We start from the raw sequence: 282,055 nt of genomic DNA, 5'->3' as shown, positions 1-282,055 counted from the left end.
ATATATGTATATTTGTAATACTTTTAAGTATTTATGTGTAAAAAACAAACCCAAAACAGTAAAGAAAAAAAAATTACCTTAGGTCTTATCGTTTTTTTTTGTTTCTTCAATCTCTGATATGTTTGTTTGATTTGATGATATTATTGTATTTAAATTCTGATGGAAGTGATGTTTGCTAAAAACGAATGGGTTTCGTATTTTCTTTGATTGAACTTCCCGAATGTTCTTTCTCTTTTATCTTTTTCTTCAAGAAAAAAATCCCCCTTGTTTTGATTTCAGTTCGGGCCTTTTAAAGCCAAATCACATACAATTTTCTATTATTATTTATCTTTTCTTTGCAGGTGAACGGTGGTGCTTGCAGAGAAGTTGGCCGACAGTTAGGGGATGGGGGCGCAGAGGGTAGGTGGCGCAAGTGGGAATAGGGGTTAAGGTTGTTTGGTGTTTTCTGATTTGGGTCTTGGGGGTTTTGGGCTTCTGGGTTTTGGGTTAGGTTGGGTTAGATTAGGTGGGCTTCGGGTATGGGTTTGAAAATAGGTTAAGGGGTTTGGGTAATGTATTGGGTTTTGAGTTTAGAGGTTGTTAAGTGGGTAATTTGAGCTGTTTTGTATTGGGTATTGGTTTAATGTAAATGGGCTTTTGTAATGGTAGGTCAAAATTGGCCTGCAACAATTTTCATGCGAGCTTACTAAGCGTAAAGCTTACTCCCTCCTTTCTATTTCTTTTAGTTTTGTCAGGTCAGCTCAGGGTTGGAGATTGCTTGAGGCAGCATCACACTATCGAGCCATTATCCTTGGAGTACTGGCATGTGTACGTGAAATGTTTTTATGCGAGTGGCATGTATAGGGACTTAGTTTTTCTATGATGACTATTGTTGTGATTAGCCAGAGGTATTGGTTTATATTGATTTTTTGTTTATAGCCATGAGATGTGGCTTATAAAGATTTTGGCTTGTAAGCCTATTTATCTATGATATGTGTTAATGTCTTGTGATGTGGCTATGTGATTGTACTTGTTCACTATGTATGAGAAGTATATGACATATGTACATGATGAATGCCATTGAAATCGTGTACGAGTGTGTATGTAAAGATGGCAAAAAGGCTTGGAAATTAGCCTAAGTCTTGACCACACGGGTAGAGACACGGCCGTGTGTCTCAGCCGTGTGGAGGACAGGGCCTCTGGCCATGGGTGTCTGTCTTGGCCGTGTGCCCTTAAACGGTTGCTGACATCATAAAAAGAGAGTTACAAGGGCTGAGGACACGGGCATGTCCCAAGCCACACGGACGTGTACAACCACACGGCCCAACCCACACAGGCGTGTGACTCTCCAAAGCTAGAAAATTGGTTAAGTTGCCCAAAGATTTTCAAAGTTCTCGATTTAGTCCCGAATCACCCCGATGTATGTTATAGGCTTCAAAGGCCTGTATAAGGGACAATATGCATGTGTTTGAAAAGTTTTAATTTTGGGCGAAATTTGGTAACTCGATTTTGTATGTTTGTGAATGTTTAAGTCCGGTAATGCCTCGAACCCTTTCCCGGAGTTGGACACAAGTGAGGGGTGTTACAAAACAAGTTTTTTACGAAGATGAGTAGACGAACTACAATTGTTATTTATTACAATGGTCAAATTTGTGACACTGAAATTGAGATCATTTTTGTATCAACTAAATCTACATAATTGGCTTTCAATCGAAGCATCAAATTTAACAAGCTTCTGCCAAGAATTAGAAGGAAAGTCTCGACTTAAAGTCGGGGAAGAATTTTGAGCTTGAAATATATATATCTAACTGTTGGGAAATGTGTAACACCCCTAACTCGTATTCGTCGTTGGAATAATGTTTCGGAGCATTACCGGATCTTTTAGAACATTTTACCAATAATTTATGTAAATTACTATTCATAAACGAGATCATTCAAAACGTCCCCTAATTAGATCCTCGAGGCCCAATATGAGCTTTAGAATCAAGTCGAGACTTAATCGGGAACTCTAAGAATTTTTCAATAAATTGCAAAAGTTTTCCAAGTGCAGGGCCCACGCGCCTGTGTGACCCTAGGACACGCCCGTGCTAGAGCCCGTGTTCGATCCCGTGTAACTCTCTGACTTGTGCACACGGCCATGCCACACGCCTGTGTGCTAGGCCGTGTGGTTAATTAATTCAAATTAGGTGCAGGTTTCATGCGGCCAAGACACGTGCTCGTGTCTCTGCCCATGTGCTCAATTTTGAGCATTCTGTTTCTCAAAATTAAGGTACAAGGGACACACGGCCTAACTACACGCTTATATACTCGGGTGTGTATCACACACGGTTTAGATACACGTCCGTATGTCTACCTATGTGGACAAAATAAAGCCATTTCTAGCTTAATTTCTCACCCAAAATCACACCAAAGGCCTGCACTTGAAACACACATCCAATACCAACCATCCCAAGCATTCAAATTAAACAAATTCCATCATTCATCATGGCATACCATTACATGCATATGTGTTTATAAACTTACTTTAGATTAACTTATGCATATGTGTTTATAAACTTACTTTAGATTAACTTAGGCATTAACATCATTTGATCACATATACTTAACATAACACATATTAATATATCATAATAGCCTACTTAATTATCCCAAAATAAGCAATTACTAGTCATTCAAATGGCTAGGTTACAAGCATCATTATCAAGCCACTAATGGTCAAGTTGCCCTATACATGCCGTTATACCAAAATGATTTTACTATGTATACCCAAAATAAGCTAGTTGATAGTGTGACAATGCTCCAATGACCTCCAACCTTCGCGAGCTTTCGAGCACTATAAAATAGGGAAAATAAAACGGAGTAAGTATTACATGCTTAGTAGTTCGTATAACAAAAACTAAACTTACCAATCCTGTTTATTAAATCTAAGCATATAATATCATGCTTTCCATCCATTAGCAAAATTGCCTAAACACATGCATTCAATCAAACATGTTAGTCACCAAAATCTTCATATCAATCAAGTAAACATAGATGAGCTTATCATGCAATATTCTTTCAAGTCATTATCATTTCATCTCATAATTCTCATGCCATGTCAAGAGTTTTATGTCCATTGAATCATTGAAATTCCGATGGATACTCAAGTAGTACACTTGGGGTGTATGATTCAATAATCCGTCAATTCTTATTCGAGGGTACCCATTAGGGCATTCAATCAAGGAACACACTCTCGAGTCACATATCGTATAACAGGATTACCAGTCCAGGCTAAATCCTTTATATAACGTAGGCTCAAAAGAGCTCAATTAGGATCATCAGTCCAGGCTAAACCCTAATTATAACGTATACTCGAGAGGTATTATATCAGGATTACCCGTCCGGGCTAAATCCTTTCTATATTGAGGTCAATAGGATTAATCGTCCGAGCTAAATCCCGTCAGCAACAAATGCAAGACCTCATCCATTTAGGGAAAACACATATATTCATCGAAATTCAATATTCAATCGGGACTTAACCCTTTTTCACCATTTAAACATGTATTAAAATTTTCATTATAGCATTCAAATAATGTACATCACTATAAGTCACATTCTATTCAAACACAACATTCAATTAAACATATTTACATACTCGATTAAGTTACACGAACTTACCTCGACACTTGTTCGCGTATATAATCAACTAATCTGAAACCCTTTTTTTCCTCAATCTAACCTCAAATTTTGTATTGTTTGGATTTATATAAATAACTTTAATCATCAATTTCATACATTTCATACTCATTTGGACTCAATTTACGTCCTAGGTAAAATTACCATTTTGCCCTTAACTTTTTCCATAAATTCCAATTTCGTTCTTAGGCTTAGAAAATAAAACTTGTGCAATTTACTCCCTATTCCAAGACTAACCAAAATCCCATTACAAAATTTACAGCACATGTATTCATAAAAATTTAGTATTTTTCATCAAATTTCACAACTTTACATTTTAGTCCTTAAATCATATTTTCATCAAAAATCACTTTGTAAAAGTTGTTTATCTATCAACAACCTTTCATTTTCTACCATAAATTTCTAATTTTCAACATATTCATCCATGACCCAAATTTTGTACCATGATAACTTTTCAAATTAATCCTCCAAATAGATAGATTAGACTATCCCGATTTCAAAAATATCAAAATTACTAAAAATGAGACAAGAAAACTTACCCAATTAAGCCTTGAAAGTTTCTTCTCTCTCCCAAGGTGTCCGTATAATTTTGGGGTTGAAGATGACAAAATAATAAGATGATATCTTTTATCATCTTTAATTAATTAATTATTTCAATTTCCAATTTTGTCTCTACTTTTTTCTAATTTTTCCATGGATGAGTAACCAAAAATCTACAATACTTTTCTTTAATAGTCTAATTACCATATAAGGACCTCTAGTTTTAAATTCCATAGCTATTTAATTATTATAGCTACTAGAATTCAACTTTCGTATTTTATGCGATTTAGTCATTCTCGTAATTAAACACTTAATCGATAAAATTTTCATATCAAAATTTTCACACGACATGTCTATCATCATACGAATTTGTGATCCTGAAACTACTGTTCTGATTTCACTGAAAAATGCGCTGTTACAAAATGTGCCCATATTATAGTAAACATACAACTGTTTTCTATTTATTTGAATGATGAATAAATAAAGTTAATTTCACATTTCAATATTATGCCTTTTGTATTTTTTGCCTTTCTTATTTTGTATGCATAGCGAAATTGTGACAAGCAAATAATAACTCATTGATTGTCTAAGTTCAAACTAAAGATAAGTGGCATTGTAAGAAAGTTTACATTGCGAGAAAGATAATTTACTTCAGTAGAAAATCTAAAAGAGTCATAATCTTATAAAAGAATCAAAATGAGCATTTGGTTCAAATATTGAGAAGGATGATTATGTCGTCTACAATTCCGCTAATCTTGGCTATCAAAGCAGTTGACTCAACTAGTAGATACATAGATGTATTCATTAGTAGAACGATACATTGGATTGGACCCAATATGAATTAATTCTAGATCCATTTGTGAATTAATTCATTTATGGTGTTCATGGTGTGATTTACCTAAATCCTGAGTTAGTCATTGACTATGCGTATGCAACTCAGGTGCTTTGATATAAATAGAGGCTTATGCTTTAAAGATGATTGAGCCCATAGCCAGTATGTTGGGTACATGACTTGTGTATGGCATTATTTTACTAGCAACAGTAAAATTCATAGCCTAATTAAAGAGTTAATGATATCCTGTCATCGGTAGTGTGGATTGATAAATATGAAACATGGTTACGAGTTGCTGGTTCTCGAATGAGCAATTTATCATAGCCATTTGTTGACAGTGATCATGTTAATCATTAAGAAGACACAATGGTGCCAATAAACTAAAATAAGATCGTATTGAGTGAATGAATTTAACTCAAAGAAATCAATGATATCATATGAGGCTAACACACTATAACACCTTTAAACCGTATCCATCGTCGGAATAAAGTTACGGAATATTACCGGAGTTTACATTTCAGAACTATAAAAAATTTTCATACATTTAATTTATATCATCAATAACAGTAAAACCAATCAATAACATACATATTATCCCTTATACGAGCCCTCGAGGCCCTAAAAACACATTAGAAACAAATCCAGACTAAATCAGAAACATATAGAAGTTTCAGGGAAAAGATAAAAATTTACAAACTGCAGGGGTCATACAGTCGTATGGCCAGGCCGTGTGACTCACACAGCCAAGAGACATGCCCGTGTCTTAGGCTGTATAAAACTTAACTTGTAACCCTTTGAAAACAATAGGGGATACACGACTATGCTACCTGGCCGTATGTCACACACATGGCTGAGGTACACACTTGTGTCTCTGACCGTGTGGACGAAAATAAATTATTTTACAAGTCATTTTTCTCACCCTTTTCAACATGTACCTATATCAAGCAATATCAAGCCAAACACATATGATATAATAACATCCAACCAATATGCTCAAAGGCACCTCAAATGACAACATTAAAACATGTATAACCAAGTACTCAATTTGGCTAAAATAAATGATTAACTTCTAAGTTTGCATCATTACATAACATGTAAATCACTTACCAAAACATACCATTTGGTACCAACTGTACCACATAATCATTAGCATCAAAATACAAAACAAGTCATACATCAACCATTACAAGTCTACTTATATACACCTTATAATACATATCATTTTACCAACACAAGGCCAAAATGCAAACTAACCAAATGGTCATTTCCACAACCAAAACACATAGACTAACATTAGCCAAAATTCCTATACATGCCATTATAACTTTAACCAAGATATCAAAATCTACCAATATAATCACTAAATAGTGTGATAAAATCTTTGACGAGCTTCCAACCGATCGAGCTTGCAATAATCTGTAAAGTAAAAAAAAATATAACCACATATGCAATGAATGCTTAATAAGCTCATATAAGTCTGCCTGTTGGCACAGTTTTGTCTGCATATTGGCAAGTTTTTAAAGTTTTTCTTCGTTTTCTTTTCTTGGTTTTTTTGTTCTATTTGGTTCTGTTGCAGTTTATGATTTGGGCAGTAACGTACTCGAATCATCTGTGGCACCTGCTCTTAGCCTACAGAGATGGACAGTGGTATTGCAGATCTGAGTTTAGAGGATGGGGAAGAAGAGGCTTTCCGGGGTATTGGGAGGAACAAATTTTGATATACAGATTCTGCCTGGTTGGGTGCTTTCTTACAGCTAGCGTGGTACATTTCTCAGCCATGAGGAATACTCTGGCAAACATTTGGCATCCGTTTATTTCAGGAGCTCTGTGGACTTTTAGCAATCATTTATTAATTTTTCATAGGATCAAAGAGAATGAAGACCCGATGTCTGTGCCATTGATTTTTTCAGACTGGTGGGTACAAGTTCTTGATTTGCCTCCGGGTTTTTTAAAGGACTCAATGGCGATGCAATTTGGAAATTTCCTTGGTCGATTTATGGAATATTATATTAATGGTTATACGAACTACATGCACATTCGTGTTCAGATTGATGTTAGAAAACCGTTGAAAAGGAGTAAGAAAATTATGATTTCTACTTCTAAGTTCACTTATGCACATTTTAAGTATGAGAAACTAACGCTGTTTTGTTTTCTATGTGGTTGCCTTGGCCATGGTGATAATTTCTGTCCAATGAGACTACAAAATGGTTTACAGGAAGTGACGTTAGGGTGGGACCTGCCTTTGAGGGCTATTGGGAGGAGAGCTACAACGGTTAATAGCATTTGGCTGAGGGAAGAAGATGGAAGTAAATCTTTTGGAAAGTCAAATTTTGGAATTCCTAAATTCAAAGCCAAAGTCAGAGGCGAGATTCATGGGCAATTAGGAATAATTTTTTGGGAATTAATTTGGAGGGTTCGAATTCTGGTGATGTATTAAATAAGGAGCCAAAGTCAAAATAAGGAGCAGATCATGGGAGACGGTAAAAGTCAACTAGTGGGGCCTTTGTTAAATATGGACGTGTTAAGGAAAGACATAAGGAATGAGGCTTTCACGATTGGAAATGAGTCCTCTAGCATGGAATTTGAAGTAGAAGACGTCCCAATTATTAATGAGGAATGAAAAAAAGACAAATGCTCATTGGAGGTTAGTGGTGGGCTTCTAGTCCAAAATCAAAAATATCAACGACTGCCAAGGCGCATGCCAACCCGAAGAAATAAAAATTTTCTGCTGAAATGTTCGTGGATTGGGGAGGCCACGAGCAGTTAGAAGACTTCAGCATATGCTGAAAACTTACTGTCCCCAAATTGTCTTCTTTATGTAGACAAAACTGAATGCTAATTGAATGAATGTGGCTAGGAGGAGGTGTGGTTTTTTTAATGGAGTTGATGTTTCAACAGATAGTTCTAGAGGGAGTTTAAGTATTGGATGGAATGTGGGACAATTGGTCACGTTGAAGAGTTTTTCTCAAAACCATATTGACGTTGAAATCCAAGAAGATGAGGATAGTTCTAGATGGCGTTTTACCGATTTTTATGGGACCCCAAATATAAGGTATAAAGCAAAGACGTGGGACTTACTCGGAAGAAGATTGGGGAGAAATAATTCGCTTCCTTGGTGTCTAAGTGGTGATTTTAATGACATCCTCTTTACTCATGAAAAGCAAGGTGGCCTTCCTGGAGAAGAGAGTAGAATGGAGGCTTTTCATAGAACGTTAGAGGGTTGTCAATTGATGGATATTGGTTTTTCTGGCCCGTGGTTTACGTGAGAAATGAGGCGCTTAATGGATCAAGACATTAGGGAAAGAATTGCCAGGGGAGTCGCTACTGACGGTTGGCTCCAACTATTCCCAAATTATTCTATGAGACATCTTCCTCATTCTTTTTCAGACCTTAGGCCTTTGCTCTTTGGTGGGTTATTGAGAATTCGTGTGAGGAAGTAATTAGGAAGCTTTGGAATGAGAGTTCAGGCGCTTTCCTTAACCGCTTAACTATTTTGGCCTCAGGTTTGCAAGATTGGGCAAAGAAGTTAAATGCTAGCAAAGGGAGAGATGTGAAACAATTAAATAGAAGACTCGAGGAACTGAATAGGAAAGATAGAACGGAAGAAAATTTGGTAAAAATTGGGGAGCGAGAAAGAGCTAACTGGTTGAAAATGGGAGACAAAAATACAGCTTATTTCCACAGATATGCTTCACAGAGACGACGTATCAATCGAATTTGAGGCTTACAAAGAGTTGATGGTTTTCTTGCTGCGGAGTAACAGGATATTGAAAACTTTGCAAGAGATTATTATTTAAACTTATTTGGGTCCAAGGGTGTTGAAAATCTGGAGCTTATCCTCTCACGAGTTCATACTTGCATTTCCGACAGTATGAATCAGAATTTGGTGGCACTGTACACTGAGAATGAAATTTTGGACGCGCTGAAAGGGATGGGACCTACAAAAGCTTCACGGCATGATGGTTTTCCAGCTATTTTTTACCAGAAGTACTGGAACATTATTGGTTAAGATACTAGCGAGTTCTGTTTAAGTATTTTAAACCAAGGTAAATCGCTGGAAGAAATTAATAGGACTCTAATAGATTTGATCCCAAAAATTGTTTATCCTACTAACACGAAGAATTTCCACCCTACCAGTTTGTGTACGGAGATTTATAAGATTACTGCCATGACTGGCAAATAGTTTGCAAAAGGTTCTGGATGTTTGTATTGATGCTACTGAAAGTGCATTCGTCCCCGGCAGAATTACTACGGATAATGTTTTTCTGGCCTATAGGTACTTCATTTTTTTAAAAACAAAAGATCTGGTAGAAAAGGATTTATGGCTTTGAAACTTGATATGAGAAAGGCCTATCACAGAGTTGAATGGTCCTTCATCAAATGTGTGATGTCTAAAATGGGTTTTGCTGACTTGTTCTTTGATGTAATTGCTCCTTGTATTAATTCTGTTCAATAGTCGATCTTAATCAATGGAAAAGAAGGGAATAGTTTCAAGGCAACTCGGGGTTTGCGCCAAGGTGACCCATTAAGTCCATACATGTTTTTGTTCTGTGGAGAAGGCTTATCGTCTCTGATAAGATTAGCTTGTCTGGAAAGGAAGATTAGGGAGGTAAAGGTGTGTAGATCTTGTCCAACAATCACCCACCTCATGTTTGCCGATGATTCTTCAAGAGTATGAGGCTTGCTCGGGGCAGTGCGTTAATTTGGAAAAGTCCAGTCTTTTTTAGCAATAATGTAAATGATTGGGGGAAAAATTTAGTCTCTAAAAGGATGAATGTACCATTTTCAACAGATATGAAAAAATATTTGGGGCTTCCAAATAGAGTAGGAAGAAAGAAAAAGAGGGCTTTCCAACATCTGAAAGATGGATTGCGCCAGAAAATCAACAGCTGGAGTATCAGGGTTCTTTCTCTTGGAGGTAAAGAAGTTTTTATCAAAGCCGTTTGGAAAGCTATTCCTATTTACATGATGGCTTGTTTTCTTTTGCCAAAATCTCTTTGTTTAGAGTTAGAAAATATAATAAGCTCTTTTTGGTGGCAAAAAGGTCAAGGAAGGAGAGGCATGCACCGGTGTGACTGGAAGGGTTTAAGTGGGCTTAAGGAGGATGGTGGAATGGGATTTCGTAATCTTAGCCTTTTTAATATTGCTTTGTTAGCAAAACGGGGTTGGCGTATATTACGTTCTCCTAATTCTTAATATACGTTCTCCAAATTCTTTACTAGCGCGCACTTAGAAGGCTAAATATTATAAAGAGTCTGATTTCTTAAATTCAAGACTGGGCAATTTACCTTCCTTTACCTGGCAGGGTATATGGGCTGCAAAGGGATTACTCAGGAAAGGATTGGGATGGAGGATTGGAGATGGCCAGCAAGTATCCATCCTGGAAGATGTGTGTGGGTACCTGAACTAGAAGAAGTTAGAATTCAGAGTCCAATTTTCAATGAGGGTTTAATAAAGGTTGCGGATTTGATTGACACTGTTACAAGAAGATGGAACGCTGAGTTAATTTATAATACCTTCCCGGTGAGAGTTGCTGAGCTTATTTTGAGTATTCCTTTGTCATTAAGTACGCATGTGGACCAACTTACTTGGAGTGGAGAGCCGACTGGGGAGTGTACTCGGTCCGAAGTGGGTACAAGATTCTTTTACAAGAAGGCCAGGATCAATTACAGACTTGTTACAAACAATTTTACAAGCGACTTTGGAGCCTAGAGATCCCTTTTAAAATTAAAATTACAATCTGGCGTTGCACTCGTAAATTTCTGCCCAACTACAGTAATCTACACTACAGAAGGCTGATTGATTCTACCATGTGCTGGAGGTGTCATTCGGGAGCAGAAACGGGGATGCACTTGTTCAGGGACTGTCCTGTCGCAAAAGAAACATGGGAGAAGTTAAATTTATCTTGGCCTAGTCCGACAGTGGATTCTGATTTTCATGCAGATCTAATGAATTTTTTTGTTTCTCAGTCTATTTCCAAGTGCAGATTGATCTCTTGTGCACTATGGGCGATTTGGACATCTAGAAATAGGTTTCTACATGAGGGGGAAATGAAATCGGGCGCTCAAGTTGCTGAGTTTGTGCTTAACTACATTAAGGAGTTAGATGGGGCGAAAGCGCCTTTACCTGAGAGAAGTATCAATAATGTCAGATGGGTCGCTCCGATTTGCCCGCGAATCAAAATTAATTTTGATGCCGCTTGCAACAGACAACGAAGAGAATCGTGTTCTGGGTTAGTGGTAAGGAATGAAAAGGCAGAAGTTGTTTGCTCTAGATCAGTTTTACATGTGAACGTACCGTCTGCGGTTGCGGCTGAAGCATTGGCATGCTTTCAGGCTCTTGATCTGGGTGTTCAACTTGGACTCAAGGAGGTGGAAGTGGAAGGGGACTCTCGGTCGGTGATTCGTAAACTGCAAATGTAAACGAGAATAGATCTGAAATAGCTGCAATAATTAGAGATTCAAAGGTTCGGAGTTTAAACTTTGACTATTGTGGGTTTCGTTTTATCAACAGGTTCTCTAATAGTGTTGCCCATATAATAGCGACTGACGGTCTTAAAAATAGAGTTTTTACTTATCTGTTGAATCGAGTTCCTCGTGGGGCTGAGGCCGTGGCGGATGAGGAGAGGAGATGGACGGAGAGCCAGAGCGAGCAGAGGGGTCGGATGGCTGAGGAGGAAGTGGGGGGAGTTTTGCAGTAAGCTTCAAATGTTTGGTTTCTCTCAAGAAGGAAAGTGGGTAGGAAGTGGGTGAATATTGATTGCTGTTGATTGATGGAAGTAACGTTTGATATGAATGAAGTGTGTTTTTCCAGGCGGTGGAGTTGTTTTCAAGGAGGTTTTGTTGAAGCCAACTGGGATGCAATGTCTCTAGAGTTTTCTACTGCCGATTATTGTGCTGGGTCTCTATTTGTGTGGGCCGTTTTTTGGGCTGTGTTTATTTTTATTTTCAGTTTTTCCTGTTTCTTTGGTTTTTTTTCCAGAATGTGTTTTTGTTTTGGACTTGGTCTGGTTTTTGGTTTGTTTGGTTTTGAGCCTGAGGAATATAGATCCAGTATTTTATTCAAAAAAAAAAAAAACTTTCAATAAAATTTAGGAAGTAGTTTTATACATAACCAATAAAATTTAGCAAGTAATTTTATATGCATCCAATTAACTTTCCCAAAAGTTCATGCAATTCTTTTGCTATTGATGCTCATCTTAATCCTGATTATCATGGTATTCGTATGTGGTACTAGTGATGACCTTCAAAATTAAAATCATTAAATGACTGATTTCCATAATATAACCAAAATCCTTTAAAAACAATTACACTCCCACCAAAACGAAGTTTTGGTTATAATGGTATTACTCTTCATAGTTTTGGTTATCATGATAATATTCTAGATTATAACTCATATAGATTATCATGTTGTTGCTGCTCGTCTCATGTTACTGGTGCTGATATTGATATTTATTATTGTAGTACTAGTGCTTATCGTGTTACTGCTGCTCATTTCATGTTACTGATGCTGATACTAACATTTATTATTATAATGTTAGTGCTTATTTTGAACCTAATTATCACGATAGTACTTTGGTAAACAAAAATAAACAATTTAAATATTAAAAATATAAATATAAATTTGAAAAATAAATAAATTAATATATTAAAATATATCATTTTTAATAATAAAAACTCTGTCATAACCTCTATTCTTATATTGGTATTTTAAATATTTCCTCAATATTTTTATTTTTATTTTATTAAAGTGAATTAAAAGATAAAACTTTTAATTTGCCGAAAAGTTTAAAATAATATAAACTATTTTTAATATTTTAGTGGTAGAAAACATTAGACATTCCAAATATTAAAAATAGAAACAAAATTAGAATGAAAAAAAAAAAAAAAAAATAATTAAATAAAATTGGAAAGAAGAATTAAAATAAAATTAAAAATTATTGTAAAATCTTAAAACTTAAGAAATTCAAGAAGTTCTTCCTAAATTAATATTAAGAAGCAAATACAACTATACTATTTTCAATTATTTTAATTAAAAATTGTTGTAAATTAATATTAAATATCAAATATTATAAGTAAAATACTTTGTTTTCAATTATTTTAATTAAAAATTGTTGTAAATTAATATTAAATATCAAATATTATAAGTAAAATACTTTGAGAGCAAATCTAAGCATATATTTTTAAGTTTAAGTAATAATAGAATTTGGAAGGATTCACCACCGCATCATAAAAATTAAAGAAACTTTACACACTTCTCTAACTATTTATATGATTGACATTTTAATGATCCAATTGCTATATTTTATGGTCTATTTGTGTATATCATGCATGTCAAATTTTATGTAAATTTGACACTTCTAATTATTTATTTTATTTAAAAGATTTCAATTGTTTAATATATATTAATATATAGAATATTTTAGATTGATATGATAGATTTATCTGATTGGTTTGAAATTTTACATGCATAACAAGTACAATTATATTAATAAATTCAATAGTTTGATCGTTAAAATATTAATTATATAAATAATTACCGAATTATGTAAAATTATTGACTTTTTAAATAATTTTAACTTGGAGAAGTACCATTTAAAATATTAATTTTTATTTTTATTTTTTTGGAAGTACCATTAATTTAAAGCAACTAATAAAAAAGTATGTTTTATAAATATTTTTGAGTAATTTGATATTTTATTTTGATTCGTAATTCGAAATTTGTGAATATTTCTGCTTATTAACCCTAAAATATTTCAATAATGAAGGATTAATTAAAACAATTTTATACAGTTTTCATATCTCTCCACATAAATATCAGTTTTATAAAATTAAGCTAAGAAATTTTTATTTTGAAAACCTGAAATCTCATATTCATTACTCAATTTTTAAATAAAATATAAAATAAATTGAATTCGAATAAATCAATTTAAATTTACTGGAACCTGCTTACACAAATAACTCGACTTTTAAAAATAAATATAAATAATTAAATGTGGGAAAATTGATATTTTTGAGGCTTCAAAAATGGGGTCAAACACAAGATGCGAAAATAAATTATATAAAGATGGCGGTCGTTTCGTTAGTGTAATCCTCGCTTTTTATTACATCTCCCAACTCCATGCATTACCACACCATCTACAAAATTGCCCTGTTTTTCTTCCATATTATTTGACATCGTCAAATTATTTTATTTTATTTTAATCCCAAAATAATTATAATTTATTAATTGGAATTTTTACTCAATCTATTTTTTATATCATCGTGCGATGTTTAAAGTAGAGTTGGAGTTGAAATTTTTTTTTAAATGTAAAAGAATAAACATGTTTATTCGCTAAAAAATTAGTATTTTTTATAAATAAGGAAAGGAATATCGACTTAAGAACTAATAATTCACAATTAATTACTTTTTGAAGTTTATATATAATAAATAAAGATGGTAATAAATACTAATATAAGTATTTCGATTTATCTGTTTTTTTTCCGATAACTATATTTAACAAACAATTAAATATTTTTGCATGGAAGGTTCTTAAAATATTTAGTAAAATGCATTAAATATGAATTTTTTATATTTCCATGTTAAGTAATAATTAAACAAAAAATAAACCCACTTTTTTTCCTAGATTTAATAAAAATTAAAATATTACGAATAAAAATTCCTTTTCTATTCTCTGGAACGTAAAAGCACTGTTTGTTACTTTGTTCATTTCATTATAGCCAGTTTTTTCAGTTTTTTTTTTCATCGCTAAAAAAATGGAAATACCGAACCACCACCACCACCGTCACCGTCATCACCTCCTCCTCCATCTCCTTATCATCTCGGCCGTCATAGCTTCCGCCGGGGACGACAGTGCTGCCATTTTGAAGATAGCTGCAGCCTTCAAACCCACTCCCAAAGGGTGGTCGACCTCCACGGCAAACAATTATTGTAGCTGGCAAGGCCTAAGTTGTGATAAATCCAACCGTATCACTTACATCAGTTTGGCATCTAAATCAGTGTCGGGTACCCTGTCACCGGAAATCTCCACCTTGTCCGAGCTCCGAAGCGTGTCACTTCAACGCAATTCCATATCGGGGAACATCCCATCGTTCGGCAAATTATCCAACTTACAAAAGCTTTTCCTTGATTTCAATGCCTTCACTTCGATCACCCCCGATGCATTCGCTGGCTTATCAAGCATTCAAACGCTGAGTTTGAGTGAAAACCCGAAGCTAAGTCCATGGAGTTTCCCGAATATATCTAAATTGACAACCCTGGTCGAGCTTGGACTAGGGAATACCAATATATATGGTACCTTGCCTGACATATTCGGATCTTTAAGCAGTTTACAAAGTTTAAGGGCATCATACAACAATCTGAACGGTACATTACCAGCTTCATTAGGTGGTTCCATGATTCAAAACTTATGGATCAATAATCAAAATACTGGGTTTGGTTTCACGGGGACTTTAGATGTTTTATCCAGCATGACAGAGTTGGCTCAAGCTTGGGTTCATGTCAACATGTTTACTGGTCCGATCCCAGATTTGGCTAAATGTAAAAACCTGTTCGATCTTCAGATTCGAGATAACCAATTAACAGGGCCAGTTCCGAAATCCTTGTTTAACCTTTCGAGTTTGAAGAATGTTTCATTGAATAATAATAAATTACAAGGCCCTTTCCCAAAGTTTCCTAGCTCAGTTTTGAGAGTTGCTATCAATGGAAGCAATAATTTCTGTAATAGCAATGGGGCTCCTTGTGATCCTCAAGTTTCGACAATGATTGAAATAGCGGGTGGTTTTGGGTACCCAATTTTGCTTTCTGATAGTTGGAAAGGAAATGATGCTTGTAAAATGTCTTTTGTTACTTGTGATGTACAAAAGAATGTTATTACAGTGAACCTTGCCAAAAAAGGTTTGTTTGGGAGGATTTCTCCTTCATTTGGGGGACTCAAGGAGTTGAAGAATCTGAATTTGAATGATAATAAGTTATCTGGTCCAATCCCTGATAGTCTCACTAAGTTAACTTATTTACAGCTTTTTGATGTGTCCAACAATAATCTCAGTGGAGATATACCAAAATTTTCTAGTTCAGTGAAATTTGTTCATACAGGGAATAGCTTACTTGGAAAACAAGTTGTTTATAGTCCTCCTGGTGGTAGTTCCGGTAGTCCTAGTGTTTCTAGTGGAGGAACTTCAAGTTCTGGTGGAGGAAATTCAAGTTCTAGTGATGGAAGCTCTGGAAACTCTAGTGGCATTGTCAAAGGTAAGACTCTCAAGGGTATTATTGTCGGCTTTGCTATTGGTGCAGTGGTTTTATTTGCTATAATCTCCTTTGTTTCTTACAAATATGTAATGAAAAAGAAAAATGAGAAACGTGGGAAGATGAAGAAGAACAATGATACTGAGAAAGGAATTTTTAAGAGTGTAGCAGTGAGTGTTGGAAAGAACAACAGTAAAAACCAAAGCCAAACCACTAATGTTCAAAGCAATCAACAAGAGTTTGATGGTGGGAATATTGTGGTCTCCATTGAGGTTTTAAGAGAAGTGACTGATAATTTCAGTGAAGCTAATATATTAGGGAAAGGTGGATTTGGGATTGTTTATAAAGGTGTATTGCATGATGAGACACAAATTGCAGTCAAAAGGATGGAATGTGTTGGTAAAGGTACTAAAGGAATGTCTGAGTTCCAAGCTGAAATTGCAGTGCTTTCAAAGGTTAGGCATAGGCATTTGGTTGCTCTTTTAGGTTATTGTATCAATGGTAATGAGAGGCTTTTGGTTTATGAGTACATGCCTCGTGGTACCCTTAGTCAGCATCTCTTCCGACGGATCAGCGGTTCGCCGCTCACATGGAAGCAAAGGCTCACTATTGCATTGGATGTTGCTAGAGGGGTGGAATATTTGCATTCTTTGGCTCAACAAAGTTTCATTCACAGGGATTTGAAGCCTTCAAACATACTTCTTGGGGATGATATGAGGGCTAAAGTTGCTGATTTTGGACTGGTTAGAAATGCACCTGATGGCAAACACTCTGTGGAGACAAGATTGGCTGGCACATTTGGTTATCTTGCTCCTGAATATGCTAGTATGTGGATCCTTCCTTCAATTTGTTTTAAGTGAATGTTGGATACGAGTATATTCGATTTTCTATTAGTATAGAATAATGTTAGTATAGGTGTACAACTAAATAGTTTTAGAAGATCATATCGGGAAATCATATTCACATATGCATAGGATATTAGTACTTTACGAAAGTACGAAGAGTCGGAATAACATAGTGTATCAGTAAGGGAATGATATGATATTTATGGCCGTTTGTTGTTTGATAAATGCTAAAAAGGGTTTATGAACAAATGTGTCCTTTGTTTTTTCTTTTGATTTTTTTTCTTAAATCTTAACAGCAACTGGAAGGGTGACTACTAAGGTGGATGTGTATGCATTTGGAGTGGTATTAATGGAGCTAATCACAGGTAGAAAAGCTTTAGATGAAACCTTACCTGAAGCGCATTTAGTGACATGGTTCCGCAGAATACTAATCAATAAAGATGAAATCCCGAAAAACCTCGACGAAACAATCAAATGTAACGCGGACAACGATGAGGACCGTGAGACATTGGCGAGCATCTTCAAGGTGGCTGAGCTAGCCGGTCACTGCACACTTCGTGAGCCATCTCAGAGACCCGACATGAGCCATGCAGTCAACGTGCTGAGCCCATTTGTTCAGCAATGGAAACCGACGAACCAAGAGGAAGATGAAACCGTAGGCATTGACCTCGATATGAGCCTCTCTCAGGCTCTACAAAGATGGCAAACAACCGAAGGGAGTTCGACGACGTTCGGTGATACAACGTCACGTTACGGGACACAGTCAAGCATCTCGCCAAGAACATCGGAACCGCAGCACACGTTGAGCTCGAACGATACACGGTGATGGATATTGAACAACCCGGAATGGCTTTTTAAAGAGGTACGGACTGTTGAAAAAACACCATGAGGGAATGTGAAAAAACGCCATGTTTGCGAGCTTGCTGTTGAGTTGGTAGCAAAATATTATTATGTGGTCACATACATATATTTATTGATTCAATTTGTTGTGCTAAAACTAAGCCAATAGAGCTATTTTTTTTCATTAAATTCTTCAAAATTAGTTAACCCTATTTTTTGTTTGGTGGAGCAATTGAAAGTAGAGAAGAATTGTAATCTTTTAACATTTGTTATTGTAATGTTTGATTATTGTTTTCAGTTTTGTTCAAACCATATATTTGTTTGGTTCCCAACTTACGTTTTGTTTTCTAGTACATAGATTAATGATAGCATCGGCATAAGCTCAACAACAATATTATCAATACTCATTTGCGTAGCAAAGGAGAGTACATGTTCAAGAGCCTGTGGTTCAACAACCATGTTGGTAGTATGGCCACTAAAACAAATAAGATTCCACAACCCAATTACCACAGTGGTCGCAGGTGATGGCATCGGCACCACTCAAGTCTTAATAAGAAGATCCATTAGCATTCAACTTATGCCGGCCATCCAACGGAAGAAAGAAGCCATCTCACTTGAGTGAGAGTGAGATATGAGATTTTTCTCAATGATCTATAACATGTCGGCCACTCATAATAGCTTTACAAGTAATGGAAGAGAGGTGAGAAGTGTAGAATTGTTTAAATATTTAGATTTTTAGAAGTTTAATTTAAGAAATCATTTTATTTTGTTTAGAAATGAATATTCGATATAATTTAACAAATTTCTCATTTGTCTAATATTAAGCCCCTATCTCTTTTAAATTTTGTGCCAAATTACTATATGGAATTTAGTACTAAATTTAGATCCACTTCAAAGAAAATTACATCAACATTGCATAAAATAAAAGGAAATGACTAACTATAATAGATTTAATGAGAACAAGTCTACCAACTAGGGAGAACATGTTGGCTTTCCAATCCTTAAGTTTTGAATACCAAGAAAATTAGTGATCCAAAGTTTTTTTATCACAAGAAACGTTGGGTGAGAGAAGATTTTTTATTTTGAAGACTAACCTTCTTACTTGATTTAAAATAGAAATTATTAAAGATTTTTTTTATAAAATTAACGGATACGTCTTGTCAGCTTTAACAAAAATAATGATGTCATTGATAAAAAAACGTGAGATAAATCTAAAATATTTTTGAGTATTTCAAGGAAAAACAAACCTTATAGTGATAGACATATTAAATCATGAGGCGAAGGTATTTTATAAAAAGAATAAATAAATACGGAATTATGGGTCACTCTGCTTATTTCTCTAGCTAAAAGGTTGAAAACTATCAAATTTACCACTATTAATAAGAAAAGACATCTTTTAGAAAGAGACACAACTTAAAATGAGATTAATATATTGGTCGTAAAACTTACTCTATAAAATTCCATTTAAGATGATAAAAAGTTTTTTTTCAAATCGATTTTCACGGTAAAAAATTATTATTTCCCTTTCTTGAAACACATAAAATGGATTACTTTTTGAATATAGAAATAAATTTAAAAGAGAGTGGGATTTTGCAACTTATAATTCAACCATTTTTATTTATTGATATTAGTCCTAAAATTGGGTTTAGGAAATCACAAGTCAATCCATAATACGAAAACCAAAGATCTGAAAGAGTCGAACCTTAATTTGGTCTTGTTTTTAAACCTCAATCATGGTGTGGAATGGAACATAAAGTTATTTAATCCAAGTTTATGTTTGATTTTATAAATGGCACTCAAAAGACATTCAAGAAGAAATCTTTAACTTCCAACCTTGGCAAACTGGCTTGCTTTAAATGCCAAATAATTAATGCATATATATTATATCAATGAGACAAGAACACCCCATTTTTACTTTTAACTTCATAATCTTTAGCTTTTGTTTGACAAATTAATATACCCACCTTTAACTTTTACCATAGGTGCTATATATATTTATATCTCAAAAGTTTTATATATAAAATTGATATTAAAAATAATTTCTGGGTTCAAAAATATATTTATTTTTGGTGTGTATATAAATTTTTTATTTTTTTGAAATTTATTGTACATTTGTATAACATAAAATACAATAATCGGATTGATTATGGAGCGATCTTTGCTACTTTCTACTTAATTCATCCCATGTTCTTGGGGCGTGGGGACTTGCCTCTCTTCTCTTTAAAAGCCGAGCACTTTTAGGGCAAATCATTACATTATACAATTGAAAAAAAGCTTCTTCATCACTAATGGCTCTTCTACCTCTCCTCTTCTCTTCTCTTCTTGTTGTTTCTTGTAAGTCCTTAAATCCCATACAAAATGCATGTATGTTATATGTATGTATGTTATATATGTGTGTGTATGCATATATCAACAGTGTTATTTCAGCTGGTTTCTTTTTTTTGCTTTTAATTAACAGTGGCAGAAATGTCGGGCAAGATTGGAGTAAACTATGGTCGAGAAGGGGACAATTTGCCATCGCCATATGAATCAATTCAGATCATGAAATCCATTAAAGTTGGCCAAATAAAGCTCAATGATTCCAACCCTGAAATATTGACACTCTTGTCAGGAACCAAGATCCATGTCGCCGTTACGGTTCCTAACGATGATATAATCCGAATTGGTTCGAACGATTCCATGGCCGAACAATGGGTACGAAACAACATCCTGCCTCACTATCCGGATACCATGATCCGGTTCGTGTTGGTCGGGGATCGAGTCGTCAACTCCAACATGGATGTCAATGGGACAATGGAGCAGAGCCTTGTGCCTGCAATGCGTGGGATTAAGAGTGCCCTGACTGCTCATGGTGTTAAAAATGTCAAGGTCTCTACGACGTTAGGAATGGACGTGGTGCAGACAAGGTTTCCGCCATCGAACAGTACGTTTCAGTCTGATATTTCAGATTCCGTGATGCCAAAGTTGCTGAAATTCGTGAACGGAACGAAATCAGTTGTTTTCGTAGATGTTTACCCTTATTTTGCATGGTCTGCTAATCCAACGAACATCAGCTTAGATTTTGCGCTTTTCGAAGGTAACATAACGCATACTGACCCTGGCAGTGGTTTAGTCTACACAAATCTCCTAGACCAACTGCTCGATTCAGTCACATTTGCTATCGAAAAGCTCGGCTTCCGGAATATCCGACTAGCAATATCAAGAACCGGTTGGCCTACCGCAGGTGATATCGATCAAGTTGGGGCAAACATTTACAATGCAGCCACTTATAACCGAAATCTCATCCGAAAAATGACATCGAAACAGCCATTAGGGACCCCGAAAAGTCCTAGTTTAATCATACCAACATTCATTTCTTCCTTATATGACGAAAACCGAAAAATAGGTCCAGAAACAGAAAGGCATTGGGGCATGCTACACACTAACGGAACCCCGGTTTATGAAATCGATCTCACCGGGAACCGGAAGATCTCCGAGTACAAACCGCTACCACCGGCCGTAAACAATGTACCTTACAAGGGGAAACTTTGGTGTGAAGTGGCTCCATGGGTCAATGAAATGAGCTTGCCAGCCGCATTGTCAAATGTTTGCAGCATTGATAATGAAACTTGTGCAGCATTGGCTCCTGGAAAAGATTGTTATGAGCCAGTATCAGTGGTTTGGCATGCAAGTTACGCATTTAGTTCATACTGGGCCAAGTTTCGAAGCCAGGGAGCAATTTGCAGCTTCAATGGATTAGCTCGAGAAACAACCGTAGACCCGAGTAAGTTCTCGATCAATTCTGGTCACTGACGGGTTGGTTTTTGACTGTTGCTAGAATCCCATTATTAACTGATTGATTGTTTTTTTTAGCAGGTCGTGGACGCTGCAATTTCCCAAGTGTGACTGTGTGAAGAAAGCTTAAGGTTTCTGGCATGGAATTAAAAAGAGCTGTTGGGAGTTAATTAATCCTAGGAGGAAAATTGGTCTTAATGTTGGTTGTTAGCTCATATTTTTCTAAGGGAATAACAGTAATTTTCTAACTACAAGAGGGAATTGCTTGTTATGAAGATAGATTTTATTTAAATCCCAATTTCTAAAGTTGTGCAGATGAATCCTAAAACTCAACTTAATAATAATGATTAAACATAGAAATTAAGAAAGGAGAGTCAACCCTTTAAATACCTCCTCATATTTTTTACCTTCATAAATTCAACCAAGTCTTTGCCCATTGCAATAAAAAAGTTGGACTTTTGAGCCTACTTAAAATAAAATAAAATAAAATAAAATAAATCATATTATCAACTTTAGAGTAAACTGAGTTGAGCTTTAGTTTCAAATATAGAAGTTCAAGCTTTGCCCATATTTTAAACGAATCTTTTGTTTTATATAAATTTTTGAGTTTGAACAGATAATTTGATTCTTGAACATGTCTACATTAAAATAAAAATATTAAACCCGAATTACAAATTTGTTTGATGATTTGATCTATAAGATCATGTGCTTGGGTTGGCTAAATAACATATTTTTACAATTTAATCTAACTCATTGCATGAACAATGCATTAACAATAAAATGTATATTACTGCATGGTATATGGTTTTACAAATATTGCATATATAATATCCTTACAAAATGTGGAACGGCTAATAGAAGCTCAAACTAGAAGCTATGTGATTATCATTGCCTTGGTTTATACTAAAAGCTGAATAGTTCAAGAGATCATGTTTACTAATTACCCAAGTATCCGATGACATTTCGTTAAGGAAGGTTGAAAGCTAAGAGTTATCTCTTTTAACATGGTGTTATCAGATATTTTACCCGATTCAAATTAAAGGTGTTACATTTAAACATCAAATTCATTACTTTTAAATATTCTTATTTCATTATATTCAAGGTAATTTATAAAACAAAACACTATTATTCACATATAATTTACATTTTTTTTTTACTAATAAACTTAAGTTGTAACACCCCTAACCCGTGTCCACTGCCAGAACAGGGTTTCAGAACATTACTACCATATGTAGATCACTTAAAAAAAAATTTAAAATACTTACTGATTCAATGCATCATATAAATAAATATATTACCATTCAATCAACAGTTTGGCACTTGTATAAGCATCAAACAGCAACATTGTTAGTATACTTGCACATATCTCATATAAATTCAACATTGATATATCTATTTTCTCAACATATCTCACTTGAGTTTAATAATAGTCTCATCTTACATAATTTTCTTGTATCAGCATATCAAAGATAAGCATATATGTACATGTCATGAAACATATCATGCTCTTACCGTTTCTTCATAAGCATATATCATTCATTTCATTATATCAATATTTCATGCTCCATCATTTCCATATATTTTATGTATATTTATTCCGATGCGTAATAGCTTATATCTTAACATAAATTATATTCCATGTACTTATACTTATTTCGTTTATCTATCTTCATAATTATTTCATACAACTATTTTGTACATATATTTCCATATGACCAGTTCTTGTAAACATTTCACATAATCATTTCATATAATCATTCGTCATCTGATACATATTACCTGAATATCAATTGTTCAACAGATGTCATAGCGTCTCCCATCCACGGTCTTATTTATGTTTGACATGATGTCATAGTGTCTTTCAACTATGGTCTTACTCATTTTCTGTCATGTTGCCATGGTATCTTTCAACCATGGTCTTACACATTTCATATCAGGTTGCCATGATATCTTTCAACCATGGTCTTACACATTTCATATCAGGTTGCCATGGTATCTTTTAAGCATGGTCTTGGACATTTCATATCATGTTGCCATGGTATCTTTCAACCATGGTCTTATTCTTTCATGTCACGTTGCCATGGTATCTTTCAACCATGGTCTTACACATTTCATATCATGTTGCCATGGTATCTTTCAACCATGGTCTTACACATTTCATATCAGGTTGCCATGGTATCTTTCAACCATGGTCTTATTCTTTCATGTCACGTTGCCATGGTATCTTTCAACCATGGTCTTACACATTTCATATCATGTTGCCATGGTATCTTTCAACCATGGTCTTACACATTTTATATCATGTTGCCATGGTATCTTTCAACCATGGTCTTACACATTTCTAATCATGTTGCCATGGTATCTTTCAACCATGGCCTTACACATTTCATTTCAGATAGCACACTCCCGCGAACCTCATCCTTACAGCGGGATTACCAGTCCAGGGTAAATCCCCTGTAATATAAACTCATAGAGTATTGTCGGGATTACCAGTCTAGGCTAAATCCCCTGCAACGACAATTACTCTAATGAGCTTGGATCTGAATTACCAGTCCAGGCTAAATTCAGACCCTAATTTGGATTACCCGTCCAGGCTAAATCCATTTTACGCGTATTCTTCGGGAGGGCTATATCAGAATAGGATCACCAGTCCGGGCTAGATCTTTTTTACCGTCAATTCCTTTTCAGAGATCCATCGAAATTTCCTTAGATTTCTTCCCCTTTTTATCAAATATATCAATGTTTCATTAATTTTCATACAATGAACATTCAAATCATATTCACATCAATAACATACAATCTCAAGCATTTAAGAATATAATTCAAGTTACACGAACTTACTTCATTGCTTGTTTTTGTTTATAATTTCATTAATTCGATATCTTTTCTTTTCCACGATCAAGTCTCATATTTGAGTTATCCGGATCTTTATAAATAAATTTGATCATCATTTTCATTCATTTCATATTCTAATACATTTAATTAATGCTCTAAGCAAAATTACAATTTTGCCCCTAAACTTTTAATTAATGATGATTTCATCCTTAGGATCAGGAAAATAAAATTCTTGCAATTTAATCCTTATTTCCAGCTATTATTCTCATATGAATTGATAACAGTCCATGAATTCTATAAAATATCAGAATTTTCCATAATTTCAACACTTTTCAATTTAATCCCTAAAACATGTTTTCCCCCGATCTTGAACTAAATTAGTAATTTCATTCAATTTTGTAATTTAAATAATGAAATAATCCATTTCATGCAATTTGGTCATTTCTGAAATTTTTACAAAATTGCCCATAAAGTTTTACTTTTATTCAATTTAGCCCCTGAGCCTAAAATATACAAATTAGCCATGCTAGATGAATATTCATACATATTTTTCCTCCTCCTCCTCTCCATTCCACATCCTTAATGTAGATAACACACTTGTAAGTAACATTATCCATAGTTTTTATTATTTACTTTTATGAATATTCAAGCTGTCTATCTGCGTTATAGTCACTAAATTATTTATATATGGAGCTATAGAACTCCAAATTAAGATCCGATAATTTTTCCTGAAACTAGACTCATATATCTTCTTACCATAAAATTTTCAGAATTTTTTGTTTAGCCAATAAGTACATTTTATTCTTTAAATCTACCCCTGTTTTGCTGTCTGACAGTTCTAGCTCTTTTTCACTAAAAATTAATTATCTCCTCGTACGGAATTCGAATGATATTCTCATTTGTTTCTATTGAAAATAGACTCATTCAGGATTCTAAACATATAAATTTAAGCCCCTAATTATTTTTATCCAATTTTTTATGATTTTACAAAATCAGAATAGGGGAACTCGAAATCATTCTGACCCTATCTCACAAAATTCATCATATCTCATAATTTACAATTCCATTGCTTACATAATTTCTTCTATAAGAAACTAGAATTAATAAGCTTTAATTTCATATTTTATTCATCCTATAATTAGATTTCTACAATTTTGATGATTTTTCAAAGTTAGACTACTGCTGCTGTCCAAAACTATTTTAGTACAAGATATTAATTACCATGTTATAACACCCTTATTTTCTTTTTCTACACCATTTCTTATCACTTTCTCTTATTTTCTCTTCACTAACATATCAAGAATATAGGACCTTATGTAAGAAAACTCTACTATAACATTATTTCCATGCTTTGTCAATAATAACAAACTTAAAACATATTGAAATCTTGATATACTTACCTTGTTCTATTGATACTAATCTCTAACTTGATTTTCTCTCTCCTTCAGCTTCTATTTCTTGAATCCAACTTGATATTCTAACTCTCCATGGTCTCCTTAACATTTTTCTCTCTTAGTAGCTATGGAAATTCTTTTGATTTCTAGGTGAAAATGGTGAATTTTTGGTGGAAAGACCAAATTATAAAGAAAAGAAAATTTATTTCTTTTCCTTCTCTTCTAATGTTGGTTGCATGCATGGAAAAATGATGAAAATTCTTCATCTTTCCTTCCTTTTATACTAAATAATTAATAATAAAATAATAATGAAATAATAATAAAATAATAATAAAATAATAAAATATCTCATTAAAATAATATATATCTAATTAAATAATCATAAAATATCATCAACATCATCATTACTTTCTAGATTTCTCTCTCTTCTAATTGACCATTTTGCCTTTCATTATCTTTTAAAATTCCATCCTTGAGTCATCAATTAATTTGGTAAAATTACAATTTAGTCCCTCATAGCTCTTCACCTATTCAATTTGGTCCTAATTCATCCATTTTCCTTAGTTTCTAGATCATTCCACTCTTAAAATATTTACACTATTGGTCCTTCAACTTTTTCATATTTACACTTTAACCCCTCAAATTTTGAGTATTTACCCTTGTGCAACAAAACTTTTCTCACTTTTACAATTTAGTCCTTTCTTGAATTAATATATCATAATATACTTCTCAATATTGACATAACTCAAAATTTCCCTTGTTGTCACTTTATTTCCTTATTTTACTATATCAAGGATAATATCTTACTGTAAAAATTTTCAAGGTATTACATAAGTACATGTCAAACTAAAGTCTGAACTAAAGCAGTAATCTTCGGTTCTTTCCAAATTACCTATGCGTTTAAAAAAAAACGCGTTAAACTATGTGAATAGTTTAGTAAGTACACAATTGAATTCAATCTCACATTTTATATATATAAACTTTAATTAATTTTAGTAATATTTATTCACACAATTTTTTCATTTAAATTAATTTATAATTTATAATTTTCACTTTAACATATATTATTACTAATCAACTTTTACATTGATATATCAAAATTTTTCTCTCATTTTACTAACATAACATAAACACTTAATTTACATATATCATTTAACACTAAATTCACATGTTCATTTTTATTTTTAATTTCTCATATTATTACATATACACATACACTTTTATTGTCCTTAGTGAGTCTTAGAAGAGTTTAATAATTTCGATACATTATAAAAATCCAGGTCAAACAGGAACTCCCGACCTATAACAAAACTCTAATAATGGAAACTCCATAAAAAATATAGGAACTCAGTAAACACATCACATAACTCAATACTCTTCTCCTGATCCCTTTCGAACCCTCATATCACCAACCCAGTTCCCATCGGATCTCTAACCTGAGACCGGATTGGTTTCTCAATAGGTCTTATTTTTTTTCTTTTTTACCTAAACTTATTTTTTTTGCCTAATTTTTTTTTATCAAAATTTTCTTACTTTTCAAATTGACTTAAAGATTCAACAACCTCTTAAATACTATAAATACGTGTTTTAAGGGATGAAAATGAAATTACTCAATTCAAGTTTTAAAATTAAATTTTCTTAAAAAATTTAAGTTGTATTTTATTGTTCACTTATCATAAAAAGAATTAAATCAAATTCCATAAATTCATAGTTAATGGTATTGAAATAGTATGTATCAAGTGACAGATTATTTCATTTTAAGGATAAAAGGCTTGACCTTTATAAAATATTAAGCTTTCGGTTCTTTAAATCTATTCCCAACAAATAAATTTATTATTTTTAGTATATAAATTTTCGTGAAGAGACCAAATAAAACTAAATCCCAAATCAATTAACTACAATACATAATATTTTTGGGAAAAAAAAAACAACTTTACCACAATACAATTCACGAGGTCATTTGTAGGTTTTTATATTTGAGGACAAAGAGAAAATAACAGTTCTATCATTGGTGGTCACCACTTTGTCCATTTTTCAACTCTAGAAATGTAATTCCGAATCTTACATAAGATCGGAAAGTGTCTACAAAAGCTAAAACCCAAGCTTGAAAACAAAATTTCTTTTCATCCCAACTTAAAAAAAGTTGATTTATTCAATGTCTTATTTACTTGCACTAATGCTGTTGCTTCAAGAACTTAGCTCCAATTACAGGGTTGTTGCTGATAACAGACTATGTGATGGTTCAATTGCAGATTCATGCAGTGGTGGCGACATCAATGAGGAACTCGTAATCGAATCCGAGTCTCATCGAAGGGTTCTTTGGGGTAATAGCATCAGTTACGGAGCTATCAGACGCGATTTACCGGCCTGCGGTGATAGTTCGGCTGGATCAGCTAAGCCTTACAGCATTACTTGTCTTCCTCAATCGTCAAATCGATACACGAGAGGTTGCTCTTCGATTTACAGGTGCAGGCATTGACCAATGTCATCATCAACAACAATAATGCACTGTAGGTTTGTGTGGTTTCTTTCTTCTTCTTATGTATGAAGTTCCTTCCATTCAGCATTGATCCATGTAATAAGATTGAGATTGATGGAGTGATCCAGTGAATTAAGCTACAATATTGGCTCTCTTTTTTTTTTCTTTTAATTTTCCCACCGACATTGTCACAGTAATGTACTTAACTTTATATGTACATTAAATCAAATATTAAAAATAGGGTAAACGATAATAATGTCACTAAATTATAATATTTATCTAATTTGACCCTGTGAAAATATTCATTTGGTCCTTTTACTACTGTCTTTAATGATAATTTTGAAAAAAATTAAAATTTAAAAACAAAAAAATTTCTTAAATTTTCAGAAAATTAATTAATTATTTTTAAACTATAAAAATATTTTCTAAATTATAACTATGTAAAAAAACATAAAATCCTTAAAAATTAACCTAAGCTGAGTTAGGTTAAATTTAAAATTTTATAAAATACTAAAATATCAAAATGTTATTAAAAAAATATGAAATTTCATTACTTTATTCTTTAAAATTATAAAATTATGTTTAAAAATTAAAATTTTCATAAAATTCTAAAATAACTTTTCAAACCCTTTAACTTTCTAAAAAATCATTTCTATTTTCAAGCCCATTGCATCAATAAACATAATTATAATGTAAAAGTGAAGTAGTTTTATGTCCTTTCATATTTTTTTTTTGCGTCGATTAATATTTTAATGATCTAATTATTAAATTTATTAATATAATTATATTTATAATGCATGTAAATTTTAAATCTATCAAATCGTCCCATAATTCTCTTATCCTAATCCAACAAAGAAACAAAAATAAATAATAATAAAAACTCATCAATAAAAAAAAAAAAACCTTGAGTTGTAAAAATAGAAGTTTGAAAAAAGGAAAGGAGTAATATGAATAATTTTCTATCGGATACTTCAATATAAAACTTTCACCTTTACAATTAAAAGCTGTACTTTCAAGCCCCATATTTTGATTAAAATTTCAGATTCCTTTAAGTAAAATCATGCAAAAACATATCAAATTGCTTCAAGTTTCAAAGGATGAACAATCGGCAATGAGAGAAGAGGGCATAAACTTGATTCCAAGGAATGTTTATGGTGATCCCACGTCTATATCAGAGACCATTCATGATGCATTTGATTTAGCAATCAATGGAATTCTGACAAGAATCAAAATTTTGACACAGGGACCATTCTGAAAGGTACTGGGGGTTATTTATGCTATTATACCTTTAATTTTATTTTCAAAGACTTGTACATTATAGTGAATATTCTTTCTATTTATAAAACCCAAATGGACACAATATTATTTTTTCCTAGTAATTGTGACACTTTATTAATATAATGTCCAATTACTTTGTTCTTCAGTTTGTCATTCATGCCACGTTATTTCTCTAATTTCATACTTTATTAAGAGATCATACCATAATAAATTTAAAATAAACACAAATAGAATTAATACATCAAACCATAATAAATTTAAAATAAAATAAAAACAAATAATATGATAAAAAGTTGTAATCCTAAAATGTATTAACATCCCTTTCCTAAATTTTAGTTGTAGCAAAATTAAAAATTAAAAAAAAATCCCCTTTCCTAAATTCTAATTGTAGCAAATAAAAAAATTTAAAAAGTTTTACCTAACAAAATCGATCCTAATAGTCATTTAGGATGCCGACATAAGGTTTAGTGATAGAACCTATATATAATCTATGGTTATACTCTTTAACTTCACTAATAGAGTTGAAGATCATTCCATTGTGTCCATCCAAACGTTTCAGAACCGTGCCTTCTTCGTTATACTTGATACCGATTGGGTCTGGAGCATCCGATTGAATACTTTCCGATCTTCCAGTATTTAAAGCCACCCAAAAGTCACCGTCTTTATTTCTCTTGATGTTATCCGGCACTTTAGGTAATACGGCAAATACTTCTGGGTCAGCAAATACTTTTGTCATGTTTTTAGCTTTTGCTTCACTCTCGACATTAAATTTCAAAATTCGCATTCTAGTTGATTCGGCCACTAAAAGGAATGAATTGTTCTTACTCAAGGCAACCCCATTAGGGAAAACTAAACCTTTATATATCACAGATACTTCTTTGGTGTAAGGATTGTATTTTAACAACCTTCCTGTTTGATCAAGGGACCTTAACAAAGAATCAACATTCCTACACAATCATAAAAATAACTTATTTAATATAAAATAAAATTTGTAAAACAAATTTAATTAATAATGATAAACATAGAATATATAAAATTACCTTCTTTGAATGACGGTACTACTATCCGTAAAATAGACCATTCCAGTCTTAGTATCAATATCTAATCCGTTTGTGAATTTAAACAGAACTCCTTCAGCTGAAGTAGCAAGTTTTTTAGCCACGCCACCATAAGGTCCTACTACTAAAAGACCATGGTACGCATCGGCAATATAAAGATGACATGTTTCAATATGAAATTTTAAACCTAATGGCCTTCCGCATATTGGTTCAAGATTCGGATTTGTTGAGCCGTCGCATATTTTCCTTATCCTAATCCAATAAAATAAACAAAAAAAACTTAAAATTCATCAATAAAAAAAACTAAGAGTTATAAAAATAAAAATTGAAAAAAGAAAAGAAAAGAAAGGACTAATATGAATAATTTATAAATATACCTAAAAGAAGAAGGAACAGCAAACTCTTTCCAACCGAATTTCAATCCTTCCCACTTAAGTACTCTTCCATCGGATACTCCAACGTAAGGACCTTCGCCTTTACAATCGAAAGCTATACTTTCAGGCCCGGTACCTTGAGTAATATTAATTTGATTATAATTTCTGAACATAGATTCATCATAATCCACTTGTTGATATGATAGTGCTATATTAACAAAGAAAAATAAAAGGAAAAAAGAGGAGAATGAAAAAGATTTCATCGTTAAAGAAACGAATAACAACTAACTTCAAGGAAACTTAATTATGTATGATATAATAAAAGTGAGATAGAATATGTGTATATATATAGTAATTAAGAGAAATAAAATCAATTTTAATTCAAATCCAACTTTAATTACATTAAAATTTATTCATGAAGGATTATTATTCAATACAAAATCAGTATATTATAATAATAATAAGAGTTGAAATCCATGTATGACTATAATTATTAAATTTTAATCTAGATTATAATTTAACCATTGTTTGCTACTCATAATTTTATTATAAAAGTATATTTTATGTGAATAATTATGTTGGTTTGACCTATTCGATATTTAAAAGTGACTTTAATTCTAAATTTATATTTAATTAAATTGATATTTTAAAAATAATAGTTAAAAGGAGTTGAAACAAAATTAATGGTATTAAATTTGTGGAAAATAAGATCAAATATGATCCTAAATTCCTAATCAAACTATAAATTATCTGGATGGAGGTTAGAGTTTGTAATTAATAGGATGAAGAAAATTAATTCATAGCACGTTGCTATCAAATCCAGGTAGATGATAGATAAAACCAATGCGATGAAAGTCTGATTTTCATCACTAATTGCAAACCGCCAGCGGATTAAACCTTATTATACAAATTTGATGGATGAATAATTGAACTTAAACATTAACAATTTATACGTCATTTAATCTGAATTCTTATTTTCTTGATCTTTGTTGTTGCTTGTTTTACTCGTCTGTCTTCAACCTCTATGCCGTGATATATATAAACTTGTCTATCTTCAACCTCAATCACAGCAAATTCCAACCACCATGGACATGGCAAGTACACTTCTTGCAGTTGCTGTGACACTTGTTTTTTTCTTTCAAGCCTTGACATGGACAAGAAGGGGTAAAAACAAGAGATTACCCCCTGGTCCGAAAGGCCTTCCTATTATCGGAAACCTTTTGATGATAGGGAAAAACCCTCACCATGATTTTCAACGATTAGCTCAAAAGTATGGTCCCATCATGCACTTACGCTTAGGCTTGATGCCGGTGATCGTTGTCTCCTCCGCGGAAGCCGCCGAGCTGTTCCTCAAGACACATGACCTTGTTTTCGCTAGCAGGCCACCTCATGAAGGTTCCAAAGTTGTTTGTTACAATCAGCAGAATTTGGTGTTCTCCCCGTATGGTTCGTATTGGCGCAACATGCGTAAGATGTGCACCTTGGAATTGCTTAGTAACCACAAAATCAATTCTTTCAGGTCCATGAGGATGGAAGAACTTCATGGTTGTGTTCAATATATCCGAGAGGCGGCTACTGCTGGTGGTGTTGTCGATCTTAGCTCCACGGTCTCGTCTTTTAGTACTGATATTTCGTGTAGGATGATCATCGGAAAGAAGTATGATCACGACAATTTTAGTGAAAAGGGGTTCAAAGCTACGCTTCGAGAGGGTATGCAAATTGGAGCTACGATTAATTTAGCTGATTATATTCCTCAAATTAGAGCACTTGATCTCCAGGGACTAACAAAGCGTATGAAAATTATTGCCAAGGATTTTGATGACTTTTTTGAGAAGATAATCGACGAGCATGTTCGATCTAAAGACGAAAACAGAGTCAAGGACTTTGTTGATGTCATGTTGGGATTCATGGGATCAGAAGAAACGGATGAGTACCGTGTCGAGCGAGACACGATCAAAGCAATTATATTGGTACTCTTCTAGATCTCGATAAATAGTTCAAGTAATAATTAATCATTACAAGTACTAAATTTTATTCTTACAGGACATGCTTACAGCTTCTATGGATACTTCAGCAGCTGCGATCGATTGGACACTGGCCGAACTCATCAGACATCCACAAGAGATGAAGAAAGTCCAAAAGGAAGTCAAAAACGTGATCGGCATGAGGAGGATGGTCGAGGAATCAGACTTGGAGAAATTGAAGTACTTGGACATGGTTGTGAAAGAAAGCTTTAGGCTACATCCAGTAGCGCCATTGCTGATCCCGCATGTATCCAGGGAAGATTTCACGGTGAATGGCTTTGACATACCCAAGGGTGCACGCATCTTCGTAAATGCATGGGCTATAAGTCGGGATGAAAGGGTTTGGACTGATGCAGAGAGGTTTTATCCGGAGAGATTCATTGGAAGCGACATCGATCTCCGCGGACGCAACTTCGAGCTAATCCCGTTTGGTGCCGGTCGCAGAGGCTGCCCCGGAATGCAGTTGGGTTTAACAGTGGTTCGGCTTGTGGTGGCTCAAATGGTTCATTGCTTTGATTGGGAGCTTCCAAATGGTACGTCGGGAAGTGACTTGGATATGAGGGAGGAGTTTGGAATTGTTTGTCCTAGAGCCAACCATCTTCTAGCCATACCAACATGGCGCCTAAAGGATTGAACATACAACATCAATTTTTACTTTTTGTTTAAAACAACAGATTTAGTCCCCTTTATATGTACAGCAAGTATAAATAGATATGATCGTGGGTTAGGCTATTTACTCAAGTCTAAAGATTTTCTTAAAAAATGAAAAGGTTTGAGTAAAAATATAGTTCGAAAAAGTAGATTTGGATAAGAAGTAAGGCTTGCTAGAAAACGGGCCGGTTCTTAGGCAAGACTTTTTTGACCCGGGCATAACCCAACCCGACCCAAATTTGACCAAAAAAATTCTGTTGTCGTTTGCCTTTGTTTACTATTGTTATGTTGTTGTTTTGCTACCATTTCACTAATATATTACTACTATTTTGTTGTTTTTATTTTGTTGTTTTATTGTTAAGTTATAACTTTGTTAGTATTATTTAAGTATAATTTTTTTAAATATATTTTAAATTTGTCGGAAACATTTATTTTAATGTATTTAGTTTACCGGATCAAATTTGAACAAAATTTTAAACCCATTTTTTGGGCCAAATTAGATCCAAACCAAAAAAATGGGTCTAATTTTTTGCACTAGCCCGACCCAACCCGACCCATGATTAGCTCTAGGTATAAGCGAGATCCATTTTGCCTTGTTTATATTTTCTAGTCAACTGTATTTTAACCTTGTATTTGGATGGTGTCCAATGAATTGCGTTTCAACAACTGAAGTTGGGTTTTTCAACCAGGGTTAAAAACTCTTATGAATCGGGCTCGACCGACCTAAATATTATGTTATAAAATAATATTATATTAATTATATATGTTAAATAATAATTATATATTTATATTTATATTAAATCATTAATCCAATAACAATTAAATCTATTGTCCAAGACTTAAAAAAACTAACACAACTAAATAACCAAGCCCAAATTTAAAATTTAAAAGTTCACATTTAATAAAATAAAATATTTATTATATTTATAGTAGTTTTTAATATAATAAAAACATTTATTATATTTATGGTATTTTTTAATATAAATATTTTTAATGTATTTTTAATGTGTTAAAAACTTTTATTTTAATCTTCTTTAATGCATTTAGTGTATTATATATATATATATATATATATATATATATATTAATAAAATTAATTTTAAATAAAAATTAATCTAAAAATAAAATAAATGTGGGTCGGGTTGGACCTGTATTTACTTTTCTTAAATCTAGTTTGACCCGACTCATGAGCACATCTAAATTCAACCTAATCTTTTATAAATATGACCCTAAAGTATTTGATATTTTTAATAAAAGCGAATTTGTGTAAAATGACATAAAGTAAAAGGTATATTGATTTTTTGGCCTCCAACTCTATAAAAAGTCATTTTAACTATTTTTTATTTTTTATTTTTTAGCCCTTAAATTTATTTTTTTGCCAATTCACCTAAAATAAATAAAAATGTTAACGTTTTTAACTTCATTGGTGCAGCATAAACGTGATTGTCAAGTAGATAACACATAAACATTTAATTATTTTTTTAAAATTTTAAAAATTCAAAAAAATAAAAATTCTTTTTAAAATTAAAAATCATTAAAATTATTAAAAATAAAAAAAATTATAAAAGTATTTTTATTATATTTTAAATTTTGAAAAATTAATTAAATGTTGACATATCATCCATATGGCAATTCATGTGCATGTCATGTTAGCAAAGTTAACAAACGTTAACTTTTATGTCTATTTTAAGGTGATTTGATAAAAATAAAAATTAAAAATTAAAAGAGACAAAAATTAAACAATAGGCTAAAATGAGTTATTTTTTAAAGTTGGATGCCAAAGTAAAATGACGTTAAAGTGTTTTGACATTTTCTTTAATAGAAGTTGGATTTATTGAATATTTCAGTCATGCGACAAATTCTCTGAGCTTCTCTAACTGAGAAACAAATGTAATTAATATGATGAGTTAATTGTAATAAATATTTTTAAATTATGAATCTAATTAAAATTGATTTTTAAAGTTTAAGATATTTTAATAATATCTTTAAATTATTTATATTATATTAATAAAATCTTTTGTTATTAAAATTGTTGATTTTGAGATTTTTGGAACTTCTACAAAAATAATCGTTCACTTTTTAATTTTATTTTATTTTAGTTTTTAATTTAAAAGTTATGTGAATATTTTATTTCTCTTTAAAAGCTTTCATTTTAAATTATGTCATATAAGATTTTACAGGGCATGATTTAATTAACATCGATAGTTTATAGATGTAATTAGAACATTTTAAAATTTAGAAATCAATTTAAAATGAAGATTATATTTTAAGAATCTCTAATGCAATTAAATCTAATATGATGAAGCGAGAACAAATTTATACACACATAATTTATGCCATGTCTTTACCAAATTCAAGGAGATAAAACCAATACGAAGAAAATATATAATATATAATTTCCATTGCTTTTTTAATACAATATTGAGGTAGTGGATGGGGTCACATGGTGGTAGATTTTGGTGTTATGTTTAGGAGTTAGTTAAAATTTTTAATTTTTTTAAACTTTTGGAAGGTTTAATAAGAATTTTCAAAAACTTTGAGGATTTAATTATTTTTTTAAATTGAGGGCTTAATAAAAATTCTAAAATTTTTGAAAGGCTAATAAAAATTTTAAAAATTACCTTTGTTATACGTCATTTTAAAAATTTTAGTTTTTAATGTAATTTGATGCAAGAATAATTGAAAAAAATCACCTTTATTATGCGTCATTTGATAGATTATATGCATTTAATAATTAATTAAGCTAATTATTAGATTGACAAAATCAAATGGATATTAATTATTTATCATTTGTTGCCTGTTTTACTGGTCTGTCTTTAAGCTCTAAACCAATATAAACTTGTCTGTCTTCAAGCTCAACCACAGCAAATTACGACCACCATGGACATGGCATGTACACTTCTTGCAGTTGCTGTTGGACTTGTTTTTTTCTTTCAAGCCTTGACATGGACAAGAATGGCTAAAAACAAGAGGTTACCGCCCCGTCCGAAAGGCCTTCCAATTATCGGAAACCTTTTGATGATAGGGAAGAACCCTCACCATGATTTTCAATGATTAGCTCAGAAGTATGGTCCCATCATGCACTTACGCTTCGGCTTGATGCCGGTGATTGTGGTTTCCTCTCCCGAAGCCGCCGAGCTATTCCTCAAGACGCATGACCTTGTTTTCGCTAGCAGGCCCCCACATGATTGTTCCAAACATATTTCTTACAATCAACAGAACTTGGTGTTCTCTCCCTACGGTCCGTATTGGCGCAACATGCGTAAGATGTGCACTTTGGAATTGCTTAGTAACCACAAAGTCAGTTCTTTTGGATCCATGAGGATGGAAGAACTTCATGGTTGTGTTCAATATATTCGAGAGGTGGCTGCTACTGCTGGTGTTGTCAATCTTAGTTCTATGGTCTCGTCGTTTAGTACCGAGATTTCGTGTAGGATGATCATCGGAAAGAAGTATGATCGTAGCGATTTTAGTGAAAAGGGGTTTGAAGTTATGATTCGAGAGGCTATGCAGATTGCAGCTACGTTTAACTTAGCTGATTATATTCCTCAAATTAGAGCACTTGATCTCCAGGGACTAACAAAGCGTATGAAAATTATTGCCAAAGATTCTGATGACTTCTTCGAGAAGATAATCGACGAGCATGTTCGATCTAAAGATGAAAACAGAGTCAAGGACTTTGTTGATGTCATGTTGGGATTCATGGGATCTGAAGAAACCAATGAGTACCGCGTCGAGCGAGACACGATCAAAGCAATTATCTTGGTACGTTTCTATATCTCGGTAAATAATTCAAATCTTAATCATTCATTATAGGCACTGAATTTTATTCTTACAGGACATGCTTGCAGGTTCAATGGATACTTCAGCAGTTGCGATCGATTGGACACTGACTGAACTCATCAGACATCCACAAGTGATGAAGAAAGTCCAAAAGGAACTCGAAAACGTGGTAGGCATGGAAAGGATGGTCACGGAATCGGACCTGGAGAAATTGGAATACTTAGACATGGTTGTAAAAGAAAGCTTTAGGCTACATCCAGTTGGACCGTTGTTGACCCCACATGCAGCCAGGGAAGATTGCACCGTGGATGGCTTTCACATACCGAAAAACTCACGCATCTTCATAAACGCATGGGCCATAGGTCGGGATGAAAGGGTTTGGACTTATGCAGAAAGGTTTTATCCGGAGAGATTCATTGGAAGCGACATCGATCTTCGCGGATGCAACTTCGAGCTAATTCCGTTCGGTGCCGGTCGCAGAGGCTGTCCCGGAATGCAATTAGGTCTCACCGTGGTTCGGCTTGTGGTGGCACAATTGGTTCATTGCTTTAATTGGAAGCTTCCTAATGGTATGTTGGGAATTGAGTTGGATATGAGTGAAGATTTTGGACTTGTTTGTCCTAGAGCCAACCATCTTCTTGCTATACCAACATGGCGCCTAAAGGATTAAACATACAAAATCCAGATTTACCTTCCGTTTAAAATATCATATTTAGGCCTCCTTTAGATGGATAGTAGAAATAAGTGAGATCCATTTTGCCTTGCGTATTTATTTCATAACTGCATTGTAACATTGTATTTAGATGATGTTTAGCGAATTACGTTTCAACAATTGAAGTTGGCTTTTTCAATGGGGTTAAAAACTCTTATGGGTGCACTACCATATAAAAGCACCAAGTCAACCTTTTTCGAGGATTGATATGTAATTTTCCCTTTTAACTTGTTCAAAAGTTGTTAATTGGTATTTGAATTTTTTTTATAAAATATTATTATTCTTTAAATAAATATGTATAAATTATAAGCCTATTTGAATCTACTATATAATTAGAAGTATAATTGAGACGAGCCAAGCTCATATATTATCAGACTCAAGCTTGATTCAAAATTCAAAGCTTGTTACTCAACTCGAGCTCGGTTAAGCTTGTATGTATTTAAACTAGAGCTCAAAGTCAACTCAATAATTGAGCTTAGAGTAATAATATGTTAAGAGCAATTATATATATTAAAAATGAAAAGTTCAATACAACTTGTGAGCCATTTGAGTTGAGTACTATTCAACTTGACAATGCTTGAGTTGCTCAAGCTCAGCTAGATTATTATCGAATCGACTCTAAATTATTTTTAAATCAAACTCAAATAACTTATAAGAATCAATATCCTAATTACACCCCTATAACCATCATCAATATAATCACAGCTATTATAATTTATTAGAGATGAAAATAAATAAATTGGATATTCTCTTTAACAAATTAAAATTAAAATTACTTCTCTTTTTTTAAATATTCCAAAAGGAAAACAGGACAATATCAAATATTTCCTAAAAAAAAAAGACATTATCAAATATTAATTTTAAATACCTGATGTCCAAATTTAAACTTTTTTTACAAAATAAATTAAATAACTTTAATAAATAATAAATTTTAAATTTAAAAAAATATTCAAATTCAAATTTAAATACTATCACAAGCCAATAATGATATATACAAATTAATTGAATACTACTGCTAAATATATTCTTTATTCATAAATATTGTTCCAAAGATTAACAGATTAATTTCAGTTACATCCAGATTAATAATAACAAAGTTATTAATTGCGTAACTATGACAGTTGAAAGTGGCTTGAATCAATTGATGGTCATTGAAGAACCGCCAATTTTTGTTCGGGATTTATTGGAGGAAGATATTCATCTTTCTCTTCTGATAACAAATCAAGCAACGTGGTACTGATATTTCTTTAGGCTTGCGTTAGGTATTTTTCTACCAAAAATATATATTATTTATTCAACCATATGCTTTATAAAAGAGAATTATATATTTTTAATAAAATAAAAATTCTAATTTGTGTGCCCTGATGGTAACCAAAATTATTGATCTCCTATTAAAATATTGATATGTGTAGATCTCGATACAAATATATAAATTAAAAAATATTAAAATAGTTTAGTTGGGTATTAGTGATAATAAAATATTTTTTATTTAAATATAACTTTTCACTTAATAATATTAGAGTTTTTGAAAAATATTTTATTAGGAATTTTAAAATATTCATATTTATTCCCTCTAATATAACCTCCCTTAGTAGCAACGTAACTCAGCTAAACCCTAAACCTGCCATTAATATCTCTCGGGTTCTTTCCTGGAAAATTCATAATTTATATACAGGGTTAATTGTATTAAAACATCCCAAACTGTTACCCATATTTTAAATTAGTACCCAAACTTCTAAACATTCTAATTGAATCCTCAAGGTCTTAATATGGTATCAATCAGGTTTTTTCAGTCAACTTAACTATTAATTTAAGCGTTAAATTTTGATTCGAATATGACATGTAACATATTTAAAATCACGAAATAAAATTATAAACGGGTATATATTTACTGCATGAATAATTTGAAGCAAATGTGTTAAAAATATGCAATGTCAATAAAAAAATTTAAAATTATTTTTTCTTTTAACATATCTGATCCAAGTTATTGCTATCATAGGCATACATGTTTACAATTTGCTACACATGTTTTAAATATGCCTAATATTATATGTGACCTAGGTTAGATTAACATAAGGACTTGATGGATACAATATTAATACCTCAAGATTTATAAAACATTTTGAAGATTAAGGACTAATTTAGAATATGTACTATAGCTTGAGGACTTATGATGGAATTAACCCTATAGATTAAAGACCACATGGTTTGAACTTTGAACTTTTAACTTAGCCGTCGCCCACCGCCACTGACTTTCGTCCCGAACACTTTTTCTACCACTTTTTTGTTTTTTAAACACTCAATAATATAATAAAATATTAAAAAACAAATATAATTAAAAAATGGCTTTAGTAACAATTAAAACGTATATTTTTATCAATAAATGTCCAAAAAATAAATTTGACAATTTTAGTGTTCAGATTGCTTTAATGTATTTTTTAATATTAGTTTTTAAAATAATTTGTATTACATAAAATTTAATTTATTTTATATTATTTTATTCTTCAATTTTCTTTTCTGCTAAATACTTGTTTCCAACTACCTTTGAAAAATGAACAATTACTTGGTCAACCAGTCTTTTTTTGTTTTCCAGTCCGTGTAAGCTCAAAATAAAAAATCATTTTTCTTGATTCATGAATCATCCCTAGCTTTTACATGCATTTGCCCATTGAAAATCTTTTCCCCCCATCATCAAGTCAGCCATTTTCAATATCTTATGATAGCTTGAAAGTTCATGAACAAGCTCTCATTCATTCATTCACTTATTTCTTTTTCTTTTTCCTTTAATCTGCAATGAAACTCCATGTATTGATATCAGAGTTTTGTGCAGGAAATCCCACCAAGAATATCAAATGGAAGAATCAATCGAAAAGAAAGTATTGCAGCAATCACTTCTGTTTTGTTCTATTTTTCCCCGTTGTTTTGTTCTTCATGTTACTCTGTTTTAATCATCTCTTCTTTGAGAACATTAAAGGGCACGTTTATTTTCACGGAAAATCAACTGGTTCTGTAACTTATTTTCCTGGAAAGTTGAACGAAACCGAAGATTCATGCTTGGGTCGGTACATTTATATCCATGATCTTCCCAAGATATTCAATGAAGATGTGATCAAAGATTGTCAGTTGATTACAAGATCAACTGATAAATACAGTATGTGCAAATCTTTGGAAAATTCGGGTTTAGGCCCTGGGATTGAAGCTTTAAATGCTTCGGATTTATGGAAGAATAGTTGGTTTTCTACGAATCAGTTCATGTTGGAGGTTATTTTTCATAATCGAATGAAGAAATACGACTGTTTAACCGACGATTCGACTCTTGCTTCCGCCGTTTTCGTGCCGTACTATGCTGGTTTGGATCTTCGTCGATATTTGTGGGGATTCAATACGTCGATGAGAGATTTATCGGGGATCGATTTGGTTGCTTGGCTTGCAAGAAAACCTGAATGGAAAAGGAATTCAGGTATGGATCATTTCTTGATTTCAGGTCGGATTGCTCGAGATTTTCGACGAAAATCGAACCGGAAATCGGACTGGGGCAGCAACTTCAGGCTCTTGCCGGAGTCGGAAAACATAACAATGTTGACAATCGAAACAGGGTACTCAAAAAACGACGTTGCGGTACCGTATCCGACGTATTTCCATCCTGTAAATGATTTCCAAGTTCATCAATGGCAAGAATTCCTCAGAAAACAGAACAGACCTTACTTATTCTCGTTCGCAGGTGCTCGAAGATCGAAACAAAAAGGATCAATCCGTGCCGAGATTATCGACCAATGCCAAGCTTCAAACAAGTTATGCAACTTCATGGATTGCAGTTTGTTCAATCAATGCGACGACCCAGTTAACTTAATGAGTCTATTTCGAAGCTCAGTCTTCTGTTTGCAACCTCCGGGAGATTCGTTAACCCGAAGATCAACATTCGATTCGATATTATCGGGTTGTATCCCAGTTTTCTTCCATCCAGGGAGTGCTTATACACAATATGTATGGCATTTACCAAAGGATCACAACAGATATTCAGTATTCATTTCATCAAAGGATTTACGAGTTGGAAAAGTTACAATCAACCAAACATTGCTTCAAGTTTCGAAGGATGAACAATTGGCAATGAGAGAAGAAGTTATAAAATTGATTCCAAGGATCGTTTATGGTGATCCTAGGTCTAGGTTAGAGACCATAGATGATGCATTTGATTTAGCAATCAATGGAATTCTGAAAAGAATAAAAATTTTGACAAAAAATTGACACAGGGACCATCCTGAAAAATACAGGGGTTATTTATGTATTATACCTTTTCTTTTCTTTTTTCAAAAGTTGTAAACTATTGTGAAGATTATTTTATTTATAAAACCCAAATGAGGACAGCTGGTCCAATATTTTATTTTTTTTTCCTAGCTAATTGTAACATTCATTTAAATATAAGTAAAGTCAATTTACTTTGGTCTTCAGTTTCTGTCATTCATGCCACTTTCTTTCTCTAATGCAATACTTTATTATTAAGAGATCATATCATAATAAATTTAAAATAAATATATGATAAAAAGCTGTAATCCTAAAATGTAATAACATCTCCTTTCCTAAATTTAGCAAAAAAAAAACATTTAAATCCCCTCTCCTAAATTGTAATTATTGAAAAAAAAATTAAAATCGATCCTAATAGTCATTTAGGATGCCGACATAAGGTTTAGTGATCGAACCTATATATAATCTATGGTTATACTCTTTAACTTCACTAATAGAGTTGAAGATTATTCCATTGTGTCCATCCAAACGTTTTAGAACTGTGCCTTTTTCATTATACTTGACACCGATCGGATCTGAAGCATCCGATTGAATACTCTCTGATCTTCCAGTATTTAAAGCCACCCAAAAGTCACTGTCTTTATTTCTCTTGATGTTATCCGGCACTCTAGGTAATACGGCAAATACTTCTGGGTCAGCAAATACTTCTGACATGTTTTTAGCTTTTGCTCCACTCTCGAGATTAAATTTCAAAATTCGCATTCTAGTTGATTCGGCCACTAAAAGGAACAAATTGTTCTTACTCAAGGCGACCCCATTAGGAAAAACTAAATCATTATATATCACATGTACTTCTTTGGTGTAAGGATTGTACTTTAGCAGCCTTCCTGTTTGATCAAGGGATCTTAATAAAGAATCGATGTTCCTAAACAATCACAAAAATAATTTATTTAATATAAAATAAAATTTTTAAAACAAATTTAATTACTAGTGATAAACATAAAAGAGATAAAATTACCTTCTTTGAATGACAGTACTACTATTCGTAAAATAGACCATTCCGGTCTTAGTATCAATATCTAATCCGTTTGTAAATTTAAACGGAATTCCTCCCGCTGAAGTAGCAAGTTTTTCAGCCACGCCACCATAAGGTCCTACTACTAAAAGACCATAATACGCATCGGCAATATAAAGATGACATGTTTCAATGTGGAATTTTAAACCTAATGGCCTTCCACATATTGGTTCAAGATTCGGATCTATTGAGCCATCACATAATTTCCTTATCCTAATCCAATAAAATAAACAAAAAAAATTAAAATTCATCAATAAAAAAATTTATGAGTTATAAAAATAAAAACTGAAAGGACCAATATGAATAATTTATAAATGTACCTAAATGAAGAAGGAACAGCAAACTCTTTCCAACCAAATTTCGGTCCTTCCCATTTAAGTATTCTTCCATCGGATACTCCAGCGTAAGGACCTTCACCTTTACAATCGAAAGCTATACTTTCAAGCCCGGTACCTTGAGTGATATTACTTTGATTATAATTTCTAAACGTAGATTCATTGTAATCCACTTGTTGATATGATAGTTCGATATTGACAAAGAAAAATAAAAGGAAAAAAGAGAAGAATGAAAAAGATTTCATTGTTGAAGAAACGAATAACAACCAACTTCAATGAAACTTAATTATGTAAGGTATAGTAAAAGTGAGACGGAATATGGATATATATATATATATATAGTAATTAAGAGAAATAAAATCAATTTTAATTCAAATCCAACTTTAATTACATTAAAATTTATTCATTATTATTGAATACAAAATCAGTATATAATAATAATAATAATAATAATTGTAAGACCTAAATTTTGCCCGGGACCCAATAAAACCAAACCCAAATTAAACCTAGCCTATTATCCAGTTACAAGCCCAAACCCAATTTTGGCCCAACCTAATCCCAACCCAAACACAAAAAAAAATAAATAAATAAATAAAAACCTTGGCCACCTACTCCACCACCTTTGTTGGCCACCCACCTTGGCCACCAACTCCACCACCCTTGGCCACCTAAACCACCCTAACCACTCCACTTGTAAAATTTGGCTATAAAAGCCACTCAAGACTTTGTTTTAGGGGGGGTTTTGGTTTTTTGGAGAAGGATTGTTCTTTGTTTTGGAGGAGGTTTTTTTGTTTTTTTGGAAATAAGGTTATTTTTGTTTCTTGGAAAGGCTAGTTTTTGGAGATTAATCAAAGATCAAAGCAAAAGAGGTTTCTTTTGTCTATTCTTATCTTTAGTTATTTGTTTGTTTATTGTTTTCCTTTCAATTTTATTTTGTTTTTTTATATAAAGTAAAAATAAAAGTAAGAAGCTTACCCATATTTCCATTACCAAAAAGTTTTTTTGAGGTCCGACCATTGTATGCAGTGGATACTGATGGCGCCCGTGGGGTCCATGATGATAATAAAGCGGACCAACGGCGGATTTAGAAAAGAGGAGAAAGAGAGTTGAGAGCTTTGTTTTATTATTTTATTATTTTTACTATTATTTATATTATTATTATTATTCCTCATGTATATATTATTATTTATATTATTATTATATTATATATGCCCTCTTCATATTTATTTATATTATTACTATCATTATTGTTACTTTTATTATTTTTATTTCTAACTACTATTATTATATATATATGTATTATTGTTTGTATCATTATTATTATTATCACCCTATTGTTATTACTTTACTTTTGTATTCTAATATATTATTAATATTACTCATATTTTCATTATTTTTGCTATCACTATTACTATTATATATTAGTGTATATTTTATGTATATATATATATTTATATATAGTATTGTTTTTATTACTTTAATTTAATATTTTTATTATATTTGCTTTTTGTATTTCTATATTTATTATTATTATTATATAGTAGTGTGTATTTCTATTATATACATACATATATATATATATATATATATATATATATTTATATATATATTATTGTTTACTTTACTTTAATATTATTCTTATTATCATTATATCCAACCCAATAATAATTCTTTCATAAAAGTAATATTCCGTATTTGGTAATTCGAGACAATCGTGCCCTAACTTATTGGGTTTCGATTTTTCTCCTTTAACCTAAATAATGAATACTCTTTTAAATCGCAACATGAGTTTTGAAAATACTTATTCTCAAGATACGAGGTGTTGTGCCCTAACTTACTGGGTATGGTATTTTGTTACCTCGAAATAAGATTTTTGCAAGTAAAGGCAATATTCGGTGTTTGGGAATTCGAGGAAACGTGCCCTAACTTACTGGGTTTCGATTTTCCTCGTTCACCTTAACTAACTGAATAACCTTTTGAAATACACGAATTTTTATATAAAAGGCAAGCTCGTTCTCGAAAATTCAAGATGTCGTGTCCTAACTTACGGATGTGACATTTTATATTGTGAGACGAGAAGGTCCTTAACATTTGAGCATTTTCTTTACAAAGAGGGATCGTATTTTAAATTCTTTCAAGTTTTCAAATTTTCGACACTAAGACACTAATTAATCAACTAGGTACCAATTTTGGGCGTATCGAGGGTGCTAATCCTTCCTCGTGCGTAACCACTCCCGAACTCATTTTCTGATTTTCAGAGACCAAAATTATCGTTTTAGTAAATCTTAACTTTTATTAAAATGATTAACTTAAGGTGATCCGATCACACCTAAAAAGATTGGTGGCGACTCTGTTTTCATTTTTTTTCTTCTCCAAGTCGATACCGCTTTTTTTCAAAAATGGTTACGACAATAATAATAAAGTTTAAATCCATGTATGACTATAATTATCTATATTATAATTTAACCATTACATAAATTTATGTTTGCTACTCATTATTTTATTTATTTTATTATAAAAGTTTATTTTATCTAAATAATTAACGTCACTTGTATTCTATGTTTGAGTTTCTAACCACTTATCCGACACTTAAAATTAAAATTAAAGTTAAAAAACAAGTCTTATTGGAGCTGAATTCTAAATCTATATTTAATTAAAGCCACTCAAATCATTATGAAAGGGAAATTCGAAAAATCACAAAATTGAAAAATTACAAAAAAAATTAAAATTGAGATAATATATAAGATTGAGGGTTAATTGTTTAAAATTATGATCATATTGACACAATATGTAAAATTTGAGAATTAAATTTATTATTATAAGATAAAAATAAACTCGATTAATTGGTTGATCATTTGAAAAAATGTAAAAATTAAGTGATTAAAAAGAAATTCAAGCATAGTTGAATGACCTGCAATCTAATTTAACCAATGAGTTATTCAGAGTAGAATTCGAACAAATTTTTAATATTAAATAAATGTATTCGTTTTTTTAAAACTTCGTCGAATATAACAGTCGAAAAGGTCGACGCTTTCTCCCATTGACTCCATTTTCCGCAAACTCGTTTTTGTTTTTTCAACCAAAAAATTCTTGATGGCCTCAACAGTACCCTTGACATCGGCCGCCGGAAGCGGAGGAGGGGGCGGCTGTGGTGTTGCACCTTTTCTTTTGAAGACATACGATATGGTGGACGACTCTGCGACCGACGATATAGTGTCATGGAGCTCCCACAATAAGAGCTTTGTTGTTTGGAACCCTCCTGAATTCGCTCGTCTTTTGCTTCCCACTTATTTCAAGCACAATAACTTCTCCAGTTTCATCAGGCAGCTTAATACTTATGTGGGTTTCCTTTGCTTTAGGTTTTTTTTTTCTGGGTTTATTTATTGTTTGATTGATTTATCTTTGACTGAATTCTTTAATAATTCTGAGAAATTATAGGTTTTTCTTACGTTTTAATTTCATTTATTTTATGGGTTTTCATCCATTTTTTTTGTTCTTCCCTAAAATTTGATTAAACAAGTTTGATTTCAATCTGACTGTGAATTAGTCTTCTATTGGCATTCATGAGGTGAATTGTATGAAAGTTTTAGGGTTATTTTCTTAGTCAATGACCTATAGAAGTGAATCAATCTAGTAAAGAACATTTTGGGATTGTAGTAATTCTTTTTATATTGTTTTAGATTTTCATTTGTCATTGATGTCCTTTTGTTATAAGAACTGATTCTTCACCAAAAGTAATGTGTTTTACTTTGCTTAGTAGGTAATTATGTTACTCGGACTCGGTTGTGTGTGTCGGACAAGGGTATCTATCCATTGGTCTGACACCTGTATGTTCAATTTTTTCTTAGATTTTCATGTATTTAGAGAGTCCTTGGAGGATTATATCGTATACCTATCTCCAGGTGTGCCTAAACATGATCTGAGTGCATATGAATGTTTTGGTAACAGGGATTCCGTAAGATTGATCCTGAACGATGGGAATTTGCTAATGAAGATTTTGTGAAAGGTCAAAAGCATCTCCTTAAGAACATCCACCGGAAAAAGCCGATTCACAGCCACAGTAATCCTCAGGGTTCTTTCGTAGATCCCGAAAGGGCTGGATTCGAAGAAGAAATCGAGAGGCTTTCACGTGAGAAAACTGCACTTGAGGCTAATGTTTTGAGGTTTAGAGAAGAACGATCGGCTGCTAAGCATCAGATCGAAGAGCTGACACTGCGAGCCGATCAAATGGAGCAGAGGCAGGAAACTTTGTTTAACTTCTTAGAGAAGGCTGTTCAAGACTCTGCTTTCGTTGAGCATCTCGTTCGTAAGATTGAATCAATGGAATCAATGGATGTCACAGCGTATAATAAGAAAAGAAGACTGCCTCAAATTGATCGAATCGAGCCAGTCGGAGAAATTTGTCTTTTGGACAACAACAACAACAGCAGTAGCTCTAGAGCCGAGTTTGGAAACATTTTCCACCAAGATTTCTCAGACAAGCTAAGATTGGAATTATCACCAGCTGTTTCAGATATTCACTTGGTTTCTCAAAGCACACAAAGTTCCGATGAAGATGGAGTGAGTCCACGGATAAGGATATCTGAAGGAGAACCAAAGGATGCTTATATGAGATCTGAGGGCCTCTTATTTGCACCTGAAAGATTAGACCTTTCAGAATCAAGCAGATCTTTTACTCTGCAACAGAGTTTAAACTCCAGTGACGAACCCGATAATCATATCTCCTGTCTGTTGAATCTAACTCTGGCATCTTCTTCATCACAAGTCAATAGAAGTCCGAGCTTAACTATGATGTCCCAACTCGGTCAAGAAATCGGAAAAGACCCTAAGTCAAGGTCTAATGCCAACTCTAAAGACTCTGATACCAGAGCTTCCGGAAACAGCAGAAACATGATCAATGGGGAAGCAACATTATCTTCGCCAAAAGAAGACCTTAATACAAATCAAAAGCCTGCAACTCCACCAGTTAGAGTGAATGATGTATTTTGGGAACGGTTCCTTACAGAAAGACCTGATTCCTCCGATGATGAAGAGTCCAATTCTGACCATCAAGCAAACCCGTACAAAGAAGACGACAAAAGCTCGACCTACGGATTAGCAAGGAATGCTAAGAACATGGAGCAGCTTAATCTTTGAGCTGCAAAGTTGTCTGTTTTCCATAAATCCAGTGAGTCTACAAGGGTCTCTCTTACTCCTTTTCTTGCTTTATGATACAATTTTGAATAACTAATGTTGAAATCCAGTTGCTTGGTCGAATGTTAAAACAGGATGTTAATCTGAGAGTTCATCTCATACATTTTGGGGTTTAGTTTCCTTTTGTTAGATCAGTCTTGAGATGGTTTCTGTTTGATTCATTGTCTGTTGATGTGAGAATGTCGTATTCATATAACATATTTCCTCATGTTGTATGCTTCATATTCATTTTACAATTCATGTTGTAGGTGTTTACTTTTTCAATCCAAAGCTGGCCCTAAACCCCAAATCTTTTCTTAGCCCAAACTCGAAAAAAATGTTCTCATCAATTTAATCGATTGAAATGAAAGTATATAAATTTAATATTTTTCTCCATTTCTTTGACATGAAAACCAGAAAAATGAAAAAAGTAAACCACTCATTTTCATTCCATTTTCTAATGATAAAAATATTAGCAGCCACCAACCGCAATTATGAAAAATATCTCAAATATAAAATATTAAAACAAAACAAAACCAAACCAAACCTACCCCACCAATCTCCACCAACTTTCTTTTTCTCCAAAACTTACTCCAGAAAAATATATAATAAAAAAATTTAGAAAAAATCTGTTGAAATACCATTTTTCACATAATATGTCAGCCAATTTATTCCTACTTTTCCTATCCACCAACCACGTTTACATTCGATTTTTTTTAGTGTATGATTGCCCGTTTAAATAATATATGAGTTGACTGAGTTTTAATTAACTTGGTATAAGTATTGTTGTAAATTTAGGAAGATGTAAGTTTGAATATATTGAAATGTATTTTTTTATTTACGAATTGAGAAAGAATTATGAATAATTTTAAGTATTATATAAAAAATAAATATAATTAAAAAATAATTGTGTAAAGGGTGGAAAACAATACATCACATCCCAAAAAGAAACTGAATGTATGCCAATAAATTTAAACTCCTTTAATATTATAATAAATTTTTAAAAAATGTATATGATATTTAAAATTGAAGTTTTAAAAAATAAAAATAAATAAATGTTCACATTATGACTCAATTTTTAGAGTTGTTCATATAAAAATAAAATATTTTAAAATGATTATGTAAGGACGTAACATTTACAAAAGTGTTCAAAATATAGTTTTCCGCACACTTTAAATAATATTTAGCTCAATTATTATGTGTTATATTCTAAATATATCAATATTTACCTAATTTTTATTATACACTAGGTTGAACTGCACAAAAAAATTTATTTGAGCATTTTGTAAAATATTACGTTTTTATATGACTATTTTAAAATACTGGACTCTTATGTAAGCAACTTTTAAAAGATTTACTCTTTTAACACGTGATAACATGAAATTTTGTCACTTGTCATGTAATTATTTTATATAATAAATTATATATATTTATTTACTTTGAAAAATTAATTGATTATTCAATTTACCTTTTAATTCCATATATTAAGCTCACTTTTTTAATCAATTTACATTTCTTTTTTCCAAATATTTCATAATCATAATGGGTTTTATGTATTTAATGAAAATTTGATAATAATAATAATAATAATAATAATAAATTTTAAATTCAACATATTGACCCAACAAATGCTGAATTTAATAAGATATCAAAACAAGAAAAATTGTATTTGAAATCAATGGTAAACATAATATTTTTGTTAATACTTATGAACTATGACTTGAAAATGCAGAGAATCATATAATATAGAAAATATTTTTAGTTTTAATTATCTCTTTATATAAACTATAAATGAATGATTTTTTTCTTAATCAAAAGGTAGCCACTGCATCAACAAGTGGCTAAGAATTTCTTTGGATTAAGTTCAAATTTTAAAATTATCGTTGTTGAAAATCAAATATTACATCCGATTTACAAAAGATTAGTCTTAAAACATAAAACAGACGAATACATTTGTGATTATATCAATTTATTTTTTAAAAAATTATGCTTTGGTTTATTATGTTATTGTTAGGATAACCTTTTCATCTTTTTTTTTTTTTTTAAGATTACAACATGTATTTGATCGCATACAGGGAATGGGCATATGATCTGTTGCTGATACAACTTGTTAGTCGAGACCAGCTGCGGGTCAGCTTAAGTGCAACGTTAAAGTTGTGGTGTCTAAAGAAGGAAATGTGTCGAGCTAGGGAGCTGTTATTCAAAACGTTGATAGCAACTTTGTTTGATGTAGTTCGGGCGATCCTAGCCCCTCATATGGCGGAGGTTGTGGCTGTTAGGGAAGCTCTTAGTTGGTTATGAAATAAATGGGTTGAGGATGTCGAGGTTGAGATGGATTCTTTTCGGATTTATCTTCTAATACAAGTAGTGAGGTAGACATAAACCGAGTGCATGGGATAAATCTGTTAGCTTGAGTTTTAGTTTGTTTACCTATTTACTTACTACTATTTAATATTTCTTTTTTAGCATCTAATCTTTCCTTCAAAAATATTTTTTTTAACTTCCTTTTTATATATATATATATTTTTTTTAATTTTTTACTATACTCTATATAATACATTTATCTTCACCATAATCTTACTTGTGGAATTTTTAAATTTAATATCTATAATGTTTTGAGGTTTTGAACACTAAGTTAGAATCGTACTATTTAATGTAAAAAAATAGTTAAAAGATTGCCGTATATATCATCATATACATCAATCAAATTTTCACCTATTAGCCATTAATAAATATTTTATTTACAATTACTGACTTTAATGGAACAGTGATTAAGATTTTTGTCGAACACTTATTTGATAAGGATTCAAATCGTATGATCCATCTCCCCTACCCCTAATATTGTATAAGAGAAAATCGACTTCAACTTTTTAATCTAAAAAGATGATGTATATACACATGTTTCTCTATATGGGATAATATTGGATGCCATAATGCACATTTAGTACATCACAATTCGTCACATCATTAATGAGCAAAATATTATAAAATTGAAGGACTTTCCAATAAATACTTAAATTGTTATTTAAATATAATTAGAATTTATTATAATTTCTCCATCTTCATCTCTTAATAATCTTCGTCTCTTAATAACAATATTGAAGGTTTAATTTAGGGTTCTAAAATCTTGAAAGAAAAAACTTATATCGAATGAAAACAGTTCTTTTTCTTGTTCTTTACTATTATTGGTGTAATTCAATTTTGTTAGAAGAATAAATTTGAAGGTATGATTTTATTATATTGTTTAAACTTAGTTTATATGATTATAGATTTTGAGAAATTTGTGAGTTGTTTTAAAATTTTAACGCTTTTAATCGGTTCCTTGAACAAGTATAATTCATTTTTTTAAATCTAATATTCATATTATTGATGAACTTCTTTAAAAATATATATCGACTTTGAAAATAAAGGAATTGTTTAATATAATTACATTCAGCTTAAGTTAATAAAAGAAATTTCAGATAAATTTCAATAATATTTTTAAGATTTTAATTTATTATTCATTTCATTTCAATTTTAACTCCAAACCCAAATCTTAATCATATAAATTTTAATAAATTTTCTAAATTTTAATTAACCTTAAATCAATTTTCTTTTATTTTAGTACATAAGAAGGAAGATGAAAAATTATGAAAAGAGAATTATTATTATAATTATGTTTAAATAAAATTTTAAGTATTTATTAGAGGTGGTTCAATTTTTAAATATTATCCCATCTATATATGCTGTAACACTTTTGTCATTATTTATAGTATGTACATTTAATAGTTTATGAATTTATTATGTGAATTGAATATATATATTTAAAAAATTTATATTTTGTTAATTTTTCTCATATAATAAAATTACTTTTTGAGATTTTTAATGTTGTTGCATTTTAAAAGTGTTAGTATATACAAAAGGATCATTAAAAGAATAAATTGCACATATAAAACTTGTACAAATAATAATTTTCTATTCAAATTTAAATATTTGAAGTTAATATCTATGCAAATTTATTTTTAAAATTTTATTATTATTGTCATTTAGAAGTTATATTTTAATTATTATTATTAATTTTATTTTATATTATGAATTTTTATTAATAAATAAATAGTGAGTATTGGGTACTCAGAAATTATTTTTTTCACTAATAATTTTAAAAATTGACATTCTTTTTAAATATTTTACTATACTTTTATAAAACACTTATCAATCTCTCTTTAACTCGATTATGGAATTCCATAAATAGTATATAATTATATTAAATAAGTTTCTTTTTATAGAAATAATTTAATAATTATTTTTATATTTTTATATCTAGTGTAAATTACATTAGTGGTCATCTAATTATAATTTTGACTATCAAATTTTAATCAACTATTAATATTTTTTAATCACTTAAATTTTAAGCTATGTAACAAAAAGAAAAGACAAATATGAATAATTGGATTGACAACTTTATAATTTTTCATACACAGGAAACAAAAAGGAAAAAAACATAATTAAATGTGTATTTTATAACTTTTTATAATTAAGTGATAAAAATATTAAGTGACAAGTCCTTTTTATATTACAAATGTATAAAATTCTTTGTGTGAATAATTTTTTTTCATTCATTTAAAAGAATACAAATGTATATGCATTGATTCATTAATAATTTCACAACTACACATTATATTGATTATTTGTATCAAATTTTAGTGAATATCCCATGTTGGTATTGAAGTATATAAAATAAAATTGCTTTAAAAAAAAGCAATGCAGCAAAACAAGACTGCATTAATGGCAAATACTATATAATCTTCCACACATCCCTAACATTTTTATTTCAAACCCATTTGGTCATCTTCATACAAGAAGATACCAAATCCCACATCATTTTCCCACCCCCAGGCACTTTCCCATCACCCAAACACAAAAAAAACTCTAAAAATAAAACAAAAACCTAACCATCATGAAATTTCAGTAAAACAAGAAACAATCAAACCATCCGGATGTTTTTTCTTTCTTGATAAAAACTCATCAACTCTTCTCTCAGTACCTGTAATGAGGAGGCTTGTAAGGACCTTCAACAGGCACACTAATGTAATCAGCTTGATCTTTAGTGAGCTTAGTGAGCTTAGCTCCGAGCTTGCCGAGGTGAAGTGCAGCAACTTTCTCGTCGAGGTGCTTTGGCAATACGTAAACCTTCTTCTCATATTTTCCAGTTGCCTTCTCCTTCCATAGTTCGAGCTGGGCAATCACCTGGTTAGTGAACGAGCAGGACATGACAAAACTTGGGTGTCCAGTGGCACATCCCAAGTTCATCAGACGTCCTTCAGCCAACACAATGATGCCGGTTTTGGTTTCAGGGAAGACCCACCTATCGGTTTGAGGCTTAATGGTGATGCGTTTAACACCAGGATAGGTCTCAAGACCGAGCATATCGATTTCATTGTCAAAGTGACCAATGTTGCAAACAATGGCATTGTTCTTCATCTTCCTCATGTGATCAACCATGATGATGTCCTTGTTACCGGTTGTGGTGACGAAGATATCAGCCTCGGAGACAACATCTTCTAGGGTCAAAACCTGAAGTCCTTCCATGAGAGCCTGAAGGGCACAGATGGGATCAATCTCAGTAACAATGACACGAGCACCGGCTTGCTTCAAGGCAGCAGCACAACCCTTTCCGACATCACCATAACCACAGACAACGGCGACCTTGCCGGCAATCATCACATCAGTAGCTCTCATCAAACCATCGGGAAGTGAGTGACGGCATCCATACAAGTTATCGAACTGTTCCAAGAGATCAAATCATAAAAGCAAATTACATCAATATACACAAATGGCCATTAAAACCACAATTCAATCACTCAAGCAAAGCCCATTAAAGATTAAATATATAAGACTATATCTCCGTACCCATTTTCAAATATTAACAGATATAAGCATTTTATTTCCTAGATTAAGATTATATCTCTATATCCATGTCAGAAAATATGTCATTGAAGCAAAATTTTACATTGCAATAAACAAGTATGTGCATATGAAGATCATACTTAGAATAAGCTCCCAATTTCAGGTCAATCAAAAGATAAGTAACAATTAGAACAGAAGAATCAAACACTAGATCTGAATAAATTTACACAAAAACAAGAAACCCCATTCATCAGATCTGCATATGAAAGAAGAGATCTATACTAAAATATATATAAAAAAAAGCTGAAGAATAATACCTTGCTCTTAGTAACAGAGTCGTTGACATTAATGGCAGGGAACAACAAGGTACCATTGGCCTGCATCTGATAAAGCCTCTTTACTCCAGTTGTAGTTTCTTCAGAAACACCTACCAATCTCTCCTTCATCCTTCTATACTTCTTGGGATCTGCTTTCAACCCATCTCTGATAATGGTTAGAACAATCTGAAACTCAGCGTTATCAGTCGAAGCCGGATCTGGGAGTTGCCCAGTTTTCTCATAAACTTCCTCAGCTTTAACACCTTCGTGGATCAACAAAGTAGCATCACCACCATCATCGACGATCAGATCAGGTCCACCAGTAGGACCCCAATCAAGGGCTCTCTCAGTACACCACCAGTATTCCTGGAGGGTCTCCCCTTTCCAAGCGAAAACAGCGGCGGAGTCACGAGCGATGGCAGCGGCAGCGTGGTCTTGGGTAGAGAAAATGTTGCAAGAACACCAACGGACTTCAGCTCCGAGGGCGGTAAGGGTTTCAATAAGAACGGCGGTTTGGATGGTCATGTGAAGAGAACCAGTAATTTTGGCTCCTTTGAAAGGTTGGGCAGGGCCGAACTCGGTTCTACAAGCCATTAAACCAGGCATTTCAACCTCAGCTAACTCGATCTCGAGACGACCGAAGTCAGCCTGAGACATGTCTTTGACCTTGTACTCACGGCCGGCGGCGGTTTTCTCGACGGAGAGAGCCATGGCGGAGAGAAATTAAGTAAAGAGGGGAAGAAACACTGATACACTCTCTCCCTTGAAATGAGGAATTGAAGAGTGGGAAGTGGCGAGGAATACGTGAAGGAGTAAGGATGGTATATATAGACGAAGAGGGTGAAATCAAACGGTCCAGATTTAGTGGTGAGGTTGGTGGATCTCATCTCCTCTAGGACTTAGATAATTGATAAATCCCATAATGTTCGTATATCTTTTGATTTTTTTAATTGTGTATATATATATATATATATATTCTTTTTTATATATGTATTAAGAAAAATATGATTGGTACAAACATGCATTTTATTTAAATATAAAATTTTAATTCTAAAATAGTAAAATAATAATAAATATAATTCATGTGATGAGTTCAAGTAGATTAAATATGACATTAATAAATTTTACATTTTTTAAGTTTGGTCTAACTTAAAATTTTACTTAAATATATTTACATTTGAAAATAATTAACTCAAATCCGTTTTAGATCATCTTTTATTGGTTTTAAAAAATATATATTTACATTGTTTTTAATTTAATATTTCATTTTATGTTATTTCATTTATTAAAATTTTATTTACAAGGGCTTCTTAACATTTTTTTAATCTTTACATTATAGTATTATATATAATAGATTTAGTTTCTATGTGTTATAAATTATAATATATATAAATAATATAATATAATATATATAAACATAAAAAATGGATCAAGCGAGGCTCGGGTCTTGAATATTTTAATTCGAGCTCAATCCATACCTTAAATAGTCCTATTTTTTACTTAAGCCTATTTTTATTGTAATAGTCTGATTTTTCAGTGGTGAAGGAAGCGGCGACTTTAAAATTTTATTTTCAGTAAATCAAATTTGTAAATATTATTATTTATTATTACTAGGTTAATATAGCAATATATTAAAGTTTGGTCCGACAATTTTGTTGAATTGATAGTTAATTAATTATAAGGATTAAATTGTAAGATTTTATCACAATATATTTTTAAATGGTTAAAAGGACTAGATGAGGAATTAGACCATTTTAATTACTTCAAACGGTGGTAGTGGATGTCATAATCCACTAACGTTTGTTAATCATGCTTAAGTCTTATTAATTAAAGGTTAATTAATTTAATTTGATTAATTAAAAATTAAACAAAAATATAAGAAAAATTAAAAGAAAAATAAGTCATTTTTCTCTCGTCTTCTTCCTCACCGTAGAAAAAAGAAAAGAAAAATAATTCATATTTTGATTGTGGTATGTCAAAATGTGTTAAATCTTGTGATTAAGATATTGTTATCTCATGATGACATGTATTGTGTATACAATATATTGTCATGAATCAAAATAGATGGATATTGCACTATTAACGATGTCGGATAGAGTTATGAATATAGTTGACATGTCATAGCGGGGTTCGTGTAATAGGAAGGAGATTTTAGTGTTTAGCGTTTGTTATTTTGCAATAGTTGTTCAATTTCATAAGGGTTGAAAATATATCGCCAGCTCCAATTCTCTAAGGGTACGAGTGTATTCTGGTGTGGTTGGTGGATTCGACACATTTATGTCCAACTAGCACTTCGGTGTGTATATTGGTGTGTTAGTGGTTCGATCTGTATATCCGTTCTTAAATCCGAGCCAATTAATAAGAGTTAAATTAATAAAGTAAATGTGTTATATATATATATATATTAATTGATTAAATTTATAAATAAGTATTGAGTTGAAATATGCTATTATATCGAGAAGCTAATTCCCTAAAGGTGGGTCGATATTACGAACTTCAATTGTATTAAACTAATTCCTCGAAGGTGTTTTATAAGTGAAATGACATGATTGTATTAAACTAATTCCTCGAAGGTGTTTTATAAGTGAAATGACATGTTAATTCGAGTATTAATGTTGGGGTTATAAAGTTATTTTAGTGTTATACTTTTAAGTATTTTTATGTATAAGTGAATTTTTATTTTATTTAGTATTTATTTATTGAATTCAAATTATGTTAGCGCCACTGAATATTCAATATTCAGCGTATAGGTTATTTGTTTCTCATGCATAGAATTCGTATGAATTTTATAGAGTACTCTAAAACATTTAAGACTCATCGGCTCGAACTAACTTTGTACTCATTTTATATGTATATAATTATGGTATGTACCAAGGTTGTTCTTTATAGCCTAATATCTATTTTGATGTTTTGGGAAATTTTAATTCTTGATTATTAGATATATATGTTTGATTATGTATTTTACTTTGTCCATTATTGATGAATTGGATGCTGTTTTAACGTGTTTTTATATGCTAAATTGGTAAATTTGTGTTGGCATAAAATTTAGGTAAGTTAGGTGGGATTTTGTTGAGTTTTGAATGTTTTGATATGTGCATTTTAGGTCTGAGAGTTTCAAGACCTTAAGAATAAATTTATCATTTGGTTCAATAGATTGTGTAAGGTCTCGAGATAGAGTAACTTCTGAATCAAATATTGAAGCTAAATTAAAAAAATATGAGAGGTTAGTCTCTAGACTGGAAGGACGTTGTCTCGAGACATGAATCCTAAAGTCTCAAGAAATATCTACATTGACACAAACAAAAAAAAAGGACTTGTCTCGAGACATGAAATTCCTTGTCACAATACATAATGTTGAACTTTATTGATAAAGGTTTGGATGTTAATCCTAACTATATCTGTAATCTCATATTACCCTTAAATATTTAGAATACGTTTAATGTGTATTCATTTAATTTATTTATATGATTGTTTGAGAATGCATGGAAAATATAATTACTTGAATATCTCATTACATGTTATTTGTGGTGATTTATTCTGGAATTGTTTCAACAACGTAATGAAATGTTAAACATTCGTATCTGGCAACTGAGTCGAGTGTAGGGTGTCACATGAAATTTGAACCCAAAATATCAAACATACAATTTCTCAACTTTACCATTTCAATCAAAGTGATGTTTAGCTTTCATATCAAATTTTAATAAACATATTACATAATTATTTTCACCCTAATTGTTAATGTGTAATAATTTAGTACTATATTTTAGATTTTAATTTAGTACTATAATTTAGTAACTCAATCACAAAGTTACTAAAATTTTCTTGTTTTAAAAAATAATAAATATTATTTTGAGTACAATTTTATTTTATTTATATAAAATCTAAAAAAAAACACTTGTAAATAATAAAATTAGAACCAAAACTATATAACTTTTAATCTGATTTTATTATTTCAACTAAAATCATATTTAATGATTCTCATCAATCATGTCATGTTAATATTGCCAAATATGACCGTAATAAAATGTTTATATTTGGTGCATATTGTATATATGGCAAGTGAATAAAAATTATTACATCCTCAATTTTTTTTAAAAATGTTGGAATAGTGCTATTTTTTTATTATTTGAAATTATTGCGATTTATGTTATTTATCAAATATAGTTGTTAATATTTAGCCTTTTAAAAATTTTGTGCTAGATTGGAAATTGAATTCTTTGAATTTTATTACATTATCTAAATAAACTACAATGTTTTTAATTTTGTACATATGAATGTTAGAATAATAATTTTGATAAGTATTATATGAGAAATTGAATTGATTGTAATAATTTGTCATGATCTTCTTTTGTTATCATTCTCGTGAAAAGTTAAAAGTAGAATATTTATCGAAATACTTAATCGTGCAGTATCCACTTGAATTGTGGAATGATTTTAAGATAAATATATGACTATTGAAATATGATAATTTTATCTAAAGATTGTTATGATTAGATGCAACTGAAACTGCAAGATTTAAAATTACAAGTAAGTATAACTCAAATTGATCCCTATATAGTTTTGGCGATATGTCTAAATCAAAGTGTGAGCCCACATTTCAAATTTTATATTTTTGTTGAAATAAAAAATAGGTTCAAGATCAACCCCATTTGTTCTACCAGGGGTAGGTCGAGTTTAGGTAATAGAATTTTTGAAATTTTTGATAATGTTTATCGTTGTTGTCAAAAAAATTTTAATTTTTTAGCTTAGGATGAAATCTTAATTTAGAATCAAAGTTTGGTTTGAAAAATTACTTCTTTACCATTTTTTTTTGTTTAAAATAAATGTTCGACTTAAAAAGTGTTTTCCAACCTCAATGTTTAGTGAACACTTTCCATTTCTCCTATTATTCCAATATTTTTTATTTTGAAAAGAAATTTCGTCCATCTTTTGGATTTTTTAAGGCTTGTTTGTTTCATATTCATTGTAAAAATAAAAAAAATTACCCTTCTTTTCCTCACACCCACTTTGAAAAAAAATCTATTTAAAACGTATCGATTCGAATCTATCGAACAATTCAAAATTTATGTATATTAACTACTATTAATAGTATAACGAAAAACTAATGTAACATATTATATCATCATTTTAGAGAAATTTTAAATCAAAATTGTATAATTAATCTCTACACATTTTTAGTACTTTTTAAAAATTTTCGTCTTTTCGCCATAATGTCAATTTGATCCCTATACAGTTGATAACGTGTCTAAATCAAAGTGTGAGCCCACATTTCAAATTCTATATTTTCGTTGAAACCAAAAATAGGCTCAAGATCAGCCCCATTTGTACTACTTTAGGTGATAGAACTTTTATTTATTTTTATATTTTATAATAATTTATGTTCATAATTTTTAAGATCTTTGAATAATAATTACGTTATATTTATTTATTACATCTTAATTAGTTTTTAGCATCATGTTTTTAAGACATAATCATATTATGTCTAATATAAGTAACAATGAACAAAGCCATTGTCAACTCAATTCGTAAATAGATCTATGGATGAGTTGTAATTAATTAACATTAGTTAAAATTTAAAACTCAAATGGCATTTATCTGGCGATCTTTGATAAAATTAGAGATTATCAATGTTTGTACTTTGATAAAAGATAAATGTTTAATTAATGTCGCACTATAAGATAACTAAAATTTTAATATTTGACACTTTGATCATGCTCGAGGAGGTAGTAGGTAGGGACAAAATTTAAAATTTTATTTACGGAAAAAGTTAAAAGTTTTGTATTAAAATGTTTAAATTGAATTACTAATTTTTAAAAGATTAAAATTATAAAGTTTTTATGTAATTCATAGTTAAAAAGACTCAAATTGAATCTTTTAATTTTGAGAAATGACTAAAAAGCAAATTACCCATTAAACCAAAGAAACCAAGGCTTGCCTGTCCTCTTTGGCTATGCCCCTGTAGTAGGAATAGGTAGGACCCTTGACACTTTAAAATAGAAAATATCTCTTTAGAACCGTCTATAATTTTTAAAATTGTAATTTAATTCTTCTAAATTTTTTTTGCTTGAGAACTACATCGTACCACCAACCCAAGAAGGATGCGATTCCACGAAAAAGGGAAAAGGGCGGAAGTTGGTGGTCGAGCACTCGTCATTCAACAACTCCCCTTTGGAGTGAACACTTTTGTACGGCTGCCAACGGTTACCAACCCCCTAAGTAGCGACATGTTCAAGACACAAAGCTACACCATCCTCTGCCACTCTAACTATAGTGACCATGATTTAATAAAATACGATAAAAAAATAAAAATATGTTATGAATTTATCGTTGATGTATATAATATACATATTTTTAGCTCATCATAAATTATTAAAATATAATTATGATACAAAAAGTATATAAATACGAGATAAAATATACATGTTAAGTGTTCTCACTAAGACTAATAGTTAGTTTGGATAGACGGTGTATTTACTTATGGTTAGTTTAAAAATAGCGGTGGTGATGAGATTAAATATTATAGCGTAAAATAAAAAATAAGTTAAACGTACTACACCGCACCAATTGCCCATTCAAACTCATCCTAAAATAAAAATGACATGGATCCATCCGTCTATACATGAAACATTAGTTAATTCAACCACTTGTTTAACTTAAAAAATAATAATAATTAAAATAAAATTGAAAGAGAAACTCACAAATAAATGTACTAACTAAGATTCAAACATAAGTTTATAGTCTTTAAATTCTTAGGCCTTAATTATATCTACATAATCAACCTCTCATTGGGTTGGTTCGACCTGGATCGAATTTAAATTAAATTATTTTTAAATTTTAATTTTAAAACAATAGGTTTTGAGCGATTAAACAAGGTCAAGTTAAGGCCTAATTTTGTTTGAAATTGAGTCTCGACTCAACCTAATTTGTAAATATCTCTCTATAAAAATAGAATAATGTCAACAGGATTATAACTTATTGGGAATTGAGTATTTTGATAGAGACAGAGTATTATTGGAGCCAGTGCCCCTGACATTAAAAATTTGTTAAACTTAAACACCGAATGATGTATTAAACCTAGAAAACATGTGAAAATAGTTTATCGTACTTTATTTTTTAAAATATAAATTTATTTTTATTTACTAATGATATCCATAGCTTATTGAAGCATAATTGGACAGTGGTAATTAAGCATGTCTATCGAGAAGGAAACAAGGATGTGGATGATATCTTAATTTTCTTTTAATTAATATGTTAGAATTAATTATCTTAATTAGATATTATTTTGAATAATAATACTTTGTATTAATTATATAAAGTAAAACTATATTATATATTAAATAGGTTTTAAATGTTTTAATTATGATTTGAAATTTTATATTATAATATTTGAATTGATAAGTTAACGTATTTTAATTATATTCAATAATTCAAGAAATATTATATTATGTTAATTATTACAATTAAAAATATAATATTTAAAAATAATTAAATATTAAACATGTAAAATCACATATAATGCATATGACATTAGAACCTAGTTTAGATTTAAAGTTTAAAATTGAGTATTGTATTTTAAGTATATTATTTTAAAGATTTTATATAAACTATTAAAATATAAATATCCTTCTAATATTATTTGTTTTCTTTATAAATAACATAAAGTACACCCAATATCATTAAATTATTAGTAAGTTTATATTTTGATCACTTGACTTTAAAAATTATAAAAATAGTTACTAAACTATTCAAAAGTTTTCATTCAAGTTACTAGATTGTTAAGATTTTTTTTTAAAAGTTCAGCTAGCGAGTTCTAAGCAATGATTCAATGATTGATACGATAGATCAATACCCATCGATGAGTAAATGAACATACCTTATATCCAAGTTGATCTAATTGTCAATTTCAGAAATCAGAGAATAAAGATGTTCAGATTTTGTTTTATAGATTCGTGACATTTAAAGTTGTTTCACGAAATAAAAATTTTAATTGTATAAGAGAAAAAGAATAAGAGCTTTCTTTTGGTGCAAATAGCGAAAATAATGGAGGCCATGCAATAATAATTTTAACAGTTCAGTGACTTAAAGAAAAACATTAGAATAATTCAAGAATCATTTTATAACCTTTTGAAATTGGATGACCAAAACGTAAACTTACTAACAATTTAGTAACGCTACGTGCAGTTCACCCTTAAAATGGTATTTTACAATTTTTTTTCAACTAAGATGGTGTCTAAGTGACCCATTGCACTAATTCAGCTAAAAACCTTATATCCAGTATATATTAGACCTGATGATTAGTTGGGCCACTCACTCAGGTCCGAAGGCCACCCAAAAAATGGGAGGGTTTGGGCAAAAATATAAACCTAAAAAATAGACAAAAAATAAGATATTTTTTTTAAACGGATCAGGTCTTAGGTAGGATTTTTTTGCCCGAGCCCAACCTAACCTAGCCCGAATCAACCTAAATTTATTTTTTTGTTATTTTTTTACTATCGTTTCGCTATTATATTGCTACTATTTTGTTGTTTTTGTTTGGATATTATATAACTCTTATTGTTAATTTTGATACTATTTTAGAGACATTTGTTTGTTAAGTTGCAATTATCTTAATGTTATTTGAGTATAAAAACTTTTTTTTAAATGCAATTTTGACTTGTTGAGAAACATTAATTTTAGTGTATTTGATGTATTATATTTTTAAAATTTATTTTTATATAAAATAATCTAAAAATTTTAATACTGGGCAGGTCGAAGTCGATTTGGATAAAATTTTAGACCTATTTTTAAATCAGGTCAAACTCGAACCTAAATTCTATAATGACTCGAGCCATGATCGGGTTTAATATAGATATAAATATAGATTATAGTATAAACAAAAATAATATAATACCATCCATAAATTGTTGATATAAGCTGTGGGCCTATATCAATTGATGCCTATTATAATGTGATTCACATATCAATATAGATATTTTTCATTTTTCTTTTTGAAGGAAGATGTGGTTCATTCATTTCATTATTATTTTTGAAGCATTTTCAACAAAAAGAATTATATATATATATATTAAAACATCAAAATCCATGAAAACTGATTGAAGATACAGTATGCACAGATATGCCTACTCCGTATCTTACACCTGTCCCCTTTACTTTTTTGCTTTTCGAGTGGGACATGAAGAGAAAGCAAATAAAGAGACACAAAAAAAAAGAAATTGTGTTTCGTTTTTCCCCTCTATTTTGTATTTATATGAATTGCTATAATTTATATTTGACGATTCAGAGAAAAATATTTTATTTTATTTTAAAATAATTTATTTGAAGTAAAATAAATTGATTCGTGGATTAATTTAAGAGTTACATCCAACTAATTAGAAAAAGTCTAATACATATTTTTATTTTTATTTAAAATTATGCATTTGAAGGGTTTGATCTGTATTTTTTTGTTTTAAAGAATTATAATAAATTTAATTTTATAATTAACCAAAATTAAAAAAAATACTTACTTAATAATATTTAGTTTAAAATTATTTATTATTGAAAATTGAAAATTCCTCACACTAGCAAGGACTTAATACTAACATATATATGGTTCATTCATTGTTTTGCAGCATTTTAAAAAAAATCAGTAAAATTAAAATCTGTAAATAATATTAAGAAAATGATTTTTCAGGTATAAAATTTAAATCATGAGTTATTCTGATGGTTTTTCTTTTTTTTTCAGATCTTTTTCTTTTTCTCATTATGATAATTTTAGGTAAATTCAAGGCCAATGACTTGCTTTTCAAATGTCTTTTCCCCTATTATATATCAACACGTCATATATGTAAAGGAAAAACATTAATTATTTCTTAAATTTATATTTAAATATTTTAAATTTTCAAATAAAAAATATAATATTTTTAAATATTTGTTATTTATTCTCAACTACCAATTTTTTTAAACCAAGTTGACTATTATGTTTGATACATTGGCATCATGCAGTAAGTTCATAGGTTCAGTAAACCAAATGCAACTTGCTAAAATATATAATATATTAAATTATTTATTAATGATCTATCATGAAATATTCACTAATAGGATATAAACTTTGTTGAGGAGAATGACTCTTTCATTTCTATATAAAGTTTTAAATTGTTATTCATTAAATATTGGATTGTATTTCAATAATTGAATATGTTATTTTTCAATAAAGATTTTGTCTTTTATATTTTATTAAAAGTTAACTTACGCTAAGTGGTTGTTTACTGAGTCTGGTTCATAGAGTCTAGAATGCCTCGATTGTTAGACCTGCAAAGTTTAAGGGATAAATGACAACACACGACATGTAATAATTATGGAGTTCAATGTATGCAAGAAGATTTGAACCATCAACCTAAAGCTTATAACCCACATACCGGTTGTCGAATGTGCCCAAAACACTTCAAAACCTCAAATCAACAACATTAGAAGAATCGATTATTAATTTTTAATTTAATTAATTGAACAATACTAATAAAAAATCATAAAATATTAATAAAGTATATAAAAATTCATAACAAGTAGAATTGTTATATTAGTTGATGTCTGAAAATTAATATAAATAAATTAGTTATATTATATATGAATTAAATAATAATTGAATAATAATCTTACTTTGAGTTCTAAAATAAAAATCTATATATTGTAAGTGTTAGGATAATATTTTTGCTTTGATAGAATCATGTTTGAAGCAATGTTAACATATTTTCAACATATTTAGAAAATATTGTCTATTATTTTATATTTTATATAAAGAGCACTCTTAATAAAATATTTTTATATTAATAATCTTTTATCATATTTATGGAAAAGAAACATGAAAAGTTTGCATAAACAATTAAATTAAATTATTATTATTATTTTTAAATTTATCCAATTGTATTTAATAAATTAATATTTTTATTATCACATAATAATTAATAATATAATAATAAAAATATTATTATGGGTTAAAAAATTTAAACTCATGCATTTATATATATTATAAATAAATTATAAATCATGGACCACTTATTATTATTTATTTAATATGCTGAATTCCAATCCAATTCTATAACATTGTATATTAGAGCACATTTTGATCTAGTAAAGTACTTAAATTTAATAAAAATTTAGTTTGAGACATGCTGAACCGCACCGAACTCGGCCTGAACCGAGGCGGTCTGCCACCAACCCCAATCAAACACTTCTATAAATACCAAAACAAAACCTCCCCTTCTTTGCCACCAATCTTCACCATCTTCGCCCCCTTCAGTTTCCATTTCTCTTAACGAAAAAAATGGATCCAGTTAACACATGGGGCAACTCCTCCCTTGAATCCGTCGACCCAGAAATGCATGACCTCATCGAGAAAGAGAAGCGTCGTCAATGCCGCGGCATCGAGCTCATCGCTTCCGAGAACTTCACTTCCTTCGCCGTTATCGAAGCCCTCGGCAGTGCCCTCACCAACAAGTACTCCGAGGGCATGCCCGGTAACCGTTACTACGGTGGCAACGAATTCATCGACGAGATCGAGAATCTCTGCAGGTCTCGCGCTTTGCAGGCTTTTCATCTCGACCCTACTAAGTGGGGTGTCAATGTGCAGCCGTACTCCGGTTCTCCGGCTAACTTCGCTGCTTACACGGCGGTTTTAGAGCCGCATGATCGGATCATGGGGCTGGATTTACCCTCCGGTGGTCATTTAACTCATGGGTATTATACCTCTGGTGGGAAGAAGATCTCTGCTACTTCAATTTACTTTGAGAGTTTGCCTTATAAGGTGAACCCCAGCAATGGGTACCTCGACTACGATAAGTTGGAAGAAAAGGCATTGGATTTTAGGCCTAAGCTTATCATTTGCGGTGGCAGTGCTTATCCTAGGGACTGGGATTACGCTAAATTCAGGGCTGTTGCGGATAAATGTGGGGCTCTTTTGATGTGCGATATGGCTCACATTAGCGGCCTCATTGCTGCTCAGGTATTTTGTTTTTTCTTTGATCTTGCTTGTTGTTAATTGGTGGTGTTCGATCTGGGTTTTTAGTTAGTATTTCAATGCTTTCTTTGATATTAAAATTTCATGAATTTGATCTCGGGTTTATGATATTTAGACTGGTTTTCTATAATTCAAGATCTAAAAGCTTGTTTTAATTTTTATGAGACGGTTTTTGCACTGTAATCATAGCTTATAAGCATTTTCTGGTTTGGAGATCCAATATTGGAATGGATTTTATGAATTTAAAGTGTTTTGATTAAACATGAATCACCTCTGAGAATCCTTATTGCGGGTTAGCTTCATGCTTGGATTCTAAGAAAATCTTATGGCTGTAGTAATTGGAGATAGGGGAGGAAAACGTGAGTGGATCTAAACATGAATTCACATGCTTTTACACTTTTCACATGTAAAATATGATCTCTTATAATCTTTGTTTTGACATGAAGTTTATTAGATATCATGAATTACAAAACTTCATATCTTATCCGACCAGTATTTCGGCATTATTAGGTTACTTTACGTTGTAGTTCTTGATTTTGCGGCCTCCTCATTTTTCCCTCTTACGGGTTGTTGAATTCGTTTTGGCTTTATTGTTTGAGTAGGAGGCGGCGAATCCATTTGAGTTCTGTGACCTTGTTACGACCACCACCCACAAGAGCTTGAGGGGTCCTAGGGCCGGTATGATCTTCTACCGCAAAGGACCAAAGCCCCCAAAGAAGGGCCAACCTGAAGGTGCGGTGTATGATTTTGAAGACAAAATCAATTTTGCGGTTTTCCCATCCCTTCAGGGTGGTCCGCACAATCACCAGATTGGTGCTTTGGCTGTTGCCTTGAAACAATCCATGTCACCTGGGTTCAAGGCTTACGCCAAACAAGTTAAGGCCAATGCAGTTGCCATTGGAAAGTACCTTATGAGCAAAGGATACCAGCTTGTTACAGGAGGAACCGAGAACCACCTTGTTCTTTGGGATCTCCGACCTCTTGGATTGACTGGTATGTCAATGGAATCACTTGGCCTTACGGTTATTGAATAATTGCCTTTTGATTCAATTCTGATTGTTTTCTCATTGTTCTTACAGGCAACAAGGTTGAGAAACTCTGTGACCTGTGCAGCATCACTGTCAACAAGAATGCTGTATTTGGTGACAGCAGTGCCTTGGCACCTGGAGGAGTACGAATTGGTGAGACTTGCTGCATTAATCAATTTCCTAATCTAGAATCACTGTGGATCATCGAATTTTCTAGAGCTTTTACATTTCTTGTAAAAGATCGGGTTTAACACATAAGTGGCTTGGAATGACTTGTGATTTATCTTTTGTGTTTCGATGTTCACGACTGCATGTGTAGTTTGTTTATGCATAGTTTAGAAACAGAAAGATAACTTTGAAGTTGTTTTCTATGCATCTTTCCTTGAGTTTATCAGTTTTCCTCTTAGGTAGTGAGGGGTGGCCTAACTCGTACAAGCTTGGTAAATTTTTTTTCGCTAAAATGGTCCAATTTGGTTTGATGCCGATACATGATGATGCTAATTGCTGTCAACAGGTACCCCTGCCATGACTTCGAGAGGTTTGGTCGAGAAAGACTTCGAACAGATAGGTGAGTTCCTCCACCGAGCGGTGACCATCACCTTGGACATCCAAAAGCAGTACGGAAAGCTCTTGAAGGACTTCAACAAAGGTTTGGAGAACAACAAGGAGATCGAAAAGCTGAAGGCCGATGTCGAAAAGTTTGCATCCTCATTTGACATGCCGGGTTTCAAGATGTCCGAAATGAAGTACAAGAATTAGATCTTATATATATTTATGGTTTTATTCATGCTTATTGCTGTTATTATCGGCATATGTGTCATCTGGAAATTTGCCTCTGCTGATTTCCAAGGAGTTGATGTTAGAAAAAAAAAATGGAAAAGAAAATGAAGTAAAGGCTTCCATCTATGGTATGTTTTTTTAAAGTTTTTTAAGCCCACTACTTGTGAGAGCTTCCATAAAAACCATGTAACAATTTTATATATTGTTTTTGTTGCTCGAAAGTTTAGGGTTTTAATTACCAATAAACGAGAAATTTGGGTTTATATTTCGTAAATAAAAGGGTCATCTTTTGCAAATCATCTCTGTATTATTATTTGCACGGAGTTGTTTTATTTATGCTTTCAATTCTGCAGCTACATATACGAGTATGTGTTCCGGATTCAGGTATTCTAGCTTCAAATACAGAAACTAAACATTCGGTGGAACATGTGTACACAAATATACTCGAGTCTAATGCTCTACGCCCATATCCAAACAATGGTTCAGAAAAATCGGAAACATAACCTCAAACTCTATAAGGCTGGAAAAATAACCAGCTTTAGAATCACTTATCGATCAAACACATTAAAATAAGTGGTTTATTGAAGACAATGACCCTAAAAATTTGTTGAAAAGATGTTATAGGTTCCAACATGCCTACATTGTTTGGGTATTCAACCAAGTTAATACAAAATGAGACACTGCAATACAACTAACAAAAAGGCAAGTAAAAATCAAGCACTTCAACAAATCATTTTGATTTTTTACCTTGTTTTTTCTTGATAACTTCATCAGTGTACATTATACCTTTGCCTTTGTAAACTTCTGGAGGCTTGCAACTTCGAACTGTAGCGGCAAATTGATGCACCCTTTGCTTGTCGAGTCCAGTGCAGCAAACAACATTGTTTTTGAAGCAGAAAACGCGGACGGCAGGAGGAACGGGGAGTTCAACCTCATGACTGTATCCTAGTTTCAGAAATAAGAGTCTTCCCTCGGCTTCAGCTCTAGCTTTGTAACCAACTCCGAAAATTTTAAGAAAGCGAAAGAATTTAGCTTCCATGATGATCAAAATCAACAACCTGAACAAGTGATAGTCATTTAAAAACCCACTGAAAAGAAGAAAAAAAAAATATTCATTCAAAGGAAGTAAAAGTAGGGATGACAACAATTAGGATATCCGTATTCTAACCCGGTTATTTTTCATGCTATCCGAATCCGATAAATACATGGTTTACTGTTTAGACTTTGCCACCCTCTCCCTACCCCAATAGTTTCAGCAATACCCGTTCAAATACTTGATTGCAAAGTCAAAGTTCCAACACAGAAACTAATTAATGGGTTCTCTATTATTTGACCTAAATTTGATCCTGAAACGGAATTCAAGCAAAAGGATAGTTGTCCAAGGATCTTAAGATGTACTCATAGTAAGATGTAAATGAGACACCAGTTCTCACAAGCTACTCAAGTTCAATTTACAAAATATCGAATTTGTCTCGATCATTAGCAAGTTAGCTTTAAGTTATGGTATGGGCCGAATTTGAACACCCTAATACTTTAGGTGAGTAACTTGTGAGTCTAATCGGGTCTTTCTATTCCTTATTAATACTGAAAAATCTCAATTCTAACTTAAATTCAAGTTCAACCATAAGTAATCAGATTTGAAATTGAGCATAAGAATCAGACTCAAGCGAGATTAATCAATTCTAACGGTAAAAGTTCAAGGTCTAAAAATGGAACTCGACTAAACTCAAGCTTCACTTAAACTTTAGCTTCTTATGGCTTGAGCTTGCCTCGATTCAATAGCACCATAAGCAGGTGCAAAGGCAGCCAAGCAACAACCAGAGCTCCTGAATTGTCAAAGGATCTTAATGTAAAAATAGCAATGACAGGGCAAAGGCAAGTTCACAGATAAGATATAATTCAAAAAATAAATACTTTAAAGAGTTAAATTAATGGCATTTCAACAAAGGTGAAACTAAGTCCAGATTTCATAAAAAAAAGTTACATCATTTTGACATCAATACTAGGGTTTTCAAAAAGTGGCACCCGCTAAAGACTCAACAGCGGTGAGGGATAAAATCACATCAATGGAAGCAAATCGCGGCCCCAAATAGCAGTGTAAGGAGAAAAAGGGCGATAATAGTCTGCTATTTCAACTAATCCCGTAGCTTTTAAAAAAAATCGATGAGATAGAGTAGCAAGAAGTAGGATCGAAAACAGAAAATATAGTAGAGTAAATAACTCAAAATCTCAAGTAGAAATCAATCCTCAAAATACGTTTAGGGTTTCAATATTTACCTTATTTAATTTGCTGGGTCTGTCGGAAACTTGAATGCAAGAAGGGATTAGATCAGCCACTGGAGGAAGCTGGGACAGAGTGGTGGCAGCGGGGATGCGTTAAGAGAGATAAGAGGTACTGAATTTTTAAAGGAAATTTTTTTAGATACACTCTTTTTAGCGTAATTTTATTTGGATATTAATACAAGTTAAATTTATATGATTTAAATATAATTATTTTTCTGTTAAAAATGAAATTATTATTTAAATAGTTTATTATGTTAATTTATTATTGGTTAAATTCCATTAATCACCACTAAATTTTGATTAAATTTATTTATTTTTATCACTGAACTTTAAAACTTTCAAAAATTAAATAATTGTTTAATTAGCTATATCGAATACTCATCCATCAACTTCGTTACTCCAATAATCAAAAATGGCATGGTACATTAATTTAATAGATTGATAATTAATTTCATCTTTGAATTATAATTAAATTATGATTGTGATAATTTTAAATTTTTTCGTATTAATAATTCTAAAAGAATAAAATATTAAAACATTTTATGAAAAATAAGATCATAATTTATTTTTAGAATTATATTTTTTAAAATAATAATTATATGAAAAATTAATAGACTTATAATACGAATTAAAATGAGTCATGTAACATCTCCAACCATTTAAAATGTGACACACGAGGACGAGATTCATGTTTATTGAAATAAAAAATAGATATTCCAAAAATAAACAAAAAATGTTTTAGTATTTAAATAATTAAAATTTTTATAGAAATTATATATATGGCAAGTCTTTTAAATTATTATAATTTTTCTATATCTTTTTCAAATTTTCGAGTTAAATTTTTCTAAAATTTCAATTTTAAGGTTTTTTTTTTACTTAAAACTGAATCAAGCCTTCAAATAATAGTTGTTGATATAACGATACAATATGGAGATACAAATGAGAGAGTGGTAGTTAATGTAGAAGTAGGTTCACTCAGTCGTATAGAGGGCTAGAGGTAGTAAATACTAGTAGTAACTAGAGTGTTAAGGTTGAGAACTAAAGGTTTGTTGACAAGAGTATTGGTTTAGTATCTAAGGAAAGTTGATCTCTTCTTCATCGTTCTTGAGGTCGAGGGTATTTATAAGCAGGATCTCATGTAAGGTGATATTAATATATTAGACTTATCATCTAATAATTATTACGAAACGCGTGAGGTGAACTTATCATCTAATAATCATTACGAAACGCGTGAAGTGGACTTATCATCCAACAATTATTACAAAATGCGTCAGATAAATTTATTTGATGAGACAAAAATATCAATAAAAGTTTGGAGACTCAAAAGATGATAAATGAATCACAGTTATTCGAATGATACTTGTAGAGGTCAAAATGATACTTGTAGAGGTGACCTCGTGAGTTGCTTGCAATTGGTTTACTCGTAGATTTAAAATATTATAAATATATTTCGTGTTTTTTTGAATAAATGTCATGTTTCAGTTATTTTTGCATATTAATATATTTTAACTAATTTTAAAAATAATTATGTTTGAATTCATGAAGTATTTTACATAATATTTAAATCGTACTACAAATTTCACGTGATTTAGTCCACATTTTCATATGATTTCTTAGTTTATAAATATGAGATGCATTTAAATCTAAAATGTCGAAAATAAACATAAACATTTAATGTACAGCAAAATTTACGATCTCTATCTGAAGATATTAATTCTCTTTATATAGTCATTATTACAAATAAAGTTACAATTGAAAATTCAACCAGGAGGAGACTATAATAAAGTAGAAAGACAACATAAACATAAAATCATAAGCATAAGTGGAACACTGCACTGCAGCATAATAATATCTCAAGTCTCATCTTCAAAGATCTTCAAAAACACCAAAAATATTACCATCCATGTAATTGTTATCTACCAAGCTCACCAAATAGTAGCTGCTCTGAATCTGCAACAACAAAGAAGCATCATTATTAGACAATGTTTACTCGAATTCCGAGATGTATGTATCCAACTCGTGCATATATTTGAATAATCTTACTCCCCATACTCGTGTCCAAATATTACGTTTAGAACTAGTAGCAATTGAGGTGCAAGAGTGAGCATCAAAGTAAACCAAATATTGTAAGTTCATTAGCTATCACGAACCTCTTCGAGCAAATTCTTGGAAGGATCGCCGTCCGGGTACAAGGCGGACCATGATCGAGACCAGATTTCAAATGCTTCGTCCTTCCACACCACAAAACTGGCAGGATCCACCACAGTTGGTTGGATTATTTCTTTAGCAGGGAAGACTCCCCAAGTTACTGCATTCACATCTGTGAGGCCAATGTTTGATAACAAATTCCCCTTTTTGTTGACAGCAACATAGGTCAATGATGAAAAGGAATTGCACTTTTTCACTAGTACATCTAATTTATCCAGTGAGCAGAAAAACTCGAGGTAAGCCTTCTGGTAAACGTACCCTCCTGGGCCACCCCAACCTGCAAGCCATCATAAGAGAATGAGTTAGAGCCAACATAGCGCCGGCTTTTACAACAAGAAGTCAAAGCTAAGGGAAGAAGGTGAGAGAAATCAAGGAGTTGGGCAAACCACCATGCTTAACCTGAACACACACGAACACGCACATTATATATAAACTATCTATAAACCAGTCAGATACATATACTTACCGACAGATGGAGAATCAGAGCGCTCCCCATTGACGGCTGGTTGGCTATTGATGGTAAGGAAGCCCTTCAAATTGATCTTTCCTAGTTGCTCATGTATGATCTTTGTCTCTGGCTGAAGACCATCCAACTCGGACCAAGGGCTACTTCTCAACTTACCCAGACAATGGTTTTTAAATTTCTGATAAACCCGAATTCCAGAATAATAATATCATGATTAAATCCGGTTGAATTGAAAAGAGAGAAGAGAAGAGAAAAGACCAAATAGATTCCAAGCTAGAAATTTCACCTCTTGAATGTCATCAATGCTTTTCAAAGGAGTAGCCCATTCTTCCTGAAGTTTCTTGTCACGTGCACGGGGCCTCATGAACTATAGAGAAATTAAATCAATTTGGTCATACACAGGTTATATCATCAAAAAGAGGAATTAGAGAGGATATTTCACCAATAAACATAAGTTCGCATTATCACCACTAAAGCATAAAAGGATAAAATAAATTCATCTGTATGAATATAGAGATGTTGTCATAAATTCATCAAAATTTGGTGTTTCCTATCAATGAAAGAATATGACACATCAGGTTGTTATTGAGAAAACCAAGATTAAACGAGAAAGTAATTGCAGTTGCACTTCCTCCAAGAGATATTGAATGGATAAAAAATTATTTGAATGTCATCAATAAGAAAAAAATCAACCATTTTGTATACCTGATAGTCGGATAGTGCACCATACGATGGATTTCGAGAATCACCCCATCGCCCCTGTGGGTACTGATCCCAACCAATAGTCCTAGATAAGTAACTCTTTGGACGGTTAGCCCTGCCATCATTAGCCATTAAGATCAGATATCCAGGAATGTTCACATTATAGTACAAACCAGTAAACTGCAGGTATCTAGCCAAGAAGTGGGATGATCAACATTTATCACATACCAAAATATTGGGCGAACATCTTCCTTAACACGGAAGACATTTGCAGGGCGTCTCCAAGGTAAAGACCTAGAAATTTTGGACTCTTCAATCAGTCCAAGGTTCTGCCAACATAAGCCTTCAATTAGTATGGGCAAATAAATCATAACGAATAACAATGTACTACATGAAATTTGTAAGTAAATCCCAAACTTGCATGTCTTTGCTTTCCTTCATTATTTCAACTGATATTTACTTAATTATTTAAAATAAATCTATGAAAAAGTATGACACTGAGACCAATAGATAATTCAATATTCTTTTCTTCAATAAGCGAACAAAAACATAAACTTCGCAAGTCTTCATTGACCCTATAACTATAAACATTCAATTTGAGGAAGAAAGTAACCATGAACTCAACATATTTATTCAAGATTTTTCTTTTAAAATTTCGAAGTACAAGAAGTCAAATGATATTCAGTAATAAAATCTTTAACATGCAAAAGTAAGGATGAAATATAGGGTAATATGAACCAACCATTAGTATAGCTAATGCAGATTTCTCCATGTTTAATGTATAAAGGTGCAACGTCTTAATCCCATGAGCTAAAATCTTGCGGCACATTTCTGTTCCGAGGTGGATTCCATAGGATTTGACTGCTTCATCATTGTCCTTGATAGGCTCTAAGGCAGCAGTGACCTCATCCGGTATCTACAATAAGCCATCAAATGTCGATGTTACATTTGAAAAGTGTTAAAGGAAGTAAACCACCAAATAGCCTTTCATATCCAGTCTTCTAAACAAACATAATGAGCATATTCAATCACAATCTAAAGAACAAAACAGCCCAAACATTGCATTATGATTACATGTGACACCCCTTTCATTTGGAGAAAATTTACCGAGGAAATGCTAGCATTATTTTTCCATAAGCATGGGTTTACCTCAACAAGATCTCCACTGCTTGGAGAATTATTTGAAAAACTAGCTAGTAATGTTTGCAAAATGAATTCGGGAAAGTATAATACTCAACTAGTACATGCACCTTGTCGATAAAATTTAGGAACCGATAAGTCCCTAAACAAAATTTTCTCAAACTAAAAGGAAACACAGGACAAGTGCATGATAATTATGAAAATGTTTGTTATGAAAAGTGAAAACAGGTTATATAACCACATACCTTAGTTTTGCAAAAGCCAGTCATTCGCACAAAACCCTTGTAGTTATTAATGGGCATAATACCAGGCACGATGGGACAAGTAATTCCAATTTGGCGACAATCATTGACAAATTTGAGAAAGATATCAGTATCATAAAACAGTTGAGTAACAATCAGATCAGCTCCCGCATCAACCTACGGATTAAAGAGGTTTTAGAACAACAATTAAAAGTAGAAGAAAACTTTCAAATTAACCAATGAGTTAAAAGTAGAACCTTCTTCTTCAAGTAAGCAAGATCACTCTGATAAGCTTCCGGTGTTGCTACACCATTACTTCCAATAGCATCAGGGTGAGCCTCTGTGCACAAAGAACACCATTAAAACAAGCCTATTTGTAGCAGACAACTAAAAGAACATCAAAAGTACCTGGATAACCGGCAACTGTTATACCAAAGAAGTCACCATATTTAGCTCTAATATGTTTCACCTAGAATATTATAATAAAACTTAGTAATATAATCCCAAAAACCAATGAAGAACACAGTAAAAAAGAACACAAGGGTGTTTACTAAATCGAGGGCACAAGAGAAGCCGCCTTCGACTTGAACAAACTTGTCCTGACCATGAGGAGGGTCACCCCTAAGGGCAAGAACATTTTGAATGCCATTAGACTTAATGGTCTCAAGAGCATGGTCAATTTTCTCAACAGGCATGTTGGTGCAAGTGAGATGCATCATTGTTTCCACACATATCATGTTTTGCATCTTGTTAGCAATGTCCAAAGTGAGATCCGCAGTGGAACCACCAGCACCCCATGTGATGTCACAAAAAGATGGATTATGAGCCACCATTCGATCCATTCTCTCAAACAGGTTGTCCACTCCATCCTCAGTCTTTGGAGGGAAGAACTCAAAGGAAAAAACCACTTTCCCTTGGTCCTGTGACAAAGACTGGATCTTATCTATCACCTTCATTTTTTTTAATTGGATCTGGGACTCTCAGTACCAGCAACAGCTGCAAAAAGTGAAATTCAATAGCTAAAAATCAAAACCCAGTTTTTTTTTAAGACATAAACAAGGAAAAAACATCAAACCCAAACCCGAATCTGAATGAAAAACTGATAATTTAAAGATAAACCCAATTTTTCTAAAGATTGAAAAACATATATATCAATCATATATAAGTAGATCAGATCAGCTGAAACATAAATGAAATGCTAATACTAACAAGTTGCATTGTCCCAAAATCATGGAGCAAAAATACAACATAAATGTGATCAAGAAATTTTCCCGGAAAATATCAAAGAGAAAGGAAAACTCACAAAAGGGGGGATCAAATGAGACGTGGAAGGCAGAGAATGGGTTTGGGAAATCGAGCTAGAGAGTATATATGAGAGGCGGATGGAGGTTGGTATGAGTGAAATGACATTGTTGCCACTCAACAACCCAATAGCCAGTGTCAGCCCACCACACATACCAACTCCATGAGTGATACTTTCAACAATATGATTAAAGATATTATGAAAGAAAAACAAAAAAATACCAACAGAAACAATATGAGATATTATCATAGGATGATCCAAATTCCACAAGCGTGTCCATTATTATTTAGCCTTTACCAAACATGAACCGCGTCATATTTGATTTAGCTTCAAAACAGTGACAAAAAAAGTTGGCAGGGTTATTTCTGACCACAATCCATAAAGATTTTTTTTTCCCTTTTTTTTTTGGGGTGGGGGGGTTGGTGTAATTACTTTAATTATACCTGTTCAAGTTTTGATCTTTGATTGCATTTCTTCTCGTAGTTGATTGTGGAAATGGATTATTTGAAGCTAGCTTTTTTGCAGATTAAAAATAGGGTTAAATATTAAAGTTATATATTAATTTTAATTTAATGTGTAATATCTTATATAAATTCTGATTTTGAATGATTTTATATATAAAATTTTAATTTAATTTAATTTTAGTAAATCACTAACAATATTATCAAATTAATATTAATATATTATATATACAAATAATTATATTAATTAAATATGAAAACATTTGTATATATCATTTTTATATATTTACAATTAAATCAAAATTAAAATTTTATATATACACCATGATTCAAGTTTTATATATATAATTACATAAAACCAAAGTTTATGTATAAAGTTTATATTTATCTAAAAAAATACAATATATCTTTAAACAAAACTTCTTCAAACAAAATTTATAGCTGATCAAATTACACGTGAAATTATAAAAAAATTTATGTAAAGTTTTCACTTGATACTAATATCAATTTTAATCCTAAAATTAACCCTATATGTTATCAATAAATATATATGTTAAACATAAGTCAAGTCAAGTTAATTAATTAACTAACTCGAATTAACTTGGATATGTCTATGGGTCGGATTACTTAGCTCGATTCAAAGACCCGCCCGAAAAGTAAGAAGATTTAGGTAAAAAATATAGGTTCGAAAAATGATTTTGGGCACAAAATAAAACTCGTTTAGAAAACGAGTCTTGTATTGAGTTAGGTTTTTGGCTCAGGCTCCACTCGACCTGAATATGTAAAAAAAAAATTGTTGATTTATCGTGTGCATAGGTACTAAATATTATAATAATAGTTTTTAATGTGTATAATATATTATCATAAATATATTATAATTAATAATATTTAATGGGTTATGTTGCATTAATAATACAGTTAAAAACGGTTATAATGATAAAATAAATTAAACATTATGCCTTTTTATCTTCTTGATAATGATTGCTTTTTGTTGATTTATGGGTGTGTTTTCATGTTGCAAATCACTTGGGGTCGACTTTGTTACGTTCTTAGATGTTTGGACAGGGCTTTGATTTAGTTTAGATAATTAGATGATAATGGTTGTGGGGTTTTAATTACTAATTTGAAGTAATTGGTGCCGGGTTTTAAGTTGACCGAAGGACTAGCTTTTAAAATTTAAGTTAGCTGTAAGATAAAATAAGTTATTGTCAGCCTATTATTTTTGTGTTATTTTTTTAACAATTTCATTATATTTTGTTATAAAAAGATAATACGCGTTAGTATACTTGAATTTACATCCTCTTATATTGATAATAATGTCCATATTAATTAAGTTAAGACTCAATCAGCAACTATATTTTTGAATTACACTCCAATGTGATTACATATTTTTTAAAAATTATTTAATTAATACTTAATTGTCTAGATTAATTAAGAAAATAAATATTCTTTTAGATATTAAACTATTATTGTAAAGCTTTGTGATAACATACTTTAATGTGTCACAAAAAAGAAAATATTTTTCCGAGAATGATTTTAAGAAAATTTATTGTACAGAAAAAATATTTTATCTGTAATCATTCAAATATTAAAAAGTCAAAATTTTCACAAATCATATTTTGATTAAAATTTTACACCAAATAAACATAACTCTATATGTAGGTATATTTTGATTATCAATTCGAAAAAAAAAATCGTTTGCAACATATAGATTGAATTTGGTTAAAATCTCTTTTCTTGATCCCATATACGATTCAATTGACAAAATATTTTTTAATAGATATAATAGTAAAGGCCCATAATGGTTATCAAATTATAATTTAAGTGTTTTGTTCAATTAAAATTTACTTTGATTCTTGATTTTCTATATTATTTTTTTATTTTGAACTTTTGAATTTATTTTCATAAAACAATGGTTTCTATCTATACCTTTTGAACATTGCTTGGTAAAATGCTTCAAAGTTTTTTTTAAATTTTTTAATTCAAGTAAATAAACAATAAATGAATAACTTTTATATGGTATCTAAAAAATGTTTTTCATAATTTTAAATATAAAAAATTATTTTTAATTGTAAATAAAATAAATTAATGATAAATTAATAAAAATAATATCCCATTCAATTTAAGTAAATTTAAATCAATTTTCAATTTTCTCGAATTTTCTTGCTTGGCATAAACCGCAAAATTTTTAATGAAAAGCTTGATTCATTCCACCTTGAAGCTCGATTTTCAAAAAATGAAAATAGGAAAAGCACATTTGCGTGATGGAGGCGGGTGAGAACCAATTTTCACATTATTGGTAATATAAAATAACCTAAGAAATCAAACGGTAATGAATTTAATCTTTATATTACAAAATATTGACACCATTGATAATATAATTGTAGATGACGAGTTAAAAATATTACCTGTTATAACGTCTCATAATTATTTTTCTTAATTAATTTAAAGTAATTAAGAGATAAATAATAAAAAATATATTATTACAGATTAAAAATAAAATAATTATACAATAATACTAAATATTTATTTTTTCTAATTAATTAAATTAATAAGAGATAAATAATAAATAAAATAGTTTAAATTTTGTATAACAATCAAATGAAGAAAAATTATATTCTACAAGAACTCTCTTTTGTTCATGTGATTGGATCAAATAGTACAATTAAATTCTACCATAACTCCCTTTTATTCAAAGAAGTTAAAGAACTTGAAAAAATTCTAACGAACACTATAGCCGTTTTAAAGAAAAATCATCTTCCAAATCAATTCAATTACAGAGAAGAAGTCAAAAGCCATTTATAAAAAAAAGATGCATTCAATCCAAATCAATTGAAAAGGAGGTTGAAATACATTTCAAGAGCAAATTATCGTGACATTTGAAGCAATTCACATCCATCAAATATTAAGTCTAGACAATCCTTATATCGAACCCAAATCGAAAAAAAGAATCAAATGATATTTTATTTGTATTAAAAGATTCTAGATATTGTAATTATCAGTAAAATTAACTTCCAAATTTCAAATCAAAATTTGACTCAAAATTTATATGTAGAATTATATTGTGAGTTTAATCTTATATAATATATAATTTTTTAAAAAACTTTGTTTTTTATAAATTCTAAAGTATATGAATTTAAAATAATATATAAAATTTTTATAAAATTTTTAAAATATTTAAATTTTAGTAATTAAAAAACCTTAAAATTCAAATACCTTTTCAGAGATTTATAATAAATATATATTTTAAAACTTTTTCAAAAATAATTCTTTACAATTTTAATTTTTGTAATAATATTATTAAATTAAATTAATTATATATACATTTAATAAAAAATATTTATTTTTACATAAAATAAATCACGTAGTACTTTGTGATTGATTGTCAATTTCTTTTAATGTTTGTAAGAAAATGGAGTAAAAATATATTGGAGGCCCGCTATAAGTACCGAATTGGAGAGTGATTAATATTTTAAGTACTAAATTAGGATAAAATTTTTAAATATTAAAATAAGAAAATAGATATACTTTTAAATTGTGAATTAAGCCAAAATAAATATGGTAAGGGTTTTTTTTTCTTTGCACATTCCTTATAAAATAACAAAATAATTAACGGAGAGTATAAAAGGAAAAGACATGGGAATAATAAAGACCAACGTATCACCATAAAATATTAAAATAAAAAAAGGTTATAATTGAGATTTATTAAAAATGCTGCTTTGATAAATTGAAGTTTAAATGTTTAAAGAATAAATGCTGAATTTAAATTATAAAATTTATTTGATTAAATACAAGATGTAATTAGACGATTAGATAATATAAAATTTAAATTATGATTTTTATATATTTTTATCATTAATGTTAAATATTTCAAGTTATTTTAATATGAAATATTCGAATAAATTATATTGATTTATCAATTGGAATGTTGATATTGAGAAAAAAATATTACTCAACAAAGATTATAAAATTAAATGAATAAAATATGATAAATATATGTATATTAGATATAATTATATTTATATTAATACTTCTAAAAATAAAAATAAAATAAAATGAATAAAATGTTTATACAGATTCGTAAACTTGGCCATACGGGTTAGACGGGTAGCCCGGCCCTTTGGTGTAATTGAAGCCTCTCCTTTTATATTTGTTCATTGTTTGGCATTGGCTTTCCTTCTAATCTTTCAAACAATAGCTCTCTCTTTACAGGAGAAAACATTATATATAAAAAGAAACTCAGATTAAACTTCGCTTACTTCTTCTACTAATCTCTTTAATTTGTGATTCATAATCTCATTTTTTTATTAATCTGAGAGCAAAAAAAAAAAAAAAAGATCTTGGTTCATTTTTCTATAATGCCCACTTTGTAGACCACTTTGTAGAGGGGGCAAGGTAATAATCTTATCTTCCCCATCATCGGCTTTGAATTTCATTTTTATTTAAAAACTCTGTGTGTGTGTGTGTGTGTTTTTTTTTTAAATATAGAAACGTTTACGCTTTGAATCAATGCTTTCTTTTTGGCTTTTGATCGGTGCCCATTTACACTAAGGCACTCAGAAAGTGTCTTTTATAAAAAAAAATGAACTTTTACTTTCTTTTGATGTTTATTTATTTATTTATTTTTCGTTTGATGGAATTGGGTTTTTCTTTTATTTTCATATGTTTAATGGGTACTTAATAATTTTGCATGGTTAAAAGTCTTTGTTTGATGGGTTTTTTGTTTTGGGTCTAGGGTTCATCCGGATCAACAAATTGGGGGGAAATTCCCCAAATTGGGAACTGATTAGGGTTCTGATCAGATTACAAATGGACTCAAGCTCTTGTTTTTGGAGTATCGGATTGAAGAGCTATTTGTCTCAGGCTTTACTTTTTAAACGGATTGCTTAAGGGAATGGTGATTGCAAAGCTTTTGGCCATGGAAGAAGATTGCTTTCATATATAATTTTGTGTAGCCAGTGATAAAAAAAAAAAACCTCGAAGATTCAGTTGTTTCAGAGAAAAGGGTATTTGGGTTTTAGTGATTTTTTTGTGTTTGATCTCAGTTAGGGGATGGTTTTGGTATCGAGTTATTATTGGAAGGAGTTAATGGTTCTTTATTGTCCCCCCAAGCAACAAAGAAGCTTAGATTGTACTGGACCATTTTTGATTCTTAGGAAACCCTTTGATTTAACATAGTTTTTGAGCTTGAATTCTTGATTGAAAGAGCATTTCTTTTAAGTTATCTTTCTATTTGGGGCATTGTTGAAGTAGCTTGGAATAAGAAAACAGTAGGTTCCCTAAGTTTCTGAGCTAGAATTATTGATCAAAAGAGATTCGTTATCTTCCTATTCGGGGAATTGTTAGCTTGGCATAAGAAAGCAGTAGGTTTCCCAAGTTTCTGAGCTAGAATTATTGATCAAAAGAGCATTTCTTTATCTTCCTATTCGGGGAATTGTTAGCTTGGCATAAGAAAGCAGTAGGTTTCCCAAGTTTCTGAGCTAGAATTGTTGATCAAAAGAGCATTTCTTGAAATTATCTTTCTATTTGGGGCATTTTTGAAGTAGCTTGGCATAAGGAAACAGTAGGTTTCCTAAGTGGTTGCCCGTCTTGATTTTTGCATTTGAAGTGATTTGTTTAGTAATAACCAGTTGACTTGGGGTTGCATCTGAGATTACTGATCTTGGTGACTTGTTGAGCTGTTAAAGAGTGACAGGAGCTCATGGAGGAATACTGAAGCTGGAAATGTATGCAAGGATATGGTGCATGGATAGGAGCATTGGTACTGGTTGTTCCCTTTCTGGAACTTTGCTACTAGAAGATAAACCAAGTGTTTTGGCTTTTAAAGGCATTCGAGTATCGTGTTTTGAACATCAGTGAAATGTCGCGTTGCTTTCCTTTTCCACCACCAGGATACGAAAAGAAGGCTAGGATTGAGAATGAGGACTTACTAAAAAAGGTTAACACTGTTTTCTTATATTGTATAGCCTTTTATGGTAAAACTGAATTAGCATTCAATAGGATCCTGAGAACCAATACTCTGATATTTACATTGGATTTGAGTTTGTGCTTCTCAGTTTCTATTTCCATGCAGTATTAAATGCTTTATAAAGTTTTGGCTGCGTTATCTCGAAATGCATTTTATGCATACATGATATTCTATGATTGCTCTTCTTGCTGAGTGAAGCACGTTTTCTAATTCCGTGGTTTAGGTTGATGGCCTGTTTATTTTGAACAGACAAGATCTTGGTTGTATAGGAATAAATAACTGAACTGGGAGCTTATTGAAATGGCAGAGTAGTATTTCTGGTGTCTAATTTATATACTCACCATTATGCATTTTTTTTAATATTTACGACTGAGCGAATCAATTAGGGTTTCTGGTTTGTTGATATGTTGATCAAAGTGACCTATGGAGAATTTATGTAGGACAAGAACATCGGAAATAGATTTCTCTTAGTGGAAATCCATTAAGTTGATTATTTGTTTTGGAGTAGCAATTCTCATGAGGTTGATATGAAGAGAATAGTTTGGGCTTTGCTGAAGGAATGGCCCGAACATCTGTTACCATAATGGATGATATTTTTAGTAGGTGCAGTTTTTGTGAGAGTTATGAGGATAGAATATGAGTTTCCACCATGATTTTTTGATGTCGTCGGTATCATTGCCGCAACAGTTTTCATTGTCTATGAAGAGACATGTGTCATGGTGTAAACTGAGTATATAGTTTCATCTAGGTGTGTGAACCAAACATTTGTGCTCGTAAATTACTTGAACTTGGCTTGTCAAAACTTGAATTTGGCTCGGTCATTGTTGAGCATTGCTATAGCTTGCATGTCTACGCTCATATTATGATTCGTATAGCATACAAGTATTTATGGTAGAGGTGCGTGCAAACTAAGATTCAATTCTAGCTATCCGGACACAGTACATTCTGCTTGCTGAATAGTTGAATTGGTTATGGTGGTGTAGCCTTGTCTGCCATTCACAAGTTGTGGGTTTTGTATTTATGGTGTGCTGTCATTGTCCCTTTTCAAGTTGTGGCTATAGATGTTTAACAAATTCACTTTAATACCCGCTTTCATAACTTTTCCAGACAGAATACAGAGGGATTATCTTGTTTTTTGTGGTAGCCTTTAAGTAATCTTTTGGAATTTTTCTTGATGAAAAAGTTATTTGCTCAGTTTGCATACTATCTGTGCATTATTGTAACTTGGTGTAGAATGGATCTTTTAGTATAATTTTCAACATTTGGTGTTTATTGAAGTTCTGTTTGATTATATGTTGCCCCGACTCTCTTTATTTTTATTTTTTTGAATTATCCATGTCCAACACCCACTCCCGTGCATATTTGAACATGGGTGCATGGGACATGGCATATGACTACAATCACATGGAAAAACTTAATAAAAACTGGCCATACCCGTATCTGACATTTACATCTAAGCTCAAGCAAAATAGGTTTGATTGGTTCTTAGTAATGTAAATATTATTTTGCATTTGATTTCTAACATCGATCTTGTTTTCAGGAGAAGGAAAAAGAGAAGAAGCATAAGAAGGAGAAGAAGGAGAAGAAGGACAAAGACAAGGACAAGGAAAAGAGAGAAAAAAAGGAAAAAAAAGAGAAAGATAAAAGTGATGGAAAGCATAAAGATAAGAAAGACAAAAAAGAAAAACACAGAGACAAAAAGAAGGAAAAGAAGGAAAAGGATAGAGATAAAGAGAAAGATAGAAGTAATATCTCCGATGAGAAGAAGTTTCATGGTCTTCCAGGGGGTCAAAATGGGGAGAAAATCTCAGATGAGAATATACGTCCTGGAAAATCTGAAGGTCAAAGTGGGGACAAGTTCATTCAGAAAGAGAAAGGTAGGGATAAAGACCGAAGCAGTACCTTGGATGACAAGAAGCATGCTGGACAATTTTTGGGTTATAATGGGCAAAAGGTTAGCCAGAATAGCAATCTCGCTGAAGATTTCCGGGATTCTAAATTTGTGCAAGGGAGGAGGATCAGAGATGAAGGTCCAGGAGCTGGGGACCGATTTGCAGAGAAGTTTATGGTTAACGACAAAAAGCGAGATGAGCAAATGGTCAGATTGGTGGCTAAGACTGCCAACACGCCAGCTGAAGGGATGGAAAAGAACAAGAGAAGTGATGATAGTAGGTTGGATGTGCAAAGAATCAGGGAGGATACAAGCTCTGGTCGAAATGCTATGGTCTCGAACCTTGGTGGTGCAGTTAAAGCTAGAGCTGAAGGGATCCCTGGACAAGTGGACAATAATACCGAGAGGCGGGGAGAAGGGAAAGAAAAAACCAAAGAAAAAGAAAGCAATGATAAAATCAAGGATAAGCACAAGGAGAAAAAAAGCCATGGGAAAGAGAAGGATAGGGACAGAGAGAAGCATGAAGCGGCAGTGAAGGCCAAAACTGAACATCGGAATTTGGAGCAGGATAATTTGAAAGGAAGCAAGAAAGATGACCCTGTAGGTACCAAAACTCAAAAATCATTGGATCCTTTCGACGTAGGTAACAAGGGTGCTGTTGCTGTGGAAAATCTCCACAAGCGCAAGGACCGGGAAAAAAATGGATTCTTTCATGGTGAGTTTTATGCCATGATTGTATGTATCAATCCCGCTGATCACTTGAAACTTTTCTTTTTGTTTAGGTAGGTGATTGCTTGAAACTTGATGCCCTCTTATCTGTTAGAAAACTCACAGTAAACCTGTGCTTGAAATTGAGCAATTGCTTTTAGTGGCAGTAAAAGTTCTAGAGCTTTATAACTCTTGGTTAACGGTTTTGCTTTCTTTTTCTTACAGTTGATGACATTAAACCCAAAAAGCAGCCGAGAACTACTTCCTCTCATCCGTTGACGGACAATGGAAGGACATTGGAATCTTGTAAATCTCCCATTGCACCTACTTCAGATACCCCCAAAGCAAGAACCAGTCTTAAAGCAGATAATAACGAACGCAAGGTGAATGGTATTATTGAAGCTCAGCTGTCATCTATCTCCCCAACAAAGCATTTATCAACTAGTGCAAAAGCTAGTCAGACTGATAAAGTATTTATGAAACCACCGCACCCAGATACCAAGTATTTAAGCCAGGTACTTTCAGTTTCGGAAATGGAAGAATGGCCTGATTTCGATGACCAAACATGGCTATTTAGCAGCAATGAATCTCAATCAAAGAAAAACCCCAAGGTGGGAGTTCCTGAGATTGATGAGACCCCACATGTATGGTCAGAGGCTCTGCAAATAGAGTCAGCGGATGTTTATGCTCTACCATATGTTATTCCATACTGATTTCGTCTTTATCAGTCGGCACAATAGTTAACCTTCCACTGCAGCCAAATTCGTCCCAGCAGTATTCTGCCGTCAAACTCGGGTGTTTCAGTTCATGCTATTACCACACGATTGAATGGTCAAAACTTCGTCCAAAGAACCGATCAGTTGCGGCAACAATTACATGATTTTATCATGTCCATTCCATTGCTGGAAGAATTAATTCATTCCAAACCAATTGCCATTAGAGAGAAAAGGGGGAGAGATTCTGTAAACTTCTTGAAATGTTAAATTTCATTAAATTGGTTGAAAGCTGAGAAGCTCATTTCTAATCGAGAAATGGAAGAGAAAACTAGCTGTGGTCATTGCAATTCCACTGCAATTTTGATGATTGTAACATAGAACACTTTATTTTGCTAAGTTAATATAAAGGTAGAGGGAAAAAGAGAGTAGTCTGCATTCATTTATTCACCATTCTGTTGTCGGTCTTTTTGGTTTTTCTCGTTGTTGATTATGTTTGCAATTATGATAAATATGACTTAGTATTAGTGTTCGAGTTCATATCATTTTCAATAATATATAATTTTGAAAACCACTTTATTTTACCATTTGTTCCGCTTATAATCTTGTTCCTCTCCATTATGAATTTATACTACCACCTCCTTAAATGTTTTATGCATTTATTTTTGTCTCACCTCGCCGCTCTAAAATCTTTTTAAAATTATGTAAATATTTAAACACAACTTTTATGAAAACATAAAATATATGATTTATCTTTTATATTATGTTATTACATTTTTTACTTTTAATACTTTATAGGTTTAAAGGTGTAAAAAATAATTAAGTTGTTGTTTTTCTTTTGCACCTAATTGAGTATTTAAACTTTCAAAATGTATCATTATTTTTTTTGCACTCAATTGAGTACTTGAACTGTCAAAATGTATTAAAAATTAAAAAGGCCCTTTGGCCATTAACTTTAACCATTAATTGTTAAAGTTAACGGCCCTTAATTTTTTTTCGATTAAAGCCGTCACTTACTGCAATATAGCGTGATATATGACAAAATGATAAAAATAAAAATAAAAATATTATAAAAATATTATAAAACACTTCTTTTGGTATGATAATTTTTATAAATCTTTTACTTAATTTTATATTTTTTTATAATTTTCTTCCATCTTTATAAAAGTTTATAATTTTTTTATATTACTATATGTTTTATAATTTTTATTATTTTTATAATTTTTATTAAAATTTAATAAATTTTATAATTTTAGTGATTTCTATTTTATAATTTTTTATCACATGTCAAGTGTGTTTATGACACATGGTGGCTTTAATCGAAAAAAATTAGGGACAATTAATTTAAATATTAAATTGAGTGAAAAAATAATGGCTTAATTTTTTTTTAAGTTTAAGGACTTTTTTATATATTTTAAAATTTAAGTATCTAATTAAGTGAAAAAAAGTAAGGACTTAATATTTTTTAAATTTGAGAATTTTACAACATTAAACCTAATTTATATATAAAAATAAAATAATAATTTAATATAATGAAGTGGGTAAAGACAAAGACAAATAATTACACTGGTTTATATGTAGCATCCAAAACAAAAATTTCACCCCTCACCCAATTTTCAGTAAAATCTCATACTCTTCGGATAAATCAATTCAAAATTTATGGGTTCGAATTTCACCGGTCTAAATCCTAAAATATTATGAAACCCGAATTAAATTACCTAAAAAAGTAAAAAAAAAAAGATTTCCTAGGCATCCAATAAAATATGTACACGTGTAAAATGATGGCCACTGATTGTAATTTTCCGTCATCCCCCAATTAAACCCTCGTTTGCTCCAATTCCTTCCTCTCTGTAACATTTCCAGTCGCCAAACGCGAAGTTGATAAAAGCTCGCGACTTTTATTCAAAGTGCGCCGCCGCCGGTATAAGAAGACCAATCAGAGCTAATGGGAGACCCAAATGAGATGGCTCCGAAGCTTCCAGTCGCTGGGAAACGCAACGTCCTCATCACCAGCGCTTTGCCTTACGTCAACAACGTCCCTCATCTCGGCAACATCATCGGAAGTGTGTTATCGCCTCTCTAATTCTAGGGCTTAACTAATCTTTTCTTCTTCTTTTTTCCGCATTTTGTGATGATTTTGATTTTTTTTTTGGTTTGGTAAAGGTGTCTTAAGCGCCGACGTTTTTGCTCGCTATTGCCGGTTGCGAGGCTATAATGCTATATATATTTGTGGAACCGATGAGTACGGAACGACGACGGAGACTAAAGCCGTGGAAGAGAATTGTACTCCTCAAGAGATTTGTGACAAGTAATTTAAAAAAATATTGTTGCGAGTTTCTGCTGAAAATTTGTTTCAAGTTTCTGACTTTATTTGATTTTTTAGGTATCATGCACTTCATAAGGAAGTTTATGATTGGTTTGATATAAGTTTCGATAAGTTTGGAAGAACATCGAGTCCGGAACAAACTGAAGTTTGCCAAGCAATTTTCAAGAAGCTATGGGAGAACAATTGGCTTACGGAGAAACCAATGCAACAGGTATGTAGGCAATATTTCGTGAATGACTTTATTTGTTTAATTGATCTTTGTTCTTAAGTTGGAATGTATAACTCGTCAGTTAATGTTGAAGGCAAATCGTAATTGATTTGAAAGAAAATGTTAACTAATTCACATATTTGCTTCATGTAAAAGTAAAATTTTGTGTCTTTTTATAAAAAAAAAAAGAATAATTTTTTGCACAGTTGTTGCAGAGCATAAAGGAAAAAAAAAGTTTCAACAATTTGACCCAAAACTCATTTACTGTGCTAAATATTCTTTTTTTAGTTTGTATTTTTTCTTATGACTTGAATTCCTCTTGGCATCTAGCTTTTTTGTGATACATGCCAACGATTCCTGGCTGATCGGCTTGTGGAAGGAACCTGTCCAGATGGAGGGTGTAACTACAATTCTGCTCGTGGAGATCAATGTGAAAAGTGCGGGAAGCTCTTGAATCCTACTGAACTAAAAGAACCTAGGTGCAAGGTACAATTAGATCAGTAACTAGATTGACATTTATTTCTTTATCCATAATTGTGGTTGTGGTAATTCTTTTCCTGCACTTCATTATAATGAGTGATGCTTTTCTATTTATGGAAGAGATACCGTGTCTGGAGATGTGCATATCACCTATTGCTGAAGTTAATTGTTTTTTTATGAGGCCAGTGAATGTAATATCAATTTTGAAGTGCTACTATATTGTTTCTTTTTTTACAATGAGGAAGTTTTGATAAGGAAATTGGGAATTAATGGAAGTATTGCAATTTATAAGGATGGTTGAACTTTGATTACAGGCCTGCCAAAATACTCCACGTATTCGTGACACAAGGCACTTATTTCTTGAGCTTCCTTTGCTAAAGGATAAATTAGTTGAGTACATCAACAAAATGTCAGTTGATGGTTCTTGGAGCCAAAATGCTATTAATACAACACAAGCTTGGCTCACAGAAGGACTTAAAGCACGGTGTATTACCAGAGACTTGAAGTGGGGGGTTCCTGTTCCACACGAGAATTTTAAGGACAAGGTAAGATAAAGTTTCAATATATTATGATGGCAGTTTAGTCCATTTTGTAATTGAAAAAAAGTTTGAGTTTATTTATTCAGTCTACTTTCAAACCTTGTGGTGATAGGTTTTCTATGTCTGGTTTGATGCACCTATTGGATATGTCTCAATTACTAAATGCTACACATTTGATTGGGAAAAATGGTGGAAAAATCCTGAAAATGTGGAGCTGTTTCAGTTCATGGGAAAAGACAACATACCATTTCATACTGTAAGTATCATGTTCAAAATTGCCTTGACGGATAGGGTGCTATGTCATGCATTTAGCTGTAGTTTTGTGTTCCATTCTTGCTGTAGCTGATAGATGAGGATCTTTTCTCCTTTAATACTTAGATGACTTGCTCCACATATTTGACATACAGTAAAGTTGCTGAAGGTCTTGAATTGAACTACAATGCTGGAGCATCAAACCATTTTGGATATGGATAGTATTTGTGTAATTTTTCTGTGACAGTTGTGGAGATCTGTTGGTGAATTATTCTTGGAGGACTTAAATCTTATCGTATCATGATGTGGAATTGTTTAGTCCATTTATCTAGTATTTTCTTTCCTGCTTTTCGTTTTAATCAATTATATCCTGCTTTGTATTCCATTCACTACGCTATGGTAGTGTCATCTTCCCATAGAAAGTAGTGAAAGAAACGAATTTTGTGTTGTTCTTTTTTAAAAATAAAATAAAACTATGGAGTTGTTTCTGCATAAGTTTTAAATGTAGTATATTTCTATTTCAGGTGATGTTTCCATCAACTCTTCTTGGGACCAGTGAAAACTGGACATTGATGAAAAGCATCAGTGTTACAGAGTATTTAAATTACGAAGCTGGTAAGTAGCCATTTGATTGGTTCGATCCACATGCTGTGGGGAAATGAATTGATTTAAGATTAGTGCATGCTAGACAAGTGAAATCATGAATTATCCATCTTAACAGCCTGATGTACTCAGTTTTTTATTTGTTTGGTTTTTATAGGGAAGTTCTCCAAGAGTAAAGGCATAGGAGTTTTTGGCAATGATGTAAAGGATACAAAAATACCTGTAGAAGTATGGAGATATTACTTGTTAACCAATAGACCTGAGGTAGCCCTCTTCAGTTAACATCATTTATGACTTTCTTTGATCTTGCATTCTACATACTGTTTTTTCTTTTTTTTTTTATAATTATTATCTTGTTGTTTTGGAAACTAGGTTTCTGACACCTTGTTTACATGGGACGACTTGCAAGCAAAACTGAATAACGAGTTGCTTAGTAATTTGGGCAACTTCATCAATCGAGTTTTGAGCTTTATTGCAAAACCTCCTGGTTAGTCATCTGATCGACTGGAATCCTTTTGTTTTTAAGAATTTGGATATCGTTCTTGCTGTGGGAGTTCAAAATTTGTTGTTATATTCAAGTTGGAGGGGAAAGAATCATGCTGTCTGTGATAGTACTTGGACTTTTAGTTCATAATTGACAGGAATTGTTTTAATATTTCTGCTTAAGCCTTAGTTCAAGTGATGATTGATCAAGCGATAGGTAAGATATATCCTTGAAGTCCTAATATTAAGAAATTACCTATCAAACTTTGTTTTTCATATTGTTGGTGGTGAAATAACTAGATGTTACTTTCGGAATAGTCTGTATGGTTGAGAATTAGTCAATAAACTTTGTGCTTCTATTACAACTCTTTTTTCCCTTTTCATTTGTTTTGGGAAATGGATAGTTATTTAGCAACAACTGGCTTTTTACTGCTTCACATAGTTGGATCTGTGCCAGTGGATTTATCTAATACTTGCTGACTGCAGGTCAAGGATATGGTTCCGTTATTCCTGATTCTCCAACTGCTGAGTCACATCCCTTGACAAAGGCTTTAAGTGAGAAAGTGGGTAAACATGTAGAGCAATATATTGAAGCCATGGAGAAGGTGACTGTTCTTAAACTTTGACATCATTACATTTGACTAGAACCTATCGCCCTTTGCATCCTCAAATCATAACTATTTACAACTCTTTGGACTTTCTGCAGGTGAAATTAAAGCAAGGATTAAGAACTGCAATGAGCCTCTCAGGTGAAGGAAATGCATATCTGCAAGTAAGTTGGAGAAACTCTAGTTCTAGGAAATATTTTATTGAGTTACTCTGTTATAAATATGTTTCTTTTTCTGGCTAATGGCACTTCTTCTAATGTGTTTTATTGATATTTTCCATTCAGGAAAGCCAATTTTGGAAGCTTTACAAAGAAGACCAACCTTCTTGTTCAATTGTTATGAGAACTGCAGTGGGGCTAGTGCATATTCTTGCATGCCTATTGGAACCTTTTATTCCATCTTTTTCTGTTGAGGTAATCTAATAGGTTCAGAGATTTTGTAATCTAATAGGTTCAGAGATTTTCTCCTGCTGTGATTGGAAATAATTCTGTTATATGCAGTGCTGGCTGTTTAACTTGATTTCTCATGCTATGAGATCCATTTTTTTTTTTTGTTGCATTTAAAGGTATTTAAGCAACTTAATTTGCCTCCTCAAGCACAAATTTCCCTTTGTGATGAGAAAGGAGACATCGATAGGGCTTCAAGACCGTGGGAGATAATACCAGCTGGGCATAAAATCGGAGATCCAAAACCTTTATTTGAGGAACTGGTATCATTGCATCTTCTATGTTATATGTCAATATGCCATCTTCTTTATTTTATTTTTACTATTTGGTGGCTTGGAGTTGACGGATTGGCACAGTACTTGTTTTTCTTTTTGGTCATACTTATATTGTAAACATAATAAATGACAGAAAACTGAAAGAGTTGAAGAGCTAAGGCAACAATATGCCGGAAGTCAAGCTGATAGGCGTGCAAGGGCAGAAGCCGATGCTGCAAAGACTGCTGAGCAACTGAAGAAAACAAAAATTTCAGGTTGGATATGTCTCCTTTGTTATATTTAAAGAATTATTATCTAGAAAAATTATCCTACTAGAAACTTCTTAATTTAATTAAAATTATTTTATATTTATGAAATTAATCTTATTATTAAAGTTCAAAATTATAATAAAAATGAATTGACATGGCAATTTAAAAATATATTAGCGATAACCGTCCTTATCATTTCCAAAATTTCTCTATATTTGTGTTTTTATTTGAATTATAGATTATTTTGAACTCTTCTCCATAATATTGATGTTTACAGTTTTTTAATGTGAAAATCCAAAAATGAAAAAGAAGTGTTGGAAAAGTAAGTTTTAGATTTCATAGAAGTGTTTCGGGAAAGTTCAAAGGGGAACAGTGGACATTACCTAAAATAAGTAAACAATTTTTTATTGGGTTTACTTTAAATAACTTGGGTGTTTTTTCCTTCAAAATTTTCATTAAATTCATAGGGCTGATTATTGCTTCTTTTCTTTCTGTCCCGAAACTACTTTTTGGAGCATTATTTTTTGGTTTGTATAATTTCATTTGAAGATTTTATCTAAGCTAAAATCTCGTTGGTTCTTCACTCCTTTTCGTTAGATATGTGTATATTATGCGCAAGCTTAGCTTAGTTGTGAGCTGTTATTTGTTACAGATAGCAAGAAAGAGAAAGCTAAGAAATCTTCAGCCAACTCTAAAGAAAAGCCCACTGCTGAACCGGAAATTTCCATCACAAGACTCGATATTCGGGTTGGCAAGATTATAAAAGCTCAAAAACATCCCGATGCTGATTCTCTGTATGTTGAAGAGATCGATGTGGGTGAAGCCCAGCCTCGAACAGTTGTTAGTGGGCTCGTGAAATATATTCCTTTGGAAGAGATGCAGGTATTTGTTCTTTGCCCTGTAATTTGTTCAGTAATATGTCAATTGTAGAGGTTATCGGTATACCTTATTTGGGAGAGATGAGGTGCTTGATCTATGTTTAAGGTTTTTCTAATATCTTCTTTGGATTTATTATCGAGCAGGACCGGATGGTTTGTGTTCTTTGTAATTTGAAGCCCGCAACCATGCGCGGTATAAAATCACATGCAATGGTTCTTGCAGCTTCGAACAACGACCACACCAAGGTAAGCAAATAGCTTTCGTTAATGGCATCAACCCCTGAAGTAATTTAACTTGGTGTAGAATTTCGTAGGCTTGTATACTGGAATGGACTTCGATTCAACGAAACAATAAAATGTTGATGTAAATTTCATGCCATCTAACTGGTAACATTGGATAGGATGGTTCTAAAAGATACCTTTGATTCATGTTTATTAGGTGGAATTGGTTGAACCACCAAAGTCAGCCAAGGTCGGAGAGCGAGTTACCTTTCCTGGTTTCACAGGCGAGCCGGATGATGTGTTAAACCCAAAGAAAAAGGTTTGGGAAACTCTACAAGTGGATCTCCACAGTGATGCAAATCTGGTGGCCTGTTATAAAGATATTCCTTTGACCACATCTGCTGGGATTTGCAAAGTTTCCTCCATTACCAATGGGTCAATTAGATAAAGATGGTTACATCAAGCCATTTATCCCAAAGAAGAAATTGGAAAATTGTGTTATGAATTTTAACTATTTTCTGTTCTTATTTTGTTTTTGTGCTTTAAGTTCATCGTGATTTTTCAAAAAGAATTTTGGCACGCACACATTTTTATCTCATAGATATGAATGGACTTTTTAATCCATTTTTTATGGACATGATTACACGATATGAAAAATTACTAAAACATCGCATGAAAATAGTTAAGAAAATTTACAAATATAAATGGCTATTTGCAGTTGAAGTGTTGGTGTTGATGTGTGTATCTACGAGAGCATGTCATAAATAAATATTTGTACATGCCATTCAACTTTTCGAAATTCTTGACAAAAATATTCAAAAAGTAAATATTTTAGCTATTTTTCATTATTTGTCATCTAATGGCTAAATTTGTGATTAGAAACAGTAGAACTCATGTTAGACTTTTTCTATTGGTATATACATAATTTATAAATGTATATTTTACTTTAAAAGTTTAATGGATTTTATCATCAATTCATTGATAAAATAAAAATAATAACCTTAATCAATGAAGATTTTTACTCAATGACAGTAGAAATTTTGAAATCTCAATATCCAAATATTGTTGTGTATAATCAATCATGACTAACAAATGTAAATTATGTCTAGATTTATTTCAATTTCATTTTAAAATATTCCAATATTAGTTTGATTATATTTTTAAGAATTAATTATGATTATAATATTTGAATCGCTCTATATTATTATAAAAATATATTTACAAGGAATCTACAAAACTAAAATATTTTAATTTTATATAAACTTAATAAACCCAAAATAAATTGAGAAAAGCAATAACTTAGGTCTTCGTAATTTTTAAAGCTTCAAATCATCCTTTAAAATTTCACTTAGTGAATCAAAAAAATCTCAACCGTCCATCACATTATTATTAATATAATCCAACGAACGGTTCCCTATATAATAAATAATAATTTTGGTTCCCCGCCTCACGCGCCTCCCCTGCTTCCTTAATTCCACCGCCAGATTCCTTCCCACGAATCTATTCCCCGTTTTGAAAGCAGCTTAAGATTGGCTTCGTTGCGAATAACAGATCTTACTTGTTTCTAAAGGTTTGTTCCTAGTCCACTTTCTCCATATTTTCGCTTTTCAATAAATATATATACATATATGTATAATTGTTTCTTTGTTTGGTGAACTATGTGTGTGGGCAGTTTTGTTATTGAAAAAGAAGTCTTTTGTTTTACTTTTTGAGTAATGGGTTTTAATGGGTTAGGTCAAATTTCAAAGGGATGTTTCTTTGGGTTTACGGTTTTGGGAGTTCAAGTACATTTTTTATTTCATGGGTAGCTGAAAGGTATTTTCTTTCCTTCAAATTGTATTTCTCTTTTGCATTAACTTGTTTGATGAAATTTGAATTTTTTTAGTGTATAAAGATAGATTTTAATTGCTGAGGATTTGCTTGGATTTTGGGACCTGCTTTGTATTTTTCAGTATGCTAAGGCTGTTTTTAAACTTAGGGTTAATGCTTTAGTTAGCATTGGATGGAATTTTGAAACACTGGGATCTTTAAGAAGATTGCTTGGATCAGACTCTATAGGCGAAATAGGCTTAATGTATGTTTTATTTAGGGTGAAGAAAAATGGGATTGCAGTAGTTTATTGGATTACGTAGTTGCAGTGAAGTATGTTTTTTTATTTGGTAGTTTTTAATGCCTTTTTAGGTTTCTTGTTATTATTTTGAATAGATTGATTCAAATAAGTAGCCAAGATGCTAAGTAGTAGTTAGATCTCAGCGATCATCGTTGGGACCCTTGAGTTGAAGGAAGATGCCATTGCTATTGCTTCTGTAGTAGCGAAAGGTTATTGGAATTTGATGAGATTGGTGTCATTGCAGGTTTATAGGTCTGTTTATGGGCTGAATTGTCTATCATTTGGCATGTGCTATGTAGCATATTGCTGCATGACTTGTTGTATCGGTATTAGGGATAGGACATGGAAGTAGAATGATTTTATAGTTGATTCCATCTTAAGAGATGAAATTATGTCAGAGAATAAGCAGTTTTACTTTAAGTTCATTTTTTATTTAGAGAACTGTTCTGGAGTATAAACTTGTTTTTCATCATGCAGAGCAATCAATGGGTCTAAATATAGACGGAAAAGCTAGAAACTAACTTAAAAAATATATTTTTCTTATCAAAACTCATGGTGGCTGCAACAAGTGTTACAAGCTTTCTATTTAGTGATTCTGGGGTTGTCGTTTTTGACTTATTCTCTAAATCCAAGTGTCATGGGCTAGAACTTTAGTCTTGTAAATTGCGCAGCCTTAGATAGAAACTTAGCATTAAATCCACCTAAATCTGCCTAACTCTCAAAGGACGAGAATTCACAAAGGAAATTCTCTAAGGTATTGAAATAAAGTGGAAACAAACTCAAAGCGATTAAGTTACGGTGTAATGATTCTAGGATAACCTTCAACAAAGCGTCAGTAATAATTCTCCAATCCAATGAAAGACCGCAACTCTGTTTCTTTGGTTGGTGGCTCCCAATCAACAATAGCTCGAATTTTGTTTTCATTCATTCGGATTTTGTCACTCCCGCAATGTGACCTAAGAAAGGTACCTAGAAAAGTGATTTAGAAAAGGTTTAAGTACCTTATTCATCGATGTGTAGAATGTCGTTGGAGCATTAGTCAGTCCTTTGGACATTACAAGGAACTCATACGAGTCATAGCGCGTCACAAAACCGGTCCACCAAATGGTCTAATGAACCCAACATCTAAGAACTTTTTCAACTGTTTCTGTATCTCCTCTAACTCTGGCCGAGACATTTTGTATGAGGCTTTAGCCGGTGGCTTAGTATTGTGCAACACTCAACCCTGTGATCCACCTCCCTCTTAGGCGTTAATCTCTTGGGCAACTTGGCAGACATCACATCTCGAAAAGATTGTAACAATTGTACTACCTCCTTTGGAATCTCATCAATGGGTTTAAGAAATTAATCGGCTTTCAAGGTTGCTAAGTAGGATAGTTCATCTATGTGCATCCTTTTAGCAAACTAGATTGTCAAGAGTACCTTGGCCACACTCTCATCCCGTTTAATTGGCCACACTCTCATCCCGTTTAATTGGCACCACACATTAATGGCGCAAATTGATGATACACATGCAATCAGCAAAAGGAACAAGAAGCGCATTAATTCGGTTAAGGAAATTTAATTCAACCACTGCTAGAACCATTTTGGAATTCATTGTCTTGATCGACCACGATTCTTTCTCAACCTTGAGACCAAATTTTTGAGCAATCTCTTCTAACATGAACAAATTTGAAGCACCCGTATGAACAAGGGCATTCAACCCTCTGCCAACCACAATGATGTCCATCTTCCATTCTATGTTAGTATTTTAGTCTTGCAAACTGCTCAGCCTTGGGTAAAAATTTAGCTTCAAATTTGTGTAAGTTCACCTAACTCTCGAAGGATGAGAATTCACAAAGGAAATTCTCTAAGACACTGAAATAAAGTGAAAGCAAACCCAAAGCGATGAAGCAACGAAAGAACCAAAAAAGCCACAAGAAAGCAGTGCACATAAGTCATTTGAGAGTCTTATGGTGGAATGATTATAAATAAGGTGGAATGTCTCAAAGTGGAGCTCCCCCAAATCTAATGGTACGGATTGAAATACATTAATGATTGAAATTAGTGTTGATTTACAAGATGAAAGTCTTAAGGGATCTATGTTCTGTACATTTTTATCTTTTAGGATTTACAATAATTATCCCGATAAAAATACAAGTTAATGGAGTGTTTACATTTTAACCGGAATCCAAGTAAATAAGCCATGAGTCTCTTCTAAACAATGGGTCAATCCTGTCAAGCTAAATGACCCAAATGAACATGAATAGTCTAAAATGTGCGCATCAATCGTGGCCTTTTTCACGTGACTTGTGACACAAGCGCATGCCTGTGGGTGTTCAGTTTGTTTTTGTGATTTGAAAAAAAAAGAGTTTGACATTGAATAAGTTGAAGGGTAGTGAACTGCTAACATAATTTCGCCATATGGGAGCCTGGAATCCTGAATACAGCTCGTGTATAAGATTTTAATCCCTTAATGTGAAGCTTGGTAGAAGTTGATGTTAGAAAAATTTTACCTTGTATTTTTAGTTGCGTGATTGTGCCTTTTATACTCTGTTCCTCCTTTTTTGCTATTCCCAATGGCTCTTGATCATTTGGCCAACTAGTAAAAGGGCTACTTTATGTGCTTATCTGAATCGACATACTTATGCTGTAGTCTAATGTGTTGTGGCATTTGTTTTTCAGTCAAGCGTGGTACTTCTTTAATTGATTGTCATTTTTCATGCGATTTATAATCTCAACTCAATTGTTTACAGACACTAATTGCAGGTTTTATGACAGTTTCAACACTTCAGTAAAAGGTGCTTGTGTCAGGTGAACAGTCATACATTTTTAGCATAGAATGGAAGATGGATTTTCAAGCTTCTGGGGTCCTGTCACATCCACTGATCGGTGCGAGAAAAATTATGTTCACTCATCTTACATTGCGGAGTTTTTTAACACTATATCCAATATACCGGGCATTCTTTTTGCACTCATTGGCCTTATAAATGCCCTGAGACAACGATTTGAGAAGAGGTTTAGTGTCCTTCACATATCTAATATGATACTTTCCATTGGGAGCATGCTATACCACGCCACACTACAACGTGTGTAAGTATTCGTTTCGCTTCTTACACTTGCATTGCCATTCCTTGCATGATTCGTTTGCTTAGTAGAAACAATAACTAAATTGAGGGCTTATTTGGTTGTTCTTGCTGCCTCTGGTACGGAAATGAACTTTGAGAGACGTTGCTCATGTTATGTTAGCTTTAAGAATTAAGAACTTAAAAATTTGTAGTCCATCCTTCTTTACCATGTTGGTTTCTAATGTGAATTTTCGATTTATTTTCAGGCAACAGCAAGGTGATGAAACTCCAATGGTGTGGGAAATGCTTCTATACTTTTACATCCTCTATTCACCAGACTGGCACTATCGGAGTACAATGCCTACTTTCCTGTTCTTTTATGGAGTCGGCTTTGCAATAGCCCATGCTCTCATCCGCTTCGAAATTGGCTTCAAGGTGCATTACATCATTCTCTGCCTTCTCTGCATCCCTCGAATGTACAAATACTACATCTACACTAAAGATAACTATGCAAAGCGGCTTGCAAAGCTATATATAGCAACTTTGTTCCTGGGAAGCATATGTTGGCTTATGGACCAGGTATTGTGCAAGGAGATATCTCATTGGTACTTCAACCCTCAAGGTCATGCTCTATGGCATGTCTTCATGAGCTTCAATTCATATTTCGCCAACACGTTCCTGATGTTTTGTCGTGCTGAGCAGCGAAGATGGGATCCGAAAATCGTCCACTTCTTTGGTGTTTTCCCTTATGTCAAAATTCAAAAACCAAAGAGCCAGTGAAAAAAGGCATGCTTGCTTCACAAGGCAATTCTTTTTTACCCAGAAAAGATGAATGAAAGAAGGTTGTTTTGTCCCATATTTTAAAATTCATATTAGCTTCAAAACCCCCATCACTTGAATCTTGTAAGGCTTTCATGGATTTGGACTTGCAGAAATTAGTTTCCTGTATTTGTGATAGAAATGGGGAATTTTGGTTTTTGAGGGTTTTCTTTTTTGTATTCAACTTTTTAGAATCTCAATTATATATTAATGATTTAATTTTTTTTCCCTGGTCAGGAATCAGGATTAAGGATTATGGATGTGCTAGTTGATTGAAATTAACTCATATATAACATATGAAATCCTACCTCATTACCAAATGTGCCATAAAGACACAAATCTAGATACCCAAGCACACAAATACAAGAAACACTAGTTTAACCAAACCCCAAGAATGAATGAAATCAATCAAACTAAAGAACACACCATTATCAACGTAACTAAAAACAAACACCAAACTCTACAATGAGCAATAACAGCTATTCATGACTCGTACCCGGACAAATGCACCGATCTGGATGTAGTTCTATAGTCGATAAAGGCCTCTGAAGTCAGGTGTTTCTTGTTAATTCTTGTGAGGAGCAGTTGCAGAAGGATCTCTTAGCTGCTTGTATGATCTCCTGGGTTAATGGTTATCCATGGACTACAACATTTTTTGGTTGTCAAGGTGTCACCAGCCGTTGTTGTGATGAAGAGGACTCGATTAGCTTGCTTTTCTCCGACTCGGATTTATCGTGATCAGTTGCCTTTTACAGGTTTATTTATGTTAGTGTTGTAGTTCTTCAGCATTACATTCACCTCCAAGAGCTTCACTCATGTAACCTGTTATGGTGTCTTCCACTAAATCTTCAAGGATGGCTTCACCCATCTCAAAGCCGATACAATCAGTGTCGAGTTGGAGGTCCATCCATGTTTCTGTCTTAGCCATGTCTTTTCTGACTATCTGGTCCAAGGTCCGAGGTAGCGGCATCGGGAGCAAATGCCAGTGTACTCCTTCCCAGACCTTTTGAATGGTGTTTTTCGTGTTCGGGATTGGACGGATTTTAGGTTTAACAAATGAGACGCCCAGGGAACTATAATAGTACCCGCAAACCTCCATGAGAATTTCATTAATGCAGTCAAAGAGCAGCTTTTGGTCGTTGCAAAGCTGGCTTGGGAAGTATTCTACCTCGTCAAGCAGCATTGGGTCAAGGAGCAGTTCGGAAGAAAGTGACCTGATGTAGAGTTCATCCCAGTTGAAGGTTGAGGGTTGCAGCAAGGCTTTTACGTGGTCGAATATCGATTCCTCATCATCCACACAAGTTGTGATACAATTACTTTGATTAGCGGCTATAGATCCATGTTCTTCAAACCGAATTCTTAGTGGTTGTATGGTTGTTTCACCTGAAGATTCATGAGAGAAAAAAGGCATTAGACAAAATGCGGCATAAAAACAAATGCAGAATATGCAATAAGCAAAAGGGTTTTCTCATATGCCTACCAGATCGTGATCTGATGCTGGACGGGCTGATAACATCATCGGTGAATATTGGCTCAAGAACAGATACAGGACTTGGCCGCTCCTGTGTATCATTAACACTCTCTAGACCTTCAACCTTTTTGGTGACTAATGAATTTGGTGGAGACTGTAATGGAGAAAACAGCTGATGATCCACTTCAGATGAATCCTAGAGATAGATAAAAAGAAAATTGGCTCAATGAGGCATAAGATATATATATTTAATATATATAGTACATGCAACGAAATGAAAAAATGGAATGAAATGTGGAAGAGCCCCTTTCAAGCATCATTTATGTACCTCTTTCAAGCATTCAGGATATTGTTGTTCAATGCAAACTTCAGGTGTATCGTCATCTCTACTAATTGAAGAGCCGCTTGTCTCAAAAGAAGCATCCGACAGCTTGCTTTTCCCCAGAACCATATTGTCATCTTCAACAATATTCACACCACCTGCATACATTTTATGAAGGTTAAATATAAATTCATGATTGCATCATAAAATGATCGAACGCAAAACAATACTTTCAGTACTCATTTCATCTTTAGTAGAACAATAAGTTTGATCTTCTTTGTCATTATTCAGACAAGTGTCGGGTTTGTTCAAAATTGCATTATCACCTTGGACTTCATCACTGGCTTTGTCATCCGAAAAGCAAAGCTGGCTCTCCGGTTCCTCTGCTGTTACTTGACTTAGATGGCTGACATAGTTTTGCTGATCGTTTTCATTCACATTCTGGAATTTGTCACAGCCAGTAAATCTCATCTGTGCAGTTGTAAAACTAGATTCTGAGTTCCTCCTGGGGCTGCCAAAAGGGGACAAGTTATACTCCGGAAGAGAAAGAATCCTCCCCAAGGATTTAGAAACCTTTTGGCATGAAAGATCCACATTTTCATCCCCATTTAGTATCATCTCAGATAGATGTTTCTTCGCCTCGATATAGAGGTTATAATGCCGGGAAAAGTCAGTAGTCTCAGATTCTGTGCCTAATTCGAAGCCTTTTAGCTTGCTTGGCTTTTCTCCTTTTTTGACACCGAAAGATGGGCTCGCGATTCTTTCGATAAAGAAGTGATCTTTAGTTGGAGAACTCATCCCAATATGTTCCTTAACTCCTCCATTGTTCCCTGACCTTTGTTGCTCGCTTGATAATCTTCTGGATATACCATCGGTGGGGTTTCTTTTTTGCTCTATTCCCATGGCATGTTTCCACTTTCTTTTGATTTCAGAAAGAAAATAGTGGGAACCAACTTTCTCATTCGGCTTTTTAGGTCTTACGGTGTACCGAGATTCCGGTGATGATCCAAAGCTGCTTCCAGTTTCAGAAGTTATCGGCCCAGGCTTCAAAATAACGATTTTACTAGAAGCTTCAGAAATGTTATTGCCATCTTGAGACTTCGACTTTCTTCTAAAGAAATTACGTTGTTTTGTATTAACAGGCTCATTTAATTGTCTTAAACCAACATGAATATTGTGAGAAAACTTGGACACAGCACGAGGCTTAGATTCTTCATCTTTTAACTGAGAATCTGGCATGTTTTGAACATATTTCACCAACGATTTTGGATCTCGTAGAAGTTTCAAAAACAACTCCTCATCTAAACTCGAAATTTGAAGCACATCCATGACTTCTTTCGAGGCTTGGAGTTCCCCATCTTCAGTAAGTTGATTCCTGTCGATAAGCTTCTGACTCACTAAGAACTTTATTACCTCACTTAACCTTTCTTCGAAACAAGAGCTCTTCGGGTTGGGCTGCATATGACCTTCAGCAGGCTGGTCATGATTCACACGATTGATTCTTTTCCGATGAATTTGCCGACTAAACTCTTTCATTAGACTGTCCATATCAAGACTGCTTGTAGTTTGTGGTTGCTCGGATTTATCCTGACACGACACTTCAGATAAAAGGTTCTCAGCAGCATCTATATCAAGACTGGTACCGGAACTTTTCTTGCGAGTTTTGTTTTTTCTTTTCCGGTTCTTCCTTCCATCGTCTCCTTGCACAGAATCAAACTGCTTTGCTTCAAATTCAGTATTATTTACCTCATTCTTCACAACTTGCTTTCCCGACATTTCTTCTTCAAGAAGTTTCTTCACACTCGGGTTACATGCATTGGCCACTTTTCCTTTCTCTTCACCATCCTGTAAAAGCAAAAACAAAATATTAATATCAACAACAATCAAAAAAGCTTACTCCAATTCTACCCTTCTAATGAATATATTTACGGCAATTTTAAAATTTATGTTGGAATAGGGTTAAGTTTCCGAAGCTTACACGAGTTCTAGGACATTTCTCACCAGAACTAGTCAACATGTCAAGTTTATTTCCCGAATTTCCTGTACCTGCAAAGTTAAAAGAGAAAATACAGCATTGAAAGAACACTTGGAACAATGCTATAAGGCCAATCGAAAAGGACATTTATAACCAACTTGCAACTGATGTTCAATCTACACACAATTGAAAAGACCAATTATAATCACTTTGCAACTATAAACCAAGTTCAATCCACATGCATACACGTAAATGTTTCAAAGTTCCTTAGAGAACTTACCAACAGCTGCATTCTTGTTCCCTCGCCTTCTATCGGAAAGCAGTCTCTGAGTTGATCTCCCGTTGCGGAAGTCAAACATACTAATCAAGCCCCACATACAGCCTAACTGTCCTTTCTCATTTCGCACAGGGTGCCTATTCGATCTTTTGGCCATGATAAATGTTGATTTTTTTTTCCTTGTATGAGGTTATAACAATCGAAAATTTTTCTTTAAATGGCGACTCGGATTCTGATAAAACAGAGAAATCAATAGTTAGACAGGATTAAGAAGAAACATAAGTTCCATGTTCTTTTTTTCTTAAGAGTATCCGAATTCAACACATTTTCGGACCTGATGAGATGACTGTCCAAGTACCCTCCAAATACATGAAAAAAATTAGAAAAAAAAAATCCAACATTCCCATGTTGGACTCATAAATGAATTACAGCGGAATCAATGTAATTGCAGAAAAAAATTATAATTCTCGACATGAAAGTGAATACAGACTATGCTGACAGATCAGCCGGCACTAGTATCCGATATACCAGACACATAGCCATATCCGACACTTACAATAGAGTCCAAGTAACATATTATCTACCTAAATCATAGTCCAGTATTGTGATTTAACTCTTAATTTTTATAAAATTTTCTTTCCCTTTTTGCCTACTGATTTGCTTTATTTGAAGAATGTCAAGTATCACATTTTCTTTTAAATTACAATGAAAAAGAAAAGGGTGAAAAATTAGAAAACTGATGAAGAAATCCAAGTACCTGAAAGAAAGAGTTCCACAAAATTTGATACCACCAAGAACAAGAAGAAAGAGCTGTCAAAAAATGTAACTTGTTTTTTCTTTTTTTTTTCTTTTGTTGTTAGACAGAAAAATTCCAATTTCAACATCTCAAGTTTCCCAACCAGCGTAAATAACAAAGTCCAAAGCCGAATGTGTCTTTGGACGCCATTGCCAAGGTATCAAAAAAAAAAACATGTCCTTTTGGGTGTTCTTTTTTTTTTCTTCCTGGATCTTTCACTTCAATGAAAAGATCAATTCCAATTGATGATACCTTTTTTCCCCAGCTGTTCTTCAATCATCAAAACAGTTTCATTTGAAAATGGGAGTAACCAAGGACGAAGCTTTGCATGAACACACCCAAATCAGCTCCCAAAGGGAGAGCTTTTAAGAAAAAGAGTATGAAGTTAGCAAAACATGGGAAATGAGAGCAATGATAAGAGAGAAAAGATGGGAGTTTTGGGTGGAGATGGCATCTTTTTGACAACGAAAAAGAGAGACTTTTAAGTGGCACCGACCCTTGATTTTTTATGAAGGAAACTGAAATGGGCAGGCATTATGGACCTGCAAAAAGTAGAGGAAAGAAAGATCAGAAGCGTGGAGGACGATAAAAGAGAAAAAAGAAAAAAAGTGTGAAAGAAAGAAAGAAAGTGAAAGTAGCGGAAAAAAAAAGAAAGTTAGCATATTACAATGTTGTATTGTATATGGTTTGTTGGCTAAGGACAAAGAGTACTTGATTAGGTTTTAAGGATAGATAGGCTCATTGCTATGCCCTGATAATTATGGTTGAGGCACTTACCTATGCATGTGTTTATCTATTATTAGTATAAAAATAATAATAATGATAAAATTAGATGTTATATTGTGAGATAGGATAAAAATTAAATAAAATGTCCAATTAATAATAATATTTTATGTATTAGATATATCAAACCTCCTAAGTATATAATAATTATTGTGAAGTGATTGAAATTAATATTAAATTTTAATTAATGGATAAATTATTTAATTTAAAATATAATTCTTTTACAATTTTAATAATTGATGTTTAAAAATATATAATAATTATTGTGAAGTGATTTGAAAATAAGTATTAGAATTTAATTTATAGATAATTTTTTAAGTTAATAGATAATTATTTTAAAAGCTGTTATAAATAATTTTAAAATTTTATTTTCAAATTAAATGTTTAAATAAATATAGTAAGATTATTTAATATTTATTAAATTTCTTTAAAACTTAGATCCCATTGTATTTTTTTTTTTACTTTTTTTAAATTTTTGTTGATGTATCATTTATATTTATTAATTTTAAATCTATCAAATTATCCCTGCGGGCATGGCATTTGTGTAGATTAATAATTTAGTATCATTATTATTTTTAAATATCATTATATTTAAATTATTCAAGAGATAATAGTTAAAAATTATATAATTTTTATATATTAATTTTAAGTAAATTTTAATATTAATTGTTAAATTTTCAAAACAAAATACATAGTAAAAAAAGTTTTTTTTACTTTATATATAAAAATTTAAATTTACAAATTAACTTGGTATATATTAATATAATTGTAAAAGATATAATATATAAATTATTTTTCTAAATTAAAATTTTTGCTAACCCATGCATTTCTTAAAAGAAAATGTAATTAATAACTTGTAAAGTTACTTAAGATTTCTAAAAGACTATTGAAAAAATGTATAATATTTGGAAATAAAATTACAACACAAATGAATTTTTAAATATTTTTAGGTTTATTATCTTTTCTTTTTAAAAAATGTATATTTTTATGTTTAAGATAAATGATTATTTAATCTGTATAAATAAATTGCTTATTTAATTACCTTTAAAAATAAAAAATGGAGATGTATCACTTGTGGCAATTGTAATGTATGTATCTTATTATATTAAATTTATACATGATTTCCTATGTCGAAAAGAGATAAATAATTTAAAAATTCATAAAAATCAATAAAATAATATAAATTTGTACTATTATTTAAACTCTCAACTAAATTTGTGTAACCCTTAACTGGGTTACCAACTTGACTAGGAAGTTATGAAAATACTCTTCTATAATCAAAATAATTTATATTATTTGAGGATATTTTAATATTTTCATTTTAAAAATTAATATACATTAATAAAACATTTAATTTATCATTCAATTAAAGTTTTATTTCAATATTTTATACATTTTAATTTTATTATGCATACTTTATTACTTTCATTAGTTGTATATATTAATAATATTAATAATATATTTAATTGAGTTAGTGTCACAAGTTAACTCGACACTCACTCAAAATTAATGACAACACCATAATAAATAATTTAAAATATTTTTTCATTTTAATAACGTATATGTTTTATACGTTATTATTAATTAGTTTCAAATCAAATGTTTTATTATTTATTTTATGTTATTTTTAAGCAGATATTTGTGTTCTAGATTTATGATTTGCACAACATATGTGTGATAGAATTTCTCTTGTTTGACTAAATAGTCAAATCGACTCGTACTTAAAAAATCAATTTACTTATTCAAATTAACTCAAAAAATCCAATAACTCAATTCAACATAACTCAAAGTAATTTTTTTTTCTAATTAATTTAAAATTTACAGTACTTATTTTAAAAGAAAAAAACAAATAGTCTCACGGGTACTGAATTTAAGCCCTTGACTTAAACTATATGCGAATAAATCACAAGTCATAATCAAAATTGTCTGCTTTTGGAAGAGAACCTGTGTCACACTTAGGGTTATGTTTGATCCAACCATTAGTATAAAATCATGCGTAGATTTGGTGGTCGTTGAATTTGATTACTTCATTAAATTTTGAATCGAGTTTAAGTAAATATTTTAATTTTGAGTTGAATTAATTAAATAAAATTTAATTATAAATATTAATATAATTCTTTAATAATAATAAAAGGAGTTATTTGAGGGTCTAAAAAATATTAAATTATAATTTAATCTAACTTAACTTTATTATGATAAAATCTAAACTGTCTATTTTTTATTAATTTAATTATATTTTTATAATAAGTAATTTTATTTATATTGATATATTAATTGCAATTGTATTTTTTTAGTGAAATAAAAGAATAGAGTAAAGCGCGAACAACAAATACGATTATAGTACAACTCAAACTTAGACTATATTTGAGAAAATGAACACACTAATTTTCAAGCCATAGTTCTAATTAAATTTAAGAAAATTATATGTTAAAAAATATATATGAATGAGGAAATGGGGAGTGATATTTGGGTGGATTTTTTTCCACGTTGAAACATCATCAAAGCCAGCAGCAATATATCCACTGCTACACAACTTTTCATTTTATAATGAAAAAAGTGTGGATCAAATGCGTTACTGATTGTGTGTATAATTGAAGTCTCTATCTTCTCTTCTTCTATTTCCCTTTGGCAGCCATTGACATTGGCATTGCTAATATATAAGAAAATGGGTGGGTGGGTAGGTTGGGTGATTGGTTCACTTTTTATTGGCCTATCTGTCTGCCTCGTGTCCATAAATGAGGTTTGAGAATATGCAAACTAAAGGTGTACTGAAAATCAAAAGTTTTCGGGTCAGCTTTTTTAAATAAAAAATTCATTAATTTTTTTGTGTAACTATATAAAATATTATCTAATTACATAAATTATTAAATTTGTATAATATTTTTATAATGTAATACGAATTATAAAAATATTACTAATTACATAAATGATTTAAATTTTAAAATGAAATTGAACTTGGTTTGTGAGAGATAATCTTTGGGGAAGAAGGGATGTAGGGGTAAGAATAGTGGAGATGAAATTTATTTTTATATTGAATAAAAATAATTATGGGTAAATAATGTTAATAGTCATTTAATTAATAGTATTTTTTATTTAATTATAAAATTATTATTTAATATTAGTAAATTTCTTTCTTCTTAATTATTAAAAGTTGCGAATGATCACTTAACTATTTAATTGTCTTTTTTATTATCAGTTGATTAACAATGATAGCTTTTAAAATTGACATAATACCAACTTTTACCTTCAACAGCTACAAATCATGTTATTTTAGTCTTGATTCTAAAAAAAAACCTTCAACATTTACATATTGTATAATTTAATTTTTTTTCAGTTTTACTTTTTAGTGACATTGAAGGTTAATTTTAAAATAATGAATAAAATATGAAAATTATTATCTTGTATTTTTTATGTTTCTATTTTTGTATTATTTTTTAGGTGAAAGGATAAAAATATCTGCAAAAAGATTAAATTGCACACTTGTGTAAATGTTGAGGTTAATATTTTTATAATCAAGACTAAATTGACACAATATATAAATATTGAGAGTTAAAGTTACTATTTTTCAGTTTTAAAAGCAACCTTTGTAATAAAAAATTTGAATAGTCGGGTGACCATTTGTAACTTTTATAGTTAAGTGACAAAAAAATACTAATAATTGAATGATCATTTTATAGCTTTTCATAATTGGGTGATTAAAAAAATTTATTAATACTTAAGTGACTACTAGTATAGTTTACTCAATAATTATTTATAGATGCAATATGTAAACTTAAAATAATGTTATCTTACTTATTTATGAAACTTAGATGAAATTAAAATTTTATGTATAAAATTATATAAAATTTATGTAGAATATTATACAATTATAAATTTAAAATTTATATTTGTGAATAAATAAGAGTAGTTTTGGAATAATAATAGAAAATAAATGATGAAATAAAGGTGGTGGAAGCCACCTGGGGCTAGCCTTTTGGTTTCTTGCTTTTGACTCAATCAATAACACATTATGATTAATTTACGATCCTAATCATACTTTCTTTTGTTTTTGAATTCAAAATTTTTCTTTTTATCTTCTTGCCGCGGTTTATTTACAATCTTTGTTCACATGGAACTATAAATTTAATGTTACAACATGAAAAACATTGTCAAATATACAAGGTTTGTTTAACAAATGTCTGCAATTACTAGTCGAGAAGTATTTATATATTAATTTATGAAAACTTTATATAAATATATACTTAATTTAGAAAAAATTATTATTCAAACGTTTATTTCTATAAATATCTAACTTAATAATATTTCTCGCAAAAGAGAATTTTACAAGTGCTATCGATTAAATCTTAGATCAATTGGTATGGATATTGTTACTAATGTAAGAGAATGTGAGTTCAAATGTACAGAAGTGCATTATCCTCTTATTTAGAAATTAACATCAATGTTTGAATTGACTTTTTGTATGAAAGTGAAGAGAAAAAAAGGTTTGTAATTGTGATGAGTTGTAGGACCATTAATCACTATAGATAATAGTATCCAATTCTAACACCAAAAACCCTTTGTTAATATCACTAATATACATTGGAAATGGGATGCAATTTAACATGACAGCTTAACACCATCTTTTGTTTAATATGATTGGGTGAAAACAATATGTTTAATAACATATATTATATTTGTTATTTGCATTATTGTCAAACAAAACTTAGAATATAACACATTTATTTGAATTATAAGATTTTTTAATTAATAATTTCTTTTAAAGGAAACTGCATGTTACAATTGTGGTAACCTTTTTTATTTTTCATGCTTGGTTTGGAAGATATTCATGATGATTAAAGTGAATGGGGTCGTTGGATGGAATAAGATTCACTTAAAATAGAGGTCCACTTAAAATCTTCTCTTTTTATTATTATTATTATTATTATTATTATTATTATTATTATTATTATTACGTATTAGATGTACCAAACCTCCTAAGTTGGACTTAGTTTTGGTAGTATTAAGATGATCAAAATTATTATCTCATATTAAATGTTATTCGAGTTTAATTTACTAGGTTTATACAATTATTTTGAAAAATTATTTTCAATAAATAATTTAAATGATTCATAATTTTTTATTTTATTCCAAATCACGATTTTTTTATATAAAAAACAAAAGTAATTAGATGATGTAACCGGAAAATCCAAGAGTTGGTGACGTTGAGATATTAGGTTAGTTTAAAACTAAGGTTTAATGTGAAGACAGTTCATTGGATTTGTGTTTTATTTTTGAATGTAGATTCCTAAAGATGATGTACTATTTTGGACTAAATTTTTGATTAGGTACTTCGTGATGGTGAATATATAATTATCAATTTTATCATTTGGATTTTAATATACATGTCTGACTCAATACTCCTATTTATTATTAAAATATATCAATCATAAATCTTGATTCCAATATCTGTAACTTACTTCACTAATTTTCATTTTTGGAGTTTTAAGTTTTAATTGGTTTTCAATCTAGTCTTGAATAATTATAAAAGTTTTATTAACTTTATACATGATTTTACCATGTAAAAACCTTACCTAAACATAAATAGACCACACAATCCTCAAAAGTTATATAGATAAAAAATCTTAATAACATCAATTACATTTGATCTCGACAAATATTTTACTAAGTCACCTTCAATAGTACTCTCGATTAGTATCCATTATCCTACCATTACACTCACAAATGAGAGAACTCAATAATTGGAACCTACATCCTATCACTTTCCGCCTATAAAACACCCCTACAACACTGGAGCAAGAGATAGTAACAATCCTCATAATCTATACAAAAACTCAACCTCAATCTCACTATCTATATGAACCGTCCCAATTCTAGCAGTTTTTTAAATCCCATAAAATAAAAATAGTTCCGATTCTTCTGTATGACATCTCATATAACTTTAATATTATAATAAATATTTTTTTATTTGTTTCTTAAATAATGAAATGCATTACCAAATTATTCTTACCCCAATCCAACGAAATAAAATATTGTAAAAAATTTTGAACCATAAACAAACTCAGCGTGTGTACAAATTATAGCTCCAACTTGGCATACGAAAAATATATAAAATGAAAATGGGTCAACTGCCAAGCATTTTAATTTCCCTATCGAGCTTAATCCATTGTATTAACATATTGATAATTATTAGAATAAAAAGTGTATGGATAATTTCTCTTTTTCTTTTGGGAAAAAAAAAAAAAAAAAAAAAAGAAAAGGAAAGGAAAGGAAAGGAAACGACATGATTAAAAGTAAACCTTTGGCAGTGTAAGAATTTGTGAAGGTTAGGAATTTGGACACTATCTCTTTAAGCATTGGATGCTGTTTCCTTGAGTACCCAACGTCCACTCATACTACAAATTTATTATATATAACTCACAGTATAAATTTTTAATTCCATAAAAAATCATTATCATAGGAACTTAAACCTAAATTTTTTAGAATTTAATTACGGTGAATTAAATCTTACTTCAATTGGCACGAATATTGTTACCAATGTAGGAGGATATAAGTTCAAATACGTTAAAGCATATTATCCTCTAAATTATGGGTTAGAGAGAGACTCTAAATAGTTTTAAACATTATATTTTAACATTGCCAATACAACCAAGGACCATTAATAAAATTATTTAATTTTTATTATCTTATTATATGTTCTTTTTGGCTTTATCATGAGCGAGGTTGATTTCATTGATGAGGTGGGGATGGTTGACTTTGTTCTTCTTCACAGGGACCAAAATAGTTTGTTGATTTCATGGAAATGGGGTGAGTTAAAATGCCTCATGTTTGGCTGTTGTAATTGATTTTATTCTTTGTTCTTTTGTCTCTCTTATTTTTTCTCTTGTTTTGAGTTCAAGGCGTCTTGTTGTTTTTATTATGAATGTTCTATTTTTATGTCTTGACGCGATTTTGTAAGAAATTCTATTTTCATTAATAAAAATCTTTTGATTGAGAAAAAAATATTATTCTTTTTTTAAATCATTGTTTAAAATTTTCAAATTATTTTATTTCTTTCATCGTGAATATATTAATAGGATTAGAATTTATAATCTGTATTTTATTATACATGTATAAGTTAAGCTATGATTAGTATATAAAATCAACTCAATTTTACGAGGTTGAATATAAATAATTTGGTGATAGTAAAATCCTATGAAAGTTCTTATACTAAGAATCAGGTTACATTTTGTTTCTTCTATTTAAAAAAATGAACAAATTATTCTTGTAAGTTAGATCAAAGAACAAATTGGTCATTTATGTTAAAATTTTGATCTATTTGTATTATTAAAAATTGACGTGGCTCATAGAATAACTAGACAATGACACGTGGTATGTCACGTGTACTTCATGCGGACATACATGGACTAGTTTTTAATAGTAGAAAATGATTGAGTTTTTAATAGAAAGATCTAAGAATTAATTTGCCTATTTTTTTAATAGAATGGATAAAATGTAATTCAATTCCTAATATAAGAATTTTTGTTCGATTGATTAACTAATTAAAATGATTGAAATACATTTCACACGTAATCATAACATTATATCCTTGATATGTTGAATGTTATAGCATTCCAAACTAAAGCATTAAACCAGTTCACCAAATAGTATAAACCGGAGTCTCATTGATCAGCTATATATATACAATATGTATTATAGGTGCCATTTGCCAAAACATTTCCTCTGCTAAATTTCCCAATGTTCCATGCTTCCCAAATGAGACCAATAAACCCTAATTTTCTCCTTCCTCGCAACAACAAATACAATAAACCATATATATACACATACGTATATGTATATGTGTTCAAAAGAACATGATGAGTGCAAGAAGAAAGATGAAAAGTGGAAAGGGAAAGGGTATATCTGATGAGGAAGCAGTGTGCATGACTTTGCCTTTGGTCCCATCCTCATAAGGTGGAGGTGTATATCCATTATATGATCTATTCGGGCTGTGAGAATTAGGGCAGAAAAGGATGAGATAATCCAAGGCCTTGCAAGTGAAAGTGCTGGTGCCATCATCATAGGCATAACTGTAAGCCCTAGGACAAGCCTTTTTGAATATGGTTGAATAAAATGAAGGCCTGCATGTTGTTGGGTTACCAAATTCACCACTGCAGCAATATTGGTCTAGCCCAAATGCTTCGCATGCACTTTTGCATGCCACCACTCTCCCCGCCCCACCCCCACCGGCTCCCCCCACCACTTGAAGCTCTTTAGGACAACCTGTTTCACAAAAAAAAAAAAAAGAGCGTATAAATATGGTAAATTTTTGGGGGTATTTTTCAAAACAATGATTTATTACAATCAATTAATAAAAGCATAATAATAATAATTTAACCCTTAACATTTATCATTTTATCAGTTTTAGTTATAATTTTTTATCACTTTGATAGTTGATCTTCAATATTTAGTTAAACAATTTAAAAAAAAAAACTATTTGTGCTATTAAAATGTTAATGAAAGTTCATGTGATAATCCATATACATTTTCATCACGTTGGCAGTGAAACATTCGTGGACTGTAGACTAAATTTTAACTAAAATGGAGGGCAAAGTTAATCAAAACAAAAGGAATCAGTATCAAATCACAAAAAGGAAAAAGAAAAGTTGTGCGAATAATAAAAGTTGGTTTCTTATAGTGCTTACGCAGATTAAGATCAGAAGAACAGCCAGTGGCATTGCATGAGCCATGAACGCCACGAGGTGCAGCAAAAATAGGCAAATTATAGCCATCCACAAGGCTAACATCGTAAAAATCTTGTTCATTTCCCGACCCCAGTGTTATCTCAAAAAGAGACGCCGGCGGTGTAGCACCATTGCCGTCACACTGGAGCCTTCCCCCACAATCACCGGTCTGACATAACCCTACACCATTGGCATCAAACTTGCAACCTGTCCTACCCCAAATCCGACCAGACCACCCCGCAGGAACCGACGGGATTCGAACACTTTGGCCGGCATCCAACCGAAACCCCGTCGTTTGAAGCGGTGGAGACCCTGAACCGGCCAGTGTTCCAGGCCATATGGTGTAAGGACAGTTGTTTGATATTGTGAAAGTGCAACAATGGGAGATGGAAACGAACAGTGCGAGGATAATAAGGAAGACATGATGACTATGAAACATGGGTTAAACACTGTTTTGATTTAAAAGAGAAAAAAAAGCAAAAAATAGAAGTTTGGGTCTTTTTCTTTTTGGAGGTTTTTAAGGTTTCGGCCATGATTAAATAAATATTGAGGTTTTGTAGAGAATCTAGTAAAAGGGAAAATGAGGGATATCCAAGAAAAAAAGTTAAGGCTAAAGGGCTAAGACTACGTTGCTTTGCTGAGGCTGTAAAATTAGTCGCAATACTGCCATTTTGGGTTTAGTATTTTCTGTTTTTGTTCGCATTGCCATTGCCGATGACTTCTTTTACAAGCAATTCCTTGCTTTATTGATTGTGTACGAAACACCAATAATGGGATTGGAGCCCCATTGGATTAAATCGATTAGATTATTTTAAAAAGAAAAATATCAAAATTAGTTGATCGTATGTATACTGATATAAACCAAATGATTTAAATTAAAAAATTAATTGAATTCAATTTCAGTAGTACAAATATATGCGAGAAAATTTAATTTAAAAAATAAAAATAGGAGCGGAACTGAATTAAGAGAGATGATTTTATCAATTTTACATCACATGAGGATAACTAACTTTATCTCTTTTAATACTTAACAATCTATTTTGTGTTGATTTATTTTTAAATCATGTAATATATATTTTTATATTTTTATTTTTTAATACACGTGCTTTATTTTTTATTTGTAATTATTTGTGCTTTTTAGATTTTTAAAATATTTGTATTCAAAAATGATTTTTAAATATATTTTATAAACTTTTAAAATTAAAATTAAATTGACAAATTTTGAAAATGATTATGACTAGATTTATTAATTTCTTAGAAGTAAAATTAAATGATAAATTTTATAAATATTAAAATTAAATTTATTAATTTTTATATTTAAATCAAATTAATAAATATATAAATATTGAAGAACTAAATTTATTATCCAACTTTCCCTTTTATGTATTTCATAGTTGGTAACCAAGTAATTTACCCAAAATTTAGTATTTAAAATTAAATATTAACTTTTAATATTAAATTTGATAAAGTATTAAAGTTATATTAAAATTTATTTGATATATTAATAAATATTATTTAATAATATTAAAAAATTCAATAGAAAGGAATCAACATCAATGGCAAAAAAAAATATTATTAAAAGAAAATCTCATAAAAATACATATATAGTATTAATTTTAAAATTTTAAATTTTTTAGATCGGATCCAAAATCGTTGACCTTTAGCAAATTAGAAAAATACAAAATATAGACTTTTGTTTTCCTCCTTTTACCCCTCTGCTTCTTTCCGAGAAAATTTCCCATTCCAAACAAATTTTCGCGAGAAAATGATTCAATCGCTGTGATTTTTTTTTACAAAACTCTAACCGGGCAAGACACAGTACGATGAGGTCGACCTACGACCTCCTCTTAAACTTACAAAATCGAAAGCTTTCCTCATTTCTTTCATGGAAAACCCAGAACAACGAGACCAAGACAAAACCCTAATTTGCGACCCGACGCAAATCAATGCAACACAAGAAAATGAGAAAATAATCGAATGGGAAGATTTCGGGCATGAGCTTGCTAGATTGTGGAGTTTAACTTCTGCCCTTAAAGAAGCTAATGAGAAGAAGCTAAATCTTCAAGAAAAGCTTCAGTATTTTATTCAGGTAACGCTTTTTCTGATCAAATTATGGTTAAAATTTGCTTATAGGCTGGCCGGAATTTAAAGAGAGAAAAAAAGAGTTGTTGATGGTAAAGGAAATTTGGATTTTATTTGTTGGTTGACTGTAGTAGCTTGAGAGAAAGCAGGCGTTGCTGAAATTTTTAGAAATTTATGGTAGTAATTTGATTGATATATTAAGTAACTTTTTCCTTATTTAGAACACAAAAATGAAGTTTGTAAAATAGTGGGATCAAATATTGAAAAGATGTAGTGATGTTCAGTGAATTCTATGAGTTATGAAAGACTGTAATATACAACATATCTTAGTTGTATGCTCAATGTTGTTATTTTGAAAGATAGTAAGATGAAGATTTACTTTCCTCTTCTGCTATATACTATATTTGAGAAATTATCTCACCCATCAATGGTGAAGTTTTTAGACTCCAAAAGCAGTATTGGCAAGGTGAGACATACACTTAGGTTATAGTGAAACATGTTGCGACCTCTTAATCCTCTTGTAGAATTAAAATGTTTTCGCAGACATGTTACAAAGACAATCTCGTAATATTTTCCCATTGAATTTCTATTAGCTGTTTCCGACAGCTGTCTTAGTCCTAGAGCAGAAAGAAAATACATTTCTGGGATTTACGACTTTTATTTGCTTGCTAAAATGCTTTATCAAGAAGATAAGAAAGAGGACTTATTTGTTAAGCTTTACTGGAAAAAAGGAGAAGATAATCGCCTTGGTGAAGTGACCGATTTTCCTTGACAAAATATTAAATTCAACCCATATTTTCTGAGTACCAAAATAATGGTGTTAGTTCCTTTCTGTTTCATTTACTTTCTATTTGCTCTTCGAAATGTAAGACAATCTAAGAACAATATTTGCCTACGAATGTCCTGATATTTGGATATTAAGAATATTCAATTGTTTCTACTGTGTGAAAAATTGAAATGACAGCTATCTTCTATCTGGTTGGATGCCTTTGGTTAACTGTTCCAAACTCGTGCTATTTCTAAATTTCTTGCTGTTCATACCTCATTGATTTATTCTTTCTATTCAATTCCTTCTCTCCTCTTCAAGTTCTTTTCCTTTCCTTTAGGTCCCTTAAAATTGATTTGTATTATAACTTGAACATATCATTAGAAAAAGGAGCAGTATCACTCTTGAAGTGCTTGATGGAGTTTGTTAATTGATAGTCTGTGTGCATCACATTCTCTCTCTTAGTGAGATATCTGCGACCTGATTAATTAGTCCGCTGATTAGATGGTGGGAACATGCTGCGCAGGTTAAAACTGAGTCATTGACTCGATTAAATGAGCTTGAGGAAATGCGTGAGAGACTAGTGGCAAGAAAAGTGATGATAGGAAACATGTCAACGCGTTGCAAGGTTGCAACAGAGGATGCTAAAAAACAGGAGAAAATGCTTAGTACTGAGTTGAGATCATGGTTGGTTGCTGGTACCTCTCTTTCTGTTGCAAGGAAGCGACTGCAGGTGAAGTACTTATTTACTTAAATATCAATTATCTTCATTTGATATTTTGAGGAAGGTTGGATTTTATGATATTTTACAAGCTTTTTGATTGTTAAGCTTTAGATGTTAGGTATTCACCTCTCAAATGCTAGAAATCCTTCACTTTCTCTCTTCCCCCTCCATCAGTGGATGTGGGGTTTAGACAGGAAGGATTCTCATTTATGTACTCCTTTGAATAGTTCTCCAATGGTATTCTTTCACAGCATGGTTATTTATCTGTTGTTTTTGGTACAGGAATCCAATAGAACTCTCAATGAAAAAAGGGGTTACATTAAGCTGAAAAACATGCAGAGGAAGCTACGAGCAAGGCAACAATATATGATATCACAAGTTTCTTTGCTCTATCCTGTAAAGATCTTGGTTGGACCTGCACAAGAGCAAGAACTTGAATCCTATCCAAGCAGTAGTAGACTAGGTAACGTGTTCAGTTTTGGGTTACTAAATACTAAACCATTTTCAATAAAGCCCACATATGGTTCGAATTGGTAGCCAGTCTCCAAGTAAACAATGTCTCTTCCTATTTATTCTTAATTTATATTAGATTCACAGTGGTGTATGCCATGGTTTGTACCTTATTTTTTGTGCTTAGAATTTTGGATGTCCAAACTGTTTTTTTACATATATATATACTTTTTAATTTTAGTTTCTTTTTTTTAGAAGAATATATTTTTTAACTCATGAAATTCCAATGACCCAAATATTCTTCTAGCAGTATGAAATGATGCATGTTAAATTCTTTTATATATTTCTTCAAAACTTTAGAATTCCCTGCTCAAACACACTCTTATGGTTTCTAAGTAGCCAAGTACCATAATTATCACTCCACCTGTTTCACATGTAATTCGATAGTTCCCATTTTAGCAGTCCATTATTTTGTGTATGCACTCATTGGATTATTGCCATATTTTAACTTTCATGGCTATGTATTTGATTATTGTTTTGATTTCCACAAATGTTGGTGCTGGATGATATGTTGAGTTTAATTTCCTTTTGTTGTTGTCTTTACCAGGGAATTCTTCTGTATCTAAGCCCATTAATTGTGGAACCTTGACGATATTGGGTCTGCATCTCACCATGCGTCCTTTTACGAAGATGAGTTTTTTCACTGACAAAAAGGAGGTTCAGAAATCTGCAACTGCCTTAGGATATGTTGCACATGTGCGTTCCATTTCTTTGCTTAATATTAAATTAACCTTTACTACTGAATTTGTTTTCTGATAGTGCTCTAGCTGAAATCTTTTGTTGCTCAAAGAATGAAAATGATGTAGTTATTTTATATTGCTATGATCCAAGCATAGTTTTTATAGCTTGCTTCTCTTGCAGAGGCAATAGTTTTAATTTACCTAATTATTCTTTCTTTCTCCTTGCTCCCTTGTTTGCATTTTGCAGGCTGTTTCACTAATTGCTTCATATTTACAAGTTCCCTTGCGTTATCCTTTGCGCTTGGGTGGTTCCTGCTCTTATGTCAACGACAATGTACCACCAGCAGGGCCTACAACTTTGGATTTTTCATGGAAAACACCACTGTCTGCAACTGTGAAGCCTGTCGAATTTCCGTTGTTTTTAAAAGGTCAAGACACAACAAGAGCAGCTTATGCTATATTCTTGTTAAGCAAGGTGAGTTTTCACGTCCTACCATTTCTTTTGGTGAATTGTTTTCCTTTTGCATGTTTTTTATGTATGTTATTCGATTACAACTACAGTTACTATTCTATAAGATGCTGTTCATCCACAGCTTAGAAAAAGTGTGCTTATTTGTCCTTTAGCCTTTATAACTAAATATCATGCCTCTGGTAGTGGCTATTCATGGTTCATCATCACTCTTAAAGACTTGCCTATAACTTTCACTGGCCACATTAGGGGATCATGTAATCCTTATGATGGATTATAAACAGATTGAAAGAATGTGAAGATAGCCACACCTTACATGCAAAAAGGAGTGTAGCACTGAAATCCCATTCTCCATAGGTAAACTAAAAATTTAAATCGAAAAGTAATGATTGAACTTTTGCCTTTCCCTTATTGGAACTTTCTCTTGACTTGTTTCCCTATTTTGAAAAATTCTTTTCCAATGTTTTTTTGTTTTTCCCTCTCTCTCTAATGCCTTACTTGCAAATTCTTTAAGAAGAAATCCACTAACATCATTGTAATAAGTTTTACACTGCTTCCTAACTTTCATTGTGGTTTATCTTCTTTTTTTTCCTTTAAGTTTACTCTAGTCCTTGTACATCGTGAATTTTAATTTGCTTAGCTCTTATTATTAAATGTCGATTATAGGATTATTAAGTAATTACTTAAAACCATGATGATAATACCCTACTATGTTACTCTGACTCATGGATATGTGTCCTACATGGGCACCTTCATTCTTTTATGGTTTTTCCACGTATTCTGAGATGTGCTGGGCACAGGTACTTCAAGAAAAATAGTCAGAGTAACATAGGTACCTTTTATCTCAAAAGGAGATCCAGACATAAAATCTCGTACCCTAACTCTGGATTCTCTGCTTGTTTACGTTCTCTTTTACCGTTGTATCTAATATTGTATTCATGCTTATCATATCATGCATGTTTTGGCTGTTCTGATAATGCTTTGATAAAAGAAATTGCCATTGACTATGACAATTGAACATTTTATGATGTTCAATGAACAAATATAACAAGGACTGAACACCGATATCTATGCATAATACATGGGAGGGGGTTGAGTCAATCATTAGTAGATTAGTTTAAGTTGCTTTTCCTTGGTCTCGTTACATTTCACTGAAAATGGTTATGGCCAAATATCACTTTGGATTGAAAAAGGGGATTTGTAAGGAACGAGCAAGTGGTTATTTTGCAAGAATGAGACTAAGGTTTATAAATTGTGTTAAAAACTGGATTCTCCGTTTTTAGGATATGAAGGAGATGATAGCGCAGACATAGGGAAAGGGATTTTAGATACTAGAATTTGAATTCCAGAACCTATTGGATATAATCTTTTAAATGTACCTAGCGCTGGCAATTGATCAGGGCTGATTTTTGCCTGCCCTGACCTGTCATTCAAATATTTCCTTCTGGTATCCTTTTCAAACACTAAACTTCAGGTCTAGCACCTGAACCCAATCGCAAAATGGTTAATCGTTTGACCTTAACCTTCCGAATCCTAAACTAGAGCTCTCTGCCAAAGATCTATCAATTAAAACCAATTGCAATATATCTATTCCAGCTATATATATTATAGAACTAGGCCTGATCCGCTTTGCCCTTGAACCATTTTTAAGGAAAGCAATCGAATCTATAGGTTTAGGTTGGAATGACAAATATTACTGTTGAATTTTGTTATCTTGATTATAAAATGACATTACTTTGAGCACAGAAGGGTAACATGCCGAAAACAGGCTCATATACAAATCTAATTGTGCTTAGCAACTTGCTGAGCTGATTGGATTTTTACAATTTGTTTAGAGGAACAATTTGTTATCGAGCGTCTTATCAGGAATAAACATCTCTGAACAAGTTTGATATCCAAAGAAAGCTTTCAAGAAATTACTTGAGTTTTAGCAAAAGCTGTTTTCAAAGGTTATATCAATTGGTTGAGAGTATAATACTCTCTAGCACATGATCCAAAGGATGTGTGCTCCACCCATGGCAACATAACGAGCGTAGCTAGTGGTTCTTAATCTGTTGTACCAAGTGTTAAGGTTTAGTTAATCTTCCTTTCTGGCAAAAGGTTTGCTTCTTCACACCACCGGCAGAAGTAAATCACTGCTTCACACACACTGCTAACAGTAGCAATTCTCGCGATTCAGTCCCACGACATGGTATAAGGTAAACACCCAGGGCCAGTGGGTAAAAAGTTGGTCTGAGATGCGTGACATTTTTTTACTTGTCTTCGGTGTGTGTTCTTAGAATGCTCCATTTGCAACGAATTCATAGTCTGTCTTGCTTATTTTAACAGGATATTGAGCAACTTTTGAACTTCATCGGTGAGGACAGCTTAGGGCCACGGCATTTAGTAGCAAATTTGAAGGAGCTTCTGAGGTGTGTCCAGTCTTCAGAATTCATAGATACCTCCTGAATAAAAGGGATACAACTGTATATCATTAGTTAGTTACATTGTAATACTTTGGGTGCGAATTTTTTACCAAGCACCTACAATAACCCTCCAAAGGTCTTGGCTGTTAGGAAGGTCACCCTTAGTGAGCATATCATTTTTAAATAAAAACTGGGTCCGGAAGGATTTGCAAATCAGATTATTATGTGTATGAATGTTACTTGATTGTCAAGTTTCTAAATCTTCAATAAATTTGCCAAGACGAGCAGAAAACAGGTTAGATTTTTGCTTAAAGCTTAAATGGATTACGCTAGTATTTGATATTTTAATTTGATCATACGTACCCCATTTAGCCAATAATTGCATGCCCATGTAATTGCACATAAAAAGTTAGGTAAATTTAGATGGTAGAGGTGTTAATAATGTACGAGGGGAAACCCCAAAAAATATTTCAACAATTTAAAGAATCCTTAACAATCCATATTGGTTAATAGCCATATGCTAAATAATAATATGATAGGGGTTGGCAAAGACATGGATCTTTTCTTTTATAATAACTGCCTGATGCATGCATGCATATTGTGATGCATATTATTCGTTAGTTACATTGTAGTACTTTGGATGCCTAATCCTAAAGCAGACTACCCATCCCCTGACCCGATCCTCACTGAATTTCATAGTTGTCGATATTGATATTGACATACTGAACAGGAACAAAGATTTGACATTCTCGAACGGGACTATTTTGTTCTTGGTACTAATATCAACCATTTCAAATGGGACTATCTTAATTCTTATCTGACTAACCACATTAGTTATGTTGCTTCGACTCTTCATTATTCTTTAAGCGCCAAAATGTCACATCTACCTATGTCGGACGCATGGGTATGAGAATAACTTTAAAAAAGAATGAACATACCCATCTGGACATATACTCCTATCCAATGCTCGCTCGAGTCCATGAAACATAGAACATCAGTAAGGACCCAATTTACGGTGCAACTTGATATTAAGAATTTTGTATCAGGGAGGGAGCGTTAGCTACACAAGGGGCTACGACATACAAGAAACCAACAAATGAGAAAGAGAAAAAAATAATATCAACTATATATCAGTAACCTTAGTCCCAGCATAACTTCAGAAATTTAATGAATTAACTAGAAAACAAACATAAAATAAAAGCAAAACAAAACTCATGGTAATATGCAACACTATGTGTGTAATGTACATAATCGTACATGATACCTTATAAACAAAGGATGTTTTAGCCAAAAATTTTCAAAGTTCTAACTACCTACACATTGACAGAAGCATCCTATTTTGTATCTCTAACTAAATCAAAAAAATTCCAAGCATGGTTTAGGTTCAAGAATCCATGTCAAATATTTACCTCGACATTTTGCGGTACTTTGCTTCGTGCTTAGGAGTAGGATCTGTCAACATTGGTGGATATCCAAGTTCCAACACCATAAATAGAGATATTTCAGATTATATGATTTTCAAAACCTGTGACATACAAGTAATGACCATATTATTCTCAACTCAATCCTCTTTTTATCAATTGCAAAACATAAAAAGAATATCAATGCCATAACTGGTTTTTCCTTCTACCCTTTTCTTTAACTAGAAGGAAAATAAATGTAAAACATGAGTTACGCTTCAAAATGGTTCATAGACTACTAGTAAACCAGTTGGTATAGTTTATATTGCACGCTTCTCTACGAAGATCAAAAATTAATAACTATTGCAAAGTTGAATTACTCTAAGCCAACCAGGGTGGGAATCAAGATAAATCCAACAACCATTTACATTAATATCAAATAAAAAATGGAGACAAACCCAGTAAGAAGAAAGGTAAGAAGGTCATAATTTATGATCAAGCAAATATAACAAAGGCTTGGAATATACACAGCAATAGGGAAACTTCTAAATTCATACCACTAAACACTCATTTTTTCTTCGACCTCAATCTTCCAAGTTATTTTGCGATCCATCAGAAATGTTTAGAAAATCACTTTGCCATTGTAAGCAAACAAAATACTTGAGTTCCCTATCTAGCTAGTAGTAGACAAGAAAGCCATGTTAAAATATTACAGTAAACACGGCTAGGTAATACTTCACCTGAAAGAGTTCAAATCTGAGAAGATGAGCTATATGGATTTAATCATTTCTATCTCCAGGGAGGGAGGGCCAGGAGATTCAAAGGGCACATTCTAATTCAATAGTATACTTGCAACGAGCCAAAGGTAATCATGACGATAAGAGAATAATTAATGACACTCAAAAGAGTTTGAGGCTTTAAGCAGGAAAAGACTCAAAAGGACAGTAGATATCGATGAAGAGACTTGTTCTAATCTGTAGAAAATGGGGAACGAAATGCGTACAAATATGACACACTACTCAAAGCCAATGCCTAGATGTTGCAGTTTTCTAGTTCCACACAATCTGACAACCCAGAGTAAATTCTTGGATGATTCCCCAACTTGAAAAATCTAATAACTGGCTTTCAGCCTGGCTACTCATTTATACTTCACTAAAATAAAATGCACATCCATCTTGAAAACTCTCTCCTCTATGTACTGAGAGAAAACATTGAAAGCACTATCTAGGCAAAATATTAGAACATATGGGCTAAGGGTGATTAGCAGTTCCCCAGTTTACTGAAAATTCAAGAAGTCTTATCTCAAGTATTTTATGTTATCACCATCATCTCAACAACTTCTGCACATATAACTACCCTGGATTTGCTTGCTTAACCTCACAAAATCTTTCTTTGAGACCCTAATCAACAATTTAATTTCTAGCTAGAGACCAAATTCACTGTTATCATGCAGTGTCCGCAACTTTCAGAATATATTATCCAAATCTAATTACAATGTTTCTTTACACATCAAAAACCCATGGTTCCTTCACTTTGCACCAATAATTAAACGCCAAACTTTTGACCTTTCAGTATTCCTGTTTGATTATAGTTGAACCTGCTGCAATACAATATTCTATTGAATGTCAGGTAGTTTAGAACTTTAAAACTAACATGTCCAGCAAGCATTCTATAAGAAAGATCTGAGTAGACAACATAGATAAATTTTTAAGGAAAGTAGAAGCCGTATGCAAAGATTCATTCACCAATTTCCCCACATTCTCATCTTCAGAAACTTCCACTAAAGCATCTAACATTAAGTGAAGTTTTCTACCTTCAAAAAAGTAATAGTACACTTCTATAGCACCAAAAAACTCACTTTACTGAGATTTGATTATACCAAATTAGACCAATTTCCATGCCATCCAGCATTGGAAATATCTGCTTAAAATTTTGCATTACATGCAAGTCTAGAAAATGAAACTGAAAGATATTTGTTCATTAGAGTTTCTATATGAAAGACTATATTACACAGTTCAAAAAGACTTATGATACACCGTGATGCTTAGAACAGTTGTTAAACCTCAAGGACCTCATGCTGCAAGGGTAACCATACAGTTAAAGGTCATCAAGGCTAAATAACCAGATTTAACCTTTCAGTTGCACCTATTAATATGCACTATGTAAGTCCTTCCTCTTCCAGTTGACCACCTCCAACAATGATACTAAAAACAGAGAATAAAAAAATGGGAAAAGAATCAATGGTAAAACCTATTAGTAGCAATTCCCAAATCTGATTCCTTTGTGTAATTTCTGTAGAAATTTCATTTGAAGAAGTCTTCCTAAGAAGATAGGAAAAACAACACTGTTGAAGCATACAAGACCAGAAATAATAATTATGCCTTGCAATTCTGAACTAGTTGCAACCAATAAAGTACTGCTGTTGCAGTTTATAGAAATTTGCAGTCATTTGCAAAAAATTGTAGCTGCAATAATTCGGAGAGGGACAAACATTATACGACTAAAAATTAAAGTGAAATCAGGATTCAGCATTAATAGCTACCTGTGGCTTAAAATCTGGCTCACAGAATGGGATGCAAATCTTGTCCAGAAGGAACTTGATTAATTAAATGCAGAGAAAGCTCAAGAATTACCAGGAAAAAACCATGCAAAGATAAATGCCATTTGGTACCTGTATATCTAAACCATGCTCATCCAAACAACCACATAAAAAGCAACCACCAACAAAGCACCTACATATACAGGTTTACTCATCTCAATGGCGATGTAGGAAGATATAGCATAAAGTTGACTTTCTTTTCCTGCAATGATCCAAATAAGCACTCCAGCTGGATGCAGCAATCTGTCTCTAGACTTGGAGGCATAGATCCCAAGTAGCAATTTAAAAGGACAATTGCTAAATCCAACTATCAAAGTCTCTAGACTTAAAACAAATGAATCGAAGTCCTATAAAATACCAAAATGTCTCATCTGATCTCCATCTCCAAATAGGAAGACACTAAAAGATACATTAACCCCCCTGTTCCATTCTATTTGCCACGCTTTCACAATTTTGGTGTCCAAAACTGTGTCTTCTTTTCAGTCTTCAGTAACTACTACAATTTTACTTTTCTACCTTTTTATATTAACCTTAACCTTTTTGGCACCGAAAATCATCAAACACAAATACTATTTTCTTTTTAAAAAGGATGTTCCATATAAAACACACTAAGAAAAAGTCACAGATGAAGTTGAACTATTACCAAAACTATCAATTCAAAAGCCTCAAAATAAGGTTTGATGATTAAGAATCCTGAAAGAAGAGAGTCAAAAATACCAAAATTTTGCTACCACCACTAACAACATAAAGAAGACAGTTCAGGAGCTTATGCCAATTTATCATTTAGAACAAGTTGCAGGGAGAATGCCTAAACCATTCCAGTAAATGGCCCTTCACAGCTTAAATTATTGATGCTTAAAGTTTTATACATAGTTAACTACAATATCTCTGCTTCACTTAATATAGGTGGAGAGGGGAAATCTGGAAACGAATGCCGTGCTTAAACAAGTCCCTTCTCCCAAAAGATCATAAAAATGATTGGCATATCTAGTAAAGAACCCAAGTTGCATCAACAATGTCACAGCAATGTTCAGATACAATCATGCTTCCTATCAAACCCAAAAGAAAATCATTAAACATGAGCTCCATGTACACATAAAAGCACTTATGTGAATGTGGCTCCAAAGAGAAAGGCAGCATCACATGCAATTAATGCAACAAAAAGTGCAACTTTTGAATAGAGAATAAATCGAAATGCCTTAAAAATGACTAAGTGACCAATTATCAAATTTGTACCAAGAAATTAATTCCTCTTAAAGTCAGTATAATTACACAGAAGCTAAGAACAGATGTACTAACCAAGTCAGAATTATGGGCCTACACTCGGAAGCAAATGTTCCCAGGAAACATTTGTCAGGAAAAATTACAATATACAATCCTGCCAAGGGTCTCCACAAGTTATCAACACAGCCTTCACGTGAATATTGTATGTTGTCCAAAAATTGAACCGCCCTTTAATGTAACTTGTCTAGCAGCCAACTACCAGAAAAAAAAGAGAAAGTCAACGTCACAAGCAAAGCAGAACTGATCGACAAGTGAAACGGACAGGGCAGAGAGGGTGATGAGTTTTAGTTTTAGATTCCTCCTACACCGAAGAATAAACTTCCCCTATTTTTTAGCAGAAAATAGAGATGAACGGGGAAAAAAATTGTAAACTTAAGCAAGGAGATTACATGTAAACAAAAAAACAACAACAACATACACTCTCCATTGTTGCAACAAAAGGGGCAAAATATTTCAACAGAAAAATAAACAAAAATGTGAACAAATTCTACAACAGAAACTTTTATTTTCACTTCAATAACAAAGAAGAAATGTTCTATCATAATAGTAATAAAGATAAAAACTTCTGGGCTAAGATCCATTAACAAACATGAATATACAATTATGGACTAAGTACCTAATAAGACTATTTCCTTATTCTCGAGCTGGTCTCCAACAATTAATGGTAGACACATCTGGTCGACACGGCAACATGGGTGAAACACCATGACCTGAAAGATACAACCATGACATCATTCTCTCGTTTAATAGGTGCTTGATTATTTTAATGGAATTACAAGCAAACCAAGACAAAACAAAATGGCAATACCCGAATTTGGAGCTCCAGCTGGTAAAGTATTGGTGGAAGCAATCGGAAAAGCCATATTATTTGAAGGCGGTCTTTCACCAGGTGGTCTAAAGTAAGCTGCAAAAAAATTAACAGAAGTGTCATAAAAAAGTAGAGACCACATGTCAAATTTTCAACAAAGGAAAGAGAATAGCACTGCCATAGATACATCTTATAAGCATAAGTCCTCCACAAAGGAATGAAGAAGCTTTGCACATGAAATGTGCATGAAGTAAAATCAAAATAACATCTCAAATACAAATTCATGGACTTAAACCTGAGCTCTCAAAGAAGTTTAGATACCGGCACAGCATCACCAAAATGTAACAGCTAGCTGTATGGCAAGAGTCCAAAGCAGGACTTATAATCTGGTACACTAATTTTGTGGGTGCTCTTATAAAGTTAAATAAGTAGTTCTTTTACTAGACACAGGTACTCTTCAACAGAACTATTGCACTAACATTATTTATAGATGCTACCAGTTCCACTGAAAACCTACAGATACAGGCCTTTCATATTTATATGTTGACACGTTCTACATTTTTTGGAATTTTCTCTTTTAGTTCAATAGAACATCCATAACAACATGCAATAGTTAGAAGTCTGACTGCCACAACCATTTGAGGCGCATATGTTCAATTTGCAGGTAAGAACAATATGATCAGATTAAAAACATAAATTAATGCCCCTAAACATCCATCTTTCAATCATGGAAGCTTCATGGTGGTTAGGGACAAGGTAATTCAAACCTTCTTGGACAAACAATGGACCAGCAGATGGTGGATTTCTTCCTGCTATATATTCTCCTGCAGGCATTCTCCACTGTTCATCAGAAACAAATGGCCTGCGGCCATCATGTTGCGATGGCAATGAGTATTGTGGAGGGTATGAATGCTGAGGATGCGGTGGCATTGAAGGCTTTGTGAATGAGAAATGGCTAGACGAAGTTTGCGGCAGGCTAGGGGGTAAAGGCCTTTGCACAAAAGCTGTATTACCAGGTTGAAACTGTTGACTTGGTTGAGAGGATGGGGCATTTAAATACATTTCATTATGCCCATATTCTAATTGCCTTGAAGAATTGTATCCAGAAGCCTCTCGGGAATTTCGGGTTCCTGTAGGAAAGCAAGGGGATTGCTGCAGAAACAATTCATTTTTCACAGCAGCATCTATGTGACCCCCATGAGGAGCACTTCCACTAATTTGAACCATCTGATTACCCTGCACACGAAGGCATAGGTTTTATAATTTAAAAGTATTAACATACTCCAGAAATAGCAAAGAAACATCTAGAATGCTTACATTTGGCGTGCCCCGATAGTCATGAGGTACGGGTGCTTGATATGCCAGCTGAGGTGAAGACTGCATTGATGACTGAGGAGGTAGCATAGGTTGAGTGGGCAATGGTGGTTGGGGCACGAAAGCTGGAGGAGGGCATGCAGGCGGCGCAAGGGGAGGAGGTAGTTGTGTTGGTAGAGGTGGTGGAGGAGGAGGCGGCGAAGGAGATGATGGAGGTGGGGGCGGAGGTGGTGAAGGTGGCAAAGGTGGTGGTGGTGGAGGAGAATCTGGGGGTAATGGCGGGGAACCCTCGGGTAAAGGAGGGAATCCGTTGGGACTACTTGAAGCTGGTTCCATGATCCTATCAGTGCCCTGCTGCTGCATGTCCTTTTCAAGACTATCATTAGTGAATGATGGCCGGTCATCCTTCTGGTGTGCAGAAACATCCTCCATTTCAAGCTCACCATCCACGTCTTCTAAGATGCAATGACGCCTATCACTTGGAGTAACTGTACACGCTTCTAGCTCTACTAAAGCCTGAGCTGTTTCTAAAGGTGATGCGTCAGCAGCTTCTCCGCAAGGACTGTCCGAAAGCTCTTCCTCATCATCGTCAAATGCATTAGAAGACAAGAGGCCAGGCAGCTGAAATGTAGCATTACTGGTTACAAAACCAACAAAATGGATGTGTCAGGAAGTTAATGTTCATCTCGAGAGACAAATACTAGGATGTAAAGGATGGGACACAAATGCTACAAAACCCACCACAAAATACTTCAAAATTAGTAATTTCAGAGAACTACAATGTTAGATTAACTCAAAAAGCAGTAGCTGAGCAGAATATTCCAATCAGATCAATGACGGTGACCTAGGGAAATGGAGAGCTGAAAATTTGGTCTAAGCTGAAAATCAGCCTAAGGTATCCAGGTTGGTTTGAAAAACAATAGGTTTTACTTTGGTCTGTAAATCAAACTGATAAGTAAATTATGGTCTTAGTTTGGCTTCAAATATATCTCAAACCAGACCAAAATAAAACCCATTCAATAGGATATAGTGGATAATATTATTTATTATCATTACAGTAATTTGGTTTAGATGGTTGATAGAGCTTTCAGACCTTCCATACTCGTCCACAAGCATGCCTTCCATTTCTCGTATAGGATCATCTATAGCACGTTCAGCTCGAGATGGGCGCCTTAGGGAAAACCCTGAGAGTGCATCATCATTTGAAACTCCAATGTCATCCATGTAACGCCGCAGAATAGATTCAGGTAAAATTTTCCTCTCAAGCCACAACCGTAAAACCTGGTATAGACAAAAGATTCCTTTATCCTCCAGAGGGAATAGTTGTTAGAAAGAACAGAAGAATACTTTCTTACAATGATAATAATAGTATACCTTGAGACATTGACGACGATTTTCACGAGCACTTGCTCCAGGTGGAGCAGCTGCACCAAGGAGACGGGGCAATGCTGTTTGAACAGTAGGGATATATGAAGCACCAGCGATGCCTAAATAAACATTAACCACAACCGATTAATTGCTGCATTAATATTTCAAATTTGACTATTTCAGTGTGTGATTATGCAAGTAGAAAAGCAGTTAAAGGAGTGCTCTTGTTAAAATGAAGAAGCAAACAAATAAGAAAAATAATGCTATCCAAGCACAACTAAACATATTTTCTTAACTGCCAGCACCACATAAATTCAGGATTGGAGTAATTGAACACATTCCTAATCAAGGAGAACCAACCTTTCTGATTATGCGAACACTGGGTGATTGAATCAACAAGAAAGAACAGGTCAACTTTACGATGAAAACTGGGCTCACTTTCCAGCTTCCGAATAAGAAGTTCAACAACCTGCACACAGATTATGCAATCTAAAACTCCTTCCAAAAAGTAGTCTTTAAAAGGACAACATCATATGCAATAATTACCATTTAGTTTTAAATGAAATTATAAATCATAATATAAGAATTAGGGATCGAACAAGCTCATCTTGCACCACATAAAAATAAGCATAATATTTAACTTACTTCATTTGCAATGCCATACTTGGCACAATCAATAGCAAGGCGAGTTGCACGTCCGATACTTTCCTTAGTCCTCGATAGAGTCTCTATCATTCCTTCAAAAGCATCTCGAGCAACAGATGCCTCGGTACCACCACTGAGAGAGCCTCCAGCTGCCATGTGCCCAGAACTAGCTCTTCTTTCTTCGGTCTCTTCAGTATCCTGTTGATTTTGGGATCCTGACAGGTGACCAAGGGTTGATGGAGAAGTTATACTTGTTCGATGAGCAAATCCCTGCCCATCACCCTGCACTTCATTGTTGGTCACAGAGGGAAAAGGCTGAACTGCAGGATTGAGGCTCGCTCCCTGAGCCTCAGACATTGACAGAAAAGAAGAACTAGGATTTCCCAGACAATATTGTTGAGAGTGAGCTAGTCTCCTTTTTGCTTGCGCAGCGGCAATAAGATGCTTCATTGACATAGCAGAATCTGAATTTTTGGAATCAATCAACGAACCACTTCTATCTTCTCTAAAGATATCGAATCTATACAATCGCAATGAAAAGTAATATAATACCTCAAAAATTATTAACTAAATGTAATAAAAAAAACAAGAGTAACGCAGAGCCATACTCCATTGAAGTTTCAGTGACAAAAGTGGTGTCATTTCCTCGCGAAATTGCTTTTGGAGTAGATTTCAGTCTCTCTACGGAAGAAGCTTGTCTATTTCTTTGACTCAAAACCTGATTTTGTTGAGAGGACTTCAAACCTTCAGAAGTCAAACCAAATCCCTTAACAAAGACAGATGGAGCCTTTTTCTGAGTTCCATTACCAGAAACCTTGGCAGCAGCTTTAGTAGTTCTGTGTTGTTCTACTTGTTTTGTGGCAGAAACCAGATGAGGAGACTTCCTTAGGGAAATCAAGTCTGGTTTGGCCTCCTTTGAAGACAATTGTTCTGATTCAGATCTTTCAGGAGTGATGGAGGCATGAGTAGGCCTTCTTTCAACAGTTTGCGGTCGAATGGGTGACACAACATCATTCATTAATTTTGAAGAAGCCTCCTTAGGACCATTGTTCTCATGTTGGTTGGATTCTTCAACACTACGTTGAGCATTGGAAGCACTTGAATGATTTACATCACTGCTTTTTGAAGCATCTGAAACAACAGAAGTTACTTTAACATCCCGGATAGATCCTCCATGAAGTGGAGTTTTGGGATCTTCTTCATCATCATCATCAAAAAGGCAAACAGCCCTACGCCTTCTGGACAATTGGGCACCTGGAATTTTCACATGACTAGAACTTGAATTGTAATTCTTCAATTCAACAGGATTTTTTCCAATTTTATTGTCAGAATTACTAGAGCCTGAACCAAACATTGCCTCCGGGGCCCGCCGATGGCGCTTTGATACAGGCAGCACAGCTTCATCACCAGAAACATCAGAAATCATGGACAGTGGAGCTCTCAATGCTAAAACATGAGATGTGGATTTTTTAGACTCTGAATGTTTAGCAGCTTTGCTGTTGACATTTTTAGAGCTTGGAGAATTACCTTCCGGTTTTTTGACAATAGATCCCTTGGAAGCCTCATTTTTCATATCTACAACCTTTGACTTTTTAGCAGGATGTAAAACTTCATCTGCTCCGAAGTTTAGCTTTCCAAGTCCAGGTTCACCCCTTTTTTTCTTGCCAGTAGTCTCACCTTCTGGATTGGCCGCAGCGTCTAGTACATTATCAGTAGCCTTCAAGTTGCTTTTGCTTTTCAGCAATTCCTTTGCCTTCTTACCACCAATGTAATTAGAATCTGATTTGAAAGTATCTGATAAGAATTTTCTTACAGAGCCACTAGATACTTTGCCTTTTACTCTATCTTTCAGTTGCTCCTCAGAATCAGGTAGATCGAGACAGCCACTAGATTTATCATCCCTCATTGTTCTTGCAGCTGAACTGCTGCTTTTCTGCCCTTGCACAGTTCTTTTCTTTGACCCAGGAGCCATCTTCTTTGACATCTGATCATCCCTCAATGATTTCTTAGTGCAATTGGCTGCAGCAATTTTATCATCAGAGAATTCCTCCTTTATAGGAGAAGGCTTGTCTAAAGATGCTGGAGAAAACACCTCCTTTTTAGCTTGTTCACCATTAGAAATTTTATCATTACCCTCAGAAGACATATGTGGAGATGAGCTATCATCTGCATGGCCAGAAATTAATGGCTTTATATGTTCGCTATTATTCTCACCTTTTCCTACACTAGTGGTTTCTTCACCAGGTGCTACTGCACTTTTTCCATTCTTTAAGTCAGCCTCTGCACCACCATCCTCAACCCCATCAGCAGATGAAGCCTCAAAGCCAGGTGTTGACTTATCAGTTTCATCTCTCAAATCACTGGACTTCTCTTTATGTAATTCATCGAATGCCACACAAATTTCCTTAACTGCTTGGACAAAGTACCTAGTTTTAACAACTTGACTCTTGGCAGACAATTTACTCTTTGTCTCACTAGTAAAAGCTTGAATATCAACAGGGGCAACAAAAGCTCTGCAAAAGAAGAAACACACCAGGGGGCCGGGGGGGGGGGGGGGTGTAAGCAACTGGAACATGAGTCAACTTTCAAAAAGCACTCGAGAAAATAATGATGCATGCATATCTTTACTGGGAAGGAAAAGTATTGCTCCTCGCTATACAAAAGGCATCGTCAAAAACTTCAACAATGAAGTATGAAAATCCCAGTTACACAAATACTGGCTTTAAGAGGAAAAAAAACAAAGGAGATATTCAACCTACAACTCGCTCAGATGTGCAAGAACATGACTTACCGAAGGAAAATGAATACACCGCCAAGTATTAAGAAGTAAACAAGAGACAGAAAAACCAGGTTCTGATTTTCAACAAATTTTCAGATGTCTGAAACAAAATTTAGGAGCAGAAGCATCATCATCGAACCATTATAATCCAAAGAGGAATAAAGTTTCCCATTCAAGGTTTCAGATTTAAGCCTCACAGCTTAAGAAAGATTATAGATATGCAAATATGGATGCAAAGACATGATAAAAGTTTAAAAGAAAAAAATCACAATACAAGCCCTTAACAGATGAAACATTTCCAAAAACCAAACCACATATTCACACAGCTCCTTTAACTTTACACATGAATAAACCATTTATGCCAATGCTACTAAGGATAACTCCAGCTGAACTTATTATTAGGGCATTTAAAAGGCCTTTACTTGAAGGCCTGCAGCTATACCATACCACCGTATGTTGACACTTAACAAACTTCAGCTAAAATCTCCAACTGCTAAATTATAACAAAATACAATATGATCAAACCAGAGATGCTTCTCTAATTCATGATCAGAAGTTGCGAAGCTATTTGGACACAATTTAAGTTACTTATTTAAGACAAACCATAACATGATAGTAAAATTGGAGACCATTCATTCAAACATTTTTCGTCTCAAGATATTTGTAAAATCAGCCCATCCAACATTCAAGAAGAAAAGCAGATAAAGAAAGTTTCATTATACAAAATAAAGATCCTTTATTGCGCCATAAATAGTGCAGAAATAATTTATGAATAAACCCTCCCTCCATAAAGATGGGTCATTAGCAAGAAAATATTTCTAAAACTATATGTAATACAAATGTGAAATAAAATGTAACACGGCATACAAAGAATCTAACTCACAAATCTATTTAATGTCAATAATAATAAAAATGGAAAATTGCAATGCCGTTCAATTCAATACCAAATAAGCTACACCAACATTCAAAAACTGCACAGTGCAATTAAGTAATAAAAGAAATGATAATGACTACTAATTAAACTAAATAGTACTGCTTTCTAGAAAATATGACTGACATTCTCTGCAACCTACAAATGCATCTATATTAAGAACCAAAGCATTGTTGAAATATAGTATTCCAAACAATCATAATAACAAATAAAATTTTATAAAATAGGTCCTTTTCTGTGTTAAATAATTTTTAGTTATATATACCTATCACCCTCGACAAGCAGAAACATTGATTTGGAGCTTCACTGTTTGCTATTACAAGCTCATTCCATTGGTTATAAAAGATAAAAAGTTCCAAATCCGTGTTTTGCCAACTTTAGTTTTCTAAAGTAGATAAGATATTTTCCTTTTATTTATTTGGGAAGATTAAGGGTGAGTCTTCTCTATTTTAAAAATAAAAAACTAACAATTTTTAAAGAGAAACAAGCCAATAGGTATTCTACTCAGACATGCCCTTTTTGCACCTTAAAATTTGGCTTCAAGAACGCCTACACACAAAAAGTCCTCACCTCATAAAAGGGACCTTTCTTAGTGGCTCTTGAGGTGCTAACAGATTCAGGCACTGCGTCCTGATGCCTAGGCACACGCCTTGGCAACAAGGATTGGCATTCAGCATATTCAACACCTTATTTGGGATACAACTATACAACAAAATAAATATTTTTGGAAGGAAATTCGGCAGTAACACCTTTCATGTGTTTATCTCATGTTCCATCTTATGGTAAAATGTGTTTTCCCTCCTACCGATAAACAAAATTGCAAAACCTAAAACAGACACATCACCTCTCTTCAGTCACCATGTTGACATCTCAATCATTCAACAGATAAATAGAGAGTAAAATGTGAAATACTTACATTTCTTCTGTTCCAAAGAATTGGACAAAATATTTCTTAGGGTCAGGTTCTCGCTCCCAATCTTCAGGCCGGCTAATCTGAAATTCATAACCCACAGAATCCACCTCAATAACCAATGGTAAACCAAAACCACAAAATAACCGAGTTCTGAGCAACAAAATAATATAAAAGAAATCAGAACCCCCGAATAATTTTTTGATGAACTTGGTAAGATCATTCAACAAAAAAGAAAACATATATTTGTGTTTTGTCCTATTTCTTTCAGTCCCAAAATTAAAATTGCATAGTTGCATTAAGTAACCAATTCAGAAACAAAACAAAGTACGAAATCTGAAACACTGAAAACACAATCAGCTAACATAAGCATGGAGAACACTGAATCCAAAACTAAGACTCCCGCAAAATAAAACAAAACTTGCTTTAAAAAATAAACAAATTGAATATAAACCAACAAATATACTACAAAGTAAGACAATGCAAGCATAAAATAACCTTACCAACATCAAACAAACTTTCTTCAAAAGAAAATCCCCCAAACTTATCATGGATTTATTCAAATTCATAAGTTCAGGTGAGCATATAAAAAATTAAAAACATAACCATTAAATTGCAAGTCTCGGGATTCAAGCTAATAAAACTACAACTAAAAATGATAAAATAAAAAGGAAAGAGAAAAAAAAAAAAGGGAAGAGAGACCTTGGCAGGCCAAGCGGGGAAACCCTTGACTTTGGCAAGAACAAGATCACCCAAACTTAAATTCTTAACTTTTGCTTTGTTCCCTCCTTTTTTACGACCTCCAGCCATAAGATTAAAACCCTAACAGATCCTTCGACGCCGTGCTTGTACGTCGTCGTTGTTATTCTTTCCTTCCGCAATAAAATTCAAATACGATTCCAGATTCCAATCCAAAACCCCAAAAAAACCCTAGAGATAGAAAAAAAAAGACTAGGAAGTTTGGTACCACGGATATCGCCGGCGGCGACAACGCGCCGTGGGAAATTCCGGCGAGTACGAGTGATTAGGGCATCGAGAGAAAACAAAAAAAAAAAAGAGAAATAAGGAAGACGGTGGAGGAAGTGAGCGAAGAGCTAAAGAGAGGGGATTGTTGTTTTGATTATTGATAGGGGCCGGGTGAAGATGAGTTGAAAGGGGGATTTTTCTTTTTTTTAAATTGGAGCTCGTACGTGAGTGATGAGCCCGGGGGTGGGGGGGGAATAGAGGCGAAGTTTTGCGTTTTGACGTTGTCGGCGTCCTTTCGTTAAGGATCTTTTCCCCTTTACTTTTTTTCTTTCTAGATTTTGTTTGCAATTCCCCTTATGAGAGTTGATATTTGGAGTGACTTCATCCATGTCATCTACTCATCCATGTTGAAGTTAGAAATTCTACTGATAACTTTATATTATATTTATGGATTTAGTTTTTAATTGAAATTTTAATTTTGATTAATTATTAGTTGTCCAAAGAGTTTACCATTCTATCAAAAAAAAACTTTTTAAGTGTCGTCTGTTAATCAGTTAGACAAATTCTTAACAATTGTAAGTATTTGTATTCCGTAGGATTTTATCTCTCACGTCCACTGAGAGTTTTAAAGGCTTCATAGAATGAAAATGCCTAAATAGGTAGAAATATAACTCACAAAGTTTATGTGATAAGTTTCAGAATAGTGCATAATATTGATTGTGTAAATAACATACATGTGAGCTCAAGTAGTACCTCACTTACATGTAAGTGCCTTATGTTTTTGAGGCTGGTAGTTTGGCCAATTACTCAACGACGATATTTTGAAATCATATGCATCTGATATATTATCATGTGTGTAATGTTATATTAACTTGTTATTTTTATATTATATCCTTAACTTAAACTACCTCTCCAATTTATTCAATTATTATAAAAACCTGAAGACATATAGCCTCATACATGGCAAAGGCTCAACCTCATGGCCTCATTAGGAAAGCCATATGCTTCACTTAAACATCATGTCACACCAAATAGACCAACACAATTTGCAAAAAAATATGTTGGGACAGGTTTTTGACCTATTCGTCAATCCATCACATCAAAGCATGACAAGCGTCTTATCTAATCCCGCTCAAGCAATGACCTAAGATAACATCCCTCACCCAACCACGACACCATGAAATAGAAATTTAATAGTTGGTGCTTAAACCCTAAACTCTAAAATAATAAATATATAATTATTACAAAAATAATAAAAATAAAACCATAAAGATATTCACACATAAAAATTATATTTTAATATTAAAAATAAAACATATTAATTACCTTACATGGAAAACGTTAACATAACGAGTACCAATTCCAATAACAAAAACCAAATACGACTACTTGATTGAAAAAATAAACGGGTATTAAATTTCACATTGAATGTAAACACTGATACCAAAAAGTATATTTACTATATATAACCAAACACTTTATTAGTAAATTCGCCCCTAAAGTATATCTCAATTCTTGTATTATTTCTTTAGGCTTTTCCATGTAGAAGTAGTAAATTGTTAATTTTATCTTATTTTACTCAAACTGTGTAACAGTTTATTTTTCGGTGGTATCAAAAATAGCGGTTTTAGAATCTCATTTTCGATGTTCGAGTCTATAAATATTATTATTTAATATTTATGAGGTTAGTATAAATGTTAATTGAAGTTTGGTTCATTAATTTTGTCAAATGGATAGCTAATTTAAGTAAAAAGATTAAATTATAAAAAATTATTGATAGATTTTTAATTAAACTTAGTATCAATTGAGCAATTAGACCATTCTAAAAGTTCCAAACGGTGTTGGATGCTGTTATAATCCACTAACATTAGTTAATTAAGCTTATAGTTTATTAAATAAAGTTTTATTAAATTTTGGTTAATTAAAGTTAATGAAAATTTAATCAAGGTATAAAAGAAAAATTATTAACTATCATCTTTATTTTACTTTCTTCTTCCACCGAAAACATCTAAAAAAAACCTAAAAGCCATTTTTGAATCCTTCAAGCTTTTGACCAACAATTTGTAAGTTCAATCAATTTTTATTTTTTTTTGTAATTTTTATGTTTTTCGAGGTCATGAGAGCTTGATTTAATTAGTTCATATACCAATTTGTAAAACTGTTAAAGTTTCTAAAAGTTGTCATTGATGAATTATTTTATGAAATTAGTGTTAAATGGTTAGATTTCAAGCTTAGATATGAAAAAAGATTAGATTATAAAGTACCATAATTATAGAATTATATTAGAGGCCCCATAGAAGGATGCAATTGAGATCGATTTCGAAATCGAAGCTCAAATTTGAAAGATATTGCAATTTCGTTTTAGGGACTAAATTGATTAAAATGTAAAAGTTTACGGGTATTTAAAAATGAAATTTGATCTAAATCATATTAATAAGATGTTGTAAAATATTTGAATTTAATAAATTGAATCGAATAATTGTATAGATAAAAATTAGGTCAAATCGAAAATAATTGGGAAAAATATAAAATTGTTGAATAGTTATTGAAGTTCCAACTTAATTGCTGATTTTTTCAGTTACATTCGTATGGTATGAATTGTATTTAATTTTTATATATCTTAATTATGATTTTGAGTATGTTTGACAGAAATTTAAATTATTTGCAAATTAGTACAAAATATAACATGCAACAAATAGTAAAACGTATAGTTTGAGACTAATAATAATAATACATATACAATATGTATGAAATTGAAATGGAAAAATAGTTTAAATTGTGAATAATTTTTTTAGATAGGTAGACACATCATATTAAAAATATTAAATGTATTTTAATTATTTATAGTGGTATTGTCATTTTCCTTGAATTATATCGAGTTAATTTGTGACACTAATTTAAACAACAAATTTATCTATATACGGAATGTGTGTGTGAAATACTATTTTATGCAAAAATTGTTAATTTTTCTTTAGACTTACTCAATACTAATTATTAGTGTAGTGGTAAATAACTTGTTTATAAATCCATTAAATATATATTTGATCTATCAGTATGTTAATTTTAGTTCTTTTATTTAAATATTATGTAAAAGAATCAAAAGACAAAATGCCATAAAATAAATATTTAATAGAAAATATATATTAGTCTTTTTCTAATTGAGTTTGTACTGGTTAACCCTCACTAAGTTGACGCCACAAATCAATCGAACACCAACTCGTTAGGGATATTATTAAAATGTCCTTTCAGTATTTAAAACAAGTTATATTATTTGAATGTACTTTAGTCTTTTATTAGAAAAGTATAGAAAAACATACATATGATAGGATTTGGAACCATATTTATTGTATTAGTAAAACCTTAAATTTACTACTTAACCAAAACTTTATTTTTATTTTCTATACATTTTAATTTTATTATGCATACTTTATTACCTCCATCAATTGTATATATTAATAATATTGTCAACTAAGTTGACGTCACAAATTAACTCGATACTAACGATGGCAACACCATAACAAACAATCGTATTCATTTAGTATTTTTAATCCAATGTATTTAAATTTATCTAATTTTTATATTAATGTCATACATATTTCATGTGCTGTTATTAATTTTTCAAATCATAAGTTTTATTATTTATCTGTATATTATTTTTAAATACATATTATGTTCTAAATACATAGTTTCTAGAAAAAAATGTTTTATTTTGTCCATAATCTTTAGAAATGTTTTAAATTTTAAATTATTTTTTCATTTTTTGAAATTACATGTGTTGCATTAACAATAAAATACTTCTAAAATTATCATGCTACATTAGCGTCCGACATGCCATGTCATAGGTTAAATGACTTAATATCAATTTTTATTTATTTAATCAAACTGATTAGATCACTCGACCGGTTACCAAATTGATTCGACCACTGATCAAGTCTTAAAAAACTTGATTAAACTAAATGCACCATTTGTGAACAGATTCCAAATGCTCATGGGTGGAGTATTGGATCCTTATTACTTACGTATAGACTAACTAATGGTGTGCTTGATAAACCATTTGAATTTTTTATTTAATATGTTTGGTTATCATTTTAATTTTTTATTTTAATATAAAACTTTTAATAAAAAAACATTGAATAAGATAAGTAGGTATGTAGTTACTTATCATTTAATGTATAAAATATTAAATTAATTTTATTATTAAAATTTGAAATAATTTATCTTTTTAAAAATATATTTTCAAATTAACATATTTATCTTTAAAATATATTATATTAATAACATTAAAATTAAAAATAAATAATTTTTAAAAATCAATATTTACTTTTATTAATTAACATAATTATATCTTATACTAATAATTACTGAATTACCAAATAGTTTTTAATATAAATTCATCATTTATAAAATTTAGCTATAAAATTCAATATTTAATATTTATAAGTTATAAAACACACTCTAAGCATTTTTTTTCCCTCGTCCAGCGTGGATTCATATAATTCAACACATTGCAATCAGGCCCTCTTTTGGACACTATAGTATGAGTAAATTATCGCTTTGATACTTAAATTATTTTTATAGTTTATTTTGTTATTAATTTGGTTCATTGACTTTAATTCTGTAATCCCTTACCCTAATCCAATTTTTCTTAAAAACAATTAAACCAATTAATGGTATACTGTCATGTGAAGAAAAAGAAAAAAAAGTTCACGTAAATTTTTTAAAAATATAATAAAACTAAAAATCATTAAAAATCTCAAAAAGTCGTAAAAACAATAAAAGCCTAAAAATCTCAATACTCAAAAATTATTAGAAAATCTTAAAGTAGACTTAAACCGGTGATGTTTTAAGATTATTTTTAATTTTTTAGAATTGTTGTTAGGAAAAATTTAAATGTATTAAAATAATATTTTAGTTATAGATTAGGGGTTAATTTTGTTATTGACCCTTTGAATATGTAAGTTTTGAAAATCGAGTGATCTTAATATAATGTTAAATAAAATTTAGGGACTGTTGATGTAGTTTACCCTTAAATTAGTAAGTTCAATTATATTAGATTTTTATTTTTATTTTATGTCGGCATGACAATGAACAAAAAACGAGACAATGACAGACACCCTTATTCCGGAGAAGTCCGAATTATCTGAAATTAAAACTTTGATACCTTTGAGCTTTGCTTTTGGGTGTTACGAGTTTCATATCTTTTGTTCAAAAAGTTGGGAAAATATGATCATCCTTGCAGGGGCAAATCTAAGGGTGCTGGCAGGGCCTCAGCCCCCTAAAATGTAAAATTGTTATTTAAATCTTTAAAATTTTTTAAAAAATTTTAAATTAGTAAATATAAAATTGTACTTTGACCCCCTAATATTTTTAAAATTTAATTTAATCTTTTAAAATTTATAAAAATATAAACTATAAAAAATTAAAATTTCGCTACAAAATTGTTCTCGCGTCGCCCCTACATCATTGTCCTTTTAGTCTTTCCAAACTCAAAACACTCCCATTACCTACTCTTTCTTTGGCTTTTACATTTTGTTCTTTTTTTCTGTATCTTAATGCCTGAGAGTCTTACAAAAAAAGGCTCAAAATGACGGTGGTAGTAGCGGTGGAAGTAATACAGTCGATAACCTTTCTGGTCGACCTAAGAGGAAAAGAATAACCATTCACATACAGAGTCAGGTGCGGTCTGTCGGTATTTTTCTTCTGGGAATCCTAGTTGAAACTGTATTAAAGAACTTCATTTTTATATGTAAATGTTGTCATTTGGTATTGTCCTCTTGGCTGCACTTTAACTGTTTGTCTTTATGTTTGTTTAGGACGGGAATAGGTTGGCATTTAAAATTACGCCCAATTTCAAACTAAACAAACTGTTTCATGAATACTGCCAAAGGAAGCAATATGATCTCCGGACCGCTCGGTTTTTTCATGAAGGTCATCGTCTTCCAGGCAAATATACCGCTGCAAAGGTACCTTTTTTTGCTTCTTTTCCATGCTCCCCCATCTGTTACAATGACTTTTTCTTTCACTGAAACAGTTATCCGTATATTCATTCTGAGTTTCTACCCGATTAATGGCTCAAAGTTATGTTATACAGAATAGGTGGTTATATTTTTCCAAGTTTTGTTTTCCTATGTGTTTGGAGTTCGTATTTTTGCACCATGAATCAGAAATGAGTGTTGGATACGTGTATTTCAACATTCAAGATAGGATTGAAGCTGGCTTTATCTAAATTACAATAAAATGTGTAGAATACTAAGATTTTAGTGCTTAAAGTTAGTGAAAATGAATGGTATGCTGCTATGTTAAAAGTTTTAGAAATTATATTTTATCGATGTTGATACTCGAATTAAGTAACATCACAATGAATAATAAATTTGATGTCGAATTAATTCAAGCTTTAGCTAATTTAACTCGAGTTATCCGCATGTTTATATCCGAATCCAAGTGCCTTATGAAGTCTGTTTGATCATTATTGAGCATTTGCTGTTTCCTCATAGACATTCCTGCAATGGTGATTTTATGGCTTTTTTTCTAACTCTCAAAAATCTTATTTCTTTAGCTAAATTTGGAGGATCAATCTCAATTTGATTGCATGTTTCATCAAACTGGAGGCGGTCTCTAATCGGACCGATGATTAGTGTTTGTCTTATGTTTAATTAGTTTTACTATGTAAAATTTATATGAACGTTGATATGTCTAAGGATTAGAATTTAGGGTTTAGTCTTGAAATATTAAACCTTTAAACTTTTATACTTTTACAATTAACTTTTGAACCTTTTTAACTATAATAAGTTATAAGAAAACAACTCCCCATTTTGGTTTTACATAATTGGTGATAGAAGTGTTCATAGTTCAGGTCAGGTCGAGCTTAAATATAATATTAACATATTTTATATTTATACAAGCTCGACTTAACTTGAAATATGAGCCTAAAATTTTGTCCAAGTCCATCTATATTTGCAAAAGATTAACCTAAACTCATTTTAGAACTGCCCATATTATTTTAGTTTTTAAAAATATTTATATTATATTATTTAATATTTAATAATTTATATATTTTTATTTATTGAAATTTTTATATAGTCATCTTAACATTATTTTAATATTTATATTAGAATAATATTATATATTTAGTATAAGTTTATTTGTTAATGTGATACAAATTACATAATATATAAAAATAACATAATATAAATAATTATAAACTTAAAAATAGATCAAGTCGGGTCAGGCTCGGTTCTTGAATGTTTGAGCCTAAACTCGATTCATATTTTAAATGGGCTTAATTTTTTTTCTCAATCTCATCTTCCGAGTAAGCCTTCGAATTTAGACGAATAACTCGACACATAAACAAATGTTATTGATAATGCCGACAATATTATTATTTTTCAACCATTTCAATTACTAATTCATTCTATTTTTTAACTTAATTTCAAACTATTCAGTTAAAAACTGATTCAACTATTTATTTAAATCAATATATCAACTATTTCATATTTAATAGTCCGATCAAGATACAAAAAACCAAAGTTAAACCCAATGCACCACTTGTGAACCCATTCCAAATGGGAATGGCCGTCGGTGGGAACTATTGGATCTTCATGAATTACGTGTAAATCAAGAGGAGCTTTTGACCTTTTCTCGTCTGGTGTGGATTCATATATCTCAATACATTTCAATTATGATAAAAGGGTTAAATTTTGCTATTAATTTCTATACTTTCTAAAAGGTTTTGAATTTAATCTTTATATTTTAATTTGATTATTTTTAGTCATTATAATTTTTAAATTTTAAAATTTCTATCCTTGTCAATCTATAACTATTAAATTCATTAAATTAAGTTCTTCTGTCTTATTTGATGCAACAAATATATTATCATATGTGTAATGTCATGTTAATTTGTTATTTTTATATATTAATCGTTAAAAATTTAGTTAATGAATTAATAATCGCCATTTGTATTAACACTGAAATTTCAAATTTCAAAAGTATAAGGGCTTAGAAAAACTTAATTGGAGAATATTGATTGAATAAAGCTAAAACTATATGCATAATACAATTCTAGTAATTGAATTTAATCAAACAATTTAAATGTTACTGTTTAGAATAAGAGCAAAATTTTAAAATTCAAAAATATAGAGACTAAAATTGATTAAATTAAAGTATAAGGTCTAAATCCATAACTTTGTCTCTGTTTTTGTTCACTGTCATACCCAATATGAACTTAAAAAACGAATAAATTACACTCTTAGTCACTAGATTATGGGTAGTTTTTATTTTAGTCATTTAATCTAAAAAAGTTATAATTTAGTCATTAAACTTTTCGCAAATGTTTTTTTTTCACCCGACTATTAAGTGACACTTTTAGTTAGTATAATAACAATTATAATCCTCAAAATTTATACTTCTTGACAATTTGACCACGATTATGTATAAAAATAATTGAGTGACTTTTTATTATTAAGTATTTTCCAATATTTGGAATTTAAAAATATTGTTATGTTCGAGTCTTATACTTGTAAATGTATAAGTTCTTTTTAATTTTATTTTTATTAATTAATTACGTAATTAAGTTCGAATCTTATTACGAATAAATATGTAGATTCTTTTTAAAATATTTTTAATTAATTAATTAATTAATTAATAGTTTGAGTCGACTGTTTAATCTTAATAATTGAAGTTTTAAATAAAAGACGTAACCACCATTCATTTGTATAGTTTACAATTATCATTGAAATTGAGATCGAAAGAAACTTAAAAGTAAAATGACAAGTAAAATATGATCTTAAAGTGTTTGATAATTTTAATAAAACTTGAATTCATATAAAATCAGTAAAATGTATAATGATTTTTTGCCCTCTAATACTATAAAAAGTTATTTTAATTCTTTATTTAATTTTTTTATTTTTAGTTTTAAATTTATGTTCTTTTGTCAAATCATCCAAAATAGATGGAAAAATAACTTTTTTAACTTTTTGGCATACACGTGAATGACACCTAAACATTTTAATTACTTTTTAAAATTTAAAAATTCAAAAATATTATAAAAATTTTAAAATCATTAAAATTATTAAAAAGAAAAAAGTTATAAAAATATTTTTAATATATTTTAAATTTTGAAAATTTAATTAAATATTGGTATAATCCACGTGGCAATCCGATTGTATGTCATGTCAACAAACGTTAACTTTTCCATCTATTTTAGAGAAATTTGACAAAAAAAGAAAACTCAAGGCTAAAAGAGCCAAAAATAAATAATTAACTAAAATAACTTATTTTGTAAAGTTGGAAGACCCAAAAAGTTATCATTCCAAAATAAAATGACATTAAAGTGTGCCATTTTCTTTAATGAGAATGGATTGTATAAAATTCATTAAATTAAGGTTTTATCCGGAGAGATTCATTGGAAGCAACATCGATCTCCTTGGACACAATTTCGAGCTAATTCCGTTCGGTGCCGGTCGCAGAGGCTGCCTCGAAATGCAATTAGGTCTCACAGTGGTTCGGCTTGTGGTGACACAATTGGTTCATTACTTTGATTGTGAGCTTCCGAATGGTATGTTGGGAAGTGAGTTAGATATGAGCTGAGAAGTTTGGACTTATTTGTCCTAGAGCCAGCCATCTTCTAGCTATACCGACATGGGCCTAAAAACATGAAAGGTGTTAAACATATAAAATTTAAATTTACCTTCTGTTCAAAATATCCTACTTAATATATTGCTATTTAAGAAAGAAAGGTAGCGGACATGATTATGTGATGTAATAAAATTACAATATGTAAACAATAAATTTCCCTCACAACAATCAAACTAAATCATCAGGATATGCTTGATATCTAATTCACATGAGAGGTGTAGCTACGAACTTCACCACATGCATATCTGGTTTACTATATTCAGCACATTGTTTTAGTTAAACATAGATAATTGATTTTTTCACAAATGATTAATATGTGATATAAATTTATAGTCTAACAATTTACTATTTTTGTTTCCAATCTGCTAGTATAGATTTAAGTGGGAGTACTTGTTGTGCATGAACCGGGTTTCATTCAACTTAGAAATTTGAGTTCCATATATTTGCCATTTGTGTTGCATCAATGGATAATGAATGGACAGATGGGATTTTTCTAAAATAAAGCTTTTATTTTTTATTTTTTTGCTGTCATTACATTCATGATATATTTTTTAATTAATCCAATTAAAAAAAATTAAAGTTAGGAATTTATCAATTGGTAGTATTACTCCTATACCTAATCGAAGGGTTACTGCAATATCCGATGCTGGACGACGAAATGGATTTTAGAATTTATTTTCCAAAAATGATACTAATAATAATCCCGTGGTTACTAAAACCATTAAAAGAACACCCAATAACTTATTAGGTACTATACAAAGTATTTTGGGTTATTATTCTAGCTAAAAGTGTGTCAGAAAAATAATAATTTCAATAAGTTTGGTGACCAAATTGGAACTATTTTTAATTAAGTGACTGAAACAAAATTTTACTCATAATTTAGTGACTAATGATAAAATTTACTAAAAATAAAATACAATTAAATTGAAAATATTAATTTAATCAATTAGATGTGAGCTTTTAGGCTTAACTTTAGAACTTTTGGAGACAAAGGGTCAAAACTGATGACATTTTTAAAATGTATTTTTCCAAATTTTGGAATTTTAAAATATTATCTTCGAATTTTATACTTGTAAGTGTGTAAGTTCTTTTTAAAGTTCTTTTTATTAGTTAATTACGTAATTAAACTTGAATAGTAAATATGTAGATTTTTAAAATTTATTTCAATTAATTAATTAATAATTTAAGTTAAATCATTTCATAAAGTTAATAAATATTAACTTTTTCATCTATTTTATAATGATTTAACAGAAAACGAAAGCTCAATAACAAAAGATACGAAAAATAAATAATGAGCTAAAATAACTTAATTCATGTCAAAGTAAAATGACCTGAAAAGTGTTTGACATTTTCTTTAATGATTAAAGATTGTATTAAACAATGGCGTCATGATGTCCTTTTTCCCTTTCCAATAATGACATTTCAACAAATTTTTCATGTCAATGATATATAATTTTGATAATTTTTTTATCCTGAACTTTGAATCTTGAATCATAAACCTTGAACCCGAAATCTCAAACTATGAATCCTGAATCTTGAACCCTAAACCAAAAGGCCAAATTTAGAGTTTAAGGTTTAAGATTTGGATTTAAGTTCAAATTTAGGGTTTGAGGTTTAGGGTTCAAGGTTTCGGATTCAGAGTTGAAGGTCCATGTTAAAAAAAAAACACATTAAAATTATATATCAATGACATGAAAAAAATTGTTGAAATGTTATTAAATAATTGGAAAGAGATATTAGATAATGCGGTGCATTTGTTTTATACAATCCTTTCTCTTCTTTGAGAGAAACTAGATTTATTGAGTATTTCAGTCATGTAATAAATTCTTTCACCTTCTCCAATTGACGAACAAATGTAATTAATATGATGAGTTAATTGCAATAAATAATTTTAAATTACGAACCTAATTTTAAATTTTAATATATTTTAATTATGTATTCAAACTATATATGTTATATTAATAAAGTCATTCTATTATTAAAATCATTGATTTTGAAGTTATTGAAGCTTTTACAAAATTATCATTCACTTTTTTTATTGATTTTACTTTTTGTTTTTAATTTTTAAACGTTACGGGAACATTTTACTTCTCTTTAAAAAATTCCTTTTAAATTATGTTATATAATATTTTATAGGGCATGATTTATTTAACATTGATAGTTCGGAGATGTAATTAGAACGTTCTGAAGTTTAAGAATCAATCTAAAATGAAGGTTATAGTTTAGGGATATCTAATGCAATTAAATCTAATACGATAAAGCGAAAATAAATTTACACACATAATTTATGCCACGTCTTTATCAAATGTAGATAGATTTTGATACAACATTGATAATACTTTAAAATGAAGTGTTTTTATATATTAATCATGTGTTTATTTTGAGCTTGAGCCTACTAATTTGAGCTATTTATGTTTTTTTATCTTTTAGTGACTAAATTGGAGGTAAAAAGTAAATTCAAGGGAAAAAGAGTCAATTTGGAGATTAAATGGGCCAATATGCAACATGGGACAAATATGGTGTCAAAAGTGCGAACATGGAAGGCACAAGGACTTAAAAGCAAATAGAAGAGATTTTATTTTTGAAGACTCTATTTTATTTTATTTTATTTATATTAGGATAATTAATATTAAGATAAATATCAGGATTATTTAATTTTAGGATTTAATTTTAATTATCTTTATTTATCTTTAATTAAATGTATTTATCTTTTAGAATTTAAGTTAAATTAGACTATCTTCCTAGCAATATAAATAGGGGGTGATGACTCTATTTGGGGGATCATCTTTTCTGTAAACACTCTCCCCCCAAAAGTCTTTTGTTATTTCCATATTTTTTTCTTTCAATAATTTTTTTTTCTATAATTTTATTTACTTTCCCACCATTATCATAAGCCACTAAAACCTATCTAGCCGAAAGTTGTAAATATTCCCCAAAAAGGGTTCTTGAGGCCTAGAATCCGTACTTAGCCTTCTCGCCAAGTATTCATCGTTTCTCAGACTACTGGTGACGCCTTCGTCCATGACCCTTAAGTAAGCTTTTCAACATATGCAAAGCGGCCGCTTTGTATGTTTTGGAAGGATTACACAGTCGGTTCGTTAACTTACTGCATCAGAGGTTGGCAAGCCAAAGAGACAAAATGCCGTGGGATTCGCCATTGAGAAGCGTTGATCTAGCATAGATTACTGGCTAGAGTTAGGTTCCCTAAAAATCGTAAGTCTAATATTAGGAGCTGGTGGTCTTAGGAGTCCTCTTCCACTATAACTGGCTTACTTGAGTCGAGAAGGATCATCCAAAAGCCAAGGATTGAGCCCAAGGCGGAATGAGACAACCGGAGGCTGGAACTTTCCCATAAAAATTTATTTTCTTTTAAAACTCTCTTTATTATTTTTATCATTTTCGTAATCATAATTTCAGTAAACTTGAAATTCTGTTTTTATTTTATTTTCGTTTCCAAAATCAATTCTTAAATTCTGTTTTTTTTTCCAGGAACCTAGGTTTTCTTGGGCACGATTCTGCCCAAGATTTCGAAAAACAAGCATTCGTATAATCCAGTCCCTGAGGATTCGACCCTACTTTCCCTTTACTATTTCTTTTTCGCTATTTTACAGGGAATAGGATATTTTTGGTGCTCTCAACGACCGCATCAAACATTGATGTAGGGCATGGGTTCAAAAAATGATAGATTTTGGTGTTATGTTTGGGGGAGTTAATTAAAATTTTCAAATTTTTTAAGGGTTTAATTAAAATTTTTAAAACTTTTGGAAGGCTTAAAATTTTGAAAGGCTATAAAAAAATGATACGAGAATAATTGAAAAAAATTACCTTAATTATACGTCATTTGAAAAACTATATGCATTGAATAACTCATTAATCAACACCCAAAAGCAAAGCTCAAAGGTATCAAAGGTTTAGTTTTAGATGATACAAACTTTTCTAGACTCATTGTTAGGGGCGAAGCTAGGCGGGCTGGCAGGGGCTTTGGCCCCCCCCTAAAATGTAAAATTATTGTTTAGGCCCTTAAAATTTTTTAAAAATTTTAAATTAGTAAAAGTAAAATTGTACTTTGCCCTCCTAAAATTATAAAAATTTCATTTAATCATTTACAAATTACAAAGATATAAACTATAAAAAATTAAAATTTCATCCGGGCCCCTAAAAAATTATTTTGGCTTCGCCCCTACTCATTGTCTTTGTTTTCTTCATTCAACTTTCAAAATTCACGTAATATTCACTAATATTATCAAATTATTATATTTTAATTATTTATCGATTAATTTTGTTAAAAAATAGTGTGACGTGTTTATTTAAAGGATTATTAACAAAATTGACTCCAAACTATAACTAAAAATTTTATTTTAATACTTTTAAAAATTTAACAATAATTTTAAACAAATTCAAAGAAAATCTAAAAGCATCGAAAAATAAGGTGACGTGTGCCAATTCCTATTGGACTATGTACATTTTTTTTTGGATAAAAAGATAAAATTGATAGCTTATTTATTACTTCTGAACGGAAAAAAACCTTCAAAAACTGCATGAGAATTGATGTATACTAATAAAGCGTTTAGTTAAACATAGGGTAAAGGTATCTATTGACACTTGAGGTTGGACTTTAGGACCCAAATTTTTTTTTGGTCAAATTAAGTTGTTATATTTGATTATGACAGTAAATATAGGGTAAATATCAAATGGGGTTAATTTTTTAGTTTAAGAATGTAAAAGTTTTCAAATTTTTTAAAAATGTAATTAAATTTTTTTCACTTATTTGGGTACTTAAACTTTCAAAATGCATCAAAAGGCCCTCAAATTTTTTCAAAAGAGCCATTCAAGCCCTACTCTCTTATACACTCAATTGGGTACTTGAACTTTCAAAATGCACCAAAAGACCCTCAAATTTTTCAAAAAGCAACTAAGCCCATGCTTTTATTAAAATTATATATATATATATATATATATATAAATAAAATCAATAAAAGCTATCAATATTATTAAATTTTAATAAAAATTCAACTATTACAAATTTATTAAGAATTAGAAAAATTGTAAAATTGCAAAATTTTATAAAAATCATAAAAAATATAAAATATATCGAATTAAAAAATTATAAAATTTTATAAATTAGTAAGAAAATTATAAAAATTTAAATAAATATAAATTTCAGTAAAAATAATTATAAAAATTATTGTACCAAAAGAAGTATTTTATAATTTTTCTATAACTTTTATTGATTTTTATTTTTTATCATTTTTGCCACATGTCATGTTGTGTTGCGACATGTGATGACTTTAATTAAAAAATTAGGGATCGTTAATTTTTTTATGATTTTATAATTTTTATAATTTTTTTATTTTTTACGATTTTTAAAAAAATTCTATCTTTTAATAAATTTTAAATTTTTATTAAAACTTAATAATTTTTCTAAATTTTTTATTTTTATAATTTTAATAAGAGCAATGTCTTAGTTGCTTGTTTGAAAAAATTTTAGGGACTTTTGATGCATTTTAAAAGTTCAAGTCTCAATTGAGTGTAAAAAACAAAAGGAGGGACTTAATTGCTTTTTTTGAAGATGCTTGAGGGCCTTTTTACACCATTAAGCCTAATCTTTTCCACATGACGCTATTAATATATTTTAATTTTAAAAATTATAACTTTTATTTATTAAAAAACATTATATATATTTAAAAAGCGTTGTAAAGTGTTAGAATTAAGTGACCCAAATTCTTATTTAAATAAAATACGATGGAAAATAAAATAAAAGTAAAATCCATATAGAACTAGACTTCTTTTATTTTATTTTAGAATAAGGTTTTAAACCTTATTAAACTCCATCTATTTTATATTGATTAGGATAAGGTGTTTCAATCCTACTAGAATATGGCTTTGCAAGCCTATAAATAGACATAGTCTATTCCTCTTGTATTTGAGTAAAAATTTTTCGACATAGTGAATTTTCTTCTCCTCTCGCCGTGGTTTTTTCCGAAAGGGTTTCCACGTAAAATTTATGTGTTCTTTATTTTTATTTATTTTATTCTATTTTATTTTTCACAAACCGGTATCGAGCTTAGGGTTATTCATCTCGATCACGGTAATGGCGTCTTTGAAGTATGAAATTCATTGTTGGATCGCAACACCGATTTGCGTTGTGGCAAATTAAGATGCAAGCGCTTCTTGCAGATGGATCTAGAGGATGCCCTGCTAGGATAGATAAGATGCCTTCGACATTAACAGATGAAGAGAAGAAGTGTAAGGATCGAAAGGCATTAACACAATTACATCGCATTTGTCCAACGAAATTTTGCGGGATGTGATGAAAGAGAAAACCGCCATTGCATTATGGAAGAGGCTAGAACAAATATGTATGTCGAAAACTCTAACAAGCAAGTTGCATATGAAGCGGCGTCTTTATGCTCATCGTTTGGAGGAAGGTGCGTCGTACACGAACACTTAACGGTGTTTAAAGAAATTCTCTCAAACTTGGAGGCCATGGAGGTTCGATATGATAAGGAAGATCTAGGGTTGATTCTACTTTGTTCGTTGCCCGTCTTATTCAACCTTTAGAGACACGATTTTGTATAGCCGCGAGTCTCTCACAGTTGATGAGGTTTATGATTCTTTAACCTTGTATGATAAGATGAAGCATCTTGTGGTTAAACCCAACTCTCAGGGAGAGCGTCTCATTGTTCGTGGGAGACAAGACCGGAATGTTGATGATGATCGTGGTAGAACACAGGAACGGAATCCTCGTGGTAAATCTAAGGGTAGATCGAAATCTTCAAACAGAGGTAAAACTTGCAACTTCGCAAGAAGAAAGGGCACATTAAATCTGAGTGCTATAAGCTACAAAATAAGATTAAAAGGGAGGTGCGAATCAAAAGGAAAATGACGGAAAATTCGGTGAAGTCGATGTTGTAGAAGACTACGGCGATGGTGAACTTCTAGTTGCTTCATCAATGATTCTAAAGTAAGCGAGAGTGGATACTTGATTCAGTTGCACCTTCCACATGAGTCCCAATCGGGATTGGTTTACAACTTATGAAACAAGATGTCTGAAGGTGTTGTTTTGATGGGAAATAATGCTTCATGTAAAATCGCGGTGTTGGAACAATTAAAGTTAAGATGTTTGATGGAGTTGTCGAACACTTAGTGACGTGCGGCATGTTCGAATTGAAAAGAAATTTAATTTCGTTGAGTACTCTTGATTCAAAAGGTGCAGATACACGGTGAAAGTGGGGTTTTAAAGATTTCCAAAGGGTCCTTGTTGTGATGAAAGGGCAAAGAAAGATTGCCAAGTTATATGTTTCTGTGGTTCTATTCTATGGTGATGCAATTGCCGCTTCCTCTTCCTTGTCGGATGATGATATTACTAAACTTTGGCATATCGCCTAGGGCATATGAGTGAGAATGACATGGCGAATTAAGCAAAGAGGACTTCTTAATGGGCAAGGAATTTGCAAACCGAATTTCGTGAGCACCGTGTGTTTTGGGAAGCAAAAGAGAGTTCGATTCACTAGAGGAATCCATAACACGAAGGAAACGTTGGAGTATATCCATTCGATCTGTGGGGCCGTCGAGTGCCTTCGAGAGGTGGAGCTAATTATATGCTAACCTTTATTGATGATTTTCCGAAAAGTTTGGGCGTTCTTCCGAAGCGAAAAGCGATGTGTTTTCCACATTTAAGTCTTGGAAAATTATGATTGAAAAGCAGACGGAAAAGCAGATAAAATACCTCCGTCATGCACAATGACTTAGAGTTACATTCGATGAGTTTAATAGATTGTGCAAGTCGAAGGATCATGAGACACTTGACGATTCGTCATACTCCACACAAAAGCGGCGTTGCGAGCGAATGAACGAGCGATCATGGAGAAGGTTCGATGTATGTTGTCAAATGCCAACTTACAAGTCATTTTGGGCGAGCGACCTCTCGCATGTTTTTGATCAACCGATCTCCATCCGTTGCCATTGAGAAAAGACTCCACAAGAGGTATGGTGCGGTAATCCCGCTAATTATTCGATTTAAAGATTTTTGGGTGTCCTGCGTATGCTCATGTTGATAATGGAAAATTGGAACCGAGATCCATTAAATGCGTTTTCTTGGTTATAAAGTGGTGTAAAAGGCTATAAGTTATGGTGTCTGAAAATAGAAAAGTTGTGATTAGCAGAGATGTTGTTTTTGATGAAAGCGCTATGCTACCTAACTTATCTCTTAAAGACTCTTCCAATAAAGAAAACCAAAAGCGGTGGAGCATCGATTAATCTGAATCAACTCCTCAAGCCAAGTACAAAATTGAGAATAGAGTTGCTTCTTCACCGCAATACTCTATCGCCAAAAACAGGACAAGAAGAGAAATTAAACCTCCAAAGAAGTATGCCGAGGTTGATCTAGTTGCTTATGCTTTAAATGTGGCTGAAGATATAGATGCGAATCAAGAGCCATTTAATTATTACGAGGCGATTAGGCTGTGAAGACTCGAAAAGTGGATGTTTGCTATGCAAGAGGAGATGGAATCACTCCACAAAAAGCAGAACATGGGATCTTGTAAAACTTCCTAAAGGTAAAAAGGTTGTTCGTTGTAAATGGGTGTTTAAAAGAAAGAAGGGACTCAGGAGTTGAAGAACCCGGATATAAAGCAAGGCTTGTTGCAAAGGGTTACTGATCAAATTCCGAGTGGACTTCATGATGTGTTCTCTCCGGTTGTTAAGCATAGTTCGATTCGAGCTTTGCTTGGTATTGTTGCCATGCATGATTTGGAGCTTGAGCAGTTAGATGTAAAAGCGCATTTTGCATGGAGAACTTGAGGAAGATATTTACATGCAACAACCAGAGGGTTTTATAGTCTCGAAAAAGAGGACTATGTTTGCTTCTTTGAAAAAGTCCCTTTACGGTTTGAAACATCACCAAGACAGTGGTACAAGAGGTTTGATTCCTTTATGACTTCTCATGATTTCAAAAGAAGTAGTTTTGACAGTTGTGTCTACTTTAAGAAAAAGCAGTGATGGTTCTTTTGTGTATCTACTTCTTTATGTTGATGACATGTTGATAGCAAGAAAAGATAAAAGAGAGATAAGAAAGGTTAAAGCCCAACTAAGTGAAGAATTTGAGATGAAAGATTTAGGACCAACAAAGAAGATACTTGGTATGGAGATTCTCGAGATAGAAAAGCAAGTAAATTGTACCTAAGTCGGAAGGGGTACATTGAGAAAGTTCTTTTGAGTTCAATATGCGAGTGCTAAGCTTCTGTTAGTACTCCTTTAGCGACCATTTCGGACTTTCATCGGCCTTATCTCCTCAATCGATAATGAGATTGAGTACATGTCACATGTTCCATACTCTAGTGCAGAGGATCTCTCATGTATGCTATGGTTTGTTCACGTCCGATTTATCATATGCATCGGTGCGCTTAGCGAGATACATGGCGAATCTGGTAAAGAACACCGGAAAGCGATTCGATGGATTTTAAGATACTTACGAGGCACTACTAATGTTTGCTTACAGTTTGGAAGAACTAAAGATGGAGTTATAGGGTATGTTGATGCTGATTTTTTTGGAGACCTTGATAGAAGAAGATCTCTCACGAGTTACGTCTTTACAATCGGAGGTTGTGCAATTAGTTGGAAAGCCACTTTGCAAACTACGATCGCTTTGTCTACCTTGAAGTTTGAGTACATGGCGATTCTTGAGGCTTGTAAAGAAGCTATTTGGTTGAAGGGACTATTTAGTGAACTCAATGAAGACCTTCAAATCAGCACAGATTTTGTGACGGTCAGTGCCATCTTTCTTACAAAAGATCAAATGTTTCATGAGAGAACAAAACACATTGATATTCGGTATCATTTTGTTCGTGATATTATTGCTCGTGGTGATATTGTTGTGAGCAAAATTAGCACTCATGAAAATCCTGCAGATATGATGACTAAGTCACTTCCTATAACCAAGTTTGAGCATTGCTTAGACTTGGTTGGTGTTCATTGTTGAAGTTAAACCCTTAAGGGGTTTTTGGAAGAGGTGAAGAACTTGTTTATTGAAAGTTCGCGATGAAGAACTTGTTCATTGAGAATTTGTGTCAAGGTGGAGATTGTTAGAATTAAGTGACCCAAATTCTTATTTAAATAAAATACGATGGAAAATAAAATAAAAGTAAAATCCATATAGAACTAGACTTCTTTTATTTTATTTTAGAATAAGGTTTTAAACCTTATTAAACTCCATCTATTTTATATTGATTAGATAAGGTGTTTCAATCCTACTAGAATATGGCTTTGCAAGCCTATAAATAGACATAGTCTATTCCTCTTGTATTTGAGTAAAAATTTTTCGACATAGTGAATTTTCTTCTCCTCTGCCCGTGGTTTTTTTCCCGAAAGGGTTTCCACGTAAAATTTATGTGTTCTTTATTTTTATTTATTTTATTCTATTTTATTTTTCACATAAAGAAATAAAATTATAATTTTTGAATTCACTTTGCTTTTAATGAATAATTAAAATTGGATATCTATGCAATTATAGCTTTCCCAACTTATTATGTTACCTTGTGATGCTACATGAATTTCTTTAGGATCTTAATGAAAGGGATGGAGAGAAAATTATTAGGCAAGTTAGATTATATATATATATATATATATATTAAAAATAGGTAAATTAGTTGTTGTACACTAGATTAAAAAGTAAATTAATTATTTCTATTAAAAATTTTATCAATTTGTACTATTAAAACTAATATAGTTGATAGAATAGTCGGATAGTGACAAATGATATGTCACGTGTACCTCATATTAATATATATAAATAAATTTCTAATAATAGATATAGAAGAGATTTAAAAAATTATTCTTTAATTTAATATACAAAATTAATTTATCTATTTTTAATAAAAATTACTAGAGTCCAAAAATATTTGGTATCCTTTTCTTGCATTTTTGTCAACGCATTAAAGTTATAAAAGGTGTAGGATCATTTGAATTCAAAGTTATTTTTAATAATTAAGGCTGTACAATGCAGCTCATTAATTTTTTTTAAATTGATTTTTTATATCATATCATTCAGTTTATTTTATATAGGAAAATTACTTTTAAATTTTTAAAATTTTAAATTAGTAAAAATAAAATTATATTTTAATTCCTTAAAAATAACAAAATATTGATTGAATTATTTAAAAGTTACATTTTATTATAATAAAAATTACAATTTAATTTCGACCCCTAAAAAATATTCTAACTTCGTCCCTAAGTTTATAAATTTATAGTCTAACAATTTATTAAATATGAAATTAATTGCATGTAACATCTTTAAACTATGATCTTTATTTTAAATTGGTATTCAAATTTTATAATACTCTAATTACATTCTAAAACTATTAATGTTGTATCAAAAGGCCCTTTCATTATTAAAATAATCAATTTAGCCATTAATTGAGAGGATAGATTTTAAATGACATAATTTAAAATTTAACGAAAAATAAATATTGTAAGAATGGATACTGTAAAATTTTTAATTTTGAGGTTTTCAAAACTTTTATAAAACTATTTTTCACACTCTATTTTTTTAGTTTTTAATTTTAAAAATTATGTGACAATATTTATCTTTTAAAAATTTCATTTAAAATTATGTAATATAAGAATTTATGTATCATCTAATGGTTAAATTAATAGTTTCAATAATTTAATGACTTAATTGATATAACATTGTTAATTTGGGATGTAATTAGAACGTTTTAAAATTTAAGGACAAATATAAAATAAAAGTTATAGTTTGAAGATATTTGATATTGGAAGAAGTGATTTTTTTTCTTAAAATAAAAACCCATTTCATTATTTTAATCAAAATAGTCAAGGTGTAAATTGTTGAACTAATAAGTAGAGGATAAAAATATGTGAAATTAAAGTATATAAACTAAATTCCTAATTTTAGGATAGTATAGGGACCAAATCCAGAATTTGACCCATAAAATAAATTAAAAAATAAAAATATATTTTAGCTTGAATAATTATATATAAAAAATATAAATGCATGGAGCCAAAGACTCACGGGGTGGAGATAGTGGAAAAAATGAGTCCCACAATCACTCAAACTCCCCACGCTTAAACTTTCTTTCTTTGAAGCACTGTTTAATCATTTCCCTTGCTAATCCAAGTTAAAATTTTAGAATCATGGTTGTCATTTCTTTATAAACAATATATATATATATATATACACAGTTGTTTCAGCTTTGCTTTCAGATTATTCTCCGTTTATTTCTCAATGAATTTTGTTTTTAATCCTTGTAACTAGCTTCTTTTCCATGCAAGAAAAAACCCGATAATGGTTTTGGCTGTGGAGTCTTTAAACAGGCTATTACATTGTTGGATTCTGTTAATAAGCTTGATATTTGTAGTTAATGGGCAATTTCCAACAACCCTTGAAGGACCCTTCAAGCCGGTGACTGTGCCTGTAAATTATAGTATTATTGGACAAGTTACTAGCTTGCCAGTTGATGATAATCCTCCGTTAAGCCCAGAGATTGAGTTTCAGCCTCAACAAATTTCGCTTTCTCTCTCTTCAGACTTGAGCTCAGTTTGGGTTTCTTGGATTACAGGTATTTGCTTAGTTCATACATTCCTTTATGTAATCTCTACATTTAGTAATGTTTTGCTATTTATGGTCCCAGCTGATGTACTGTTGAGGGATTTGGGTTTTGTTTTATATACCTTTTTCTCTAAAGAGTTCAATTTGCCCACTTTGTCTTTCCCAAATTTGCTTATGGCATTTGCTTTCCTTTTATGAACTATTAATTTCAGGGGAATATCAAATTGGTGATGATATAGAACCATTGGATCCTCAAAGTGTAGCCAGTGTTGTTCAATATGGAGTCTATAAATCAGGCAGGAATAATCTAGCAGCTGGCAGTTCATTTATTTACAGTCAACAATATCCCAATGAAGACCCCAATAACTACACTTCTGGGATTATACATCGTGTTCTTGTCACGGGTAAATATACATTAATCCTTCTTATTGGTACTAGAACTAGACACTTTTTTATGCTTTTTAAGTGTTTGAATTGCATTGCAAGATATTTATGCACACTTTGGCTAAGGCTTGATGTGGTATCAAAACTAACTTTGCTTTTTGCTTGAAATATTCATATCCATTTCATATCCGGACATGAATATGAGGATATATACCTTTATCCTACAGTCAAACCCGAGTCAAAGTAACAATATGTAATATTCTCAAAGACAAGTTATGGCAAGACCTGCTGACCTGGAAGAAAATATAGGCATAACTAGACAAGCAGTTTTTAACATAATATTGTCCATGTATGAAGGGGAGGGATATGTATGCATTAGATTCGTTGTTATGTCTTTCTGCAGGGTTGGATCCTGATACTATGTATGAATATCAATGTGGAGATCCTTCTATACCAGCAATGAGTGAGGTTCATTATTTTAGAACAATGCCTTCCCCACCCAAGGACTATCCTAGCAGAGTAGCGGTGGTTGGAGGCCTTGGTCTTACTTATAATACTAGCACAACAATTAGTCACATGGCAGCCAATCATCCAGATCTTGCTTTGTTGGTTGGGGATTTAAGTTTTGCCGACTTGTATTGTAAAAATGGAACTTTATGTGACTTTCAAAATTGTTCATTTCCACAATCTCCGCTGCAAGAAACATATCAGCCTCGTTGGGACCATTGGGGAAGGTAAAATTTCGATATCTTGCTTGATTACCTACTAGTTTCTTCACTCCATTGAATGAAAACTTTGTAGTAGTAGATGAAATGATTGTATGATAGTCAAAATGAATGGTAATCATACAAATTATAAACAGGATTGAAATTTAACTCAATTTCAAAGCTGTTTCTTCAACTCTCTAATATTGTTGTGTTGAGAATACGAGGTCCCTACTCTAAAGGAGACATTAAATTACTATACTTTAAGGTGAACCTGCTTTAAGCTCGATATGGAAAGTGTGGTAGGCGTGGAACTTAAACTTAGAGAACCTGCCTCTTTGGTAGCTCTGATGGACTTTTCCGACTCTGTGATTCTCTATGAATTTACAAATGCAAAAAGGCCAAAACCTTGTTGGGAGTTAGTGTCCACAATATAATCTTATGATTTTATTTAACTAAACCTAGGAATATGATGCTTTTGTCAGTTTCTTTCTAAAGCTTCTCTATTGTATTTAGAGATCAATCCAGCGATGAAGGCGGGTTATTTATTTGCAGGTTTATGCAGATTCTAACAGCTACTGTTCCAACAATGGTGATAGAAGGGGACCATGAGATTGAAAAACAAGCTGATAATCTGACATTCACTGCTTACAATTATCGGTTTGCATTTCCATCCGATGAAAGCGGGTCAACATTGTACTACTCTTTCAATGCAGGTGGAATACATTTTGTGATGCTTGGTGCATATGTGCCCTATGATAAATCATGTAAACTCATCTATCGACTCCTTTTCCATATTGTCCCTTCTTATTTTCTGTATATATGGTCGTTTCTTTCTTTTCTTCTTTTCCCATCCACCGATCATGTTTCGTAATGAGAGCACCTTGTTCTGTTGTTTGCAGCTGATCAGTATAAATGGCTGGAACGAGACCTCTTTAATGTGAACAGAAGTGTGACACCATGGTTGGTAGCTGCTTGGCATCCTCCCTGGTACAGCACCTACAAGGATCATTATAGAGAGGCAGAGTGCATGAGGGTGCAGATGGAAGAATTGCTATATAAACATGGAGTTGACATTGTTTTCAATGGACATGTAAGTGAAGTTTAACATGTCTTTGATAGTCCCACATATATAAATGTTCCATGCAAACTACCAATGAGATGTTGGTTGAGTTGGCAGTGGTCTCGCCCCATAAGGGAGGATTAGTCTCAAGTCCAATGTGGCTGGGGATGCCCTGGGTTTATGCCACAAAAAGATGCTACAGACAGTATTTTTGCATTGTTTTGCAGAAAATTGTGTTTATTTGATTTAGCATATTAGGGGCACTAAAACAAAATGGAAATTCATTTTCCGAACTCGAACTGCTACTAACTTCAACATATACGTGTTCTTCACTTCTCAAAATCAGAGTTAAAACTTAGAAGTAATGCACATATAGTGGTAGAGTGGACATGTACACGAGATGAAACCATTGATGTTAATGGAGTGTTTAATCGGTCACTTTGAGTTTCCAATTAAAACATTCCTTCCCAGCTGAACACATGGGAGGAAGCAAAAAGCTTTCTGCTAATGTTGATTGAAATCCATGATATTGCAAATAAAATATGAGGGTATCCAACATGGTTCTGGGGGGGGTATCCTCCCAAGGATTTTTTAAAGACATGGGAGATTTTGCTAGATAGATATGTAGGTTTCAGTATTGCCTAGTTCTAATCCCTTTATGCTTTAAATGTTGTTGCATTGCAAATAAAATGAATTGAGAAGAAATATGCTGATGATGAATCAGGTTAAAGCCTATGAGAGGTCAAACCGAGTATACAACTACACACTGGATCCATGTGGTCCAGTTCATATCACAGTCGGTAGCGGTGGAAACGAAATGAACTTGACACTTGAGCATGCTGATGAGCCTGGAAATTGTCCAGATCCCTCTAACACCCCGGACAGATTCATGGGTGGCTTCTGTGGATTCAATTTTACATCTGGTCCGGCAGCTGGTAATTTCTGCTGGAATGAACAGCCTGAATATAGTGCATATAGAGAAAGTAGCTTTGGCTATGGGATTCTTGAGGTACAACATACACTTCCTCTCTCTCTCTCTCTCACACACACGCTATATTACTTGCACTTGAGTGTCGGTTCTGATTGTGAGTATGTGTCTGACATGAATATATTCAATTTTTTCTAAGGTTTTTCTCCTTACATCCAAATATGTGTTGGATATGCATCAAATCCACATTAAACTAGATTACATGTTTGCAAGCACACGTTGCCATGCTCTGCACTCTTGGGAAAAGGCCACAAGGATCTGAATATAAAAATCTCAATGGAACTTTTAAACATCCATCTTCAGTCGAAAAAGTCTGCAAGATCTTCCAATAAGAAGGGTTTTGCCCCTTTTTTATCTTTGGAGCACCAGCATTGAAGTTTCAGTTTGTATCACTACATTTTTACTGGACACCATGAATTTCTTATTTTGTGACCTACTAACAGAGTTTCATGTATCAAATTGAAATCTAGCTAGCCTTCAAAATATACCAAGGAATTAGCTATATTTAGTATAAATTCGACTAAGTTGAAGCATCTGTAAGTAGGTACTCGTTTTCTGATGAGTAGCGGTTTTGTGGCTTACAGGTGAAAAACCAGACACATGCCTTGTGGATGTGGTACCGCAATCAGGACCGCTACTCAGTTGGTGCGGATGGAATTTACATTGTACGGCAGCCAGATCGTTGCCCCAGTTGAGCCAAAGGTGATTAAGCTTTTAATTTAAGGTCAATTCCATAAGAAAAAACCAAGACAGGAGTAATGACTTGCTGCACAAACTACTGAATATAGGTAACCTGTTAACTTTTTGAAAACCATGAAAAAGAACCTTCCATTATGATGAGTGAATTGTGTTTAACTCACAACTTCATGGTGATGTTTAGTTAATCTAGTTTGAGTATTAAACAATATCAATGTTTTATGCTTAACTGAGTTGGTCCATGCAACCACCCTTAAGAGTTGGCATCTAAAGGATTGGAATCCGAATCTCTAACATTTAAAATCCCTTCCTTTATTATGAGGCTATGACCCCTTCGATTTGCCCAAATGTTGCTTTTTGTTTTTCTTGGACTACCTATATTATGACCAATCGAGCCTCCAACTACATAGAAAAATTGAGAAAATAATGAAGATACCCATGTTGGACACATGTCCGTATATGACACTCATTCTTGAGCCCGTGTAACATAAGTTTGCTCTTCTTATTGTTTACAGGGCGTGTTTCTTTCTCAGGTGTAGAAGTACCTTATTCACTAAGAGGAAAGATGAGACTGCAGTGCAACTTCAAAATATTCAGTAAAAGGCTTATAGTACCACCATGTATATGACTGACCCTACAAGTCTTTTCTCTGGGCTACACAACTTATATGGCTAGAAATCAATCTTTGCTCTTTAGGATCCAATCATACGTATGGATTCCAGGAGATTATTACATTAGGGTTTCATTTCATCTATGTTAAGCTGATATTCTTATAGGAGCTTATTTGTAGAGTTAGGCAGATATAGAACAGTGTTACTGGCATCACTTCTTCTAATGGTATTTGCTTAAATTATATTTACTTTCAATTTATGAGATAACGAGAAAACAGTTTTTGGTTTCTAAAGTGGGCTAATTTGTGGCATTTGACTCTTCATTTTTTCTCACTTGATGCATTCGGCTCTGCTATGAGGTATGACCGAATAAAGACCCTCTAATTATATTAAAACTTTTTAAAAAATTAAGTATATTCGTACCGCACACATATCCTCCTCAAGTCCAAGATTGCAAGCAACCATGTTAGTCAAATTCCGATAAACAATTGTTGATCACACCTAGAAACTAAAGAAAATAAAAAATAACCAAGTCTTTGACCTGTGCTAATGCAATTGGCCCCAGTCTAATTCTCAGATCACTTGTATATAACATATCTGAGATTATCTATAAAACAATCTTTTAGTAGCATGCACATATTCATGTTGTGCTCGTCCTAAGCTGATTCTGCCTTCCTCATGTGCTCGTCTTCAACTTCATCAACAAACTTTAATAAATTCTCCAATGTCCCTACAGACAGAAGTAGATATCGTAAACTAATATCTGTGAGAACAAGCTGTTAGTCTAGCGGCAATACAGTTTCCATACAGATACCAATATCCACAAACATGCCTGAAACAAACCATTATACGCGCAAGTTGGAATCCTCAACAACAGTACTAAAATTAGTATTGTTGGTATTACTTTAACCTTTCCAAGGGGAGGAATCTTAAGTTTTATTAGCATTGAAATGTAGCTTCTAGACCTGCACATTAGATGTACATTAAACTAATTACATAGTTGCCATGCTCTGCCTTGTCATTTACAGTTGCTATTGTGAGAGGGTCACAAAGCTCTGAATATGAAATCTCAATGGAACTTTAAACATTCATCTTCTATTGGACAAAAGCACAGTCGGCAAGATGTTCCAGATAGGAAGGGTTTTACGTAACATACCATGCGCATGCAACTTAGATCATACGGCAGTCAGATTAGTGCCCTATTTGAACCGAAGGTATTAAGCTTTTGATTTAAGGTCAAGTCCATAGGAAAAAAAAAAAAAAAAACAAGGCAGGAGGCATAACTTGCTGCACAAACAACTGAATATAGGTATTAATTTATAATTCTATGAGGATGTTTCAATTGAACCAGAGGCTTAACTGAGTTGGTCTATGCAACACCCTTAAGAGTTGGCGTCTAAAGGCTGGAAACCGAATCTCAGCATTTAAGATCCCTTCCTTTATTCTGAGGCTATGACCTCTTCGATTTGCCTCTATGTTGCTCTGACTTTTTATATTTCTTGGACTACCCATTTTATGTCCAATCGAGCCTTTGACCACATAGAAAATTTGAGAAAATAACGAAGACACCCATGTTGAGCAACGCTTGAGTCCAAGTGATATAAGTCTGTCTCTTCCCCAACATTTTTCTTTCTTATTATTTATAGGGTGTGGGTGTGTATCTATATGAGGTGTAAAAGTCCCAGTTTCATTCTGAGGTGCAATTTTCAAAAAATTCAGAAAAAAAAAAAAAAGCTTATGTACCCTACCATTTCTTCTGATATTACACAATTTACATGGATTCCACGAAGATTACTACATTAGGAGTTTAAAGTTTAATTTTCATCCATGTTATATTTATAATCTTATAGTTGTTTGTTTATACTAACTTACCGAAAAAATACCAAAAAGAAGGAAACGAAATTAACATCTTTCACTAAGTTATTTGTCAATTTTTGCATCCGACATATATTCAAATATAATCTTCAAATATATAAAATATTTTTAAAAAAAATTAAATATATTTATACATTAAACACATACTCATATACAACATTCATTAAAAGCGAAAGTTACCTATCGAGATTGAGAAGTCTTAATTGGCTAAAATAGCTACTACCTATAGATTTGTCATTATTATTATTAACAGCCTATTGTTGTTTGTAAGTGGCTTCATCTCAAGTCTAGAACAGTCTAGACTGTATTATTCTATAAATGAGAATTTTAGGGTTGGGAAGCTTTGGCTTCAGTCCAAAGATATATACGTATATATATGCTACATGCTAGCCTTTTCAATAAAATAAAAAGGAAATATATATATATAGCATATAGGCACATATTTTAGGAAGAGACCTTCCTTTAGTTACTTTTCCTCTCATGAACTTTATTGAAGTATTATTCATTTAATTAATTAAAAAAACATGTTAAAATTCGAATTTTAATATTTTTAACTTAATATTTTCAAGTATATATAAAAAACAATTAAAGTATTGGAGTTATGGCTTTTGGAATGAGAGAAGGTTGGTTTTGGCTTAATAAAGAAAAATAAATAAAAAAGAAAGCAATTAATTTTGGTTAAGTGAAAAGGCAATGGTGTAAGTGATGAAGATGTTAAACATGACGTGCCACCCACGCTACTTTCTAAACACGTTATTATATTTCTAATATAATCAAAACCCTAACTTTATCCCTTTGCGCCCTTTCATTCTCCGCCCACACTTTCCCTTCTCTTTTTGGCAGTATGTTCTTCAAAATTTCTATCCATCAAATATTTATTATATATTCAAATAATAATTTAAGAAGATAATGGTTGGAATATATATATATTTTTGATTGAATAGATAATAGAATAGAACTAAACCAATGACGACTAATGCATAACATCAACAAGCATATGTTGGTTTTTTGCTAATACTAAATCAAATAAAACAAAATCAGGCTCTTCAAACACTTTTCGGTCAATTAGTATCCTCATCGCTAAGGCTGTCATACCATCCACTACCTGATTCCTCTGTCGCCCAACATGTTGCTCTCTAACACCCTCCATCTGTTGCATAGTTTCCTTAGCCTTCAAGCTCAACAGACCTTGATCCAGATCCTGACCATTGAGGATATTAACAGCTTCTAAGCAATCCAATTCCAAGATAACTTTCTTTAAACCTTTCTCCCATGCAATTCGAATGCCCACCAATGCTCCCCATAACTCCACCTCAAATATCGGACACATTCTAATTTTTGGAGTATATCCCCAAAGTCGAATATATATTTTTAAAATTAAATAAATTTACTTTTAATAATTAATAATAGATAGAAAAAAATTTTATATTAAAATTTAAATTTTAGCCAACCCTAAAATACAATGATAACAATTTTAATTATTTTCAAGTTCACTTTTGGCTTGCCCCACCCATTTTTTTTTTTATTAACAAACAAAGAGAAAACAAATTTGGGAAAGAAAAAAAAACAAGTCAATGACAAAAAAAAAAAAGTTTTAAAATTTAAAACACATCACTTTTAATGGAGTTGTTGAGGGTTGCTTATTGTGAATATTTAAAAGAAAAGTTCATACATATATATGTCATTTGAATATAAACAAGGTTGATTTTACCAAACTTATCCTAGGGTTTTCATATATGCATGCCCTAAGGGAATGGATTTTTTTTAATAATTTTCATTTTTATAAGAGGTCTAGATAAATTCTTTATTATCTAAACCACTTATAATTCAATCAATAAATACATTACATATTTAAGTTCATACATATTGTTTAATACTATAATAAAATTTCTTCATATATACCTTACTGTTTTCATTTTTCACTAGTTTTATATTTTATTTAACTCTACAAATAAAATTTCAAAAAAAATAACATGTCGATTGATTGAGTTTTAACTCAATTGACATAGATATTGTTGTTAATGCAAGAGGATCATGAGTTCAACTGCGTTGAATCTATAGGCAATTCTAAACATTGTGTTAAATATAATAGATATAATCCGAACTTATAATGAGATTATTAAAACAATCACACCTCGCATTTACTTTTGAATTTTTTATTTTCTAAAATGTAACATATGATAATTTTTAACCTTATGAATTTAAAAAAAACTATATAATGTAGATAATAAATTTTAATCCAAAACCAAATCCAATATTTTCTTTTGTTGAATAAATCCAATATTTATGACTTGATTAAATGATTAAAAATGAATTGATTAAAAGAGATAGTCACATCTAACATTTTATAAAAATAAAAATAAAATTTGTGGTCAACAATTCACCACCACAAACGTTTTGACACTTGGAAGGGAATAATTGGTGAGGCCCTTGTCCTTTTCATCCATCTACTGCAGTCTCATAGATTCCATTGGACATCATTAAACTAATCAAAATAATAATTATAATTCCTAAAATAAAGCACAAAAAGTGCAATCCCAATCCTAATATTTCATTTCTTTTTAGGTTTCTTGTATTGGTGAAAGGTCATGATCGTTACAATATTATATGGGTAAGTAAGTTGTACAAGATAAGGTTTTTATTATTGTGTTAAATATGTAGTATTAATTTTAAAATTTTACATTAATATACATTTAAATTTTATTGTAATAAAAGTAGGTTAAAATTAATTAGATATAGGTTCATGTATTTTTAAAAATTTAAAATTTAGTTTCTATATTTTTATTCCAGTAATTTAGTCCTTTTATTTTTCAGATTTTAAAATTTAAGTTCAATTGTTTACAATGCTATTTTTAAAATATTTTAAAATCTAAAAATTAAATAAACTATTTTTTAGAAATAAGAATACAGGAGCTAAATTTATTTATTTTTTAAAAACATTGATAGGATACGTAAAAAAAAGAAGAAGTTCAATTTATGTTTATGTCAAATTTTTATATATATTGAACATTCATGAAATAATAATGAAAATGAGAGTTATAGACAAAAGGAGTCAAAAAATTTTTTGAGGAGTTGAAATTAAGTTGTATATTTTTACAATAATAAAGATGAAAATTTTCTATTTTAATAACCTATATCTTTATAATTTTTAAAGGATTAACTCAATTTTTTTTATTTGGGGGTAAAATACAATTTTACCCTATACTAATTTAAAATTTTATAAATTATAAAGGAACTAAAGCTGGAATTTTCTATTTCAAGGGGACCGAGGCCCCTGTCAACCCTTGGCTCCGCCCTTGGTTATAGGTAAAGTTTTTAAGAGTTTATAAATATAATTATCTTACATAACATAAATAAGATATGCTCGATCAACTAGAACTACACTCACTTAAAATCAGAATATATCCAAACAAGGCAATATGATGCGACATAAACTCGAAAAAATTAAAAAAAAATAAAAACTCACACATAACATTTATGCATGATAAAACTCAAACTTAAACACTCACATTTCTAAAATTTTAGACTTTGATAACCCTGCTATTATCTCAAGTTTATAAGCAGTGGCGAATTCAGGAGGGCTGGTAGGGGCCCCGGCCCCCCTAAAATAGAAAGTTTCCCTTTAGGGATTATAAAATTTTAAATTTATAATGATAAAATTATACTTTGGTCCCCAAAAATGATAAAAATTTGATTTAATCCTTTAAAAATTATAAAGATATATGCTATTAAAATGATTAAATTACATTTTATTATCATAAAAAATATAATTTAATTTCGCTTCCTTCAAACATTTTCTAGTTTCGCCCCTGGTTATAAGCATTTTAACTTACCCATATTGAAGGGTTTTTTTTTTCTTGCTTTACAATGTTAAAATGAGTTGGTCCATGTGAAAAATGAAATACAGTTTCATATGTTTTGATTTGAGCTAAAATAGAAATATTTTAAAAAGTTTGGACCAAATAGAATAATTTAACACAATTAAAAAAATGATAATGATCAGGGGTAGAGTGTAATGGCGTAAATTCAATGTTATCGGAACAGTAGTTTCGTAACCACAAATCCGATTTAAAGAGAAATTTATTTCAATATTTTTGCTTGAAAATTTATATGATAGGAAAATCGTATGAAAATATTGATAGGAAAATTTTATCAATTTAGTGATTACTTAGAAAAAGAAATTATTGAAGAAATTGGGTAAAATAAGGTATCGGGACCTCTATCTCGTAAAACCGAGTCAAAAATAATTTTATAAATATTTATGAAATGTTATTAATGTGGTATTAAAATTTAGTTAGGAAATTTTAATGTTTGGGTAGTCAATTAAATGAAAAGGACTGAATTGTAATAGGTGTAAAAGTTGCTAGAGTGATTAAATAACTTATTAGTCTAATGAGAAAGGATATAAAAGGCAATTAGACCCAAAATTTATTTGGGCTGGACGGCAAGGGTATGAAATCAGCAGAAAAATTGATAAATTAAGGGTAAAATTGGAATATTGCAAAATTAACTAAATAAAACTAGGACTAAATAGGAAATATCTAGATTTCTCTTCATTTCTCTTCAATTCCAGCAGCTAAAAACGCCATAGGAGGGTTCTCTAAGCTGGTATTTCATAATTTTTACACCAAGTGAGTTAATCCTTACCTTTTTCTTGTAATTTTTGTGTTTCTAAGACTTTTACAACTAGATCCTACTATTAAATTCATTAGTTTTTGATTTCATGGATGAAATTTAAAGTCACCATGGTTGAGTGCTGTAAGTTTATGATGAAATAGAATGAAATTAAAGCTTTAATTTGTTTATGAGATGATTTTATTAGGCATTTTCAATGGAAATTGATTTTTGGGACCTAATTGTGAAAATGTTTGGAATTAAAGTCTATTGCTGAAATTCTGATTCCTAAAGGTTGTAAACTAGTTTAAGGTGATAGAATAAAATGTTAATTGAGAAAATCAGCTCAATTGAGAGGCTAATTGAGTAGGGACGAAATTATCATTTATTAAAAGCTTAGGGGAAAAATGGTAATAAACAGCTTGCACTAAAACAGTTTGGACAGCAGCAGTAGACTAACTTTGAAAAATCACCAAAAATTGTAGGAATCGAATTAGAAGATGAACAAAATATGGAATTAAAGCTTATTGAGTCTAGTTTCTCATAGAAGAAATATTGTAAGCAATGGATTTGTAAATTTTGAGATATAATGAATTTTGTGAGACAAGGTCAGAATGAATTCAGGTTCCCTGTTCTGACTTTAAAAATTATAAAAATTGAATAAAAATAATTAGGGACTTAAATTTATATGTATAGAATTATGAATGAGTCTAGTTTTTATAGAAACAAACGAGAACATCATTTGAATTCTGTATAAAGAGATAATTTATTTTTAGTGAAGAAGGGTCAGAACTGTTAGACAACAGAACAGGGGTGAATTTGAAGAATAAACTGTACTGATTGGCTAAACCAAAAATTCTTAAAATTTTATGGTAAAATATATATGAGTCTAGTTTCAGGAAAATTAACGGATATTAATTTGGAGTTCCGTAGCTCAAGTTATAAATAATTTAGTAACTATGACTCAAGTAGACAGCTTTGAATGAACTATAAATAATAGTTGAATTGTAGAGAATGTTGCATATGAACATGAAATGTATTAAATTGATAATTAAATTTATTTATTTAGATCCAGAAGATTCAAATACGAAGCTAGATCAAGGAAAGGAAAAAGTTCGGGATTAATAGATTTTTACTGTTTACAAACAAGTATCAAGGCAAGTTCGTGTAACTTGAATTATATTCTTAAATTGCTTGAGATTGTATGTTATTGATGTGAATATGATTTGAATGTTCATTGTATGAGAATTAATAAAACATTGATATATTTGATAAAATGGGAAGAAATCCGGTTGAATGAAAGGAAAATTGATGGATCTCTGAAAAGGAATTGACGGTAAAAGGATCAAGCCGGACGGGTGATCCTATCTGATATAGCCCTCTCGAAGAATATGTGTAAAATGGATTTAGCCGGACGGGTAATCCGAATTAGGTCTCAATTTAGCTCGACTGGTAATTCAGATCCAAGCTCATTAGAGTAATTGTCGTTGCAAGGATTTAGCCTGGTGGTAATCCCGACAATACTCTATGAGTTTATATTTGAGGATTTAGCTCGATGGTAATCCCGCTGCAAGGTTGAGGTTCAGGAGTGTGCTCTCGAAATGGAAATGTGCACATGAATATGAATTGACAGACTCGAATTGTACACTAAAAGTGTACCTTTGAAAATCCATCGAAAATTCCAAGAAATTCAACGGGATAAATATGGAAAAATAACAAGGAAATGGAAATCATGGTATTGACGAGCTCATCAATCATAGTATATATTATTGGTACATGGAAATTATTGTACTAACTTGAATATTGAGTTTGTGCATATTAGGGTAATAATGCATTGAATGGATATATGGATGTTTATTGTATTGTATTGAAAATATTAGGTAAGTATAATTCTTGTTACATGAGCTTACTAAGCACAAAGTGCTTACCCCGTTTCCTTTTTCCCTGTTTTGTAGTGTTAAGAGCTCGGAGGTCGGATTTGGTGGAGACACATCACATTGTCAACCTCGTGGATTTGGTATATAAAGAAACTTTATTTTGGAAATCAATGGCATGTATAAGCTAATAAAGTAAATGTTAACGTGAAATGAATGTAAAGTTAGCCATTAGTATGGTTAACAAACCACAGTTATAGATATGTGATGACGTTATCTTATATAAATGCATGAATCTATCATGAAAATATGTTGAATTGAAAAAAAAATTAATTAAGAACTCCGTAATGCCTCGTACCTATTCCAAGCAATGAATACAGGTAAGGTATTACATTTATTGGTATCGAGCTACGGTTTAGCGGTTCTAAGATCGATGTAGCAAATACGGGATTAGCTATACATGCCATTTAAATTATTATTGATAGTGTGATATCTCCGACCATTTAAAATGTGTTTTTCTTATAGTAATGTCATCCGACCGAGCTCAATCTGAGGAAGCTGGGAGTCATGCTCCGGCTTCAGTACAAAGAGAAGAAACTAGCAGTAGAAGGCCCGAGACAGAGGGTCGAGGGGAGGAGGCAAAAACAGCATTCTTTCAAATGATGAATGAATGGTTTAATCAATACTTAAGAACTAACCCAGTAGAAAAGAAGTTCAAGCTCCCCTCCCGCTCCTTCACGGTTCCCGAGATCCCATAAATACAGTCTTGAATCATCGAAAAGGAAAGCTCCAGTAGATAAAATTCGAAAATATGGGGCTGAATAATTTCGAGCAGTAGTTGATGATGATTCCGAACGGGCTGAATTTTGGTTAGAAAATACTACTCGGGTTCTGGAAGAATTATCTTGTACACCAGAAGAATGTCTGAAATGTGCCGTCTCACTGCTAAAAGATACCATTGGTGGAATACTAAAGCTTCAGTTGTTCCGAAAGAAGAAATTACATGGGAATTCTTTCAGACCGAGTTCAGAAAAAAATATATCAGCCAGAGGTTCATTGACCAGAAAAGAAAAGAATTTCTTGAGCTAAAATAGGGCAATAGATCAGTATCTGAATATGAAAGAGAATTTGTTCGATTGAGTAAATATGCTCGAGAATGGATACGATCGGTTGAAATGTGCAAACGATTCGAAGAAGGGTTGAATGAAGACATTAAGTTACTGATCGGAATTCTTGAAATTCGAGAGTTTGCTACATTGGCAGAGAGAGCTTATAAAGCAGAAGAATTGAGCAAAGAAAAGAAACAGACTGAGAGGAAAGCTCGAATTTTTAGTAAAAGACCGATGGGAAAATCCCAGTTTTCTGCTTCAAAGAAATTGAAGAAATATCAGGATCGTTCTACTTCAGCCATTAGGTATTCGGGCAAAGAACGAGGTTCTCAACGCACTAATCCAAGGCCTTCTACTCCATCAGTGACCAGTGTTGGCAGTGTTGGCACTCCTAAACCGAGATGCCAGTATTGCAATAAAGCTCATTTTGGTGAATGCCGATTTAAGAGTGGGGCTTGTTACCGATATGGTTCTTTTGACCATTTCCTCAGAGATTGTCCAGAAAGGGTTAAAAAAGAAGTTGAACATATATCGAAGCCGAGTAATCTAGTTTCGAGGGGCAGAGCACCTCGACCATCCGATAATGTCAGTGGTAGTCGAGGAGCTACAAAAGATACTATAGGTAGGCCTGAGGTACGAGCATCTGCTAGGACATATGCCATTCGTGCCAGAGAAGATGCTTCAGCACCCGATGTTATTACTGGTACATTTTCTTTACTTGATACTGATATTACTGCATTGATTGATCCTGGTTCTACGCATTCATATATATGTGTTAAACTTGCAATTGTTAAAAATTTATCTGTTGAACCTACTGAATTTGTGGTTAAAGTCTCGAACCCCCTGGGCCAGTCTGTTTTAGTGGATAAAATTTGTAAAAATTGTCCACTGATGGTAAGAGGTTATTGTTTCCCGGTTGATTTGATGTTACTGCCATTTGATGAATTTGACGTGATATTGGGTATGGATTGGTTAACCCAGCATGATGCGGTAGTAAATTGTAAACAAAAATATATTGTGTTAAAATGTCAGAATGGTGAGTTGCTCCGGGTTAAATCTGATCAGACAGAGGGGTTATCTGATATGATTTCAGTAATGGCAGCACAGAGGTATGTCAAAAAGGGGTATGATGCTTACTTGGCTTATGTACTCGACACCAAGGTATCTGAGTCAAAGATACTGAGCGATTCAGTGGTATGTGAATTTTCGATGTGTTTCCAGAAGATTACCAGGATTGCCACCAGAAAGAGAAGTGGAATTTTCTATAAATTTGATTCCGGGAACTACTCCGATCTCCATAGCTTCGTACCGGATGGCTCCTATAGAATTAAAAGAGTTAAAGACACAATTGCAAGAGCTTGTTGATGTGGGGTTTTGTTCGACCGAGTCATTCACCTTGGGGTGCTCCATTACTTTGTGAAAAAGAAAGATGGGTCTTTGAGATTGTGTATCGACTACCGGCGACTTAATAAAGTAACCATAAAGAATAAGTACCGTTACCGGATCGATGATTTATTTGATCGGTGAAAGTCGCTACTATGTTTTCAAAGATTGATCTTCGATCGAGTTATTATCGCCACGGGTAAAGGAGTCGATGTGCCAAAACAGCCTTTAGAACCGTGTGCGGGCATTATGAGTTTCTAGTTATGCCGCTTAGGCTAACTAATGCACCCGCAGATTCATGGATTTGATAAACCGGATATTTAGACCGTACTTAGATAGATTTGTAGTAGTATTCATTGATGATATTTTGGTTTATTCTCGGGATGAAGAAGAACATGCGAACATTTGAGAATTGTGTTGCAAATTCTACGAGAAGAAGCGGTTGTATGCTAAATTCAATAAATGTGAATTTTGGCTCGAGAAGTGAGTTTTCTTGGACACATTATATCGCCAAGGCATCGTGGTAGATCCAAGTAAAATCTCACTATTGTCAATTGGAGTCCACCAAGAATGTATCCAAGTTAGAAGTTTCTTGGGTTTAGCTGGTTATTATTAGAGATTTGTACAGGGATTCTCTATGATAGCTTCTCCAATGACTCGATTATTGCAGAAAGATGTAAAGTTCGAGTGGACTGATGAATGTCAACAAAGTTTCAACCGATTGAAAGACCTATTAACGAAAGCACCTGTATTAGTGTAGCCTGAACCGGGTAAGGAATTTGTTATTTACAGTGATGCCTCATTAAATGGTTTAGGTTGTGTTTTGATGCAAGAAGGTAAAGTAATAGCCTATGCTTCAAGACAACTTAAACCACATGAAAGAAATTACCCAGTACATGATCTTGAATTAGTGCTATTGTATTTATACCAAGATATGGCGGCATTACTTGTACGGTGAGAAATGTCATATTTATACTCGATCATAAAAGCTTGAAATATTTGATGACACGAAAGATTTGAATTTGAGACAAGCAGTGGCTTGAATCGATAAAGGACTATGATTTGATTATTGATTACCATCCGGTAAGGCTAATGTTGTAGCTGATGCTTTGAGCCGAAATCTCTGCTTGCTTTACGAGCTATGAATACCTGTTATCATTGGTGATGATGGTTCAATCCTAGCTGAATTGAGAGCTAAACCGACATTTTTACAGCAAATATGTGAAGCTCAGAAGAATGATGAGAAGTTACAGGTTAAACGGGCACAGTGTGAGTCAGGTAATGATTCTGAATTTCAGATTGGTTCTGATGATTATTTATTATTCAGAGGTAGGGTATGTGTACCTCAGAATTCAGAGCTCATACAGAAGATTTTACGTGAGGCCCACAGTAGTACTATGTTTGTACATCCGGGGAGTAATAAAATGTATAATTATCTGAAAAAGATGTACTGGTGGTCGGGAATGAAACGTGATATCTCTGAGTTTGTATCAAGGTGTTTAATATGTCAACAAGTTAAAGCTGAACATCAGGTACCTTCGGGGTTACTTCAGCCAATTACTATACCGGAATGGAAATAGGAAAGAATCACTATGGATTTTGTATCGGGGCTACCTTTGTCTCCGAGGAAAAAAGATGCTATTTGGGTGATTGTAGACCGATTGACAAAGTCAGCTCACTTTATTCCGGTACGTATGGATTATTCTTTAGATAAACTAGCTGAACTGTACATATCTGAGATTGTCAGGTTACATGGAGTGCCTGTCTCCATTATATCAGATAGAGATCCCCGATTTACGTCTCGTTTCTGGGACAAATTGAAAGAAGCCTTGGGTACTCAGTTGTATTTCAGCACTGCATTTCATCCTCAGACAGATGGTCAATCTGAGCGTGTAATTCAAGTATTGGAAGATATGCTCCGATGTTGTATACTAGAGTTTGAAGGTAATTGGGAGAGGTATCTACCTTTGATTGAATTTGCTTACAATAACAGTTATCAGTCTAGTATTAAAATGGCTCCGTATGAAGCTTTGTATGGTAGAAAATGTAGAACACCGTTATATTGGACAGAGCTCAGTGAAAGGAAGATACATGGGGTTGATTTGATCCGGGAAACAGAAGAAAAAGTAAAGGTTATTCGAGATAGTCTAAAAGCAGCTTCCGATCGTCAAAAATCATATGCCGACCTTAAGCGAAAAGAGATTAAATTTCAAGTCGGTGACAAGGTATTTCTGAAAGTGTCTCCTTGGAAGAAAGTTCTTCGATTCGATCGAAAGGGTAAATTGAGTCCAAGATTTATCGGCCCTATGAAATCATAGAAAGAATTGGACCGGCCGCTTATCGATTGGCATTACCACCGAACTTGATAGAATCCATAATGTTTTCATGTATCCATGTTACGACGATATCGATCAGATCCTTCACATGTTATTTCTCCGTAAGTAGAGATTCAACCGGATATGACTTATAGTGAAGAACTGGTCAAGATATTGGCACGGGAGACAAAAGAGCTTAGAAATAAAAAGATAAATTTGGTGAAAGTATTGTGGCAAAAGCACGGGATTGAGGAAGCAACATGGGAACCGGAGGAGGCAATGAGGAAACAATACCCAAACCTCTTTACTGGTAAGATTTTCGAGGACGAAAATCCTTAAAAAGGGGGGAGAGTTGTAATGGCGTAAATTCAATGTTATCGGAACAGTGGTTTCGTAACCACAAATCTGATTTAAAGAGAAATTTATTTCAATATTTTTGCTTGAAAATTTATATGATAGGAAAATCGTATGAAAATATTGATAGGAAAAATTTATCAATTTAGTGATTAGTTAGAAAAAGAAATTATTGAAGAAATTGGGTAAAATAAGGTATCGGGACCTCTATCTCGTAAAACCGAGTCAAAAATAATTTTATAAATATTTATGAAATGTTATTAATGTGGTATTAAAATTTCGTTAGGAAATTTTAATGTTTGGGTAGTCAATTAAATGAAAAGGACTGAATTGTAATAGGTGTAAAAGTTGCTAGAGTGATTAAATAACTTATTAATCTAATGAGAAAGGATATAAAAGGCAATTAGACCCAAAATTTATTTGGGCTGGACGGCAAGGGTATGAAATCAGCAGAAAAATTGATAAATTAAGGGTAAAATTGGAATATTGCAAAATTAACTAAATAAAACTAGGACTAAATAGGAAATATGTAGATTTCTCTTCATTTCTCTTCAATTCCAGCAGCTAAAAACGCCATAGGAGGGTTCTATAAGCTGGTATTTCATAATTTTTACACCAAGTGAGTTAATCCTTACCTTTTTCTTGTAATTTTTGTGTTTCTAAGACTTTTACAACTAGATCCTACTATTAAATTCATTAGTTTTTGATTTCATGGATGAAATTTAAAGTCACCATGGTTGAGTGCTGTAAGTTTATGATGAAATAGAATGAAATTAAAGCTTTAATTTGTTTATGAGATGATTTTATTAGGCATTTTCAATGGAAATTGATTTTTGGGACCTAATTGTGAAAATGTTTGGAATTAAAGTCTATTGCTGAAATTCTGATTCCTAAAGGTTGTAAACTAGTTTAAGGTGATAGAATAAAATGTTAATTGAGAAAAATCAGCTCAATTGAGAGGCTAATTGAGTAGGGACGAAATTATCATTTATTAAAAGCTTAGGGGAAAAATGGTAATAAACAGCTTGCACTAAAACAGTTTGGACAGCAGCAGTAGACTAACTTTGAAAAATCACCAAAAATTGTAGGAATCGAATTAGAAGATGAACAAAATATGGAATTAAAGCTTATTGAGTCTAGTTTCTCATAGAAGAAATATTGTAAGCAATGGATTTGTAAATTTTGAGATATAACGAATTTTGTGAGACAAGGTCAGAATGAATTCGGGTTCCCCTGTTCTGACTTTGAAAAATTATAAAAAATTGAATAAAAATAATTATGGACTTAAATTTATATGTATAGAATTCTGAATGAGTCTAGTTTTTATAGAAACAAACGAGAACATCATTTGAATTCTTTATAAAGAGATAATTTATTTTTAGTGAAGAAGGGTCAGAACTGTTAGACAACAGAACAGGGGTGAATTTGAAGAATAAACTGTACTGATTGGCTAAACCAAAAATTCTTAAAATTTTATGGTAAAAATATATATGAGTCTAGTTTCAGGGAAAATTAACGGATATTAATTTGGAGTTCCGTAGCTCAAGTTATAAATAATTTAGTAACTATGACTCAAGTAGACAGCTTTGAATGAACTATAAATAATAGTTGAATTGTAGAGAATGTTGCATATGAACATGAAATGTATTAAATTGATAATTAAATTTATTTATTTAGATCCAGAAGATTCAAATACGAAGCTAGATCAAGGAAAGGAAAAAGTTCGGGATTAATAGATTTTTACTGTTTACAAACAAGTATCAAGGCAAGTTCGTGTAACTTGAATTATATTCTTAAATTGCTTGAGATTGTATGTTATTGATGTGAATATGATTTGAATGTTCATTGTATGAGAATTAATAAAACATTGATATATTTGATAAAATGGGAAGAAATCCCGGTTGAATGAAAGGAAAATTCGATGGATCTCTGAAAAGGAATTGACGGTAAAAAGGATCAAGCTCGGACGGGTGATCCTATCCTGATATAGCCCTCCCGAAGAATATGTGTAAAATGGATTTAGCCCGGACGGGTAATCTGAATTAGGGTCTGAATTTAGCCTGGACTGGTAATTCAGATCCAAGCTCATTAGAGTAATTGTCGTTGCAGGGGATTTAGCCTGGACTGGTAATCCCGACAATACTCGATGAGTTTATATTGCAGGGGATTTAGCCTGGACTGGTAATCCCGCTGCAAGGTTGAGGTTCGCGGGAGTGTGCTCTCTGAAATGGAAATGTGCGCACATGAATATGAATTGATAGACTCGGAATTGTACACTAAAAGTGTACATTTGAAAATCCATCGAAAATTCCAAGAAATTCAACGGGATAAATGTAACGGCCTAATTTTCAGTGGTGTCGGAAATGGTGATTTGAGATCACTAAATTCGACAAATAAGATTGAACAAGATAGTAATTTAATATTTATGAGTCAAGTAAGAATTTAAAAGAATTTGTGAAATGGTGAAATTAGTGAATTAAAAGAATTTATTAGGTCAAACGGGTCAAAAATGAGGTATCGAGACCTCAAAGTTGAAAATTGAGCTATAAATATTTTTATAAATATTTATGGAGTGTCATTGAGTTAGTATTAAACTACCCTACACATGATCTTGAGTTAACTGCCATAGTATTTGCTTTAAAAATTTGGAGACACTACCTATATGGAGAGAAATGTTATGTATATACAGACCATAAAAGTTTGAAATATTTAATGTCTCAGAAAGAGCTGAATTTGAGACAGAGGCGATGGTTAGAGCTGTTGAAAGATTACAATCTTATCATTGATTATCATCCGGGTAAGGCAAATGTAGTGGCAGATGCACTTAGTCGGAAATCATCATTATTTGCTCTTCGGGCGTTAAATGCTCATTTGTCTGTTAATGAAAATGGTTCTATATTAGTTGAATTAAAGACAAAACCAGTATTCTTTCAACGAATTCGGGAATTGCAAGATGAAGATCCGAAGTTGGTGTTGAAACGACAAATGGTTCGGGATAATTTGAACTTAGATTACTCTATTGATAATAGTGGTATGTTATACCATCGTAATAGAATTTGTGTCCCGAATAATCTAGAATTGAAGAAGGATATCTTATCAGAGGCTCATAGTAGTATGTACTCGATTCATCCGGGTAGTACGAAGATGTATTGTGATTTGAAAAAAATGTATTGGTGGCCTGGTATGAAACGGGAAATTTGTGAATTTGTGGCAAAATGTTTAATCATCAACAGTAAAAATTTGAACATCAAGTGCCTACTGGTTTGTTACAACCCGTAATGATTCCGAATGGAAGTGGGAACATGTGACGATGGATTTTGTATCCGGATTGCCGGTGACTCAAGAAAAAGATTCGATTTGGGTGATAGTAGATGATTAACTAAATCAGCGCATTTTATTCCTCGTAATGATTTTTCACTTGATAAGTTAAGCGGAATTATATGTGTCGAAATTGTGAGATTACATGGGGTGCCGACATCAATTATTTCGATCGAGATCCGAGGTTTACTTGAGATTTTGGAATAAACTACGGAAGCTTTAGGTACTAAGTTAAAATTTAGTATGACTTTTCACCCTCGCATGATGGACAATCGAGCGAGTGATTGATTTTGGAAGATATGTTAAGGTGTTGTATACTCGAGTTCATGGCGGTGGGAAAGGTACTAACCTTTAGCTGAATTTGCTTATAATAACAGTTATCAAGCTAGTATCAAAATGGCACCGCTTGAAGCTCAGTATGGAAGGAAGTGCGAGAACCCGTTGTATTGGTCGAATTAAGTGAATCGAAATTAGTCGGAGTGAATTTAATTCGGAAACTAAAGAGAAAGTTCAGATTATTCGGAAAGTTTGAAAGTCGCCCGATCGTCAAAAGTCGATCTGATTTGAAAAGAAGAGATATAGAGTTCAATGTGGGTGATCGTGTGTTCTTGAAAGTTTCTCCGTGGAAGAAAGTTTTACGGTTTGGTAGAAAAGGAAAGCTTAGTCCACGATTTATCGGACCATCTGAAATCATTGAGAGGATCGGTCCGGTAGCTTATAGATTGGCCTTGCCTCGAACTTGAGAAGATCCATAATGTATTTCATGTATCTATGTTGAGAAGATATAGATCGGACCCTTCACATGTGATTCCTCATACTGAGATAGAGCTACAATCAGATATGACTTATTCGGAGGAACCAGTGAAAGTATTAGCTCGGGAAGTTAAAGAACTACGGAATAAACGAGTACCGTTAGTAAAAGTGTTATGGCATCGACATGGATTGGAGGAGGCAACCTGGGAAACAGAGGAGTCAATGAGATCACAAAGGTTAATGAGCGCAAAATTTGTTAAATTGTGAGTAAATAGCTTAAGTATTTAAAAAGATGGATTTAAAGAGCAATTAGACCCAAAGGTTAATGGCTGGACGGTTTGGGTATGAAATAAGCAAGAAAACAATGTGAACAAGGGGCAAAATTGGAAATAGTATAAAAGTTAATAGTTAAATAATGATGTAATTGAAAAATCTAGACATTTCTTCATATTTTCTCAGCTAAAACGCCATAGAAGGTCTGGAGAAAGCTGGTTTTTCATATTTTACATCATGTGAGTTTAATTCTTACTTTTCTTGATAATTTTTATGTTTTTATGACTTTTACAATTAGGTCCACTTGTAGAACTCATTAGTTTTTGATTTTATGGGTGAAATTGGAAGTTACCCTGGATGGATAAGGGAATTTTATGATGAATTATTATGAAATTTAAGTTCTAATTTTATATTAAGGTGGTTTTATTAAGTGATTTTGATAGGAAATGATATTTAGGACCTAATTGTGAAAAAGTTGTGAATTGAAGGTTTCTGTTGAAATTAAGAATATAAAAGGTTTTGAAATAGTTTATAATGATAAAATAAAGTGTTAATTCAGAAAAATTAGTTCAATTGATGGGTGAATTGAGAAGGGACTAAATTGTGAAAATTGTAAATTTTGGGGTAAAAGTGTAATTTCGAAATTTGAACAGCATAAATTGTGAAGTGAAATAGAATTGAAATGGATGCTAATGAAGGAATGATTTTATAATTATAGATCAAGAAAACGAACTGAATCGTGGAAAGGAGAAAATTCAAGAATAGTCCCTGAATTTCTACGACTTTTACAAATTAGTCCAGGTAAGTTCATATGACAAAGTTCAATGTTTTGTTATGAAAATCTTATGATTGTTAAAGTATTTTATTGTTGATGAATACTATCAATTTGCATTAACTAATAAATAATGTGTAACTAAAAGTACAAATTAGTAGGAACAATGGATTTGAGTGCTTCTATTCTGTGACCCTGATGAATTGACGAAAAATATGTGATAAGTGCGCCCGTTTAAGACCATAGCTGGGCTATGGCATCGGTGCAATGTGATAATGTGACTCAGATAAGACCATAGTGGGCTATGGCATCGGTATAATGTGATAATGTGATTCAGTATAAGACCATGTCGGGATATGGCTTCGGTATGATATGTGAACCGTGTAAGACCATGGCAAGGCTATGGCTTCGTGTGTGATGCGTATCAATGTGAAAGTCCATAGTTTACTATGGCAATGTGATAATGAAGCACTCAATTCCTTATTGTTCCCTAATTTGACAATGAAGTAAATGAGAAATGGGCCTAAGGGAGTTAAATTGTGAGTTGCCATATGGAAATTATTCCAATGAGTTATTAATGAAATTGTGATTTGGAGGATGAAATAGTTAAACTAATAGATATATGATTGTGTACGATATTTGATATGATTTGTGTTTATATGCCTATGAGCTTACTAAGCTTCAATAAGCTTACTTGTGTGTGTTTAATATTTTTATGTAGATTGACTTGAAGTGAAGTGGGTAGATCGGATCAACACAACAGGGCACACTATTCAGATCAATTCCGGTAGTTTTTGTTTTATGTTTAAAGATTTATATGGCATGTATAGAGTTTGAATGAATTGAAGTAAAGATGTTATAAACTAGTTAACAATATTTGTACTAAAACAGTTTTCGGTAAGTAGCAGTAGTTTGATTTTGAAAAATCACTAAAAATAGTAGAAATGGAATTAAATAATGAATAAATTATGGAATCGAATCTTGATGAGTTTATTTTCATATGGAAGAAGCAAAACAAGTATATGAGCTATATTTTATGAGATGTTTAAATTTTTGTGAAACAGGGCCAGAGCGATTTCTGGATCCCCTGTTCTGACTTTGGAAATTAACCATAAATTTTACAAAGATAATTAGAAGTCATACTTTATATTTACAGATTCCTTATTGAGTCTAGTTTTATTAAAGACAAACGGCATAGTCATTGAAGCTCTGTACAGAGAGATATCTGATTCGTAATACACAAAGGTCAGAGTAGTCAAACCCTGAAACAGGGGAGATTTTAAATAATAAACTGTACTAATTGGCTTGACCAAAAATTCTAGAAAAAAATTGGTAAGTAGATATATGAGTATAAATTCAGCGAAAATTTACGGATTTGGATTTCGAGTTTTATAACTCGAGATATGAATTATTTAGCAACTATGACACAGTTGGACAGCTTGTCTGAAAAGTATTATATAAATTATCTAAATTTGGTTAAGTGCTCAAATAAGTTTAGTAGTGCCTTGTGCTCGACTCCGGCAACGGTCTCGGGTAAGGGGCGTTACAATAAATATGGAAAAATAACAAGGAAATGGAAATCATGGTATTGACGAGCTCATCAATCATAGTATATATTATTGGTACATGAAAATTATTGTACTAACTTGAATGTTGAGTTTGTGCATATTAGGGTAATAATGCATTGAATGGATATATGGATGTTTATTGTATTGTATTGAAAATATTAGGTAAGTATAATTCTTGTTACATGAGCTTACTAAGCACAAAGTGCTTACCCCGTTTTCTTTTTCCCTGTTTTGTAGTGTTAAGAGCTCGGAGGTCGGATTTGGTCGGAGACACATCACATTGTCAACCTCAGGATTTCGGTATATAAAGAAACTTTATTTTGGAAATCAATGGCATGTATAAGCTAACAAAGTAAATGTTAACGTGAAATGAATGTAAAGTTAGCCATTAGTATGGTTAACAAACCTGGTTATAGATATGTGATGACGTTATCTTATATAAATGCATGAATCTATCATGAAAATATGTTGAATTGAAAAAAAAAATTAATTCGTAAACTCCGGTAATGCCTCGTACCCTATTCCGGCAATGAATACGGGTAGGGGTATTACATAGAGTGAGGTGGCTGGTAGGGTCGACCCTCTAAAATAGAAAAAGTTTCATTTAAGCATTTTATAATTTATAAAATTTTAAATTAATAATAGTAAAATTGTACTTTAATCTCTTAAAATAATAAAAATTTAATTTAATCCTTTAAATATGATGAAAATATAGGTTATTAAAATAGTAAAATTATATTTTACTATCGTAAAAATATACAATTTAATTCTAACCCACTTAAAAATAATTTTCTAACTTTGCTCATGATAATGATATGATGATGATGATGATGATGATGAATGGTTTTTATAGATGGATATAAGGGTTTCATGTTTTCACCTTATTGTAGTAAATTTTTTAGTATTTTGATCTGTTCGCGGTTTTAACACGATCAAGAGAGAGATTTTAGGGGAAGAATTTTGAAGAAGAAAAAAGCACACGAAAATAGAAGGTGTAAATTAATCAAATAAACAAAGAAAAAGCAAAAAAGGGAAGTTATTTAAGTAATAAATGGTAGGAGTAGTTGCACCATACAATGATGAAGAGATTGCTATCATCCTCTCTTCTCTCTCATACATCATGCTAGTCATTAAAATTTTAAATTAATGTAATTTAACACAATTTTTTAATGAATAAAAAAAATCAAATGCTAGCATGAAGTATTCAGTGATTATCGTGTAAATTAACACATTAATATCGTTAAAAATTAATGTTTTAATTAATATTTTATTAAATAAATAATTTAATTTTTAAAAAAGATAAATAATCAAATTTTGTTAAAAATAAGGACCAAAATAATAAAAGATATAAAAATTAGGGTTAAATTGAAAATTTTAAAATTTTGTTTGCAATTGATGAAAATTGACGTACTTTTTATTAATTACATGTGATAGGAAAGAAAAAGGGCAAAAAAGCTAATCAAACTATTATTAGAAAGGAATAACGATAACATGCGTTTTAAGTTAGGCCAAGAGCCATGTGCTGCCACTTCTCTTTTTCTATTTCAGAAATCAACTGCACCAATTTCTCTAATTTATATCTCACCAAAAACAGAATTATTTGGTTTTTTTTCATCAAAAATTGTTGCTCCACAATATATTTATACTTATTTAAGAATTAAATTATTTTTTATTTAGATTAGATTGAATTTATTGGTTTAAATTATTACACATTCAATTAAAATAGTTAGTATTAAAAACAATATAAATTTATTTTTAAATACAAATTAAATTAAATATTTAAAATTAACTTGAATAACAAAATGAAAAACAAATCGAGTTTCGGTTTGAATTATTACACATTCAATTTACTTTTCTCGATTCTTTCTTTATAAATGAAAATCAATTCGGTAAAAATCAATTATAAAAATAATAAAAATGGAAAATAAAATTAATATATTTGGATAAGATAATAAAAAAATAAAATTTTAAGAAAACAAAAATAATGGGTTGGATCGGATCCATAGAAAGCAGCCTTGACTAACTCATGGAAATACAAAATTAATTTAATTAATTACTTATTTAAGCAAGTCTTGTTCAATTATTATATTTGAAGTTAATTATTATATGTTTATGATAATATTGATAATGAAGCTCAATGACACAGCCATGGATTGGATCCATCAATTGCATCAACATTTGAAGGGCCTATTCAATCCGGTCTATATAATATAAATATATTTTGCAATCAAATAAAAAATCAATTTTAAGTTTTTCTCTTTAGGAAATTATTATATCATAGGTTATAAGATTTGGACCTTTAGTTTTTTATTTATTCTAAATATACATCAAATAAAAAATAAAAAAGATTATTTTCATACTATTCTTTGAATATTATTTTAAAAATTTGAATCTAAATGGATTTATAAGTGAATAATCTTTCTTGATTGAGTTTTAATTCGGTTAGCATTAACATTTACTATAAATGAAGGAGGTCATGGATTTGAGTGCGTTTAAACGCATTATTCTCCTATTTAGGAGTCAAGAAGAGATTATAGATAGTTTTTAAACTTTGTATTAAAAAGAGCAGATATGATAAACCACTATTTAAATAGGAGGATAATGTGTTTCAGTATACTTTAACTCACATTCTCCTATATTGATAATAATATTGATACCAATCGATCGGTTTAATAACTATTCAGTTAATCTAAATATTAATTGTGGCATGGAAAGTACAGGTATTTGAAGATGTGGTCAAATTTCATTGCAGATTACGTGCACAGCATCTTAAGAACCATAGATGACTATGGCAAAGTATGAATGTGTAGGGATTTTGAAATTCCACAAACTTTGACCCACACATTAACTTATAATATATGTGGTTTCGGAAAATAAAATTTATTACGAACAGAAAAAAATGTTAAAATTTTAATGTCAACTAAAACTTGAAAATAACTCAAGTTTTATTTATAGATAAATTATATTTAAAGTTACAAAATATGATTAAATTATTCAGAAATTTTTATTTAAGTCGTTGAATTATTAAAATTATTGTTTTATGGCCTTATTTATTCGTATTATCTGTACTAATCGAAAATTTTCATTTTCCTTCTCTTTTATAGTTCAATTCTTCTTCATGAAATAACTTTGAACGTTACGAATCTACAAATTAAAATCTAAACAACTTTCTTCTCTAATCTCCAACACTGATCGTTAGATCGGCTTGGATCTAAGATATGTTCTTCTACTTATCAATGGGTACTAATTTACCATATTGATTGTTAAATCATTACTTGAAGCTTCCTAGTTGAGCTTTGAAAAAAAAAACCTTAATGACCTAGTGGATTAAATAAAATTTTTTAAATAATTCAGTGAGTTAAATAAAATTTTTTAAATAATTTAATAATCAATTTATAACTTTTTAAAATTTAATAATCAAAACATAAAATTACTAATAATTTAATCACCTTACGTGAATTTTACGATTTTCTAATACACCGGCGGCTCGGTGGATCGTCATACTTTTATATGATCAATTACCATGGCTTAAACTTTATATAAAGGAACGTGCTTTCGTTTGCATTATTTCTTATTCCCTTTCTTATTATTATTATTTTTTTGTTGTTGTTGTGATTTTAGGCCAAAATTTATGAGCTTGGAAGATAAGTTTCCAAAAATGGAAACTTTTATGAACAAGGATTGGCCATCTTTTTGTTATGGAATGGCAACAACAGGTTCAACATTTTTCAACAATCCAATCATATGGGGTTCTTCATCATCAGAGGAAACACCAGGATCCAATTTGTTAAAAAATGTCCCTGGATTCATAAACCAGGACATTAACCATGGTTTTAATCCAATAAACCAAGCTCAACCTTCTCCTTCAATGGCGACCACCATGTCACAATTCCCAGATTTAACTTCCCTGTTTGGTCCATCAAAACCAGTCATTGATCCCATCAACGAAAACCCACCATTGCAGACGCCTCAACAATGGCTTAGAATCAACCAGAGCTTCACAAATGATCAATCCAAAGGTTTTAGTGATTATTGGCTTAGCACTACCAAGACTCACCCCATGAAATACAGTGGACGAAGGTTTCAAAACCAGCACCAAAAGGGTTATTCATCGCCTGGGAAACTGTTTAGAGGGGTAAGGCAAAGGCATTGGGGTAAATGGGTGGCTGAAATAAGGTTGCCCAGGAATCGAACTCGGGTTTGGTTAGGTACTTTCGACACAGCAGAAGCAGCCGCCATGGCATACGACACAGCAGCTTACATATTGCGTGGTGAATGTGCACAGTTGAATTTTCCGGACCTTAAGGATCAAGTTATGGCCAATTCTTTGAATGGGAACACCGCTGCAATTCTTGGAGCTAAGTTGCAGGCTCTATCGCAAGGCAGTACGGTTAACAAGAAGTCCGATCTCGACACAACGACAACTATGCCGGCCGAGGATGGAGTTTCGGGTTTAAACCGAAATACGACGAAAAATATGGAGGCTTTATCATCGGATGTTGATGGCGTACAGCTGAGTAGGTTGCCTTCCATGGACATGGATATCATATGGGATGCTCTTTTGGTCTCTGATTCATGAAATTTTCCTTTCATTTGAATGAAAAAAGAAAAAGAAAAATTGATAATTTTTCATATATGATCAGGTATGTTTTTTTCTAACTTTCTGTATAAGAAGAAAACTGTTTTAAGAAATGCAAATGTTAAGGTTTGAATTCGAACATGTTCATCGTAAATTGTTTTTATTCATTTCTTGTTTTAATATATTAAAATTTTAATGAGCTTCATTAATTCATGCTATTGTGTATTTTGTTGTGTTACATAAATATTTATATATATTAACAAATTCAACTATTTAAATTTTAAAATATTGGTTTATTTGTATTATATTCATATTATTTTTTAGTATTATATTGTATTTTTTTCATGTGTCTAATATTGCAAGGTTCATGAGCCCAGTTTAAATGATAAAAACGCTATAAAAAGGTTGAATGCTTTTAAGGGCCCATTGTGTTTCCACTTTTAAGAATTTGATTAACAAATAAACCAAAAGTAAAATTAAGGTATCTTTTTTATATATATTTTGGCCTCCCCCCTTATAATACAAACAATTTCCTAATGATGCCAAACCTAATCTTTATATCTATACGAATAAAACATGAAACACAATAATTCATTTATATATATACACATGAACTTCAATCCATTATAAAAAATAATAGGGATACATGAACAGAGACATAATACAATTTGTTGATATAACCCCTCTCATAACATGGTAGTCAGCAAGTTTAGGATTTGCAAAAACAAAAATAGCACCATAACAATTATGTATATATACACATTTTTATCAGCGTTATAAATCAACCAACTAATAAAAAAGACTTAGTTTTGAACATTATGAACCTACGTTGTTTCGACTTTATTTTTCTTGAAAGTACCTATGTCTGATATATGAATACATAGATATAACCTTCAAAGATCTTCTAAATACATGAAGAAACATAGAAAATGTGACCATACCCGTATTTCACACACCCGAGCCAAGTAACATAGCTAAGGAGGAGCTATAAACCAAATTTTAATATAAGTTGAACAAGGAAAAGGAAAAGAACTTGAGTAGTTTTCAACTACAAAACCAACAGATTCAGTCAAAATATGGTGACAATGTATTATTTATAGTAATAATAACAATGTATTCGATACAATAATTGACAACTTCTTTCATTGTTTCTAATACATTTTCTAATACATTCCCCCTTGAAGATATTACTACATATAATAACCTTAGCGAATGCCATTCGAATGCACTCAAAATCCGTAATCTATAAGTCCAAGTGGTAGTTACAGAGTGTGTGATCAACAGAAGCTCATTTCTTTGAGGAACCTAAAGAGCTACCAAGTAGTCAAAAATGGATTCTACAAGAATAAAATGAAACTAACATGTATATATATGTGTATGTATGAGTGTATATATCTCTTTTCAAGTAATATTTCCGTATCATGTAAAAGTTTCAGCAGATAACTTACTTGTGAAGTCGTCGGAAGTTGCAATTGAAGCCTTTGAAAGATATCAGCTGATACCAAATGAAGCCAATGAATCAAATTATGTAGCTCATCTTGTTTATCGAATTTCAAAAGTACCATCATCTCTCTTAAATGCTTCTCATTGCTCCTAAAGGAGCACCTTGTCGAAATCTTTTCTTGGACTTGACCTGAAATTATACAAGCTCCAGCAAGCAATTAAGTTGTTACCGGGCTAGCTCCAAAAAAAGGGAATTAATGCATAGATTCATGGTTCTCTTTCTAGTTTCTACCAAGGTAAAAATATAGTTCAAAGTATTAGTTCCGTTTGGGATTTTTTGTAACTACTGTATACGAAAGTAGAAACTGTAATATTCTAGAAGAACTAATCACGCAAAACAAAGTGCAATATAGATTTGATGATGCAAAGAGTAATACAGCACCTTAGAGGATGGAGGTGGCAAAGAGGCCTGTTGCAAAGCCTTCCCGGGTTCTGATAACTGTCGTATCTCTCGAAGTTGATTTGCAAGATTTTCCATTATTTGCATTTGAACTTGTTCTCTTTCCTTGCGCTCTGCAGGTACGTTAAGCTTTTCTCTTCCTTGCTGTACAATCCTTAGCCTTTCTCTAAGTAAACCGACTTCATTATCGATTTTAAACTTTTCATAATCTAAAGCAGACGTGGAATTTCTACGAGAAATGGAAGGTGAAGATTTGACTCGTGAAGGACCAATTGGCGGTAACCCACCAGGTCTTTCTAAACTGTTTCTTTTCCTCGCAGGCTCAATTTCTAACCCACCAGTAGTTGGATTATCACATGTTTTAGGCAAGTTTGTGGTAACAGTTATTGATCTGTTGTCCTTTTTGTTTCCTCTCTCTTGATTAATGACATGAACATCGAGAATATGACGAACAATACTGGAATCTGAACCATGTAAGTCTTCTGCACGCTTCACCATTCTTTCATTATTAAATGAGGAAACTATATTAGCCTCAGTTGCTTTTGCTGTCGAATGTTGGTGTGAAGTGATTTCACCAGATTTCACGTGCCAATCAGATTTCCAAGGAGTAGTCGACTCATGGTCACTTCTTGATGGATATGCTTGTTTCTTTTCAATGCTAGAACTCAAACCAGCACCTTCATTGAGTCTGGGAATTGGACACTCTTTCCCGAAATCAAAAGATTGATTTGGCGACTCAAAAGATGTGATCTCAAACTTCTCTCCAACAGACTGAGGTGACATTAGCACTGGCTCCTCATTCAAAGACTTTTGTTCCTGCATGGATGCCACGTCAAACATATCGATATCCAATTGATCTTTATCGAAAAACATGTGCTTGTAAGCTTCGACTTCCTTCTCCAAGAAAAGCTTTTCCCTTTCTCTCCTTAATAAAATTTCTTTGAGAATGTTCATTTCTTCAGCATCAAACGCGGTTTTTTCCTCTATCATCCTCTGGTACTGCTTAGCTTCCATCTCAATGGCTGCCTTCTCCTCTTGCAGTCGTAATATCATTGCCATAGCCTCATCCGCAGCAGTAGAAGCAGCAATTCTCTCCTTCTCAAGCTCAAGGTACAAAGCAGTACGGCCAGCATGCTCTTCATCTAGAGCTTGTTCTAAGACTCTAATTGAATTTTTGTCACCGCCACACTTGGACTCAACTACTGCTAATTCCTTCTTAGCCACAGCAAAAGGATCATCATCCGTTTCAAAACCCTGAGAACCTTGTTTAAGCAATCCAATTCCTTTTGAGCTTCCCTTTCCATCTAAATATACATAACGATGCACATTAGATGTGGTATTAGCACATGAAAAGGGAACGCAATTTAAAAAGCAAAGGCACACTTGCTGCCTATGTTACTCAGACTCGGATGTGAGGATTGTTGGAGGGTCATATCCGCATATAAAAGTCCAAATAAGCATTGGATATTGGGATTTCAAGAAAAATGAATAGTCAGAGCAACATAGCCAGTTGCAAGTGCAAACACAAATGGATTTGCCACTTAGACATACACAAAACTCGATAGTATAAAATCATCATTACTCCATCATATTACATTCAAAGCGTTCTAAGAATCTAATAATTCTCAATTATCTGAAGCAAATCCTAAACATGGGGTTAGCCTTACAGGCATTGCTAGTCAAACAGGTGTTACCAAATAGATATCAAAGCATTATTAAATGAGTGAATTAATCATAATCAACATATTTCAATCATCCAAACAATCCTTATTATGAAATTCCAACATATCCAAAAATGAACATTACCTTCAGAATTAGCAGAAGTGGTGCTAGCTGTAGTCCCAAGTTTAGCACCAACACTAGCAGAAGAGCTCAAACCAACCAAAGGATCGTACAATGATGGAAAGGTCTTTCCACCACCATCACTAGCAGCTCTGTTGCGCCTCCTAAAACCAAGTCTAGGCCTCCCAGGCCTTTTAGGAATTGACCCAAAGCTTTCTTTTTTAGCTCCAACAATCTCCTTCTTCTCATGCCATGAACTACATGAAGCTTCCCCTGCCATTTCAACGTTCCCGTTTTGCCATTTCTCAGAATTCGATTGGCTGTCATTGCGTTCATCGCCATAATCTTCTCCATCGTAACAGCTGTTCCAGATTGAATCAAAAGGGAGCTTTTTCATTGCAGAAGATTGAACAGAAGAGATTTTAAGTGATGGGTCATTAACTAATATGGCTTGGACACAAATGTTCTTGTTTGGGTACCCAAACAATCCATTACAAGGACAAGGCAAGGACAGTCCAAATAAACCCAGAAGTTTTGAAGCCAAATAAGCAATAGATGATCCACAAAGCAATATATAAGCAATGAAAAGATCAAGGAAAGCACCCGCTAGGCCAATGAATGTCCATGAATTTATAAGCTCGCATGCCATCGATAAAAAGATAGGACGGAATTTTTTCAAATTGAAAAAAGAAAAGCTTTTTCAATGCGGGTAAACTCACCCCCGAGTTGGTTTTATTGACTGACTCAATGATGATGGCGATCGAGAAAACGCCACAGGGGGTTGATCATTGAGTCGGGGAAGGATCGAAGAAGAAATTGGAAAGAGAAAGATATAGCTTTTCTTGTTTATTTTGTCAAGTTCCTATTTTTGAGTCTATTTGATTGATGTTTAAATGTTTTCCCGATTTTGAGAATTCGTTATTTAAAGGTTCGGTTACGATTCCGACGTGGACTCCACGTCGTCGTTTTATTTGGTAAGCCGGGTCGATTTCGACTCTATTTATGTATCAATGGCACTCGCATTTGTTTTAAGTTGGATTTTATTTAAAATATGTCCCATTCTCTAATTTTTATCTGTTTTTTTTTTATTTTTTTTTTTGCTTAATAAATATTTTTATGAACTCTCATATAAATTTTAACTTTGCTTTTGCATATGTTTTTAGAGTTGAGTTTATTGTCATTATCTATCATTTAGTGTATGTTTATTTCTTTTGTTGATTCTTCTTATTGCTTCAGACTTTCGAGATTGTTTCCTTTATTATGATAAGTGTTTGTAATCACTCAAATATATGATGCTTGAAGTGTGAAAAAGTTAATTTGTCAACGTTCTACAATGTTCTTTTTCTTGCTAAGACCAAAGTTTTTGTCCTATTGACAAAATTTGTCTTTCACGACAAATATTTGTTGTTTTTTTTATTTACCCATATTGCATGGCTTCATTCATGGAGTAATTGAATTAATTTTCCCTTTCAAGAAAAAAAAATGATTTTTAACTATCATAATTAACTTAAATCCTTTTAGATTCAATAAATTATTTCAAATATATACATTTTTTAAATACAAGTAATTTAATTATTTTTAGATATAATATTATATATTTAATTTTAAGGGTTATAAATTACATTGTATTCCTTAAAAAACTAAATTATATAAAAAATATAATACATTATAAAATGAAAATATTCAAACTTGAATTTTATAAAATAAAAATAATATATCGCATATGGGGCTTATATGCTTTAGGTTAGTGATTCCATAACAATTATACTTAAAAGAGCTAATAATTCAAATTTCATCATTTATTAAAAATAGAACCCAACGTTGGGTCATTCGTTAAGGGTGTTTATACTTGATAATGGTATATGTGAATAGTGAATTAAAAATATTAATCAAAATAATAAAATTAACAAAAATGGGTTTAATCCGGTTTTTTGCCAATGAAACCAATCTTGAAACTATACTTTCGAGATTTTGATCCGATTTTTTCAACACTGAAGCAAAGAAAAACAATGCTATTTAAATTAAAAGGTATAGACTGATTGGACCAAAAACCACTTAGGCTATCAATTCAAAAAGAGGGGTTAAGCTTATAAACCCACAAACCGCTCGAAATTAATTGAACCAAACTAAAAATCAAATGAATTAGCAATTGAACTGGTTTTCTTAGAGAAGGCAATTGGAAGTTTTAGATTTAACCCTATATTCAAAAGGATCTGCTTTTAGTATATACACACCATTCATCATGATGCAGGTGATAAAAGAGAAAAATATATTTAGAGTGTGACAAAATAATAATTAATAATAATAAGAGAAAAGAGGTAGCATTTCTAAGATGGAAATGTTCTGCCAAATAACTAATATTAGGCATCACCCACTCTACTTCTTACCTTAAATTGTCATCTAAAGGCAAAGGGTCACCATTACCAAACAAGGGCCTGTGTCTCTTCCTCGTAACACCAGTCTGTAAAACAGGACTTTCAGTAGAAGTCAAGCAGCTATCAACAGAGCAGTCACCAAGTCAGGCTGGCATACCGGTAGTAGTAGCTTTGTTCTCTAAAGCTGCAGGAAGTTCGGGTAAGGAAGGCAATTTTATGTCATCGAAAGGGACCATCCCTTGACAATCGTTAGAAATTTTGATTCCCAGTTCGGAAAGCTCTTCTCTGGCAGCTTCGAGACCAGCAGAAGCAGCCACATGATCGCTCAAAGCTTTACAGGCTTTCTCGAGTATTGTCTGTAGGTATTTGCTTTGTGCTTCAATCCGAAGTTGAAGATGACGCTGTACCTGCAAGGTGAAAAACGATTAGGTTGGCATGTACATGTCCGAGATTAACCGTAAAAATATCGGGGAAAAGCCAATGTTACTGAAAAGTACAATATAGCCAACCTCTAATTGTTCATGTAGTCTTCGTTGCACTTCCATCTGTACTCTAAGAGCTTCAGTAACCTGGTAACCACTGTTTGGAAGATAAAGTTCAGAATTCATACAAAGCCCGAGAAAGTAACAAGATTGTGAAACAGAGAAGAAATAACATACTCATTCAAATCTTGCGCTACCAGTTTCGATGATGATGTTGTAGACGAACCAGTGTCCAGACTCTCTGCAACACAAGAAGCTGAAACACCAACAAAACATCCCGTTATCAGTCGATTAAGAGCATGGTAATTACTATCTAAGCATCTATTAGTTGACACAAGAATTTGCAGGACCACCATCAAAACTGCATATAGTAATACATTCTCGTGGCAGAAAGGAAAGCAATTGCAAAGAGGTTAAATGCTGATAAAGATTGAAAAACTTGGTAATTTTATCAAAACCAAAGAGGTATATGTCCACAAAAAAATTTGGTAATTTGGTACTCGGTCATGATTCATAAGTACATCAAAGGTCCAAGACTACATAATGCACATACCATCCTTAGAATTATCAGTTGATTCCTTGCAAGATTGTTTCCCCAGCCGGTATTTCTGCATATAAAGGTAGACAAGTAAAAGTAGAAAATACAAATGGTTAGAATTTCAAGTAGCAAGGGTGGCAAAGCTCCCTACTTCAAACACATGCATATATTAATTGCGCACGGTAAACACACATTAAGCTTAGTAATTCTGATCTATGTTGCTCCAACTCTTTGTTTTTCTTGAAAAGATCCATAGTTGACATAGAATGAGAGGGGCTTAAGACATGTCAGCACCAGTTAAAGTATGGAACAACTAAAGCTAATGACCATTAAAGATATGGCAATTGTTACAAACCTGAAGGTGTGATTTTAAGTGATAGAGGGTAAGGCCTTTTACTCCCATTGTTCTCATAATAGTCTTTGGGGTTGCTTCTGCAATGCATATCAAGACAAAACAAATAAGCAAGATCGAGATTTATTCAATATAACAGAAGGCTACACGATGTTGACTTATAATATCTTTGTCGATCAGCTATGTTTGGTTCAAGAAAGATCATTCCAAAATTCAAACAGACAAGCACATATGATCACCCTGTCTAAGGGACAATATTAAACCATGACACAACAATTATTGTTCGAGAAGTTAGGGAATAAATCATCTACATCTTTGGTTGAATATAAGCCAAGCATAGACCAGGAAATAATGTCCCAACTTCCGATTCAGAGCATAAGAAGCTTGATAAGCTTTTGCCTCAGCAGTGGTAAGCCTCAAGCAACCAAAAGGATGCCTAAGGGTTTGGTGGTTGCCATTTGGCCATCATAAAAGCACTCGTAATTTTATAACTTGTTCTATTTACGACATTGACACTTGACCCAAGCCACTCACAAAAGCAACTACTTTCGTACTCTTTCCCTTCATTTTGTGAACTCAAGCCCACAAGCGTCATTATTACAACTACAGCATATGGTTTATTTAGGTCAGAAGTATCGTCACAATTCCACACCAAAAATTGAGCTAGAAATACATTTCAATCCCAGTTGCTTGAGCATCGCATTAAAAAAATGAATGTTGCATATTTCCGAAAGAAGGAAAAAAACCTAGTTGTATGATGCTTGCACAATTGTTTCTTACAAGCTAATGCTTAAACAACGTAAATAACATTCTGCACAAACCCAGTTATTTTACCCAATACTAATACCACGAATATTCTTTCCAGACCAGGCAACAGTACCTCAGTTACTCTAGTTTGTCTTCCAACAAAAGTACCGTGTACCAAAATTATTGAACATAATGGCTCCTAAACAAGGATTTGTCCTTTTGAATTTTGATTGTATTTTTATCCTAGATGTCACCGTTGATTATCAAATGATGTTAATGGTATCAAAAACAGAACATGATTCTAAATCAGAACAATGGTTACAGTGAAAACAATTGTGGCTGGATTAAGTCAATGTTGATATTAAAAAAACATGTCTTCTACATTCAGAAAAGGGCAAAGAACACTCTTTTTAATCACTTCAATTACGCCTATAAAACAACTATATATCAAACATCCCCGATTAGTTCAACAATAATCTTTTTTAAAAAAGGGCAAAATACCATGAGTTAAAAAAACAAAACAAAAAAAAATAGGGACTTTGATCCATGGCAACACAAATTGACAACAAAAAGGCATAAACTTTAAAACCCAAAAGTTTCAACCACATAAAAGTATAAAAGGAAGCTAAAGCCTCGAATGCAAGGCTAACACAAAGAAACCAATGTACAACAATCTACCCCAAAGAACCCCAGTGACCAAATCTCATCACTATTATATCACATCAACCAAAGATCTAAAGCAACAAGGAGAAGAAAAAAGTTAAGAAAGGGCAACCTACATTTTAAGAACTAAAAGCTTTAGAGAGTTAAAATTGATCCATCATTCAAAATTTCAGTAAAAAAACATGGAAAACCTCAATTAACATTAAGATAAATCATTATTATCCAATCGAATGGGAAAAAAAAACTAAATATATTAAACAAAAAGGGGAAAAAAATCACATCTCTAGAGTTGAAAGCAAAAAATAAAAACTCACTGTCAGGGCCACCAAGTTGAGTAACAGCATCGACGAAACGTTCATGGAGCTCAGCTGTCCAACGGAGTCGAGGCTTGGGATCCGTTGTTAAAACCAAACAAGCATCGCTAGGCAAGTTGGTTCCATCAAACGACCCTTGATAATCTCCTACACTTCCATTCAACGGTAACGACCGAATAGCTGAGTACATTTCTCCTGAAACTTTTTCCTTTTATGCTTTTTTTTCCCAGGAAAGTGATGGAAAATACCCGGCCAGTACCAATTAGGAGTAAATCAGAGTTGGGTTTTGCTCGGTTTCGTATTAGGGGCACGGAGCCCCGGAATTTGAGACCCAGAGAGAGAGAATGACAAAAGCGAAGTGAGTGACTTTAGAAGCGTTGCAGAGGTTAAGACAGCGATGTCTTTGTCTCACTTTCAATTCCCTCTTCTTCTTTTTTCTCCTTTTTTTTTTTTAATTCATTTTATTAGTATTTTATTATGCTAAATTAATGAATTTTTAATTCATATAAAAGATTTGAACTATTTTTTCCTTTTCTTTTGGCCTTTTCTTTTCTTTTCTTTTTTTTGACAAAAAGAGTACTCTTTTTTATTTATTTTATATGTATGTCTATGTATAATGTATTTGTAAGATTGAAGGAATCATGTGCAGTCTAGTTGGCTTGTTTTATTTTAAGTATAATCGTTTAATTATTAAATTTGTATATAAAATATATAAAACAACATAAATATTTTTTAAAATATAATAATAATTTAAATTTAATATTAGTATTAAATAAAAATAATTATATTGATATTAAATAAAATAAAAAACTCTTCCCCACCCCACCCCACCCCGTCCCTTTCCTTTCCTCATCTTCGTCCACCTCTTCACCTTCACCATTGTCTCTTTCCTTTCCTCCGGTGGATTTGATTACCGCTTCGGAACTCCAACCCGAGATCCGTCCGTGTCAATTGGGACAAAACCGGTAATGGCAACCACGCTGGTTCCGCTGCTGGTAATGATATGAGGTTTCAATATTACATGGGAAAAGTGTAACAGTGGGGTTGCTTTGTATTTTTTTTTCTTTTTTTAAAAGAAATATTTTGTGTTGTTTTGTTTTGTTGACAATGACAACCTTTTCTTGTATTTCTTTTTTAGCTTTGATTGCATTGCCACAGCAGTACTATGAAATGACATCACAACAAATATTAAACATTACTGTTTGAGCTTTTTGCATTTATTACTTGGAAATGTTAACAACGTTGGGGCCTAAGAGATGCTCTGTTTCACAGTGAAAGCTTTCATTTTTTGACAGAAAGAGATATGCACAGAAATTCAAAGTGGATACAGGTGATTCAACTCCTATAAAAACGGTTGGCAAGCCCAACCCGGAATAATAAAAACAAAGGGCATTGAGGCCCGTTGATGTCAATTTTTGAGAGCTGGATTGAGAAGATGGTTGAAGGATTTGTGCTATGTAAGGAAAAGGTTTTTAGGCTTGTCTCATTGTGTACCGATCACTAGCTTTTGATGGGTTGTTATTATTTTAACTAACCTACTCATTGATCTAAGTTGTTGCTATTTATTTAGGTCTAACCCTGTACTTATTTCTAGAATATTGGATCTTAATAAAGTTAGAACCTCAATCGAATCCAACAAAACCAAGCTCAAAGGGTTTTAGTATATTGCACAAACAACCAACCACCGGTCGTAACCAACGGCTAGATTTTGATCATTGACAAGAATCAAGACCAAAGCAAACACCAACATTTACTGGGGTGAAGCCAATTTAGAAGGATTAAAGTGAAAATATGCTATTTTGTTGAATTGTTTAAAAAAAAATATTTTTATTTTATAGTCATTGCCTACCACTTTATAAAAAATAAATAACTATTTTAAAACAATATAATTTGATATTTTAATAAAGTAATTGGATTCAGTTGTTGGAGCTCTTTGTTATTTTCCTTTTCCTCCAAACCGTAGTTGGTGAAAAGTTGTAACTTGTAAGAAACAAATTATATCTTATCCACCTTTCTTTCCCATAATTTCTTCCCCTAGAAGTGGGCCCAGTTTACGAAATTACGATAAAATAGGGATACTTTTATTTTCTTTTTATCAATCAATAATAATCAACATATTCCTTCAATTAAAGATTTAATCCAATTAATATATAACCATATTTGAGTTCCACATTCATTTTTACAACAGCAATTTGTTTATAAAAATAAATAACAACTGTGTCACTTAAACTTAATTCCATTCCATTTTGTATTTTACAATCAAATTAAAACATCAAATCTATTTAAATATAAATAAATTCAATGGTATAGCCATTCAACCAAAAGAAAGTTAAGATTTTTCCATTAAATTACTAACATTTTTAGAAACAAATATGAGTCGAAAAATTATTGTACCAATCACAACTATTTAACAATTGTAAAAATTGTTGATTTAAGTTTTAGCTCAATTCCTATCGATACTATTACTAATATATGAGGATGTGGGTTCAATACTTCAATTGCATTTACGCATATTATCCTTTTATTTAAGAATTTGGGAGGAATTTTTTTTTTTGTCTAAAGACAAATAAAGAAAAAATCTCTCCTATTTACACCAACAGTAAAGAATTAAATTATCACTATATTTATTCATTTTTCTACTTCTTCCAAGTGGAGGATGACAATAAGGGGTTGTTGGCTTTTTTCTACCAATTGGAGCCCTCCCTTCACCACCCCATAGAGATAGTCTACAAGGTTCATAGATACTCTTACTATAGGACACTTACCTATAAATCCGACTCCATTCAAACTTTTCTAGTTCACCCCAACATTCCACACCTTTTTAGGTATTGTATCAAAAAATAAATATTAAAAATCATGATCTTACAACGAAAGTAAATAAAAAATTATAAAAATTAAAAAGCTATGAATACCTAATCAAGATAATTATTTTATTTTAAGTAATTTCATTACTTTTTAAACTTATTGTTGCACAATTCAATATAAAAACTTCTCACCATAATCTTATTTCACACTAAAACTACTAAAATTCAATAGATAAAGATTAGAACATAACATGATACTACTAATAAAGATTTCAATCGAACTAATTTTTAGAAAGTCGAAAAGCATTAAGGACTAAAAAAGAAAAAGACAAAGGATAAAAATTGTAGAATAGTTTTGATATTACAAAAAGCTACCAAAACGAGCTTTGGATAAGAAACAAAGGCTAGAAATACTTAGTAGGCATGGTTTGAAACCAGCCATCACTGTTAATGTAAGACATGCTTGTAAACTTAGACACAGTTCCATCATCCAGCTTCTTCTCCCACTTCACCCTCTTTGAAGTATCTGATCCGGGTCCATTGTTTCCATGCTCTGCATATGTTATAAGTTGCCTACACACCATTTCAGTTACATATTAAGATTCAAACTCCAAACTTATTAGATGTCATCTAGCTCATAAAAATGAATTCAAACTTACTCTTTGCCAACGAAGTTCCAAGAATCCCAACCACTAGGATGGATAATGTTTGAAAATTGGCAATTATAGAACAAGACCCTTGCAAATCCTCTCCATGGTCTGCCCAAATAGGTTGTGCCTTTGCCGTATACATTGCAGTTCTTGAACACAAATCCATTTGAGTCATTTGGGTTTTCTCTTCCTTGTGCTGTGATGAAACCTGCTACCCCTGGCTCCAACAGTTCACCAAGAAAACGTATCGAGCTACCCTACAAATAGTAACTAATTCTCATGCCCTTATCACATTGCAATCATCATTTCATTTTCTTCGACTTTGCATGAGCTGGAATTTTAAGTTTGCATGGATTACCTCATAGAGAGACTGTGCATTACCAAAGATGAAATCGACAGCTCCTTCAATGACACAATCCTTGAAGTAATGGCGACCAGCAGCATCCCACAAAGTATCTTGAACACTTGAGAATCCACATTTGTGGAACACACATTTGTCTCCACTAAGCATTGCAGCAACTGCTGGCACCCTAGGGTTTTTACTACTTGGACTGTTGTATGAATTCTTCATATTCATATACAAACAAAAAGAAGAGAAAAATAAGTATTTTTTTATATTGTATAAAAAAAAAAAAGAAAAAATGATTAAATTCGTACCACAAAACTAATGGATTGGACAACAATATTATCAGCAGAAGATGAGAAAGTTGGAGATACTAGATATGGCTCATTCCAAACCACCATAGTTTTTCTTTTTCCAGCTCCTTTAAGAATTATATATGGCTTATCAGATGGAATGTTCACCTTCTCCCTACATACATAATATTTTCAAGTAAATAAACAGAAAAATGAATTAAGAAATGAAAATATATAAGTCAATAATTGAATTACCTGTAAGTACCAGCACTAACAAAGATGCAAAACCAGTACTGATTATTTGATGGAATGGAGTTTATAGCTGATTGAATTTTGGAATAATTACCACGCCCTTTTTGATCCACAAATAATGTTTTGCATTGTGCTTCTGCTGGTCTGTGTTGAAAACACAGTAAACAAGCAATGGCTAGGCTATAAAAGAAGCAGTAACTTAGTGTCATCTTGTGAAGATCTAACTTATGTAAAAAGTGGGATGGTGAGAAAAGAAAAGTTGGGATTTTAGAAATGAAATTAGAAAAGTTTTTAAAGGAGAAACTGTCAAATAGTTTGGAGGGAAACTTGAAAGTCAATTACGGGAAAGTATCAGTGATAACTATGTATATGATTTAGTTTCCTTTTAATTCTTCCCTAACTTTTTCTCTTTCATTTCATTTCAATTAACCCTTAATTTTCTCTTTACTTTCCTTTCACTTCTCCCTCGTTCCATTTTTTTTCTACTAGTTTCCTTTCCATTCTTTCTTCTTCTTCTTCTTCTTTTTTTAAAATTTGTTGTCTGGATTTGAATTTCTTTTAAGATGACAGTTTTTAAAAATATTAAGAATGATGTAATTGAAGGAAATTTTATAAAACGTGAACCTATTTAAAATGAAAAGGATACCTTTTTATATTAATTTTAATTTTAATTTTAATTTTAATGTTGTCCTCATAATAATAATAATAATAATAATAATAATAATAATCCACAGGGAATGCTATCTCCAATCAATTTGCTTAATTCTTGTTTTTTCTTCTTAAGTTTGAGCTTAATTTTCTTCATTAAAAAACAACCGCATGCATTTGCAAGTGTTAGGAAATCTAGTTTATACATCAATAATTTATTTTATACAAATTTTGACACATTCCTATGTTGAATTTCTTTTACTGTTATTTTTTCATGTTAAAGTTAAGTTTAAAGTATTATTTTTAAATCGATTGAGTATTAGTTTGATTAGCATTGATATTGTTGTCAATGCAAGAGGGAGGATGTGAGTTCGAAAGCATTGAAACGCATTATCCTCCTATTTAATGGTTAATGAGGGACTATGGATAGTTCTAGATATTGTATCAAAAATAGCAAATATGGTAAGAACGAGATTAATATTTTTAAAAATCAAATTTAAAATATTATAATAATTCATTTCATATAAATTTGATTATATCACGTTTTTAATCTAAAATTACCATGTCTATACATGGCCTTCAAATTGTTGTTTCATTTTAGAAAAAGTTGGATTTAGGAATGAAAGATGTGAATAATTTCACCTACTATAATTAATTTTTCTCTCAAATTCCTCAACTAATATAACCAAGTATGGATAAAGTCTTAACCCCAACAATTCTATCTATCCTTTATTTTATTTGACTTTGCCACCATCCTTGAGCTTACATGCTCCTATTAGTTTAGGTTAGGTCCACCATAATACCAGTTGTTTTTCTCTCCCAATTTCTCCTGACAAATACAAATTACGAAATGATCACATTTCCTAGTTTCCTTTTAATTTCCAAAAGCTATAATTAGGGTTACAAAATATAGTAAGTACACATGGTTTATATTTGGTTCTAATCCCACGCATCAGCTAGTGAAAGCCTAATGACCAACACCCATTCCCTTACGTATTAGCTTAATGACTAATGCCCATTCCCATTGATGTCAAATGTTTGGGTTCCACTCTTTCTTACGTTTTACTCTACAGCGGGTATGGTCTCAACCATTCATACTATGTATTAAATTGTACTTAAATTTAAATTTTCTACTCGGAAAAGAAAAAGGGTCACACCTCAATTCTCTTTTATTGGTTTTCCCATGTTTCAATTTATTGTTTCATTCATAATAAATATTAAATTTAAATCCAAGACAATATATTAATTTTGATTTGATACAATTATACATAAAACTTTAATTTTAGTTCAATTACATAGAATTAAAGAAATAAATTTATATATTTATTTTCATATTAGATTAATATAATTATTTGTCAATGTAATATTTATATTATAAAGTAAAATCAAATAACCTTATTTTAGTTGTCGATCTCGGATATGATTTTAATCCGGATAACTGATTATCTTTTAACAAATTAAAAGAATCATAATTCTTAAAACCAAATATAAATCTGCTTTCATGCTTTTAATTTTCTATTTTTTCACAAGATAAAATAGATCCTAAGTTCCGAGCTAAGTAAATTTCAGATGAATTCCATTAGAGACCTTAATTTTCTGAGCACATTAACTCAATTGAGATTCAACACTTCGATCACCATTAAGACTTTGGCAAAACCCATCAAGTACATCTACAATTTGATGGCATAATTCCCACCTTATAAATAAGAACTAAAGACTGATCCATGGCTGAAAATAACCTAACATGTATGTAACGTCAACCGTGTTGCAATCGGATGCGAAACTAGGAAACCGATGACAGAAGTATTCAACGGATAAGCCGTTTGGTCAAATTGGTAAATTACTGGACCATTCTCTGACAAGATATTAACGGTATAACGGCAAACAACACATTATATCATGCAGGTGAAATCGGACGCCAAAATGACCAACCTGAAAAGGGCGTACGCAAAAAAATGTAAAAGGCTAATAGTCGTTTGCTCAAATGGTAAAACTATTGGACTCTTAGTTCTAGTAAAATCATGATCAAATCCCGAAAAACTTAAATATCAAAAAACAGAAACTGGAAAACAGAAATGCTTCTCAAGCAATGAAGGAAAAAACCGAGATAACATACGAACATATATAGCATAGCATCTACCTGAAACGATTGGGGGAATAAAATTATGAGCAACTCAAAAAGACATTATGGAAGTGCACTGAAACGTAACCGGAATGTTTCAATCATCTTTGAATCAATATTTGATAGGAGCAATAACTTCCAACTGGGCCCCAAGCTTCTCCTCAGCAACCTTCTCGGCTTTAACCCTAAGTTTAGTGAGTTGCTTTCTTCTCTCATATGCCACTTGAGCTCTTTCCTTCCTCTTCCTCTCAAGCTCCTGGAGAGAAGAATAGTTCAGCCATGAGTAACAAGATGTTATAAACTCAAAGGCCCAGGGTATAGATAGTTGTATATGTTACGAAAAAGGTTAAAACAGTTCAAAATCACACAACAAATAACAAGCCTAATTCATCCAAGCAAATAACATTTATGGAAATAATGACATGAACTTGAGGGTATGACAGTGAAAACATAAGAAAAATATTCTAGAAAAAGTTGGTCAATGCCAGCCTGTCAGATACGCATGTTAAGAGTAAGAATTTTCATACTAGAAGCTGAGCAACATAGGCTGAGAGTACAAAACATAAAAATGATGTTTCTTTTCCTTCCATGTAAGAATTTTTTTAAAAACTTTTTCCGAGTTTTACTATTCGGAAAATTATTCTATTGGCACCACACTAAAAATAAGCTTCAAGCACTGATAAATTTTAAACAAAAACAAGCCAACATCAATATTCAATGCCTTGCATATAAGGAAAGTAAGGAAGAAGAACAATCATAAATGAATATATATATGCACAAGCACGCGCACACATGAATATATATATGCACACACGCACACACACGTGCATGAATATATAATCCAAAGTAAGAGTCGAGTAAAAAGCATTGAAAGACAAGTTGTATTTGAACAGGGTAACTAATCTTCACCTTGATGGTGTCATAATGGTTCCATCCAACCTCAGAGGAAAGCTTGCCCAACAAGCAGTACTTGTGTCCTTTCTGAAGCCTCAAAACCCTAATTTAAAAACCAAAAGAGGAACAAAAACATTAAACATAACTGGCCATTCAAGCAATCAAATTCTAAATTATGTGAAAGAAGTAAACGACGGCTTCAAAACTGACTTGAGAGCATCAGGAATAACCATCCTCTTTGTCTTATCATAAGGAGCTGGAATCCCCTCATAAGCCTTCAATCGAGCAAGAGCAGCTGCCCCACGCTTGGTCTTGTGGGGAATCATGCTTTAACCAAAACAGATGCCAATAATCAAAAGGAAAGTTAAAGCTCACTATAATTCAAGTCAAAGCAAAGCAGTGTTTATACTTTATGAACCGTACATATTAAAGCAAAATACCCTTCTTCAGCGGCATAAAATTCATAGATATTTGTAGCTTATAGTATTCACTAAATTCAGCAATCATATTCTCAAGCAAACTCATAAGTTCTTTTTCCTTTCTTTCCTATATTTTCCCAAGAACCAAACAACAACGAGAACACAGAAAATTCATCCAAAACTCTACAATGAAAAAAATCCAATGACAAAATAATAGAACTAATCTTCACAATAAAACGTTCATTAAAGAAACCCAATAGAGAGAAGGGAGTTAAAAAGAGAAATTACCCACGAATGGTACGCCAGAGGATCTTAGCAGGAGCACGAAAATGAATGGGGCCATGAGAAGGCTTAGTGTTCATCCGCTTCCTCAAGAACCTCATGTACTTCATCTTCTGCCTCACTAAACCACCCGACATACAAATCTCTTCGCATCGAACAACCACTACTTTTTGGCCATTCAACAACTCCTTGGCCAAAATGGAAGCCAACCTTCCTAGCATGTGATGCCTTGCATCCACAACCACTCTCTTGGCGCAGATCCCTGACCCTGAAACCATCTTGTTTCTCTTTTCTGGTTGGTTGATCGTTTAGGCCTGCTGCTCCTGCTGCTGCTGCTGCTGCTGCTGATGCTATTCTAACAAAAATATATCGATTCCTGACTAGGGTTTTTAGGGTTCAGCTTTCCTTTTTATCTTAGATTGGGTTGGGTTTTAGGTTTTAATAAATAAAATGGCTTAAATCCAAAATCATAATTTCACGGCCCATTTACTCAATTTTTCAAATCATTTTCAACTTAGAAAAACAATCTTTTTCTTTTTCTTTCTGTGTTTTTCTTTTTATTTTTTGGAAGCTTTATATTTTAGGATAAATCTTACAAATAATCGAATATGAAAAATGACCATTACTCAGCCCATAAATTATTTGATTTCTATTATAAAAAACCTTTGAATTTAATTTAGTAATTATCACCTCGAAATAGTCCAATCAAATCAAAAAAGCTGAAAGTCGAATTTCAAATATTTTAACGCTATCGAAAACTTAGGGAACCTAATTAGACTGTTTTATTTATAATATATATTATTTTATAATTAGAAAACCCAATTCCAATTTAAGCACAAATGATTATGGTTTTAAAACCAAACCAATCCACTCATCTACATTCAGTTAAACAAGTAATTAAAAGTTTATAAAAATGAAAATTTTATATATTAAAAAATTATAAAATCAAATTCAATTGATTTAACCTTCTTTATTTTTATTCCAATCATAACTATTGATGGTCCAACCAATTTAATCTCAGTTCAGACCAACATGACCCAGGATTCGGTTTCAACGACCATGCAAATAATAAAACCAGACATCGTTGCCGAGGGAGCAAATCTTAGGTTTTTGCACCTAAACCCTAAAATGATTGCTGAAACCAAACCTTGAAAAGGGAATAACGGTTGAACATGTATAAATGTATACAACTATCTTTCCAGAGGAATAAAAACACACGATAAAAAGGGAACAATCAACAATTGGACCAACATCCTTTAAAACGCACACTCATGCCTAAAAAGGGAAATTAAGTTCAACCCTAACCCATCTAAAACATATCCTCGTGGAATTAAGAATGATGTAATCTAAACTCAGAATCTCCCTAAGTTGAGGATAGGAATCGAGCATCAGTTCTAGTTTCACTCTAGGTTGAACAGCTGTAATGTCAAAAGGCACTGCTCAAGTATAAAAGTATTCTTGGCCCTGTTTCAGTTTCAGGATTGGGTAAAATCAGGATGAGTACTCGAATGGCTGAGGCGGCTGAGGTTCATCATCAACGGCCATGGCTGATGAACTCTGTTGTCCTGCAGCTGCTGTTGATCCACCAGCCGGGGATGCCGTGGATGTGGGTGCATCTGTTAGAGAGAGCACCTCCGGTTCATTAGGGCACAGGTCTCTGAGAAGAACGAATCCAGATGGTGCCAACTTCACAGGCACATATCGACTGTCTTCTAAAAACTTGATGAACTTCTCCTGAGCAGGAACCACTCTTGCTGGGTTGGTCAAAATCTCAAATGATGGCTCAGGGTCGGATTTCTTCTCTGGAGGGCTATCAACCTGTCCAATATTAAAGAATCAATGACAGAAGGTTAGCATACAGAAGTTTCGGTTTACTGTCACCTGGTCTGATATCAAACTAGCATCATAATATTAGCAACAATGCACTTGATATTTCATCCCTTGTTCTTAGAGTTGTAACGAAATTTAGGTCCAACTGCAACAGAATCTAATTACGAGTTACAGTAAATCCTAATCTTCTGAAACTATAAATTAAATCCCCAAGTAACTGAAATGACGGCCAGTCCACTATAGTATAGATATAGCCACAGAATTAAGGATAACTTCACAAATCTTACCTGCATGGCTTCTCCATCCTTCTCACTAGATGATTTCCCTTTTCCAGTATTAGCAGCAGCAGAAGACTCTGCTCCAGTTGATTTCTCAGCATTTGCCTTCTGTTCTGCCTCTTTCTTAGCCCTAGCTTTAGCCTTAGCCGAAGTTGATAGGACAGCAGTTGGAAGTTTAACAGCAGATGTGGTGGTGGGCACAGTAGTTGGTTTTGGATACTCAAAAAGCGAAGGTTTTGCATGTGATAAGAACTCAAATTTTGGAACCTTCAGGTCGTAGTTCAGTCCAATAAAAGCCGTAGGTGAAAATGACAAGCTTACAAAATAAATGAGAGGATACCAATACCAAAATTGGCTAAAAACTGCAAGACCAACAACTGCGGTGACTTTGTCATGCTTTGTCTTGGAAAGCAATCTTATGGTTACATTCCTCCCACCAGCATCAAGGATCCCAGAGGCTAGGATTGCTCCCATCTTGCTCATTGTGTCTTCATGTTTATCAAGAATTATCTTTTCTAATTGTCGCCTAGATTAAGGAGATGAAAAGAAGTCAGATAACGCACATATACGTACAATAGTTGCACATCGAGAAGGAAGAAAGAAAAATAACAAGATAGAATAACAGCATGCCTGAATGTTCCGACACGAGAATCACTGGCTTCATTGGTCTGGACCATGACCATAGCCATTGCAATGAGGGCACCTTGGCGAACAAAATCAACAACATCTGATGTTAAGGGTTCTAGCAATGATATCGCCTCACTCAATCCTGTGCCAGCACATGAAATGCCCACTGCAAGTGCCGCACCATATCTAACATGTGGGTTGTATGATTCAGATAGTAAGGAGACAATTCGAGGAGTCTGCAGAATTAAACATGCAAAACAGCGAGATCTTTAGAAATTCTTATAGCCCAATGACAAATTGCAAAGATACACTAGAGTTAGAAAAACATGGGGTAAAAGGAGAAACAAATTTCGATCACACCACACCAACACAAATGAGGTAAAGCAGCACATACCTGGTCTGGCTCCGAGTAAAGGACAAACCCCAGAGCTAAAACAGCAGTTCTCCTAACATCATCACTCACATCTGATACAGCGAAGTGCAGCAGCTGACGAATGGCCTTGTTGTTAGCAGTTCCCCTATAGGCCAATGCTAGTGCATACATACCACCATAACGTAGTATAGGATCTTGATCCCGAGTCATCTGCTCAATTAATGTATCTGCTTCTTCTTCCCTTCCATAAACTGTAAGAGCTATCCCTAATGCTAAACCCCTGAGAGCGTATGGGAACAACACATGTAAAGACCGTAACACAATAAAATCCAACTCAATACCAAGAGCACAAAAGTCTAACCTTACCTGATAATTTTCTCATGTTGTGTTTCATGTGCATAAGCAAGCATCTCGCTTGCCTTCTCACTTGCAGTTCCAACCATAAGCAAGCCCATACTGATGCCAGCAGCTTCACCAGCGACAGCACTGTCAGTATAAAGCACAGTTTTGATGTCATCGTATATTTCTTCGTCAGCAGTCCCCAGAGCTGCCAAACCAAGACCTAAGCATGCACCATGTTGGATAACCTGCATAAGTACCCCATATTGACTTCAGACTTACTCAAGGGTAATGCTATTTTTTGTCCAACAACTGGACAGTCCAACTACAATGGGATCGAGCTTAATAAATTGACAAGCATGTACTCTTGTGAGTAGATGGAAAGTTGGCACTTAAAATTTTCTCTTTACTTAAAGATCTATGGGTAATAAAAAGAGAAGCTATTAGAGACCACGAGAATCATATACCTCAACATTCGTGCCGCGTAAGCTTTCACGAAGGAATTGCTTAATGCCCTCACCATGGTTGGCATGAATGAGACCTAAAGCGTATAAAGCCCCACCTTCAGAGAATGGACTCCCACCACCACCAGCCCCACCTTGGGGCAGGTAGGGAGCCATCAGAGACCTCCCCTGCTGCAGATGTCCTCTGTGAATAACACCAAGCCCAGCAGTTGCACTGAATTTAGCCCAATTGGTGGCTCTACTCAGCCAGTCCTGATGATCAGAGCCTCAAGGTTAAGTACACCCAATACATACAAAGAGTGAAAGAAAAGATGCAGCCAGATAAAAGCCTTACCAAATTGTCCCTCAGGAAAGTATCAACAGTTGTTCCAGCATGCATTATCGCATTAGCGTAGATTGTGGCACTATGACAAACGCTATTCCTCATTTCAACAGATTGCTTTATTGTCTTCAAAATCAGTAGATCAGATCTAAAACAAGACAAATGCAAACTATTCAATAGATTGTAATGTAAATATCAAAAAGAAACGTGATAATTTAGTCCACTGGAAGATAGCACAAAAAACATTGATGCCTCACTTGTTATAACTGAACAAGAACTGCAGAGTCAATTGTATGGATGTCTCTCCAGACAAAATTCCTTTGATTTTTGTCAGCCTCTCAGCATACATAACTTCTTTAGGATCTACCTCATGAACACTTTTTGTAACAGCAGAAGATTCATCTGTCATCTGAACATCCTCTGGAGCAGTAGAATTTTCATTTTGAGCAGTAGCAGGATCACTGTAGCCTGGCTGTACAGATTCTGAAGGCAGAGATTTGAGAGCTGAAAGGCGATCTCTTACATTCAAGAGAAAAGCCTGGTGCTCATTCTCCACAAGATCAAACGCAATTTGGAAAGCCAAAAGAGCATCCTCCTTATTTTCAGAACGAAGAAGTCTCTCCAATATGTTTGCAACACCTTCAGGTTCATCCAAGAACATGAGGCACTGACAAATGCTCAAATAATCGGGAGAAGGAAGCTTTTCATAAACTTTAACAAGAAGCCGAAGCACCTGCATGAATCAAGGAATACAGGCATTAAGGATCTTGCAGAATTTGCTAGGTTGCACCAAATTCCAAGAAAAGAGCAACTAATAAGGCAATATTAATTGTTCTAATAATATTGTCAAAAGAAAAAGGTGGCTATGCAATTTATACAAACTACAGATGTTTTATGAACTACTAAACTTCTTACCTCTTGTCGATATTCTCGGCGATACACAAACGAATGAGAGACATTAATGGAATACGCTAAGGTCCCATGAACATTGTCACTCCTTGTTATTGCTTCCTCAAGTTTATCCAGTCTCCGGCACTCAATTGCAATTCCCATGGCTTGTTGGTATTTTCCATCCATGATACACCTAAATGAAAAAAATAGTAAGACAGCAAAACTAACTCCACAATATGTCATCGAATAAGAAAGAAAGCTCTACATACTTTTCCAGCATTCTCTCTACAATTGCCTCCAACCTAGGGTCAACCATTGCTGCTTCATTACTTGATTCTGCTGCCTTTGACCGAAGGCTGACATACTCATCTATTGCCTTGGCTAAAATTAAGAGCATAAAAATCAGCTGCTTGGAATACCCAAATTAAAACAAATGAAATAAATATAATAAACACTAAATGAATGTTGAGACTAGCCTGATAAATAAAATGCAGTGAAATACAACCACAACCAACATACTAACAAATTTCAATTAATCAACCTGCTGTTAGTGATCACAAGATATAGCAAATGAATCGAAGTTCTTACAAAGAAGAGTATGAACAAAATCAGAATCCTCGGAAACATCAAAAAGGGGACCGGCTCCAAGAGCATAAGACAATGAATCATTGAGTTCACCCAAGTAATAGAAGACCTGAAGAAAATTAGAATATACGTTATGTGAAAAGTCAACAAAGTCAAAATCAAATAAAAAAATAAGAGAGAAAGCATCGACTTCTATTACTTCTCATCTACAAATTTAAAAGCAATGCTAATAATGTTCCACAAATATAACGGCAGCATTGTTTTGACAATTATATGTTAACATTATACCACTTTTTTCTGTTAGTTTACAGAAGTGGAACATTTTTTGGGGGTCACTAATATTTGCAAAATCAGCAACATTGAGTAGGAAAACTTGTCCAGGAAAAGAAAAGGATGCAAATCAAGGAGTGCAGATTTTTCCCCTTTACTAGAAGAACCCAAGTGGTTTAATTTCCAGAAATCATGCTACTACAAGCATTTGGTCACCAACATGAACATGCATACAGACAGATAGACAAGACAAATACCTTCGAGACAAGCAAAGCAGCAAGTTGTCTCTGATGCTGGCCAAATTCCTCATCTTCATACAAGCTTTCTCTGAAAAACACGGGAATATGATCAGTATTCACATCCAAAACTCATGAAGTGCACTATTTTGAACCAGAAACACTCCCATTGCAGAATGCAGGCTACATAACTTCTACAAAACAATGAATGGAATTTTCCAAATAAAGTGAACAAATGACTCATAATCCAGTGGAAATTTTCAAAAATCATTTTCCCCATTGTTTGTATTCACTCAAAAGTTCAATGTCCTAAGTGATCAAACTATTACCCACATTGCAAAATAGTTGCATTCAACTCTTCCTAATTTGAACTTACTTATGCAGAACATATAGCTTGACTAAAGCAATGGATAACTAAATGCCCAGAAAGGCCACAATTTAGTTTAATCCAAATTTCACCTTTTCCAGCTAAACCAAAAAAATTAAACATGCCAAATCTCCACGAACAAGAAAACCAAACCAAGCTCAATCAAAAATTGAATTTTACAAACCTAACTTACTAAATTCAAACTAAATTTCGGTCTTTTCTAGAGTAACTAAATCAAAACATCAAAAAGAACTTTCTTCACTTCTGTTCATTCAATTTTCCCACCTAACAATCAGATCAAAACAACCAAAGCCTAAACCCTAGCTAAACAAAGAAAAACACCGCAGAAAAAAACTCGAGACTTACATGATAGGAACGCTGGTGGAGATCTCAGGCCAAAATTGGTCAACGAAGCTAATCAAATTAGAAAGGGCATGATATTTTAACTGAGGGTGGCTCTCGTTAAGCATCGCCAGCAACCCTCCAGCTGAACTAACAATCGTCGCCGCAGCAGCCGCCATTTTTATCCTTCCACAAAATAAAAAAAACCCTAAGTTTTTTTGTTTTTTTTTTTTGGAGGGGTTTCGCCAATAAAAGAATAAAAAGAAGGGGTAAAATGGAGAGTCTAGCTTTCGTATCTCGTCAGTAGAAGAGAGCCGGCTACGATTCGGAGGCGAACGCCGAGGATGAAGCGATGACGGAGAAAGAAAGCAATGGAAAATACTCGCTTAGGTTTAGGAAGGAAAAACTGGAAATTTTTGGAGCAACTTTTTGCCCCCGAATCTGATCGAAGAGGGAAATAAGAATACACACTTGTCTTGAAGGAAAAGAAATCGATTTTTGCAACTTTTAAGTTTTAAACATTAGCCTCGGAAGTTTTTCTTTTTACACAATTAAGTCCTTTGTAAATTAAGTCTTTTTACACAATGGCCAGTTGTCAGTCTAACAAGCTTGGCATATTGGACGAGGATTTTGGCAATCAAATGTTGTGCTTGACAGTTATTTTTGCTTATATTTTCAGCATAACAAATGTTTTCCATAAGAATAGACAGAAAAATCTCACCATAAAAATTGAGTATAAACATTTTGAAAACAATATTTTTATTGTTGAACAAGTCATACATTCTATAACAGATACTCCCACTTAATACAAATAAAAAGCTGTTCAAGTCGAAAGGGGTTAATTATTTGTTTTGCTTGTTTCCAATAAACAACGCTAATCTTGTTCCCTTTTTTGGTAAATTTGAGGATTGTAAAATCAACTTAATTATTCTTATCTTCCGCCGGTACGATATGGTATAAATACAACACAAGTATGGAGTGCAAAATCAACTTATTTATTGCTTTGAGACAATCTTAAACAAAGTATAGTAGAAGAGTTTTTTTTTTTTATATTAGGGTTTCTTAATTCTGTATTGCGATGATTTAGTTATTATTTTTTTTGACTAAAAATAATGTAAGTGGTAAAAAGAACAAAATGATAATTCATCACATTAACTGAATTAAAGATTACTAATCTTTTAACAAAAGACATTATTAATGAGCCTTAACGACTATATAACACAGACAATATTTAGTTAAACGTTGTTTTCTCTTCTTTTTTTTATTCACGTTAATGTTAAGAATAATAAACATAATGTGACCTAGAATATTTTTTATGTTGCAGTGGACAATCGTTGATGAAACAAAATGCATTGCAAGATATAGAAAATAATGTTGAATCTTAATCACTCCAATCATTAATTTGCTTCATGATTGGAAAAGTATTAATCTTTAAATTTTGCCATTAATAAAAAACCCATCCAAGCTTTTTAAGTGTCTTAAGAAATTCTTAAAATCTACTAAAAATATTGAATTATGTTTTAAACGAAAGATATCATGTTCAATTACTTGATTAATGTTACTTTAAGTTTTGTATTAATAAATTTATTTATTATAAAGAAATATTAATGTCGAAGTTTTTGGTCGTAGTTGTTGGATATATATATCCATATAAAAAGTTTTATGCTCAAGAATTTGTGAAATATATCGAGTTATTAAAAATATTGAAGCACCAAACTTTCAATGGTAGACATCAAAATTCTATTATGTTTTTATTTAAAATTGCATATTTATTTTTATATAAAAATTATTTAAAATTATATAATATCATTCATAGATATTTATCGTAAAACACTCTTAATATAATTTTTCATACAAAAATACTATTTAAATTTAAATTTTCGGTATCTAACTCGACACTACATCTTCAATGAAACTCATCAGTACAATTACACACATTTGAATCTCTAATCTTGCTCAATTCCACATTTGAAAATTTAATTCCTAATTATTTTCGATTCTTCCTTTATTTGTAGAATTTAATTTAATTTTGTAATTAATCACATGAAAGTTAAAAAAGAAAAAAATCCAACCACAATAAAATGCGTCGGTTTCATTAGCAAATTATTGCAAATATGACTTGTCCTGCCCTGTTTGTTTCTCCCACATTTATTATTACCAGGTCACTACTAAAAACTGCCCACTTGTTCTCTCTCAAATCTCACTTTCCCAGTATTTTTCACTCCTTTATTACATATATATTTGCTCTTGCTTATAAACCTGCGATATTGAGAGAGAAAGAGGGGTTAAAGTTGAACCGAAAAAGAAGCAAAAAGAAAAATGCGTGGTGATGGAAAGGTGTTCACTTTGGCTCAAGTCTCTGAGCACAACACCCCCAAAGATTGTTGGCTCATCATCAATGACAAGGTCTTTTTTTCTCTCCCTGTTTTTCATTATGATAGCTTAATGTGTTTGATTATGCAATTATGATCTCCAAAACCAAAAGCTCTTCTCTGTATATGCACCTGTGTAAAGAAAACAAGACCCTTATCTGCTGCAATCAAAGATGAGTTCAATCCAAAGTGACAAACTTCCATACTTTTGTCTATAGTAATAGATTTCACAATATGTTTGAAGAGCATGATTTATTCATATTAGTGTCGGCCTCATTCGTGCAACAGGTTTACGATGTGACAAAGTATTTGAAAGACCATCCTGGTGGCGACGAAGTGTTGTTATCAGCAACAGGTACAAACTTGGGGTCTATTTTCATCCAACTTTCGCTATCATTATGTATACTGCCTACGATACTTGGATGACGTGTCGGAGCAACGTAGTATTGTGCAAAGAGCTTGATATGGTTTTACTGACTGTATATGTTACAGGGAAGGATGCCACTGATGATTTTGAGGATGTTGGACACAGTGATAGCGCACGAGACATGCTGGAGCAATACTAAGTCGGAGAGATCGACATCTCAACCATCCCTACGAAGACGACATATAAACCCCCGAACAGTAATCAATACAAGTAGTCCGAGTTCATCATCAAGCTCCTATCAGTTCTTAGTTCCCCTTGCCATCTTGTGTTTAGCAGTCGGTATTCATCTCTACACCAAATCGTCTTAAAAAGTCTGGAGAAAACTCGGGTTTCATTTATGCTTATCTTCTATGAAAAGGCTCAAATAATCTTAAATTTGGTTGTATAATTTTATGGACCTGCATTTTTGTAACCCTGATTTTAAAGACAATATTTGAAGTCCATTCTGTTTTGAGTATGAACAATCCATAAAGCTGAAAATATTGATGCTTACAATAGAGCATAGCAAATAAGAAAAAGATTAAAACACACCCCTTTGTATCATGTAATAATATCTGTCCTCCATTTTTGAGCATCTTTAACTTGTTTAAATTGACAATTCTCCCAAGAAACAAAGTTAAAAAGTGCAGAATGGACATGATAAGAAAAGCTTATCCCCACCAGTACCTGAAATACCATCAACCATTTTATACATGAGAGGTTTAATGGAAGCAGTCAGTCATGACTCGATGAAACATCGTTACTGCTCATATTCACGAGCTGCATCATCATCATCATCATCGAGTTCATGAAATGGCCAAAGTTATCAGTTTCTCGCATGGAGATAAGAAGAAAGGATCATGTTTAGTCCAAAGAGTGTTTCAAAGTTCCATCAGTACAAGTATAAACAAACAGGGAGACCCTAAAGTTCCTAAACTCTAACCTACACCCTCATTCCTTTCCCTTCTCATAAGATCCGTTACTTCGATTCATATCTTTTGTATATGTGAAAATCGTTACCATTTTTTTCAATTGTACACATTTAAAAAAAGATTATATTCATTTATTTTCATACAAATCCTTAAAACTACTTAAAAATGTTGGATTTTATTGAATTATATTTTGAATGAAAGACATGCTCAATTAACTCGATTAATGTTATTTTGAATTTTATCTTTAATTAAAAGATATTAATAAATTTGTTTATTATATAAAAATGTTAATGTTGGAAGTTTTGATAGCAGAATTAACGATTGTTCTGTCTATATTTATGTAAAATATTTTTATGCTTAACAAATTGTGAAATATACCATTTTGAATGAGTTATTAAGAACATAGAAGTATCAATTTACATAAAGAAAAAGTGAACTTCAATTGGTAGAAATTAAATTCTATTATGTTTTTTGATAAAATTTCATATTATTATATTTATAAGCATGTTTATTTTATATAGGATATTATTTAAAATTATATAATATTATTTATAGATATTTAATATAAAGCACTCTTGATATAATTTCTTTTTCATATACAAATGATAAAATTTAAATCTAAAACTTTAGTATCTAACTCCACATCACATTTTCAATGAAATTCATCATGTATAATTACAAGCGTATGAATATTTAGTTTTATTATGTGCAATTACGCATTTAGAAATTTAATTTTAATCATTTTCTATTATTTATTTATTTGTACAATTTAATTTTATTTTGTGATTACTTAAAATGGGAGTTAAAGAAAAAAAGGAAAGAAATCCAACCACAATAAATATGCGTCAGTTTCATTAGCAAATTATTGCAGATATGACTTGTCCTGCCCTATTTGTTTCTCCCACATTTATTATTAACAGGTCACTACTGAAATTCAACCAACGGAAAAGCCTATGGATTAGTTGGTTAGCCCACAGAAATTTAACTGCTTCAATAAATATTTAAAAAACTGCCCACTTTTTCTCTCTCAGATCCCTCTTTCCCAGTATTTTTCACTCCTTTATTACATGTATATTTGCTCTTGCTTATACAAACCTGAGATATTGAGAGAGAAAGAGGGGTTAAAGTTAAACCCAAAAAGAAGCAAAAGGAAAAATGGTTGGTGATGGAAAGTTGTTCACTTTGGCTCAAGTCTCTGAGCACAACACCCCCAAAGATTGTTGGCTCATCATCAACGGCAAGGTCTTTTTTTCTCTCCCTGTTTTTCATTACAATGGCTTAATGTGTTTGTTTTAATGTCAAATTAAAGGATTTTGCATGTTGGCGTTTGGTATTTTTCAACTTTTTCAAGCTTTCATTTTTTAATTTCATTTTAAAATTTTCTTGGCCTTTTTTAGTGATCCCATGAAACCCATTAGGAGCAGCTTTTTGAATGTGGGAGTTTAATCTCCTAATCGATGTGGGATTTGAATTGTTTACATTGCAATTGAACTAAGCTGTTCTAGTTAAAATCTGTATTCGACACACGCCCATCATCATCTAAGCCATGATGCAAGGCCTTATGCTGTTGTGCTTAACGAGTTGTGGTAGTGCCTAGTTTGAGAATTTTAGTATACCCAGGATTTAAGATTATCAGTATCCCTCTGTATGTGAGAACATCAAGGTTCGAGAACTTTTCAACTATGTTGCTCGATGCTTCATTTTTCATGGGGTATCTGTATCCGACACTTGTGTCTCACACACGAATACAAAGATATGACCTTCAAGTATCCTTCATGGAAAAACTTAGAAAAACTAACCATACCCATGTCAGATACATATCCATATCCATCACACACCGAGTCTAAGTAAACATAGCTTTGTGGATAGACAACTTATGGTCGTTTAGTTCCATGGTTAGACATTTGCTGTTACCATCAATATAGGGGTCATAAAGGGTTCGTTCCGGATAGCCTCTAGAACCAAACTAAGAAGAGGGTAACTTTGAACCTAGGTGTCTCGGGGTAGGGCTTTTCCTCATGCCTCTTGTGGTGTTGATTATGCAATTATGATCTCAGCAAAACCAAAAGCTCTTCTCTGTATATGCACCTATGTTGTAAAACTTGACCTCGGGTTTTAGTGTCTTTGAAAGAAAACAAGACCCTTATCTGCTGCAATCAAAGATGAGTTCAATCCAAAGGACAAACTTCCGTACTTCGTGTCTATAGTAATAGATTTCACAACATGTTTGAAAAGCACGATTTATTCAAGTTAGTGTCAGTCTCATTCGTGCAACAGGTTTACGATGTGACAAAATTTTTGGAAGACCATCCTGGTGGCGACGAAGTGTTATTATCAGCAACAGGTACAAACTTTGGTCTATTTTCATCCAACTTTCGTTATCATTATGTATACTGCCTATGATACTTGGATGACGTGTCGGAGCAATGTAGTATTGTGCAAAGAGCTTGATATGGTTTTACTGCCTGTATATGTTACAGGGAAGGATGCCACAGATGATTTTGAGGATGTTGGACACAGTGATAGTGCACGAGACATGATGGATCAATACTATGTCGGAGAGATCGACATCTCAACTATCCCCAAGAAGACGACATATAAACCCCCGAACCAGCCACACTATAATCAAGACAAGACATCCGAGTTCATCATCAAGCTCCTTCAGTTCTTAGTTCCCCTTGCCATATTGTGTTTAGCCGTTGGTATTCATCACTACACCAAATCGTCTTAAAAAGAGTCGAGATTGTGTTACAATGACGGAAAAAACTTGGGTTTCATTTATGCTTATCTTCTATGAAAAGGCTCAAATAATCTAAGTTTGGTTGTATAATTTTAAGGACCTGCATTTTTGTAACCCTGATTTTAAATACAATAATTGAAGTCCATTCTGTTTTGAGTATGAACAATCCATAAAGCTGAAAATATTGATGCTCACAATAGAGCATAGCAAATAAGAAAAAGATTAAAACATACCCCATTGTATCATGTAATAATCTCTGTCCTCTATTTTTGAGCATCTTTAGCCTGTTTAAGTTGACTATTCTCCCAAGAAACAAAATTAGAAGTGCAGAACGGACATGATAATGAAATACAAGAACCTTCCAATGCATTACCAATAAGAAAAGCTTATCCCGGCCAGTACCTGAAATACCATCAACCATTTTATACATGAGAGGTTTAATGGAAGCAGTCAGTTATGACTCGATAAAACAACAGCAATTCTGCTCATAGTCACGGGCTGCATCATCATCATCGAGTTCATTAAATGGCCAAAGTTATCAGTGTCTCGCATGGAGATAAAAAGAAAGGGATCATGTTTAGTCCAAAGAGTGTTTCAAAGTTCCATCAGTACAAGTATAAACAAACAAGGACGAAACTCTAACAAATCAACAGACCCTAAAGTTCCTAAACTCTAACTTACACCCTCATTCCCTTCCCTTCTCAGATGATCTGTTAAACAAAGGATTCGATTCGTATTTTTTTGTGTATGTGTAAATCGTTACCGTTGTTTTGTTACAAACAGTTAGTCGACACATTTCTTCAACGGTCCTACTTTTTTTTACAAGTAAAATAAGGGAGATGGAACATGGAACTAACACCGTCAGCCTTTACAACTTTACAACTAGTACTAAATCCTGCTAGCTGAAAATACCTAATTTTAAGATCAACTGAGATTCTAGCAGGAAATATGGGTCCTGATGGAATGTTAATGGTCGTTTAGGGGTCCATTTTCTCCCATTGATAACGCCCGGGAAGTGGCTTATCTTTCACTGGATCGAAGTTGTACCTGCAAATAACCCCCACATCTTTTATCAGATCATAACCACAATATAGTGATACAAGAAAGAGTTGTGCAAAAAATTCAAACAATCACAAAAGTGAGAAACAGGGTGAAAGAGATATAGTATACTTCTCAATGAATTGTCTTTGCTGGTCTTCTTCTGTGAGAGAAAAGAACTCATCCATTTCATGTGATGTTGGTGTATGTCGCTGCGTTGAATTCTGTACTCTCTGGTTAGTATCTGCTGAGTTGGTAGGCCTAGTAGCAGAACCTGGGGTTCTTATACTCTCCGAGTCCCTTATCAAGCTGCAAGGAGTTGATTCCCTAGTGCCCCTGCATAAAAACAATTAACTATAAGTAAATCAAAAGTAAAATCTACAGGCAAACACTCAATTCTACAAAGCCAGTTTAAAAAGATTAAATATTCGCCCCAAAGCACACCCCCCCCCCCCCTTTCAAGAAAAAGAAGAACAACATTGCATGGAGAAGCACACCATATCAATCATTTGAAGAATAAAGCTCAAAATGTTTAAGACTTCCTTAGTGTACAATAGACATAAGAGGTTCTTTGCGTCAACTTTTAAGCAAAAAGGGTTTGCAATGAAAAGAATAAAAAAATATATGGAAGGGGTCTGACTACAACTGATATGAGATAAAATCTATCATTGCAATTCAGCTTAACCAAGCATATAGTAAAAAGACGAGAAAAAAAAGAAGCAAAATAAAACAACTCGGACAATATGAAGCAAAGAGTGACATTCTGGTTATTCAAATCTAAGAACAATCAGATTAACAACCATAATCCTCGTGTCAGAATCCTATGCTCAAAGCATGGAAATAAATGTAACTTAGAACTGTATCTTCCAAAGGTGTAAAAGCTCAATTAGCATATTAATCCCCAAGAAAAAAAAGGAAACAAACAGAAAAATGTCTTTACGTAAATTTTTATCTTAAAAAAATCAGGCATCCACCACATGCAAAACAACATGGTTTGTTTCTTTCCATTAGAATCATGTAGCAGCATATATGCCTAACATACCTAACAACGGAAAATATATTCATATTTTTACATATATAGCCACATAATTAGACAAACCCAAGTTTTAAACACATTCTAAGTTTAAATGAAAAAAAAAAAAGAGAGGAGGGCAGAAATCAATTATATTAACAGAGAAGAAGTGATGAATGACAAGGAAAAGCTGGTAATGACAGTTCTATTTCAGAAACAAGGATATCTGCCATAATACGGCTACTTGCTATATTATGCCATGATACAAGCAAATAACATAATTATAACATGAAAACAGAAATATTGCATATTGTATATAATACAAATTATTTATGTATCAAATTTTATAAAAATATAAAATAATTTAAACATGACCACATCATGAGAAAAACGAATGAACACAGATGGATACTCAAGTTGTCAGGTCTACTTCCATCAAAATCAGACAGTAAAATTCAGAAGTAGTTAAAAACTGTAAGAATCAATAATAGCTAACTTTAGCTTGTGAAGCAACAAAAGGACATAAGCAGACTGATTTAATTTCTCGGCAAGGGTAGATTAAGAGATAAAATTGTAACATCTTCAGACAAATAAAAAACACTACTCCTTATGTCATAAAAATAATTTCTACACCTTTCCTAGCAAAAAGGCATTAGAAAGAAAACATAAAATAAAATAGAAACCAAAGCTAAGAGATGATTTTTCATCATTTATCAGAGTTAAATCAAACCTAATAAACAAAAAGAAGTTGGAATAACTCAATAAAACCCATAGAGGAACTCTATTTTAAGGGTGAATTACTCTTTCTTCAATCAAATAAGAAATATGGAAATAATGTGAAAATGGAAGTGAAAAGAAATCCCATTAGTCAACAGATATTTTATTACAGCAGAAGCTCAACAGGAAAAAAAGGTTTATATACACAAACATATGTGTAAATATATTTTTTGACAGAATGTGTATGTATATTTTGTTCAAGATGGTTTTGCTTGATAAGGTGTAAAGAAAAGTAAAAGGATAAAAATTAAGAAATAAAAAGTTGCATAAGATAGAAATATTTTTCTTTTAATTAATTGGCTTGGGAGGAAATAGAAAATGATATTTTCCTTACTATCAATGAATAGAAAAATGAGAAAAATTTAAAATTTAAAATTTAAAAAATATATATAATTTTATATACTTAACTTGCATCCCTTGCGTCTTATTACTCTACTTAATCATTACAAATTAGGATAAGTCATTTTATTCACGAGCATGAAAAAAAATCATACATTGTATTTTGTTTTTCATCACTTCTCATTCATATCAACCACATTTAGAATTAATTTTCTTTTCATTTTTCTACTTTTCTTTTCTTTCTATTCTTTCACTTTTCCACTCTGCCCAGCATACCCAAATACATGCTAAGTGAAAAAAAATGCATGGTATAACAAAAATAGATGAAATAAATGTCCAAATAATTTAAAATCCCTAAAACTACAAAACTCAAGAACTCAGCTGAAGTAAAAGTTTCTACTTTTCTGGGTTCTAAAAGAGATAAATAAATAAACAGTGTTTTTCATATAAAAAATTGTATTTTTCCCCAATTAAAGCATCAAACACCCAGAATAGTTTTTCACTAATAAGAATAAGCAATAAATAACAATAACCCGAACTTCCAATGGAATAAAAAAAAAATAAAGATGAAAAAAGAAAAACAAAACCAACCTCTCTCTAGCTTCCATGTCCAAAATATTTTCTCCAAAAGAAGCTTCAACACCACCAAAATCATTGCTTTCATTATGATTATTGTTAAGATTGCCGTAGTTAATACTATTATCATTTCCATTATCTTCTTGCACAATGTCTTCACCTTTTTTCTTTTCCGAATTCGAACCGCCACACGGTCGAACCCTAGAATACGAATTAGGGTTAGGATTCTGCACACAGCTATCCTTCTTACTCCCCTGTTGCTGCTGCTTGTGCCTCTTCGAAACATGGTGGTGCACCACAAGCGGCGGTTTCTCTAACCGTCGACTCCGCAGCTGGAGAAACGAGCCGTCTCCTGTAGCCGGAGCCGAAACAACCGTAGGCGGAGAAGAAGTGGAGGATTTCTGTAGGCGTTGAAGGGCGAGGGTTTTGGCCCTGGTCCGAACCCCGAGAGAAGCCTGGGAAAGCTCCATTACGGCAACCTCCCCTGCCGTTTTGGCCTTCCTAATGTACTTACCCATTTGGGATTTTTGGGGTTTGAAATTTTGTTTCAAGGGTTTTGGGTTTTGGTTTTCGAAGAAAGAAGCTTAAAGCTTAAGGCTCAAGGCTCAAGCTCTCATATGAGAGAGAGAAGAAATAAATAAATAAATAAATAAAAATAGTGTTTTTTTAATTAAAAAAAAAAGTGTGGACGGGGAGATTTTCAGGTGGCTACGAGTATTTACTGCTCCACTGCCCTTTTCAATATCTCGTGATATTTTACATTTTGTAACATAGCGGAGAATATGCGAACCCTAGAAATAATATACCATTTTAAAATTTTCTCGTAAAACTCTCTTGAGATCTGTACACCATTCTTATACACTTTTATTTCAATTACGAAATAATGAAATCTGGATTAATTATTAAAGTACTATATTTCACTTCTTTTACTCAAAATTTATATTTGATTTTAATTAAAAACTAAGTATTTTAAATTTTATTTAATTAATTTATATGTTAACCTTGACATTATTCAAAATTACTTAGTTACCATTATTTAAAAAGTTTTAATGAAAAATTTAATAAAATATAAAAGAAAAAATAAATTCATCTCAAAGTTACTCATATTAGCTTAATGATAAATTTACGACTTTAAAAATATAAAATCTTACACTTCAGGTTAAACTATAATTTTTTTTCTACAAGTGGTTTACTTCTTCGTTTTGTCAACGACGGTGTTAGTCTTCTTTTTCCTCCCTACTACCAACTTTGTTTTTTTTTCTTTTTCTCTTGGATTCACTTCATATGCGTTTTTTTCATATATAAATTTATTTTGTGAGTATTTTTATGGTCTTCACCATAGATAAATGATAGTGCTTGTTGTTACTAAAATTCCATCGACCACCAACACTTTCTCTTAAAAAGTAGGTGACTCTTCATCGATTTCTTCATATGTTTATGCTTTATATAGTTTTTTCTTTTTTTGTTTGTTTTTCATTGCTTAATAAAGTCTTCATTTTTTAAAGTTTTTGTTTGCTCTTTTAATACGTTATTTAATATTATTTATGCATGTAGTCTTACTTTTGCAAATAATTTTAGGGATAATTTTATCATCCTCGCCGGTTTGGTGGATGCTTGATTATTTTACCGATTTTGGCCACCTACCTTTTTAGACCATTGAGGTTAATTTTCTTATCGTGATAGTTGCTTGCAATCACTTTAGATATATCGTACTTGAGTTGTGACAAATCTGATTGTCAATGTGTCATAATATTCTATCAATTAAGGCTAAAGCCTTTGTCGTATTAATGTAGCTTAAAACAAAACCCATCAAACTAAATTATAAGATAGATAAGCCTATACATTTGAAAAATAACAACTCTCTGACATAGTACTAGTATGTGTAAGCTTAATCTAAAGCTATGTTTGGCTCGTTGTAATAAAATAGAGTTATAACAGCATAAGGAAAAAATTGAAATGACCAGAGTACCCTTAGTAGAATTTTTGTTAGGTGGACAATTATTGTTATTGTTATTAAATTTTAATAGAATTATTATTAAAAATAATTTAATAATAATTAATTAATTAATTAATCATCTTTTAATATAATAATTATTAAATATAATTTTAAAAAATAATCATATTTAATTTAATAATAGTTTTAATATAATTATTTCTTAAATTATATTTTGAAATTAAATATTTTATATTAAATTACATTAAAATATTTCAAATATTTTATTTTTATGATTTTAACTATTTATTTAAAATATAATAATATGAATGGTTAAATTTATTATTAAGTTACGAAGATGAAGGAATTTAGGTCAAAGCATTTGATTTATAGATATTTAGGTATTTTATAAGAAATATGATTTATGGTGAAGGTAAATAACTAGGGTGTAATTGAGGTGAGTCGAGTTTGAATATTGTCAATTTTAAACTTGATTCGAAATTTGGAGTTCGATGTTCAACTCGAGCTCGATCGAATATTTGTTTTTAAGTTCCAAGTTCAATTCAAGATATAATAAGTTTGTTTATCAATTTTTGTACTCAAGTTCGAACTTGGCTTAATGATTAAGCTTAGTGTTAATAATATATTTTAAGGGTAATGGCATAATTTAATAAAATAAAAATATGAAAAGCTTGGTAAGGCTTGCGAGCTGCTCGAGTCAAATATTACTATGCTTGAATTCAACTTGATTGATAGCTTGAGCTACTCGAACTTGACTCGATAACTACCAAATTGAGTTCTAATTTTTTCAAGTCAAACTCAAATAACTTAATAACATCAGTGTCTTATTTACAGTCCTATATACAGTTGTCCTTTTGGATAACTTGTGTTTGATAAACATGTAACAAACCATCCCAAGAAGTGATTCACTTTAAAAGAACTCAAAATGGCAAAATAAGGTAGATAACTATTAAGATGGATTTGGTAGAGAAGACCTATGATCGTGTGAGACTTAACTTTTTGGAAGATACTTTGCAAGAAGTTGGGGATACCACAACGACTGGTTCAAGTGACTAATCATTTCTACCACTATGCAAATACTTTTGGAGTGGAGCTTTTACAGGGGAGTTCAACAAAAGCAAAGGCATTCGATAAGGGAATCCTCTCTCACCTTGCTTATTCCGGCTTGGAGAGGTTGGAAAATAGTAGTAGTAAAGCGGCACTAGATAAAATTTGGAGACCTATTTATATTTCAAGAAGAGGACATTTGATCTCTCGTCTCTTTTCCGCGTATGGTTTAATTCTTTTTTGTAAGGTAGATTTGGACAAAGTAAAATTGGTTGATAGGGTTCTCAAATAGTTTAGTTGCTACTAAGAGTATAAAATAAACTCTCACAAGACTTAAATTTTTTTTTAAAGAGTTCATTTATTTTGTTAGAGTCGTCAAAGATATTGATCAGTTCATAAATTAACAAAATTGGAAAGAAACTCAATGGTTGAGATGCAATATTCTCTTAACTATTTCATGCAATATTTTCTCATTCCAGTTAGCGTGAAAGAAATTTTGTGTGAGGTTTGAATGGTGGTAATCATAAAACTGCTTTTGTTAAGTGAGATATTTATTGTCAGCTACTTTTTAATGGTGACCTTGGTTTTAAGAGATTGAATGAACGAAATTACTCTTTTTTTGCTAAAATTGGGATTCGGCATTGTCTCGAATGTTTTACACTCGATTCAACAAGAGTTGATTTTTGTTTAAATTTTTTTTTAAAGCTTGTTGAAGCAAGTGAATTTGATGTGGCTGTCAAAGCGCCAATGGAAGTGGCTATTATACTTAACATTGCGACATGTTGTGACTTGTCATATTTGACGTAGTCAATTTTTGAAATAAAATATTTGAGCTTCAAATAAGCCCGATTGTGAAGATCAATTTATTTGAAGAAACTTATCTTCAAGATTGAATTGAATGGGATCAAGCAATTAGATTCTTTGGATTGCGGAGATTGAATTGAGATCCCATTAAAGACATATCTCCAACATTCCACTCTATATTGGTCATTATTAATACATCGTATCTTGCTATTTTAGGTACCATTTTATAGGAGATTGGATTATAATTAATCTCTAGTATGTTAGCAAGTCTTGAACTTCTATATTTTCGAGACTTATATAAGTTTTGAAACTAAGTATTAAGAGCACTTATCTATTCATAATGGAACGTATCTTGAGAGTACATTTGAGAGAGTAAAAAAAACTTGTTCACTGCCTAAGTTGAGAACTTAGAAGTGATTGATCTAGATCTTCGGATACAAAAACAAGGTTGCGGATGTGATAGAACTTGAATAAATTATTGTGTTGGGATTAAAGATAGTAAGTTTACTCACTAAGTTAGGCTCAACAAACGAAGAGAAACCGAACTATGTAAACAATTCTCAATATTATTGCTTTATCTTAGTGCGAACTAAAGTGGCCACTTATAATCATCACGTCTATTTAAACAATCTATTTTACTTAGTAATTAGCAACCGCCTGTTCTAACAATATTAACATTTAGAACAGGACCATAACGGAGATAGAATGTTTTTATCGAGTACAAATATTAAGTCTATTTTCAGTTACCATTTATTTTATTCTTATATAAACTAGATTAAAATACGAGTGACAACTATAAGCATGTGTTTAATATTTATACTCACATATATATATATATATAATAAGTCAAACATAAATATAAAAAAAAAAAGAGTGGAAAATACAATATACAGGTTTGGTCCTCAATATTCACCTCTCTATACCAAAGATCATCTCTAGATTGTGTTGAATTATACTAATTTGAAGATTATTTTTTGTTATGTGGTAATAAAGAATAATGGAATATATTCATGTTTAAAATAAGGTTCGTCATTCATATTTATTTCAAGAAATGAATGTAAAATGCTTTTATGCTTGAGGACCACTTATGTGTGAGAAAAATGTCACATTTTCTTCTTGTAATCAACTTGTGTGGCAGAGGCTTCATTAAAGCTACTTTCAATTCTCTACAACTCAAAAGAGACATTGCTGATTTACTTTTTATTTTTTTTTATTTTGAAGGATTTTACAGTTGACAGTTATAAGTTAAAGTCCAACAAATATTAAATCCAATGACTCAAACAACATACAAACCTTTCCCAATATCAATAAACATCCAAAGTTCTTTTACATTTCATAGGTCAACCATTTGATTTTTTAAATAAAATTTTGAATTTTTATAGTTTATATTTTTTAGTTTGATTTTAAATTTAATCGAAATTTAATGTGATTATCTAATACTAAATATTTAAGAATTTTAGATGAAAACAAAATGAAAACTATAATTTCGATTATTATATGAAAATTTGATACATATTACATAAATAAAAATAATATAATAAATACGAAATATTTAAATATATTTAATTTATCGGTATCTTTATACTATTGGTTAAAGTAAGTTTATTCATACTCGAAATCAAGATTTGATCCACAAGTTCACTTGTGTAGTACTCGAGAGTTAAATGCGTGCATGTGTGGTTATATGAATTTGAAATTATATTATATCAAGCAAGAAAAAGTTAACAACAAAACAACTCAGTTAAAAAAATTTAAATAACTTTTAAAAGATAATAAATATTATAATGATGTTTTTGTTTTTATATGGTTTTATACAGAAAATTTTAAATATATTATTTAAAAATTGAAAAGAATAATTAAAATAAAATAATATTTTTTTATAAATATAATTTACATCGTGAAGTGAGTGTCGGTGTTAAATTGTTGAATAAATGTATTATATTCCTATTACACGTGGAAGGAAGCTTTGTTTTTGTTTTATGTTGGCAGTGATGGTAAAAGAAACAATCAATTTCCAGTGGAAAGTTGTGAATTTTAAAGATGAAAAATCCACCCACTTCATTTAATTACTTTGGAAACAATGGAAAATAAAATCATTGGGAATTGAATATTCTTTCAGTTTGATCCAATGAGACTTTAGCAATAACACCCACCTCCGCTATCAACCTCAACCCCGCATTAACTTCTCATAATTTCTTTCAAGAGGACCCCCCCGCGGTTGAATTGAATATTTTGAAATTTTTCTTAATCAATTTTTAATGAAAAACAATTTGATTTCTTTTAATTAAATAAAAACCATTACCCTTTCTTCCTCCATTTGTGAAATAATTGACATTTTCTTCGACATAAATTAGACTAATTTTATTAATTTGGGTTTAATCCGATAAAGAGTTTTTGTGCAATGACCTAATAAAATGTGATTTCAGAACTGTCGGATTTGGTGAAAGTTCGTTGTTAAAGGGATAATTTTTAACAATTTTATGTATGAATCAATCTTACTATCCGGCTTAAATAAATATAAATACTAAAATTTATTAATAATAAAATGAGTAAATGAATATCTTATTAATCCGTCTAAGTATGCAAATTTAACTATGGCAATGATTATTGATGATTAAAATAGAGCATAGCAAATAAGAAAAGATTAAAACATACCCCTTTGAATCGTGTAACCTTTGTCCTCCATTTTTGAGCTTCTTTAATTAACCAATTCTCCCATAGAAGCATGTACCTGAAATGGGTTAAAGCCATTTAAAAGGAAAGCTAACCCGATGGAAGCAGTCAGTCACGCCTCAATGAAACAACATTGTTTCCGACGGGCTGCATCATCATCATCTTTGAGTTCATGAAATGACTAAAGTGCAAAAAAGAAAAAGAAGACAAAAAGATGGGAGGAAAGGGATCACGTTTAGTCCAAAGAGTGTCTCAAAGTTCCATCATTACAAGTATAGACAAACAAGGGGAGGAAAATACAAAGAAATTCTGTACCAGATCAACTGACCCTAAAACTTCCTAAACTCTAAACCTACACCGTCCTTCCCTTCCCTTCCCTTCTCAAGATGATCTGTTAGACTTCTCTTTTTTTCTTTCTTGTAACTCATTACCATTATGTTACAGACCATTAGTCGACACATTTTTTTTTCTTTTTAACAGTTAAGGGTGATGGAAAATGGAAATAAAACCGTCACCTTTACAACTAAGGCTAATTCCTACTAGCTAAAACTACCTAACTTAAAGATCAACTGATAATTTAGTAGGAAATATTTAAGTGCTGATGGAACACTAATGGTGTCTAGGGGTCCACTTTCTCCCACTGATAACGCCCTGGAAGTGGCTTATCTTTCACTGGATCAAAGTTGTACCTGCAAATAACCCCACATCTTTAATCAGATCATAAACCACAGTATACTAAAGAGTTTCTGCAGAAGTTTCCAACAACCATACTTCTCGATGAATTGTCTTTGCTGGTCTACTTCTGCAAGAGTAAAGAACTCATCCATTTCATGTGATGTTGGGATGTGTCGCCGCGTTGAATTCTGTACTCTTTGGTTAGTCTCGGCTGTTCTGGTTGGCCTAGTAGTTGAACCCGGGGTTCTTATACTGTCTGGGTCCCTTATCAAGCTGCATGGAGTTGATTCCCTAGTGCCCCTGAACCACAATAGCTATCAGTTAATGAAAAGAGAGAGAATCTACACGAAAACACTCATTTCCAGGATGCCAGTACAAAAGGAATTAACTGTTCCTTTTTTCAGCTTTACAATACCCCCCTCCCGAAAAAAGAAACAACCTTGAATGGACAGCCAGACCATACCAATCATCTGAAGAATAAAGCTGAAAATGTTTAAGCATTTCAGTGTACAATAAAAACAAGCGAAATGGCTCTGCAATCCAAGGGGGTGAAATGAAAGATTTTCCACCATTTTCATTTTGTTTCGACATGGACATGCTTCATTTACCAGTATTTCAGCAGAAAAGGCTTTACAAATACATGGAGTTCACTTCATTCGATACACATGGAGTCAAATTTAACTGACAGAGCCCTTTCTGGAAAAAAAATGTGGGGGAGAAGAGGGTTTACAACTGAAACTAAATAAAATTTATCATAGTAATTTGGCTTAATCAAGCAAATAGTAAAAAGAAAAAGCAAAGCAGCAAACTTGAAAAATATCAAGCAAAGAAGAGTCACAAAACCAAATCTTCTGGTTATTAGAATCTCCAAATGATCAGATTTGACATCCACTAACTAAAGGCTCTTGTCAGAATATCCTATGCTCAAGTATGGAAAACTAAAGTAAATTGGACACCTTCCAAAGAGATAAGCTCAAATTGAACATTAATCCCTATGAAAAAAAGAAAACAAACACAAAATGATTTTTTTTTTTGTACATTTCCTAAACTATCCATGCCCCCCCCCCCCCCCAAAAAAAAAAAAACTAACTAATTATATTGGAGGAATGTTACATCAAACCCGCAACTCCAGTTAGTACTCAGTTGGCAAAAACGAAATAGTTTTGTTTCTTTCCATTAGAATTATTTGGCAGCATAGATGCCTAGAAATACCTAAATGAAAGGGCCTAAAGATATTTAATATATATCACCACAGAATTAGACAAACTCAAGTTTTTAAAAGCATAATAAGTTTAAATGAAAGGGAAAAAATGGGGCAGGAATCAATTATATTAACAAAACAGAAAAAGTTGCGAGTGACAAGGGAAGGCTGGTAATCTATATTCTTCAGGCTCTTCATTTTTCTTGAAATACTTTTGTATGACACCCTTGGCCAACATATGGATATGGGTATATAGATACGAAGATGATTTTCCAAATACATGAAAAAGCTAAGAATAAATTGAACATACATATACCATACACATACATTAATTCATATCCGACACTTACACCAAGTCCCAGTAACATAGCTAGTAATGACATAATTTTATTTCAGAAACAAGGGTTTCTACCACAATACAACTACTTACTTCCATCAAATTCAAAATATCAAAATGCAGAAGTAACCAAAACAGCAAGAATAATTAATAGCCAAGTTAAGCTTGTGAGGCAATAAAGGATATAAGTCAAGTGACTTAATTTCTCTGCAAGGGAAAGACTACAGAAACAGATCAGAGATAAAATTGCAACAATTTCACACAAACAAAGAATACTTCTTCTAAGCAATTGATTCAAGGGTAAACCTTGCTAGAAAAAAGCACTGCAAAAAACTTGGAGAGAAAATAGAACTAAATTAGAACCCAGAGCTCAATCAGCCTATAAACAAAAGAAGTTGGAATATAACTCAAAAAAACCCATAGTACCAAAGCAAGAAATCCTATTAGTTAGAATATATTTTATTATAGCAGAATCCCTACATAAATTAAGGTTTCTTTTTAATTTTTTCATGTTTTGTGGGGAACCTAAGTGTCCAAGACATCAAAGGCAAGGGGGTAAATGCATGGACTAACAAAAATACATGAAATATAGTCCAAAATACTTAAAATTCTTCCTAAAACTACAAACTCAAGAACTCAGTTGAAGTAAAAGTTTCTACTTTTCTTGGGTTCTAAAATTTAAAAAAAAAATTAAGTGTTGTTCACATCAAAACTCTGTATTGTTTCCCAATAAAAGAAAATCAAACAGCTACAATAGGTTTTTCCTTAAAAGGAATAAGCAATTAAAATGAAAGCTCCAATAGAAAAATTAAAATCCAAAGTTCCAAATCCAATGCGAAAAATAATAAAAAAGAAATAAAAAGAGAGAAGAAATGAACCAACCTCTCTCTAGCTTCAATATCCAAAACATTTTCTCCAAAAGAAGCTTCAACACCACCAAAATCATTGCTTTCATTATTATTATCGTTGTTAAGATTGCTGTAGTTAATAATATTATCATTTCCATTGTCTTCTTGCACAATGTCTTGGCTTCCAACTTCACCTTCCTTTTTCTTTTCGCTACCCACTCGAACCCTAGAATTCGAATTAGGGTTAGGATTCTGTCCAAAGTTATCCTTCTTACACCCCTGTTGTTGCTGTTGCTGCTGCTTGTGCCTCTTCGAATCATGGTGGTGTACCACAAGCGGCGGCTTCTCTAACCGTCGACTCCGAAGCTGTAGATACGAGCCGTCTCCTGAAGCCGGAGCCGAAGCAACCGTAGCCGGAGAAGTCGAAGATTTCTGGCGTTGAAGTGCGAGGGTTTTGGCTCGGGTCCGAACACCGAGGGAAGCCTGCGTGACATCCATTACGGCAACTCCCCCTGCCGTTTTGGCCTTCCTAATGTACTTCCCCATTTTGGGATTTTGGAGTTTGAAATTTTCGCTTCAAGGGTTTTGGGTTTTTGAAGGAAAGGAAGCTGAAAACTTGAGATTTCTCAAAGCCAGAGAGAAAAGAGGGAAACGAAAAAAGAAAAAACAAATAAAGAAAATGGGTAAGCAGTTGTTTGTTATAAAAATTAAAAATAAAAAGCCATTTATTTATTTTTATTTAGATAAATTAAAATTTTGAGAATTAATTTAAATATCATCTAAATTATGTATTTAATTTAACACATAATCACTCATTTGAAATATTTAATAAATTTGATTAAGATTATTATTTGATACAACCTGACGTCGTTTATAAAAATGAAAATTTAGTATATTAAAATAACTTTTAATATTTAGTAAAATTAATATAAAAGTGAATTTTTTACCTTTTACTAGTAAAAATGTCAAAGTTTGGAATTGTTAAAATTATCACGTTAGCTCATATGTAAATTTGTTTTTTTTCAAAAAATTCTTTATTAAAAATAGCAACAATTTTGAATTTTACCTTCTATATAAAATTATTTATAAAAGTTAATTTTAGGTTTTAATATTACAAATTATGCCGAGAAATAATCTGGAGTTGGACTGTAGTTTTATTTCACAAACGAAAACCTATATCTCATCATCTCGCGAGATGCGTGAAGAACATTAAGCTTTGGATACCTTTTTTCAGTGGCCACATGGAAATTGCATTTTGATTTTATTTTTCTTTTCAAATATTCACTTAAGATTGATAAAAGATTTTTGTATTTTACTTGATTAAATTAACAGAATATGCTAATTTTTTTATTAGGACTTTAGTAGGCTATTTTAAATTTTAATTAAGAAAATAGACTGTTTTAAAAGAGAGAAAGTGAAAGTACGTTTAATTGAATAAGTTTTATGCACATGAAATTTATTAAATTTATGTCTTGAAAGAATAATTTATTAAAATTATAATTGTACGTGATAGAATAATTTTATAATGTTATTTTTAAAATCACAATTTTTAACTTATTTTGGTTAAATATGTATATTAGGGATTAAATTTTAAAAATAATATAAATTTCAAGAAATAAATTATATTAATTTAAAAGTTGATTATTATGAAAAATCATTTGCATTACATGAGATATTGGCTTGGATAAGACATTAGACTTTCATTAAGATCGATGCTCGCTTAATTTTTTAAAAGTCATAATTAAAATGTCTTTTAAATTATGATGTAGGCCATAATTAATATGGAAAACTAATTTGTCTTTTTAATATGTTTTAATATATAATTCTCATATTTTTTGGGGTTGGAGAAGAAAGAAAATGTAGTATTATTAAAAGATATGTCTATTAGATAATTAATGTATGATGAATATTTTATATTTAATTGATTCTAAATCTTTAATTATTTTTAATTAATTAATAATTATACATGTCAATTTTATACTATAATAAATGGCAATTTATTAGATATGTTACATAGGATGTTTCTTTGAAACATCAAATTGCTATAATAAATGTATTAGATGTGTTTCTAAAATTATTATTATTTTAAATAAAAGTAAATATAATCTTTCTTTTAAAAATGTTAAAATAAGATTTTTTTTTTAATGAAGTATTGCTTAAGGATATTGATAAGGAAAAAATGAGTTTTGATCTGATTTTTCATCACAAAAGAAAGAAAGAAAGAAAGGTATTGTTAAGTTTGAAATTTGGACTTATGTAAATAAAAATTAAGCATTAAATTATTTACTATGATTATAAATACATTTTGGTTTAAGTTTAAATATATTGATATTATTTTTTATGGGAAATATATTTGTTGATATTCGGGAATCAACAAGGGAGGAATATGGAGGTGGATGTGATAGTATCGAAAAATGTTAGTTCACTATGCAAGTTGAAGAGCTAAAGGTGATAAGTGAGTAATAAAGCTAAGGTTGCAAAGGACTATATGGAGGCTAGAATTTTGTGAGTCAATCCCCCTCTTCATCGTGTTAATAGGTATATATAGGGGAGGTCCTGTGCTTGGTAGTGGTAACTGGTGGTCTTGTTATTAGACCATCATTGTGGAATGCATGGGAATGATGTATTTAATAAGACATATTCTGTCGTTCCTTTTGAGTTGTGGTGGCTTAAAGAATCACCTTTTCAATGGAAGGGTGAATGTCCTGAGGAACTAGTGGCCGAGATCCTTCCAAAATGAATAGGTGGATGCTCGACCATAATCCATCCAGGGAAAACAAGAGGTTTATGATCAACCAGGATCCATTTAAGGAAAATGGGAGATTAGTCAGAATCAAGCCTTTCATGCTACTAGTCTCTTGGTGACAAGCCAGTTAGTGGCGAGCAAAAGGGTGTTCGAGAGTGCTCCACAGGCGGCTTAATGTGCCATGTGGCTTAGGCCAAAGGAGGTATAACAACATTATTATTATTAGCAGTATTGTAACTTTTGACTTTTATTGTAATTATTTGAATTATATAATTTATAATCATAATTGTAATTATAACTATCATTCTTCTAACTAAAGTTACCCTTTACTTTGTATAAGTAAATAAATAAAATTAGAATAAGACCAAAAAGACAGTAAAAGTACTATAGAGGTTTTTGTACAAAAAATCGTATTGCATTTTGTCTCTTTTATAAATAAAAGGTTAAATTTATCTTTAAACGTTGGATCAAAGAACAAATTGGTCTTTTTATTAAAAAAATCCATCAATTTCTATTGTTAAAAACTAGTCGTTATACATCAAAATGAGAAATACATAACAGGCCATGTGAAACTATTTGATTATTTTATTAGCCATGTCGGGTTTTAATAATAAAAAATAGATGAAATTTTAATAGAAATAATTAATTTGCTCTTTGATCTAATATGTAATAATTACTTTACCTAATTTTTAAAATAAATAAAATTAAATATAATCAAACTTCTAATACAAAAATTTTCATAATACTTTCACCCAAACACCCTCGCAAACATCAAAATGGAGCATGTAAAGCGTGCGAGAAATGTAAAAAAAAAGTGTATTTCGTCCTTTAATTATTGAGTGTCGATTACGGTGTGATTTTTAGTGGACGTTGGATTTTAAAAATAAATCTGAAACATTTACTTATAAACTTCAAACTTGAAATAACTTGTTATCATACTATACGTTAAATTGCTTTAGCAATGAACCATGCAGAGAAACTTTAATGACAGAATTTTTTTTCCATTGATTTTTTTTATTGAAAATTGAATAAAAATTCAAATTTATGTATAGATAATTGCTTTATTATTTTCTTTTCTATTTTATTTTTTTAGCATTTAAAATAATTTTTGAAAGGCTCTATCACGTTTTAGTGGTCTTTTGGGGAGGGATGAGGTCACCCTCACAATCTTCATGCAAATGTTTAAGGAATTGAACCAACAAAGTTTATTTTATTATATTTTAATTATAAATTTATTTTCTTTGAATTCAAGATGAAACAACTTTTGGATTTAGATGAATTTATGCTTGTATCTTAATTAGTTAGATTTTGTAATGTTTATTTTTTTAAAAGTAAATATTTTTAAAGTTAAATGTGTTATTTATAAAATTAATATTTGAGTTTTAGCATAAATTCTTGATGTTTTCAAATTTATATCATTTCGTGCTTCCATATGAATATAGAATTCATATTGAAATACATTTTGATATGATCAAAACTCTTAAGATTATATATATATATAATTTGTTAAATTGGATCAATGATTGTAGGATTAATGTAGTAATTTATTAGGTTGTGCTAGCAATCAGAGGATTTTACAATTAATCAATACTCTTGAAATTACTTGTACACCATGATGTTATTACACTCATACATAGGTTGAATTAATGATTGTATGATTAATTGTATAATTCATTTGATTAGGTTCATAATTAGGAAAATGTGAATGCAAATAATGTCAATTATTTAATTATATAAATGATTTAATTGGATCATTGAATGTACAATTAATTATATAATTATTTTAGCTATATTTGTATAATTAATTATTATATGATTAAAAGTATAAATCATTCGATTACGTTCATAATTAGGTAAATGCAAATACACATAATGTCACGACACTTGTAGAGAAAGCGATTTAATTGGATCATTGAATGAAAAATTAAATATAATTCATTTGATTAAATTTATATAACTAATGATTGTATAATTAATAATAGAGGTGACAATCAAGCGGGTTTAGGCGGATTCAATTTGAAATATTTCAAATTAAGTTCAAACTATTTTAAATTTGATATTTTATGCAAGAAAATTAACATTAAATATTTAGAGAATAAATAAATAAATCAATATTTTTAGAACTAAATCAGCCATCAAACCACCAAAATCACTAATTCTTAATTAGTTTGATCTAATTAAATAATTACTTAAAATTTATAAAAATAATATAATAATTTAATTAATTCATATCAATTAACCCAAACGTGTGATATGGTAAAAATTAAAATAAAAAAATCAGTGGAGCAATAATGGTTGTTCCCTCGCTTTCACGGGATTCTGTCCCCATCCCAAGTCCAAAATCTCTTCTTCACGCGCTACTTTCAACTTTTTTTCTTTTCTTTTTCTTTCTTAATTATTAAAAAAATTTCAAAAGCCCAAAGCCCCAAAATTATGACAACGAGGACTCCTAATTCCCACACACTCCACGCCCTTTTTGTGGAGCGCGTGCAACTCACAGCCATAAGTTGATATGTCAAACATTTTTACAAAAAAAAATTAAATTGTTGAAAACGAAATAAATATTAGAATCAATTTCATAATTTAATTTAAAATTTTTAATTGAAATAATGATTTAAGCGCCATATCAGTTTTTCGTTATATCTTTAATAGTAATTAAGAGTTCAGTGATTAAAATATTAAACATGATAACGTATGTGACTAAAATGTAATATCTCAAACATAAGTGATTAAAATGTAATATGAATAAATAAAACAAAAAACCTGCATCTGTATAATATTTAAAGGATGGGAAAAATGCAAGTTCATATTTTTTTATCTTTATTGTTTTGATATATGAAGAGGAATGTAAATAGAGTAGTTATATTATAAATTCATTAAATAATAATGTTATTTTATTTTAAAAATAAAAATAGGGCTAAATCATTTTTAGGGCTTGAACTTGATAATTATTCTCATATTGAGGCTTGAACTTTTTTGGGTTCAAGTTAGACTCTAATTTTGGCAATTATTTCCACACTAGGGCCTAATTTTTTTTTCCAAGTTAAACTCTAAACTTGATAATTGTTCTCACATTGAAGCTTGAATTTTTTTTATCCAAGTTAATACTTGATATTTCATTGAAAATCCTAAAGTTCATACCCAATGTGGAAACAATCGTTAAGTTTAGACCTTAACAAATGAACAATTACCAATATCAGAAACTCACTTGGAAAAAAAAAAGTTAAAACCTTAATGTGAGAACAATTGTCTAATTCATGTCTCATTATGGGAATAGTTGCCAAATTTAAGACCTAACTTGGATCAAGAAAAGTTTAAGTCCCAATGTAAAAATAATTATAATTTAAGTCTCAAATAATAAATTAACCCTAAATAATATATAATTTTTAACATGTTTTAACCACTAAATTAATTGTAATTATTTTTTAGTTTATAATTTAAACATTAAATTAATGATATTTTATCGTATTTACTAGCAAAGAAATATGAAATTAAAAACTACATGAGCAAATCGTATGTGTCGTACTTCCAACATCCATAATAACAAAAGTGATGGTAACAATTCATAAAAAAACATTTGAATTCTATGTGATGGCATGATGGTTAAGAGTGTTTACTACCTCAAATGTGGTTTAAGTTTAAGTCACGTTAAACAATTTCAGAGGGTCCAAAGCGACAACAGATTTAACAAAAGAATCGAACATCTAACAAATTAGAGAGGAGGTCGACAAATCTATCACTAAAAATAATTACAAAAACAAGATTACTTACATAAACAAAGACTAAAACTTGTATAGGACAAGACAAAAAACTTCCACCATTTTTTAATAAGAAAATGAGAAGACTTGTCAAGCGAAGGGAAATAACACAAAACACATTAAACTTAAAGATTAAATAGATCAAAATAGACTTACAAAATAATTTATTATTCTAAAATACCCTCAAAATAAAAATAAATTAATAAGACAAAAATAATGAATTTTTACTTTAAGAAATTATCTCAATTGAAAATTTATATTCATCGTTATCATGCACTAAAAGCAAAGGAATCATTAGTTGTTTGTTCTTATAGTTGAACCCAGTTGGGGGGAGAGTGAAAAAACATGATTGAATATGACAATTAGGGTTCCTTTCTCCTCAAAACAATAACTTATGTCTTCCGTGGTTGTTGTGGAACTTAAGAATCAATTAGTATTATTTTTGTTATGTGAGGGTAAATTTGTCAAGTTTACCCTCGGTAAATTTGGGTTACTTTAATAAAACCCAAGAGTTTACTATTTACTTCGGTTAAAACTGGAGTGCAAGTCGATCAAGTTTTTTTTATTTTGTACGTGACTTGATCATATACACAAATGACTTGCTCCATTCTCGTCCTCCCAATACTTGCGAATTTCTAAAATATCATAAAATAAATATAATGTAAATTATTTAGAAAATATATACAGATAAATGTATGAATTTTTAAATGCGGTTATCATATTTAAAAGGTTTAATTGTATTTATTATTCGTTTTGATATTTGAAATTTTATTAATTTTACGAGCTAATCCATCTTTTTCCCATTTGTTAATCACCAAATTAAACTTAAATTTTAACTATGCATCATTATTTTTCGTAGTTGAATTTATTAATCTAATAAAAAATAAAAAATGTTTTTCGATGTGTTGAATTTGGTCGTATGTTAATTTCTCAACATGTACTTATAAACAAGCACCGACAATAATCCCACTAGCAATTAAATAATGTTCAAGAAATTAGAATCGAGTAGCCAAAATTGCAGGTCAAATTATGCTATTAGAACTCCTACTCTGGGTAATTATGGATTTAGTATTTGTATTTTAATTTAGTTAATTTTAATCCTCGTACTTTTAGAATTTTAAAATTTTAGTCTTAACTAAATGGTAATTATTATATTCGTCAAGTTAAGTTTTATTGTTTTTAAAATTTAATGCGTCAAACATATTATCAAATGTGTAATACTATGTCAGCTTGTCATATCCGCATATTATTTACAGAAAATCCAGTCAATAGATTTAACTTTTTTCGTTTACATAAGACTAAAATTTTGAAATCCGAAAAAAAAAATGACTAAGAATAATCCTGTTAGAGAACATAACTAAATCTCTAACTTTACACATAATACATGACTATAATAAATTTTAACCTAACATATTTAACTACTACTGTATAGTCAGATTAAGTTGTCAAAATTTGAGAAATACAGAGACTAAAATTGATCAAATTAAAGTTTACAACTTATGCAAAATACATGCCTAATAGCAACATTTGACCTAAATTGTATCTAAAGGTTTTTTTTGATCAAATTTACCCACTTTGAATCAGATTTGAGTTTATGTTTTTCAGCCTTAGCCCGATCCAGTTTAGACAATTTACTCTTTAGAAATAATAATAAAAATATAAAATAAGATTATATTTATATATTTTTATAGTTAAATTTAAATAATTTTTTTTTACTTGAACATTTTTAAAATCAAATCAATTTGACCTAACACCTACTTTTTAAAATCAAACCCATTAGATCTAACCCAATTTGACCCACTAACACTTGAACTTGCATCAAAGCAAATGTCGTATAAATTTTCTCGAATTTGGGTTTAAGATCCAGAATGTAAAACCTCTATTTTTTTATTTTCAACCTGTAAAACCCCTATTATGATTGAGATTGAAGTTGATAAATATTTCGAGTCATGTAAGTACTAATTAAAAAATATTTAAGAAATTGGATTGAAAATTGAACTCGTTGGATCTTCCATTTTTTCAATGTTAATTAATTGCTAAATACTTTTACTAGTTAATAAAAAAAAAAGTTAAGCGATCACGATCCGTAAATTATTTATGATACTGTCATCATCTATGACACTCACACACACTCGACGTGAAAGAAAAAATTTATGTAATTTCCTAAACTAAATCGATGTCTATCCAATTGACTCTGAACACAAACTCGGTCAAGAATGGATATTTAAAATTACCTACATAAATGCATTATAATTATATACTACATCTCTGGTCCTACTCCAGACACCAAAACATTGTTCAATTCATAGCGATGCTTTCATGGATAATTAAAATCCATGCGATGTTGCCTTACAACACTTATACCACAACAGTACATTATATTTAAACCTAAATTTACTCCTTACCAAACATACAACTTACAACAATGTAACCTAAGAAACCTTTTTCTGTTTCTTGTCCTGCCACTCCTTGATTTCGGCTTTGATCTTTGCATTTACGCGCATCTGAAAACCGGAATATGGTTCGTATCCGAATAATGATTGAAGAACCTGTACCAAATCAAAAGCTCAAATTACACTGTATAACTTTGCATGAAGGAACATGAAAGATACTTTGCCCTACCTCCAGCAAAACAAAGAAAGGAGCCATTAGTAAAGCTTGAACAAGATTGTCCAACAGCGCGGGTGCTCGTTTCTACGACGAATATAAGCAAGTGGTTTTAAAAGAGTCGAGAAAAGACGATTAAAGCAAAAAAAAAAAACAATTCTACAAGTTACAACATTGCTCACCTCAAAAATTCCATGGCCAAGAAACTGTCCTGTCCAACAAAGCAATTGAGATACCAGCACAACCTGAACAGAAAAGTATGGAGTTAAGATTTGAAATGAAAGGAAAACCGTGTTTGGAAAAAGCGGATAACCGAATGTACATAACTGAAAACATGAAAGGTTAAAATTATGTTTGCAATCCGAGAAGCAATATAGACATTCTTCAACATAACAAGCAACTCTTCCTTTTGTATGAAGAAGTTACTCTTCGATTCGCTGTTTTGATTTGAGTATAATCCATGTTTTCTTCGCCTTCCACCACCACCCACAACCAATCCATCCCTCAATGAAGCATTTCTAATTCTTCAACTCGATTTCTCTTCTTTCAGCTTCTCCAAATTTTGTTAAACGCTTCATTTCCCACTCAAAGTCTCCACTTTCCTTTCTTTGCTATTTCCATTTAAGCAAAACCTGAGTGTGATTCACTTGTGCACAAGCAGATTTTGCAGCCCTCGAGCCATGTGCTTCCAATAGTTTTTGTGTTTCATAGGTTTTTTGATTGAGTACAAATTTAGGAAATATAGGTTACATGTAGTAAGATTTGAGGTGAAAAAATATTTTGTTATTTTTATCATAGGGGAGAGCTAAGAAAGGAAAGGGGTGGAATTTTGTTTTGTAGGTTGTTTGGCTAGCCAGAAAGTGAAGCAAAATGCAAGAAAATTTGGGTTCCTTAATTATAAGTTTGTAGCAGGCACAGACTCAGAAGAATGAATAAGCCCTTAAGAAACCAAAGTGAGAACAGAAACTTCACCTAAAACGTTTTCTATTGAAGATAATGGGCTTATTTTGGTTGATCAATAGCGTTGAAAATTTGGGGTTTGATCGGTTTCCGTTAACAGTGCAATGAGCTTGGGGTTGTAGCTTCAATAGTTGGGTATCAACTTGGCATTAACAGCACCATGGAAATGCTCTTACGTTTCTCCAATGAGAGAAACAAAGCTGCATTCAAGTTAAAAGCATATTCCAATAAACTTGAGATAAACAAAGCCTCAATATTTTAGGTTAATGGGGATTTTGGTGACTATAACAAATGTGTCAACCGGTTTACTATTAACGAGAATTTCACCAAGGAAGTCATTAAACAATAAATCAAAATCGTAGAATCGATGACTGAACTTAAAGGAATTCATCGGTGAACTCATTCTGCGATAAAGAAATAGGGAGCTCGAGAGCATTGAGGTTTGGAACTGGCCCGAAACATGCTGATTTTGTTGGAAACTAAGGGACATATAGCTCGGTGAGTGAAGTGAGGGGCTTCAAAGAGCAGGTTAGCTCAAGGTGCAGACTCATTCGAGAGAAATCTTCGAAGTGTCGTACTCAACAGTTCGGTAATGTCTCTATCTAATTTCCATAAGAAAAGGTTTCCGACAAGTACAAAGATTCCAACACGGAACTTAACATGCAAAACCCAAGAAATCAATCCACCACAATGACAATTCATTCAGAAAATTCCAATCATTCAATCAAACTAAGGCTGATACTTTACAACAAAAGAACAAAAATTTACCTTCCAGGCCAGAGAATAGCCAAGTTTTGCAGCGATGAAACTAGCTCCAACCCAGCAAGCTAAGCACAGCAAAGCGGCCAAAGACCCAGCTTTCTTATCCAAAACTACATAAAACAAGCCTAGGAAAATAGAAAAAGCAGATCCATAATTGAGAACCAACGCATGATTAATTCCAGAAGGGAAAATCCCAGATTGAGAAAGATCATAGAAAGCTGGGGTAAAGTAGAAAAGTATAAGAGATGTGAAAAATATCGGCCACACAAATAAAGTATGTATCAAAATGTTAATTGGGTTACTGTGATATGCCCCATAAAACGCAAAATGGTTCTCAAGATCCAACAATCCTGGCTTTCCCATCCGGAGAAGAGTTATTTTCTGTTTGTTTTTATTTTCTCGGGAAAAAAATCCAAAGTGTGAAATAGAAGAAACCGGTTTTTGTTTTGGTAGGGTTAAATTTGAAGTGGGTTTTAGACGGGTAAACTACTGAAATAGTCAATTTTGTTTGCTTCAAGTTACATTTTAGTCACTTATGATTGAAATGTTATGTTTTTGGTCACTTACATTTGAAATATTATATTTTAGTCACTTACGTTATCATTTTATTACGAAATAGTCACTGAGTTGTTAACAGCTGTTAATGGTGTAACTGCAATCTAACGTGGCCTTTATTTCATCATATCGAATTAAAATTTTAGATCAAGTTATACAACTAATCCCTATATTTTTATTTTTTGAACTATTTAATTTTTTTCTTTTTATTTCTTTATTTTTCTTATTTTCTCCTTTATTTTTCTCTCTTCTAATATTCTTCATTGCAGAATATTGTGTCTAAATGTTAAAGGTTAAAATTAATAGGCCATATCAGATTGCCGCTACACCATTAATAGTCATTAACAACTCAGTGATGATTTCGTAACAAAACGATAACGTAAATGATTAAAACGCAGTATTTCAAATATAAGTGACTAAAATGTAATCTGAAGCAAATAAATGTGACTATTTTAAAAATTTACCCATTTAGACGCCTAAAAATTGACGACGTTTGTTTTGGAAATCACGCGGTAACATTTGCGTGCAACTTACAGATAAAAAAAATAAATAATAACTTATTTGTCCAGCAGGTTCGCCTTGTGTTAGTAACAAAAAGTTACAACCAATTGAGCTAGCAAGGCAATTATTTTGTTTGTTGAAAAAAATAATATATGAAGCTTTTCTTAGATGGTAATATTTTAACTTTTGGATTTAAAAAAAAAACGATAATATTTTAATTTTAGCTCCTCTAAAATATTAATGATTTAAATTTAAATTTTTAACAACTTAATTAAATGAAAAAATATTGTATTTTTAAAGATTAATGTATTATGTTATCAATTCGTTTTCCTTCCATGTGTATTTGCATTCGAAAAATGGTATTGGGCATTGAATTTATCTCAATAATTATAATTAAATAATTAAATCGTAAAAAATAAATTTAGTTTAAATCCGATGATATTTAAATATGGGACTTTAAAATTATAAAAATAAACCTTGAATACCAATATGAAAAAGTGATTTAGATAAAAGTAAAATCATGCTTTTCAAAGTATTGAAGTATAAAATCTAAGCAATAATTTTATCATCATTACGGATTATGAATTACACAACTGTTTTTTCTGTGGTTAGGAAAAAAAAAGGGGGGGGGGGGGAAGAAATTATAAATACAGAAATTCCAGCCCTAAACTTTTTTTATGCATACTCTCTAAGAGTAATTGCATGAATTAACAGGATTAAACCCTTGATTTATCGTATCTGATGAAATATTATCATTTGGATCATCAGAATCATCCTCTTGATCCAATGACACATCAACTGATAAAATCAGAGAAGGAGAAACATCTTCAGGGTCTTGAGAACCATCACCTTCATCTTGTTGAACACTGGCTGACAACAGAGGCATATGTGAAGCATTGTCGGTATGTCCAGGTGCATCTGAGATATCATCATCGGATTGTTCCGAGGTCAGCCTGGATAGAAAGTCAATTAGGCTTACAGGCTGTTCAATTTCTAATTGATGTTCGGGTTTATGCTGCTGATTAAATCGACCAGGGATCTTAGCCGGAGCTTTGTAGCATGATTCGCATAGGTCAAAACCTATTTTCTCCACGCAGTCTTTGCATCTGTATCTCTCCCCTATAATTGGAGTCATCTGCAACAAATTGTAAGAAATTGGCATATTCATTAAAAGTGTCTGCCAACAACAGGACATAACAGTGTGCGATTACAAATCGAAACATCACCCACCATCCACTTTGTGGTGGCATCGAAAATTACAGAAGAAATTTCTCCAACCATGGGATATAAAACAAACAAACAAGGACTTAAACTAAAAAGAGCTTTAGCTTTAAATTGGTGAGCATGATAGGAATATAGAATGCTAATAAAACCATAGGCTATGATAATAATAACCATTTCTAGATCTCAACCTGTAATTACAATATCAAGCATGTAAGTAGAGGGAGAAAGGGGATATAGGGATTTTCTTTTCCTTTCTCAAAAATCAGTTATAGTATGTTTCGCATACTCTAGTAGTCATCATATCAATAATGAAATAAATAAAAGGAATACAATATTGGAAAACCTATTACGCTAATTTAGTACTAATTACTGAAAACTTACCCCACAATAATCACAGCCCACTCCGATATGAACTTTTGGCCCATTGCCAAGAAACCATGATGAGTAGAAATCCATGGACATTGATGCTGCTGACCGCTTTGCATCTCGTTGAGCTTGTATTGAACCTAAGCCCAAGTTTAATGGCAGAAATGCGTTAAATTGAAAACAAGGTAGTAAAACTTAATTAATCAAAATGATCTATGAAGTTCAAGCCTGTGGGGAGCGTCACCAACAGAGGAAGTACTTTAAAACACACGTAGTTGTCTTGTCAGGTTAACAATGCATGAAACAGAAGACAATTTTTTTTTCATCAAGAAAGATTCAATTAAAGCATAAGAGTATTTTGAATGTCTGTAGATGCATAAGCATTTGAGGGGAGAGAGAAAACCAAGAACAACCCAAGCAGCTGCAGGTGTTAATTAAATATTTAGCTTTTCCACCCCATTTTCTTATAATTATTTAGCTCTTGATAAAGTCCCAAAAGAAACCAAGAGAAAAGAATATAGGGTTTAAATTCTATCTTTTCACAAGACATGAAAGCAAAGTGCAAATGATCCAAATAGCCTAATTCAATTGATCGTCAAAATAAATGAGATAAACATCATCAATGATTCTGAGAGTAAGATGCTCACAACTGTGTTCTTTGAGTAAAGTCCTCTGTCTTTCTGTATATTCTTCAGGAAAGTGCTCCTCCAAGAATTGCTCCAGAATTAAACAAACACTAGGAAATCCATTTGGTTGCAAGCTTTTACAGACTTGACACATAAGGATTTCATCTTTCGGAATAAGAAAACAAGATTCACAATATACTGCAACAAAGAAGAAACTAAAGTAAATGATCAACAACAATATCCTCTAACCCTTTGGCTTTTGGGACAACAGATAAAATTAATATATACTACCATGGCCACAATTGAGAACAACTGGTCGCAAAAGCAGCCTCTTGCATGCAGCACAGAGTAAATCAGCAATAGCAACCTTTTGATCTTTATGCTCAAACTCATTTTGGATCCAACTCTTTCCTTCATTGGGTTCATTTCTAGAAACTTCAGGGTCCTTTGAAGATGTCGTCAGTTTATTTGCTATACCATTTTCATCCTGCATGGTCATTTTTAGTGAATCTCTGGATGAGGATGATTCCTGATCCTTAGAACAACTTTCTGAATAAATGTCCATTTCAAGATGAGGCTGGTTTTGGTTATTCCTGAAAATATCTGAATTCTCACAAGGCATTGGTTCAACTAAATTTTTATCAAATTGAAGTGAGAAGCGGCCAGCTTCATTCTCTTCTTCTGCACAAGGAAACAAGAAAAGGACATAAAAAAAAATTAAAGAAAACACAAAGCATCATCATTTTCCAACATGAGGAATGTTTTTTTCTTGGAGGGAGGGGGGATCAAATGAGCAAGCACCAAAGTAAATAATGAAACTGATCACAACATCTGTGAAGAAAAGTTTTCCCATCTTATAATAATAAAAATCTTTAGTCAGCGTGCTAATATCTTCTCCCTGGTTTTTGGCAGCAAAGTCATTCTAATATGTGAATTTCTTTATCACAAATCTTTCAGTGGAACTCAGCAACACGATTAAAAGTTTTTCTTCCAAGCATCTTATGGATTTCCTCAGATCTTACTGGAGCATATTAGTATTATGCAACTAGTTCATAATTCACATAATTGAAAGCATAAGTATCTTTGGTATTCTAAAGCAAAGTTGGAGTTCATCAGTGTTAATATTTACTATTAGTAGAAGAGATCAATTTCATAAGAAAACTAAACACTTCTCCACCATCTGAGAATTAAGAACTTCAATAAAATTTTCAGAAGAGTTGGGTCATTGACTAAAAGATGATAGAAACAAACCTTTTTCCCCCAAACTTATAATTTGTTAACAGATTTTTGAGAATTTAAAGAAAATGAGAGAGAAAAAACAAAGGTACCTTGGACTTGTCTTTCCCTTCTCTTATAGGCTATAGGATACAACTTCAGAAGCAAAAAGTGCAGCAATTGGCAGACACTTGGGAAATGATTGAATGGGCACCGACAAATGGGGCAATTTGACTGATAAACATGATTCATTGCATTATAGACACACCAGAAGCATGACATGTGGCCACAGGCTGCAAATATGGAAAGTAAAGGTGGCTTACAGGTAAAATTACTTATCAGAAGTTAGTCGAGCATTTTGCCTTCTTACCTAATACAACAGGCTTGTAAAGGAGTTCCCTGGAACACAAAAGGAAATCACCTTCAGAAGGTATCCAAGGAAATAGAGCTCCAATAAACTAATAACCACAAAGTACACACAAATTGTAAGAAGTCATATACCATATAGGATTTGTGACTAAACTATTAACCTAAATTAATAGGTGTGAGCGTCAGACAAAATATGTTAAAAATTTTCTAAGATTTTTCATTTATTTGGAGGGTCCTAGAAGGGTCATATCCCATACTCATGTCCAAATATTCGTCAGACACAGATGTCAGATACGGTACTTTGAGAAAAATGAAGAACCAGAACAATGTAGCTATTAACTTCGGATCATTGATAGGTATTATGATTCTTATTTGCTCATAAACTACCCAAAAACTTGACTTGAAAAGAATTGACAAGCATAATGCGAATTATGATTTATATATGTTGGTATTACAAGAAATAAAGGAACAGAGCAATGAAGTAAACAAGTTCCCATAGAAATGGACATTATCCACATTTTTGTCAAATTTCACAAGTTCCCGGATAAGCACACTTTCTGCAAATGATTACAAATAAGCCATTAGACAACCATGAGGTTGCTACAGTTAGAAGACAGCCAGATGTGGAATTTTGGTTTTGACAAGCTTATCTTTATACTGAGATTCATCGCTTAAAAGAAAGCTCCAGTTTTCAACCTTCAAAGAATTCACAACATGCTTAAACCAATAAATAAAGCTGAGATTAAAGTTAGCGGCACCAAAAACCCGCTAAGATTGAGCATTATTCAAGCTCTTTTTCTTCTAAAACTTATCTAACAAAAAGAGGGACAAAACAACTTAATAGATAGCACAGTCAATGTCTCAAACCTCGATAACTTAATAGCTACAATTCCTACTTTCTAAACCTAAATTCAACATTAATTCAGATATATAACCCTAGAGTTTGCAGTTATAAATATAATTCCTAAAATTCTAAAATTTACAATTAAACTATCCTTCGAATAAGATTATTCTCAGAGATCACATAGTTTGATGATAAACTCGAAATAATCATGCTAAATAAATCGTCAATATATAAATACATACACATGAAGAAGAGAAAAGAAAATCAATAATATAAGCTGTAATTAAAGGAAATGAAAATGAAAAGGAGGAGGAGGGAATGGAAAAGGAATTTACAGGCAAACGCAACATTGGAACTCGTTTGGAAATTCCTCAGGTGGAAGGTTAACATCAAGTCTTTCTTTTTCATCTTCAACATGTTCTTCATTCTCTGTTTCTGTTAGGGTTTCATCGATATTAACATTGATTTTCTCCTCTTTTTCCATTTTTTTTTCTGAAAAGGAAAGAAAGATGAAAGGAAACAAGAAGGCCAACAAGTTGGTGGAAGAGAAGACGCCTTTTGCGTTTCTGAGCTCTGCCCTACTTGGACCTACCTATTTACACACTCTGTTTATGTATTATACTATGAAAATGAAATTAAAAAAATGTGTTCCATGGAGAAAATGTTAAGACTGTAAAAATTAGATGTGTAAACTAGGCCAAAGTTTAGATTTTGGTAACTTATTTTTAGAATGGAGAATTTCATTTAAATACTAAATTATTTGATGATTGGTACGGTGAATTAGTACCCATCGAGGAGTAGAATGACATAGGTTGAATCTAAGTTGATCTAATATTCAATGTGGAAAATTAGATAAAAAAATTATTTAGATTTTAGTTCATAAATTTGTGATCTTCAATGTTGTTTTATGAAAAAACTCCGGAATTATACAAGAGAAAGAGAATAAAAGATTTAGATTAGAGCAAGCAGTGAGAACAAAGGTCGTATAATAGCGATTTTAATATTATGATAAATGAAAATATTTAAATAATTAGTAACAATTTTGTAACTTTTTAAATTTGAGTGGCCAAAATATAATTTTACTAATAATTTAATTACATTAAGTGTAATTGACCAAAATTAGATATAAATAAAATGTTTAATTTCATCGTACCTCCCTAAACTATAAATCAAAATTTTAAATTGATCCTTCACGAACTAGAAATGCTCATCAATCCAACTAAATTTACATTTGATTGTAAAAATTTCTAGGTCGAAGCCCAACAACCCAATTCACCTGTTTTACTAGTTAAAGATAATAAAAATATTTAAATTTAATTATAAAAATATTAATATAAGATTATTTTTATAAATTAAACAGTAAATGAGCCTACGCTGGTTTGATATTGAAAATTTTAAGTTCTAAGTCTAGCCTAGAGCAAACTGAGTAGCTGCTGCACCTCTGTCTCAATCTAAAGTATTGTTCCAATAAAGTATTTTCATTAATTTTCTCAACTTATGAAGAGATTTGTCGATTTGCTTTGTTTGACTCATAAAGATTACTTATTTAAAATATTAATTTAATTTATGATATCAATTTAATCAATTATATTATATATACGATATTAGTAAGAGAAAATAATTTATATAAAAATATTTATTAATGATTATTAGTGTAATGATAAAGAATTTATTTATATATTGAATATGTGTTTAATCATTGTATATGTTAATTTTATTTATTTTAATTTAAAATTATATAAAATAATAAAAGATAAAAATTATCAAATAATAATAGTAATTGTTTAATAGAAAGGGTAAGTTAATCTTTTTCCAATTAAATTATTAGTCAATTAATCCATGACACTTACTTAATTAAAGATTTAAATAATAATATAGATGCTATATAAATATAATATGAATTTTTTTACACAATGAAGGGAAGATTGAGTAGTGGAAATTTTAACTATGAATATAAATTCATCCAAAACTTTAAATTAAGAAAAGGTTTCTCTTAAACTATTGATTTGGTTGACTATATGAAATAATTAAACTATAACATACATACATACATATATCAAAATATTAAAATTTACATTAAGCATCTTTTGGGCTGTAAATATGTGGGTCAGATAGAGGTGAATACGAGCAAATTAAACTCGGGAAATGGAATATGATTCTCAATTTGGGGCAAAGCCTATAGATAAGAAAACGGGTAACCAAATCTCACATGCGTTTACTCACGTGATGGGCTATACGAGTCTCAACTTGGGGCAAAGCCGATAGATATGGAGAAAAAGAGTATAGTCCGCGAGAAGACAATTGATCACAATATGATTTACACCAAAGATTAAGTGACGCTTATGGCATGGAACTACCGGGACATGAGAATCCCCCATCAGTTGGGTAATCTGTAAGGCTTTTTGTTTTGGAAGAAACATCTAAAGAGCACGAAATGAGTCATTACCAGGATCATTCATGCATGCGAAGTTACTAAGCCTTTCACGTGCCTACGTGTTGTGGGCTCTGGTGTTTACTTTGTGAACAAAATGAACTACGCACTGGACTAGGATGCTCCCAGGATGCTAGAAAATTTTGGGGATGAGAGGTAAATTTTTATTACCAAAGTGAGACCCTTCATTGACTTTACTGTAATTACTGAGTGGTGTGCAGTAATTACATGCACAACTTTTATTGTGCACAGCGTCTAGCTGTTTGAGACTTCAAATAGCTTGTCCTAGTGATTAGCGAACGGGTCAGTTGATCTGAAACTTTAATGTTGACTCCAGCACTGCGCAGTATGGACAACTAATGGGCTATGGAGCTATTTTGAGGCACCACGATGGAGGTCTCTTAGTAGCTAGGTGCCAGTCTAACAGGGGTAGTATGGTTACGGGGATCATACTTATAGAGGGCTATGTTTTTGGGGGCATTCAATGGGCAATTGGCAATGAGATCGGGACAGATTGATTACTGATTAACCTCAATAATTGATTACTGATTAACCTCAATAATTGAAAACAAAATCAAATCTCTCCAATTACATATTATCAAAATCCAACATATAACAGGTACTTGAAATTTAATTTAATTTATAAACTAATGTTTACCATGTTCGAAATCGATATTACTTATGAGAGCTCATAGCATTATTCAAAAAATATTAAAAACTTTAAAATATTTTATATTAATATTTATAATTAATTTTTAATTATTGAATAAATACTAACTCCGAGTAAAATCATATTGAGAAAAACATACCATGCCATGCTAACTAAAAAAAAAAATTGAAGTGGATAAAACCCTTATATATCTTCATCTATCCTTTAACAAAAATGTCATACAGTACATGTAAATATATCATAAATGCCTATATTTCCATGCATGTACCAGCGTAACACATCAAAGGAAAGTGTAAAATGAGAAGGAAAAAAAAGGGAATATTTGAGAATGAGGAAGCAGCTTGTAGTGGTGGTGAAATGTGATGCTTCCTTTTGAGCTTACTAGTTGGATTCAGGATTCGGTCCACTAGGCACCTCGTGAGCAGCACCTTTGAACCGTCGATCTCTAGGACTGCCTTGGGCGGCGGCGGTCGTCGGTGCCGGAAACGGATGCGAATTCGAGGCCGGTTTTTGAGCTGACGTTGGGGAAGAAGAAGAAGAAGATGATGACGATGATGATGATGATGATGATGAGAAAAGTTGGCCGTAACAGGAAGAGGAACAGGCTGGCGGCGGTCGGCTAGCAAAGACCGGCAAAACGAGGAGGAGAAGAAGGATGAAGAGGAGGGTAAAGTGTGTGTTCGTTGAGTTGCTTTGTGGAGTGAAAATTTCGTTAGAAGCAGCCGCCATGGAATTGTTATGAAAAAGAAATAGAAAGCAGCCCCCGCCCAGTAATGGAGAAGGGATGGTAATCCATGAATGAATGAAGAAGAGGTGCAGGCGGACCACTGTGTCTGGTCTTTAGTTTATGGTATGCAAAAGAGAACAAGAAATAAAACAAGATGTATTAATGGTGGAAGGTGGGAAAAGTTAGAAAAGACAAAATTTTTATGCATTCCAGGAAGCTTATATAAATATTGATGGTTTAATTACATGATATGTTGCAAACTATTATCAAAATTTTAAATTAATTTTAAAATTTTAAATATTTTAATTAAATCCTCAAAATATTAATATTATATTAATTAAATTTATCCGTGAGCTTAACTATCAAATATTTTAAGAGCTATTTTTCAATACATTAAATTTAAATTGTCCATACAATTATTTATGCACATGTTTTTTTTCAACTTTATTCACGTGTTTATATAAACTATTTGATCTAAGTATTATCAATGTATTTATTAACAAAATTGATTTGACATTTAATTTCACAAACAAATGATCAGTGTATAAAAATTTAATTGATACAATATTAATACTTTAATAACTCAATAAAAATGTTTTAAAATTTAGATTAGAGGATAAATAGTGGAATTAATCCAAATATCGAGTAAAAGTTTACGAGTTTTCACCATTAATGCTTATCTATTAGTTTAATATGGTAGGGTCTAAAGAAAATTTGAAGGATGAAAATTTGAAACATTGATAAAAATTTGTGTATTTAACTTGACAAAAGAATATAAATCAACAAAAGTCAAATTATTCATGTTGATTCATCGAACTATTTCTTTTTTTACATCCCTAGCCAAAGCTTCAACTTTAGTAAATGTGTTAAACTAAGAGATAAAACAACATTTAGTTTTTAAATTTGATAATTTTTCTCGATTTCGTTTTTTACTTTCTTATATTAGTCTTAGAACTTGTTAATTTTTCCAGTTTGATCCTCGAACTTAAATTTCATTCAAGAGTAATAACATGGTACTTTAAGATTGTGTCACATAGTCACCTATCTTTTAAAAATTATATAAAATAAAATATTACAAATTACAACTTATAAAGAAAAAATATATATTTTAAAAAATTGGGTGATAATGTGGACTCATATATAACTAAATAAAATTCAAGTTCATGGATTAAATTAGAAAAATTGTCAAGTTTAGAGATTAATATAAAAAAATTTTAAGGATCAAAATGAAAACCTATCAAATTCAAGAATTAAAAGTTACTTTATCCATAAAACTAACCAACTAAATGAAATAAGTCTATCCTAAAATAGTCAAACCAATTAGACGAATTTAATTAAATAAATTATTAAAAACAGAACAAAACAAAATAAACTAATTGGGCTGATTCATCCAATTTAATCGGTTAACAGTTAAACTGCTACTATGACCAATTCTTGCTACACAAGTTGAACTAGGCTAGAATTATTTATTACCATAATTGTGTTAATTGAATATATATAATTTCATCTTTCATTGCTAAAAAAATTATCGTATTTGACACATTGGTATCCAATATTTATTTTGGAATCCTCAATTAACGTAGTATTGAGGTAAATGAGAAATTTTGCAAATTTATGTATAAAGACAGATGTTCACTGCAAATAAACACAAAGTTAGCCTGGATAAAGATTTACAAATAGAATAAAATGCCTTATTCTCCCTTATTATTACTATGATAATGATTTTCATGAGTTCATTAGCTACTGATTAGTCTCCAACTATTCATTCACTTAATCATCAATCAGGCAAGAATAGGCAAGTGTTTTCTCATCCATCAGCTCTTTCGCCGTTGCATCCATTTTTTCCCTCGACAATTCATCTATCTTGAGCCCTGCCATTTGCAATGAAATATTCTCAAATAAGCAAATCATTGCCTCAAGTATGCATCAATTTTGGCATGGTCGAAGTGAATGCAACTTACCATTAACAATTGACCATTGTCCTTTCTCACATGTAACTGGGAAGGAGTACATAATGCCAGGCTGAATTCCATATGACCCATCAGAGTACACTCCCATGGACACCCATGTTCCCTGAACAAATGAACCCAAAGTAAATAATAGAGTTGTCAATACAAGAAGCAATGTAAAAATAAAGATTAACGACCTTGGGTGTTCCAAGAACCCAATCACGTATATGATCACAAGCAGCACTTGCAGCTGACAATGCACTCGATAGCTTGCGAGCTTTGATAATGGTGGCCCCTCTCTGCTGCACCGTGGTAATGAACTCGGTGTTCAACCTAGGAAGAGTTATTATAACGATTGGAAACTTATTAAAAAGCATAACTAGGGGTTTCTTGTTACCAATTATCATTTGCTATGGCATCTCTAACAGATTTCTCTCCATTTGTGGTTTTGACAGTTGCATGATTAATGTCTGGATATTGAGTGGACGAGTGATTTCCCCATATGATAACATTCCACACATCACTAACATGAACGTTTAGCTTCTCAGAGATTTGGCCTAATGCTCTGTTATGATCGAGACGAGTAAGGCAAGTGATGTTTTTCTCCGGAATTGAAGGTGCAAATTCTTTCAAGATAAGTGCGTTGGTGTTGGCTGGATTGGCAACCACTAGCACCTGGATGATAAGAACTGGTACTAATATATCTGATGTCAAATTTCATAACAATTTGTATTGGTAATTAGACTGGTTTTCTCACCTTGCAGTCAGGAGCAGCATGCTGTTCCAAGGCCGAAGCTTGAGCTTTATAAATCGATACGTTCTTGGACATCACATCCTTCCTTTCCATACCTTCTTTCCGTGGGAATCCGCCAACCATGACAGCTATATTGACGCCCTGACAGGCTTCGACAACATCCGTCGTCGCAACAACATCTTTTTCGAAACAACATGACGAGAAATCATAAGTAATTTTCAACCAAGAAAATGGGAGTCATGAGACATATATATACCTTTGAGCAGAGGAAAGGCAGCATCAATCAGTTCCATTTTGACTCCATTCAAGGCCTCAGCTGCAGGTTCGATATCAAGCATGTGAATAATTACAGGCTGATCAGGGCCTAACATGACCCCCCTCGCAATCATGGGAAGAAGAGCATAGCCAATTTGTCCTGTTGAAGAAAATCAAACTTTTGAAACTACACAAGCATAAATGAAACTATTTATGATTTATGTGCACGATTTGTCATATTTGATAAAGGAAAAAAGATGATAAAAAGACAAGAATTGCTTCAAGCTTGCCTGCAGCGCCGGTAACGAGTACCGTCACAGGCTCTTTTTCTATGACCAATAGACCACACATGTGCTTGATTATCTTCCAGAACAAAGTTACAGAAAATAGAACTACCAAGATTTTCTGAAGCAAAATAATATACTCCTGTTCCATGCTTTCCCAAATCAAACGATGATATAAAGGCCTCTGTTGAATTCATGACTATATATACATATGTATGTATATGATATCATTGGTGTAAGAACCTCAGAGATGATCACAATGAGGAAATCAGATGCTAAAAGGAAGTGTGCAAGGAATGAAAGAAAAAACCATCAAGAGCTCTCTACTATAAAGAAAAGAAAAAACCATCAAGAGCTCTCTACTATAAAGAAAAGAATCTACCTTCCATATGATTGTCAAGAAAATGGGTGAAGGACAAAGAACATAAATAAAACAGTATATGGAAGCTTGCTTTCATTAACAACTAAACGTGCAATGATGGGTTTTCCTATACTTACAGGCCAATTGAAATATATAAAGTTTTCTTCACGGGAATCAATCAGCTTTGCTAAGGAAGAAGAACAGTACGTACGGACAGCACTGGTAACTAAAAGTGTTAATATGTATTTCCCCTTGAATTTATCCAAAAATATCTAGTTGGTACTTAAATTTTTATTTAATCACTTATTGATATCTCCACACTAACTCTATTAATTTGTGTTGACATAACATTAATAATTAATCTAGTGATTACATGCGCAGCTTTTCAAAATACTATGTGATAAGCATAAATTAAAAAAATAACAAAAGAATAGTACAAATTTTATTTAGGTACATTCTAAAAAAAAATTATAACTTTTTATTAATTTATATATTTTAAAGTTTCTTTTATATTTTTCATGTGGCATATTAATGAACTATCACGTGTCATTAATAGATTGATTATCAATTTCACATTAGAAAAAATAAACGGTCTTAGTGCATAGGTATTAACCTAGATGATATAATACAAGTTAAAGTACTAATCACATAAAAAATTGAAATTTCTAAACAAATTCAAGAGACAAATTAATATTATAAAAATAGATAGAATAATTTATTTGAACTTCAAGTTTACAAAAATTCATTTTAGTTCTATTTAATTTTTTTAAATTTGTTTGTGGAATCACTCAAAAGAGAAAAAGTAGTTGTTAACTTTGCTGTTCACATAAATAATTAATTAATTTTTAAAATTAATTTTTTAAATAATTAAAATTATTAAAATTATTTAAAAGTATAAAGATTATAAAAATATTTTTAGTTTTAAAAATTAATTAATTGCTTATAATATTTTTAGATAACAATTTTAATTTTGCTTATAATAATTGTAGGTAAAATACTTACCTCAATCCACACAGTTTTTTGAACCATATTTTTTCCACACAGATTAAATTGGTAAAAGACCAGAACACAGATCGCTCTCGCGCTTTCCCTCAATAAATCATTTTTCTTACCATGAAGATTATAGATTTTTTCCTGATCTCATCACTTCTCTTCTCAATCTCTAGGGTTTGTTATCTCTAAATCTCTTGTTTTATTTTCATATAATTATATCTGATTGTAATTTTTCTTTTAGTTGATTCAATTTCTTTCTTTCTTTGTCTGATTTTTGTTACTGTAGGCTGAATCTATTGCATCAGTTTTCTTCATCGACAGTTCTACTCATCAATTCCTTCGCGCTCCATCCTCTAACGATGTCTCTCAGGTTTTATTTAGTTATTTATTTATACTCTAATTTAATTCACTCATTTATAATTAGGTTTCAAGAATTATAATTTGGTGAAGATTTTAAGTATTAAGAGATTGTGGATAGTTAAGTTGAATTGTCCAGAATATGTAAAATTGGAAAATAACATCTGGAACTTATGTAGTATTTTAATTTAGTGATTTTGTTTTATGTAGATGTTTTACTATGTATAAGAGCTTTCTTGTTCTTTGTATTATTACTAGTTTTAAATTGATTAATGTTAAAGATTGTATTGATAATTTGATGTTACTATCATTTTCTGCCAGTCTGCCATTTTTATATGATATAAAGTTTTTCAATGTGTTTCTAGATGGACTTTGGATAGTAGGGGAAATTACTTTGTCCATATGTATATATATGCGGCTTACTGATATTGGAATAACCTTTGTCATGTCTCCTTTAACAGTCAGAGCCAATGTTGTCACCTGAAGTTGGTGCGACTGCATCAGTCTTGCTTGGTTTTCCACCACCCATTACACTTTCAGCTGCTGGCTCATCTAAGGTCACGCTCTTTAGTGTTACCTGTCCTCAGTAATAAATTTGTTAGTTTTCCTATTTCTCTTCTTAGAAGCTTTAATTCAAAGATATCTGACGCTTTTTTGCAGCTGAATGAGGTTCTCATTTCTAATCCGTTTGATAGACCTCGTGCTGTTTTTATGCTTGAAGTTAGTGGAGTTGATGGTACCTTTTCTTTTCATAAAAGTTCATTTGCTCTGACTCTTCTCCCCTTACTACTCTCAAGTGTTTTGCTTTAAATAAATGTTCTTTGGTCTTCAGATCCTCTTGTTGTTGGACCCAAGAATGCTCTCTTCCACAAAGCCTTGAAGTGTAGTGTTGGTCTTGGTTCAAGTAAAGTGGACATTCAACTTCCAGGTACCTGACCTTTTAGCAATACATAAAACTAGTGGATGTAGTCATAACATTTTTGTGTTTTTGATTTTCCCCGAATGCATATATTCATAGTATTTGTTCACTGCATAAATTTTCTTGTAGATGAAGAGCAAGTATCTGTTATTTCCTTGGACGAGCCTCTAAGAGATTATCCTGAAGAAGAGATCAATGACTTTGTTAGTTTATTATTCTTCGCTTGCTTTAGTTAATTTCTGGGTTGTTTATATTCGCTTTGATTGTTTATCTGGGTCACACATGTGACATTGGTTTTTAAATGTGTTTAGGCATCTTGGTTGGGTGGATCATATGTACCCGATGCTACTAAGCCACTGCATGGAATATTGGCAATTCCCTTGGAAAATGGTGACAATGTGAACCTTCATATGTCAAAGGTCTTATTCAGGAACCAATATTTATCTGCTGTTCTATGAATTGTTTTTGACTGGCGCTGTTTCATAGTAGTAGTCATATTTTGTCTTGAAGTCTTATTTACCTAATGGAGTGCTTTTGATTTTGGTTTTTTGCAGAAAGTACACAGGGAATTTGCATCAAAACTGTTTGCTCTGTCCCACAATATAAGGAAAGCAATGCAAATGCATGAAGATCTGTCACAGGCTTTGCATAGACCTGCTGAGTTGATAGTGGGTTCTTTTGATGGGATTAAGGTGCTAAACATATGGACTTCATTTGGCTAATAGTAGTATTTTATTTTCATGCATTGATGTCTTGCCTGAAAATATATTTGGAGACCATCATGTTTAAGTGGGAAGGTTTCTTTTATCCCTTTCACTTTCCATGATGGCGTTTAATATCAATTAAAACTCTCTTGGATTGTCTCTAATTATGGGCCTCAAGCATCAGACATGCTTATTCTTTTTTCTATTTGGTCATGTATCTTCATGTTATTTTAATGTCTGTAGTTGTATTGCCTTTCGTTTATGTTTGCTTCCTCATTACTTGCCTACTTGCTAATCCTCTTAATGTCTCCAACAATATATGTAATACAGGCTTTGCAAGAGCAGCAGGATGCTGATGGTTTTGATAAGCTAGGAATGAGGCTTCTGCTTGCCACACTTCCAAAGATATTTGATTCACTGCAGACAGCATATGAAGGTTGGTAAAGTATTGAACACACTCCCATAGAATGAAAAAGGTCTTCAGTTAAACCATTTGATTAAGATTTACTTTTATTACATACTCTGTGTATACAAATGCAAAGGCAGACATAGTGGCAACTTTTGGTAAAGAACACAGTAACGTACATATTTATTTATATATCTCTGTAAAACTAGACATACCAATTCATGTTGAAATCTTTGAACATTTGTGATGATATTATTATTCACAAAATTTTGAGCGATTGCTTTTCTTCTCTTGAGTTGATGGCAGCATTTATTCTCCCCCCCCCCCCCTTCTCAATCCCTGGCTGCTGATTTTTTTTAAAACTCTAACCGCTTATTGGGCAGGTCAAATTGTTGGAGTTTTTGTCTTTAATGGGACATATCAGCCAGGATCAAAACCATTGATAAATGTGATGTTTACCTCTCGTCCATCTCCACGTTGGTTGGCAGAAACAAAAATTCCAACTAATACCACCCTTGCTGCACAAGTTTTGGTTCGAAGAACCCTTGCATGGATAACTGGAGTTGTTCTTCTCATCGCCACTCTCCTGGGGGTAAGATCTGTTTGAAATATTAAGTCGGGTGCCAGCTTTTGCGTGGTTCCTAGAGTTTTTTGTTTTTAAACATTTCTTGTAATACTGGAGCTCTATCTTAAATCCAATTTCGTAAAACCAAATAATTGTACTTTAATGAACTTTGGGAGTTCTTTCACCTCAGGTTTTCCAGCTAGTTAAAAATTCAGAGAAATCGGTTTTTATACTGCTTTGAATTCTGATGATTGATTTAAAGCAAGACTTTGTTATACTTAGTGGGTGCAAAAGAGTGACCCGCTATAGGATCCAAGAAAAAGCATTGGGATCCTCTGGAAAAGGGAAAAAGAAAATTCTTTCTCTAGGTTTTCATTGGCAAAGACTTTGGTCTGTTGCATCATTGTCCATATTGATCCACATCCTCTATACTGTTCACTGATTTAGGAGTTTTAATGACTGTTCAATTGTTGGGGTGTGGCTGTAAGACTCGTTTATTCGATTGATCATATTTCTTTTAACTGTGCCATGTATATATCCGTTTTTCATTTACATTTTCCTTTTCACTACTGCAGGTTTACTTCCTTCTCAATATGCCACTGACAAGGGACACACTTTTGTACTCTAATGTCAAGCTCGACTAAGCTGAAATAAGACAGTTTCGCAGCAGCCTGGTATGATTTATCTTTTATTAACGGGAAATTGAGGGATATATTATTATCTATGAAGCTGTTTTCTTTATTGGTCATTCAATGATGTTGGATAGGTTGATCCAGCGAACAAAATGTCGGTTTTTTTAAGGAATTAGTAGCAGCATCAAGCATAAGATTTGGCTATTTTCGGGTGTTATATGGCTAAGAGACTGCAGATGAGACAGGAAGATTGAGCCTCATGATGATTGTATCTATATGCTTTTCAAGGTTGGCTTGTGTTTAACCATTTGACTTTATGTAGATTTCTTTTTTGCCCTTTTGTATTCAATTCTTAAATGTTTGTTTTTGGGAAATATTATTTTCAGAAATTCCGAATAAAGAAAAAAATAATGTAGCGTTGAAAATTAAATTAAGTTTTTGGGTTTAAAATTTTAGTTTTGAAATTTAATTTGGGAAATAAAAATTTTCAAGCTCATTGTTTAAAGAATTAATTTGTATTTAGTTAATTTTTTGAACACAAAGTGCGTTAAATAATTCATTGGTGATACGGAAAGTCAGATGAAGCATATTTCATTGATGATGAGCGGAATATAGAAATTTAAGTAGAAATGAAAATACAATATGCCATTTTCATGATGGTTCCATTCTACGGCCCTAAATTATAACCCTTCGATTAACCCCACATCCATGACATCTGGTTATTAGTAGCTACAGCATAGGGTGGATGATGCAGCACTAGCAGCTGCCAGAGCGGTCGCAACCTCCAACATCACAATGTAGGATGCCATTGACGTTTATAAAATGAATGCAGCAAATTATTTGGTGGAGATGGAAATAATTGCGATGAGGAAGCACCGTTGCAGCAATAGTAAGGTAAGGTGCATTTTCAGGACAAAATACGTATTTGAACTTTAGATATGCCATGGCACGGGCTTCAAAAAAAATTAATATTCATAAACTATAAAATGCATATAAAGAATATCTCATCATTTAATTATGATAGAGGAGGTTCGGTTCTCACTAAAGGGAATGAAATATATTTTATAATAAGTCGTTTATCTCTTTATAGAGCACTCGCATTGAAGGATTAGTTATTGATATCGATGGTGGATACCTTAATTTTAACCAAAAAATGGATATAAAGAATACCTTAATCGTACCCAAAAATTATAAAGTAAATAACAATTGAAGTCACTAAACTATTGATAAGTTTACATTTTGGTCACTTAATCCAAAAGTTATAAAATGGCCACTGAACTATTCAAAACTTTTTTTTAGGTTATTAATTATTCGAAAGTTTTTATTTAAGTCACTTGAATATTAATTTATAAATTCATGACGTTCAAAGTTGTTTTATGAAAAAAATTAAATTATAAAAGAGAAGAAAAAAGAAAACATTCAATTAGTGCAAGCAATGCTATGTAACATTTAGCACTGATATAGTTTATCCAAAAATTAATTACAATAACGCTTATCAACCCCACTACCCAGGCTACAAAGAAAGCCAGAATTAACATGCTTCTACCATCATGGATTCCTTCTTTGAAGTGTCAAATTCACACTCTCCATCTGTTGGTAGCTCAGAAAAGTGAAATAATTATTGTTAGGATCAAATATGAAGTAAAGACTTTCCTCCACATTGCTCGCATCAGAGGCGTCAAGTTGCTCTTACAGATCCCACACAACTTAATGCGGGTAATGATAAACTCCTGCATCTTAATTAAAAATAAGGGCTGCACGCTGTCTTCAATCAAGCAGCCACGCCGTGACACAAAACGACTTATCCTTTCTCCTTTTATTAAAGAGTACCGTGTGCTCGGGCAAATGTTTCAATTTGAAGGACAAGATTTCTTTTAAGGGTTAAAATTGTCTACTATTTATTTAATTTTGAGGACAAATTCTTTCTAAATGATTAAAATTGAAAAAATTAATGGTTATATTATATATTTATTTAATTTTACAGTTTACTTCGTTACAATGCTTGGCTGCGATTTTCAAATTCGTCGTCGTCAACTAATACCATGAGATCTTTTATACATAGGATCTACCGTAATAGCAATTACAAAGCATATGACTTATGTCACTGCTGAACATAAAACAAAACCATAACTAAGAAATGAGGAAATAACAACCAACAATAAAGAATTTAAAAACCTCATAATTTTTTTCTTATATATATTTTTCCACTCTAAAAGATAATGTAAAAAGTTCAAAAAACTTCTTTTTTCTACAAGAGCACTTGAAGAGCGTCTTAAAAAGATAACTGAAGCATGTAAAAAAGCTCCCGTTTCAGCAACTCATCCTTATTTATAAGGAATTTCCTTAACCAAGGCATAAAATAAACACCATTGACTATATGAGTACATGAAAAAAGGGCAATACTAAATATTTATGATACAACAGACTTGTACACTTATTATACTACATGATGAATAGTATTTATTTCTCATACAAAATGAGGGGAACATACTACGTAACGGAACACGTAAAAAGAGAAAATCCTGGGAATGACCTATTCTCTCGAAAACGACATACTCACCAGAAATCAGATGTTACATCTCAATCGAAGATTCAGATAAAAATATCTACTCCAGAAGTGACACCATTCTTACCTAATCCATCTAATATTATCTTTATTCATTCCTAATTTATGAAATAAATAAGATAAAGTTTAAAACTAAAATAAAAATATAGTTTACGAAAACAACTAAAACATCCGGTGAGGGAAGTATGAATCTTCTGCTTAGTTTACGGCCAGTACATAGATGATTTTTCTTATACAATTAAAATTGTTTTTATATTAAATATATATAGCACAAGCGAAAAGATAATAGCATCAGATAATGGATACCAATTTTTTACCGGTAGCGAATATAATATATGCGTGGTGTCGGAATCAGAAATAAGTCAGATGTTATGGATATCCATATTTTACTGGGATTATCGCCTAATTTCAAGTGAATATGTAAATGGTCGGGTTTTCAATGATACACCTCAACCAATGGAAAAATCACATTTTCTTAATAAGAATAAGAATAAGAAGAAAAAAATGTGCTACAAGTCCTAGTTATCAGAATGGCTCACTATTTTTCTTTTGCTAGGCCACGTTTTTGCCGCTCAGTTATGTTATTCCCAGCTTCCCTATAAACCTGCACCAGCTTCTAATTTCTGCTGAAAATGGGGTTAAAAGGGAAGCCGATGACAACTTAATTTAACATGTCGGGGTTCTACATGAGTATGATGATCAGCATGCACAATGCAATACCGAATTCCCGAAGCACTTGGCTTTATTAGCAATCTTTCTAACTCCGGTCTCGGTGAGAGACAATGAAAACGTTGCCGGAGATATCAGGATTTTATCCATCATGTTTACTTTAGGGGCGTCGAGTATAGCTTTGGGTATAGAGAGTGCCCATTGCATACCCCATATTGCAAGAGGCCTCATGTATATAAGGGATCGGAAATGGCCGTCCATTGTCCATGCTTCCGGAGTCTGGAACCAGTATCTGTTTGAAAAAGAAATTGGGATTTAGATAAGATCGAAAAGGACACAAAAAGTAGGAACTAGGAAGTTAACTTTCATTTCCTTATAAGAAGGTTTTGAAGGCTAATCTCAGTGAAAGTACACGATCCTAAAAATAAAGCGCAGTTTAGGAGTCCGGCTATCGGTATCACTAGGATGACTAAAATCAGGTTGTCAATCACCAAAGGAGATAGCACAGGCCATTTAGTATCTCGTTGATCACTTGAACTACACAAACCAATGTTTTTGATGGCCAAGGAAATTACTTATCATGTTTCTTTTGCATAAATACCAACAATTTCAATCATATGAACTAATATGAGGAATTGGGAATCATGTTAAAGACTTACCCGAAACCCTCCTCTGACCAGCCTGCAATGAAAATGCCTTCAGCTGTAGCAAATGCCTCTTTCTCCATTCCAGCAAGAATCATATTTGCCGCTACAGCATAGGTAACACCAGTCCATATTTCACGTGACTGCATGCAAGTCTCATCCACCTTTCCATTGAGATGCATCCCATTTACTGCGCCCATCCGACCTCCCTTAACTTTCATCACATTGAAATCATATATTTTCTGAAGAGCACTTCTTATTTTGAGCTCATCAAAAAGTGGAGCCAAGCCAGAAGACGCTGTGTACCATTGCCCTGCCAGTTGGTCCGCTTGTATCGACTTACTATTACTACTTGATCCACTGTCATACTTGAAATAAGAGCCGTTCCACAGTTTCTTTTCGAATGCTGATTTGGCAGTACAAAATTTAGTTTTGCATGTTTCAGCAAAGAACCTGTCACCTATCTGCTCAGCCATTGCAGCGGCAGCTTGGAGAGCTGCAAGCCATAAGCAACCACAGTAAGCACTTACACCATGGACAGTCCAAGCATCATAAGTTTGATCTGGAAATCCATCATTTTCTATCAAGCCATCATCATCTCTATCAAATTGTTCCATGTACTCCATTGCAGTGCGAACAGCAGGCCAAACATCAACTCCAAATTGCATATCTCCTGTGGCAGCAAAATCTCTGTACACTTGAAGCACAAACTTGGGATTCAAATCCTTCCATTTGCTTGTATCATGTATGTTATATGCATTCATTTCATTCCAAGGATCATGAGTCCCTAAATCATGAGGAACAGCTCCTCTAACTTTTCGAATTCCGTAATTACCTTCCGCTAGAAACTTCACTCTCCTTCCATCCTCGGATAAAACAGCTTTTGCGAAGTCACGTTGAATATTAAGTTCAATTTTGGGAAAAAGACCAAGAAGGGCAAAAGATGCATAGAAGTGCACGTCATAAGTGTTCCACATGATATACTCCACTCCTTCCAAGTACAGAAACCTACCAACATCGTCATAGTCATCTAGTTGATCCTGCCATTTGAAGTGCTCTGACAAATTATTGCTGTTCCTTTTATTCTGAGTAACAGCTGGATCGCTGTTATTCTTTAACCCATCACCAGTAGAACCGTTACAGCCACTAGTCGTACTGTACTGAGAAATAGTAGTATGCCTGCGGTTCACTTCAGCTTCAGTTACTTTTACATCTACTCTTTGTGCATCTTCTGGTGAATCTTGATCATTTTTCACATTTGTAGATGGCAAGGAAGAATCTACAAAGTGGTTATGTAACTTGTATTTAAGCTAGAAAGATTAAGATGTTATAAGTTACTGCTACACAAGATGATACAAGTAAATGATGCAGAACGTAGAACAGTGCACAAAATAAATTTAAGCTAAACCAAGATGTAAAAAGAGCAGGGCACATTGCATAAGTACCTATCCAAACAGTTCCGCCAGCAACCAAAAAGTAGAGCTCGTTAAACAGTGTAAATTTATACCTGAAAATATATAAAAAGGGTTTGCTAATTACCATGAAATATGAAGAAATATGCGACTAAATACATACTCCCTTCCCTTTTCAGAGGTAATGTCATTGCTTATAAACACAAACTGACAGTACAGAACCAAAAATAAACTACAATAGACTGATATATTTTGAACAATGGTTATGCCGAGTTTCAAAGGCATTGACCAAATACACTAAAGTTCCATGAGCCCCTGGAAAGAGTCAAAGATGCATGGACTCCGATGTCTCAAATCCACCCCATCCCCTCTTTCATATTCACATTCTTTCTAGTCTCTAGCCAAGAAGGAAAGACAAATATGTGCTGATCATACATTTCAAGTCTATTTTAGCGCTGACATAGCATAAGCAAGCATTCAGGAATTAGAAAGCCATTTAGAAAGAGTAACACATCATATTCATATACCACTTTTCTTATATACTAGCTTCCACATGACCAAGAGGAGGCCTTGTTACATGGAAGAAAAATTCTTTTTGGACACAAAACCAGTAAATTAAAAGTAAGGGGGCATACAGAACAAAATGCAAGACAAGGATGATGAGAAAAGTAGAAGGTTGCAGCGGATGTTACCATTCTGGCAGCCTTTGATCGTTGAGGATAGGACTTTGCCATTTTTCAATCTCTTCTTCCCACCGCTTGTAATCTAAGAACAATCCAAATGTTATAGGTCTTAGATGAATGAAAATAATAGAAATCTCTTAAACAATATAACTCTGAAAGAAAAAGACATATTGGAAAGCATGACTACAGTCAATGACTTGAGATATAAAATACTGCCAGAAAATGGAAGATATTTAAGCCAAATGCATACTTGTCAGTGCATCATGCGCCAAGTTCAAAGCTGCTCTTTCAGAAGTGCCATAGAATTTTGTGTATCTCCTGTAAGAAAAGAAAAGAACTTCTCAGAAATAATCATCTAATCGTAATACCAACCTGACATAAAGATGTCACTGAGAACAAGCAAAGCCAGCATTCCTTGATATAAAAACAACACATTAATCAGCTTTCCTGGGGTAAATAAAATGAGAAGTAAGCAAATTACAAGTCTTCAATCCTACTTAACAAGGAAAACATAATAAGGATAGCAAGAACCAGAGACACTAATAACTAGTGTTTTCCTACAACACTGAAGTGTGAAATTTCTTGTGGCATTAGATTCATGTTGGGGCCTTTCATCTGTTATGAATTGATTATAAGCAAGCCGCATAATAAAAGCAATATCACAAACATCCAATCCAGGGTCTGGTAAAACACAGCAATTAAACATGTTGGCATGCACTAATAGGAAAAAGGGAAAAGGGCATTGTAAATATACCTATGGTATGAGCTCCCTTTTAAAAATTTTATTTTTGGAGAAGACCAAGCAAGAGAAAATGCAATAGTACATTTTCCATGGGGTTCCACCCAGGCAGAGGCCGAGACTGCCGCACATAGTGTCTCTCCAGGTGATGAAGGCATGCTTGGGCCACTATTGAAATTTTGGCGATCAAATTGTCCATCCTTTAGCCACAAAAACAACAATGTAATTCGTAAATGGGTCAGGAAAAGGCATAGCATGGCAATAATTTCTAACAAACTTGGAAAGGATACTGTAGCACTATTAGTAATTCGTACAGTAAGATTACAAATTTGTGATTGAATATATATCCAAGGTTGACAAGTTCCATGGCTGAAATTAAAGGTAGCAAGTTTACAACTTACCTGCATCATTTTATCCCACATCTGCCTCGCTGTTACAGACCGACCTTCAGTAAGACCAAAACATGGTAGGACTGTCACATTGACATTCTGGGTTTCACATGCAGCTATAGCAAAAGTAACAGGGGGGTTCCCTTTAGCAGTCCTGAGAAAGGATTGCAATTCTTAGGAACATTTTGAATCCATTTGTTGTGTTAGAAATATATTTATAACTTATGCACCAAAGCAGAATGCAAGCAGGCTAGCTGGATAATAATTCATTTGAACATACAAACAATAACAATGCAGCAATGAAAAAAAGTCCAGGAAACTCATGGACTGGAGGAAAGTTCCAGTGCTAATTCAGAAAAAATCTTAATAATAGAGGTCAAAAGCAAACTTTTTAATATTCCAACAATCTTCAGAATTCAAGGTCTCAGGGAAAAGACAAACTAGATGTTTCAGAATATATATTAAGCATATTAACAAAATTCTTAAGAAATAATCTAGTTTCTTGATCATATATTTAGAAGTAAAAGAATAACCCGCTGATATAGTACCAATATTTTGAACTTCGGATTGTTACAGAAAGCCTCCAAATTACCTTTCAAACATCTAAAAGGCCTAGAAGGTTTATAAGGAAAACAGGTGTGTCATGAGACAAAGTAAACTGAATGATTTATGCCTTTTCACATCAAACAAATCAGGCATACTCATTACGTCTCATCTATGCTTCAGAAAAATGCAAGAATCAGACATATCCCTCGAGATTTCTCATCACATTACCTAGGAATGAAATTATGTCCCCCTATTTGTAACAAAAAAGAAAGAGAGTACCATCTAGCTTTTTATAATATTCTATCCAGTAGTTAAAATTGTCAGTAAACTGAGAGTAAATGCAGGTTCGCCACATGACAATGTAAATTGAGTGAGTTCTAGGAGCTTTTCATCCCTGAGAAAAATGCCATACCATTCTAACAACTTCTGCTAGCAACAGAAGTACGGTCTCATAACAAAAAATGCATTGCTCATTCTTTCTTTTAGTAAACGATGTATCTTAATTAAGCTACTGAGTTTCACGAGGGAAAAATCTCTTGTCTTTTTTTCTTTTTTGAATTTTTTAGTGATGCATGATTAAGTGGCTTATGTCAGAATCCAGCTTTAACTTTTGCGTCTTCTTTTTTTCAATTTCTTTTAGCCCTACTTATTTTTGAGCTTGTGTCTATTAAGAAAGGGGCTCAGGATTAGACGAAGCCAGAAAGGTGCTTAATACATTGTGTTCCCTTTCACTTCTTCTAACAGTGAAATAAACAGGTGAAAACTGCAAACCAACCGTCATATATATAGCTATTAAGGTTTCATGACTTGCTTGTGATGAAGAAGTACACCAGAGACTCCATCTTCGCCTCTATCAAATAAAAGAGAAGGAAGTCAATAATTATCCAATGCACATAGTCCAAATAGAAAGAACATACAATAAATATACTCACATGAATGGTTCGTTCACATGATCTCCTGATAAGTGTGAAACTCCACCAATTGAATTCTGCAGAAACAAACATCGATTACTGAAAAATGCAAGAACCAGTCTTTTTATTGATAGCGTAAAATTAAATGAAAAATTAAACAAGCTTGAACCCAGATATGAACTTACCGCCCATGTGAAGAGTAGGCTGACTTTTGCCCTTTCTCTTCCAGTATTCACCAACTGCAATAGAACACATAATGGCCTTGTAAGAAACAAAAACAAACAAAAAGCTATAAAATAGTCTTGTAAATAACCAATTATAAATTAATTCTGAAATAGCAGAAGAGACCAAAAAGGGCTAAGTGTAACGAGTCACTTAAGTTCCTGATATTAGATCTTAGTAAACATACTGTGTAGACAAAAACAGCTGTCGGAAGACTGGTCTCCTTATAATTGTGGGGTATGAAAGGTGATATCTGACGACATGACACTTTTAGTTCAGGATCTGGTTCACCTGAAAAAAAAAGACCCTTATAGAACACAATCCAGAGAAAAACAAACTGATTTGTATAACAAAGAAAGCTTGAATGATACCATCATATATTGTCCATGCTCTAGGAAACAAAGCATGATATGTAGAATGCTGGCCACTCAGATTCCAACCCCATGATGAGATACCCTCATCTCTAGCTTTCCTGAAATCATGAAACTGAAATTAGACTTGTTCCATATTGAACTTCAATATTATGACGAAAGGAAGATAATCTTCTTCAATCTAGGCAAGCCACAAGTCACAGGAATCGCAAATTAATCTTTCTTCGTCAAATCTATTTATTTAGCAACATGCATATTTATACCAGTAGCTTTTAGAATAATTGTATTAGAACTTAAGAGATTTCGCTTCTTACCCTAATCCTTCATGTTGCCCTGGAGCCAAAACCGATGCATACTTCTTATTCCCACTATCACGAGATACAAATATCTGCAGCATGGAAAAAGAATAAAACCATTATGAGAAAGAAAAAGCCGGTTTAATGTTTCTTTTTTGCCCTCAACTGGGGGGGTTGGGAAGAGAGACTTTCATATTTTTCAAGAAATTAACTTGGAGCACCTATAATCTGCTACTAAGATCATATTCAAAATTCAATTTTCCACAGGAACCATATTTGATGGTGCTAGATTAGAAAGAGAAAATGAAAATAACTTTATTAAATCTAAATGATACCTTGAAAAACGAAAATCACTTTATTAAATCTAAATGATAACTTGAAAATTCTTTTAAAGAAAAGTTGTCAATTTGTCTTTACAGGAACAAATATTCAAGTTCAATGCATATTTCAGATGCTCAAATGGCAACGCTGAAACCATAAGTACAGCAATCTTATTTTGCATTCATACTTTTTTATTTGGATTATTCCTAGAATTAAAATAATACTAAGAAGAGGGCGTCAACAAGTAAACAAGTTGAAGAGCTAAGCTTTACAGAGAATTGATTAGCCATAACAGGTGAAGAGTCGCAAGTTCCAGGAACAATTTGCCATTGTCTGAACTCGCCTCTGAAACCCCTGGATATACTCCCACTCCTGCAACACAAATTGCCACAATCAGATGCATAAAACCTTCCAGCAGTACAAACCAAACCATTTAGCTGAACCACATAAATACCCCATTCCTCCCAATGGAACTCCTTGAGATGCAGATGGCTTGCAACTTTCACGGGTGAAAGGGTCAATAGGTGCTTTCTGCACATAACCATGCCACAACATAAAAAATTACTCAGAAAAATTCTTTATCCTGCAGTTGTGATATCCACAAAAATTGCCTGCTTCCAAAATTTGAAAAAGAAAAAAGAAGCAAATAGCTGCAAACTAAATAGAACAAAGAATTACCCTGCCATGAGATGCCTCTTCCCTAACGTAGGACCATAGTCGTATACCTAATCGCACCTAAGGTTTCAAATTCGGAGATCAATTAGAAGAGGTAACGAGGAAAGGGGATAGCATGCACACTTGCTACAAAAGTTAATTATCTGTATCTTAAATCAGCCAAATAGGGTTTTCCATCACTTACCATCTTTATTGCTTCCATAAACGTAATACTGAATTCTTTTAGAATATTAGCATGGCTGTTTAATCGCCTTCTCCAAGCATGTTTTGGTGGACCAGCACTATCAAAATCAAACTATATAGGAGTATAAAACCAGCAGAATTAGTATAGCAGAATGCTAGAAGTTCATCTCAAACTAAACCTAAAACTATCATGTCAAAAAATAGTTTTAGATAGAATCGATGTGCCATTTTAGTAAGAAAATCTAATCAAACAAAGATGTCATCCTTTATCCTCCTACTCAGCAATAAACACTCACTCCATATGGCATAATTACTGAATTTAAGATCGTCAAATATGAAAAAATATCAGGAAGAACAAACTCCTATTAATTCGAGATGTTACCAGACATGATCAGTCTCTTCCATACATTTGAGACTTAAAACTTTATCATGTGACATAACCATCAAGTTCAAAACTTCTTTTTCAACTGTTTTTTCAAAATTTATAGGATTTTGATCAGACACTAGCTGTAAAAATCAACCATTCATATCAAAAATAGGAATTACAACAGGCAGTCAAGCTTCTAATTTTTCTAAAGTTTTTCCTGAATTATGATTAGTTGCAAGACTGATATCAAGCTTTGATTAGTAGCTAATACAAAGAAACAGCCAAATTCCTTAATCAACAGAAAATGTAAACTAAATATTTGCTAAAGCACGTATTGTATCCATCTACAATATCAGGAGACAGCTAAAAAAGTAAGTAAATTTTCCATCTTTTGATAAATAAATTTCCAATCTTATCAATCAAGATACAGCTAGTTCCGAGGAAAAACAAACATTGATCCTGATAATTTTTTTTATAGTAGCACTAGTTTCTTTCTTATGCTTTTACACTACTTTTTTTTTTTCCTGATGAAACAAACAGAATAAAATAAAATCAACTTAGAAAATGATCAACAGAGTTCTCTCCTCCGCCAATATATATACGAGGACCAAAATAAAAAATAAAAATAAAAGGATTACCAAATGTAGTGTGTGACGGCTAACATATTCCTCAGGCGGCCATGAATTCTTTCTGCAATGAAATATATTTCCAGTAACCATGTCGACTAATCAAATTTCAATTTCCAGTCGAATAATTTACTCCCTCTTTTTTTCCTTTTTCTTCTTTTTCAGCTATAAATCTCTCAACGCACAAACGGTCACCGAAGATAACGCAAACAACTAGGAAGAAACTGCCTCTTATTCTTGAAAGATCTCCTTAAGTTATTTTTTTCAAAATCGAAGAATAAATCGAAATGCTTAATCAGAGAATCGCGGGATCAGAGATCTCGAGGACTTGAGATTTTTCATGAAAGAAGAAGAAGAAGAAGAAGAGCAGCGTAAAGCAGTGGTGGCGTTTTGATTGAATATAAAGAATTTTTTTTTTTAAAGGGAAAATTAAAAAGTAGATGGCGGAGCTGTGGCGTGGCGTGGCGTGGCGTGGCGTGGGCGTGTCGACTGCAGAAAGCGCCGTTTGGAGGCTTGTCAATGCTTGTTAAGACTGCAGCTCGCTCTCCTCGATCGCCAGCTGGTACCAATTATATCGGAAATTTTTTGAAGGTTTTATTTTTCCAGGGAAAAATTTGAACAGAAAATTCTGAAGTTCGAAGACAGTAGAATTAAAGGGAAAAAGGGTGATACCGTAGAAAAAGCTCTTGGCGTAATTATTCAATTATATCTAGAATACTTTGTATTTTGTATTGGACAATTTTATTATATTTATTTATACTAATTTATATGTTTGATTTTATGTGTTTAGTCTTAAATCTTATTAAATAATATTTTATTTTATAATTAAAATACTACTCAAATTATTAAACATAAAGAAAATATATTAAATAATTTGATAATAAAAATATTACCACAATAAAAAATTCAAACCAGAATCAAAGTTGGAAGTAAAATATTAATGAAATTCAAACTCTTTTTATGACGTTTTTACCTACTAATTGAATTAAGCTTGATATATTTTATAATGGTAAATATTGGTAAAATCGTAGTTCAAAATTAAATAATTAAATCATAACAAAATGTATATTAATATAATTAAAAATTCATTTTAGTTTTGATAAAACTTAATATTTTTACATAATATAAATATGATTATAATAAATAAAAATACAATATGAAAATGTGAATTAATTCTTGTCCAAATCCGAATTTATTTTTATATTTATTTTATTTTTCTAAAAATGCAAAGAGAAAAGTGTTTGGTTGGGTTTGGTTTGGTTTTTGAGGTAGAGAAGAGGTGGGGCGGTGGGGTCCCTTTTTTTATATATTTAACTTTAATTTGTGGCGGTGGAGATTCGAAGTCGACACTGTACAATAAAACAGTGAGATGTAATAATAGTAAAAATTCCTGTAAAAATAATAATTAAATTATATAATACGTAATTAATATAAAAATCAAACTCCATAAACTCTCAAATTATAATTTATTTTAAAATATTTAATTAAAGTTAAATAGTTTTATAATATTAAAATAGATACTTAGTTAAATGGGTGTGGGATTAATAATTGAATCATAAGTTGGATATATTACAAAGTTGGCAGGGTGGAATCTCATTTCGCATGTAGAGCTGTAACAAATTTTTAATATCCTTCGTATAAATAAAATAACATATGTTCTATTGACCTCTTCTCAATGGCAGAACCCAAACTTGACATTGGATTTTGTAGGAATAAATTTAAATATTTTATACTTATTAATATAAACTTTTTAATGCAAATATAATAATAGTTAACAACCCAAATTATTCAACAAGTTCTTCTAGAAATAACTTTAACTTGAATGCTTCAAAATATTCTTCTACTTTAATTTTACGCTTATATGTTAAATGCTTTTAAAATATATATAAAAAATCAATTAAGTTTTTATTGAATTTGTATCTAATTAAATTCCTGTAGATAATTAAAATAATTAATTAAACTTTTTCGTTAATAATTTCTATTGTTAATCATATTGACTATTAAAATAAATTAATGGATCAATTAATAGCGTGCACGTGATCATTTTTAGTTTAATACAATATTTTTCCATAAAAATATTAAAAGGTAAAAAATAAAATTATTAGATATTAAAAATATTAAAACATTAAAATTGGTATAAACTTATAAATATTATAAATAAATATAAATAAATCAAATACATTATAAAAATTTTATAAAATTAATAAAACTTTTTCAATTTTTAAATTTTTATAAAAGCGTATTAGAATTCTTTAAAAAATAAGAAATTGTAAAAAATATAAATATTATTAAAATATATAATTTTATATAATTTTTATAAGCTTATATCAATTTTAATATTTAATAACGTTATAATATTTTGATAGTTTTATTTAAATTCTTGGGTTGTTAAGTTTTTTTTTTTTAGCCAGCAAGCGAGCTCCAAATGATAATCCGTCAATTAGTATGGTAGATCAATACCCATACTTAAATACTAATCAATCTGACGGTTAATATCGGAGATCGAAAAAGAAAATTGTTTGGATTTTGGTTCTAAGATTCTTAACGTTCAAAGTTGATTCATGAAAAAAAAAACTAAACCATAAATGAGAATAGAGAAAGTTATACAACAATGATTTTAACAATTCAATGACTTAAATAGAAACTTTTGAATAAATTAGTGACCGATTTACAACTTTTTAAAGTTGAGTGACCAAAACATAAATTTATTAATAATTTAATAACCTTAAGTGTAATTTACCCAAAAAAAAAAGTTATCTTAAAAGCCTAAAAATAGGCCACTCAAAAAGTAAAAACACCATTTCAAAGCAAACAAAAATAAAATGGATTAAATTTGCAGTAATATATAAACAGAGAAATAACTATTCTTGTAAGACATAGGACATTAAGGATAGTTGACAAAACTTAAATGCTAGTTTGGTTTTCTTAATTACATAATTATTACTTAATATCTTCCTCTCATTGAATGATTTCAAGACTTTGTAACAGTGACGGGGTTAATATTAGACAAATAAAAAATATTTTAAATTTCAATTATAACGTCTAAAATTAAATCACATGAAAACAAATAAAAGTTTTACTTTATGGTGTCAATTTAAATACATATAGAAATAACTATCTATATGTAAAAAGAAGATAGATGCTACTAGGTGTGCTAGACTTAAAAAATGGGAGATGTTTTTGGGGTTTTTTTCCTTTTCTAATTGGTGGAGCATGGGGAGCACTGTTTTTGAAATTGGATTGGGTTTTGGTTTAATTAAAAATTAATTAAAGTGTTAATTTGAAATAAGAGGTTGGATCAGTTGACTTGCAAATAGGTTGAATTGACCAGTCAAATCGGTTGATTCGAGATTAAATCAAAGTTCTCTATTTTTTAATAAATTGAACCAAAAATTAGTAGTTTAATTGGTATAACTACTGATCTGCTTCTGGAAACTTTGTTAGGAAGAAAACTACAATAGAAGAAAATAGTGAAGAAATAAAGGGAAAAGGAGAAGGAAATAAAGAGGAAGAGAGGAAAAGGAAGGGAAAGAAAAAAAAAAGGGTGAAAAAATTGGTTGTATGTGAATTTTTTAAGATTAACCACAATGGAAAATAATATTATTGATTCTAAATATTTAAAAAAATAAAGAGCATCCTAATTCATAGAATATTTAAATTGTTTAAAAGTTTCAGTCTAGAAATCTTCTCTTTTCTTATGAAATAAAAATGATAAATTTTTCTTATGTTTAAGAATGTCAATTTTTTTTAATTTAAAAATGAACATCTAAATTGTTTACGTAATACATCAGTCTATGTCTGTAGGCCGAGAGCAATGATCCAATATCTTTCTCACAGTACAACCAACGATTTAAGTCTTAACACCGATCTAATTCTCATTAATTTACCAACCTCACCATTGTATAAAAAACTAGATCACTTTCCTATTAAACTTCTCCCTCGAAAAGCTTAATTTTGCAATACAAGATACTCTATTGATTGCTTACAAAAATAATGTACACATAAGAGTTCCTAACTTAAACAAATAATGTACACATATGAGTCATAGTCTAATCAATTTTCTATAAAGTAAAGCTAAAAATCAATGTAAGAGTCTCGGTGTAATTCAATAAATTCAAATATAAAAAGTGATTTTATTTGTTCTGCAAGAAATCAAACTTGATCCACAAGTAACAAATCTTCAAATCTTTAATTTTATCTCAATTGGTCTTCATGTTTTAGACTCTGACTCGTCCAAATGTCTTCAAAATAGATCATCTAATACTTTTGTTCTAAAATTTGTCAACTCTAAGAATAGGCAAATACAACAATAAAACAGTGCCTGAAGTTGTGGCCCCTATTTCAACCACAACATTTTTCCTTGCTTCAAATGTGTCAACAAAAAATACTTTTGATATATAAAATCTTGAATTAAATTATAATGTATTTGTTCAAATATGATTGGTTAAATATACCATTTGGTACCTAAGTTGATACCTTTTTCTAATGTGATGCCTATGTTAATTTTTGTCCAATCAAGTATTTGTGTTTAACAAAAACTATATATTTTGGTACCCAATGATAAAAAAGTCATTTTTTTCGTGTTTGATTTGGGGTTTAAAATTTATTTGACAAAAATTTATTATTAATATTATCGATTTGAATTTTCATGATTTTATTAATAGAATTAATTTAGTGCTAGTTGTGGATCTATTTAATTTGTCAACTATAGTTTGATGGATGTAATCTAATTCGAGTTTTGGGATGGATTTGATGAAAAATAATTGCTAATATTATTGGCTAATTATGAGTTTTCATCAAAGCAACTCTAAAACTCGAACTAAATACTAAAAAGTTAATATTATTATTTTCAAGTACCACATTAGATAAAAAAAATAACATAGATACTATATTAAAAAAAAAGTTTCAAACTCAAGTATTAAACAATGCATTAAGCCAATATGATTTAATATATATTGAACGGATAGCTCGAATTTTAAAAAAACCTTATTACCATTAAAAATGCTTATAGATGAGACGAGGTCGAAACCAGTTTTAGAAGAATTTTCAACTTCGAGTCTGTTTTGGTCAAATGGACCATTTCACTAAAATAATAACAAATGATTTTATATTTAAAATTAATTATAAAAAAAATTTAAATTATTATTATTATTTTAAACAATAAAACGAGCAACCGAATTTAACCCAAAGTTAAAAATATAAGTCCAAGCCATTGCTAGAACGTGTTGTGTGGATTAGGTTACCCAAGCTAATAAGGTAAATATTTAAAAAAATTATATAATTTTTCTTTATATAATTTTCTTTTAAATTTAAAAATATTGTATAATTATGCTTGCAAATAATTTCTTAAGTTTATTCTATTAAATATATTTAATATTAAATGTAAGAATAAATTAATACAAAATTTTATAGATAACAGATTTTACAAAAAAATTATAAAATTTGTTTTAGATTTTATTTTTATATATTATGATTAAATTTCAATATTTAAATTTATATAAAATTATAATAATATAAATAAGACATTATTTAGTTATTTAAAGGATATTAATGTAATTTTATAATTATTCCTTGCATATTCTTATACATGAATTTATCCAATATTAAACAAAATAATCCTGTTGTTAAGGGGAGATCGACTCCTGCAAAAAAAGTCTTCGAAATGTTGTTCTCAGGGACATCGATTTAGTCCCTCAACAATGGAAGGTATCTAGTACTATTACCTAAGTGGTACTACATACCGCAACAATTAACCTATATCCAATAGGTCAGGGATTCTAATCCCACCAATAGTGAAACGCTCAAGTTGCCTCTTGATTGATGGTTGTACGTCCATATACAGTCGAGGCACTCCCTTCAATGAACCATACATGATTCTTCATAGAGAGAGACAAAACCTTTATTGGTGGATAATACTTACCATTATTGTGAGACAAAATCGACGTCCCTAAAAACGACACTTGAAAGAATTCATCTAAATGAATGGCTTCCACTTCAAATCAAACTTCTATTCCATACAAACTAAACTTGTTAATTCTTTATTGGATTAAATTCCTAGCTTTTAAATTGTTTTTTTCTTTTAAAAAGTGAGCTTGTTTTGTATTAATTATGCAAATATAAATTATTCAATATATTAAAATGATAAATTCATTAAATATATTTTATAAATGGTGCTTTAGTATATTATTATGTACTGGGTTTAAAATTATAAAAGCAATTGACAGCAAAAAAGTGCACCAATTTAATTTTGTCAAAGCAAAACTGACAATGCTGCCAGCCACCCAACTTGGACTCTTAAAGTTGAACCCTAAAGACAAAAATTCAGGTACTATTAGATCCATCCCCACTAAATTTAATTCTGAATTTCATAAAAATTGAGAATTTAATTTTATTTTAAATTTCCGAAATAACTAATTTAAAAATAGTACTAGTTCTAAATTAATTAAGAAAATGATATAATTTCTACAGTAAAAGCAGTGCGCACGACTTTAATAATTAAAAGAACCATATAAGATTGTAAACTAAATTAAAAAATTAAAAGTAATGACTAAATAAAAATTTTATTAAGACTAATGAATTAATGATAGAATTAAAATAAAGTTTAAATCGAGGGACCTAAATAAGAGATATCCCAAAACTGACTCTCGTGAATTGGTTTGGAGGGTCTCGCTCCAACTTACTGCGACACCAACATTTTTTTTTTTTTTTAATAATTATTTAATTTATATTTTGGGCGGTGTCACTCTTGGGATATACAACACTGGTTTTTATTGTAGCAATTATATTATTTTTGTAATTAATTTAGAATCCATACTTAATTTTTTAATTTTATTTTATAAAAATTAAGAAGTTAGTTCATTAAACATGTATCTAATTAGATTAATTTTTCAATTTCAGAAAAATAAATTTTAATAAATTAAATAAAATGATTAACCTTTTAATCTTCATAAAGTAAAATAATTAGACTTCAAATTTTTTTTTGGTGATAATAAAAAACAAAACTAATTACAATGTAGTATTCTGAAAAGAAAAAACATTCTTAATCTTATCCAAATTTATTAACATGTGCGTCATCGGATGAGGAGAATCGAATACTTGCAAATTATCAGATCCGGACAAAGCTTGTTTAGCTAGACAATTTGTAACTTGATTTTGATCTCTTGTAATGTATCGCAAGTACTACCGTTTTTCTAGAGATAAAATACTTTGGATATGCCTAATTAACGTAGAATTTTTCTTAGTAGAATTCCTATCAAGAATGGCTTTGACAACTTCCAAACTATCAGATTGAATGATGACTCCATCGTGACCTTTTTGTTGAATTAACTTGAGACCTTCCAGAATGCTCTATAATTCTGCATTAAAGATAGAACATTTTCCAAGGTGAAAATTGCACCCAAGAATCCAATCTCCATTAGCATTACGAATAATTCCACCAGCAGCAGCATTTCCAGTTTCAATTTGTACTGCCCCATCTGTTTTAAGAAAAATCGAATCTTCAAAAGATTCCTCTTCAATGGTAGATTTAAAACTTCCCTTGACATTTGCTTTAAGAACTGAGAAGAGTTGCTTTGCCCAACTCAAAGAAATTTGAATAATCTCTTTCGCGCTCCAAAATTTTTCTTGAAAAATGAAAAAGTTATAGTTCTTCCATAAGCGCCAAAGAAGAAGTCCAAAAAGACAAGCTCAACTGGATCCTTCCTCGCAAACCATGTTATTATCCTGCAAATTAGCAAGAAATCAGTCTTGAGAATTAGAAGAAAAAAAATTTTGATAAACAATTATCTGGGAGAACTTGAAGAAATTTAAATAAAATTATTATATGCCAAAAATGAGTTTTGATAAAATTTAATATTCAAGATTGTAGTTCTAAAAATTTCCAAGTTCTAGTTTAGATTTTAGTAACAGAATCGAAAAAAAATGCCTAAAAAGAGTTGGAATTTATTTTGAGAAAAATTTCAAAGTATTATTTATTCTGAGTAAACAAACTTTTCAACTGATTGATATTTTATCTTTTTAGTTCCATTTAAGAGCTTGAAACGAGAATACCTTATTAAATCAGGTCAATTATTAAATTATAGTTACAAAAATTGACATCTTTCTTAGTCACCTCTAATGGATGGTCTAAATTTAGACCTTATTTTCTCTAAAGAAATAGAAGTCAATAAAACACACTAAAAAGAAATAGAAGA

At 31.9% G+C, this 282,055-nt stretch overlaps 35 protein-coding genes, 4 long non-coding RNA genes and 2 pseudogenes across 56 annotated transcripts; 21 read left to right on the top strand and 20 right to left on the bottom strand.

Annotated features, from left to right (window-relative positions):
- The first annotated feature begins 9,796 nt into the window (after positions 1 to 9,796).
- Positions 9,797 to 10,738, top strand: LOC128280487 (uncharacterized). Its single transcript, XM_053018654.1, has 2 exons — positions 9,797 to 10,190; positions 10,332 to 10,738. The coding sequence occupies exons 1-2, from the start codon at positions 9,797 to 9,799 to the stop codon at positions 10,736 to 10,738; spliced, it is 801 nt and encodes a 266-aa protein (XP_052874614.1).
- Positions 10,739 to 14,781: 4,043 nt separating this feature from the next.
- On the top strand, positions 14,782 to 17,941 carry LOC108454991 (receptor-like kinase TMK4). Its single transcript, XM_017753624.1, has 2 exons — positions 14,782 to 17,095; positions 17,412 to 17,941. Exons 1-2 carry the CDS (start codon positions 14,782 to 14,784, stop codon positions 17,939 to 17,941), a joined length of 2,844 nt encoding a protein of 947 aa, XP_017609113.1.
- A 2,302-nt stretch (positions 17,942 to 20,243) lies between these two features.
- On the top strand, positions 20,244 to 21,848 carry LOC108454990 (probable glucan endo-1,3-beta-glucosidase A6). Its single transcript, XM_017753623.1, has 3 exons — positions 20,244 to 20,289; positions 20,414 to 21,718; positions 21,811 to 21,848. Exons 1-3 carry the CDS (start codon positions 20,244 to 20,246, stop codon positions 21,846 to 21,848), a joined length of 1,389 nt encoding a protein of 462 aa, XP_017609112.1.
- Positions 21,849 to 28,134: 6,286 nt separating this feature from the next.
- LOC108454989 (protein RALF-like 32) lies at positions 28,135 to 28,568 on the top strand. Its single transcript, XM_017753622.1, has 2 exons — positions 28,135 to 28,424; positions 28,523 to 28,568. The coding sequence occupies exons 1-2, from the start codon at positions 28,135 to 28,137 to the stop codon at positions 28,566 to 28,568; spliced, it is 336 nt and encodes a 111-aa protein (XP_017609111.1).
- A 1,580-nt stretch (positions 28,569 to 30,148) lies between these two features.
- Positions 30,149 to 31,320, bottom strand: LOC108454988 (protein STRICTOSIDINE SYNTHASE-LIKE 10-like). The gene is made up of 3 exons (XM_017753620.1): positions 31,151 to 31,320; positions 30,756 to 31,019; positions 30,149 to 30,662 (listed from the first exon to the last, which is right to left on the bottom strand). Exons 1-3 carry the CDS (start codon positions 31,318 to 31,320, stop codon positions 30,149 to 30,151), a joined length of 948 nt encoding a protein of 315 aa, XP_017609109.1.
- Positions 31,321 to 32,050: 730 nt separating this feature from the next.
- LOC108456410 (cytochrome P450 71AU50-like) lies at positions 32,051 to 34,164 on the top strand. The gene is made up of 2 exons (XM_017754999.2): positions 32,051 to 33,117; positions 33,191 to 34,164. Exons 1-2 carry the CDS (start codon positions 32,233 to 32,235, stop codon positions 33,803 to 33,805), a joined length of 1,500 nt encoding a protein of 499 aa, XP_017610488.1. The 5' UTR covers positions 32,051 to 32,232; the 3' UTR covers positions 33,806 to 34,164.
- Positions 34,165 to 36,885: 2,721 nt separating this feature from the next.
- LOC108454987 (cytochrome P450 71AU50-like) lies at positions 36,886 to 38,589 on the top strand. Its single transcript, XM_053019490.1, has 2 exons — positions 36,886 to 37,587; positions 37,661 to 38,589. The coding sequence occupies exons 1-2, from the start codon at positions 36,901 to 36,903 to the stop codon at positions 38,273 to 38,275; spliced, it is 1,302 nt and encodes a 433-aa protein (XP_052875450.1). The 5' UTR covers positions 36,886 to 36,900; the 3' UTR covers positions 38,276 to 38,589.
- Positions 38,590 to 40,876: 2,287 nt separating this feature from the next.
- On the top strand, positions 40,877 to 42,583 carry LOC108456138 (probable xyloglucan galactosyltransferase GT15). The gene has a single exon (XM_017754734.2). The coding sequence runs from the start codon at positions 41,111 to 41,113 to the stop codon at positions 42,560 to 42,562; it is 1,452 nt and encodes a 483-aa protein (XP_017610223.1). The 5' UTR covers positions 40,877 to 41,110; the 3' UTR covers positions 42,563 to 42,583.
- Positions 42,584 to 42,970: 387 nt separating this feature from the next.
- On the bottom strand, positions 42,971 to 44,214 carry LOC108454986 (protein STRICTOSIDINE SYNTHASE-LIKE 10-like). The gene is made up of 3 exons (XM_053018653.1): positions 43,955 to 44,214; positions 43,578 to 43,847; positions 42,971 to 43,484 (listed from the first exon to the last, which is right to left on the bottom strand). Exons 1-3 carry the CDS (start codon positions 44,212 to 44,214, stop codon positions 42,971 to 42,973), a joined length of 1,044 nt encoding a protein of 347 aa, XP_052874613.1.
- Positions 44,215 to 46,940: 2,726 nt separating this feature from the next.
- Positions 46,941 to 49,432, top strand: LOC108454538 (heat stress transcription factor A-5-like). The gene is made up of 2 exons (XM_017753033.2): positions 46,941 to 47,308; positions 47,918 to 49,432. Exons 1-2 carry the CDS (start codon positions 47,063 to 47,065, stop codon positions 49,103 to 49,105), a joined length of 1,434 nt encoding a protein of 477 aa, XP_017608522.1. The 5' UTR covers positions 46,941 to 47,062; the 3' UTR covers positions 49,106 to 49,432.
- Positions 49,433 to 53,867: 4,435 nt separating this feature from the next.
- LOC108456749 (adenosylhomocysteinase-like) lies at positions 53,868 to 56,271 on the bottom strand. Its single transcript, XM_017755390.2, has 2 exons — positions 55,345 to 56,271; positions 53,868 to 54,904 (listed from the first exon to the last, which is right to left on the bottom strand). The coding sequence occupies exons 1-2, from the start codon at positions 56,053 to 56,055 to the stop codon at positions 54,158 to 54,160; spliced, it is 1,458 nt and encodes a 485-aa protein (XP_017610879.1). The 5' UTR covers positions 56,056 to 56,271; the 3' UTR covers positions 53,868 to 54,157.
- Positions 56,272 to 66,557: 10,286 nt separating this feature from the next.
- On the top strand, positions 66,558 to 69,437 carry LOC108456985 (serine hydroxymethyltransferase 4). The gene is made up of 4 exons (XM_017755771.2): positions 66,558 to 67,318; positions 67,936 to 68,326; positions 68,413 to 68,514; positions 68,876 to 69,437. The coding sequence occupies exons 1-4, from the start codon at positions 66,641 to 66,643 to the stop codon at positions 69,118 to 69,120; spliced, it is 1,416 nt and encodes a 471-aa protein (XP_017611260.1). The 5' UTR covers positions 66,558 to 66,640; the 3' UTR covers positions 69,121 to 69,437.
- On the bottom strand, positions 68,962 to 71,595 carry LOC108456986 (60S ribosomal protein L6, mitochondrial). Of its 2 annotated transcripts, none has more exons than XM_053018834.1 (2): positions 71,419 to 71,595; positions 68,962 to 70,229 (listed from the first exon to the last, which is right to left on the bottom strand). In XM_053018834.1, exon 2 carries the CDS (start codon positions 70,178 to 70,180, stop codon positions 69,872 to 69,874), a length of 309 nt encoding a protein of 102 aa, XP_052874794.1. In that variant the 5' UTR covers positions 70,181 to 70,229; positions 71,419 to 71,595; the 3' UTR covers positions 68,962 to 69,871. The 2 variants fall into 2 exon arrangements, with proteins under 2 accessions (XP_052874794.1, XP_017611261.1); XM_017755772.2 differs by having other exon boundaries at positions 68,962 to 70,199.
- A 1,499-nt stretch (positions 71,596 to 73,094) lies between these two features.
- On the bottom strand, positions 73,095 to 77,745 carry LOC108457212 (methylenetetrahydrofolate reductase 2-like). 2 transcript variants are annotated; one of them, XM_017756141.2, is made up of 12 exons: positions 77,486 to 77,745; positions 76,734 to 77,178; positions 76,591 to 76,651; positions 76,440 to 76,522; positions 76,186 to 76,359; positions 75,543 to 75,716; positions 75,029 to 75,129; positions 74,804 to 74,915; positions 74,385 to 74,465; positions 74,099 to 74,276; positions 73,575 to 73,909; positions 73,095 to 73,374 (listed from the first exon to the last, which is right to left on the bottom strand). In XM_017756141.2, the coding sequence occupies exons 2-12, from the start codon at positions 77,136 to 77,138 to the stop codon at positions 73,291 to 73,293; spliced, it is 1,788 nt and encodes a 595-aa protein (XP_017611630.1). In that variant the 5' UTR covers positions 77,139 to 77,178; positions 77,486 to 77,745; the 3' UTR covers positions 73,095 to 73,290. The 2 variants fall into 2 exon arrangements, with proteins under 2 accessions (XP_017611630.1, XP_052875062.1); XM_053019102.1 differs by having other exon boundaries at positions 77,392 to 77,534.
- A 4,323-nt stretch (positions 77,746 to 82,068) lies between these two features.
- LOC108457250 (uncharacterized) lies at positions 82,069 to 87,797 on the top strand. The gene is made up of 4 exons (XM_017756209.2): positions 82,069 to 82,341; positions 82,682 to 83,884; positions 85,455 to 86,520; positions 86,739 to 87,797. Exons 2-4 carry the CDS (start codon positions 83,807 to 83,809, stop codon positions 87,224 to 87,226), a joined length of 1,632 nt encoding a protein of 543 aa, XP_017611698.1. The 5' UTR covers positions 82,069 to 82,341; positions 82,682 to 83,806; the 3' UTR covers positions 87,227 to 87,797.
- Positions 87,798 to 88,990: 1,193 nt separating this feature from the next.
- LOC108457147 (methionine--tRNA ligase, cytoplasmic) lies at positions 88,991 to 95,499 on the top strand. The gene is made up of 17 exons (XM_017756020.2): positions 88,991 to 89,289; positions 89,390 to 89,534; positions 89,610 to 89,763; positions 90,091 to 90,246; positions 90,555 to 90,785; positions 90,892 to 91,035; positions 91,556 to 91,646; positions 91,792 to 91,898; positions 92,007 to 92,121; positions 92,604 to 92,722; positions 92,824 to 92,889; positions 93,010 to 93,138; positions 93,291 to 93,434; positions 93,580 to 93,700; positions 94,347 to 94,576; positions 94,717 to 94,818; positions 95,012 to 95,499. Exons 1-17 carry the CDS (start codon positions 89,172 to 89,174, stop codon positions 95,240 to 95,242), a joined length of 2,403 nt encoding a protein of 800 aa, XP_017611509.1. The 5' UTR covers positions 88,991 to 89,171; the 3' UTR covers positions 95,243 to 95,499.
- A 652-nt stretch (positions 95,500 to 96,151) lies between these two features.
- Positions 96,152 to 101,504, top strand: LOC108454477 (alkaline ceramidase-like). Of its 6 annotated transcripts, XM_053018961.1 has the most exons (4): positions 96,152 to 96,364; positions 96,529 to 96,609; positions 99,653 to 99,976; positions 100,218 to 101,504. In XM_053018961.1, exons 3-4 carry the CDS (start codon positions 99,726 to 99,728, stop codon positions 100,729 to 100,731), a joined length of 765 nt encoding a protein of 254 aa, XP_052874921.1. In that variant the 5' UTR covers positions 96,152 to 96,364; positions 96,529 to 96,609; positions 99,653 to 99,725; the 3' UTR covers positions 100,732 to 101,504. The 6 variants fall into 6 exon arrangements, with proteins under 6 accessions (XP_052874921.1, XP_017608441.1, XP_017608440.1 ...); XM_017752952.2 differs by lacking the exon at positions 96,529 to 96,609 and having other exon boundaries at positions 99,665 to 99,976; XM_017752951.2 differs by lacking the exon at positions 96,529 to 96,609.
- Positions 101,039 to 106,364, bottom strand: LOC108457335 (uncharacterized). Its single transcript, XM_017756343.2, has 8 exons — positions 106,279 to 106,364; positions 105,573 to 106,153; positions 104,819 to 105,047; positions 104,542 to 104,609; positions 102,890 to 104,408; positions 102,570 to 102,721; positions 102,251 to 102,437; positions 101,039 to 102,153 (listed from the first exon to the last, which is right to left on the bottom strand). The coding sequence occupies exons 3-8, from the start codon at positions 104,970 to 104,972 to the stop codon at positions 101,537 to 101,539; spliced, it is 2,697 nt and encodes an 898-aa protein (XP_017611832.1). The 5' UTR covers positions 104,973 to 105,047; positions 105,573 to 106,153; positions 106,279 to 106,364; the 3' UTR covers positions 101,039 to 101,536.
- Positions 106,365 to 114,035: 7,671 nt separating this feature from the next.
- On the bottom strand, positions 114,036 to 115,618 carry LOC108456168 (pathogenesis-related thaumatin-like protein 3.5). Its single transcript, XM_017754766.2, has 2 exons — positions 115,076 to 115,618; positions 114,036 to 114,653 (listed from the first exon to the last, which is right to left on the bottom strand). Exons 1-2 carry the CDS (start codon positions 115,551 to 115,553, stop codon positions 114,235 to 114,237), a joined length of 897 nt encoding a protein of 298 aa, XP_017610255.1. The 5' UTR covers positions 115,554 to 115,618; the 3' UTR covers positions 114,036 to 114,234.
- A 1,135-nt stretch (positions 115,619 to 116,753) lies between these two features.
- Positions 116,754 to 123,063, top strand: LOC108456638 (vacuolar protein sorting 38-like). Its single transcript, XM_017755199.2, has 6 exons — positions 116,754 to 117,203; positions 118,489 to 118,695; positions 118,969 to 119,149; positions 119,744 to 119,892; positions 120,124 to 120,351; positions 122,674 to 123,063. Exons 1-6 carry the CDS (start codon positions 117,000 to 117,002, stop codon positions 122,791 to 122,793), a joined length of 1,089 nt encoding a protein of 362 aa, XP_017610688.1. The 5' UTR covers positions 116,754 to 116,999; the 3' UTR covers positions 122,794 to 123,063.
- LOC108456639 (ENHANCER OF AG-4 protein 2-like) lies at positions 122,081 to 138,163 on the bottom strand. Of its 4 annotated transcripts, XR_008270907.1 has the most exons (15): positions 137,491 to 138,163; positions 136,795 to 136,871; positions 132,777 to 134,681; positions 132,169 to 132,688; positions 131,884 to 131,992; positions 131,530 to 131,642; positions 131,249 to 131,436; positions 130,159 to 130,792; positions 129,609 to 130,077; positions 128,842 to 128,937; positions 128,650 to 128,743; positions 128,049 to 128,228; positions 124,160 to 124,275; positions 123,689 to 123,822; positions 122,081 to 122,789 (listed from the first exon to the last, which is right to left on the bottom strand). XR_008270907.1 is itself a non-coding variant. In XM_053019177.1 (12 exons), exons 1-11 carry the CDS (start codon positions 137,596 to 137,598, stop codon positions 128,667 to 128,669), a joined length of 4,296 nt encoding a protein of 1,431 aa, XP_052875137.1. In that variant the 5' UTR covers positions 137,599 to 138,163; the 3' UTR covers positions 127,921 to 128,228; positions 128,650 to 128,666. The 4 variants fall into 4 exon arrangements, 1 of the variants encoding a protein (XP_052875137.1); XR_008270905.1 differs by having other exon boundaries at positions 123,689 to 124,275; XR_008270906.1 differs by lacking the exon at positions 123,689 to 123,822.
- Positions 138,164 to 142,969: 4,806 nt separating this feature from the next.
- LOC108456433 (uncharacterized) lies at positions 142,970 to 144,557 on the top strand. The gene is made up of 3 exons (XR_001866916.2): positions 142,970 to 143,430; positions 143,568 to 143,717; positions 144,311 to 144,557. It is a non-coding gene; the product is annotated as an uncharacterized LOC108456433 (long non-coding RNA).
- Positions 144,558 to 159,414: 14,857 nt separating this feature from the next.
- On the top strand, positions 159,415 to 164,691 carry LOC108454916 (purple acid phosphatase 15-like). Of its 3 annotated transcripts, none has more exons than XR_008270564.1 (8): positions 159,415 to 159,962; positions 160,165 to 160,356; positions 160,740 to 161,070; positions 161,596 to 161,807; positions 161,943 to 162,133; positions 162,828 to 163,112; positions 163,676 to 163,879; positions 164,303 to 164,691. XR_008270564.1 is itself a non-coding variant. In XM_017753546.2 (8 exons), exons 1-7 carry the CDS (start codon positions 159,689 to 159,691, stop codon positions 163,784 to 163,786), a joined length of 1,596 nt encoding a protein of 531 aa, XP_017609035.1. In that variant the 5' UTR covers positions 159,415 to 159,688; the 3' UTR covers positions 163,787 to 163,793; positions 164,321 to 164,691. The 3 variants fall into 3 exon arrangements, 2 of the variants coding, with proteins under 2 accessions (XP_017609035.1, XP_017609034.1); XM_017753546.2 differs by having other exon boundaries at positions 163,676 to 163,793; positions 164,321 to 164,691; XM_017753545.2 differs by having other exon boundaries at positions 163,676 to 163,793.
- A 386-nt stretch (positions 164,692 to 165,077) lies between these two features.
- LOC128280393 (uncharacterized) lies at positions 165,078 to 166,224 on the bottom strand. The gene is made up of 2 exons (XR_008270565.1): positions 165,759 to 166,224; positions 165,078 to 165,128 (listed from the first exon to the last, which is right to left on the bottom strand). It is a non-coding gene; the product is annotated as an uncharacterized LOC128280393 (long non-coding RNA).
- An 8,303-nt stretch (positions 166,225 to 174,527) lies between these two features.
- Positions 174,528 to 185,072, top strand: LOC128280866 (uncharacterized). The gene is made up of 2 exons (XR_008271059.1): positions 174,528 to 174,573; positions 184,844 to 185,072. It is a non-coding gene; the product is annotated as an uncharacterized LOC128280866 (long non-coding RNA).
- LOC128280865 (uncharacterized) lies at positions 182,426 to 183,926 on the top strand. The gene is made up of 3 exons (XR_008271058.1): positions 182,426 to 182,505; positions 182,985 to 183,067; positions 183,760 to 183,926. It is a non-coding gene; the product is annotated as an uncharacterized LOC128280865 (long non-coding RNA).
- Positions 185,073 to 188,114: 3,042 nt separating the features above from the next.
- Positions 188,115 to 190,774, top strand: LOC108456081 (ethylene-responsive transcription factor ERF062-like). The gene has a single exon (XM_017754673.2). The coding sequence runs from the start codon at positions 188,238 to 188,240 to the stop codon at positions 189,183 to 189,185; it is 948 nt and encodes a 315-aa protein (XP_017610162.1). The 5' UTR covers positions 188,115 to 188,237; the 3' UTR covers positions 189,186 to 190,774.
- On the bottom strand, positions 190,250 to 193,885 carry LOC108456598 (myosin-binding protein 7). Of its 2 annotated transcripts, none has more exons than XM_017755148.2 (4): positions 192,895 to 193,885; positions 191,071 to 192,392; positions 190,634 to 190,818; positions 190,250 to 190,498 (listed from the first exon to the last, which is right to left on the bottom strand). In XM_017755148.2, the coding sequence occupies exons 1-3, from the start codon at positions 193,517 to 193,519 to the stop codon at positions 190,759 to 190,761; spliced, it is 2,007 nt and encodes a 668-aa protein (XP_017610637.1). In that variant the 5' UTR covers positions 193,520 to 193,885; the 3' UTR covers positions 190,250 to 190,498; positions 190,634 to 190,758. The 2 variants fall into 2 exon arrangements, with proteins under 2 accessions (XP_017610637.1, XP_017610636.1); XM_017755147.2 differs by having other exon boundaries at positions 190,250 to 190,490.
- A 1,143-nt stretch (positions 193,886 to 195,028) lies between these two features.
- LOC108454156 (protein PHR1-LIKE 3-like) lies at positions 195,029 to 198,802 on the bottom strand (annotated as a pseudogene).
- Positions 198,803 to 201,483: 2,681 nt separating this feature from the next.
- LOC108454984 (probable pectinesterase 29) lies at positions 201,484 to 203,220 on the bottom strand. Its single transcript, XM_017753618.2, has 5 exons — positions 202,687 to 203,220; positions 202,453 to 202,606; positions 202,154 to 202,360; positions 201,805 to 202,052; positions 201,484 to 201,718 (listed from the first exon to the last, which is right to left on the bottom strand). The coding sequence occupies exons 1-5, from the start codon at positions 202,890 to 202,892 to the stop codon at positions 201,550 to 201,552; spliced, it is 984 nt and encodes a 327-aa protein (XP_017609107.1). The 5' UTR covers positions 202,893 to 203,220; the 3' UTR covers positions 201,484 to 201,549.
- A 1,666-nt stretch (positions 203,221 to 204,886) lies between these two features.
- LOC108457370 (60S ribosomal protein L13a-4-like) lies at positions 204,887 to 207,467 on the bottom strand. Of its 2 annotated transcripts, XR_001867089.2 has the most exons (5): positions 207,055 to 207,467; positions 206,558 to 206,674; positions 206,363 to 206,450; positions 205,472 to 205,709; positions 204,887 to 205,263 (listed from the first exon to the last, which is right to left on the bottom strand). XR_001867089.2 is itself a non-coding variant. In XM_017756391.2 (4 exons), the coding sequence occupies exons 1-4, from the start codon at positions 207,324 to 207,326 to the stop codon at positions 205,566 to 205,568; spliced, it is 621 nt and encodes a 206-aa protein (XP_017611880.1). In that variant the 5' UTR covers positions 207,327 to 207,466; the 3' UTR covers positions 205,307 to 205,565. The 2 variants fall into 2 exon arrangements, 1 of the variants encoding a protein (XP_017611880.1); XM_017756391.2 differs by lacking the exon at positions 204,887 to 205,263 and having other exon boundaries at positions 205,307 to 205,709; positions 207,055 to 207,466.
- A 536-nt stretch (positions 207,468 to 208,003) lies between these two features.
- LOC108456764 (26S proteasome non-ATPase regulatory subunit 1 homolog A-like) lies at positions 208,004 to 214,574 on the bottom strand. Its single transcript, XM_017755418.2, has 13 exons — positions 213,997 to 214,574; positions 213,285 to 213,354; positions 212,761 to 212,866; positions 212,442 to 212,553; positions 212,197 to 212,365; positions 211,539 to 212,014; positions 211,294 to 211,429; positions 210,963 to 211,211; positions 210,523 to 210,743; positions 210,178 to 210,436; positions 209,787 to 210,019; positions 209,166 to 209,682; positions 208,004 to 208,866 (listed from the first exon to the last, which is right to left on the bottom strand). The coding sequence occupies exons 1-13, from the start codon at positions 214,149 to 214,151 to the stop codon at positions 208,540 to 208,542; spliced, it is 3,030 nt and encodes a 1,009-aa protein (XP_017610907.1). The 5' UTR covers positions 214,152 to 214,574; the 3' UTR covers positions 208,004 to 208,539.
- Positions 214,575 to 216,165: 1,591 nt separating this feature from the next.
- Positions 216,166 to 217,235, top strand: LOC108456436 (cytochrome b5-like; annotated as a pseudogene).
- A 1,325-nt stretch (positions 217,236 to 218,560) lies between these two features.
- Positions 218,561 to 220,588, top strand: LOC108457386 (cytochrome b5-like). Its single transcript, XM_017756415.2, has 3 exons — positions 218,561 to 218,924; positions 219,960 to 220,026; positions 220,163 to 220,588. Exons 1-3 carry the CDS (start codon positions 218,838 to 218,840, stop codon positions 220,411 to 220,413), a joined length of 405 nt encoding a protein of 134 aa, XP_017611904.1. The 5' UTR covers positions 218,561 to 218,837; the 3' UTR covers positions 220,414 to 220,588.
- Positions 220,396 to 224,984, bottom strand: LOC108457385 (cyclin-dependent kinase inhibitor 5-like). 2 transcript variants are annotated; one of them, XR_008270881.1, is made up of 4 exons: positions 224,180 to 224,969; positions 221,593 to 221,796; positions 221,335 to 221,469; positions 220,396 to 220,824 (listed from the first exon to the last, which is right to left on the bottom strand). XR_008270881.1 is itself a non-coding variant. In XM_017756414.2 (3 exons), the coding sequence occupies exons 1-3, from the start codon at positions 224,680 to 224,682 to the stop codon at positions 221,400 to 221,402; spliced, it is 777 nt and encodes a 258-aa protein (XP_017611903.1). In that variant the 5' UTR covers positions 224,683 to 224,984; the 3' UTR covers positions 220,999 to 221,399. The 2 variants fall into 2 exon arrangements, 1 of the variants encoding a protein (XP_017611903.1); XM_017756414.2 differs by lacking the exon at positions 220,396 to 220,824 and having other exon boundaries at positions 220,999 to 221,469; positions 224,180 to 224,984.
- A 5,892-nt stretch (positions 224,985 to 230,876) lies between these two features.
- Positions 230,877 to 234,417, bottom strand: LOC108454747 (cyclin-dependent kinase inhibitor 5-like). Its single transcript, XM_017753306.2, has 3 exons — positions 233,738 to 234,417; positions 231,414 to 231,617; positions 230,877 to 231,331 (listed from the first exon to the last, which is right to left on the bottom strand). Exons 1-3 carry the CDS (start codon positions 234,247 to 234,249, stop codon positions 231,262 to 231,264), a joined length of 786 nt encoding a protein of 261 aa, XP_017608795.1. The 5' UTR covers positions 234,250 to 234,417; the 3' UTR covers positions 230,877 to 231,261.
- An 8,011-nt stretch (positions 234,418 to 242,428) lies between these two features.
- Positions 242,429 to 244,993, bottom strand: LOC108454541 (2-hydroxy-palmitic acid dioxygenase mpo1-like). Of its 2 annotated transcripts, XM_053019528.1 has the most exons (5): positions 244,839 to 244,977; positions 244,543 to 244,661; positions 242,997 to 243,059; positions 242,830 to 242,901; positions 242,429 to 242,756 (listed from the first exon to the last, which is right to left on the bottom strand). In XM_053019528.1, exons 1-5 carry the CDS (start codon positions 244,897 to 244,899, stop codon positions 242,640 to 242,642), a joined length of 432 nt encoding a protein of 143 aa, XP_052875488.1. In that variant the 5' UTR covers positions 244,900 to 244,977; the 3' UTR covers positions 242,429 to 242,639. The 2 variants fall into 2 exon arrangements, with proteins under 2 accessions (XP_052875488.1, XP_017608527.1); XM_017753038.2 differs by having other exon boundaries at positions 244,543 to 244,993.
- A 1,100-nt stretch (positions 244,994 to 246,093) lies between these two features.
- Positions 246,094 to 250,921, bottom strand: LOC108454371 (E3 ubiquitin-protein ligase PRT1-like). The gene is made up of 7 exons (XM_017752812.2): positions 250,572 to 250,921; positions 249,394 to 249,422; positions 249,137 to 249,316; positions 248,100 to 248,489; positions 247,830 to 248,006; positions 247,198 to 247,322; positions 246,094 to 246,727 (listed from the first exon to the last, which is right to left on the bottom strand). Exons 1-7 carry the CDS (start codon positions 250,718 to 250,720, stop codon positions 246,281 to 246,283), a joined length of 1,497 nt encoding a protein of 498 aa, XP_017608301.1. The 5' UTR covers positions 250,721 to 250,921; the 3' UTR covers positions 246,094 to 246,280.
- Positions 250,922 to 255,619: 4,698 nt separating this feature from the next.
- Positions 255,620 to 257,802, bottom strand: LOC108456316 (malate dehydrogenase, cytoplasmic-like). 2 transcript variants are annotated; one of them, XM_053019411.1, is made up of 7 exons: positions 257,689 to 257,802; positions 257,024 to 257,182; positions 256,771 to 256,946; positions 256,411 to 256,688; positions 256,211 to 256,346; positions 256,026 to 256,137; positions 255,620 to 255,935 (listed from the first exon to the last, which is right to left on the bottom strand). In XM_053019411.1, exons 1-7 carry the CDS (start codon positions 257,762 to 257,764, stop codon positions 255,835 to 255,837), a joined length of 1,038 nt encoding a protein of 345 aa, XP_052875371.1. In that variant the 5' UTR covers positions 257,765 to 257,802; the 3' UTR covers positions 255,620 to 255,834. The 2 variants fall into 2 exon arrangements, with proteins under 2 accessions (XP_052875371.1, XP_017610404.1); XM_017754915.2 differs by having other exon boundaries at positions 257,313 to 257,768.
- An 843-nt stretch (positions 257,803 to 258,645) lies between these two features.
- Positions 258,646 to 262,673, top strand: LOC108454376 (uncharacterized). The gene is made up of 12 exons (XM_017752819.2): positions 258,646 to 258,834; positions 258,947 to 259,030; positions 259,479 to 259,574; positions 259,678 to 259,753; positions 259,850 to 259,945; positions 260,066 to 260,139; positions 260,248 to 260,355; positions 260,491 to 260,628; positions 260,971 to 261,076; positions 261,430 to 261,638; positions 262,187 to 262,285; positions 262,378 to 262,673. The coding sequence occupies exons 1-11, from the start codon at positions 258,781 to 258,783 to the stop codon at positions 262,253 to 262,255; spliced, it is 1,110 nt and encodes a 369-aa protein (XP_017608308.1). The 5' UTR covers positions 258,646 to 258,780; the 3' UTR covers positions 262,256 to 262,285; positions 262,378 to 262,673.
- A 2,569-nt stretch (positions 262,674 to 265,242) lies between these two features.
- Positions 265,243 to 274,617, bottom strand: LOC108456930 (uncharacterized). Its single transcript, XM_017755681.2, has 18 exons — positions 273,876 to 274,617; positions 272,872 to 272,982; positions 272,691 to 272,747; positions 272,467 to 272,543; positions 272,285 to 272,384; positions 271,710 to 271,783; positions 271,396 to 271,496; positions 271,212 to 271,315; positions 270,988 to 271,041; positions 270,824 to 270,879; positions 270,703 to 270,741; positions 269,358 to 269,499; positions 268,972 to 269,156; positions 268,468 to 268,535; positions 268,227 to 268,299; positions 267,568 to 267,629; positions 266,138 to 267,401; positions 265,243 to 265,770 (listed from the first exon to the last, which is right to left on the bottom strand). Exons 1-18 carry the CDS (start codon positions 273,954 to 273,956, stop codon positions 265,509 to 265,511), a joined length of 2,910 nt encoding a protein of 969 aa, XP_017611170.1. The 5' UTR covers positions 273,957 to 274,617; the 3' UTR covers positions 265,243 to 265,508.
- Positions 274,618 to 282,055: the final 7,438 nt, after the last annotated feature.

The sequence above is a fragment of the Gossypium arboreum genome, chromosome 9, assembly GCF_025698485.1.
Source record: "Gossypium arboreum isolate Shixiya-1 chromosome 9, ASM2569848v2, whole genome shotgun sequence".
NCBI classification, from domain to species: Eukaryota; Viridiplantae; Streptophyta; class Magnoliopsida; order Malvales; family Malvaceae; genus Gossypium; species Gossypium arboreum.
Note: the sequence above shows the minus strand (reverse complement) of the source record. Positions and strands in the feature narration are given on the sequence as shown.

Bases quoted from the DNA above. Each gene is read 5' to 3' on its own strand.
- LOC108456764 (XM_017755418.2), bottom strand. From the start codon at position 214,151: ATGGCGGCTGCTGCGGCGACGATTGTTAGTTCAGCTGGAGGGTTGCTG. The intron at 212,867-213,284 runs GTATTTGTCTTG...AATTTTCTTCAG, and splicing joins CTGCTTTGCTTGTCTCGAAG to GTCTTCTATTACTTGGGTGA. The intron at 210,744-210,962 runs GTATATGATTCT...GTACTTATGCAG, and splicing joins TACGCGGCACGAATGTTGAG to GTTATCCAACATGGTGCATG.
- LOC108456986 (XM_053018834.1), bottom strand. From the start codon at position 70,180: ATGGAAGCTAAATTCTTTCGCTTTCTTAAAATTTTCGGAGTTGGTTAC.
- LOC108454987 (XM_053019490.1), top strand. From the start codon at position 36,901: ATGCACTTACGCTTCGGCTTGATGCCGGTGATTGTGGTTTCCTCTCCC. The intron at 37,588-37,660 runs GTACGTTTCTAT...TTATTCTTACAG, and splicing joins CGATCAAAGCAATTATCTTG to GACATGCTTGCAGGTTCAAT.
- LOC108457370 (XM_017756391.2), bottom strand. From the start codon at position 207,326: ATGGTTTCAGGGTCAGGGATCTGCGCCAAGAGAGTGGTTGTGGATGCA. The intron at 206,675-207,054 runs GTAATTTCTCTT...TTTTGGTTAAAG, and splicing joins CTCTGGCGTACCATTCGTGG to CATGATTCCCCACAAGACCA. The intron at 205,710-206,362 runs GTGAAGATTAGT...TCTTCTCTCCAG, and splicing joins ACCATTATGACACCATCAAG to GAGCTTGAGAGGAAGAGGAA.
- LOC108454538 (XM_017753033.2), top strand. From the start codon at position 47,063: ATGGCCTCAACAGTACCCTTGACATCGGCCGCCGGAAGCGGAGGAGGG. The intron at 47,309-47,917 runs GTGGGTTTCCTT...TTTTGGTAACAG, and splicing joins TCAGGCAGCTTAATACTTAT to GGATTCCGTAAGATTGATCC.
- LOC108454986 (XM_053018653.1), bottom strand. From the start codon at position 44,214: ATGAAATCTTTTTCATTCTTCTCTTTTTTCCTTTTATTTTTCTTTGTC. The intron at 43,848-43,954 runs GTACATTTATAA...TTATTGGATTAG, and splicing joins GCTGTTCCTTCTTCATTTAG to GATAAGGAAATTATGTGATG. The intron at 43,485-43,577 runs GTAATTTTATCT...GTGATTGTTTAG, and splicing joins AGTACTGTCATTCAAAGAAG to GAACATCGATTCTTTATTAA.
- LOC108456749 (XM_017755390.2), bottom strand. From the start codon at position 56,055: ATGGCTCTCTCCGTCGAGAAAACCGCCGCCGGCCGTGAGTACAAGGTC. The intron at 54,905-55,344 runs GTATTATTCTTC...CTCTTGGAACAG, and splicing joins ACTCTGTTACTAAGAGCAAG to TTCGATAACTTGTATGGATG.
- LOC108456316 (XM_017754915.2), bottom strand. From the start codon at position 257,457: ATGGAACAGGAGTATATTATTTTGCTTCAGAAAATCTTGGTAGTTCTA. The intron at 256,138-256,210 runs GTCGTTAATCTT...TCATTTGTTCAG, and splicing joins GGGTTCTTGGAACACCCAAG to GGAACATGGGTGTCCATGGG. The intron at 255,936-256,025 runs GTAAGTTGCATT...TGCAAATGGCAG, and splicing joins ACAATGGTCAATTGTTAATG to GGCTCAAGATAGATGAATTG.
- LOC108454541 (XM_017753038.2), bottom strand. From the start codon at position 244,899: ATGGGAAAGCCAGGATTGTTGGATCTTGAGAACCATTTTGCGTTTTAT. The intron at 242,902-242,996 runs GTGAGCAATGTT...TATTCGTCGTAG, and splicing joins TTGGCCATGGAATTTTTGAG to AAACGAGCACCCGCGCTGTT. The intron at 242,757-242,829 runs GTAGGGCAAAGT...GATTTGGTACAG, and splicing joins CTTTCTTTGTTTTGCTGGAG to GTTCTTCAATCATTATTCGG.
- LOC108454371 (XM_017752812.2), bottom strand. From the start codon at position 250,720: ATGGAAAAAGAGGAGAAAATCAATGTTAATATCGATGAAACCCTAACA. The intron at 248,007-248,099 runs GTAGTATATATT...TCTTTGTTGCAG, and splicing joins TGTTCTCAATTGTGGCCATG to TATATTGTGAATCTTGTTTT. The intron at 247,323-247,829 runs GTGAGCATCTTA...ACTTGGGCTTAG, and splicing joins TTTACTCAAAGAACACAGTT to GTTCAATACAAGCTCAACGA.
- LOC108456138 (XM_017754734.2), top strand. From the start codon at position 41,111: ATGAAACTCCATGTATTGATATCAGAGTTTTGTGCAGGAAATCCCACC.
- LOC108454989 (XM_017753622.1), top strand. From the start codon at position 28,135: ATGCTGTTGCTTCAAGAACTTAGCTCCAATTACAGGGTTGTTGCTGAT. The intron at 28,425-28,522 runs GTGCAGGCATTG...CCTTCCATTCAG, and splicing joins GGTTGCTCTTCGATTTACAG to CATTGATCCATGTAATAAGA.
- LOC108454990 (XM_017753623.1), top strand. From the start codon at position 20,244: ATGGCTCTTCTACCTCTCCTCTTCTCTTCTCTTCTTGTTGTTTCTT. The intron at 20,290-20,413 runs GTAAGTCCTTAA...TTTAATTAACAG, and splicing joins TTCTCTTCTTGTTGTTTCTT to TGGCAGAAATGTCGGGCAAG. The intron at 21,719-21,810 runs GTAAGTTCTCGA...TTTTTTTAGCAG, and splicing joins AGAAACAACCGTAGACCCGA to GTCGTGGACGCTGCAATTTC.
- LOC108456638 (XM_017755199.2), top strand. From the start codon at position 117,000: ATGGAAAACCCAGAACAACGAGACCAAGACAAAACCCTAATTTGCGAC. The intron at 118,696-118,968 runs GTGAAGTACTTA...TTTTTGGTACAG, and splicing joins TTGCAAGGAAGCGACTGCAG to GAATCCAATAGAACTCTCAA. The intron at 119,893-120,123 runs GTGCGTTCCATT...TGCATTTTGCAG, and splicing joins CCTTAGGATATGTTGCACAT to GCTGTTTCACTAATTGCTTC.
- LOC108454477 (XM_017752952.2), top strand. From the start codon at position 99,726: ATGGAAGATGGATTTTCAAGCTTCTGGGGTCCTGTCACATCCACTGAT. The intron at 99,977-100,217 runs GTAAGTATTCGT...ATTTATTTTCAG, and splicing joins CACGCCACACTACAACGTGT to GCAACAGCAAGGTGATGAAA.
- LOC108454984 (XM_017753618.2), bottom strand. From the start codon at position 202,892: ATGACACTAAGTTACTGCTTCTTTTATAGCCTAGCCATTGCTTGTTTA. The intron at 202,607-202,686 runs GTAATTCAATTA...TTATGTATGTAG, and splicing joins GTTAGTGCTGGTACTTACAG to GGAGAAGGTGAACATTCCAT. The intron at 202,361-202,452 runs GTACGAATTTAA...ATGAATATGAAG, and splicing joins TCCAATCCATTAGTTTTGTG to AATTCATACAACAGTCCAAG.
- LOC108456081 (XM_017754673.2), top strand. From the start codon at position 188,238: ATGAGCTTGGAAGATAAGTTTCCAAAAATGGAAACTTTTATGAACAAG.
- LOC108454376 (XM_017752819.2), top strand. From the start codon at position 258,781: ATGAAGATTATAGATTTTTTCCTGATCTCATCACTTCTCTTCTCAATC. The intron at 259,031-259,478 runs GTTTTATTTAGT...CTCCTTTAACAG, and splicing joins CCTCTAACGATGTCTCTCAG to TCAGAGCCAATGTTGTCACC. The intron at 260,356-260,490 runs GTCTTATTCAGG...GGTTTTTTGCAG, and splicing joins TGAACCTTCATATGTCAAAG to AAAGTACACAGGGAATTTGC.
- LOC128280487 (XM_053018654.1), top strand. From the start codon at position 9,797: ATGAATGTACCATTTTCAACAGATATGAAAAAATATTTGGGGCTTCCA. The intron at 10,191-10,331 runs GTTGGCGTATAT...TTTACCTGGCAG, and splicing joins TGCTTTGTTAGCAAAACGGG to GGTATATGGGCTGCAAAGGG.
- LOC108454747 (XM_017753306.2), bottom strand. From the start codon at position 234,249: ATGGGGAAGTACATTAGGAAGGCCAAAACGGCAGGGGGAGTTGCCGTA. The intron at 231,618-233,737 runs GTTGGTTCATTT...ATTGTGGTTCAG, and splicing joins GATATTGAAGCTAGAGAGAG to GGGCACTAGGGAATCAACTC. The intron at 231,332-231,413 runs GTATGGTTGTTG...GGTTATTTGCAG, and splicing joins CAAAGACAATTCATCGAGAA to GTACAACTTTGATCCAGTGA.
- LOC108456410 (XM_017754999.2), top strand. From the start codon at position 32,233: ATGGACATGGCAAGTACACTTCTTGCAGTTGCTGTGACACTTGTTTTT. The intron at 33,118-33,190 runs GTACTCTTCTAG...TTATTCTTACAG, and splicing joins CGATCAAAGCAATTATATTG to GACATGCTTACAGCTTCTAT.
- LOC108457335 (XM_017756343.2), bottom strand. From the start codon at position 104,972: ATGGCCAAAAGATCGAATAGGCACCCTGTGCGAAATGAGAAAGGACAG. The intron at 104,610-104,818 runs GTAAGTTCTCTA...TTAACTTTGCAG, and splicing joins GAACAAGAATGCAGCTGTTG to GTACAGGAAATTCGGGAAAT. The intron at 104,409-104,541 runs GTAAGCTTCGGA...TTGCTTTTACAG, and splicing joins AGAAATGTCCTAGAACTCGT to GATGGTGAAGAGAAAGGAAA.
- LOC108457212 (XM_017756141.2), bottom strand. From the start codon at position 77,138: ATGAAGGTGATAGATAAGATCCAGTCTTTGTCACAGGACCAAGGGAAA. The intron at 76,652-76,733 runs GTAAACACCCTT...ATAATATTCTAG, and splicing joins TCTCTTGTGCCCTCGATTTA to GTGAAACATATTAGAGCTAA. The intron at 75,130-75,542 runs GTTGGTTCATAT...TTATGTTGGCAG, and splicing joins CTGCATTAGCTATACTAATG to AACCTTGGACTGATTGAAGA.
- LOC108454916 (XM_017753546.2), top strand. From the start codon at position 159,689: ATGGTTTTGGCTGTGGAGTCTTTAAACAGGCTATTACATTGTTGGATT. The intron at 159,963-160,164 runs GTATTTGCTTAG...TATTAATTTCAG, and splicing joins TTGGGTTTCTTGGATTACAG to GGGAATATCAAATTGGTGAT. The intron at 160,357-160,739 runs GTAAATATACAT...GTCTTTCTGCAG, and splicing joins ACATCGTGTTCTTGTCACGG to GGTTGGATCCTGATACTATG.
- LOC108456985 (XM_017755771.2), top strand. From the start codon at position 66,641: ATGGATCCAGTTAACACATGGGGCAACTCCTCCCTTGAATCCGTCGAC. The intron at 67,319-67,935 runs GTATTTTGTTTT...TTGTTTGAGTAG, and splicing joins GCGGCCTCATTGCTGCTCAG to GAGGCGGCGAATCCATTTGA. The intron at 68,515-68,875 runs GTGAGACTTGCT...TGCTGTCAACAG, and splicing joins ACCTGGAGGAGTACGAATTG to GTACCCCTGCCATGACTTCG.
- LOC108456598 (XM_017755148.2), bottom strand. From the start codon at position 193,519: ATGGCATGCGAGCTTATAAATTCATGGACATTCATTGGCCTAGCGGGT. The intron at 192,393-192,894 runs GTAATGTTCATT...ATGTATATTTAG, and splicing joins CACTTCTGCTAATTCTGAAG to ATGGAAAGGGAAGCTCAAAA. The intron at 190,819-191,070 runs GTGCTGTATTAC...GTATAATTTCAG, and splicing joins TGCCACCTCCATCCTCTAAG to GTCAAGTCCAAGAAAAGATT.
- LOC108457250 (XM_017756209.2), top strand. From the start codon at position 83,807: ATGTCGCGTTGCTTTCCTTTTCCACCACCAGGATACGAAAAGAAGGCT. The intron at 83,885-85,454 runs GTTAACACTGTT...TCTTGTTTTCAG, and splicing joins ATGAGGACTTACTAAAAAAG to GAGAAGGAAAAAGAGAAGAA. The intron at 86,521-86,738 runs GTGAGTTTTATG...TTTTTCTTACAG, and splicing joins AAAAAATGGATTCTTTCATG to TTGATGACATTAAACCCAAA.
- LOC108457386 (XM_017756415.2), top strand. From the start codon at position 218,838: ATGGTTGGTGATGGAAAGTTGTTCACTTTGGCTCAAGTCTCTGAGCAC. The intron at 218,925-219,959 runs GTCTTTTTTTCT...TTCGTGCAACAG, and splicing joins GGCTCATCATCAACGGCAAG to GTTTACGATGTGACAAAATT. The intron at 220,027-220,162 runs GTACAAACTTTG...TATATGTTACAG, and splicing joins AGTGTTATTATCAGCAACAG to GGAAGGATGCCACAGATGAT.
- LOC108456639 (XM_053019177.1), bottom strand. From the start codon at position 137,598: ATGGCTGGAGGTCGTAAAAAAGGAGGGAACAAAGCAAAAGTTAAGAAT. The intron at 130,793-131,248 runs GTCTGAAAGCTC...TTTTGTAACCAG, and splicing joins CTTGTGGACGAGTATGGAAG to TAATGCTACATTTCAGCTGC. The intron at 128,744-128,841 runs GTATTGCCATTT...TGTATCTTTCAG, and splicing joins AGCTGGAGCTCCAAATTCGG to GTCATGGTGTTTCACCCATG.
- LOC108454988 (XM_017753620.1), bottom strand. From the start codon at position 31,320: ATGTTCAGAAATTATAATCAAATTAATATTACTCAAGGTACCGGGCCT. The intron at 31,020-31,150 runs GTATATTTATAA...GATTAGGATAAG, and splicing joins GCTGTTCCTTCTTCTTTTAG to GAAAATATGCGACGGCTCAA. The intron at 30,663-30,755 runs GTAATTTTATAT...ATGATTGTGTAG, and splicing joins AGTACCGTCATTCAAAGAAG to GAATGTTGATTCTTTGTTAA.
- LOC108456930 (XM_017755681.2), bottom strand. From the start codon at position 273,956: ATGGTTACTGGAAATATATTTCATTGCAGAAAGAATTCATGGCCGCCT. The intron at 270,742-270,823 runs GTGAGTATATTT...TTTATTTGATAG, and splicing joins CATGTGAACGAACCATTCAT to AGGCGAAGATGGAGTCTCTG. The intron at 269,157-269,357 runs GTAAGTTGTAAA...TTGTGGCTAAAG, and splicing joins TGTGGGATAAAATGATGCAG to GATGGACAATTTGATCGCCA.
- LOC108457147 (XM_017756020.2), top strand. From the start codon at position 89,172: ATGGGAGACCCAAATGAGATGGCTCCGAAGCTTCCAGTCGCTGGGAAA. The intron at 91,899-92,006 runs GTAGCCCTCTTC...TTTGGAAACTAG, and splicing joins TGTTAACCAATAGACCTGAG to GTTTCTGACACCTTGTTTAC. The intron at 92,890-93,009 runs GTAAGTTGGAGA...TTTTCCATTCAG, and splicing joins AAGGAAATGCATATCTGCAA to GAAAGCCAATTTTGGAAGCT.
- LOC108456168 (XM_017754766.2), bottom strand. From the start codon at position 115,553: ATGTTTCATAGTCATCATGTCTTCCTTATTATCCTCGCACTGTTCGTT. The intron at 114,654-115,075 runs GTAAGCACTATA...TTTGTGAAACAG, and splicing joins TTCTTCTGATCTTAATCTGC to GTTGTCCTAAAGAGCTTCAA.
- LOC108454991 (XM_017753624.1), top strand. From the start codon at position 14,782: ATGGAAATACCGAACCACCACCACCACCGTCACCGTCATCACCTCCTC. The intron at 17,096-17,411 runs GTATGTGGATCC...AAATCTTAACAG, and splicing joins TCTTGCTCCTGAATATGCTA to CAACTGGAAGGGTGACTACT.
- LOC108457385 (XM_017756414.2), bottom strand. From the start codon at position 224,682: ATGGGTAAGTACATTAGGAAGGCCAAAACGGCAGGGGAGGTTGCCGTA. The intron at 221,797-224,179 runs GTTGGTTTTGTT...GTTTTTATGCAG, and splicing joins GACATGGAAGCTAGAGAGAG to GGGCACTAGGGAATCAACTC. The intron at 221,470-221,592 runs GTATACTATATC...GGTTATTTGCAG, and splicing joins CAAAGACAATTCATTGAGAA to GTACAACTTCGATCCAGTGA.